General features: G+C 38.9%; 1 protein-coding gene and 2 long non-coding RNA genes across 4 annotated transcripts; 1 reads left to right on the top strand and 2 right to left on the bottom strand.

Moving 5' to 3' along the window:
- Positions 1-54772: 54772 nt before the first annotated feature.
- lingo2 (leucine rich repeat and Ig domain containing 2) lies at positions 54773-276853 on the top strand. Of its 2 annotated transcripts, none has more exons than XM_085284003.1 (5): positions 54773-55326; positions 96058-96130; positions 120609-120714; positions 184209-184295; positions 273949-276853. In XM_085284003.1, exon 5 carries the CDS (start codon positions 273961-273963, stop codon positions 275797-275799), a length of 1839 nt encoding a protein of 612 aa, XP_085140129.1. In that variant the 5' UTR covers positions 54773-55326; positions 96058-96130; positions 120609-120714; positions 184209-184295; positions 273949-273960; the 3' UTR covers positions 275800-276853. The 2 variants fall into 2 exon arrangements, with proteins under 2 accessions (XP_085140129.1, XP_085140122.1); XM_085283996.1 differs by having other exon boundaries at positions 54773-55464.
- On the bottom strand, positions 210088-210444 carry LOC146581569 (uncharacterized). The gene is made up of 2 exons (XR_014888551.1): positions 210326-210444; positions 210088-210132 (listed from the first exon to the last, which is right to left on the bottom strand). It is a non-coding gene; the product is annotated as an uncharacterized LOC146581569 (long non-coding RNA).
- LOC146581568 (uncharacterized) lies at positions 216789-217145 on the bottom strand. Its single transcript, XR_014888550.1, has 2 exons — positions 217027-217145; positions 216789-216833 (listed from the first exon to the last, which is right to left on the bottom strand). It is a non-coding gene; the product is annotated as an uncharacterized LOC146581568 (long non-coding RNA).
- Positions 276854-288358: the final 11505 nt, after the last annotated feature.

Below are 288358 nucleotides of genomic sequence, written 5' to 3'. Positions count from 1 at the left end.
CTGCATTGCTAATCCTCATGCAAAGCACGAAAGAGGGAGAATTCAAAAGGAATGGTTTGAATAATAAATGCCCACAGCTGTAGAGACAAAAAAATGTAGAAAGGGAGAGAACTGCATCAGCAGATCTGGGACAAACAAGTAGGACAGGGGGGCTTGGCACAAGCTGCAAATTTTGACTAGTCACCCTGTTTTCCTACAGGCTATGTGAGCAACTGAAAAACAAAGAACTCAGCACTTGACTTGTACCACTGAAGCACCCAAACTAATTTGCACACTGCCTACTATATCGTATCCATGTGCTCTCTCTCCACCCTAAGAGACCTCCGCTTCAACACGAGCCGCCAACCTCCCTCCGACCCGAACACCTCTATCTCTTCCTGTGTCTTAACTTCAAACCCTATCCAGCTTTCATCCATTCACGTGACAGCAAGCTTCCACGAGCCCTGTCCTAGTTGTTGCAGATGTGATTGTACTTCATAAATCTATGCCTGCTTCTTGACCTTCTTGACAAACAAGAAAAGCAAAGTGATTTTTTTAGACGCAGTTTCTACCATGTTTCATTTTCACACAGTGAAAGGAGATGTCCATCGCATCTACAAATCCAGAGCATTTCTTGCACATAGCAATTCTGGGCATCAAGTACAACGAAGGAAACTTGAAAAACTACTATACCATTTACTATAAAACAGCACTGCAGTTCAGTAACTAGCTTAAAGTTAATGGCAGCAGTAGCCAATACCTGGGAGTCACTGTACTGGACTTCTTGACAGTGTTTGTGTCTCGTGGGGCATTTTGCAGCAACATGGATTTATCTGACAAATCTTCAGCTGTGGTGAGTCAAATTCTAAGAGTTTATCAGTGCTGCCTGCTAATCAAGTTTGCTACTATTCGTTTATTACTGCACATTCTAAATATGGCAGTGGCTGAAATTCTAATGTTGAAGCTTCAAAGTGCAGGTTTATGAAGCCATGTGTACACACGGTTATCTTATGTAAATCTTAGTCAGCAGCACTTCATATGCATATGTACGAAGTTGTGAACAGAGAAAAACTGAGGGGAAAATGGAACAGGGATAAGCTTTAATTTCTTAGCTCAAAATAATTGGACTTCAAACATGAAGTAAAAAAAACCTCATCAGTTCACACAAGAACATTAGCCATAGCCATGACTATTTATAGCACAAATAATTAGATACCAGTAATAATAGAGACCAAATAACATTTTGTACAGAATAAATCTTTTTTTTTTAAAAGGTTGTAAATGGAAATTACATTCAAATGTTTCTCACCTTATTTCTAATTTCCATTCCATTGCACTAGACTGGACTTACTTTAGAAAAAGTACATACATTGGATTACGTATACATGAGTTTAGCACCTTTTAAAAATATTCCTATTAGAAAGGGTAGAAACACTTAAAAAAAATACAGCACATTTCATCTTTGGTTAGCTATATGAAATAAATGTTTATAGTGCTTGTTTTAAAATAATACCAATCATAAAATATATTGTGTTTATAATATAGTCAATAAAATGCTAGCTGTCCCATCACATTGTAAACCACTAAAAACAAACCACTGCTAATGCGGATGAATATGTCATTTCAGTAGCACAAGCTGCATGAAAAAGAAACTATGAGTAACTTACAGTTGAACCAGATATAATTTAATGGCAATTATACAGTGCTTTTCTAGTCTACTAACTATTCAAAGGGCTTTGGCCTAGAAGTCACATTATATCCATAGATTCATACAGTGCTTTATTCTGCACAATTAAACCAGCTTCTACATATCCCTCACATCCATGACCAATTCAGAATCTTAAGCTAACTTAACATTCATGTCTTTAGCTTATGGGAAGAAGCCAGAGAAAATCCACGCTGGCACAAGGAGAACATGCAAACTCCACACAAATGGGTCCCAACTGGGGTTCAAATCAGGAACCTTCTTGCTGTGAGACACCAGTGCTAACCACTATGCTGCCCAGGCGTGGTGGAAAATGAAAAATTAAGAGATCACAACAGCTAAGACAAATCATCCTGTGGGAAACATTCACATCAACATCAAAGAAAATGTTTTATTTAAAAACCACACATATCAACCCCATGGCGCTAAAGGAAAAGTCGGGGAATCATTAACGTCATTAAGATTTGATGTCTAGGAGCCATGCATGTCACTAAAACATATGATAGCGATTTATCCAGTCACTGTAGATACATTTCTGTCTAACCCACAGTGGTGGACGCGCTGAATGACTGGCATTGACATCCCTGGAGGCACATTGTGAGCATGACTGAAAACAAGCTGGAGAAAGATTTTGGCAGTAGAGTTACACAGAGTAGATATAAAGCTATTTCTATAATATGTGACTGACAGACACTTCTTGGCAAAAGTGAACCACTTAAATATTACCACATTTAGTACTTCTCTGTGCTAAAAAATACAGAGAGAGAGAGAGGCATACATAGTTTTGTATAACAAACAATAAAGTTAAAGCTCCAGCAACACTGAATGAGTTCAGGTTTTGGCATCACCTTATGCTACAAATGTTGATTCTGCAGCTCTTATTCCACCTCCACTCTTTATTACAAATAATCCCAATCTTACTTCTGGAGTACATCAGCAAGGCACATCTATACAGTTGAAACACTCACAATAGACAAAAGATAATTATTAATGTCAGCTCAAATAAAGGAGGGCTGTCATCAGTACCCTGTGAATGCCAAGGTAGCAAAAAAAACAACAAGAGGAACAAAAACAAAACGTACCTTTGTTTAAATTTGTACTTTGCCTCCTGAAATTGATTGGGAAAGCTCTGGGGTCTCAGAAGTCCACGGCTCTCAAGTGTCATGGTCCTGCTGACTCAAGTTAGCCAATATCTGGTTTAACTACTACTCAATGAAATACTTTAAACAAATTTACAGATAATTATCCAATGAATGGTTAAATTTGATGGTTTTCATTAAAATCATCATTTTGCCCCTCTGCTCAGGGCCACACTTAGCTAATAGTCATTAGATGGGCTTCATTAATTATGTCTTCCTGCCAAAGTGAAAACCATTTGCAGCTGGTTGGTTTCATGCCAATGGACCATGGTTTTAAAGAACTATGAAAATACCCCTTCATCCAAATTCAAATGGTTTCAGAAAGAAAAAAGAAAAAAGTTATGATAAGTAGTCGGACGTTCAATTTGGTCCGCTGCATTCCCTTTTTTGTCTTCTTCGAATCACTCTTTGCTTTCAGTTCTCTATCAAGAATGGCCAGACAAGGTCATCATGCAGCTGTGAATTTTGTCATTCTCAACTGATTTCCATAACTATGACATCAATCAGCAGTCATGTACAGCCTGCACATATAAAACATTCTGTTGAATTTATTTTTTTTCCATAAACTAGATTGTCTTCACAGACTGGATAACACAACTCCCTGTCATGACAAGGGAAGAAGTACTGTTATTTGATGTATTCTGTTATTTTTATATAGCGCCTTCATTGCCTTTGTAGTGTCTCCTAGTTGGTCGCCAAGATATTGTTTTTTCTTTATCACGCTTTATCAGATTTATTTTCCTCCCAGTTGGTGCTGTTGGATGATTTGTTTGGTTTCTTTTTTCTTTAGTTTTATATTTTAAGTTTGGAGCAATTTTCCTCTTCTACAATGTTGCCATTTTATTGATTCTGTATAACCGCGATATAGGTTTGAAGTCTTCTTTTTAAGCACAAGTCAGCATCCAACATTCCATTAACAAGGAGATGTGGCATGCATTACCACTTAATTGGCACTTACATTCTGGGGGTCAGTCATTATGCAATCCTTACGTGTTCCTAAAATTGATAACACAACGGACTTTTATTTTGACCTGATTTGAATGTTATCAGCACACAGAATGACTATTATCAGTTGTTATCAGTCCTATACTTATCGCTATTAGGTGTGTCTATCTTCTAGCCAGCTCAGTGGGCTGTTATCATCCATTGTAATCTGTAAAAAACAGAGTACCACAGATTATAGGAATTTCTAACACTCAGTGGTAAATGTCATTGCAAACTCTCAAATACAGCTTTGTAATGAGTGCTTTACATTGTAAATGGGGTAATTTAACTATAAATGTGTGCTTCCTATACCTAACCAGTACCTTTAGTGTCGTGTGCTTAACAAGCCTGTTCCTTTAAACATTAGTTAAAAAATTAACCCCAGATACTTGAACAGTCAAGCTGAATTTTAATGAAATTGTCATGGTCCTGGGTCAGTGACCCAGCGCTTTTAGTTTGTATTCACTTTCTAGTTGATGATGATGATGGTTTGAGTTCTATGTGTTATATTCAGTCTGCCTTTGAGTCTGCGTCTGTGCCTCTGTCTATGATGTCACCCCATCTGTTTGTGAATCTGTCTGTTTAGTTCAATGTCTTGTCTGGTTCCATGTGTCTAGGGTTTCCTGTTTTACTTTGTAGGTCTGCCTCGTTATGCCCATTAGTTCCAGCTGTGTCCCCTCCTGTGTGCCATTTCCTGATTACCTGGTGTGTGTATTTATAGTTGGTGTCTGCCTGTGCTCCTCGTGGCGTCGTCTGCGTTTCTCTGTGAACCTCTCGTGTAGTCTGCTCTGGTCCATGTTTCTTCGTGTCTCTCTGCCCCTCGCCTCGTGTCCTCCATTTTGCATTAGTTTTCCCAGTTTAGGTTTATGTTCGGTTCTGTCCACACCTTGGTTTTCTGCACTGTAAATAAAACCCACTTGCACCTCCGCCATTGTCTGCTATTGGATCCTCCTTTCTCACCCTCCACACGACTGCCGCCCCAGCCGTGACAGTACGACGCCACCACAAGATGGATCCAGCAGCTTTGTCCGGAGAGAGTGACCTCGCACGCATCCAACGCCTGATGGACTGGGTAACCCACACCACCAACGCACGGGCAAAAGTGGTGGGGTTAAACGCCATCGAGGCAATCCTGGAGGGAAATCCCTACCTCTGCCAGCTTAAGGGAGTTTCAGCCTTCGTTTGCGACCTGCATAAAGCCCGGGGGGTGGTGCAAGCTCGGGGATCCACAGGCTTTGTCCAGCAGCAGCGGGCTACAGCCGCCCCGGAACGGCCACGTCAGCTTCGCCCGCCGGAGGAGTTACCCGGCCCGCTGGAGGAGACTTTGCCCAGCCCGTCGGAGCCGTCGGCAGGGAGGAGGCGACGATCGCGGCGTCAGCGCGTCACCCCGCAGCCGGATATCAGGACTTCAGAGCCACCGGCTGTGGTTAGTGGGAAGGACCCCTTGTCTGTTTTGGTCTGTGGGACAGTTTATTCAGGGGCTTTGTTTGGTGCGGCAGATGACAATGAGAACTGTTTGTTGCCTGTTCATTCTCCTGCTCGGCTGTCTTTGCCTTGTTTAGCTGCACAGCCGCAAGCTCGTGTAGATGCACTGCCGCAAGCTCGTGTAGATGCACTGCAGCATTCAACTCGGCCCCCGGCATCCCCGCTAGCCCGGTCATCTATGCCGTCTCCGTCTTCACCGACTCCCTCTGTACGGGAGGCTGTGCCTGTGCCTCCCATTTTGGACTCTTTTTCTAGTACGCATTATTCGCAGAGAGTCAAGCACGTTAAAAATGCAATCGTCCCTCAACAGCTGGCTAGTTTAGAGACTGTTACTTGCTCCAGGGCCTCACCAGAAGCTAAGTTACAGCCCTCAGCTGACTCTGGACCCCTGGAGGCTAAGAACCCAGCTCAGGACTGCACCCGGCTGTCGCTGCCTGAGCAGGGTCGGTGCTCCGCGCAGCCACAATCCGATCTGTTCCTGCCAGAGGCCCGTGTGCCTGCTGGTTCTGTTCTGTCCCTGCCAGAGGTCCCCGCGCCTGCTGGTTCTGTTCTGTCCCTGCCAGAGGTCCCCGCGCCTGCTGGTTCTGATCTGTCCCTGCCAGAGGCCCGTGTGCCTGCTGGTTCTGTTGCGTTCCTGCCAGAGGCCCGTGTGCCTGCTGGTTCTGTTCAGTCTCTGCCAGAGGTCTCCGCACCTGCTGGTTCTGTTCTGTGTGTGCCAGGGGCTCCAGTGCCCACTGGTTCTGAGACTGTTTTTGCTGGGGGGCCCGAGGAGCCCGTCCAGCCATCTGCCTCGTCAGCTGGGGGGCCCGAGGAGCCCGTCCAGCCATCTGCCTGGTCAGCTGGGGGGCCCGAGGAGCCCGTCCAGCCCTCAGCTGCAGTCTCATCACCAGCTGCAGTCTCATCACCAGCTGCAGTCTCATTACTCTCGCCTGGTCCAGCTTCCGCTTCCTCATCATTATCGCCTGGTCCAGCATCTGGTCCAGCATCTGGGCCAGCATCTGCTTCAGCATCGCCTGGTCCAGCATCTGCTTCAGCATCGCCTGGTCCAGCCACCGCTTCATCCTCATCAGCTGCTTCGTCTGGTCCAGCCACCGCTTCATCCTCATCAGCTGCTTCGTCTGGTCCAGCCACCGCTTCATCCTCATCAGCTGCTTCGTCTGGTCCAGCCACCGCTTCATCCTCATCAGCTGCTTCGTCTGGTCCAGCATCCTCGTCAGCTGCTTCGTCTGGTCCAGCATCTTCGTCAGCTGCTTCGTCTGGTCCAGCATCTTCGTCAGCTGCTTCGTCTGGTCCAGCATCTTCGTCAGCTGCTTCGTCTGGTCCAGCATCCTCGTCAGCCTCGCCTGGTCCGGCCTCCGCATCCTCGTCAGCCTCGCCTGGTCCGGCCTCCGCTTCGCCTGGGGCTGCAGGGGCCACGCAGCCTTCGGGTCCCCTACTACCACCTCCACATCGTCGGTCATCTGCCAGGCCGCTTGTTGGGCATCTCCCCCACCATGGACGCCCTCCTGAACGTCCTCCTGAACGCCGCCACTGCCTTCCGCGTGGCCGGCCTCCGGACTTGTTTCCACGCCGCTGTTGCCGTCCGCACAGCCGGCCCCCAGAACTGTTTCCGCGCCACTGCCTACTGCGTGGCCGGCATCCGGACCTGCCCCGCTGCCATTCGCATGGTCGGCCTCCTGAACTTGGCCATCTGGGCCTTTTTGGACTCTGTCCCTCCGTCCTGGGCCCCCTCCGCCCGCCCTGGTTGGGTCGTTTTCTGTTTTGTTTTGGGCGGGTTTTGTGTTTCTGTTGGGCTGCCTGGAGCCAGCCCTTGAGGGGGGGGTACTGTCATGGTCCTGGGTCAGTGACCCAGCGCTTTTAGTTTGTATTCACTTTCTAGTTGATGATGATGATGGTTTGAGTTCTATGTGTTATATTCAGTCTGCCTTTGAGTCTGCGTCTGTGCCTCTGTCTATGATGTCACCCCATCTGTTTGTGAATCTGTCTGTTTAGTTCAATGTCTTGTCTGGTTCCATGTGTCTAGGGTTTCCTGTTTTACTTTGTAGGTCTGCCTCGTTATGCCCATTAGTTCCAGCTGTGTCCCTTCCTGTGTGCCATTTCCTGATTACCTGGTGTGTGTATTTATAGTTGGTGTCTGCCTGTGCTCCTCGTGGCGTCGTCTGCGTTTCTCTGTGAACCTCTCGTGTAGTCTGCTCTGGTCCATGTTTCTTCGTGTCTCTCTGCCCCTCGCCTCGTGTCCTCCATTTTGCATTAGTTTTCCCAGTTTAGGTTTATGTTCGGTTCTGTCCACACCTTGGTTTTCTGCACTGTAAATAAAACCCACTTGCACCTCCGCCATTGTCTGCTATTGGATCCTCCTTTCTCACCCTCCACACGACTGCCGCCCCAGCCGTGACAGAAATTGTGAATGAAGGATAGTTGAATATTTCCCTTTCCTTAGAATTGAGCAGCTATGTCAAAATATGAATTCTTACATTAAAATAGATAAGTAAAATCGTAGCCTACTTGAAGATGTTGTTTTGACAGACGCGTCAGGCTCAACAACTGCACTGCTCTCTGACTTTTTTTAAAGGAAGAAATGAAACCAGTACAGTTGAATTCTTCATGTTTGGTTTTATGTGGATGTTCTCATTTACTCACTTTCACAAAGAGGGTTCAGATGTGGAGGATTTATCTTGGAGATGGAGTACTTCATACGCAGTGGTTGATGTTGACAATTTTGCTCTGCAATGTTGTTGTATTATTCAGATCTGGTAAATATTAAACAGCATTTCACCACTTACTGTTGAAAACTGAACATGTTTTGGAGCATGTTTCTGTCCACAAGCTTATTACAAGTGAGAAAACACACTCATCTCTACATCATCCATAGATGTGGTTTTTTTTTTTCTTTTTTAAATGAGCATGTGGTGACTTTTGACTATACTCCAGGGCTTCACATTGATTTGATTCCTGGTCTTCTCTTTCTTTTTCTCTTTTTAGAGAAACAAGGAGAGAAGAAGAAGGAAAACATAAACATTTTATCAAGTTAGTAGCACAGTAAGAAAAAACAAACAAAAACAGATTCCTGACAGAAATGCAAGTGGTAGTGAACATTGCAGTCTGGCAAAGGGATGGATGGCTCTAATCACAATTTGAACCTGCACAGAAACCAGCTAAAAAGTCATTTGTGATTGATGAGTAGATCTACCAAAAATACAGACCGAGATAAACTCCTGCCTTATACTACTACTACTAATAACTATAAATAAATAAATAAATATATATATGTCTACGCATGGGACAGTGTGAAACGTAATTTCAATTCATTTGTATGGCAAGTACATTTGAAGAAATTGACAAATAAAAGTATTCTATTCTATAATAACAATAAGCTAATAAGGTGGCATTAACTGGCTGTTAAACCCATAGCTTGAAAAGTGTGCGGTCACTGTAAACAGTGGAACATATAAAACTGCCTTCAGCCTGAAACCACCCTCAAACCTAACCTCCCGTCTGCATCACTCCCAGCAGCTGGAAACAATAATACAATCAATAAAGCACAATGAACTATGAGGTGCCGTAAGGGACATTATTACTGAAACGCGCTCACACACACTACTGAAATTTTACCTCTCACTGAGAGGTAAAATTTCAGTAGTGTGTGTGAGAGCGTTTCAGTAATAATGTCCCTTACGGCACCTCATAATGAACTGCGTGTTGACTCATCACCACCACTGATGTAGTTGAAAAATAAAGTCACATCTAGCAACGACACTTGAGTTAAAACAAATCCTGTGAATCTAATCTAATAAACCTAAACATCCTCTTTTCTGTTGCTGTGGGTGAACTGAAAGTCTTGGTCTCAGTTGCTCTGGAGGCAACTGGAAAACATTTGAATGGACATTTTTTTAAATTAAAACAGGGAAAGCTACATGAAGATTTAATTTGAATTTGTAGTTGAATTAAAGACTTAATTAAAAAAAAATTGTAAATAAAAAAAATCTAATAAAAATAGCTGAACCTGAACATATATATTTGTAGGTCAGATCACATCTATTTTAACAGTTTTTATAGAGCCCCCTGCTGATTTATGAAATGTGAGGAGCAGTCAGTGCTTCCTAAAATGTAGAAAGATGTAGAAATATAGCACATGTAATACAGTTTTGTGTTATGACAGTGAGACAATAATATAGAAACCAAAAGGTAACAGTAACAAGTTATTACAAGGCAGTAACAAGTTATTACAACTCAATTACAAAGTAACACTGGTAATATTGCATTGAAAGTGGATATTAGGCCAACAGGCTGAGGTTAACTGTTATTAATGTGGAAGCAAACATATGCGTACCAGGCAAAAATAATAAGTAATAGTACAGTGATATACTGTATTAGTAAGAAAATTATAATCTGCTTATGGTAATTGGTAACAACTATGTATTAGATTTTTTTTTTGTTATATACTCAATTGGGATACAATTTCAAGTTCTATCACAACTTAATAAGTACAAGTGACATATATAGTAAACTTAATCACTGTATAAGGCATTATTGGTTAATGCTTTAACATCATAAGGATATTATAGTGGAGGGTTGTATGCCTCTTAAATACCTTATGTCCCCAGTACTCTTCTTTGTTTGAAGGTAGCAATTTAAGGTACAGATATATTATTAGGACAATTATGACAATGATGTTTATGATTATTATTAACGATGATGTAGTAGCAGTGATAGCTATACATAGTGTAACAGTAACAGATGGTTAAACATATCCATGTATGTGTAAATGACATGCTAAGAAGGAGTAATTATATATGAATGATGAATTAAGCACATGCTAACACCTCACTAATGCTTAATAGTGTGACATTATTATAAAGTGCTACCAAGTGTGAAAATGTTATGTTTATTACCTGGAGAGAAAGTATGGTAGTGTAATAAGCATTTTTTGGATACTATATATAGCAGAAAAAAGAATTTTTCAGTACCTTTTAGAAACAAGTGTGACCAGGTTGAGCAGTGATAGGCTATGTAGGCCAATGGATGGGAGGGTGAACTGCTAGGGAAATATCTTTGTGCTACCCTCAAATTATTGTCATTAAACTCAAATTCCACATAAATTTGTAGTACTGCATAATAAGAAAATTCTTACTTTTCATGTGGTGAATGTTAACTGACTGAATGTTTCTGTTCATTTTTTTTGTTATTTATTTTTCTTATTTCTTACATAATCCGTCATGTAAAATGTAATCAAATGAAAAAGTCTCTTTTTGAAACTAGTTTTATTAGTTTTAATCTTTTAACTTGAATGAAGCAAACATTAAATTATATGCAACATTCTCTGACTGGAAGAATTTTATTTAACATCCATCCATCCATCCATCTTCATCCGCTTTATCCGGGGCCGGGTCGCGGGGGCAGCAGCCTAAGCAGAGAAGCCCAGACCTCCCTCTCCCCAGCCACCTCCTCCAGCTTATCCGGGGGAATACCAAGGCGTTCCCAGGCCAGCCGAGAGATATAATCTCTCCAGCGTGTCCTGGGCCTGCCCCGGGGCCTCCTCCCGGTGGAACATGCCTGGAACACCTCACCCAGGAGGCGCCCAGGGGGCATCCTTGTCAGATGCCCGAACCACCTCAGCTGGCTCCTTTCGATGTGGAGCAGCAGCTGCTCTACTCTGAGCCCCTCCTGGATGGCCGAACTTCTCACCCTATCTCTAAGGGAGAGGCCAGCCACCCTTCGGAGGAAGCTCATTTCTGCCGCTTGTATCCGCGATCTCGTTCTTTCGGTCACTACCCACAGCTCGTGGCCATAGGTGAGGGTAGGGACGTAGATCGACCAGTAAATTGAGAGCTTCGCTTTTACACTCAGCTCCCTCTTCACCACGACGGACCGGTGCAGCATCCGCATTACTGCAGCTGCAGCCCCAATCCGTCTGTCGATCTCCGGCTCCCTTCTCCCATCACTCGCGAACAAGACCCCGAGATACTTGAACTCCTCCACTTGGGGCAGGAACTCATCCTCGACCCGGAGTGGGCACTCCACCCTTTTCCGGCTGAGAACCATGGCCTCAGATTTGGAGGTGCTGATCCTCATTCCCGCTGCTTCACACTCGGCTGCGAACCGTTCCAGTGCGAGCTGGAGGCCCCCACCTGATGAAGCCAACAGAACCACATCATCTGCAAAAATCAGAGATGAGATTCTGAGGCCACCAAAGCGAAAGCCCTCCGCCACTTGGCTGCGCCTAGAAATCCTGTCCATAACAATTATGAACAGAACCGGAGACAAAGGGCAGCCCTGGCGGAGCCCATCACCCACCGGGAACGAGTCCGACTTATTGCCGGCAATGCGAACCAAGCTCTTGCAACGGTTGTATAGGGATCGAATGGCCCGTAGCAATGGGCCAGACACCCCATATTCCCGCAACACCTCCCACAGGACACCCCGAGGGACACGGTCGAATGCCTTCTCCAAGTCCACAAAACACATGTAGACTGGTTGGGCAAACTCCCATGCACCCTCAAGTATCCTGGAGAGGATAAAGAGCTGGTCCAGTGTTCCGCGACCAGGACGAAAACCGCATTGTTCCTCCTGTATCCGAGGTGCGACTAACTCTCCTTTCGAGCACCCTGGCATAGACTTTCCCAGGGAGGCTGAGGAGTGTGATCCCCCTGTAGTTGGAACACACCCTCCGGTCCCCCTTCTTAAAGATGGGGACCACCACCCCGGTCTGCCAGTCCACAGGTACTGCCCCTGATCTCCACGCAACATTGCAGAGGCGTGTCAACCAGGACAGCCCTACAACGTCCAGAGCCTTCAGGAACTCGGGGCGGACCTCATCAACACCAGGGGCTCTGCCACCAAGGAGTTGTTTAACTGCCTCAGTGACCTCGCCCCCGGAAATTGGCGGGTCATTCCCCTCATCCCCAGACTCTGCTTCCTCCTCGGAAGACGTGTCAGTGGGATTAAGGAGGTCCTCGAAGTATTCCTTCCACCGCAGCGCTCCGCCAGCACTATACACAGTGCAGGTAGAACACCGCTTTCCCCTCCTGAGACGTCTGACGGTTTGCCAGAATCTCTTCGAGGCAGTCCGAAAGTCTTTTTCCATGGCCTCTCCGAACTCCTCCCACACCCGAGTTTTTGCTTCAGCCACTGCCCGAGCCGCATTCCGCTTGGCCTGTCGATACCTGTCGGCTGCCTCCGGAGTCCCACAGGCTAACCAAGCCCGATAGGACTCCTTCTTCAGCCTGGTGGCTCCCTTCACCTCTGGTGTCCACCATTTGGTTCGGGGATTACCACCACGGCAGGCACCAACCACCTTGCGGCCGCAGCTCAATGCAGCAGCTTCGGTAATGGAGACGCTGAACATGGTCCATTCGGACTCAATGTCCCCAGTCTCCCTCGGAATGCTGTTGAAGCTCTGCCGGAGGTGTGCGTTGAAGATCCCGCGGACTGGGGCCTCTGCTAGACGTTCCCAGCACACCCTCACTACGCGTTTAGGTGCACCAGGTCTGTCCAGCGTCCTCCCCCACCACCTGATCCAACTCACCACCAGGTGGTGATCAGTTGACAGCTCAGCCCCTCTCTTTACCCGAGTGTCCAGAACATATGGTCGCAGGTCTGCTGATACGATTACAAAATCGATCATCGACCTACGGCCTAGAGCGTCCTGGTGCCACGTGCACTTATGGACACTCTTATGTTCGAACAGGGTGTTCGTTATGGCCAAACTGTGATTAGCACAGAAGTCCAATAACAAAGCACCGCTCTGGTTCAGATTAGGGAGGCTTCCCAATCACGCCCCTCCAGGTCTCGCTGTCGTTACCCACGTGAGCATTGAAGTCTCCCAGCAGGACAACAGAGTCTCCAGGTGGAGCACCCTCCAGCACCCCCCCCCCCCCCCCCAGGGACTCTAAGAAGGCTGGGTACTCTGAACTGCCACTCGGCGCATAAGCGCAGATGACAGTCAGGACCCGTTCCCCGACCCTAAGGCGCAGGGAACAAACCCTCTCGTCCACCGGGAAAAACCCCAACGTACCGGCAGCAAGCCGAGGGGATATTAGAATACCCACCCCAGCCCGCCGCCTCTCACCAGGGGCAACTCCAGACTGAGACAGAGTCCAGCCCCTCTCCAGGAGACTGGTTCCAGAGCCCAAGCCTTGCGTAGAGGTGAGCCCGACTATATCTAGCCGGTACCTCTCAACTTCACGCACTAACTCAGGCTCCTTCCCCACCAGAGAGGTGACATTCCATGTCCCTATTGCCAGTCTTGGCAGCCGGGGGTCAGTCCGCCAGGGCCTCCGCTCCTGGCCGCCACCCGGCCCACAATGCACCCGACCCCTATGGCGCCTCCTGCGGGTGGTGGGCCTGCGGGAGGATGGGCCCATGTCTCCTCTTCGGGCTGTGCCCGGCCGGGCCCCATGGACTAAGGCCCGGCCACCAGACGCTCGCCCTCGGGCACCCTCCCCGGGCCTGGCTCCAGGGCAGGGCCCCGGTAACCCTATCCCGGGCAGGGTAAACTGTTCCCTCGGTGTCCTTTTCATAAGGGTCTTATGAATCGCTCTTTGTCTGGTCCCTCACCCAGGGCCAGTTTGCCATGGGAGACCCTACCAGGGGGCAAAAACCCCCAGACAACATAGCCCCTGGGATCCCTGGGACACACAAACCCCTCCACCACGATAAGGTAGCGATTCAAGGAGGAGTAATAACAATAAGCTAATAAGGTGACATTAACTGGCTGTTAAACCCATAGCTTGAAAAGTGTGCGGTCACTGTAAACAGTGGAACATATAAAACTGCCTTCAGCCTGAAACCACCCTCAAACCTAACCTCCCGTCTGCATCACTCCCAGCAGCTGGAAACTATGAGGTGCCGTAAGGGACATTATTACTGAAACGCTTAAATAGGTTTATTTAACATTTAAACCTATTTTTCTGCATATTCCAGCATATAAAATAAAATTGTTTTTTGTGTTTACACTCACTCTTTCAAATAGATGCACGTAAAACACAGCAGAAAATAAATAAAATCAATCCTGTTGCTCTATTTTCACCTGTATAGCAGGAGTGAGGCAGGCGGAGGTTTGCTCTGGTGCAGGAGTGTGGTAGAGGTCAGTGGAAGAATCTGGGAGTTACACATTTCCGTGGCAGCGTACTGTCGGTGCATGCTCGGAAGTTTAGGGGTGTTTTTCGCTGTAAAAAGAAGATTTCTTCCTACGCTAATGTTTCTGTCACTTTTTAAGGTAAGTATGGTCAGTACTTCCACGCTTTAAACGCTGCACGGTCATACTCTCTGCCGCACTCGTTATTTTATTCATTGTTGATCTGCACACAGCAGTTGCCACAAATGTAGCACTCGCTTAAGTCATTGTCATGAGACACTATTGACTGGATCATGTTTTAAAACTCATCTGCAAATAATAATTAGAATAGAATAGAATAGAATTCAACTTTATTGTCATTGCACATGTAGTACAGGCAACGAAATGCAATTTGCATCCATCCAGAAGTGCTTTAGCCATGATATAGATATATTACAAAATATATATTAGCAATAATATTGATATATAAATATATTACAGAAATGAGTCTGTTATAGGTATGAGGGTACAAAATATGGGTCTATTATGGGTATGTTACAATGTACACGCTATGAAGGTATGTTATGAATATGCTATAAGTATGAGTATGTACAGGCTGTAGTGATGTACAAGCTATGTACAGGATATAAATATGAAAACTATACAGAAATATGAAATTAAAAAAGCTATACAGAAATATGAACTATGCAAGTTATAAACAGTTGTAGAATTAAAATTATGGTATTGTACAGAATGGTTGTTTATACAGAATTATACAGTAGTGCAGTTAAGATAAGTGAAATATGTGGATAATTTCTACAGACGCTATATAAAGTGCTAGTGGTTGTGAGTTGTGGTTCAGCCATGTTATTATTGTCGGTTGCGAACAAAACGGCTCTTAGACCCGGATCTTTGACGTGAATGACGCAGGCCGTGTTTTTTTTTTCTTTCTTTCTCTCACCCTCTCTCTCCACTTATTTCCACTTCACTTGCATGCGAGCCTTGTGCTTTGCGCTGGGGAGAGGGGGGAGGAGCAGAGCGGGAGGGAGAGAGAGAGAAAGAGAGCCAGGGGCAACAACGTCACATTAGAAAGGTATAGTAATCATCCACAACTATTTTCAGTTGCAGATGATAAAGGATTCAGAAAGTTTATTCATGCAGGTCCATATGACAGAGAATGTGCATGTTCTTTTTGTTTTCATATTCTAATTTATATTTAATTGTGTTGTGGTTTGCAGTGTTTTGTGTTGTTTCACTTTAAATTTGTTTAAAAGGAAAAAGCTGAAAATTTAAATAGTTAAAAGTTGAAATGTGAATAGTTAGTTTTTGTATTATATGATTTATTTATTACATTTTATGTGGAGTGAATAAATAAAAGTATATTCACGGTGGCCCCTAGAGACAAAGCACGTACAAACTTCAAAATACGTACAAACTCAGAAGCACATAAAAACTCAGAAGCACATAAAAACTCAGAAGCACATAAAAACTCCAAAACATGTACAACACAAGAGAAGTGCTCCAGGATGCTGGGCGCAGTGTTGAGCTTTTGTTACCTAGAGGCTACACAAGCCAGCAAGTACCAACGACCTAAATTTGGTGTGTGGTAGTAACAGGTAAATTTAAATTTAAATTTTTTTTTTTTTTAATATATATGAGTGCTTGTGTATAAATACACAAACAATACACATATGCTTTCAATTGTGTAATTTAAGTGATCTGGGTAGCTCTGTTTTGGAAGTTCAGTTAATGCTAGAAATGTGTTTTGGAGTTTGTACGTGTTTTGTCTCTAGGGGCCACCACATATATTTATATATAAACATATATTTATATATAAACATATATAAATAAAACCACTTTTGTTACATTACAATTATGCACAAAAGGAATTACTATATTATTGTTAATAATAAATAAATTAAAGCAACAAAACAACCTGAAGAGCCGGCTCGGAGCCAAAAGAGCTGGTTCTCTAAAAAGAGCCGGAAATCCCATCACTAAGGCCGATATGTTTCCCTTCTTTTTGCTCACTTGCTTTGCTTGACTGAGCCGACTTCCCGTTCAATAACGTTTTTTCAAAATAAAGCCGTTTCTAAAGTGCATTACTTGGAGCAACCACAGAGGGTGCTGTAAACACATAATGAATAATAAACTGACTCAGAATGATATTTTAACAGAACACAAGATACCAAAGCACAGTTAATCGGTTTATTGTATGCAAAGGTATTGTGGTTCTAATTGTGATGCAAAATTTGTGGCAATTTTTGAGGCAATTCAGGAAGAATCAGTGGAGTAAAGGTGATCAGTGGAATAACAGTGGAGAGTTGATAGGTTTTGCATTATGAGGCCAAAGGCTGGAAGTGGCAGAGGTTGGGTGGCAAAGAAGGATAATCCATAAGACAGCAAAGTAGAAACTTAAAAACAGGTAGAAAAGGGGCAAAACACTATAAATAGTTAAGCTTAATGTGCTACTTTACTGCAGGATACTGCAAAGGGTAAGTAGAAAAAGTGGGTTGGCATACTGTAGTAGTTTGTGAAAACTAGTCTCCCAGCCCGGCAGGAATTAGCCAGGACTTTGCAAAGTCATACCCAGAAGCTCACAGAGTTAATATACGACTCATAAAACTTAGCTAAACTTTCCAAATATTTTTGATTCCTCTGTGATATTGCCCTTTGATGGTCCAACCAGCCACACTTCAGTGTTAGGACGTATTTAGTAGTATATAAGTTCATAATCTGTCATCAGATTTTAAGATAACAGATGAACAGATAATCACAAAAGGAAACAAATGTTAAATCTATTTGTAAATCATTGGTAATCACTTCAGTTACAAAAATATGAACACTGTCTCAGGCTCATGGCATGGCTTAAATGTAGTAACAGTAGCAACAGATTCATTTTCTCTGACAAATAGCATGCTATTATAAGCACACATTTGTGTGAAACTCTTGAAACCTAAAACGTGAGGGAGGTGTTTGTTTTTAAATTTATTACTGTCATTATGCGACCAGCAGCGCACTACGATAAGGCTTGATTGAATGACCGAGAAATGTTGATAACATGAGAATTAGGTGACTTCATTTTCTACTCTCGCCATGCAAATCAATGATACCCAGCTGTGAAACACAACAACACTATAACAAAGAGATGCTGTTAAATGAAAAACATTCAACATGTAATATTTCACCAGGACCACAGCAGACTAGGCTCAGCACCACCGCATTCATTGTTGTTTTGCATTGCAGATGTAATTGCATGCTTAAAATAACCATGCTGATTCAAAATGGAAAAATATAAGTATGCATTTTCTAAGAGGTCACAATGAAGAATATCAACTGCATGTTAATATACAATTATGTATATTAACATGTGGACTGTTGATAAAGACTAATTATACAGCATGAAACCTTATTTAAAAAAAATGCTGTGACTGTAAGATGGTGTAAATAGCATTTTGTGTTTTCTACATGAACAATTCTTTCATCTCAGAGGATTAATGCTGCAGTTTGGGAAAGAAGATAAATCTGAACCAGTAGTATTTGCTCAGTCTGGAGCATCTTTCCAAAATAACACTAGTCTTTCAAGTCAGACTTCAGCAATGTCATAAACCTTTCTGAGTCTGAATTGAAATTCAAGAAGTGAATCAAAAGTACTAAATAATTGTTTGTTTGTTTTTTTCCACTATATTAATTTTTCATTTGAACTTTTTTTTAATTCATGAGCTTTTACCTAACTAAAATCAAATACTTTTATGAGTCATCCTTTTTACGAACCTTTAAAAATAAAGGCCACAAAACATATCAACACAAACTAGCATTTTGGGTGATGGCTGTGTGATTTAAGAGTTAAAACTGTGACATATGGTTAGAAAAACCTAGTTCAGTAGAATGGGAGGCAGAGCCTTCATCTTTCAGGCCTCTTTTCTGTGGAACCAGCTTCCAGTTTGGATTCAGGAGACAGACACAGTCTCTTAAAACTTTCCTTTTTGACAAAGCATATAATTAGGGCTGTGTCAGGTGACTCTGAATCTTCCCTTAGTTGTGCTGCAATAGGGCTAGGTTGCTAGGGGCTTCCCATGATGCACTGAGTGTTTCTTCTTCACTCACTATGTGTTTATACATCACTCTGCACTCCATTTAATCATTAATTAGATTATTAATCTCTGGCTGTCTTTTATAGCATGTCTTTGTCCTGTTTTCCTACCCGACCCATCATGGCAGATGGCTGCAACTCCCTGAGCTTGTTTCTGCTGGAGTTTCTTCCTGTTAAAAGGGAGGTTTTCTTTCCCACTGTCGCCAAAGCGCTTGCTTTGAGGGATCATCATGATTTTGTTTTTTTTTCTCTTTCCTCTGTATTTATGTAGGGTCTTAACTTGCAAAAGAATCTAAAAGATACTAGAATTAACATATTTTTTGTCAAAGATTCAAGTTTAAAAGAAATCCAGTGGTTGTTATTAATGCACACATTGTTGGTAGGTAAAAAGAACACAGCACAGTCCTGCCTTTTCTGGTCCTTTACCTCCTTTGATTACCCCCCCGCCCCCCAAAAAATAAATAAAATAAAATAAAATAAAAAAATATATATAGATTGATATGAATTTCTATGCAAGTTATACTTCCACTGGCATTTAATGTATCACTAACTTAATTTCCATTGGCAGACAGCCTCAGCTGCAGGGCATGTGGAGTGTGGGTTTTCATGACGAGTGACTGTTTAAAGGAGTTCAGAAAAACACATACTGTAGTAGTGCTCCCAAGGGACTATGCAAATTAGATTAAAGACTTTTACTCATCCAATAACAACATTTTTTCAACTAAATATTTACTGTCTTTCCCTGAAGGTTGTTGCATGTTTAGAGCCAATATGCTCTTTTGGGCCTCACTCCGTATTGCTGAATATGCAATTTTAAGCCGACCCTGTCAGCTGTAGTACAAGAAATTTCACTTGTACTCCACTTTCATTTTTGATATAAATTTTCAGATTATAGCGTGCACATTTTCACTGTGCCAGGTACAAATGGAATATTTTTCACAACGCTTGGAAAGAAAAGTTACAAGACCTCTTAAGTAGCACGTCTATGGGCTGTCTCATTATTCTATATCAGTTGTTAGTGATGAGATGTGATAAGAGATGTTAGTGATGGGAGACCTCTTAATATGATTACACAGTTTGTCAGAGTGTCTTCTTTAAACACCATTCTTCTGTAACAGCTAGGAGCTACAGTGTGTGTGTGTGTGTGGCCACACCTCCCAGAAGTAGGTATGGCTGGAGCTGGCAGAAATGTGTTTGGCGTATAGGACAAGACTATGAATTCTTGCTAGTCAAATCTAAAACTATACAATAATTAAAATATTAGCTCCACTTTCAGCTCTTTTTTAGACAGTACTGTCGTAAAGCTCGTCGATTGCCAATGAATATGTGCATCCAGCCTTTCCCTTGCTGGCATCGTGTGGCTGCATTTGGCTATTGTCGCTAAAAAGCTGTGCTTTTTTCATCCCATAGCAAAGTGTAGTCATCGCTGTCTCTGAGGGCGTGTCTCTCTTCTACTAACACTGGCTGGAAGTGGGCAAGCTGAGATGCAAGCAGTTTGCTTCTGGTCTTTTGCGCATGTGCATGGGAGAGCAGAAGCTGCCGCTGTTCTGCGTTGACTGCACTGAGATCAGTTAGACCTACTTTGTGTTGAAACACAGCTAGCATTAAACCAGCTTCAGTGATTCAGCATCGCAACAGATGATTTTGCTGTTGCTAACCATCTTGACTAGCTGAGGGGATGGCAGCACAGACCGCGTCTAAAAAACAGGCAAGCTAACCAGGTGCAGCTGTTTAGCCAATACTCCACCTTTATTCTTCATGAATATTTTCAGTCGGATGATTCAGATGCTTGATCATGTATCACGATGGTTTGAAAGATTCTTCCACCACTTGTCATTTTAATCCAATAACAAATCATTTTTGGTAATATAGCAGATATTTATTTAAGATAAGATGACCTTTATTAGTCCCACACGTGGGACACTATAATAGTAACAATATTTGACAATTCTTCAGGAGGAGTGCAAGCAGGTGAATATGTCCATGTAGAGTGCAGACAGACAGCAGAGATGGTATGTTTTAATCTGATCAATTTTATCTTGTTAAATAGGTTTAGTAGAGGAAGATGTTTTTGTTGGTGTATGTATTTTTACTTTTCTTTCTTTGTCACGCACGCAACTGGTAAAACTAAATTCAGGTATTCTCAGTTCCATTGCCACAGGTGTATAAAATCAAGAACCTAGCCATGCAGTCTGCATATACAAACATTTGACAAAGAAAGAGCTCACTGAATTTGAGTGTGGTGCTGTAACAATATGCCACTTTTGCAACAGGTCAGTTTGTGAAGTTTCTTCCTTCCTAAATATTCTGTGATCAGCTATAAGTAATCTAAAATTTTAAATTCATGCATTTAGGAAGTACCTTGCAGTACCTCAGCTTTGAAGTGGTAGACCCTATAAATTTAGAGAGCAGGGTATTCCAAATGCTAAGGTGTGTAGTGCATAAAAGTCACCAGCACTGCTGACTCAGCAACTACAGAGTTCCAAAAGTAGTCTGACAGTAACATCAACACAAAAATGGTGTGCAGTAAGCTTCATGGCATAGGTGTCCATGGCCAAGCAGCTCGTGTGTTTGCAATATGTAGATGTACCAGTACTTTAGACCATGTATTGAAGCCAGTGTTTACTTAGCTTAGCTGTGTACTTCATAAGGCCTGAAAGTAATTTAGAGAGCACTTAGAGTTAAACAGAAAAAGGTAAAAATATAAAATAAAGTAAAACGCATCTAACACTAAAGTGCAAAGGTATGCATGATGTCAGTGTGTTCCATAGTTATTTCTACACAGTATTTGACATGTGACTCTTAATTAAAAAAACTACATGCTAGTACCTTGAAAAATAAATTTAGGGGTTGGGTGGTTAGAGGTGTATTAAGCGAGGATGCTGAAATGATTCAGTCACCAGTGAATTAGTCAGGGACATCTTTTAATCCTCTAAAAAATGAAGGATAATCAGTGAGTCTCAGTATGAATTTGCACATAATGACAGATTCCACTGTCTCAGTGCCATTCAAAGGATATGCACAAAAAGCTATATGTCAGCATATGTTCAGCCAAGTCACATTACTGTACTAATACGCTCTGGAAGTGAGCAAAAGGTAGCTGGAAATGCATTTTGTGTACCTCCTATAATTCGTGATTCATGGTACTCAAGGAACAACCAATTCATATCCCCCACTGAGATTTTCATCCCTTGTGCACAGCAGCAAAATTCTGCCCCACTTGTCTGGATGTGATTCAGCTTACAAAGACTTTTCAGAGCGGCAGGGTTTTCCTGGGGGTAGTGATCCTTAGATGTGGATCGAGTTGAATATGAGACTGGGAAATGTAGCCAAAGATTTCCTCTTTTCTGTGTGTATTTAGGGTGTCTATGTGGTAGGAAGAACACAAACGCTTTGCAAATATAATATTACATAAAACATTTTTGAAGCTCTACATGTAAGCCAACAATTATTTGGGATAATTCTTTGAAAAAGCACTTTGGCCCTCTTTCCTGCTAACACACTGCTTAGAAGGGTACAGTATTACCAGCTAGAGCAGGGCGATATGACCAAAAATATTTATCACAATATACATTTGAAAATTTGCAAAAATGATATAACTGACGATATAATTGACCCTAGATAAAATACTTTACAACTCCACAACTTTATTAGTGCAAAAGACCCCATCAATGTATTTTCACTTAAACAAGCAGCTGTTTTTTATGTGGATTAAAGTTATATAAAAATTTAACAGTGCAAATCCAAATTTCTTGCTGACAGTTTAACCAAAAGGCATTTCCAGTGGAAATTGGCCGACATCCTGAGCATAACCATGCATAATATCCACAAAACTTAAAAAGAGGTTATACACACACACACTGGTTTAAAATGGAGCACTGTAACAAAAAATAATTTCCCCCAGGGATCAATAAAGTATTCTGATTCTGATTCTGATTCTGAATACAGTAATATTATGTTGAAGCACAGTACGTATCACTCCGCGAGGCGTCTACCTACGATAGCCGTACGATAGCTCCGACAATCCATCAAGCGGTGCTGTTTCGTAGCTTGGCAAAGTCGTACTAAAACATTTGACAGATTTTCGAGCGCCGTGTACATAAAATCGTTTTTAAGTCAGTAAACACAACCAGAGTTCATACATAAGGCACACAGGATTATAAGGGGCACTGTCGATTTTCACAAAAATCAAAGGATTGATTTTAAGTGTGCCGTATTTTCCAAACAACATGGTAATAACGACGGCCCGCTAGCATGCTCCACCAAAAATAGTTCTTTGTTGTGTATCTGACGGATGAAAGCTAAACCAGTTCCACACCACTGAAGTTGCAGCATTTTTACAAACCAATTCTGGTTCATCCGTTTCATTCAACGATCCACTTTCGCTCTTCTCATTCTGCGTTGCCGCCATGTGCGTATGTAAACAAAGGCACTGCGCATGCGCGTTTTACCCATATTCTATCGCGATATTTCATTTTCCTATCGTTGCCCAAAATTACACCGGTATTACCATGAACGGTATGATTTAGCCCAGCCCTATTACCAGCAAGCAAGCATTTATTTCCAAGAAGATTACATTCTTAAAAAAAATAAATGTAACAGCCAATAAATAAATGGAATCCCAACACATAGTCTTGTGTTCATCGAGATGTTTTATAGGCAAAATCATTTGGTTTGTTATCTTTTCCAAGTTTCTTGCAAAATACTACACGTAAAACCAAGGAGGAAAGACAGAAAACAATCCTTATCACTTTCCAAAAAGGGAAATAGTAGCATGTAGCGTAGACAGCAGGCAGACAGCAGACAGACTCAGTGATCCACCAATATGACATTCTTTTGTGTAAAGCTTTTGTATGTGGAGGAAGGCTACAGCCTTGAACCAAGGCTACAAAAGAAAAAGTGGGATGAGCTATAATACAGCTGTCATGAGAAAAATAAGAAAAATTCTGATGCCTTTAACTGGCTCAGATAGAGTTTCACTGCACATATAAATCAAAGACCATCTATCTATCTATCTGTCTATCTACAGGGAGTGCAGAATTATTAGGCAAATGAGTATTTTGTCCACATCATCCTCTTCATGCATGTTGTCTTACTCCAAGCTGCATAGGCTCGAAAGCCTACTACCAATGAAGCATATTAGGTGATGTGCATCTCTGTAATGAGAAGGGGTGTGGTCTAATGACATCAACACCCTATATCAGGTGTGCATAATTATTAGGCAACGTCCTTTCCTTTGGCAAAATGGGTCAAAAGAAGGACTTGACAGGCTCAGAAAAGTCAAAAATAGTGAGATATCTTGCAGAGGGATGCAGCAGTCTCAAAATTGCAAAGCTTCTGAAGCGTGATCATCGAACAATCAAGCGTTTCATTCAAAATAGTCAACAGGGTCGCAAGAAGCGTGTGGAAAAACCAAGGCGCCAAATAACTGACCATGAACTAAGAAAAGTCAAGCGTGCAGCTGCCAAGATGCCACTTGCCACCAGTTTGGCCATATTTCAAAGCTGCAACATCACTGGAGTGCCCAAAAGCACAAGGTGTGCAATACTCAGAGACATGGCCAAGGTAAGAAAGGCTGAAAGACGACCACCACTGAACAAGACACACAAGCTGAAACGTCAAGACTGGGCCAAGAAATATCTCAAGACTGATTTTTCTAAGGTTTTATGGACTGATGAAATGAGAGTGAGTCTTGATGGGCCAGATGGATGGGCCCGTGGCTGGATTGGTAAAGGGCAGAGAGCTCCAGTCCGACTCAGACGCCAGCAAGGTGGAGGTGGAGTACTGGTTTGGGCTGGTATCATCAAAGATGAGCTTGTGGGGCCTTTTCGGGTTGAGGATGGAGTCAAGCTCAACTCCCAGTCCTACTGCCAGTTTCTGGAAGACACCTTCTTCAAGCAGTGGTACAGGAAGAAGTCTGCATCCTTCAAGAAAAACATGATTTTCATGCAGGACAATGCTCCATCACACGCGTCCAAGTACTCCACAGCATGGCTGGCAAGAAAGGGTATAAAAGAAGAAAAACTAATGACATGGCCTCCTTGTTCACCTGATCTGAACCCCATTGAGAACCTGTGGTCCATCATCAAATGTGAGATTTACAAGGAGGGAAAACAGTACACCTCTCTGAACAGTGTCTGGGAGGCTGTGGTTGCTGCTGCACGCAATGTTGATGGTGAACAGATCAAAACACTGACAGAATCCATGGATGGCAGGCTTTTGAGTGTCCTTGCAAAGAAAGGTGGCTATATTGGTCGCTGATTTGTTTTTGTTTTGTTTTTGAATGTCAGAAATGTATATTTGTGAATGTGGAGATGTTATATTGGTTTCACTGGTAAAAATAAATAATTGAAATGGGTATATATTTGTTTTTTGTTAAGTTGCCTAATAATTATGCACAGTAATAGTCACCTGAACACACAGATATCCCCCTAAAATAGCTAAAACTAAAAACTAACTAAAAACTACTTCCAAAAATATTCAGCTTTGATATTAATGAGTTTTTTGGGTTCATTGAGAACATGGTTGTTGTTCAATAATAACATTATTCCTCAAAAATACAACTTGCCTAATAATTCTGCACTCCCTGTATGACATAGTGGAATAATGAAAAAACATGCTTCATAGCTGCTCTCCTCATCATGGCTATTCATTTTAGATTTTTATTTCACAACATTTTAAAAAGCAGTTACACCTTTAAGTCAAAAGATTAGTCAACTTAAGTTGAGCAAATACTTTATAATGTTGTTATTTTCTGTGCATGTTATATAGCTGAATAAAAGCAGGTGCATCCTTGAAAATATTTCTATATTAAAGTGATTGCAATAACAGCCACAAGATTAGTTGTATGCAGATGTCTTAACACCCCTGAGCTAATATCTGTCATAGTGATGGGTTTCTGTTTAGTCACAAGCTGTGTTGCTTGTTTAATTTCTTCTGCTTAGTCTTTGGTTGCATTGTCTGTAGCTTTCTGGCAGTTTTTCAACCTTGCCCTTTTGCTTGTGCTTTTTCTGAATGCCTTTCTTTGGATTAAAGGCTAGATTTTTGACTGGTGCCCCATGGGAAAAAGTACAGCAATGATATGTACAAAAGTTTGGGCGCAGATATATTACAGCAGATCATTTCACTTCTGAGATATTTTTAGGCTTTCCTTGCACACACAGAATACTCTGTCAGTATTCCTCTTTAGCTTGCATTTCTTGAAGTAATAGTGGTTAGTGAGGTTTTCTTTGGATCATTGGCCTGTTGTAGATGCCAACCTTAGTTTATTGAGATTTGGATATAGAAACAAATATTAATTAAATCCAGTCTATTCTTCCATTTACTCTGTTTCCTGTGCAAGATGTTATTTTCATAAACTGCTGCTGCCTTTCTTCTTCTTCCTTGAAACACTTCTTTGATGATTTTGGCCAGTGGTATGTCCACAACATCTGCTTCCAAAATGACTCTGGGCAGCACACACATGAGGACCCCTGCATCTAATCTAGAGTGGGTCAGTTTCTGCCAGGACATAGCAGATGATTTTCAGATATTTCAGATACACTGGATGTGGAATTATTGGAGGAAATATCCAGAGTAGGCCAGCATTTCATGAGTTTTCCTGCCACTTCGATATTCTTAAAAAAGCACCCCTCTGAGGTTATTAAATACCAGCAGTATCATACAACAGCAACATCTCCAAAGTGAATGTGTGGATTGAAAGATCTATTCTGATAAGATTGAAAAAATAAAAGCATTCTGCATAACATAATAGTGAAACTTCCTGGTGTGGCTATGAGGCTTGAGCAGTATATAGGGCCCATGGGTTCTTCCACACCTGACAGTGCAACACAGCTCCACTCACCCAATGGTGAAGCAATGGGATGAAAACTGGGGCGTCTCACTCATCATCTAAACCTAATTTAATTTTTTGCACATTTTTTGAACATTGCTTCCAAAAGCACAGGCAACATCATGTTATGTATCTTTGTATTTTTTCCACTCATAATGTAAAAACTGTAATTGATGTTTTATATGAATTTCATGTTTTGATGAGAGTTGATTGTTAAAAATAAGTATATTGTTTAGTTTTCTAAAAATGATAAGCAAATTGTATTTAAACCTACATGTTTATATTTGTAAACACACAAAAAATATCAACAGCATTGTTTATTTTTTTGTGAGTAATCTCCTTATTGGTTAGTTTCAGTTTGTCTACTTAAAGAAATGCTATATAGGCTGTTGGTCTTTCTTCTGGATGAAAACAATGTGAGTTTTACATCCTATGGGTCTACCCGGGTGAAAAGCAAGAAAGAAACAGCATGCTGTTATAAGATCCTTATACAGGGCATTTGAATACATTATTGGTTAAGAATAGAATAGCCTTTTATTGTCATTGTACAATGAAACTGTGGCTGCTTCACACCAACTGTGCATGGTATAAAAATATAAATAAATAAATAAATAAATAATAAAACGAAATGTAACAGTGAAAAATACTCCACAAAAAGTATGTATCTAATTGATATTTTTAAGTATTCAAAGATAAATATGAAATGAACAAATGATACAAGAGCAAGCTTTAGATTTAATATTTGAGGCTGGCTGACTGACTATTGCATAGTCTACAAAAGACAGCTGTCAGTCTCGGCTATGCTCACTGAGAAGCATGAAAGGCAATCGTGATTGTGTCTTCAGTATAGTTTCTTCCTTGTTAGTCAGCAGTAAATATTCAAACCAAAGCAGTGTCAGTGGAGATACAAACCTTGACTCATCAGTCTTCTTAAATAAATTTAAACTTTACCATGACTGCAGGATATTTGCAAACCTATGGATAAACCTTCATATTTAAAAGTTAGCTCACCATTAGTCCGCTACATGTGTTAGCTTTTCCATTCTGTCAAAGAGAAGGTGACCTTTTAGCAGGCACATACTGAAAGACAGCCAACAAATGAAGATGCCCCACACAAAGGTCATGTTCTTCTTTAAAAAGGACATCAGAGAAAAACATCTGAAAGCAGTCATGAAGAAAGTGGTTGGGGACTGAGTAAAAACAGTTTTCTTTGGCAAATTGGCTACACAAGGGTTATAAGTATTATTTAGGGCTGAATGCCAGACAGATACTGACAAAAAAATTGTGGTGATGTATGAGGTTTTTTTTTCTTTTGTTTTTCTGAAGGACGGGACTATGTGTCTCTGTTCGAATGAGTCGATGTGCAATCTTGATGTAATTTATTCTGACAAGTGACAATGATGCTTTACTACTCCAAGAGCCCACAACACTGGATGAATAATACATTTTGAATGGGTGATATGGGAGTTTGTGCAAGATTAACACTAGTCTTCTGACCATGTTTAAAATCACTTAAATAGATGTGCAGTTTGGAAGGTACAATCTTGTTTTATCTAAAGGTTTTGATTGTGCATCCAGCCTATAAAGGAGTGGAGGGGGGTCTCTCATATACAGCCATCATCTTGAACTGGATAGACTGTGAGTGACAAGGGTGTATCCTCTTAGCACAGACAGAAAGTGAAGGTCTTCACACCAAACTTAGCTTTTGACCGTGGGGGCTGCAGAGAGCAGGGACTGTCATGTTTGATTTAGATTTGCTTGACCCAGGTAGGCTTTGCTTTTGACATACTGCATAAATATAGAGAGGTAGCTTACATGTAGGGGAATATGGGAATATGCAGTCCTTCTAAACTCAATGTATTTGAGACAAATCTATCAATTTGGGTACACATAGCTCCACAGAAAAGCAAAAAAATATGCTGTGCTGATCCTATTTATAATAGTATTTGGGCTACTATCTGTTATACTATGCCTATAAAATACACTGCACAAAAAAATCATTCTTTTTGAAAGGCTGAACAGAAAACTGCTTGCATTCTGGCTCCAATTTGGCTCAGACTGTCCACAGCTGCATTGTGAATTCCTGCCAAGATCATCCTGTATGGATCTGCCTTTAAACACGTTTGTTAGTGTTGTGTGCTCAGCATCTGCAGTAAGCGCTGAAGTTCTCGACCGACCTTGCCCTAGTTTTGCATGAAATCTGTGGTCTCTCCTTGCACCTCATACAACACCAGACTGACCTCTTTCAGGCTGTCAGTCCAATGAGGCCTCATTAAAATGGCTTGTGTGGAGAGGCTAGATGCAAAGCACCCACCTTTTTTTTTTCTCATTGTCTGAAAATCAAAACATGTAATCAGACCTGGACTCTACCATAACATTTAGTCAATCAGCCTCAAAAAGAAGTAATTGATAAGCTTTAGTTCAAGATTCACATAATTCTGCACTTAAATGCTTTTATGATTGGATGTAATTTAATCACTATAATAACCCTCTAGAAGAATCTACATGCATTGTGTTTTCTGTCACTGGCAGCAGTGGCAGTGGCATCACTGCAGTGCAAAGTCATAGAGAGAGCTTTGACTGCATAGGTACATTGATATGATTGTGATGAAGATATATTAGTGATGTAGTGAAGTTTCCTTGTATAGTTGATGATCTTATTGTAGATGCACTGTTTGTAATGCTAACTTTTAAGTTATTAATATGTTATGTTGCCCTTGTCAAAGGAGCTAGTGTTGCAATTCACAACAGCACCACAGTTGTTTATACAAGCCATTTTGTGTGTGACAACTGTATCGCCTAGTTAGTGTCTTATCAGTCTAATGTTAACTGACAAGCCATGTTACCTTAGCCTAAGTTTCTTTTTTCCCCTCAGTTAGGTTGTGCTACTGCATAGGCCTGCGAGTCACTATGAGACCAAATCAAACCCTTCTGACTTTGTTATGAGAAACAAAGAATTTTCTGTTAATGTTCTTGATTCATCTTTGGATCAAGCAAACATCTTGCTCCCCTGTGTGTACTCATTTTGAAAGACGTGTGTGTGTATTTTAAATTAAATTTGCAGTAAAGCATCTCAGAACTTGTCACATGTTTTCCAATTTCTGAGAAAGTGTTAAAGTTAAAGTGTTAAAAACGTTTTCCATTATTTAGGACTGTCTGAGTGTTACAGTTGTATTTTGAATAATGCCACCAATTAGGATAAGAAGTATTTTTGTATTCACACTTATCCAGACAATGGAGTTAATCAGAGGTGCCTAATACAGTTTTATACACTTTGTTTTTTGTACCACTTTAAAATTATGCAGAGAGAATAAACTAAACATGTTCATTCCTAAACCTAAAGTCATACTGACCTTATCCTACAAGATAACAGCTTTCGGAAACATGTCAGCTGGGTACATATAATACCACACTTACATAAAATGTGAGGCCCTTAATCTTGTCGTATTACTGTGTATCAAGCTACATTAAGTGATTTCATATTCCCATATGGAAAAGATATATATAAATCTTATAAAGGTTGTATCTGTCTTGTGCGAAACTTGTATGAAAAGCATACAAGAGTGAAAACAGATATAAGATCCCTAGAAAAATTATATAAATGAAACTTGTATGTTTTGGATACTTACTAAAACAATATATGAAAGTGGCCACTTTCATGAGTAAATCATATAAGCCTTATATAATTCACTATATGAAGTAGGCCACATCTGATGCAAGTCTTTTATAAGTTTTTTCTATTTCTTTTCCACATGGGTTTGCTTCATCACAAAGCTTGTCTCAACGGAATTTGCAGTCAACAAGCTCAGCCAGTAAATAATGAGCAACCACATTACAAAATGATGCAATAAAGCAACATAAAATGTACAACAAATGAACTGAAGTGAACTTAAAGATCATATGGTGTAGAATAAATAAAAGTTGCTGAGAAGAAGATGTAGAGATCACACATTCAGAAAACCCCCATCTACCTAAAGTGCCCCAAATCACCAAATGACAATGAAGAGAAGTACAAAAAATGCATAAAGATTTGTATGAAAATACCAATTTTATTCTTAGGATTTAGATATTTTTCGAATTTTAGGAGTATTAAGCATGAAAGGATGTTGCAAATCATAAAATAACTATAATATGGTATCTACGGGGATTTCATCAAGTTGTCAAAATATGAGTGCTCATTTTATTTTGCTAGGGTCTGAGATTTCTGGCTTTCAAAGGCATCATCTTTAAAAGCATGAAATTACAGTCACTGGCACTTTTTGCAAACACATCTGTACCAACTGTGGGCACAGCTCAATCTGAATGTGTCTTTTGAAAACTACAGTCCAAAAGGTATTCTTGAGAACAGATAGACGTGTTTTAAATTCATACACGTAAATGCAAAGAATCCAAAGTTGGTATCAGTAACAAAACTTTTCAATATCAAAGGTGTGCCACATAATCCCCACTTTCATGCCCCACTCTCCAAGTCTGTTCCAATCCATTTCCCCAAGTTTAGAAATAAGCTCATATCATTGGAGACAATGATTGGCTGCATCCTATGTTTGTTTGTTGTTTGCTTTGACCAGAGAGACAGTTCTTTCAGTACCTTTGATGTGAAGACCGTATGATTTGAAATGGGAGCATAGGCACTAGCGAATGTCCCCAATGACTTATCCCTGCTTCATTGTTATTGGAGGCTCATCCTATCAAACAGTAGGAAACAAAATCATAATTAAGGACATTTGTAGAGGGGATTCAACTTTTATTACAGCACAAGCCAGCATAAAGCCCCCAAGCTTGGTACATGTTCAGCCAACAATGTCATAAAGCACAATATGGCTGCTGTAAGGTCCGGAGTGACAAGACCAAATGACTCTCTTGCCAGAGATAATCAGCTTTGTATGTCATGTTGACATGAACAGAGTGTTAAGGCATATTGCACTTTGATGCTGGCAGCACTGGCACAAAGCTGATTTTGGAAAATGCAATAGAACACAAAGGGAGACATTCCCGCAGTGCCTAACTGGCAACTGCATTAAACAACAATTCTGAGGCATAAACTGGTTAGAAGATGCTTGGTGCATTAAGACTTAAACGATCGAGGCCATTAATGTCCATCCGGCAACAGGATGACATTAGATCCATTCAAGATATTCTGCCCTCTGATCATTACTCTTAAAGACAAACTCCTGGCATGGCTATAAAGACAGAAGAAGTACATATGAGCACAGAGACATAAGAAGTACATATGTACTCCTTCACAGCAGTCACCAACTGAATAGAAGCCAAAGTTTAACACTCAGGTTTCAGTTGTTCTCAACATAAGCCATGAGTAATATGAGGTATTTAGTGAATTTCTTCTTTGTAAGGAGCAAAAAACACAATGGGAAAAATGCAGGCAATGGAGTACAACAAGAAAGGAAATCACATGCAGCAAAGGTTTTGAAACTGACTTTCATCCACCTTGTCATGAGCACATTATGTAGTACACTACCAGGCCTACAGAGCCACAGGAGTCCCAGCAGGGTTTGTGAATTGTTTTGGTGGCAATAATAATGAGAAAGAAACCTTAGCATCTTCAGTGGTTTTAAGACAAATGACAAAGCCAACTCACATAGCACTAGTGGCTAATCTATTCCACCCACGGACTGGTGAGGAATGTATTATACAACCTCTAGCTGACGCTTTGGGTTCAAAGCAGAGTTAGCAGAATTTCCAAAACTGCATGTGAGCTACCCCAACCTTTACTCTCTCACTCTCACCTCTCACACAGACGTGTGTTTGTTTTTTCATATAATATATATATATATATATATATATATATATATATATTAGGGTGGACAAAAAGGCTAAAAAGATCCTGTGATAACTGAGGGAATGTGGCTGCAGAAATACAGAGTCACAAATTATATCAGTATCAGTAAACAAGAATTTAATCTTAGTAAGATCTGAAAAGGGCAATGGGTTACTAAATTATCTGTGAGGAAAATGTAATATCCCATGGGCAGGCTTGTATATTAAGATTATCTTTTTTTTTGTGAGCCTCATACATAAATATGTCTTCCTTCCAGAGATTAGAAATTAACCTCAGAGTGTGGGACTGTTTATTAAAATACTGATAAAGTATTCTTAATATATTCAACATCAAGTATACGTCTTAAATGTAGAGAGAGACGCACAAATTGAACTCACAATAGAAGTTCTTAGCTGACAAAAGTTCACAAAACCTGAGCAAAATGTTTAAGTGTATCACAAGACTTTTTGTGTAATAATGAGAGTATACCCATTGTAAAAATCCATAATTTAAAACAAACTCTGTATAATATTTCACAGATAGGTGAAAACGCACCTCTTCTCCACACTCCATAAACAGAAAGGTGCTGTAATATGTGATAGGCAGGATTAGGGCTGGGAGATATGGCCTAAAATTCATATTGCGATATAATTTGAAGCATGTGCGGTAACGATATATATCGTGATATATTCTTTTCTTCTGTATAACGTATTTTCCACACTATAAGGCACACTTAAAATCCTTTAATTTTCTCAAAAATCGAGAGTGTGCCTTATGTATGAATTCTGGTTGTGCTTACTGACCTCGAACCGATTTGGGCGTGCAGAAATCTGTTAAAAAATGTTTTAGTACAACTTTGGTAAGCCGCACTGCTTGATGGATTGTCAGAGCATTACGGCTGCCGTAGTGAGGAGCTTCGCGGAGTAATGTCGGTCCAAAACTCCGTCCCCTTCAGGTCCCAATGTCAAACGAACACTAAGAGTTAAAAACAGGCTAAATTATTTCATCTTTAATAAAATCATCAGCGTTGCTGCTTTAACGGGTGTAACAATTAAGTTTTACATCCATGCGTCCATGAAAACAGAATTTATTAAATTTAACTGAGTTAGAAGTTAACAGGAAGTTAGCTCGCTAGTTTCCACCTAAACATGACACAGCATGTTCTGACTGAGAGATTTTTGAAACTAATTAAAACGTACAGCTCTGCTACCACTTCCGACATAAATGAAGACAGAAAACTAAACAGCAGTGGCATTTGCAGGGTTACTGAAGTTGGACTACCTGGTATATAATGTTGTGCTACGTGATTGCTAGCAACACAGCTATGTTAGCATAACATTAGTTATAGTGTTATATTACTATATATATATATATATATACATAGTTATATTAGATATAGTCAAAATCTCTATCGTTGGCCAAATTTATATCGTTTCTATCGTATATTGTTTATATCGCCCACCCCTAGGCAGGATTTTATTCCACTTCATTATTAACAGAGGTATCTATATGATTCCACAGCACAGGAGCCAACACTTTGTATTCAAAACCATTTTCTGGCCCCATGCAGTTGTATTACTTTCAGTTACAGCTCATGAATAACATCAAACAGACCATGAAGTGCATAGAAATAGAAAATGTGATAACTACGAGGGTGTAACCAGCCACTGTTTGAAGTACCTTTAAGCCTCTGGATCTTGAAATGTGGGTACAAGGAAATGCATATTGGTGTAGTGCTGTATAATAAAAATCACTGTCTAAATTGGTTGATTACAAGATAATGGACAAAGTATGGGAGAAGAAATAGCCAAAGGCATCAGAGTCTGAAGTTTTCTAATGTTGGCTTTAAACCAATATTTATTCAAAATTCACATCAACTTGGCTTCTGCTAAACTTTTGCAAGAATTCTAACATTCATTCTGTTACATTCCATCCCTACCACTTATATAAAGTAAGAGTGATTTGTAATTCTTTTGTGTGGAGGACTATACCTACCTATGATATACCTGAATAGGGCTGGGTATTGTCACTGATTTCTAGAATCGATTTTATTCCGATTCACAAGGTCCCAAATTGATTCGGTCCAGGATTCGATTCAATTCGATTCAGGGAAATTTTGCCTCAGCAGATGCCTTTGTGTCAAAGTAACAGGATAAAACACAGAAAAACATTAAGGTGACTTTCCTGGCCTGGGATTTTATAAAAATATTCTGCAGTAGATCAAACACGTAAGAAAAACATTAATCAACATATGAACATTACCTGATGCTGCTGAAGCAGAGCAAAGTTACAGAGGTTTTAGAGACACAGCTAAGCGTTTTGCAATTTTGCATAATTTTAAAAAGTTTACATTTTTTCAGTAGCCTATTGAACGGCAGAAATTAGGCTTTTCGGAAGTAAGTAAAAGTAAAAGGAAAAAAACAGCGGCCGACAGCGCTGTAAACAACGGTAGACTTGTGCATAACAAGCAAGCAAATAATGCAGAAAACAGAGATTTTTAGATGGGAAACTGTTCTTGAAGTGTACTGAGAAAGAGAGAGAGCTGTGCAGTGTGATTTTATCATGGTGGAACGCAAAACAGCAAAAGTCGGATCAGAATCAACGAGCTGTCGGCTTTCAGCCCTGACAGTGTCCGTGCCGTCGGGTGAGAAAGGCGACGTCTCACTGATTCTGATCCGTCGGCGGGTCCACGCTTTGTGTTTACCTTCTTGTGCAGAATCCGTGTACCTGCTCTCATTTACTGTTTTAGCTGTTTAGTGGTTGTTGAAATTTAGTGAGGTTTAACCTGAGATTCTGGCGTTTCGGGTAAAATAAATTTATATTAAAAAATCGATTCAGGATTTTAATGAATCGATATCACGTTATCCAAGCTAGAATAGATTTTAATCGATAATCAAAACCCACCCCTATACCTGAAGCACTGAAGTAAGCCATAATGCTTGTAGAATGCATACTGGCACTTTCTAAAGCTATTCTGCATTTCAACAAAGGGGACGTCAAGTTCATACCTGAACACAAGAGCTATATGTTTGTTCACTGGATTGTTTGAGCTTTGACTGAGGTTAACGCTTTTACATATTCAAGGATAACAGGGCACTGAAGTATTGAGCTCATCTAAGTATTCCCTGTTATACATGAATTGTGAAGGCTTTGGGAAAGAAATGAATGATAACTTTGATCAGATGTATAATTCAACTGCATCACACACATCAGACACTCATTATAGCAACAGCAATGGCATTTCAGTAGTTAATCCACCCACTTTACGCTTCAGGGAGTTCAACCTACGCTACCTACACATGAGATAATTAAAATGCTTCTAGACATTACAGGAAAACAGCAAAGAAGCACATGTTTTGGATAACTTCATAATTTGTTTCCTAGATTTATGTCATTCAGACTCCTGTCACTGCAGCTTGTTGTGATTTGAGCCATTACAGTTAGAGACTGTACCTTCTGTTGTTTCATTCATTAACATCCAATGCAACATATTTGGTAATATTCCTGAGACTTTTAATTTTAACTGGATTGTGTGTGTGTGTGTGTGTGTGTGTGTGTGTGTGTGTGTGTGTGTGTGTGTGTGTGTGTGTGTGTGTGTGTGTGTGTGTGTGTGTGTGTTTTAAGTTATAACTGACTGACTGTCACAGTAGTGGACCACTGTCTTAGACCAGTTTGTGTTATAGTTGACCAGTAAACTTGATTCTCATCCTGTTTGTTTACAGGTTGGATAAAGGTATGTCATGGATACTTTCTGAAATTCTGAAAATGTATTTCCACATTTATTGCCCATGTTCTAACACCCCCACACCATTTGAGGTCTTTACTCTTAGTCAGGTCCAACCCAAACAAAGGTTGATTAATCACTACCTCCCATCATTAATACATATTAAATTAGGGCTGAAGGTCAACCTTTTTGAAATGTAATGTTTCTTCAGTTCACAAAGACACTCTGTATTCAACAAACATTGACACCTTTAATATGAAGCACTTTCACAGCCACTTTTTCTTATTGACCACTTTCCAACTTGGCAGGCATACAGTTATTAAGCCATAATAAATAACAGCAGGCTTTTCCCGTAGGCTGTCCTCAGTGCCATTGGTGATGAGAATGCAGTGGAAACAAGAATGCATGTGGGAAATAATGGAGTATTACACATAAAGAACCCAGTGTATATTGTTGTCTTTTCTTTTTTTGGCATATATGTAGGTTCCAATGGGTCACTAAATCAAACAAAGACACAAAGGTAAAGAGTGACTAAAGTGCCTAAGATCTACAGATAGACTGCCTCACAGATGTAATTTTTCATTGTATAAGCTCACTGACAAATGAGCCTAGATGATCGCTGGGAATTTGTGCAAGGCAATTGATCATCTCATGGAGCTACGCCAAACCTGCATGAAAATCATGATCTATTGTCTCAAGTAGTGTGAGGAGAGCAGTTAGTATTTGAGACCCTAATTGGTTATCTAAATCTTCATTGTTCACTTGTTTAGAAGACAATATTTTATGGCACTGCTTGATCCTGTTTGTGCAATCAAAAGTATGAACACAAATAGCAAGATGGCTGTGCATTCATTTAGCTTCTCAGAATAAATAAAAGAAATGAGTAATAGAGATACCTTAGTGCACCACACCACTTTAGCTTCCATAATTGTGGTCATAACTTATTTCAGGCATTTCATCCCACACAGCAACCTACCTGATGGAGTATTACTTCAGTGCTCTGCTTGAGCCACAATAACCCTTATTCACAGTTGTACTCCTGTTGTATCTCATGAATGCTTTTAGTGCACTACGTAATGTACATGCTTATTTTATATGCACGGTCTAGTGTGCATTATACATTTTGTCACCTTGCGATGTGCATGTTTGGCCCCACTGCCCCATTCAATATCTGTATTCTGTGTTACAAGGTGATTTATTGGCTTGTTTGTGCACATTAAAAATATTAGAGTATCATTCTGTAAATGTGTGAATGAGTAATACAGGTTCAAATTTTTGTTACACTGCACACAAAGAAACAGCATTTTTTTTCTTTTACAGATTGTAAAAAGACGTGGAAGATAGAAAGTTTTGCATTAATATTTATAAGCTACTCTAAGCTTGTGTACTGTAATTGAATACCATTTCCCCATATATGTGGCTTTTAGTTTCAGTATGTGTTTTGGGGTAATGAGTTCAAGTGACACATTTTCACATTATGCCCCTCATAAATCTCTCTGTCACAAAGAGCAGTTTTACATTAGTGCCACTTTGATTATTCTGTGCACTTTTGCAGATTTAAATTAACTACCTGCCAGATTTCCAGCAACACTCAGGTACGCTACATAAAAATTCAGCTCATAGTGTTTTGTTGATCAAAGTGAGCCTAAGATTACTGATTTTATTCTAGTTAATGATTTTGTCATGGTCACCATTATCTAACTTTATTCATATCAGTTCCATCAACAAGTGTAAGAATCCTTTTAGCTTGAAACTTTATCTCCTTCATGAAAATGTGGTAAATGGTAAACGATAAATGGACTGGTTCTTGTATAAGCGCTTTTCTATCCTGCATCAGGACTCAAAGAGCACCATACAATAGAAATGTATGCAAATATAACACGTCTCATTCACACACACACACACACACACACACACACACAGACACACACACACACACACACACACACACACACACACACAGAGACACACATTCATCCAAGCACTTTCTTCTGTGCTAAGTGCCTTCTATCTGTCTTCTATCTGTGGCATGCATTTGCTGCATCCCAAAGACGAAACTGGTTTAGGTTACCGTAATAGTTGCTAGTGGAACCAATAAGATCACCTTTTAGTTTCCCTATACTTTCCTATGGTGTGCAAAATATTAGTAATCCCCCCCCCCCCCCCCCAAAACAACAAAAAACAGTTAACTTTTTTTTATAATAAAAAGTTTTTTTTGATTTTTTTTTCATTATTACCATTGTCTGAGTCTCCCTTTAAAGCCAACCCTTTCTGCTTATTTATAACTCATTGTATCATTAAAGTTATTTGAGATCATTTACAATACAAAAAAATCCTTATTTATGTCATAATGCATAATCTTACTCCTACTATACCTACTCCTACCTCTGTCAAAAACAAAACTTTCTTTAGCTTCTGTCTCTTTAAGCTCCTTGATTCTTGCAAAGCCTTTTTTGTCTGATTGGCTGCCCTTGGCACTTTGTTATTATTATTTTATGCACTTTAAGGACTTTATCTACCTTGCATCCACACCTACAGCCGTCTTTTAGAGTCAGCAATTAACATGCATGTCTTTGGGCTGTGGGCGAAAGCTACAGCACCTGGAGGAGAGAGACAGGGGGAAAAAGATCAACTGCTGTCTTGTTGTCTTGTGGGTTCTTGTAAAGGCTAAACGCATTTAACTAAAAACAAAAGCATAACTGCAATGGGGAAAACAATCACTGGGGAATTAGGAGCACTCAGGGGCTGAGTTTTTTTTCTCCCCAGGGACTTGCCTTATTATTTGAGCTGGCCATGTTTAATATGAACATTAATCGCTGTAACAGTTTATAAACCATCACAAGTACACAAGTACACTCTGTATCACACCTCATATCAACTGTCAAAGACAGTCATGGAGGGGTGATGATTTTGGCTTTTTTGTATGTTCATCATGGGGTGTGCTTATATTTCCACACACTGCTTCTGCATTTTAGTTTAGTTTTTTTTTTGACGGAACCTTTAAAAACTCATGAGAGAAACTGATCTATCTAAAAGACGTATTTAAAGCCACATACATAATTTTTTTTTTCTTTTGCAAGGTTTAATGACAATATAAGAGACTTCAAAATACAGAATAGACAGTAAGATAAGAGGGTATATGGGGAAAAAAACAGTATTTTATTGCATTTGTAGTGGATTCAGATTGCGTCATACTTTTCTAAGCCTCATGAAGATGTTAATTATATCTGCTGGTTGTAGGCTCATTACAAAATGTAAATGAACTGCCACTTTCCCCCCTCTATGTTATGGCAAATAATGTGGTCTGTCTGACATTTTTCAAATAAATCTAATATAAAGAAAGGAGGGTGGGTGAATGGTTGTCAATGGGGTTGAGGGGGTGGGCTGGGTGGAGGTTGCTACCCCTTTTTTCTCTAGTAAACTTTGGTTATTTGCTGATTCCCTCGCCTTATTAAAAATAAAATGAAGATTACTGTAGTTTGGGGCTAGAGTGCACATCACAGTATTTACTTTAAATTTTTAGTTGTAACATCTAGTGTTACATTAGTGAATGAGTATTTAATTGGCATCACTTATATACAGGGAGTGCAGAATTATTAGGCAAATGAGTATTTTGTCCACATCATCCTCTTCTTGCATGTTGTCTTACTCCAAGCTGTATAGGCTCGAAAGCCTACTACCAATTAAGCATATTAGGTGATGTGCATCTCTGTAATGAGAAGGGGTGTGGTCTAATGACATCAACACCCTATATCAGGTGTGCATAATTATTAGGCAACGTCCTTTCCTTTGGCAAAATGGGTCAAAAGAAGGACTTGACAGGCTCAGAAAAGTCAAAAATAGTGAGATATCTTGCAGAGGGATGCAGCAGTCTCAAAATTGCAAAGCTTCTGAAGCGTGATCATCGAACAATCAAGCGTTTCATTCAAAATAGTCAACAGGGTCGCAAGAAGCGTGTGGAGAAACCAAGGCGCAAAATAACTGCCCATGAACTGAGAAAAGTCAAGCGTGCAGCTGCCAAGATGCCACTTGCCACCAGTTTGGCCATATTTCAGAGCTGCAACATCACTGGAGTGCCCAAAAGCACAAGGTGTGCAATACTCAGAGACATGGCCAAGGTAAGAAAGGCTGAAAGACGACCACCACTGAACAAGACACACAAGCTGAAACGTCAAGACTGGGCCAAGAAATATCTCAAGACTGGTTTTTCTAAGCTTTTATGGACTGATGAAATGAGAGTGAGTCTTGATGGGCCAGATGGATGGGCCCGTGGCTGGATTGGTAAAGGGCAGAGAGCTCCAGTCCGACTCAGACGCTAGCAAGGTGGAGGTGCAGTACTGGTTTGGGCTGGTATCATCAAAGATGAGCTTGTGGGGCCTTTTCGGGTTGAGGATGGAGTCTAGCTCAACTCCCAGTCCTACTGCCAGTTTCTGGAAGACACCTTCTTCAAGCAGTGGTACAGGAAGAAGTCTGCATCCTTCAAGAAAAACATGATTTTCATGCAGGACAATGCTCCATCACACGCGTCCAAGTACTCCACAGCATGGCTGGCAAGAAAGGGTATAAAAGAAGAAAAACTAATGACATGGCCTCCTTGTTCACCTGATCTGAACCCCATTGAGAACCTGTGGTCCATCATCAAATGTGAGATTTACAAGGAGGGAAAACAGTACACCTCTCTGAACAGTGTCTGGGAGGCTGTGGTTGCTGCTGCACGCAATGTTGATGGTGAACAGATCAAAACACTGACAGAATCCATGGATGGCAGGCTTTTGAGTGTCCTTGCAAAGAAAGGTGGCTATATTGGTCGCTGATTTGTTTTTGTTTTGTTTTTGAATGTCAGAAATGTATATTTGTGAATGTGGAGATGTTATATTGGTTTCACTGGTAAAAATAAATGATTGAAATGGGTATATATTTGTTTTTTGTTAAGTTGCCTAATAATTATGCACAGTAATAGTCACCTGCACACACAGATATCCCCCTAAAATAGCTAAAACTAAAAACAAACTAAAAACTACTTCCAAAAACATTCAGCTTTGATATTAATGAGTTTTTTGGGTTCATTGAGAACATGGTTGTTGTTCAATAATAAAATTATTCCTCAAAAATACAACTTGCCTAATAATTCTGCACTCCCTGTACATATAAATGGCCCACCCTGTACAATACCTATTGAACATATTATTGTTGCACTACTGTACGTACTATTCTGTTAGGTACTGTCAGCATTAATAGATTTGTATCTAATAATCCTGAAATCACCCTGTCCTCCTTTACAATCAGTACTCATTTATATACATCATATTATTTATATTGATAAATATATTCATATCAGTCTTTTATGAATTTCTATACCTGTATAATAAATCTATCCATCCATAGGCGTAACTTTGTGTTGAACATTGGGTGGGGGGGGTTAAGATCTCTGTCTTAATAAATAAATAAATAGATTTGTTTTAAACGCAAGAGGACCACCAGCATTTTTGCTTGTCGGCTCTCCACTGCAGTATTCAGAATCAGAATACTTTATTAATCCCTAAGGACATTATTGCACACAGCACATTGCCAACCCCCCTCCACCCAAATGCATTATCCGTCAGCCCCCTACAGCACAGTGTTAACGTCAAAGTTTGCCGTGATTTATGGTGGCAGAGGCATGAACTGCCCCAGTCAACATAGCTCCTGGGATAACTCAGGCACACAAACCCCTCCACTATGATAAGATTCTGCTGTAAATTTGCTGTAATTTTAGCACACAGGTTTAAGAAAATATTTTCATAATACAGAGAAATGACATTTCCTCTTTTGTTCACAGAAAAAAAAAACTGCAAAAGGGAGAGCTTCAGATTTAAGGGTGGGAAAAGTTGTGCCTTAGGTTGAGAAGCAAAAACAAATAAATAAATAATTCTGAATATTTCTGAGCTCTAATTTTTCTTCGATCCAATCAGAAAAATAACAGTTGTTTATACATCCTAATGGATAAGTTGTGTCTAAGTGCCATCTTACAAAGCAGTGTTAAATGGACAATATATTTAACAAGTCTATTAATCAGAGATAAATAAAAACAAAATAAATTTAATTATCAGCTTTGTGTTTCATTTATTTTCTTAACCGCTTATCCGATTCAGGGTGAGAGTGCCGGAGCCTACAGCAACTGATGCAGGGCAAGAGACAGCTCAGTGTTGAGTTTTTAAATGATGAAACACTGGAATGCATTTTATTGCCAATATGCAGCTGGTAAGGACCTTATAAGGAGTTTACATTTTTGATACTATGGTCACTGCAAATACTTGGGTCACCAAAAGTATCACTAATATGTGTGCAATGGAAAATCTTATTAGATGAAGATGAGATTGTAATCATAACACGTCCTCTCTGTATCAATATTCAGCACAAAAATTGTATTAACCAGAGGTGGGACCAAGTCATTGTTTTGCAAGTCTCAAGTAAGTCTCAAGTCTTTATCCTCAAGTCTCAAGTCAAGTCTCAAGTAATGTCAGGCAAGTCAGAGTCGAGTCTCAAGTCACTGGTGTAAAAGTCCGAGTCAAGTCACAAATCTGAAACTTTGAATTTCAAGTCCTTTCGAGTCTTTAAAAAAAAAACGAAAAAATAATGTTGCAGTTATGCTAAATGTAAATATTAGACCATGTAATTTTTTAATCTGTGTTTTTCTCAACACATGACAAAATAGTGATCTTAGAAAATATACACAAATTGTGAAATTGCACCTCTTTAAAATGCAGCTCAATTAAACCTAGCTCCAAGAATAATTTTCACCGACAGTTCTGAGATAAGCTGCATGTTATTCTTGGATGCGGTTGTAGGACCGGCTTTAAAATCGCATGACAAAAATATCATACACATTAAAAAAAACTGTATCACCAACGTAGCCTGGAAAACATTTGCTAGTTAGATGAAGTCAGCTATCTCATCGTAGCATATTTATATGCATATTTATAATCATACGGTTCTTGGAGTGAGTGCATACACTCATGAAGTTTAGTAACTTCCGGTCACTGCAACAAGCCCAGGTACAGTTTACCGACGGATGGATACAGGACCTTGAAATGCACCGTGTAGAAAGTAAAGACCATCGTACATATCATAAGTTTACCAGTCTCACAAATCGTCGTCATAAATACACATTCGTTAACCGTTTATTAATAGGACCTTTGAGCTCAACGGTAATTAATTAGTAGTGGAAATAATTTCTGGTACGCATCACAGAAATGTAGCAGTGACAATAATACTGTATGCTGTAATCGTACTGGGCAATTAGTGATACAAAAAACCTGTTTTATCCTGTGAATAAAAGTATATGTTTTTGTCAATGTACCATAATAACAGAAGCGAAACGCAATATTGTGTCAGGACAATTCACTATTTATGCACAATAAATAAAGGAGCATAGCGCGACCATTTCTGTTCAGCGCCAGACTTGCTTGTAACCTATATCACCAATTATGTAATGAAAATGACGTATTAACTACTAAAAAACACTGACCTTCGTGTAAATGCTTGGAGCAGACTAACCTGTGAGCTGGAGGGTTCTGGGACGTTATATTTGATCTTTGAATGGCTGCAATCTTGGAAACATGGCTCGAACAATTTCGCTTCAACGACATAATCCGATAACAACCGATCTCTTTACTCGTCGGCTTCCCGTGGCTGTCATGCGACCGGCTATTGCAGTTAATAATACAACAGCTTCTTGACATTTTTGTGTTTCTTTTTATCGCTGTGTGACTGATTTCAATTGAAAGCCTGCGTGCGCTAGTACCGCTTGCCACGAGTTCCCAGAATCCTTTGCGGTTCTACCCGTGAATGACGTCACATTTTCAATCTCTATATAATATGCATGTTAAATTTTATATTTGGGGTAAAATATCAAGTCTTTTCAAGTAAACCGGTTCAAGTCCAATTCAAGTCCCAAGTCATTGGTGTAAAAGTCCAAGTCAAGTCACAAGTCTTAGAACATTTTTTCAAGTCAAGTCTAAAGTCATAAAATTAATGACTCGAGTCTGACTCGAGTCCAAGTCATGTGACTCGAGTCCACACCTCTGGTATTAACCCCAAGTCATGCAATCACTAATAAACCCTATACAGGATTGAAAGTAGGTAATAGTCTCGATTCACCCATAAAGGGACTTCACGATCACAATTCTGAGGTAAATTTATGCATATTCCTAATACACTGTATGTATTAAATGCCAAAAAAGTCAAAGAGGATTATTGCACTATTAATGTGTGCCTGTGAGCAGACAGCAGGCAGTTGTGAAGGACAGAAGAGTCTTCGGGGCTTACTTGTCCATTCACTTGTAATTTTAAATGTTTAATCCTTAATGACCACCACATTATATTTGTTTTATTATCTGTGAGCATATTATCTTATTGGATAAGTCCTGATTAAAGAAACATACATATGGTATCAAAGCACCCAAAGGTTCTGCATATACTTATTCAGCAATTGTTGACAGCCTAACACAGCACTTCAGGCAGGATCTTATACACAAGAGAATAGGATAACCTCTTTCAAGGTTTGAGAGATAATTATATATTATTATACAGTAGGTCAGGCAGTGGGGTGGGATCCAGACAGTGCCAGGTGGTTAATACTAGGGTCGCAGTTGGGTCATGTTGACTGAATGCCAAGCCAATGTAAGCAAGATGACTTTAAAATACTAAACTCTTAGAATATTTAATAGAAAGCATAAATGAAGTCCAAGGGCATTTATTGTATTTTAGTTGTGATGTTTCAAAAAATCTGCTATTCCCGTACATTTCTGTGTACATTTGTATTTAGAGTATTTGCTTTCTTGTTACATGCTTATCTTGTAACTTTTAATGCATGAAGACATTTTGATGTCTGGATTTGTTCCCTCTATATACTCAGATGTCACTGCTTCATGATACATAGAAAATAAAGATGCAATTAAATATAAAAATATAGATCGATAGGTATTGATGCAAATACAAGCACACATTTTCTGTAAACAGATAGTAATTAACATTGGTTCATATTACATATAAATTTCAGTCAGTTTTTAAATTGACTTAGAAAAAGCTTCATTATTTCTAATACTAGCTGGTATTTGACTATTTTTGTTCTTAATCACAGAATAAATTATTGTCTGGGGGACATATTATCAGATATATACCTTGTATTCATTTTCACTGCCTACACATGTAACTTCTTGACCTGCTTAGAGGATGGAAACAGAAAATAACTGATGCTCTTTACGATTTTAACTTTGTTTAGTGTCATTTTATTTGTGTTATCAAGTAAGGTTTTTATACATGAATCATATTAATAGGTAGAGATATTTTACTAAGGTCAATTAATGTTTATATTGTACTCATTTGTTTGACCTACACAAAAGGCATTGCACCAAAAGGATATATGTTTGAAATGTATAGCACTGGTTTTAGATAACTTAATAACGGCCATAAATTAACTAAATCAAAAATGATATGTTTTAAAACTGCACGTTTAAGCATGTGCACACACAGACACAAACAAAAGAAAGAAATGAACAAGATTTATATTAGAAATGTTTCTTGCAGCAAATCTAGATGTTACTCTGTACTCAGATTGTCTGCCTGTCCCCTAATAATTTCACACTGGTCTTGACTGTGAGCATTGTTAATGACATTATGGATTCTTTTACCCTTTGCCCCGTCACAACTAAAGATTAAATTAAAATCTTTAGCTAAACCTGACCTAATTCCAACCCTTTAACCCCTTGTCCTAACCCTTATCCAGTCACTTGAAGTTGTGAGCACTATGCAAAGTTTACTTACAATGCAAAAATGTTATCACCAAAAAGGACTTCAAACTATGTGTCCAGTCAAATACAGCAAACAATACATACAATACATATAGGCACAAAGAAAAGGAAGGTCATTTATCATTCTGAGTCTTTTTCAAACCTATCACAGTAAAATGGTAAGAACCAAACACCAGTGAAACACCTGTTATCTTTTTTGCTTTAAAAAAAATCCAATTGTTTTGGTGTTTTTCACTTTCATCCATTTTTGCATTCATAAAGCATTTGGAAAGGAAGCATCTGTGGTCTCCACAACACCAGTGATTATTGGATTTATCTTCTTGTACATCCCCCAAATGCTTTTACATTAAATTTGTGCACAACATTCACAGAATAGGAAACAAAAATAACACAGCATACATACTAATCCACAAGAAATAGAAACTTGTTATTGGAAAAGTTTTTTCAAACAACAGTGTCACTTGCATTATGTACCCTTCAAACAAACTGTAGCCTGGAACGAACAGCTTATAAAACAAGCTGTAATATTGACTTCGCCATCATTTAAAAAAAATTCTAGTATCACTTCATCACATTACACATACTGAATCTGAATTAATAGTAGAAAGTACAATTGACCACACATCCACTGTGATATTTGACTGTAATTAAATGTGCTGGTAAGTCAAGCTGAAACTGGTACTCATTGTTGAGATAATGACCAAAGGTACTCTAAGCTGCTCCTTTATTTCCCAAAGGGTCACCACAGTGTATGGATCCACGTATTTGATCTGGCACATATTTTACGCCAGTTGCCTTTTCTGATGCAACCCTCCCATTTTAAGAGTACACTAACTTGTGAATCCTGAGTCTGTTTTTTTTTTTGTCTTCTCCTTGTCTCAAAATTGAAGGTCTTTCCCATGTTAGGTAAATGTGTTAACCACAGTGTGAATTTCATCAAATATAGCAAAAATGCAAATGGGCAGACACTGCTGGAATATTTTCTGATTCTGGCAAATAAGTTCAGACCTTTTAGTTAATTTAGTATAATAAAGAAAACAGAATTTGTATTATTTCACAGTAATTTTTAATAATCAGTTTACTCTGGTGTTCAAAGAACACCAAAAACCAACCCTATTTAACCCTCATGCTTTTACTTTAACGTACATGGACTACCAAATGGGGCCCCTGGGGGACCCCAAGGACAAATTACTTTAATAAGCAATCTTTCCCAGCTGTAAACCGTGGCCTCATACTTGTTCTCACCAATTGCCCCAATCTCACCCAGTGCAAAGTAAGTTTGTTGCTCAATAAAGCAAACAGAATCACATTATCTGCATAAAAACAGACGAGATCCTGAGAGATCCTAATTACAGCTGTGCAAGACTGGAAACAACTAAAAATAAAAAAGCTAAACGCACACTACAGACAGTTATAGCACACAGTTTGTCTCATGCACTGCATGGGGGAGCAAAGAGTTGTTAACTTCCTCTCTACGTTTAATGGCCAAAAGTAACACCTTTTTTTAATACAAAAATTACTTTGTAATTAAAAACATTAAATTTTTTCAATGGTTAACTATAAAAAAAAACCTGGATATCTCACTTATTAAACTAAGTATCTTTTGTTTGTTTCTTTTTAACATCGCACAATGTTTTTTGCCATTTTCTGCGTTAAAGAAATCTAAAGTTTACAAGAATAAAATTTCCTTGGACACTATATTTATTTTTGATGTGAACAAGTTTAGTTATTCAACGATAACTGGATGCACTGCTGCAGCAATTTTTCAAAACTTGATCGTAGCAAACGGCTTTTATGTACGAAACCATGATATCAAAAAAACGTTTTCTATTTAAATTACAAATATAATCCTCCTCCATAACCATATCACTCCATGCTACCAACCTAAATGAGTTGATTATAAATTAGGCTGAATCGCAGGCAACTAATTGCACTATGTGATTAAGGCCAGACTTCTAATGAATGATCAAATGACATAATTATTATTCACATTAGTCCTGCCACCGAGTATATCACTCTGTGTGCAGAAGGGCTTTTAAATGTTTGGTCATTGCAGGCACAATGTTTCACTCTAAAGCTGAAATCAACATGATTACATAATCTAACATCAGAGCTGAAGCCACACTGATAAATATGCCTCTTACTTTATTAGATAAATTTAGAAAATCTTTTGCAAACTTGACATTGGGTATACTTGTTCTTCCTATTTAAGTGTAATACATACATGAAGCATTACTAATCTGCTTCATTCAACAATGTCTCCAACGCACGAATGGAGACAACACACACCAGTGTGACTCTTCAGATAAGTGGAAACTGTAATAATTATGGTGCTTTAAAGTTAGGTTAAAAATGGTTATGCAAGCATATTTTCTGACAAAACATTTTACTTAAAGTGTTGCACAGTAATATGTTGGTTAGCACTGTTGCCTCACACCAAGAAGGGCCTTTAAATGCACTGGTTCTCTGGGGCCCTTCTGTGTTAAGCTTTCACAGTCTCACACTGCCAGTGTGGGCTCTCACGGGGTATTACAGTTTTCTACCACAGTCAGAAGACATGCATGTAAGGTTAATTGGCAATTCTAAATTGATTTGTGTAAGTGGAAGAAAATGGATGGGTCTTTAAAAATAAATGTATCAGTGTGTGTGAAGACAGCCCTAATGTGTGCAATGTGTGAGGAGAAATTGTTCCTAGGAGGTTAAAATAAAATTACAACAACATGAAGACATCTACCTCAGAATCAGAGTGGGAATTAATTATCATATTTTGGGTAAATAAAACTTGTAGATCACAGAAATACTGATTGTCTTTCCGATCTTCATTTTAATAAGGCTTAATGATATATGTCCCCCTCAAATCAGTTCTTCCTTAACATGTCAGACTTTAAATTCTGTTGTTGATCAAAGGGGCAGAGACACGCCATTTTATTTATTTATTTTTATAGGCTTTATCCTTCAAGCTCAGGTCTTCTACCAGAGGCCTGGGAGCTTACATGTGCTTTTGCTAGGACTGTGCTCTTTTGGACAGAGCTCTCGGATGTTCTTCCGTGGATCTGGTAAAGCCACTTGCCCGGTTTGTGTGTGACTGCCCCTAGTGCTAAGATTACCAACTGTTGCCTTTACCTTTCACTCTTCTCGAGCTCCTCTCTCTGCCCTTGGTACTTCTCCAGCTTCTTGTGTTCCTTCCTTCTGATGTTGCTATCACTTGGCATAGCTACATCTATCACTAGGGCTGTTTTGCTCTTCTTTTCCACCACTACTATGGCCCGTTGGTTAGCCATCACCAGTTTGTCCATCTATATCAGGATGTCTTACAGGATCTTAGCTTGGTAAATGTCAAGCATTCTCCTGGGGCATTTGACCTCGGGACTTCCAGGCCATACTTAAAACAGATGTTCCTATATAATATGCCAGCCACTTGGTTATGATGTTCCACATATGCCCTGCCTGCTAGCAGCTTCATGCTGTCATTATGTGCTTGATTGTGTCAGGGGCATTTTTGCACAACCTGCTCCTGGGGTCTACCCTAGTTTGGTCGATCCAAGCCTCTGTTGAGCTTGTTCTCAGAGCTTGTTCCTGTGCTGACATGATTAGTGCCTCTGTGCTTTCTTTCAGTCCAGCTTTGTCCAGACATTGGTAGGATTTCTCAATATCAGACACTTCTTCTGCCGGTGGCACATACTCTGCAAGGGCCTGTCCTTCAATGATGGTTCCTCTCCTTGCTCCTCTCTTTTCCTGGCTTTCTTCTGTCTGAGATATTTACTAAGCAAACTACCATTTGTGGCTATCCGTCTGATGTACTCAAGTTGTTGTTTCTTCCTGACACTCACTAATTCTCAGCCTCCCTCCTTCCGCTTAATGTACAGCTTCAGGTGATGTACTTGGGGTGAAATCCACCATGCATGGTACGGAGCTTCCTTCTGTTGATGTCAGTGGCTTCTAGATCCTCCTTTGGCCAGCTTATTATCCAGACATGGTATCTGATGATCTGAGTTTTGACTGCCTTCCCCCTTTTTGTTACCATCCGACAGACTTCTTCTCTAGTGTGAATGACATTCTGATGTCAGTGCTGTTGATTCTATGGGTGTGGTCCTAAAAAGGCTCTTTAGAGTCCTGTCGATCTTGTAGTCCTGTTGATATAATTTTTCTTTTGTGTGCAGAACAACCTGTAAACAGCTTCATTCTGTCAGACTGTATTTGCATCTCCTTGCTGTCTTTGGGTGTGTTTTCTCACTTTGGAGCATTTGTTCCCCATGTGTTCATAATTTTGACAAATTGCATACTTTCATTGTTTTGGTTTTGGTTTTGTTTTGTTTGTTTTCTGGTGGGTTTTTTTCTGGGTTGCTGTGAGCTGACATCTCAGGGCCAGTGAACATTTGTCTTTGATTTAAAAAGTTACAATTTCATGATAATACATGATAGCATGGAAAAACATCAAAGCGTGGCTATATTTCTGATAATAAAATAAATATTTCAATATTTCACAATATTTCCCAAATTGACAGATAATTGTTATGTTGCAAGATGCACACAACCTTTCTGACAGTAAATATAGAAGCCATTCTATTACACATTGCTATCATTCTAGTTGTTGTGCCACAAAAACATTTTTTGTGCCCATATGTCAAGTCCTGTATGCCAAAAAAATCAGGATGTCCTACTGTTTTCGGTCACATTGATAAGCACACAAACCAGCATGCTTTATAGTCACTTAGCCAGGCATACAAACGGCAACAGGGTTAAGTTCAAGGTGCAATGTAGCATATCCCATTTCTGTGCATTATGCATACAATACTACAGGATTTTTAAGCACAGCTGCATTATGTACGGAAAGTAAAAATAAAGACAAGCGAGCAAGGATATTGAAATATACAAAAAGCGCAGGTGTATTACATGACTGTATTGCATGTAGGGTAGGTCCTGCTGTTTAGCATTCTGACTGTCATAACTTCTGAAAACACTTAATGGAAACACTTACTGAGACACTTAATGGAACTAGGCTATTATTAATGCACCTGTGCTTTCCTTATTGTGTCGAGTCAAAATGTCTGCAGTTAAAAAAGGTTGGGGAGGAAAAGATTTCTAGTAAATGTGTAGGTATAGGTAATTCTTACACAGTCCAAACATAAAAGAACAAAACAGAAAGCTCTATAGAGACAGAAGTGCATTCATCACATTTTTAGACCTCAGGGTTGTGCATTTCGGTAGTGCTGCATGTAAATAGAACACTCCACAGGATACCTTTTAAGAAAACATCCAGCAGGTGGTAATAGTCTGCACTGCAAAATATAAATACAGTGGCATTAACTGCATAATTGGAACTTGTTGAATCATGATATCTTATTCTGGAGGCCAAAACATTTGGTGCCTTGTGTGTTTTTTGGATTAATGTGAATACTTCTAGCAATCATCAAAGCTGTGCCTGCATTTACAGCATGGCGCTCCTTTGCTACCTCTAAAGTAATGTTAAACAATGGAGCAATCTTACTATATTTCATAGAGATATCGACCACAGATACACAGGGATAAGAATCCTCCACAAAATCTGCAAATTATTATTTTTAAACAGTTCCAGCATTGAAAAATGTAGTAGTATTGTTAACACCATCAGTTGGAGAGCACAGAAATACACATGCAAGGTTTTCTGATTACAGTTAACAAGCTGCGTCTGTCGTGTTAGTAAATTACCCAAAGCTGAATATCATGTCTTAGTTTGTGACCTTGCACTAAATTGCACATAAACTGAGCATGTCATATTCAGGTGACTGCACCTGTGTTTAGAACAGCACAACTTCTGTCAATCACTTATAAAACTAACCATAACTACAAGGAAGAAGACAGCACAGTGCAGTTGGTGTAGTTGTGAGGTCATACAACAACTTATTTCTTGGTAAAGATTGGTGATTAAATAATCCCTTTGTTCCCTGTGCTACCTACCGGTTGTTGTTGTTTTATTTTGTTTTGTATTTTACATACCTTTTAATGCATAATGGGAAAAATGTACATCAGTTATGTAACTTCATTAGCCTTTTGAGAAGTAAAAAAACAAACAAACAAACAAAAAAAAGCCAAGTGGCAGAGGAAAGGAACATGAGCTGTATTTGCTGGCTTTTTGAAACATGGATCTGGACCATTGACAGGTGGTTGGAAACTGTGCTACCTTGATAATGAGATTCAGGAAGGTCTTTGCTAGTAACTCAGCCAGAGGGTTTACCCAGGCTTATCTGCAAGCTGTACCACACTGAGGGAGAGAGAGAGAAAAATAGATAGACACTTGTCTTTCACAGTAAACACTTGTGATGAATATTGAACATTGCTTCCAGTTTTAGAACATTAATCACATTTCTAAGTTGAGTAAGTGACAATTTCAGCCTCATGGGACCATCTGGCTGTGGTAAAGCATTGCCTGCAATTATAGAGTAATAAAAAGATAATATGTAGGTGTTGAATTTCTTACTTTTGAATTATTAGTGCATAACCTGGACAAGGCAAGTTCAGTTTATTAAAATTTGTTATATCATATTTTAGATAGATACAGTATTAAAGCATGGTCTGCCAAAACACTGTACTTTCATATTAGCATATCATAGTTGCCAGTTGGTGACAAAAGAAAATGCCAAATTTTCTCACGAAAGGCTCGTAATTATTGGTGGGACAAAACATTGATAAGCTGACCATTATTAATATATGAGACACCATAAATCGTTCCCCTGTGTAATTTAACTTGCTGGAGTCACCAGTTCATGAGTCCTTCTCATGTTGCCCTCAACTGAATGAGGGTAAAGTGCAAGAAAGTAAAGTAACTTTCAGTGACGAAGAGGAAATTCACAGGGGAGAAATGACAGACACTTTGAATACATTGGAAAGCATATCAGAAAGCCCATTAAATACATGGACACAACAAAACTGACCAGTGAAAATAATAAACACACTGGTACCATGCAGTGGAAATACACACACCTGCTTTTGCCTTTTTAGGAGTAATTTTTCTTGTCAGTAAAACATATGCTGTGAGTCATTGATGATTTTCTTGCAGTATATCTTCTTGCAGAATTGCCATTTTCATAGCATTGTTACCAAAGTGTTGTGATAATATGTACTGTGGGGAATTTAAGGTTGTATTACAAAGAGTATTGAGATGACACAAATTTAATAAGAAGACCTGTTCTAGGTTTGAACCTGATGATCTGCTGAGAGTTTGCATATTCGACCTGTGTCTCTGGATACTCCAATTTCCTCCCATAGTCCGAAGATATGCATGTTAGGTTAATTGGTGATTCTAAATTGGCAGGAGGTGCAGAAGTGATCATGAATGATTGTCTCTCTGTGTTAGCTATGGTGATGGACTGGTGCCTTTTCCAGGATGTTCCCTGCCTCTCGTCCAGTGTCAGCCTCAACTCTAATTGGATAAGTGGTTGAGAAAGTGGATGGATGGATGTTTCTGCAAATAACTTTTTGGTTCATTAGGTGTGCACAAACATGAACAATTACACTGTTTCACAAATGTCCATGAAATGGGGTTGTGAGTAGGGCCTCTCCCTGAAAGTCAGAGCTTTAAAGCATCAGTCAAAGCCTCATATGCGTTTAATGAACCTGTTTGTTCTTTGTACTATAGGTGTCTGAGAACTAGCTGCAGCCGCTGCGAAGTGCATGCTGGCATCGGTAACTCTGTGTATGTAATCAGTAATAAAGTGTGTGGATATGCATAAGCTTCAGTATAATGGCTATACAAATGCAAACTTATTTTATGTTTGCATGACATTGCATTAAGTTTGACAAGAAGTGGCTAACAATAATTTCTTAAAGAATGAATTACTGTAATTTATTAATATATGTACACAATATATGCACCTTTTATGGTTTCACTTGTTTGTTTTTATGCATTTACAATAACAACAAATCAAAATGATAAAAATGAAAAGAACAAACGTTTAAATGATCATAGAGAACCACTGAATACAGTTAAGCTGAAAAAGTTCTCATTGACAATAAGCAATGATTTTCACTAAACTGGACAAATGTGAAGTTGTTGACTAAAATATTTCCTGTGATAATGGATTTCCTAGACAAACCCCTGACATTAGATTTTTTTTTCTTTAACTGGACTAAAAAAATGTCCTTGTTGGCATGACTCCCCAGGGAGACCAGAGTGATGGATGGAATTCAGTAGCAAGTGACTCTGCCAAAACCACCTGCTCATAGTTTTGGTGTCAGGTTGTTGATGTGATGTAACCTTGCCTCGATAAAATCAAGGGCACCATCCACTTATAAAGCCCACTTAAAATGTAACCAACCAAGCTACCAAATTTTTTTGTGTTCTACATGACTTGGAAGTTAAATTATAATGCCTGTGTAATCCTAATTGACGAACATATGAGGGGTTGCACATACCATTAAATAGGAAACAAGCTACCTCACTTGGAATGTGAAGTCCAGGCTTAGGAAGATAATTGCCTGGCTTTAGCGATGCTACTTATTCATAATAAGCATGTGAGAGTGGCAGCTCTTTGTATATGACAAATTGGTTACACCATGAATGGTATGTATCGAGAGCATTTACACAAATGTTTTCGAATTGTATTTTTTTTGGTACAATATTTATTATTGCACACAGCTCGTCAAGTATTCACACAATGATAACAGAATTCCTGGCAATTTGTTTAGGTGGCTAATTATATAATTGTACAGCTGCTACTGCTTGGTTCTTGTTTCTATGCAGTGTGCTGCTCTCTTGCTTGCTATTTTTGTCTTCCTCTTCAGTCACACTTGACAGTTGGCCAGCATCAACTACCGAACATCAGAGAAAAAAAAGTTATGACCAAAAAAAAAAGTTAAAAAAAATGTCAGCTCCAGGGATATTTAGTAATCAGGTTACAAGGATGAAGAAAGGAGATTAGATTGCCTCTTGGTTCAGTGCTCTTTTCCATGCTGCTGCTCCTTCTCTTCATATCTATTTAATTTTACATATTTATCAGGCATTATTTGTTACTCTGAGGACTATGGGCGGTGAACCTTTCTGTCTGACATGGCTGGAAATGGCACAGCGGTAATTGTCAAAAGCCAAAGCTAGAGAAGTGCATATCGCAGTGTGTATGTGTGTGTGTAAAGGAAAGGAGAGGAGGAGAGAGAAAACGAAAGGGTGGGGAGGTGCAGTGAGAAACAGGGAGGGTGTATGTGTGAGGGAGGGGTAAGGCGAGAGAGAGAGAGAGAGAGAGAGACAGCAGGAGAACGAGCGGCTCGCCTCATTCCGCTGCTTTCTCAGCATCTATTCTGTGAGAGTCTATTCTGGAGAGGAGAGCGCTACCGAACAGGCGAATAGGAGAAGGAAAAGAGGACAAAATCCACTGATCAGGGAGCATATCGAGGAAAAGAACACATAATCTAGTCTCACTGGCATGTGTTATCACCATCTATAGCTTTGGTGGAGGTCTGTGAAAGTTTCCATCCTGGGGGGACACCCTCCCCTTGTTGTGGGGACGAACAGCGGATGCTGAATTTCATTCCTGAAGGCAGGGGGAGAGCTGTGAGGACCGGCTGGATTCACTTGCATTGGAGCTGGTAGTGCGCACCAGAAGAGATCCTACAGTCTCTCGTTCTCCCTTGTCTCTCATAAACGCATTTTCCAGTAGAATACCTAACATTGTTTAGCTCTGCCAAGGTGGAATATCAGGGAGAACCAGCCCAAAAGAAATTAATCTAAACCAAGGAACTAAAGGGTAATGGATTATGCACAAATTCACTGAAGGACATCCTGCTCACAAAAAGTAAGTTCAAATCAGAAAAGGCTTTTAATTGGTTTCTGATTTTAAAAGACTTGTGGGATTTTTGCCCTTGTTGTGGAGCAGAACCAATCGTATCTCATGACAGCTTGCGGACTATAGGATTCTGGATAGTATTTCAAGGTAAGAAAACATCCGTGGCTTCTTTTATATTAAAAGCACCCTTCAGGTTTTCTGTGAAAGGGGCAGATTAGGCAGGCGAAAAGCTCAGCATGAAATATGCAGTGACGTGGGAAAGAGAAAGCACTATGAAAAAGACGGATCTTGTCTTTCATTGTATTTAATCAGTTTTACAGAAAGTGCAAAGTTAGAAAAAATGTACAACTACACAATGAGAAGCCCCGTGGCTTTCAGAGAACAAGATTGCTTTTTGTGACGGCTGTGAAAGACTACTCCCCTCTGCAGAGAAGAATGTGTCTATGTGTATCTGCATACTTGTGCATGTGTGTTTGCTGAGAGGGAAGATGCCTGCCTGCAAAGCAATTCATGCTTTGCTTCCTTGCTATATATTGGTTATCACCAGGGGAGGCTGCAAGTGGAAGGGGCATAATTGCAGTGGTTGTTTGTTCGCATCTTTGCAACACCTAGTATCAGTGAGAAGGGAATTACTTTTGTACAGTAGCCGTATTTTATTCATAAACGTGAGGGCCTCAGCATTTTAAAGGCTGCCTTATTCCTTTTATCTGGCCACAGATAAGTGATTCTGTCTGGTATTACACCAGCTCAGATGCTCTACATCACACTTTCACCTTCAGCTTCTATGTATTTCTGAATCTGTTCTAGCAATGCACTTTTGTGTCTCTTTGCTTTTTCCCCAAATGTGAAAGTGATGATAAAGTGTTTTTCTGTTGATGCTCTAACTTTCTTTTTTTTTCCAGATGAAAATTTATTTATTTATTTTTTTTTATATTCTTTATTTCTACAATATTACCTCATAAAGATGATTACAGGCATTAATTAACACAGTTTACAAGAGAAAAACGAAACAAAACGAGAAGAAAGAAAGATGAAAATTTAGACTCTTTCATTAGGCGGTGTAGGGTCTGACAGAGAGATGATCGTATATGTTTTTTCTTTATTGGAAAGAGTGAATCTGCTGCCCTCTTGATCAATACCAGCCAAGTGCATGGCTATCTCCTTTTGTAAGGCAACGGTTGAAATATTTATTGCTTGAGCATCCTGTCGGTTCCCTGAAATATTTAAAATAATTGAATAATGAATAGCCTGTCTAAGCTGTCAAAGCCCAGTTTTTGGCCTGGGCAGATGATTATAATGCCATCTCCTCATGTAACATGCCAAACAGTGACCATTAAATGCCTTTGCCTCTGGATATAAAAATTTCACAAGAAGTGTTTCTCCTCTTTCAAAACATCCACTGGGGGGGAGTGGAGCCTGATGGGAAGTTGATGACAGCTCCTGTGTATCTGGCATTGACTGCCAATATTGGCTAAAACCTCCAATTGTTCCAGTGAATGTATAGTGTGTTTATTTAGTATAGTGTGTTCTTTGCAAGCTCCTTTGACTACGATGACCTGGATGACTGAGAACCTTCACAGACGTATAGTGTGTTTGTAAGAAACTGCTCTATTGAGTGTTCTATTGAACTCGTATTTAGCGTTCATTATGCATGATGTGTGTTTGTTTACTCTTTAAAGATATGCGACCCTGTTATCTGTTCTCCCTGCTCTATTCATTTAATCCAGTGATCTATATCTGCACTATTTGTTTGTTCAATATGCAACGTCGTGTGTACATATGTGTGTAAGAGAAGGCGTATAAATGAAACGAGTTTTTGTGTGTATCTGGTATCTGTGTGGGTGTGTATTTGTCCAGAGCTCTGAGCTTCATCCCTTTTGATGTTTTATTGAGTGTTAACCATAGTAGGGCTGACGCATTCCCTCTGATATGGAGTAGCATGGTTAAAGGAACACACAGACACTGACTTTGCTCACCTTTGTATTTTCTTTAACTCTGAATTAGCAATGCTATGTCTGCCTCTTTTGGCCCTTTAGAATTGGGAAATGATTTGGTCCAGGTTGGTTCTGTATGCAGGAAGTGTGAAGGTCTGAGCATGCATGTCTGGATGTAAGCTAGTAGGGTGTATGTGCGCTGTGGGTATACAGCCTGTATGGTCAGATGAAAGTGCCTGCTTGTGAATTTAGAGTCCGTTAAGGGGCTAGTATAGAGTCAGTCTTTCCTCTATTGCTGATTCTAGCAAATGAGTCAAAGACAAGGCCCTCCATTTGCAGTGATAATCTGCATCCTCTGAATCACAGGATGGACGCAGCAGAAGGACAGAGCCCTCTTCTACACTGGGATTATCCACTGTTGCTGACAGCACAGAGACAACAAGGAAACAATGTTAATGGCAAAAATGTTGGGGTTTTGATTTATTACTCACAGGAGGACAGCTTATATCAGTATGCATGCACGCGGGTAGGCAGCTGATATCTGACACACCTGCTTCCAAATACAATAAATCATTTGCAATCATGTGCATGTGTCAGTCAGATCACATTATAAAATTGTCAAATCATGCTTAATATCTTAATATATATGTTTTTGACTGCTAGTAGTACAGTAGCTTTTACACTGAATATTTTAATTAATTTTAATAATTAAGGTTCATTAAAATGAATACTGCATGAATATCTATATTATATATTGATAAACCTTTTTAAATTAAAGCATGCCCTGGTCATGTTGCCAATTTTAGGCAGAGTAACCATTCTAGTCACTGTGGTAGTGAAAATGAACCTTTTTAGAATTCAAAAATGCTAAAATGTTGAATTCCAAATTTCCCTTTTGAAAGAAATGTTATTTCATGTGATTTTCAAGAGTTTCAAAGCTTTTTATTATTTTAATATTAGAAAAATATCCTGCATACCAAAATGGCAAAATTCAAAGTGATGGGAAAAAAGGTAAAAAATAATAACTTGCACTGCGACTTGTATAGTATCAATTAGATGTTGTCTGTATTGTTGGTATTGTGAGAGAACAGATGCAAGATTTGTACCCAGAAGCAGCATATTTTTAGCCTGTCCATTAAGGACATGGGAGAAAAATCAATGATCACAGACTGAAACACTGGGTTTCAAATTTAACTTTTTCTTCTATGACCTCTGAGTACAGTTGGAAATATGCACTTTGTAAATAACAAAATAAGTTGGTTTTTTTTCCAGATTTGTTTCAACTAATTTATCCATAGATTTATTTATTATCACTAATGTTGGTAGATTTGCCTTGGTCACATTTGTAGCACACATATTGTGCAGGCCCACCCCCTATATTTCATTACAAGCTGATATGTGTTTAATGGTTAATTGCAGTCAGAAAAACATTAACATAGTCATGTTAGCCCCACATCTGTAGCATATGCACCACCAGCTCTGAAACCAGCTTTTAGAGAGGTATGGTCAAGACCAAAGCATGACAGGATATGGATGATCTGCTGTGAGCTCCTTTGAATCCCTGATGAAGCGAAACACAATATGCTCAAACAGCTGGGTCATTTATGGAAAATGCCGACTCATCACAGTCCCCTCAAAGGAGGGGAAAATAATTCAGTTTTAATAGTGTTTGCCTCACAGAGAAAAAAATATATATCTTGAATGACTTAGTTCATTACATTGACAGCTTGTTTATTTAAAAAAAGAAGAAAAAGGAAAAGTTAATGGAAGGCATATGGACAAACAGGTTACTGTTTAAACTTTACTTAATATTCTAATTAAAAGTAGCAAAATAATACTAATGTTGTCAATGCTCAAGTGTGCTGAGCAAATGCTTGACAATAAGAGGAGACTATGTTTCATTTGTTGCATTTCTTAAACAAAACAAAAAATCTTTAACATATACTTAAAAATACAGTAAGTGTATAGCTGCAGTTTGGTGATAAATGCTTGGCATTTGTTTTCTTTTGAGTTTATGTGCTAAGTGACTGCTGGTGGCAGTGTAGCCCTTTAGGGATAGTGTAACAGTGAAGGGGCTGAAGGCAGTCTGTTCCAAGAGAACTGATCTCCGAACAGCCTCTACTGACAGTGACCTTGCTGTATGTGTCAGTTTGAAGAATGACCTTCCTGGACAATCTGCCGTGGGCAATGTATGTCGTATTACCTTTGGAAAGTCCCTTTTTGTGTGTTGTTGACAAGGAGCATTAGCAAGGGTCAAGGGTGATGTAGCTGGCTAAGAATTGGGGGCAGAGCATGTCGCACCGATGTGGCATTTAAGATAAAATAAAGGGGAAAAATGTTTTGGGCTAGTTCCATGACCAAAGTGATGAAATTGGTGTCTTTTTGTTACATAACGTCTTTGGGCATAATGTTTTACACTGACCCCATTTTGTAATAAAAGGAGTTGTGTCTCAGTATGTGTCACTAAGACACATGTAATTCATCTAGTAGCTATCTACCCAATAAGTGATTTATGGTGCAAACATACAAACACACCAACCAAAGCACTTAAGCGCCATTACTGACCAGTGTTGTTTTTTTTAAGCTAATTAAGAATCATTAAATATTCACACAGTAGAACAACTTGCCTATATCCTAATGGCACACGAAGATGGATACTAGTTCTCTTTTTAGCAAGGTCACCGTTGGAACTATCCATTTTGTATTTTGCCGCCATCAGCCAATTTAGGATGTCCTTACAGTGACTTTGCCCCCCTTCATCCTTTCTTTGCACCCTCAGTTTTCAGGTCTGAAATAGGGTATTTAGAGTATTGACCACTTTGCTTTTTAGATGGCAACAAAAATGCTTCGTCCCTCCTACCAAAGTGAATGCATATTCTTTCCTTTCATGTTTATAGCCCCATTGAAAGATATATTCACATAACAGATTATTAGTTTATTATAAAGATAAGAAACAAGATTTATTCTGCAAGTGCAAATTGTGTAAAATATATTCAGTAAAAGTCTTATTGTAAAAATAACAAAAACAGAAACCTGCATTTGACAAAACCAAAAATCACTTATGCATTTAAAAGTGGCAGTAAATGATAATAGGGAGCTGTTTAAATTGTATTTTTAAACTGTGAGCTGCCAGGCTTTTGCCCAGAAAGGTTAGGTCATTACGTGCATAACAATATGCCCACTAATGCTTCACAGTTTGATCGGGATATGTCAGAGTGGAGTCTTTTCATTGTAACAATAGTGAAAATGTCAGGACATGGATGCTTTTATGCCTCTGAGGAGACTGTGGACTCTTCAACAGTACTTGTGTTTCTTACACTGGACAAGCTCCCATAACCTCGTTTTTACCAGAGTATGAAAGGCTCTCAGCAGGACAGTCGACCAGTGCTTGTTAGGGCAGGTCCTGGATCCTTGTCTCCTTTGGGCTTACAGCTGATATAGAACAAAGTACAGCTCTGATATTTGTTAGTTTCTAATGCTTTAAGGAGTCTGTGGAGAGGAGGATCCCCTATACACCTTAACACACCTTAAAATCTGGCTAAGAGCTTTTTTTGTGCTCTAGGCTTACAGAAGATTTTGCTGAGTCTTGTGAATGAGTAAAATGTTACACTTAGGGAGTGCAGTTTAAAGCTGAAACAAAGAATAAAAAAAACCAAAAAACGGATGTAATATGAATCCACAAAAGAGTTATTGGCACAAATATAGTTGTTAATAGTTTCTATAATTCTTGGTCATGTGTTTTATTGGGTTTCAGAGACTAATGTCCATACAGACCATTTAATTGCTACAAAAAACACAAAAAGCCCCAAAATGATGAGATCGATTCATGTAAGGCACAAAGGTCTCATATTACACCTGCCCTGTTCTATTAAGATAGTGACAGTTGGCTGCTGTCCAATAAGCACAACGACCCAATTTCATAATAACCCTGCTCCTGAACTCCCAGAGACTGCAGTTACCTCCTGCTCCATTTCAGACTGTTACGTAAAGTGCCAATAAATCAGGATGGTCCTGTGATTCATTGTTCCCCGTTTAATTTATTCCATTCTTTTTCTCATTTTTGTAAAAACTCAGACAGCTTTAGTTAGTTGAGAGTTGTGAGAACCTTTGTCATGCTGTGACTCTTGGGAGGGATGGAAAACACAGTAAATAGATATGAATTACTCCTGTCCCAGCTTCTCTCCCTCTTTCTTATTTCTCTGGTTCTATTCTTTTTCCCAGCTAACTCTGTGTGTTACCAGAGGTTTGACTGTCCAGTGGAAGCTCTGGAGTGTTTGAGTGAGCTGGATAGAGTTACTGAAGGCTGTACATAATCGCCTCCCTGCTGAGTGTCCTTTCATGTACAGAGGGTTGCTGTCTGGTAAATCAGTTACTTGTCTCGTGCAAATGTAGTAGACTCATATATATGAGTATTGATTTCAGGTTAAATGCTATATAACTTGACTAAGATGGCCACTGTTTCAACATGTACAGGGTGGGCCATTTATATGGATACACCGTAATAACATGGGAATGGTTGGTGATATTAAAGTCCTGTTTGTGGCACATTAGTATATGTGAGGGGGCAAACTCCTCAAGATGGGTGGTGACCATGGTGGCCATTTAGAAGTCGGCCATCTTGGATACAACTTTTGTTTTTTCAATAGGAAGAGGGCCATGTGACACATCAAACTTATTGGTAATGTCACAAGAAAAACAATGGTGTGCTTGGTTTCAACGTAACTTTATTCTTTCATGAGTTATTTATAAGTTTCTCTTTGTTCACAGCCATTGACATGTCGAAGAGGTTAACACGTGAGGAGCGGATCGAAATTGTGTTGATATCTGGTGAATGCAGTAACCGGGTCATTGCAGCAGATTTCAATGCAAGACACTCTACGAGACCACCCATCTCCCATGCTACAGTTAGCAAACTGCTTGCTAAGTTTTGTGAAACTGGTTCAGTGTTGGATTTGCCAAAATGTGGACGCAAGAAAACTGTCACTAATGAAGAAACATCAGTGGTTGTCCTAGCTTCATTCAGCAAGAGCCCACAGCGTAGCACTCGCCGCATGTCACTGGAGAGTGGCATTAGTCGAACATCCCTTCGGCGGATATTAGCTACTCACAAATGGCACCCTTACAAACTCCAGCTACTGCAGCATCTCAACGAGGATGACCCAGATCGGCACACAGAATTTGCAGAATGGGCAAAACAAAAATTGGAACAGGACCCTCAGTTCACGCAGAAGATTTTGTTCAGTGATGAGGCAAACTTTTATGTGAATGGTGAAACAAACAAAACCACCACTATTGGTCTGACACTAACCCACATTGGATGGATCCCTCCAAGACTGTTGGAACAACAAAAGTGATGGTTTGGTGTGGTATATGGGGTACAACGATAGTGGGTCTATTCTTCATCAATGGAAACCTCAAGGCCACTGGATATTTGAAATTGCTACATGATGATGTGTTTCCCTCTTTGTGCACTGAAGCTGGTACGTTCCATGAGTTTTTCCAGCAAGATGGTGCACCACCACATTATGGGTGCCAGGTCCGAGCATTCCTAGATGAACAGTTTCCTGGAAAGTGGATTGGTCGTCGTGGGCCAGTTGAAAGGCCCCCAAGGTCTCCCGATCTGACCCCCTTAGACTTTTATCTTTGGGGTCATCTGAAGGCAATTGTCTATGGTGTGAAGATACGAGATGTGCAGCACCTGAAACTACGGATGCTGGATGCCTGTGCTGGCATTTCTCCTGCGGTGTTGCTATCAGTGAGTGAAGAGTGGGAGAAGAGGGTTGCATTGACAATCCAACACAATGGGCAGCACATTGAACACATTTTATAAGTGGTCAGAAACGTGTAAATAACTCATGAAAGAATAAAGTTACATTGAAACCAAGCACACCATTGTTTTTCTTGTGACATTACCAATGGTCACCATGGTCACCACCCATCTTGAGGAGTTTGCCCCCTCACATATACTAATGTGCCACAAACAGGACTTTAATATCACCAACCATTCCCATGTTATTACGGTGTATCCATATAAATGGCCCACCCTGTATATATAGACCCATATCTGTTCATTTATTGTACAATTTTAGATATAGAGATTTAGAATTTTAGATATTTTTGAGAAACTACATCCTGCGAAATATCAAGCTGCTATGAAATGAGAGCAAATGAGAATCTTTGTTTTTACTTAAATTTGTTATCTGTCGGGGCGGTCTGCCTCTCCCCACCGCAGGGAAAAGGGTAACACCACCTGGGTCTGGGTGCAGTTCCCCCCTCCAGGGGCAAGGGTACCTAGACCCGGTTCGTAGAGTACGCTTGGGGAGTGTGATCGTGTGTACAGCGTCTCTTTATGTCTGTCTCCACGTTGGTTGAGTGTGGAGTGAGTGCATATGAGAGCATGAGGGTGGGAATGGATGTTTGTGTCTGTGTGTGCCTGTATGTCTGTGTCTATATGTCAGGTTGGGTATCAGACGCCACCTCTCTGGGGACATCTCAGGCCCTCCAAGGTTTGGAGGCCTATCTCCCCCCACCACCACTTCCCCTGCCAGTGGCGGACTCCCTCAGATATCGGTGCGTTGGTGGTTCTTTGTGTCTGGGGATGGGCGTCCGGGTACACACCGGCTCACTCCTTGGCGGCCGCTTATCGGGGCCTGGAGCCTGGGGCTCGTTCGGGCCACTTCGGAGGTGGGGTGCCCCCGGCCTCTCGGCCTGGGGCTCGGTCACTCAGGTACAGCTGGCTGCCGGCGGAGCTCACGGGCGCGTCACTGCAACTCCCCCTGGCTTCTGCTCCGCGGCTGCTGAGTGAGCCCTCATCTGGGACTCTCCTCAGCTCTTACTGGGACAGTGGCACGGTTGCCCCTCTGTTGGTCTTCCTTGGTCTCTTGTGTTCTGGGGGCCTCTGGATGTCTGGAGTTTTGATCTCCTCCATACCTGCTTCATACCCTGGAGGACGGGGCTGTGGCTCCCCACACTCCCTAGCAGATCGTTACATGGAGAAACCTTTGGAATGCAAGCATGCTGGTCCACACAGGTATGCTCACAGGTGTACACACGGGTATTCACAGACGCGGACTACAGCTTTCTTGGCTGCTGCCTCAAAGCACATTGTGCGCTGTCTATCTTGCATGCTGCACAATATTGTTTATTATTTAGTATCTACTGATATCTACTGCTAGCTAGTTTATTGTGATGGTGCCGTTTTTTTTTTATTATGTTGCTCTTTGTTGTTTGCTTTCTCTTCTGTTTTTTTTTCTCCATACAGGTGACCCAGGTGTTTTGTTTTTTTTGTTTGTTTTTCTTTCTTTCTTCTCCCCCTTCTCACCGTCTCTTCTCCCCTTTGGTTTTCTTTCTCTCCCTCTCTTTCTTTCATTCTTTCTCCCTGTCCTATCCCCCAGTCATGTCTGTCCCGTTTGTAGCAACTGAAAATAAAATAAATTCATAATTATAATAAAGGTCAATCAAATGGACCAATATAGCAAGGCCATGATGATCCACTTGGTAAAATAAATCCGCTTGGCATCTTTCTTGGCCTTAAGACAACAATTCTGATGGCTAAAGATCCAAACGGGACACAAAAAGAAAAAAAGAAAAAAAATGTTATCTGTTTTTAGAGTGACTTTATCTGTGAAAACATTGCTTGCCCACTAATGGCTTTATTTACATAATGATTCATCATATTGAAGATGTCCCTCCGCTCTCATATTTGAATGCATGTTGTCATTAGGAACTAATTTTTTTGTGTCATTCTCAAGATTTGTATGTGTTCTGAAAACATAAGTATAATGGCTTAATAAATAAGAATGTGCCAGTCTGACTTTTTGGTCTATGATCATGTTTACTGTCTTTGGATATCATCTGATATAAATTAGTTATCTTACATTAATAACCTGCAAATAAGCGAATGATTGTATTTCTGTATATTTCAAAATCAGAAGTAAACAGTGTTTGGCATGTATTAATCAATCCAAAAGCATGGCACTACAAAAATTAAATACAAAAAAAAAGCACCCCAGTCATGGAGGAAGAGGTCTTGAGAGAAATTTTGTTGTTCATGAACCCATCGATTCCATCTAAAGAGCTTGATCGGTGTCTGAATGGTTTAATGAATAAGAAATGCATGTGAATCATATGTACTTTTCAGTAAAACCTGTGGGAATTTTTGATATATTTGACAGCCATCATTCCCCAAACCGAAAATGGAATTTTTATAGAGCAGCGTTCTATCCCGTCAGTCAATTCCATAACTTGTGGAATCAACTGAATGCTGGTGGCTCTAATTTACTAGTTGCCATGTTACATCTAGCATTTCAAATTCAAATTCAAATTTTATTTGTCACGTACACAGTCATACACAGTACGATATGTAGTGAAATGCTTGGACAACTGCTCGTGACCTAAAGAAAACAAAAAAGGAAAAGGCTATGAATAAGATAGGAAATAAATATGAAAAATTAAAAAGGGTAAATTTAACTAGGAAGGAATAAAATATAAATTAAGGTTAAAATGAAATAACTGTACAACACAAATTAGAATGAAGGGTAAATTTAACTGGGAGAATAAGATAAAATATATAAATTAAAGTTGAAAATAAAATAACTGTACAACAAAATACACAATACACAATATAGAACTATATAAGAATGTATGAAGAAATCTAAATATAAATAAATATATACACAATAACAGCAGCTGTACAAGTATTAACCGGAAATGAAGAATATAGTGACCAGTGTTGTGCAAAAACAAAGTCCAGAAAGTCCAGTGTGTGTGTAAGAACCATATGTGTGGGTCAGTACTGTGTGGTGGTGTGATTGAGAGACCGTATCGCCTGCGGGAAGAAGCTCCTCCTCAGTCTCTCTGTGTTGGTCTTCAGGGAGCGGAATCGCTTTCCTGACCTCAACAGAGAGAACAGTCTGTTGTTGGGATGGCTGAGGTCCTTCACGATCTTCCTGGCCTTGGTCCAGCACCGCCTGCTGTAGATTGAGTGCAGGTCAGGGAGCTCGGAGCGGATGGTGCGCTCAGCTGACCGCACAACCCTCTGTAGAGCTCGTCTGTCCTGCATGGTGCTGTTCCCGAACCAGGTTAAGATGTTTCCCGCCAGGATGCTCTCTATGGTGCACGAGTAAAAGTTCCTGAGCACCTTGGAGGGCAGTTGGAAGTCTCTCAAGCGTCTGAGGTGGTAGAGACGCTGACGGGCCTTTTTCACCACGGTGTTGATGTGACAGAACCATGACAGGTCCTGCGTGATGTGAACTCCGAGGTATTTGAAGCTGTCCACTCTCTCCACTGGGCACTCGTTGATGACGGGGGTCTGGTAGTTCCTCTCCTGCTTAGTGCTGAAGTCCACTATCAGCTCCTTTGTCTTACTGACGTTTAGAAGGAGGTTGTTCCTCTGGCACCAGTTCTCCAGATTCCTAATCTCCTTCAGGTAGGCCGTCTCGTTGTTATCAGAGATCAGGCCCACCACGACGGTGTCGTCAGCAAACTTGCTGATGGTGGTGGAGCTGGTAGTGGCCACACAGTCATATGTGTACAAAGAGTACAGCAGGGGGCTCAGAACACACCCCTGGGGGGCTCCAGTGCTGAGAGTGGTGGAGGCTGAGACATGTCCGCCCATCCTTACTGCCTGTGGTCTGCCAGTTAGGAAGTTGGAGATCCACTGACACATAGATGAGCTGAGTCCCAGATGCTCCAGCTTGGTGGTGAGTGTGGAGGGAATTATGGTGTTAAATGCAGAGCTGTAGTCTATGAAGAGCATTTTAACATAATTCCCCCTTCTAGTGTCCAAGTGAGTGAGTGATGTGTGGAGGAGATGAGAGATGTTAATCTGCTTGAAATGCCCAGCATGCATATACCTTTAAGGGATTGTACTAAAAATATATGTACACATTTGCAGTACCGTACTCTACTCTGTGTAAACTAATGCTGTGACGTTTGCAAGTATTTCAGATGCAGCAAATGTGGCCCTGCCAGTGTGTTTCCCTCCCTCTCTGCACAGATTATTTTTGGTCTTCCGCTTGTCTCATCAGATGTGTGACTTGAAATGTTCTTCCTTTATCGACTATGGCCAGCGAGGCATTTAGAGTGTGCTGTAAGCGTGATTGGCTTGAAACTAACTTGGACTGCAACAAAGCACTACAGTTTATTGAGACCCATCAGAGCCACAGGAGTGACCAATCTGGTAAGTGAGTGGGTGAACGAGACACTCAGGGTACCTCTCCAGGCTTCCTGTCGGTCATGACTGCTGAGCTGGGAGTGGGACTGAAAGTTGAGATGTGCAAGGGGACAGAAGGAATGAGTGAGTGGGTGACTGGAAGAGCGAGAGAGTCAACTAGGCTACCTCTGGGTATGACTGAATAAGCGATTTGTATCTCAGTCACACAACGTATTGGTCTTTCTTAGCTTACTTCTTCTTACTGGTGGTGAACAAGCTTCTTGAACAAATCAGAACAAATTTTCAGGTAAACAGAATCAAAACTACTTCCTTCCAAAAAGAAAGCTTTCCCATCACTGGTAGAAAGGTAGTATAAACAGGTACATGTGCTATATTCCATGTCCAAACATTCAGGGTGTTGAAAATACAAGACAAATAAATAAAAAATGATGAATGTGTGCAACACAGTAAATGCACATGTCCTGAAAAACACTTCACACACAGGGATTTCAGCTTTCCTGACATGTTAGATATTGCAGGGATTTTTCTTTGATAAGCTGGGAATTAAAGCTCCAAATTTAAATATTGACCTTTACTTCCAAGTTCACAAGAGCCACTGCTATTGTCAACACGTGTAATTCCCAGCCTTGGATGTTAGCATGCTTTCTGTGAATTACAAATCAATGAACATAAATTAGTGTAAAATCCTCCAGCACTTAGGGCTTTGCTTGCAATGAAAGACTGAATAGGGGGGGGAAAAAGGGGCACCTCAGGGGATGTTTGGCTGTCCAACTCTGGGTCTGCTGGTCACAGCCAGGCGCTTATCCATACATATACACAGAGTCAGGGGGCTTATAGCACTGGCTCTGAAAAGAAGTGTGTCTTTGGCTGTGTGTGAATGTGGGAGTTATCTTTCTTTAGCTTCAGGCTGTTTCAGGAATAGTTTACGGCCTACATACTGAGAAGCTTAGATATTGTTGCATGATAAATGATGTTGAATTAAAAATCCCAATATTTCTGTGTATGTTTATCTAACACTTACACTGACTGTTCAAAATACTGACTTTTTGTTAAAAACAAAAAACAGTAAGGTGTAGTTGTAGGGTTCTAATAGCATTCTATCAAGACGTATAACAACGTACATAAGCTCAGTTCAGTATAAACCTGGTAGCACTGGCACATTATTACTGCCATTGAGTGGATAATGTTGTCTTCAATGCTGTGCTTTTAATGGGTGAGTTTTAAAGGCTTGTTTGTAGCCACATTGTTGTGAGGCTACCTGTCAGTTTTGACTCATTTAAAGTGAGGGTTTTAGAGTTAATCTGCTTGAAATGCCCAGTCTGATCTGCAGGAGACTGGGAAACTATGTAACATGTGTTATGATCAGAAGTGATTGTAACAGGTTTTATTGTCATCTTGGAACTAAATTCACCATGTGCAGGAAGAAACGGAGCTGCCACAGATGATGAGCTGTGTCCTCAGTGCTGTCAAAAAGACAGAAGGGCTGTGTTACTGTGTGGATTTTTTATTGTTGAATTGGCACTACTGGTTTAATTATCATGGTAGTATTGAAGTCATTGTCAATATGCTGCTCTTCTTTTATTGGACATTTCACACGATTCCTTTTATACTTTACAGAAAATTGCACAGTCATTGTGCAGAATTTGAGAGCTTTATTTGCTTCAGTAAAATTATGGCCAATTAGGCATGCTTGAATATTTTTTAAAAAGTTGAAAGGATACTAAGGATTTTTTTTCTTGTTCAAGCATATTGAACAAGAATTGTAAAATTATAAATATCATATTAACTGTGAAAATTAGCTAGAAAGCATTAAGCTAGACTGCTTAACCAGTATGGCTTTAAAAGAACAGCTTTTAGTAATGATGTGACCAACACTTATTGTACCAGTATAACACTGTGTGACTTTTCTATCTTTAATACCTCAGAGCTGAGAGTGTTACAGGTACAGTAAGCAACTCAGTTTGGCCTTCTTGGATTTCCAGCACAAATATATCCAACTCTTGTTTTAGTAATATACCTTATAATCCCCAACAATGTTTTATATTAGTAGCACACATAAAAGTGAGGTTGTATTGACTTTAAGATAACTACACTAAACTAATCTTCTAAAAATTTCACTCAAGCCTAATTCATGCAAACACAAACACGCACAGAGAAATTTAAATAATTTAAATGCTATCAGCATTCTAAGATGCATTATTTCAAGAGCACTCAACGGAAAGTAATTGAATTATCGTACATGGTTGCGTCAGGAAGCTTGTTCAACTTGTTTGTGTTGCTTACAAGAGAAAGTGCTTAGCTTCTTTCAGCTAATTAGCAACTGAATGACCTTAGACACTAAAAATGCTAAAACAAATTTACTACATTTATTGTTTCATGTTTTGCAATTTAGATAGGTACAAAGTGAAAGCAGAACTACATAAATGTTCCACATGAGCTAAACAGCTAGATTGCACAGTTTGATTGCACAATTACTTTTTTTGCTCTACAGGAAGAAAAAGAAGGAGGCTTAACCGCTTACTGGAAGGACATACGATCGGCTTGTTGGGTTGTTGAAAGCACTTTCTGTGCTCGTAGTAATGATGACATGGCACCCTGTGTACAGTAGGATTGAGGAGTACATTAACTTGACAATTACTTTTCCTTTAGGAGATGAAAGCCCTCTATCATGGTTTTGTGGGCCTTTAGTCTTCAGGGTTGCCCATATACTCAGCGGCACTGGTTTCCTCTCTTCCGGTGTGACACCCATCTCATCCCATTACCGTTTGTGACTTGCTACTGTCGGGAGAAAAAAGAACATAAATAATGTATTCCTCGGGTGTATCCACCCCCAGATCAATGGCAATTCAGAGACCATCTACAAAGACGGTTGGCTCAAGGCCATATTTGATCACTTCCACTGTGCACGATCACTGCTCCCTTTTTTGTCAGCCCGCTGAGACTCAATTATTTCCAAGTGTTTGTAAGCTATTGTTGAAAGAACATGAAGTGAATATTTAAAGTTGGTGAGGGGAAGAGAAATCTTTGATGAGACATGAAAACAGCAGATGGGAGGGTAATAGTGAACTGTTTAACGGAGAGAGTGGAGGAGAAAAAGAAAGAGGAGAATGGAAAATGATGCGATACTGTATCGTATTCCTCATTGGGATTCTGGGAAGAGAGTTGTATGCATGACAGCAGGCTAGCCTCTGCTGTGTTCATGCAATATAACAGACAAAAAGAAGAAATTACAGAGCACTTGATCACTGAAGGAAGCTGAGCAGGTCATTGCATTCAATCAGTAGTAAATGGAGTGCAACTTGTATGATTGCTCCTACTTTGAAAGGACATAAACAGTTTTTGGCATGGTTCAGTATTATTTCTAAGCTGAACCAGAGGGTATGCCACTAGTTTCAGGAAAGAAAGAAATAGATTTCCAAATAATCCCCAAGGTGTTTGTGGTTATAAATTAATATCTTGAAGAAGATGATGCAGATTTGTGTTACAAGGAACAACAGACAGAAAAGTTTTCCTGCCATGAGCGCGCAGATTTATTTTTCCTATCATATCCCTTGCTGGGCTTTTTCCTTCATAACCCAGATGGCTGGGCCCATAGCCCGAGATTTTCAGCACAAGAAGAATGTATTTATTTTTTCTTTAATTTCAAACTGTGTGAAATCTTCAGCAAGAATTGATGGTACGGATTGGCTGCTACTCTGACTGTGCCACGGATAATGAGTGTTTGTGTGAAGGGCAAGTCACACACCAAAATTAGATCAAAGGTCTGCACTCCATAGGCATCAAACGGTGGGTAGAAGTTATGCTCCAGTACGGGTAGTGCCATTCCTATTCAGTTACTCTGATGTCATACCACTGGTAATGACTGGATATGCTTAAAGAAACGGCTTTTGATGTTTGGTTCCCGAGTGAACATATCTTGGTTTTATCAGTCTAATTTACATTCCAGACAGTATTTGAAGGAGTTGAACTGTGTAGGTAATCATCCAACTCTTGCAGTGCAAGCACTGATCAGTCTTTGTCCAGTGCCATTAGATAAAGACTTCACAGTGTTGTTTTAGCTTCCAATACCTCCACCTGCCACGCATTGTGCCAAGCATGTCCTGAGCCAAATATCTGGGTTTCTGCGTGTGTCTGGTTTTATTAGACATAATGATTTTTGTGTGGAAAATAATGCTAATACACTAGCATCATGGACAGAACACACTGAGAGTTTTGAGTTCTTTGTTCATTGATGTGGTGCCGTTGAGCAAAGACCTTATGATGGCGTCACACATTCAATGCACTCACATGGGCCAGCTTATATGGCCCACACTCACCACCTATTGTATAAGGAGTCACCAACTATTAATCCTCTTTATGTGGCAAATGTGGAGTGATTCTAATTACAAGGTGATGAAGTGATTAGCCTTTTGGCTAAGCCAGTAAAACAAACTGGCTTTACTGGGAGTTTTGCTGATGTATGAGTGTTTTGTAGGTTGCTCATTGGGTCTACACCTTCAATACTTTTGTATTTTGTTCAATGCATCTGCATGAGTTTACGTCCGTTCTAATAGTTTTTACTTTTGTGACAGCAACTTGCATTAAATCCTTCCTTCTCATTAGCACTAGGCATTATTGTTGAAGCTACATAGTAAAGATGATGGAAATACATATCTTTCTCTGTATTAAATTTGAGATCTGCTCCTACACAACCCTTACTGTTCATTTGAATAATCATTTGTTTGTTTTTTATACCAGCAAGATCTAGAGTACACTGTAGCAAATTGCTAAAGAACAAGATTTTTGTGCAGTAAGGTACCACTTTGAGTGCATTATTATCCTGTTAATTCTGATGCCTTTGAGGAAAAAAAATAATATCAACATACTGCTGCTCTCTGGGTTTTTCAACTGAATAAAAGTTTCTGTTGCTCATTTAAACTTTATCTCTGATCTGGTGTGTTATTTCTTTATTTTAAAGGGTTGCAAAGAATAAATGGCTCTGAACTAAAGTGTGGGGTGCTTCTGTGGATAGGATTTAGGGAAAACATGTTCAATTCAGTAGCTATGGAGGGGTTATTTCACTAATATAATAGTTATTTGTTAATTTGGACTTTTTTGTGTGTCAATTGGTTTATTTATTAAATCCAAACTCTTTTAGGTTTTACACAATTTATTTAGCATTACTGTTACACATTGTCTAATTATATCTTTTGACATATATGTCTGTAATATCAACAATAAAAACTGATGGAGATGTTAGTAGTGTGTGCACACTGTATACTGTGTAACTAAGACTGGGATCATGTTGTCTCAAAAAAGAACAAGATGAAATTCTGCACACAGTGTTGCTGAGAGTTTGAGTATGTGAGCTCTAGGCTGAGCACTGAGTGTATACCCTTGGGTTTCAAGACACTGCTCTAAAGATCCTTTGTGAGTTGTATTAGAGACTGTCTGACCCTCTAAAGCAAGAACTCTGATCTCTCAGCTGCTGTGGGAGGTGGTGACATTTGGGTAGTCCCAACCTTATCAACCGTGTTTTTAAATTTAGAAAAAAAAATCAATTATAATAAAAATGAGAAAAGTATATAACTTGCCCTGCTCACCATCAGCAAGGCTTAAAGAATAATTTATGAAGTTATATGTTCACTCAACTTTTACATACCCGAGTCAGTAAATTGCCATCCTTGTTTTATGTCTAACTTTGCTCTAAGGTAACATCTTAGGACATTGCATGTGTTACAGTAACTTTATCTTTTTTATATACAGGCTGTGCTTTTCCATGATCTAATATTCCCATGCTGATTTTCTAGATTTAAATATAATTAATTCTACCTATAATTAGACAAGCACTTCATTTCATATATATTGTCATTCAATCAGGAAAGTGTTATACTAGACTCCAATATTCTCAACATCCAGTTATCCAATGTATTTCCTCAGATGATCACAGACATAAACAGGAAGAGAGATAATTGCATTTGGGTTAAATAGAGGATTGTTTAAATGTAGACAGTGCCTGTTATTTATTTATTTATTTATTTATTTATTTTCTCCTCTGACTCGTCATCTGAGATGAGTTCTTGCGGTTATTTACCAGAAATGAGTCAGCAAATGTAACCATTTCCTTCTTTATAGTAACATGCAGGCATAAGGATGCACTGAGTGCTTCTAGAGTCTATCATCATGATGGAGACGATATCAATATAGTTTCCAAATGGTCCATTCAGATGTTTTAGAAATATATCAAAGGAAGTGTGGGTAGTGTGGATTCCTGTTATTATGCAGTCCTACTAGCTCTGTCTATATCTTGCATGTCAACTGAGAGGAAAAATGTTAACTTGCAATGCAGTTGCAAGTGTTAATACCTTAATATAGATAAATCACAAAGCCATGATTATAGGTTTAATGAAAATTCATATTACAGACTCGAAACACTGTATCGCTTCTGCTTACCAAATTCAAAAAATTAAATAACATTAACATGATTTATGGAAGGTTAAATATGTTTTCTTTCCTTTCAATGTAAGGTCCCTATAAAAATGTCTTTTCTTATTCATAATGTTGATGCAAATCAATTTATTGTAATGCCAGTAGAAAAAATGCGCTATTTGTCTACCAACCTACCAACACTTCAGTAAGAGAATGTGAAAATACTGCCTCACATTCCTTAAGTATAGGTTCAAATGAAAGTCAAAATCTAGAGGGAGGTGACCAAGAAGGCAATGTGTTGTGACTGAGCAAATTGAGCCACATGAGAGAATACACTACATGACAGTCAGCAGTTTTAATAAGGATGTTCTCACTGACAGTAAGCTTTAATGAGCAAGGTGAACCAAGCCATTTTTAATGAAAAAAACTGAATGTTTTCCTTTATCTCAGCAGGTTTTGCAGGATCTAAGCACAATGGTGCTTTTTTAGGACTCTGTAGGACACTATTAAAAATAATATATTACAGAGAATATTGACGCTTTACAAGCAAAAACTGTGGAAATACTGTTTTACATTTTGTAAAGTCGTCCATAGCAATAGCAATAGTAATAACACACTTCAAGTCACTAAGTAATGTTTGAATTAAGAGCTTATACAATCCTCCAAATATATCAATGCTGCTACTAAGAAGAGCAAATTATCTCTCACTCAAAGCAAATGTGGGTTTATTATAACAAAAGACTGAAACACATGGGCAGCGATGATGGAGGATTAGTTAACTCAAGGATTTTAATTGCTTGTCATTGCTGGCTTTTCTTTGACTGTGATATTTCAGACTTAGATCCTTATCCAATGATCATAGTCCTTACCTTTTATTTCTCTTTGGTAAGCATGCTGGCCTTCAGAATTTGCAGTTATGTTTTCCGCTCAATTTCATTTGAACTACATATGAAAATCTAATTTAATAAGAGATATGTGTACTTTATAATCCAGTAATATTGGATATATGCACCGAACTAAATACTATATGATTATATAATTAACAGATTTTTACGCTGTGTAGTCGGCTCTATTTTCGTAATGACGTATTATCAGTAACTGGCAGTAAATTACTGGTGCTCCTCCAAGGGTAGATGGTGGGTGTTGACAATAACTATACTGTGATTTTGGTGAACTTTTGATTACATTTAAAGTATATAAGAAATGAGATTTTAACACTGCCATCTCCACGCCTTCTCACTTTTTATATGTTGAGCAAGAGAGTTAACAGTTTAAATAGAATTGAATTTAAATGAAAAATGATATGCCTTTATTCAAGTTTTATTTTTTATTAGGTTTTCTTGTTGCTTGTTTTAAAGTCCCTGCACAAGAGTTCAGTGTGACCTGGTCTTAGCCTTGACTCAAGCTATCGTTTTGAGCCATTACTTGGTGGATTTGCCAGTGTTTTAAGGATCATCCATTGTGAAAGGTTCACTTATGGTTCAAATTCATCTTTTGGACAGATGGCCTCAAATTACCTTCAAGCACTCTTTGATATCATGCAGAATTCACAGATGAATCATTTACTGCAAGCTGCCAGTCCCCGAGGCTGCAAAGCAACCCTGAACCTTTCCTTTTTCACCACTAAGCTTCATAGTTGATATGACATTCATGAAAAGCTGTCTTTGGTCTATGCCCATCATATCTACTGTTACTGTGGCCAAACAAGTTCTATCTTTGATGCATCTGTCCGTAGCACATTATGCCATGAGGCCTCTGGCCAGATTGTTAAACTGTTTGCAGATTCTCGAGTAAATCTATAAAGATTCTTTCCTTTAGATTTATGTACTTGTGTTCTTCTTTTATTTATATTATCAAAAACAGTATAAATATACTGTACTTACTTCCACTCACATCTTTAGGCAGGAATAAATGTTGACAGAATAATAAACCATACTATAGTAGTAGTAGTACTACTACTACTACCACTACTACTACTACTACTACTAATAATAATAATAATAAGAAGAAGAAGAAGATCTGATCTTTGCCTTATTTGCTGTACAGCATATTATTTAATAAAGACCTCTGTGCTAATTATCTGGTTGGAAAAGGCTTTTCCCTGACAAGCTTCCCATGCAGGTCAAATTTGTGCAAACTTTGCTGTTTGTAGAGATATAGAGATATGCATTTTGACAAAAATAATTACAGTAATGTGATGGGCTTTGCATCAAATACTCCAGTCTTGGGTGAATGTTGGACTCCTTTGAATAAGATTTTGTGAATGTTTCCAGATTCTTAGTTATTTCTAGACAACAGCATGGTAGAACTACACACTTAAGAAGCAACGTGAATGCCAAACATCAGTTAGAGGTTTACATTAAAGAAGACTGGTTGCACCTGTCTCTGCTGAATAGTTTTAACCATAAAGCCTTATGTGGAACACACAATTCTATTTTTATGGACTTTAAGATACGAATGAATGTGAGTCTAATGATGTCATTTTTATATATTGAAATATGTTGAGAAATAAACAACATCCCCTGGGGGCAGAGTGGGTCATGTGTAGCTCACAAGACCCCTTGATACAGACACACACCAGCTTAAAGACAGCAAACTGTGGCATTGGAGTTGCATAAGTGTTGAATGCAAGAAGATGGAGAACAAAGATGGGAAGTGTCAGATTTTGCAGTGGACTTGTCACGGTTGGCAGAGGTAAACGTGCAAATAGGTTCCTTTAAAGAGTCCTCTTGTGCTGATTAACAACATTCAGCATCATCGTTGTTAATCATCAAAGTTCATAGTCAATATTTTTTCTCCATCAATGTTTCTATTGCCTATAGATTTGATCAAAAATTGGAACAAGCCATTTACATTTATTACAAAATAAAATGTTAATATTAGGGATTTTCTTTGCAACCTATCTTATTTAGAAAAGTGAATCACACTTTATTGCTGCTTAAATATGAGGCATGCATAACAATCCATATAGAAAATACCTTAATGGTTTGCCAAGTGTGGCTAATGTTAGTAGTGCTAGCACCAGCAGCCTTCATGTCCATGTATCTGTACTGAATGTGGTTAGGCATAAGTAGTTGCATGCCATTTTATTCTGTCACAGTTAAAAGAATCAAATTTATTTTCATTTTCTGCATCAAAATACTGACAAATAAGCTGTTATAACAAGATTTTTATTGATCATACTGTTCTCATACAACATTCGGGCACAGAGAGATGGGAAGCTGCCATCAGATAGGTCTGCAGGATGGCAGTAAAGCATATTTGACTCAGCATTTTACTCAAGCTTTAAATTAAATATGAATAATTTGTTTATCCAACTAATATTACTTATTTGAACTGGCGTATAGTAGCTACTTTTAGTCATGTGGTTGATGAATCACATCATTCCACAGATAAAACAAAAAAAAAGAAAAACGAAATGATCTCCACTTGGACATGCCTGTTCTATGATCCATTATAGACCTGTGCATGGGCTTGCAATCCAAGCCACACTGATTGACAGTGTAATGGGGAGGATAAAAGTGGTGCAGTCTACAGCGTGGATACAAACTCTAATTTTATTTTTATTGCACAAAAAGATGAGACTGTGATGGTAAAGTCGAAACTGCATCTGGACAGAAACATCTGCATTATGCTGCTAACACAACTTTGGCTATTTGCAAGCATTTGCACAGACAGCATGATAACTCTAAGCTAGCCAAGAAGCCAGAGTGATGATAAAGCTGAGTGGGATTTGTGTTGTTGTGTCAAACTGTAGAAAGTAATGTTCTCTTGGAAGTAATTAAGTAACGTACTACATTACTTTACTTAAGTATTTTGTGTAATATGTGTAATACATTGCTTTTTTGAGTAACGAACCCAACATTTACAGTAAAGTGAGGAAATATCGCCACAGTGCACAAACATTTGACCACACAGCATGCAGTTAATTCGCACAAATGTGATATCTTTGATATTGCTGCTTAGTCGATGAGAACCAAATGAGAATCAATACCAGAATCGATAATGGAATCATAATTACTAAATTCTTATTAGTTCCTATCCCTACTTGTTCATTACAGTAGAGCTAGTACACTACATCTCATTGGATGTTTACTATGCGGGTACAGTGCAAAGACAGTATCTTTACAACTGTCTTCTCCTCATTTAAAATCTGCTGAAGTTGCATAATTAACAAACTATAATTTGTTGAAATAACTGTTAATTTTGCTTTAACTGATATGTTTGGCTTATTAGCATCTTAGGGATCCTGTCTGTCCTGTCTGTGGTTTTAGGTAGTCACCATGTGATAAAGTAGTGACTGTGCACAAAGCTGCCTGGTGTGCACTCAGTCGTACCAAGAAGCTAATGCATGTCAAGAGTACAGAAACAACAGAACCTATCTAATTAGCTGTGCAACAGAGCAGCAGCTCAGTAAATGCCTTTTATAAGACTGGACAGCAGTTACAGCGAAAAACCTAATGGTTCAATGAGAGTGAGTGATTTTGGATCTTGAGTCTTTGGCAATCAAATCTTTACTATAGAGGGATCTGAGAAGCACAGAGTAGAATATAAGAGTTACCATAACCGACCACATTATGGATCCAGTCTGCCTTCCGGTGGTTTAATATTACACAGTAAGTGAGTTCAGTTGCTAGTCTACCTAAGTCTGTGCTATTCATAGGAAGACTAAGAAAGTTGGAATAAATATCCTCAGTATCCTTTGTCTCTTTGAAAAATTTGCACTTTTGCATTGATTTACATGTTACAGCCCAGTTTCCCCCCAAAACTCATTGTTACTTAATTCAGTTTTTCAAGATCTACTTTTCTTGGAAAGTGGATCTTGTTTTGTTTTTTTGTTTGTTTGTTTTGTTTTTTACATAAAATTTTAACCTTTTTTTTGTACATCTCTTTTTTTTTCTTTCCTATTATTACGTACTAAGGTTTTGAACATCCAATCTCACATAATGTGTTTGTGTATTGTAAATAGCTGATAAAAAGTTAAAATGTCAACCAACACTGTGAAAAAGCCCTGTTTCTGTGACAACAACTTACCCAGCTGTCTAATTACCTCAAGAAGAAGCTCTCAACATCTAATGGAAGGTTTCGCAATCATCATCCTTGTATTCAACTTCTTATTCGCTGGCAACAGATGTGCTAAAGTTAGCAAGTTTTTTGTACATCTCTGATTGCAGTGATGAATGCTGCTCACTGACAATAGTTTTGAGAAGTGCCCTCAAGCCTATTGAGCTCCAAGATCACAGACATTCAGTATCAGTTTTTGTCCTTGTCCCTTTCACACAAATATTTTTCTGAAGTCTTTGACTATTTTAATTACAATATGTACTGCATGATGATGAATTCCCTCAATTATTTGCAATTTCATTTTAAGAAATGCTTTACTTAAATTGTTGAACTGTTTGCCCCATTCAGCCGTTGACAGTGGTTAACCCATACCCATCTTTACCTCTGAAAGACTGTGCTCATCTGGACTATTCAATATATATATTCATTAGTTGTGGTTATGAAAGCATATAAAATAATGTTATAATCACACTTAACTGTAAGTAAATATATGTTTTATTTAGATTTTCAAATAGTTGCATTCTGTTTTTATTTAGATTTTAACAGCACACAATTGTTTTCCAGCAGGTGGGTTGTGAATAATCCTATTTGTTGCTGACTTTGCTTACTTGCATTTCAAGGCATATATGAAGAATATGGCATTCTGGTTGTAGAATTACATCTGTTCATAGTTGAAAAGCAGTTTTTCAACAAATTAATTCAACACCTGAAGTTTAACAACAGTTGAATTCTGCTCTATCATCTCAGGCATAGATAATAGATAAGGGTTGCCATCATCAACTTTTATTGATGAGCTGTGATTTTCACAGAAGAATATATAATATTTTACATATGCATCTGAAGGTAAATAAACATCCATCCACTTCTGGGGTCGGTGGGTGGGGGTGGGTCAGGCTGGGGGCTGGAGCCTATCCCAGCTGTCTTAGGGCGAGAGGCAGGGTGCACCCTGGACAGTTTGCCAGTCTGTTGCAGGGCTAACACACATAGACGCAGACAACCATTCGCACTCACATTCACACCTATGGGAAATTTAGAGTTAACCTAGAGTTAACAATTAACCTATCACCACTAGATGCATGTCTGTGGACTGTGGGAGGAAGCCGGAGTACCCGGAGAGAACCCACGTAAACATGGAGAGAACATGCAAACTCCACACAGAAAGACCCCGGCCTGATGGTGGATTTGAACTCAGAGCCTTCTTGCTGTGAGGCAACAGTACTAACCACCGTGCCACCCTAAATAAAATATATAAATAAACCTATATATTTTATTTATGTTATTTTATTTATAAAATAACATAGACTTCATCTAAGTCCATCAATTCACATGTATGGGCTTTCCATATGGCTTGAAACAACTACATCCACCAAACATACTTTAAAAAGGTTCAGTTTGGCAAAAGATAACAACTGCAGGCACGTGCAGAGGGGGGGGGCTAGAGGGGCTTGAGCACCCGCCCCTTTCCTGATGGGTGCCCAAAGTGCCCTTTTGTTGAGGCAACTTTTCAAAAAAAAGTTATTATTATTTTTTATGTGTGTGTGCGTGCGGAGTCCTGTCTGTGCCCCTCAACAATAATATTTAACTATTAATCACAGTTTTGCTAAATAAAAGGATCTGGCTTGCATCAGTCACATGATCACATTTAACCAATGATCGCCCTTGACGGCAGAACGCGCTGGTTACGAGCCGGGAACGAGCTCACAAAGAGCACACGCATTTTAGCGGTCCGGAGCTGTAGGAGAAACACAAGTTAACTCAGAGACACAGACTGATGCGACAAAAGCAGTAAGTAGGTGTACAGCGCACACTGTAGTGTGTAGCACACAGGAGTATTAGCTTATTACGTACATGTTGTCTTGTTGCAGCTGACGAACTGAAACAAACGAGCATGCTGTGTGTGCAACAGCGTGACAAACATTACCTGTCCTTTTTTATTTTATTAATGTGTGTGTTTTATTTAGATGGATTTTTAAAAAAAATATTACTCATGATATAACATTGTCCAGACATGGCTGGTAAGGACATGAGGAGGAAACAGCAGGAGCTGTGTGAGGCTACTAAAGGCAGTGCTATAACATTTTTCTGTCATCATTTAGATTAAGTGCAAGAGTTGTTAGTTGTGGATAATTAAATTATAGTTTATTGCAATAGCAAGTTGTGCCTTGTTCTCAGATAGACAGCAAGTGGAGAGTGATATATGAAATGATGGGATGGAAGGAAGAAGAGAAGCAAAGAGTGATTCACAGGCAGAGCCTAATTTATTTCTCACAGTTTTTTGTGTCCTTATGGTTCCAAGTGCTGTCACCAATCTTTGCATTTTGTTATTATCTCATGACACTTGTTTAATCAGCTACCATCTCTCCTATGGACTTTTTAATGTCTACAGTCTCAGATCAGCACAGCCCTGCCCTCCAGCACTATCTACAGCAACCCCTCAACAGCAACATTGTACCCATCGGATAAAGCATCGGCTACGTTTGCTTTGCCTTGTTGCCCATATTAGATTCTTGATGAATGTGTGTTGTTGTTATTCAGCCTGGCTCAATGTGCCCCTTTTTAACTTTGAGCACCCGCCCCTTTAAACCTCTCTGCACGGCCCTGAACAACTGGTTGATAAGATTGGCGTCTTACCATGAACACTGACCTTCAGTTATCACCATGGTTGTTAGACTGTGGTTCTACTGTACTTTGTTGCCATTTAAGAATAAATATGACTTTTTTAAATACAATGATGTAATATAAATGATATAGTACATAAAGGCAGAAAAATTAAAGGAATCTAAAATGGAATAGTAAGCAAGACAGTCTTGGTGGACACCATTTATTTCAGTAGATTTGCATAACTAGCTTGTGTTTATTCAGTTTTTATTCTGTATGGAATAGCAATACAGCCATCATAGTGATTTTTATTTATTCATAAAAATTGTGCACAGCTCATTGATTTACTGCTCATTGCCTTAGGCCTGTCTCTTTCACACAACAGTTTTCTTCTATTTTCCTGTGTCTGATAATCTGTGATAAGTTGTGAATTTAAAAAAAAAAGAAATAAAAAGTTGTCATTTCTAACATTCAGAATTTCAAATTGCTATAAGTATTTTCTTTCCCTTTTCTATACTGGATACTGGAAAATAATATCATTACTATTTCGATTCAAATTAGTTGATTTTGAGTCAAAGTAACTGTTTGTGACAGATATAGTAAAATGACCTCCACATCTCTGAGATACTCTATTTATTCAAGACTGGAAAAAATCAGAGTAGTGCTGTGGTATGACTAAAAATTTGTATGTTTACAGTGCAAATCAAAAGACTGTGACATCCATGTGTATGACTTGGTACGCTCTCTCTGGAGGAGCTAAGCAATGCCCACAATAACACTTTGAAACAGAGAGTAGGTGAAAAAGATTATGCGTGCCATTGGTTAAAGCAAAACAAGTTAACAACTATTAAAAAATAAAACCTGCACTCACAACTCATTTTAAGCAGAATTTCTTCTGGTGCATCTTTGGTCCATCTTCATACTTTCCTGTTCACTCTTGTGCTACCTAGCTTGCTAGATGTATCTGGTTTGCTCTTTAGTTGTAATTGACCTGGTTCTTGGGTATCTGTTGCTTGTAGTGTTCCCCTCTCAAGTAAATTTTACCCAGCTTTCTATGTGGAAATTTTTTTTAATAATTTACACTTACTTAGTTTACAGCAAACGTTCAAGTCACTGGTACTGTGATATATGGAAACAAATCTTTTTAAAGGAAACTTAAACCAGCACTTGGTAACATTTAACCATCAAAATCTAACCAGTTATTTCAAGACCAATTAAATTTTTGTGCCAAATTTGAGGAAACAGTGAGCCAAACACATAAAGCCTCTGACCATAGTTGTCTTTGTTTAATACCCACACTTTCTGATTACAGGAACTGTGAAAAATAAGTTATCATCTTTGTCAGATGCTGTCCATAAAGTGGTCCACTTAACAAGATTACAATTATAGATGTTTTAAGGCTGTTAAACCCCTCACTACACACTTTATACACTTTTCTCGGACAGGCATTAACATTTTCACATTTCTCTCTCTTGTTTAAACATTCTCAAAGTTCTCAAAGTTCAAAAGAAAAATAAGTCCATAGAATGAAACCAGAGATCAAAACCTGTTTTCAGGCCCAAACATTTGTTTGAGAAATAAAAATATGAACATTTTCCTATAAATAATAATGATGGATTTTAGAACTAACAAATTTAATTTCACTTTGATGGTGCAAAACATTTCAACGACATTGTTGGGTTTGTTGGGGAGAGAACTTACAAACATACAGTACAGCACTTTAGAGTCACAGAAGACACAGAACAATGCGCCGTTAAAAAAAACAGAAAAAAGCATGCAAAATTGTGCTAAGAAAAATCTGCGACACTGTGAGGCCGCGAAAGGTGAACCGTGTTATAACGAGGGACCACTGTATAAGGCTGATGCGGTGTCTCAGATTCTTACAGTTCTTTCTGTCCTTAAGTCATTACCCTATACTGAGTTTTAAAAATATTCAGATCCACAAGCAGCAGATATCAGTCTGCTCAATGATCCACACTGTAGCTTCGAGTGCTGACAGAAAGACAAAATACAACATTTTAGATATGCTTACTCATAAATGGGCATCAGACTGTCCAGGTGTGACCACTATGAAAGGAAGAGCTTACACGTTGAAGCAGGATGAGAAATACATGTCACAATGAGAGCCAGCACATTAAGTCATCACTCCATCATCACGTAGAAATGTTAATCAGGTTGGAGTAGTAGGCAGGATATTGTGCAGGGGAGGTGGTGTGGCAGAGGTGACAGAAGGCTTTCTGTCTCTGACAAGGCCTTTGCAAAATCTCTTGGGCAGCTTGGCTGTGGGCATAGTTTAGCTCCGGGCTTCTTCTCTGTTTTTCTCGGTTCCATAAATAACAAGGGGCAGACGGAGGCAAAGACAATGAGCAAGTGAGGACAATGTGGCAAGGAGGCTGAGCGCCTGAAAAAGAAACAGACAGTTAGTTGTCCTGAAGACAAAAAGAACCAAACAGTGATTTGTTGTTCAGAACAGAGTCAGATTGGGGATGAATAGTAGCATAACATTGGGAGAACAAAAACGCAAAACACTGCAGAAGAGAGATAAGGTTCACCCTACAAAGGTATGGGGGAAAAGGCAAGATGCTCTTTCTCACCCTGAGAAATGCTTTAAGGAAATGTACTTGCTACTGGACTGCAATTAATGCTGTACTGTGCAAGGAATGATTCAGTGTACTGAAACGTAGAATAATTACATACTGTATTATCATATATTAAATACATTTTTAATCTTAGCGTAGTATACCAGTCTTAGTGAGTCAGTTAGTAACATGGACACTGTGCCCCATACATATAGTGTTTTTAACTATGTTTCACTTGGTGCTGTAGGTTATTTTACTGTGGGAATGTTTAGCTTCTTTATATATTCTGTTGACATTTCAATAATAAGTGAATACGCTAGCGAAGTAAAAAGGAAAGCAAATTGTAATATTGTAGATAGGAGTAAATAGAGCCCCAGTCATCAGGCACTTTACATACTACTTTCTATAAATTTTAACCAGGATTTCTCTTTTTATTGTGTATATAATGGTCACCCTGACCAGTAAGAAGGTCAGACTTTTCCACAGGTCACCATAGGGGAAGCTGAACGGTAGTTTGCATGGTAAAGTGGCACTGCTTTACTTCTACAGCTTCTGCACAAGGATATTGGACAAATGAGGGCTGAGTAGAATAAAGGTAAAGCAGACTCACCATGCATATACATGTATAAAGTCATTTGCTGTCCTACAGCAATGGCATTTCACCATATATGGAAATTTTTTAAGTGCAATGCTTCTGTTTTAACAAAAAGGCTTAACTGTGCATTAACATAATTAACTATTTAGCTAATTATGTCACAATATTTTTTTTGTTTTGTTTTTAAGTCGTACTAAATACCATTAGACTGGATCATTTTCTACAATGTTACTGCTCAGTAATTTGAAGAGGTGTTACGATTACTCTGTTTTGCATTAACACTGAAATATCTCCAATTTTCTTCCAGTAATGATGGTTGTTTCTCTCTCCAGCAGCCATTTTCTGTGATTCTGCTGGTTACGACTGTCTATCTTGAGATTCAACGGCTACAACCCACATTATCCTCCATTTTTTTGCATAAACAGCTGGAGGCCACCAAATCTGAATACTGCCCTGCAAGGCTCAGGGACAACAAACAAATAATTGTCATATTGCTAGTGTAACAGTGTAAAAGGACTGCTTTTTGAATTTCCTGTTCCTTTCATTTACAGAGATTAGGAGGGCACCTTGTTGTATATGGACATAATGCCTGAGTACACTGTATCATTCTACTTTCCAACTCCTTGGGGTCAATAATTTTGTTTTGGTGGCTGACATATATAATATATTAGTATATATTAATAATAATAATAATAATAGTCTTGACAAGCCTAATGGGGTAATCGTGCGCATTATCAGTATAATGTCTCCCTTAAGTTTTAAGTAGATTAAAAAAAATACCACTTCACAACAATTGATCATTCTTCTACATATTGGAAGATGCTTTCTATTCTCTTAAGTCAGCATTTTGTCCCAAGTCTTCTCAGTTCTAGTTTAGTCATTGAATTCTCCTTCAAATTCGTGAGGAATGGTGATAGACAGCAGCTAATGTTTGACTGCACGTGGAGACGAGCTATTCCGTTGGCATATTCCGTTCAGCACACTTAGGAAATGAGGAAAGCTTGTTAGTTCAAAATCTAATCATTTATACAGGAAATTGTAAAACCAAAGGTGTTTGAGTGTAGCATTGGGCAGCATGGTAGTACGGTGGTTAACCGTACTACCATCAGGCCGGGGTCTTTCTGCGTGGAATTTGTATGTTCTCTCCATGTTTGCATGGGTTCTGTCCGGGTATTCTGGCTTCCTCCCACAGTCCACAGACATGCAATTGTCTGGAAACACTAAATTGCCACATAGGTGTGAATGTGACTCTTGTCTATGTGTTAGACTGGCGACCTGTCCAGGGTGTACTTTGTCTCTTGCCTTAAGACAGCTGGGATAGGCTGCAGTGCCCCCTGCGACTCTGAAAAGGATAAGCAGAAGTGAATGGATGTATGTTTGAATGGAAAAGCGCTTTAGCAGTTGTACTTGAGCTGCTAGTGGTTTGTGGTCTAGCTACATTGCCATCACAGTCTGATTTTTTTTAAACTCTAGTAGTACTCCTTTTATTTATTCATGGTGGTGGCATGGCCTTTTGAGTTCTTGGCTTGATTTCTTATGATGCCATTTCCTGTCATCTGTTTGTATGTTGTGGTCTGGGTCTAATCACCCGATTAATCTACCTTCACCTGTTCATGACATGATTTAAGCTTTCTTGTGTTTGTTTGTGTGATGATGATAATAATAATGATATATTTTATTATAATTGCTGTTTAATGTCTATTTTATACAATATAAAATTACTGCAGAAAAAATAACATAAAGTTTAGATCATTAACTACGCAGTGCACAATACTCTCTGAGATAGAATAGTATAGTACCATGAGATTTTAAAATTTTGGACAGATTTTATGAATTTTGGCAGAAGATTTATGGTAACCACTTCTGCAGGATGACAGATGGCAGAAATGTTGTTGCTGATTGGTGATCTCACAGGGGGCGATAGGAACATTGGAATATAGAGCACATCACCCAACCCCAATAGAGAAGCTAGCGTTTATTTTAATGCTTGTTAATGTTGCTTCAAAGTTTCATGGCAGCTGTGAGAATGAAGCACTTGCTGAAGTGCTGACGTACCACATTTTACACTGCTCAGAATGAATATTAATTTCACACACAGGTGGAATAAATAACATTAACCAACTTCCACCCATCCATTTTTCTTAATCTCTTATTCAATTCAGGGTGGCAGGGGAGCTGGAGCCTATCCGAGCTGTCATAGGGTGAAAGGTGGGACACGCTCTGGATAGGTCATCAGTCTGTCACAGGGCTAACACAGAGATATACAACCATTCATGTTCACATTTATATCTACAGCTAATTTAGAATAACCAGATTAACATAAGAAGAATGTCTTCAGAGTGTGAGGAAGACAGAGTGCCAACAGAGAACCCATGTAAGCACTGGGAGAACAGGCAAACTGCACACATAGGACCCACGCCACTCGGTGGGTTTGAACCACGACCTTGTTTGTAAGGCAACAGTGCTAACAACTGTATCACCATGCTGCACCATTGACCAACTTATTGAAATATTTTGTTGAAGGCACTGGGTTGTTGAACTCATGTAAGTGACCCAGCTTTCCACCCAACAACCCAAAGAACTGCTGGCAGGTGTCCTAGTTCCAGACACCACAAATCACAGCCAGAAGGCCCCAATAGGTCAGAGCTGTTTTGACAGTTAGAGGGGGATCTACACAATATTTGGCAAATCTTGTGGCTGACTGATCTACATCACATTATCAGATATAGACCTGGTAATTTGACATTACCAGGTCTGATCCAGAGCAATAGGTATAGTGTCATGTCGCCAATTCCAAGTGCTTGTAATCTGAAAATATGTGCATGCATATTCAAAATGTGATTTATAGTTTCTCAGCCACAACCCACAGCACTGTAAATTATGAGAGGTACAACAATTGAAAGGCATTTCTGTAATTATGGTTGACTTCTTTTGATAAAAGTAATAAAAAGATGTGAATCACAATATGTAGGTTTTTATTATTTCTACTAGGGGCACATACACAGCATAATTTTAGTCAGAGACATTGTCATCCTTTCTTTTTATGACAAATACAGTTGACTTGCTCAGAGCAATTTTCCTGCCTAATCTAAAAACCATCTTTAGTTGAAATGAACAACCAATCCCCCTTATCCCCACCTCCTCATTCACCCCCTGTAAATTGTGTTAACAAAGACCAGGCTATTTATAGTTGTTCGCTATTATCTTTTCTCATAAGAAAAAAATACTGAATGTGCTGTACTAGATGTACAACATGTACTGTGGACATATCTATTTTAAATGCACATGCAAAGTTTGATGAATTATGGAAATGGTTTTTGATCAAGTGTCTTTGTGGAACTGTGAGAGAATATTTGATGTAGTAGAAGAATCAAGGAATGTTCTGCATGCCTTCCTAGAAACCATTTGAAAGTAATGATATCCCCAAAATGAGGAATGCATAGGGCCATCTGCTCTGTGATATGACTATGCAAATGGTAGTTCAAAATACAAGTGAGCTTAGTAATCAAAGATTGTTGATATTCTTGAAGCACTTTGAAGTTAATTTTTGAAGTATCCTAAACAGAAACAACTCACAATGTAAAACAACCAAGACCTCTTGGTGAGTTTAATTAGTATTTTTAGAGGGCCTATCGTCATGAGCAATTACTCCTTAACAAAGTGTTACCTTTATTTTCAGGAAGCACACAGTTGAAGTGTTCCTTGAATTATTGGAGACAAGAGTGGGTGGTTCCAAGAAATTGTTGTCTGAAGCCATTAAATTGTCAAGCAACATCTTTAATTGCATGTGATTGTAGATGGGGGGGAATATTCATTTGTTTTTAACCATTTAAACACGTGTTTCTACTGTGCGCAACATCATATTTATTACAGGACAGAATAATAATATAGGGGCAGTCATGATGATGTAAATGATGAATCATTTTATGTAAGATAGGAATGTAGAAATCTGTTATACCACATAAAATGACTCTATAATGCTTTTCTTACATCTAATGATGTAAATGCAGAATTTCCCAGATGCATAAAGCATATCTGTTTTTATTTATTCATATTTCCCTGTAAAAATGTATTTGTTCTAGTCTTTCAACTCCGTCTCCATGAATCAATTACATGAAGTCCAATGGAAATACTCAAAAGAATTAAATGAAATTAATAAGTTCAAACTTTGGACTCTACATATTTCTTTATCTGTATACATTTCTTGGGACATTAAAGAGATAAACTCCAACAAAGCTCATTAAAATGAAAGATCTTCACAAAAGCAAATGGGAAATATAATCATTTACAGTGTTTTTGTCACAGCACATGATGATTCTGATTAAACTTTATGCTCTGATGACTCTGCGGATCTGCTGTGTATTAATATTGTAATGGCAGCATTGCCATTTCAACACATCCTCTTCAAACATTAACTTGGCTAATATAAAGGTTGAATGATTATCATCTGACAGACAACCATACAGAACTGCAAACATAACAATATTCTTCATTTCATGGTCCAGTTGTTAGCACATTAGTATGAGAAAATACTAATTGTTACTGGTTCCACAGATCTTTTACAGTGCAGCTAACGTTTTTTGTTACATAAGCTACACCCTTTCCTGACGCGAGGTTGAGTGTGCATTTATCCTCGAATGAAACATATACACAACTGAGTGGAATGATCCTTGACATACACACGATGCTGAGTTGCACTGTGCTTTACTGAGCAAAAACAATTTCCTTAAGCAGTATGCAAACCTCTCTGACGATATCTGGGTCTAGTATGGCTTTTAAAAATTTGGACTTAGTTTTTGTACTGGGGCTACATACAGTACCGATGTTTTGTGTTTAAAACACCCTGGACATGTTATGCAAACGTGCCTGTGGAAAGGCTGATTGTGACCCTGATTGTGTACTGTTTTAATGTGAAGGTATTTGTTAGTTATTTGCCTGATCTTAATACAATTACGCATATATATTACAGAACTTAATGTTATCTAAAATTTTATTTACAAGTTTTATATTTTGCAAGAGAAAGGAAATAATATGAACAGACATATTGATGTTGTAGTGTAAGGTTGTTTTTTTTTGGTTTTTTTTTTTCAAGAGACAACTAGGGACTGTTTTTGTAATGTTTACAGGCCCCTAATACTGCACAGACTTTTTTAATGACCTCAGTGAACTGCTGTCTGTGATCTGTGTTGATTTCGACTGTGTAATTATTGTTGGGGATTTTAACATTCATGTGGACAACCCTCAGGACAAAGGGACTAAAGACCTGAGTAACACTCTGGGCAACTTTGGGCTGACTCAGCACGTAACAGAGGCCACACATAATAGAGGACACACTCTTGACTTACTAATCTCCAAGGGCCTGAGCATTTCAAAGGTTACTGTGTCTGATGTGGGCCTGTCTGATCATTACTGTCTTTTCTTTGATAGTAAAATGTCAGCGCACACAAATATGTCAACAGCAGTGATCACAAAAGTAGTGAGATCTTTAACTAGATCTTCCCATTAACACCTGGCCTGTCCAGAGGTTCAGTCAATGAGCTCGTCAATAGCTTCAATGCTAAAATGTTAAATGTCATGGACACTATTGCTCCCATTAAGGTGAAGGTTATCTCTGGAAGGAAGAAGTCTCCATGGAGAAACTCCACACTGGTGAAAAAACGAAAAAAGAGAGTGTCGGAAAGCTGAGCGCAGATGGAGAAAAACAAACCTCCAGGTTCATTATGACATTTATAAAGAGAAACTTCACAATTATAATTTACAACTGAGGAATGCAAGGAGGTGCTACTTCTCTGATATCATCACCAAAAACAGTCATAATGCTCGGGTCTTATTTGCTACAGTTGACAGGCTAACAAACCCTCCTGTGTCAGTGGCAGCTGAATATGGGCAGAAATCTGTGCCATCAGAAACTGAATATGAATAAGTTAAATTTGAATTTGAATTGCTCAGATTGAATCTGAATGCATGCTTAAATTTTTTTTTTAACACACTACTCCATTGCTGTTTGACAGGCTGAAGTTGTCGGGTCACCTCCTAAATCAACCATCTATTACAGGTGTTTTGTGCCAGAAATGGAGTGTCCACTGAAGACTGAAGATACGGAATCTCTATGCCTTGCCATTGATCCCTCTTGTGCCTACATGTAGACAAGAGACATTAACTTAACTTTGCTAGACCCGCCCCTGCACAGTTACCAGCTGTCAGCTACATAAAAAAGGATCCTGGCATTATTTGTCTCTCAGAAACAGTTCATAACTTCCCTTCAACTCATTCATGTCACCTAAAAGGTAAACCTGTTTCTCCATCACCTGTTCAACTCTGATGATCCAGTAAGGACATCTCCTGGTTTCATCTTCATGTTTCCCTCTCACCACATATCCAAACTGACATCATGACCAGCAGCTTTTTTACAGCTGTGGCTCCAGCAAACAAACATCAGCTGATACTAGAAATTAATATTAAATAAATTCTAACAACAGCTGATCAAGCTTAAACGTGCTGCTGTTGTCTAGCGCGACATGCGCCGGTTTCTTCTTTCTGGCGCAAAGTGGGCGATAAACAAACAAGAGAGAAAAGCCGATCAGCTGATCATTGATCCGTTTCATGATTGAAGTAGAAACAGGAGATGGAGGGGGAGAGACTGAGAGAAGAAGAGGCAGCTGTGCAGCGAAGACACAGAATAAATCCAGCTTTGTGTATTTTTCATTGTAGCTGAAGTCCGGGACAAACTGTTCCTTTTCACCTCAATACCAGACGATTCAGTTTTTTACGGGTTGGTTGGAAACTCTAATAACTAATCTTATAAATAAAATAAGATAAAACAAGTTCAACATCAATAATATCATAGCACCCGCCCAGCTGTATATTACGTTACGGAAAAAAACCGAAAAAAAACCCATCGGCCCATAAAAACGAAAAATCACCATCGGGCATACTGGTGTTCATGGTGTTTCATGACTTTGTCCATGAAACACCATGAAACAGTGTTTCAAAACATCAGATCTGCTGAAACACTCAGTTTTTAAAAAAAAAAATCCAGGTTGAAGACTCACCTGTTCTTAGCTGCACTTGAATAAAGCACCAAATCCACACTGTTTTACTTTTAAGCTTAACTTTTCAAAACTTACATTTTAACTACTGATTTTATCTACTGTTCCTTTCTCTTTTTTCCATTTTAAATCATGCTTTTTATTTGGTTTTGTTTTTTAATGACTCTGTAAAGCACTTTGAATCACTTTGCTGTTGAATTTTGCTAATAAACTTGCCTTACCTTGATCATTGAGATTCTCTTACTAATATGTTTGTCTTTATCTGAAACTAATGTTACTGTATATCTTGCTATAATTCATACAATGTTTTCATGAATTCAACAACAAACTCATCTAATACGAGGAGGAGTTGAACAACCAAAACCTTCGTTTTTGCCTTATTTGAGATATTATGACACCATCATGTTGCCTAGCAACCAACTATAAATGAGCTATATATATCCCATTATATGGGCTTAAATGACATTAAGAAAGCAGTATATAATTTCAGTTTCATGACAATGATCTGAATATTTTCAACAAACTTGCTGTTTTATAAAAGATATGTTCATGTTTCTAAATTCTGTGAAAAAAAAATTAGTTTAATTTTAGATTGGACATCTACTTCAAGGTACATAAAAAAAATATTATTCATTTTCACTTTTTAAGATCCTTAAACATCCTTACTTTTAGAATGGTAAGTAGTTCTCTTTGAAATTAGTCTCAGCTGTATCGTTATCTCTTGATTGTCTTGGTTAACTGAGGCCTAAACAAACCAGATCTTTGATGTCTCTGCCTGCAAGGCTACCGCACTGTAATGAAACTGTATTGCATTGTCTCAGCACTAAATGTTTGGCATGACGGAACACAGAAGTAATTTCTGCGGCTTGCTGGCTTCCGCTGGTTTCAAAGCGGCTGTTGCCTTTTTCTCTCATGAGAGACTTGCAAGCACTCCCTCACAGAGCCAAACAGCTTTCAGGCTTTCATCAATTATTTAGCACCTGTTGCCTTCAGGGAAGTCCTGATAAATTATGGTGATGAATGCAATCAGAATATGGGAAATATACAGTTATAAACCTATATAACACTTTTAATATCTCTTGATCAGGAAATGAAAATCAGAGTGATTTAAATGCTGGCATAAACTCTGAATTTTCTGCACACCTTCTTGTCCACACTGTAGGAAACAAGCAAAATCACAAAAACACTTTACTAGTTAAGAAACCTTTGAAAGGATTACAAAAGTCGCTCTGTTTATACTGCGTAAATACCCATGTGATGTGGAAATGTTTCGCCTGTTCTCCCTGAAGTCTGAAATGACTTTTTTTTTTTATTATGAATAAGCATGAATGTTTTAAGACTGATAACTTGTTTAACACACAGCCAAACATTATATTTTTCTCTCTCTCATTGAAATTTTTACGAGGACTAAAAGATTACTCTTCAGCAAACTACAGAAAGTGTATTGGAACATTAAATAATCCTTAGAACAGAGGATATTCCTTTGAGTGTATCCACACACAGTGTATGAGATAGTATATGTGTGTGTTTACAACATAGTACTCATCCTAAATGGTCAAAATCGGTCTTATAAAAGAAGTACTATGAGGTTCATGTGGGTCATACTTATTGCACTCGTTATAGCAATATGTGAGTTTCAAACTCACTCATTTACTTAATCTCTATTCTTTAATATTGGCAGGCAGCTTTTTCTATAAAAAAAAAAACAAAAAAAGAAAAGAAAAAAGCTTAATTGAAAACAATGCGAAAATGTGCAACTGAACTTGTACATAAGTATCAGTACAGCAAGGCAAGAAAGGCAGCAAGACACCAATGTAATGACAAAGAAGCAAAACATCCTCATACTTAAATGGCAGATTGATAGCTTGAATGGCTTCTTTAACTACACCTGAACTTTATTGTCTTTTCATAATTGCAATCCCATGTGAAAACGTTGGTTTTAGGTGTAAGCAGCCCCTTTCACATGTTAAAATTTAAACTTCTCCCATTTTTATTGTTACTCCTACGGTCGCAAGAGGTTGCCTAAATAAACAACTTTCCAATTAACCTTAAAAAATCCGCAGTTATTGTCTATCTTAATGTGAGGTCAGGCTGTGCAAAACTTGAAACAATCATAAAAAAATGAATTGTGTCTTCGGTTCTGAAAAGTACCTTCAATCTGCATTTATTAGTGGTGTGTAGAATGTGGAGTCTCTGCTCCTCCTATCACCTCCACCTCCCTTCTTCCACTTTGGGATTGCTGTGCATAGCTGTGGTTGACTTGCAGTTTGCTATATAGTGTAGTCTCTTTTGGTTCTCAGTCATTGCTTGCCATTTGTGGCTATGAGGAAGGCCAAAAACCAAACTCAATCCCTCAAAACAACAGTCCACAAACCAGAGGGTGACATCATGGTAGCTGCTATGTCCACTTGTTTCATACAAGAGTCTTTAGACATGGGGGCGTGCTGGTGTGCATAGATATAATGGTGCCACAAAGCCAAGTGTGAGCCCAGTGGCAATTTAACAATTCTCAGCAGGTTGTGTTCAGGGAAGAGCTAAGATGGGGCAGTGAGTTGCTACTTGTGTGTGTGTGTGTGTGTGTGTGTGTGTGTGTGTGTGTGTGTGTGTGTGTGTGTGTGTGTGTGTGTGAGAGTGAGTGTTTGTCTGTTAGGTCTATCCTTTTGTGTGTGTTTGGCAGTGTTTGATTTCATAGTGAGAGTTCTGCTGACCTTGGCATACTCAAGACTACATCCCAGTGGTGTCTCATCCCTCTCTTCTCCTTCTCTTTCTCCTCGCCCTCTCATTCTTCCTCCGCACAAATCCCCTCCCAGGACCGTGCCTTTCTCCTTCCCTTTGTGAAAAAGAGAAAAAAAATAGCTAGCAGTTCCAGAAAAAGATGCCAGCATCTGTCTCACTTTAACTTGAATAATTTGAGAAAAGGGTGTGATTAAAACCGAGAAAATGTTTGAGTGCGAAGAATACAACAACAGGCAGCCAAGAAAAAATCATTTGGAAGTCTATGTCTTTAAAATAAATATATAATTAGTGTGGCTCTTTGACTTTTCCTGTCATCTCCATTTTTGCTGGCTCATACCTTTCAGAGTAAACCAGGCTCGAGATCTCATTAATTCTAAACATTGCTGTCAGAGAGGAAGAAATGCAGTGAATGGCAGATTGAGGTTTCTCTGTGCTTGTTATACTTCTCTTCACGTCAAATGCAATTCCATCAAATATATTAGTGATATTCAAGTGAAAAATATTGATGTGTTAGCATTTAGAAATTAAAACCATAAAGCTGCATTTTAACATTACTTCAAGTTGTTTGTTTGTTTCTTTTTTGGTTTACTGATCAAAATGTCAAAATTCCACAGTGAGAATGGCGTGTTTTTTAAAGTATTAAAATGACAGGGAGATGTATTTGATGCTGCAACACACAGACATATTTCTTGTGTTTAAAGTTCTTGGTTGACAGAAGTAGAAGTCAACCAGTGCTGCTTATGGGAAAACAACTGGCATAGCAATTCAACTGAAATGACAAAAATGGTTGTTTGTGTTGTTTGCAAACTGTCTCGCAGTGGAGGTACATTTGTATACTGAATGTATACAAAATATCAGCAGAACACAGGTTTTTTATGAAGCCTGTAACATAGTGGTTGGTGGAGCTAGGCAAAAAGGATGCTCTTTTTACTCGTGGAATATGTAATTTAACTGGTCTTTTTAAGTAACCCAGTAGTGAAAAAGTATTTTATCACACTGATTGAAAACCCTGTCTTATATTACAGTGATGCAGAACTGCTCATGAATACTAATTATTGGACGTCAATTACACCTTGTATAAATATTTGCTCCAAATCTAAGCAGTTGGTAAATCTTTATTGTTTCATGGAATAGACTGTTTAGAATGATCTCATTTAATTCTAATTCAACAGTGTGGATTCTGCTGCACAATGTAATATTAAAGTTTTACAAATTGAAATGAGTAATTCAGAAATACTGAGCTTCTATCTTAGTGTATACAAGGCTTTAACTTCACTGTAATTTTTTTTTTAAATGAATTAACTACTAATCTCACATTTTGCAAAGTTGTTTAATGCATTTCCGTTTATGTTATCTTTCCCTTAACATGCACAGAAATAACCCAGTGACTTGTATAAAGTCAAGGATCTTTCTGTACCGCGCATCTTTGTGTTAGGGATTCAGTGTTTGCTCTTATTAAATGTGACATTGAGTACAGTGAGTGGATGACACAAGCTTCTTGCATGCTGACATTTCAAATGTTTCTGATGTGTCTGTCCTGTGTAATAACATAAGTCATTTATATTGCGTGTCCTTACAGAAGTCTTTCCTTTTTATGTTTCAGACTGAATCTGTGTAGGCACCTTTCCACTATCCTGCCAGCAAGCAGAAATGTTCTTTGCCTCTATTCCAGTATGGTAAGTTAATCTTTTGTGTCTCTGCTAGCATGAATAAATGTGTTCCACAGGGGAAAATAGCAGGGCTTCATGCATGACTTGTTATGGATTTGGGAAACCAGGTGTTAGCTATGAATATTCTTATGAATACTCTTAGTGTTATGAATAGACACAGGTCAAAGATTTCCAGACTTACTGCTTAAAAGAAAATTAAAACAAGAATAACTTTAATTTTGTGAAACTGGTGTGCAAAACAAAGCTCTGAAACCTGACTCTTTGGTATTCTCATGTTGCTTGTTTATGTTTTTCTTTTGTTAATAAGAGAACCAATTTTGACAGTAAGAAACCTGTGACAAAATGGAACACATACATACACACAAAGTCACCCGCAGGTGAACTGATAGCGGTTGAATCCGTGGGTGGCTTTTTAAAATAGGCCAGCAGAACACACTGTTATTTCACAGTAATCTGTCAGTAATCTGCTGACAGTCAGAGCAAATCTTGAAAAACAACATTGACTTTTACATTTCTCAGCACTGTAAAATGTTGCAATGAAGAACTAATGAGCGTCTGAAAATCGTTTTTTTTTTAAAAGACATGCTTTAATGCATCAATGTAAAGCATGTCAGCATTTTCTGCTATTTTCAGTTATTCTTTATTAAAATAGTGCGATTGTGGTGAAAAAATAAATAAATAAAAAGGTGCTTGTGGCTTGGGTTAAACAAGGGCTGATCACCGTGACTGAAACCCGAGGGCAAAAATACAGAACCATGAAGTCATTCTCTCCTACCAATCCCTGTCATTGTGCTAAGCATGATAATTCCATGCTCAAAGGTCCATGCCAACTATTGTGCCAATCTGGCAGTACCAAATTATACTGGCAACGTTAGGGGGGAGAACACAGTGCGGTGGAACGGAAAGCAATAAAGCATGATGTTGCCAATTACACCAGAATCTCTTGGTAATTATATGTTTTGCTTAAACAACACATGTGGTAACCACTTTGATATTGTTTTGATATTGGATTTTAATTGCCAATGCAACTAATCAAACATGAAGTGGAGATGTTGCTTGAGGTTTGTGGGGATCTAGTAAAACTGTGATCGCTCTGGGGAGATTGACAAAATGGAACAAGTCATTGCTGTTTCTAGCCTGCAGCTACTGGCAGTGTGATGACAGTAAAAATGATCTATACCAACTGAAGCTTTTCAGACTGCTTGCCAGGCTTCAAATAAACACGACTGTATAACATAGAATGAAGGCGCAAATCATATTGTGTCTTCTTACTTTAAAAGAAAATCACATTTGGAATATTTGTTTTGCTGCTACTTTGTTGGATATTATCAAAGGAAATGCCAAAAGAGTGATGCCATCTTTGTTTATTTGTTTGTTCTTTTGTTCAGTAGCAGATATGACAAACAAATCCAATACAAAAAAGAAAATTGAAGTGAGTTTTACTAAAAGCTAAAGTTCTACTTGATTTGATTGATTATGAAGAAACACTTTTTCATTTGTTTGTGAATGGGTGAAGAGAAACTATTCAGCCATAGCTGGTGTGTATTCTCATAGCTTCCATTATTATTTTACAGGGATGTGACGTTTATCAAGCCAGTGACTTTATCGAAGGAAATTTAAAGTGCCAGCTCAAACAATATGTCAGTGGCTAAGGTAAATTAATAGTACTGCATTCTAACTTCTGTGCTTTTCAGTAGTGTATGTATATTGCAAACAAAAGGCTATTTAGTTAAAATCCCATTTGAAATTGACAGGAAATCTAAACAGTTTTTCCTGCATAAATAGTTTGGGCAAAGAAGTGTAAATTTAATAATCTATGTTATGTATATACACTTAAAACATGTTTTCCCTGCAGGGTTACTTTACTAGTTAAAAGGCAACTTTATTAAGTAAGTTCACGATTTAACGTGTTCCCTAGTTAGTGGACTGGATTCCTTGTCCAACCGTATTTTTCTAAGCATTGCATTAATACTTTACTTTTCTGTGATTGGAAATGAATGCCTAGGAATGATCATTACTAAGACAGCATTTGTAAAGTTTTCTTTAGAGAAGAAAATTTAAAAAACAGAATTCTTATATGTTATTAGTGTTTCCTAGACTGAACAATCTTTCAAGTAGAAGCAATATGCAACATGTGGTGAAGTTCAAATAAATTCAAGAGACTATGAATTTATATGAAACTGACTTCAAAGCTGAGAGCCGGAAGCCCTGGAGTTAAAAGGTTCTTTTCCTAATTGGCAATTCTGCTCTTTGAGTTTCTTCTGCTGAACACCTGCACTGCATTGTTTCATAAGCGACTAGAATACACTGATGTCAAACAGCATTTGAAAAATATAGCGCTCCCGTTGGTATGTTTGTACAATGAAAATAATACTAAACTGTCTGAACTAATGAAAAAGCAATAAAAATACTTCAAAAATACTTTCTTTCGAAAGATCAAAGTCAGGATTATGTATGGCTGTGATTTATTTTATGCACAGTCTCACAGGCCCACAGAAATGAAAATGAAAAGAATTACGCTGCATTTGAGATGTTTTGATAAACCTAAAATCTTGGAGCTTGCCCTTGAGGTCAACACTAACATTAAATGTGTTTAATGCCACCTGCTGCATACCCGCTCATGCAAACCTAACTCTCTCTCTCTCAAAACATCATCATCACTTTCCAACTTTATTGCCACCAGGGGCCCAGCAGTAGCAATGGAGCATAGGTTGCCATATCAGAGCCTCTTACAGAGAACAGACAGTCAGCAGCACCATACTGTTGAGTGAGGAGGTGGCAGAGCATGAAAGGATGCATCAGATGTTATGTAGATCAACAAATAAACCTGAATAGTGTGAGTCGGGTTAGGCTTTATATTCCCACCTGGCTTCATCTATTGGAAATAAGGACAAATATGTGACATATGAGATAGAAACATAGTGAGAAGGCATGTGTAAAACAAAAACGGGGCAGTTAAATATACAATACATATTAATATTTAAATTCCCATTTAAAAAGTAGTGAAATACTTTTTTTGGGCTTTTTTAATGCACTCCTCTTGTGCATAATCAGTCACCTGATAACAGTGTTTCCCAAAACAGATTTAACACACAAGTGTAGTTTGTTGGTTGGAACCACTGACTATTGGGCAATTGTTCTCAGCTCTGACTTAGAAGTGAATGTGCAAGAGAAGTGATTATCGACCGTATCGATCTGACACAGTGAAATTTATGACTCATGCTTGCTGTGGTGTTATCTCAGATGTTAGTCTCCATCCTGGTGCTGCAGTGTCTCTGTATGTCTCTCCACTGACAGTGGAGCTGAACTATGTTGCCTGCTGGAATAGACATGAATGTGTAGATAGCAAATAAAGCATAAATTTGAGCTCATGTGATAACTGAGTGCAGCCCCATGATGACAATATACGGACGTCGTGACAACATGATCAATCACGGACGAGAGTTGCAGCGGACATCAAGATTATGCATTGTTGGAACGTCTGAAATCACCGTCAGAGGCACATTTCAGCTCTGTGTCTGTTAAAACTGTATCAATCATCTGAAACCCCCCCAAAAAACATCTATTCATCAGATTGAGGCAGACTAGGTCAACGTTTGCATCCTAGCGTCTTCATATTGCATCAATTTAAGTTGGAACTAGAAACTGATAGATTGTGGGCCATTTGTCACAAGTAATTTGTGATACTTTTATCTCTGACTCTTTTATTGCCAAGTCCCTCCTCTGTCATTCTTATGCCAGTCGATTTGAATTCCCAGTACACTTGTCTTTTTCTGTTGCCAAGGCAATAGGAATGGGGGCTGTTGACGGCAGTGGTCGAATACTGACATTTGATTGGCAGTGCAATGTTCCAGGAAAGAGACACGGAAGTTATTTGAATATTAAACATAAGGATTAATCCTCATCATGTACTCCTGAATATCTTCAGCTGTGAATAGGAGCCAGAAAAGGTGTTTAAACGTTATGATGGAAGTTTGACTTAATTGAAGCGCATAGTTGAGAATCTATATACAAAAACTTGAGGGCAAATTAAATAGAGTCTGTGACACACAATTGGCTAAATCAAAAGTGTACTCAAAGGTTTTATACTGTCTATATAGTGAGGGGAAAAAAAACAGTGTAATGTGAAATAATTGAATTTGTGGTTATTCTAGTTGATATTCAGTTTAAATATATTATCATTTTATATATATTTTATGTTATCATTTTTAAGAACAATTTCACAAATATTGTAGTGTTCGTAATTGCACAAATAACATACAGTTGATTAAACAGGAGTAGGAAAACTGCCTTACTTTGCTACCTTTTGACTGGACCTCTCTTGCAGGTTGATCTTTTAGCAAGAAAGAAAGCACTTCACTCAATGATTTCTGCTACACTAAGCAGCAACGCCTTAAATAAGATGTAAGGGCATCTGGGTCAGGCGTCTAACTTCTCAGTCTTTGAAGCCATTGCTCTGTGTCTCATTTCCTGAAGTATTGATGTCTTTAAGTGAGCTTCCCAAGTGCCTGGAGGAAGTGGATGCTATATAGATTGCTTTGAGGAGATTGGGACACAGCTGACTGCTGTAGTTTAACAGTAGGTCCATGGTCGTTCTTTCGTGAAGCACATAAAAGATTTTTGGTGGCAAGGATACGGGGTTGTTTGAATAAAACTGAACTCAAAAAATGAGTAAATTTAAAAAAGCTTGGACGAAACGCAATATGGTTTAATCCCCACAACTAAAGATTTCTTGGGATTTGATTGAGCATGCATCAAAGACAATATAGTTTAATACTACGCATTCATAAAACAAAAATGTTTATAGAATTGTGTACAAAACTGTCACTGATGATACAAGGTCATCTTAAAGAAGATGTATACATAAAAAGTTGATTTTATACTCAAGGTGCTTTTTCAAACAGATAGCAAAAAATGAACAGGAATATTGGATAGCTGCAGGTACATCATAAAGAAACATTAAAACCTGGAAACAAAGGAAGAATCAATACTGCTCTACAACATGCCATGCAGGGAATTGCACAGAGAGCCTGTGTGGATAGTTTTAAAGAGTCACTACAACAAGGAATAAATTGTGTGATGCTGGGCCCTTCTTAAAGGCTGGAGTGAAGATACTGTACCTCTCTTTTCAAAATAGCAGTTTTTTGTTCTTTGATGTGACTGGTATTTATATTGAATATTACTCCAAAATGGGTCCAGTATACTAAACCCATTTTTGAGCAGTACTCAAGATTCCGGCTATAGGTTTAGATCAAAACAAAATTGGTACAGTGCACACTATACATTAACTTAATATTGGCCCAGAGTACAGCATGTAGCCTGTTAAATCTATTTAAATTAGTGCCATGTTTAGGCGTGTTTTAAAGATGCCTTTATTTTGTATGCTCCACAAATAAGGTGATATAATTAGGATTTTCAAAATGAACTGAACCTCAATGCTTTTTTGTTTCTTTTATCATTTGTAAATGCATTTTCTATTTATTCCCCTTAGATTGGTTGGATTTTCTCGTTGTAGTTTATTAATTATTTTTGGAGGATTAATTTAACGGGCATAGATATAAGCTAGAGAATGGAGTAAAATCCAAACAACCCGTAAGGAGAAGAAAATGAAACGTACTGAATGATTATTCACATTTCTATGTATTGTATTACCATTTGGTATTGCTATTATTGGCTCAGAACGGCAATCCTTGGAAACAAACTGTGGTTGATATTTCATAGAAAATAGTATAAACAATACCAATCTTATCAGATATGTATAAAACAAAAAATAGTGTTTATTGGAACGCAACATTCACATTTTTTTTCTCTTTTCCATATGGGAACTACATTCAACTGTCAGAATCTAAGGGCAACATAATGGTCTTACCCAACTGGATAAGGACTGACGTGATTACAGAAGAGACTAGAAAATAAGTGCTTGGATAAAGAAGCTGGGTGAGTGCTCCAGAGAGTGTAGGCAGCTGGAGTGCAGTAATTAGTCACCGAAGCTCTTTCTGGTTAAGGGGCAGCTGACCAATGGCCTTGCTTGCTTAGAAGAACGGCAGAGGGTTCTTCCCACTCTCAAATATGACTGTGATTAACATAAGCAATTACCTGCAGAAATCGCACCCCCTAGCTTCTTTTAGACAAAGAAAAATGAATTGCCTGCAAGGCGTACAGAGTTTCAACCATTGTTTTCCTTTTTCTTAATAGCTTCCCAAGGCTACTGTCGAACATATCATTTGTTTAAAATGTATCATCACCTTACCTCTTCCATAGTTCCTTTATATGCTCTTTTTAATTAATCATGGCAATTAATGGTTGTTTTTTTGAAATGAGAACCATTGACTCAAACAATCCTGAAACATGTTTTCTTCTTCTTTCTTTTTTTTTTTTAACTGTTTCACTAGGACACGTGATCAGAGACAAAGCCCTTTGTGGATGCAAGCGGTACATTAAGTACAGCAGGAAGCCTGTATTACTTGCATAAATAAAAACAAGACAACAAAGCTTCCAGGTGATATGCAAAATCATTAAGAGCAGTATTTCTTAAAAATAGTCTCTACAATAAATAATCTTTACACCTATCAGGGCTTTGTGAGGGAATAATAATAAAAAAATTAAATGATCTCTTCCCTTGTTTCCTGTCACTTTGGTTGAGATAATGAGGCAACTCCTTGATTCTGTCAAAATTTGTTTATGTTCACCTCCTCAGAATTGGAAAAGTTTGAGTAGGGGGTGTAACGTGCACATTAATGAGCATGTTGTGAGGATAACTAATGAGAACTATTTCTAGGATATAATGACACTCAAACTATTATTCATGCTACACTGTTTTTTAATCACCCATTTGTTCAGTTTTACACCTACATCAGCCTATGTATTTATACATGACTGTGAATTTTTGTGTTCTGTGTAAAACATATTTGCACACTGCTTTTGATGGGTGATATACAAATAAACCTTGTCATTATTTATATTATAATGACACTTTTGATTTGTAGTTTGATTTGTTGATGGTGTCAGTAATAACACCCTTATTGCCACTTGAGTACCCATGACAGGCTGAATTATCAAAGAAGTCCAAAAATGTTTTCTTGTCTGGAAGCATGTGAGCATACCTGTCAGAGCATGGAAACAGAAAAGCTTTACATTTGTGTGTCTTTTAACTTTCTGCCAGAGAGAATTACAAAACCATGCTCCTTTGAGGTAAGGTACAAAGGCTTTTATCAGCTCCTGTGTGGGTAACCTGAGATTCCTAAGATCAAGCTAGTGTGTTAGGAGATAAAATAGTAATAGTTCTGTTACTTAGAGTTTTGCTGCTCCTTTACTGGTCTATTGGGGGATATTGTGGCTGATTACAAGGGCCACTGTGGTTTCTGTCATTAAAACAAGTAAAAACTAAAATGAGATAAGAATAAAAAATAGCTTTATTTTGTCTGCTTTAGCACCTTCCTGTTCTTCTTTATAGCCTTATTATTGTGTTGTATGGTTCAGCCAGATTGGATGACTCATGCCTTACTGTGACATAAGAGGCTTTACGCTGACCCCTTCTTATAAGCCAAACTAAAATAGAAGAGTTAACTAATTTCATACACAAAGCTGATGATCGTAATACTAAGATTTGAAAGGATGACACACTCAGAAAATGACAAAATGGATGGGATAATGTATTTATCCCTCTTTAGTGGCAATAAACACAACTCATATGCTTGCTTATACATGGGCTACATGCACAGCTTAACAAGATAGGACTGACAAACCGTAAGGCTACCAGTGAGACAGGACATAGCCACAGCACTAAAACATAGACACATAAACACGCACATTAAAAGGCCATAAATATTTTCTAGTGACTGTCAAAGATCTGTCCGACTCCCTTTCCAATAAAAAGAGTGTCTGAAAATAAAGCTTCTCATGGCTGGTCAGCTTTGATTACCAGCTTTATTCTCTGCCCATGCTACACCAAGCAGTGTTCAGTCCATCTCCCATATGTCTCATGACTCACTGTCTCACGCCCTGCGTATCCACAAGGCCTTGCCAGAAGAGGGATATTGAAAGGATGCAGTCCTTTATTCGGTTTGTAATTGTCTCGTATCCATACAAATCAGTGTATGAGACATTTCATTAAATTAGGATACTAACTAACTGTGGTAACCCTATAATCAACAGTAAAGTTGTCCTTTTTTTGGTTTAGTGTTTTAGTGAAATGACAAAACAATTGTTAGATTTTCTCGAGATTCAGCACAGGCATGATAAATGGTTATAATTTTTGGCCAACTTTCCGTTTATTACCAGGTCAAATAATCACTTTGTCAAATATCAGAGTTTTAAACAAAATATTCTAGGACTAATTTGCAAATAATAGTATACCAGAAGGTTAAAATGACATTGATGGCCTACTTTCATCATTTTAACATTGTGTATGTGATGGCAAGTTTTAAGAAGTCTGCAGTAGATTGATGATCTAGCCAAGGTATACCATCGCTCTTGCCATTAGACAGCTGGGAACAAATGATAAAATGTTTGTTTCAGTGTATACCCTCACAATGCCCCTTATTTATATGCACATCATGTATATTCCCTTAAGGAGATTTAGTGGTGAAATGAGCAAGCATAAGAAAGTATTCAAAAAGCAAAGAAACAGTGGTATAGTCAGTGAGACAAAAAACTGGGAGGCTAGGCATAGAACAAAAGCAAAGATTAAAGCTTATTGTAAGCGTATGTGAAACACTGAGGAAGGACAAAAAGATCTGATGATCGAGCTGGAAAGGATGTGCAGCAGCTTAGGGTGATCAAGGAAAGAGATAGAAATGTACAAATGAGTGAAGAGAGAGTGTGTGAAGACAGAAAGAGTACTGTGAGAAGCTGATGAACGAATCAGGACATGTACAGAATTTGCAAGGAGGAAAATAAGAGCAGCTATGAGATGAATATTCGATTGTGATGATTTGATTGTGCTGTCCTTTTCAGCAGCTGATGGTGCAGGGAGGCTGCGATTACCCTGCAAAAGCAATTTATATGTCCTCTTTCTTTTCTCATTGTATTTTCATTAAAAGGGTTTTCTTGTATGTAAAATTGACTCTCTATCTCTCTCTCTCTCTTTCTCTCTCTCTCTATCTATCTATCATAAAAACAATTGAATTTTAAATTCAATTAATTAATTTTAGATTCAATTTTAAATATGGAAAGGCAACCACAAATTTATGTTATGTTATACTAGACTCCCATCCATCCATCCATCCATCTATCTATCTATCATAAAAAAGTTAAGGATTATGAGGAGGAAGAATTTGTTGGTTTGCTCCTTATTTCAATGAGAACTGGAGCAAAGCCCTATTGACTTGACTATTACTATTGATTGTGAGGGCCATAATTTACTTTTGTTCCAAAGCAAGCTTTTCAGTCCATTACACTCAACTCATTGCGTCTGATCAGAACCAGCCTTAGTCTCAATCATCATTAACACCTGCCCGGCCATTAAACTGGGTAGCCAGATAAAGGGACCAAGATTATAGATTCTATCACTGGTCTTCACAACACCCTTGCTAATGATTTGTGCGAAGGTCTAATGGTTAGCATGGCAAAAGGCCACACACGTACAGAGTAGCAAAACGTTACAAGCTGGAACACTGGAACAGGTGTCAATGTGTTGGATTGTTTGTACACTCACCTTTGACATTCATTACAATCCAGAGCATTTAACTGGTCAGGGTGGCTATTGATTGTGCAGCTCAGTTTTTAAAAAGCTCAGTCTCTCACATTTACTTTTACATTTAAGTACTGACATTTTACCCAAAGTTTTTGTTTCTATTTTTTCTATTTTTATATTTATAAAAAAGAAAAGTAGCCCTTAAATATGAAAAATTACTATCATAAAATGGAGGATCACGGTTGGGGCATTTAATATTTTTCACTAGCTGGGCCCTCGTCCTCATTTTAGGTTTGACAGCATTTTAGTAGGTAAAGGTGATGCTTGAACATGAATTGAGCTGCGGTCTGGGGAAGGCCTCAAAGGGGACTGGCGACGGCTCCCGGGCCTGGCAGATCCCTGTGTACTAAATAGAAGTGAAGAAGGTAAAGAATTGAGAACAAGGAGGGAGGGTGAGGCACGTAAATGAGACTGAACAGCTTGCAGAACTGGGGGGAACCTACATAGATGACAACCGGAAGGAGTGCGTTTGGAGGCGTGGTCCCGCTCCTGATATTCCGATACATAATCTCCAATATGATTTACCTGTTCATTTATGCATTTATTTCCTGATGAAAAACAAAGTATAACTCCAAATAATAATTGTTGTTGAATTCAGGATTCACATGGGTCACAATATATTACTACCAGTAAAGAATAACTATCAAAATTGAACCTCAGGACATAATCAGGACAAAAATTAAGTTCATGAGTTCATTTGCTTTACTGTTTTATATCACTGAAGAAGATTCAGGCTTAAGACATGACTATTTCTCTCAGCCAAATCCCTTGCTAAAGAAATACATTTGCTATTGGGATGGAAATATTTACGTTTTGAAGAAGAACATCTGAAACAGTAGTATGTAAATATATAATACAATTATTTACACTTATTTAATTAATACAATTACAATGCAGTTTAATTAATTTGTATATGAATAAAGGTTGTTAGAAAGCTGCAGGTAAATTGTCTTAAATTTATTCACAAAGAACTGCAGAAACAAGAATACTTGTAAATCAGACATACAATGAGTAAGCCTATTTCTCATAGAACTTTTATATAATGGCATTGTACACAATGGAAAATAACAAAAACATAAAAATCAAAATAGGAGGATGTTTCTCCCGTTAGTAGTTCCCAGCCATTGATTTACGATGTAGTTTGACTTTTGGTGCAGTGAAGATTCAATCCTCTATTGATTCACCAAGTGTCAAGTTCTTGTCAGTGGGGCCTACACCATTTCCTGATGCAATGCCTTGGCAGGGTGAAGACTGAGCAAATCAAATAGACGTTGGAGAAAGCAGGATGGAAACTGAGGTTATTCTATGTGTTTAGATGTGGGCAGTGGGAGAAGGAAGTAATATCACTAATTAAACAAGCAAGCAGCAACAATATTGACTGTGTGGCTGGTTATTACATTTCCAGCTATTCAGACATATAAGTTTAAAAACTAGGACAGCAATAGGCAGCTAGTCATTATGAAGGGACCTACTGTCGAGGCTTGGCACTGCCTGCTAAGCTGCAGAGATTTAAAAGGCACCATTGACACTGGGGGAAAAGTTGAGCGTGGCTAAGCTTTATACAAATATCCTCTGATGTAAATGCTTTGTTTCGATTCTCTCAGAAACAGAAGCTTATAGTTGTTTACAGGAGTGCAATGTCAGTCTTTCTTGCAAGCCATTGCAAGTACTTTTATTTTACTGGGATATTATTTAATTTCTTTCATTCTCTTTCATTATGTCAAATGTACACAACACAAACAACAGTAGAGACCGGCCTCCTTCAAATGTGTTGTCCATTCTCTGACACTTGTATGCACCAGAATGTGTTGCTGGCATGTGGGCTGTTAATGCTGCATTATTGTTCTATAAATGTGAAGTGCCACATGCAATAACTATTCATTTTAATCCACTAGTGGTAAATGCAAGATGTATATGTTGGGAAATCACTGTGTAACAGCACAAGCGGTAAACATTAGTAATAAATTCACCAGTGTTCATAGCTTGATATTTGAAAAATAGACACTTAAAATCTAAAAGGTCAGCATCTAAATTCAGTCTTGTTAAATAAAATAAAAAATGTTGACATCCAGTAGTTAACAAGGAAGAGAATGCACACATTAAAAGATTATTAAAATGATTGTATAGTGACAGTTGTTTAGTCACTGCTGAACATAGTTTTAAGATGATATATTGTTAAAATGCAATTTACAATAAAGAAAAAAGCTGCAAAACTACTTTCAGCGCACCAAATGAAGACCATTTTAAATAAGCGTTTTACTTTCAGTTTCACTTTCATTTTAAATCAGAACTTGAATGAAATGCCAATTGTTTGACTTTCTTTTTTTTAATGTAGTTCATAGCTTTTGTGGAAAACAAGCACCATATTATTCACGTTATCACGGTCCCACAATAAAACTTATGAATTTGTTGTGGGATATAAAAGAGTTACACTATGAAAGTCAAAATGTTGGAATTAGGACTCCACAGTCAACTGTTTCTCTTATCAGCCAAAGCAAACCTCATTGCTTGTGGTGATAAGCCAATTGATTTCCTGGACGAAGGAAACTGGGGGGGAAAAAGGGACTTTAAATAAATTTAACAGACATGGGCCAATGGATTTCTTCTCTATCTTGTTAACTTACAGATGCACAACCTTGGGTCTCACTGTCAGCTGTCTTTGATGGCAACAACCACACTGTACTGAGAGTGTAGCCAAAAAGTACCTGTCTACATGGAAGGCAGAGAGAAATCAATTAAAAAGGATGCCGATAACGTCTGACATTTCTGCTAACAACAAAGAGATTTTTATCTATGAGATGACTGTTTGAGCAGTGATGGTTTGATTGGACTGTCCTTTTCGACAGCTGATGCTGCAGAAAGGCCATGATTATCCTGCACTGTTAAAAAAGCAAATTATATGACCTCTATCTTTGTCATTGTTTTCATTATAAGTCTAAGGAGCTTGGATGTAAAAGATTTTTTGGATGTAAAATTTACTCTCTGTCTCTCTCTCTTTATATATATCTATATCTATCTACCTTTCTCTCTCTTTATCTCTCTCTCTCTAATGTTTTTGAAAATTCAATATTTAAACTTGATCTAGGAACACTACCTCCATCTTCTCATTTTTTTTCCCCCATAGTGGATATTATAAACTGTTCTTTTCAAAGGTCTTTTGATGCAAAAGTGCAAATGCTCAGTCCATAGGCATGAGTCCTTTTTTTCCTGAAAAATGGAATTATACAGGGGAAAAAATGGACTCAGGACTCAGTTAACTAAACTGTGGATTCCAGAAGACAAAGTGCTGCATAAATGGTAGGCATTTGTGTGAAACATGATGATCATAGACATGCTTAATTGTTTGTGGGTGAACCAGATGGGTAAAGTTGAAGCAGCAGACATTTCCTAGGGCACACAAATCAAGAGCAACTCATTGCTATATGAGGCACAATGACCCAGGCATACATGCAACATGCCATGTTGAACATGTTTAGGATTTTTCTTTTGTAACAGCAGCAATTGCTTGTCATAAAACAATACCATAGTCAGTAGTACAGGATAAATTCTTGTGTCATTTCGAGACAGATTTCTTTCTTAAAATAAGGCATTCTAATTGTCCAGAAATGAACACTCCATCTGCTTCATTGTCACCCATGAAATTAAATTTTCACAAGACTAGCTCTTAGTTGATAGAAAATGCTTGAGAAACAACAGAATAAAAGCACTGGTACATTATTTCTTTTTACATTGGTTGGTCTTTTCATTTTGGTCAGTTTCCTCAAATATATGCTCCCCATATGGGGTGCAAAACTCTCAACACAAACATGAACACTCGAGTGCCAACAGTTTTTTTTTGTTTGGTTTTTTTTTGTGTCCCGTTTGGATCTTTAGCCATCAGAATTGTTATCTTAAGGCCAAGAAAGATGCCAAGTGGATTTATTTTACCAAGTGGATCATCATGGCCTTGCCATATTGGTCCATTTGATTGACCTTTATTATAATTATGAATTTATTTTATTTTCAGTTCCTACAAACGGGACAGACATGACTGGGGGATAGGACAGGGAGAAAGAATGAAAGAAAGAGAGGGAGAGAAAGAAAACCAAAGGGGAGAAGAGACGGTGAGAAGGGGGGGAAGAAAGAAAAAAAAAAAAAAACAACAACAAAAAAAAAACCACCTGGGTCACCTGTATGGAGAAAAAAAACAGAAGAGAAAGCAAACAACAAAGAGCAACATAATAAAAAAACGGCACCATCACAATAAACTAGCTAGCAGTAAATATCAGTAGATACTAAGTAATAAACGATATTGTGCAGCACGCAAGATAGACAGCGCACAATGTGCTTTGAGGCAGCAGCCAAGAAAGCTGTAGTCCGCGTCTGTGAATACCCGTGTGTACACCTGTGTGCATACCTGTGTGGACCAGCATGCTTGCATTCCAAAGGTTTCTCCATGTAACGATCTGCTAGGGAGTGTGGGGGGAGCCACAGCCCCGTCCTCCAGGGTATGAAGCAGGTATGGAGGAGATCAAAATTCCAGACATCCAGAGGCCCCCAGAACACAAGAAACCAAGGAAGACCAACAGAGGGGCAGCCGCGCCACTGTCCCAGTAAGAGCTGAGGAGAGTCCCAGATGAGGGCTCACTCAGCAGCCGCGGAGCAGAAGCCAGGGGGAGTTGCAGTGACGCGCCCGTGAGCTCCGCTGGCAGCCAGCTGTACCTGAGTGACCGAGCCCCAGGCCGAGAGGTCGGGGGCACCCCACCTCCGAAGTGGCCCGAGCGGGCTCCAGGCTCCAGGCCCTGATAAGCAGTCGCCAAGGAGTGAGCCGGTGTGTACCCGGATGCCCACCCCCAGACACAAAGAACCACCAACGCACAAAGAACCACCAACGCACCGATATCTGAGGGAGTCCGCCACTGCCAGGGGAAGTGGTGGTGGGTGGAGATAGGCCTCCAAACCTTGGAGGGCCTGAGATGTCCCCAGAGAGGTGGTGTCTGATACCCAACCTGAGATATAGACACAGACATACAGGCACACATAGACACAAACATCCATTCCCACCCTCATGCTCTCATATGCACTTACTCCACACATAGGCCGCAGAGAACGGGGGTGAGAGAAGACTCCAAACCTCCCTCCACCCGCTCATTGTAGTGTTGATGCATGTGTGTTCTAAGGTGCAATTAAAACCCAGGAGGGCTTGGAGCTACCTGCCAGAGAGCAGCAGGTAAGCGCATAGTCCCTCCTGCTAGCCCTCAATGTCTACGTGTATTCAAAATTGAGAGGTGGGCAACGACGCCAGGGGTGGGGTGTACACCCTGATGGTAATTTGGACTCCGTGTATCGTGCCCACCCCCAAGAGCCTATATGTATGTGTAATGAGAGTGTGAGTAATGTGAATATCTAAGTTGTGGGATAAAATTGAGGCAGAGGCAGCCAGAAGGGGACAGAGGGGGGTAGCCTCCTCTGCACCCTGGTGACATACCCCTACTCCAAGGCCCTGCATGTGTGGGTGGTTGTGGTGGAGCGGGAGAAGGGAGGCAGCTGGAGATGGGGAGGGAAGGAAGGGAGGGGCAGGTGACCCCTCCCTGGGGCCAGCTCCCCCGCTGACCCCAGTAGGCACTCCCATACTCCGCGACCCGCCAGGGGAAGGGGGCCCAAGCCCATCCAGACTGGGGCCCAGCGCAGCAGCGCCCCCCGGCCCCACAGAGCCCGGGACAGTCCACCCAACCCCACCACAGAGAAAACTGCACCCACCCCACCATCCACTCATCTTCCAGACTACATGAGAGAATAGACGCCCAGGCTGAGATCTTCCTCCACCTCTCCTGTATCTCCCCCTCCTGCAGAGAGTTCCTGGGGAGAGGAAAGCTCCTGCTAGGTGTGACAATCTCCCCCACCAGTTGAAGAGCCCCCCAGGTGGCTCGACGCACCGGCGGCACCCTGCGCCAGGGATGGGCCCCCATGCACCCACCCACCCACAACCCCAGCAACACACAAACCAGGACCCAAGGCCCCGAGGCCCGGCCAGGGCCCCAGCCCAGAGACGGAGCGCCCCCAGAACCTCACGCCCATCCCGGACCCACCCAGGGGCAGACAGGCTACCAGGTCAGTAACCCACGTCCGTCAGCACAGACCCTCCCCTAGCCCCGCTGCCAGCAGCCACGAGGAAACAGTCACCCGAGAGCCAAAAGAGCCCCCAACCGGACATGACCGCTACCCCGGGTTGAGCCCCCCAAGGAATATGCCTCCGGGGAACCCCCCGACGCCCTAAGCCTGTCCCTACCCCCACACCAATCACAACAGTGAAGGCGGGACCAAACTATGACCCCCCCACCCCCACTAGGTGATGGAGCTGATCAAAGGAGCCCAGAGCGATTGATCTGATGTGGTGGCAGAGGCTGTATCAAGACTAATGTAATCTAATAGATAATTTCTATATTGGTTAGAATTAAGATTATTTTTATTTTTCCAGTTCATGAGGACTGTTTTCTTGGCTATGCATAGGGCAGTGAAAACCATATGGGCTATATTCTTTTCTGAAGTGACATTATCTAAGCTGCCCAACAAACACACTAAGGGGGAAGTTGGAATGTTACATTTCAGACACTTTGATAAGTCTTCACATATCTCGCGCCAAAACTTCTGCACTGGTGGACAGAAACAAAGAGCGTGAATGTAATTGTCTGGTGTATTGCCTTGACAGTGTGAGCAGTTGTTGGAAGATGTAAAGCCCATCTTGAACATCCGATGACCTGTATAGTGCACTCTATGTAGTATTTTGTATTGTATTAATTGCAGACTGGGATTTTTAATCAATTTAAAGGTTTTTAAGCATACCTGAGACCAGAAGTTTTGGTCTAAACTGACTGATAGATCTGCTTCCCACTTTGCAATAGGAAGGGATATTGATTCATCTAATTTAGAAAGTGTTCTGTATATTTTAGATAATAATTTGGGGGATTTAAGAGTAAGGAAATGTGCCGCACTTGGTGGTGTTTGTACAGTTTTTACAACACCACATTTAAACAGTTTTTAAATGTTGATACTTCATATCAAATGAACTATAAGCATTGTTAGTGTATTTTTTTAACAATTGTAACTAGTAGGTGTCAAGCATATGACAAGCTTTTTATATCATACCTGGGTACTATATACATGACATTAGCAAATACTGAATCATCACTGTATTATTACATCAAATCTTGTAATGTAGAATACATAGGATGCTTAAATAGGGAATTTGTGTATAAACATTGATATTTGTTCATTTTAGATGTAAGCTCCTAGTGTTTTTACTTTTCCTTCTTATTTTGATCATCACATTCTCATAGAGTTATTAGTAAACAAGACGTTTGCATCTGACTTCTTCATTCTGCCTTTTGTTGAGTTTGTGTTCATGAGGTTTGTCTGCCTGCATGCTTTTGGTTATGTCTCAAAGCATTATAACTCTAATGATGACGTGGAGAAGCATGATGAGAGACAAAAAACATGCTTATGTCTTCTTTACACCATTTGATTTGTTGTAAGATCGGGTGCTTTTGATGATTTCTGTTACCACAAATTTTTGTATTTCTATTAACACTGAAATGGACGTTTTTTGTTTTTAATTGTAATCAGGCCCCATCTTATCTTAATGACCTTATAGTACTATTAGAGCACTTCACTCTCTAACTGTAGGATTACTTGTTGTTCCTAGAGTATTTAAAAGTAGAATGGGAGGGAGAGCCTTCAGTTTTCAGGCCCCTCTTCTGTGGAACCAGCTTCCAGTTTGGATTTGGGAGACAGGCACTACTCTACTCTACTTTTAAGATTAGGGCAAAAACTTTCGTTTTTGTTCAAGCATATAGTTAGGGCTGAATCAGGTGGCCCTGAATCCTCCCTTAGTTATGCTGCAATAGGTGTAGGCTGCTGGGGGATTCCCATGATTTTCTTCTTCAGTCACCTTTCTCACTCACTATGTGTTAATAGATCTCTCTGCACTGAATCATACTTGTTATTAATCTCCGGCTTTCTTCCACAGCATGTCTTTTGTCTTCCTTCTCTCACCCCAACCAGTCACGGCAGATGGGCCCGCCCCTCCCTGAGTCTGGCTCTGCCGGAGGTTTCTTCCTGTTAAAAGGGAGTTTTTCCTTCCCACTGTTGTCAAACTGCTTGCTCATAGGGGGTCATATGATTGTTGGGTTTTTCTCTCTATCTATTATTGTAGGGTCTGCCAACAATAAAGCACATTGAGGCAACTGTTGTTGTGATTTCGTGCTGTATAAATAAAATTGATTCAAATTGAATTGTTAGTTTTAAATTCACAATACTTTTGTTGTACTACATACTACTGAAAGCTGATTTTGATCTGTAATCGGATACATGAACTCCACTTCACTACACTTTGTAGTGAATGGAGTGTTATCCAATATTATGGCAGAGAAACAATTAAAATATATAAACAAATAATCACTTCATTTACCACCATTTGAGGCACTTGAATCGTAAGCCAACTACTCACCTGGATTTCAGCCCTCGGCAATTCAGCACAAACTATTTCTGCTGAACTTCTGGATGCATTGCTAAATCCTTCCAAATCTTCCAGCATTGAAAAAAACCTCATGTGAAGTGGCTCATGAGCATTGAGGCATCCAGCACAATGCACTGTGATATTTCCATAAGTCTTTTTTTTTTTGCTCAATCTGCTTCCATGAAATCCTTTTTGATCATGTGCGATCCCTCCTCAGTACCTGGCTGCTGACCATTTTCTACACACAAATGTCCATTTGGAATAAAGAATGCAACCGGCATGGTTCTGCTTAACATTTCCAAACCAGACAAACTGGGCTAAGATACAAGCTGTTGAGCACGGGAAAGCTAATAGTTAAGCAGAATGGTAAGGATTATACAGTCAAAGACAAGCTGCTGTTCTAAACACAATATAATGCGGAGGACAGCACATCTGCTTTTGGTTTTGTTATCTGAGTTATTTCCTCTTGTTCATTCTGGAACCTTGTCTTAGGCTTGTTATTTGCTTTCTGCTGTTTACCAAAGGGCTGTTGTGAAGGAAGTGTCCAATTAGCTGTGGATTTGGTGGCATGTGCTATCACATCAGGGCTCACTGAGTCTCGTGTCATCTCTGGCTTAGTGTGACAGGATGTGAGGACTTCTGGCCAACAGTTTTAAATCACCTCCCAGTCATTACATGTCTGCAAGTAATTAAACAAAAGCAATTCAGAGATTTAGAAATTGTGTCCCACTGTGTGTAATCACAAGTCTAAAGTCTAATCCACATTAAAGCTCAATGTTTGAGTTGAGTTTCTATAGTCCTGCATTTGGGTCTACATCCTGCCTGCCTCACAGCCATCCCCTAAGAGAATGACAACTAAACCACAGACCGTGTTGAATGCCATAATTTAGGAAAATCCCTGAACCCCGATTGCTTCAGTTGCCTGAGATTTCAAGCCTGCATGCCTGTGAACTGGCTCTTTCTTTTTCACAATTCTTTGCATTTACTGCAGCTGCAAACCAGCTTCTTGTGGTGGATGCAGCAGCACACCATCTTCTCACCAGCTTTCCAATCACAAAACCACAAAATGGCATGAAACGTGGAGCTCAGCAGCAGAGAAAGATTCACCAGCCAAAGGACTTTAGACTGGGTCTTCAAACTTTGATGCTGGCCTGTCAGAGGCAATGCTGCTCTGTAGCCTTGTCAGCTCTTCATCAGGCCCAGCCTTATCGTTGGTGGGGTTATAGGAAGGAGGAGTGGATCCAGCTTCCAGAAGGAAGCAAGGCTCCTGACTATGTTGCTCCCTTGTACAGCCCTTGGACGGCGTGTGCCTTGCTCAACCCCAGCTCCTTCACATTGTGTGCATTGTGCATCATCTGCATGTCCTACTTAGCAGCTCTAGCCTGGGGCCGCATGACATACCCTGTCATGCGGCCCCAGTAGCATGACCCTGAGTCAGTGCGTCCTGTGTTGCCTGAGCTTAATCCAATGAGTCCCTTGTGAGCTGAGGTCAAGCCAGTGGGCTGAGCCCAGGCTAGTGGGTCCTGTGTCGCCTGAGCCCAAGAGCTCAAGTTTGTCTCCACATGCCAAGAAGACCAAGCCTCCTGAAGGATGCTGCCTGCTCAATTATTGCCAGATTCCTGCCAAGTCATTGAAGGGTTCTTGTTGCTGTTGTCAGTTCTCAGATAAGCCTCCCATGGTATTCCATCACCTTCACCGCTGGACTCCAGAGATTCTCTTTCAGTGCAGTTGTTGGCTTCTAGAGGGTCCCCTTCGATGCTGTTACAACCACCACAGGGATCCCACTTGCTTCGTTATCACTGGCCTCCTGCTCGATCAGATGAGCTCCACCTCAGCTGCTGGTATCCCACCCTGCCTTGTCACTCTGTCTTCTAGAGGGCTTCCATCTTCTTCATTGCTGGCCTCCTCCAAAGCCTCCAGAGGAGTCCCATCGCCTCTTCCATTACCAACCAAGGCGCCTGAAAGCCTCCATCTTCACTGCTGCTGGCATCCTGCCTGGCATGCCGAAGAGCTCTGTTTCCTCAATTGCCGCTTGGTGCCAGCAAGGCCTCCTGAGAGGTCCCGTCATGTCTTTTGCTGTTGGGGGACAAAAGAAAATTGGTGTACAACCAGTCCCTACATACTTCCTGTTTAAAGGGATCTTTTTCCCTTCCCACTGTTGACTGGTGCTTTGCTATAGGGTTGTCTTTTTAATACTTTTTAATATTCACTTTGTAATATTATAGGGTCTTTACTTTACTGAAGTAAAGTTGTAAAGGAGAGTGGGCCAAAATTATTTCACTATGTTGCAAAAGACTGATAAAGGCATACAAAAATTATTACCTCAAGTGAATGCTACTGGTTCTGCAAGCTATTGAATCATGAGATGAAAAAGAATGACTATACAAGAGAGTAGGTTCACGCTATCTTTGGTTGTCTCACTGCAAATTGTTCAGAAGTGACCTCATAAAAAACGTCCCAAGGTTGAGAAACTGTAGGAGTCTGAGTCAGGCACTGTGTACTGCAAGCAGTCATGCAATAAACATTTGTTTTGGGAAGACGCTGGCAGCATTACACTGGGGTGGACACTGATCTCTCAGCATGGGGCCAAAGGGACACATACACAATTTTTTAGCAGGATATTTTCCTCCCTTCTTTAAATACATTTTTTTTTAAAGCTGGTGAATTTCCTTCATCTTATCTCTGTCTGTTTAGGTTTTAAAATACTGATGCTTTCCTTACAAACCTTTCCTTTTGATTCCTTTTTTATGTACACTTGTGCACACAGATAAAAATGAGACCAGAGGTTACCACCTTTTATAAAGTGGCAATATGAACATATAGCCGCTCTGCAATGTCCAATTAAGTTGCAAAACGTCAACTGTTATAATTTCCATTGGCTTTTTATTATAAACACTAACTAACAGTATCATCTATTATTGGCAATGCAAATGCATTCCTTTTAAAATGCATTTAATGTAAATTATTTTTCACTGATTATTCTTCAGTCCAGTCTCAGCATGCTCTCAACGTCACTTGGAATAACTGAAAAACCTATGCAAGGTAAAACGTGGACACACTAGATATTGATTTGATTGATTTTTTTTTATGTTTACTGCTCTTTGCTTGAAGTTGATTAATCAATGAAGAAATGCTCATGACATGTTTTTAAGCAGCCATACTTTAATTTAGTGTCTAAAATTAAGTGATCTGTGCTGTATGTTAACTTCAACTAATGTATTTGTAATTTACATTGCATTAGTTATTAGAAAAGGTACTCTCTGGATTTTTGAGGTAATGTACATCATTTATGATGCAGTAAAGCAAACAAAACACAAACTAGATGCAGAGTTTGTATTAAACCTCTAAGGAGTTTTCACTATAATCAGCTCTTTAATAGTCCTCAAAAGTAACACTATAAAAAGACAGTTTCAAGTATTAAATTAATCATACATTCTGTAAAAGGAAACTTGTTTTCGTTTGCGTTAATAATATCAAAGAGTTACAACATTTGCCTTGATTTTTGAAGTTGTATGTAGGAAACATAGTATCACAAAAGTGAGTGAGCTGTAGCTACTGTGCGTATTATGAAAAAAATAATAATAGGAAAATTTGATATGATTATAGTCAATGCCAGTACATATGTTTAACCATCAAATGTACATTTGGACACAATGTGGAGAGAAGACCAGAAATCTTTGTCACTAGTGTTCTTGTTGTGTGTGCAATGTAATTGAGATTTGCACAATAGTACTATACCTAAAAGCCTCATTTGGCACATTTATGTCATCAGCTCAGTTCAATGTGCAATCTTGGACTTGTCCTTTGTGGCTGCTTACATTAAGAAAAAAATGCGGCTTGAGCTGATTAACAGCGTAACTGATGATGACTGCTCTCGAATCTGGCTGACTTCAGACTTTGAAATCTACAAAATAGAAATTTGAAATAACTCATGCCAGATGAACAAGTGAACCAAGGAGATAAATTCAGCAGGGGAGCAATGATAAACTGGGTAGGTTTAAGGAAACAAGCAAGTGATTGAACGTTTGATTTCGTTCCACTTGTAGCTGTGGGGCTTCACTGGAAGGAAAAGACATCATGCAGCAGCAAAAAGCATATAAATTAAATAGCCATCAATTTATGGTTTGGGAAAGATAGTTTATCATCTTTGAAAAGCAAGCTATTATTTACGTAACAAGGACAAAAAGACTGAGGTGAGTTGAGCCTTGTTGACAGTGTGGCCTTTTGTTCCTGGCGAGGACAGTTGCTAGATTGAATTAATCTGACTTTAGAGCCTAACGTTTATCTTGGTCAGTCATATCTGATCTTTGGCTGTCAGGTGGAGATGGGTTCCTTGAAGAAATAAACTGCTTGTAGAGCTAGTGAAGGATCTGCTTTGTCTGTATACTATAGTGGCAGCATATCCAAATCAGCCAAAAGTGTATGTTTCTCGAATTAGAACAATTTTAGATAATAAAATAATTAAACCTGTAGAAAAAAGTATTTATCCCCATGTTACATGCCATTAGACTAATATGATAAATAATAAACGAGGAACTTAAAAAGATATTTATTTAGAGCTGTTTAAGTTCAAATTATTAATATTGCACCAAAGTCGAATAGAAACCATTCCATTACTTTCCTCCAGTCATATTTTCCATGGATAATTTCCCATTAGTTCACTTCTCTCCAAGAACTTCCCCACAAATACATCAAACAAACAAATGGGGAGAAAAAAAACAATTACAACAACAATTTAAAAAACAAAACAAAACATAAAAACAACTTTCACTTCTGCTGGCACAGTTTCGGTTCAGTACAGTCACTCCACTTTGAAAGCTGTGAGCTGATCCTTTTGACCGTGTCTTTTGCTACCTGGGCCATTTCTAAACCAGAGATCATAATCCTCGAAGGGCCCTCATTAAGTCTTTGCTCCAATTAAGCCACACACATTTCGCCACAGCACAATTGCTTTGTACCACAGCACACAAATCCTTCAACAGTGGATTAGGCTGTTCAGTGGGTGGGATGAAAATAGCAGCGCTGGTATGTCAGTGGAAGAGGTGAGCACTCCTTAAGTGTCAGCAGCCAAGGGAACTATGTTAGAGGTAATATTAACCTAAAAACTTCGTCATAATAGATATGGCCTATTTAGATATCTCAAATGTGGCTTAGCAAGTGGAATCACTAAGCAAGTGCTGCTGAACTCGAATGGTATGTGATTTCCACCTAGCATCAAGGTCATTGAGCCCTAAATGTTTTATCTTTCACTGTTTCATAATCTGTTATTATCCAGTGGATGCATTAATGAACATGGTTAGATATATTGTTTTCACTTCTTAACCGCTTCATATTGTACATTTCTTCCATTTAATAAAGAAAAAAGAGTGATTGTCAGCAAGATATTTCCCCTTCGTTATACTAGTTCAGTCTTTAGCACTGGAACTGCCAAGGGGGTAATTTTGACCATGTTGGCATTTTAGAATTTCTGTGGCTCTGTTAGATCAAAATGCCATAAAATCATATTTCCTCAATTTTCCTAAAAGGGTATTATTCATCAAATATTTAATTTCATGGTATGAGATCAAAACATTAACCATTTCTACCTAGAACCACTGAGGAGGTCATTTTGACCCCATAGAAATTAAGCTAAAACCACTACTGCAACTCTGGGTTGCCTAGCAACATGATTATCAACTATAGTTTGTCAACTATAGTTTTACATATTATATTGGCCATTAAAAAACATGACTAATTTTGGAGTATTATCATTAACTAAGCTTGCTGCTTTCAGCCATTCATGACCAATGAAGCAATGACAACTGCAGATTAAATAGACAGTACAGAAAATAGTAAATATTTGGCTCCCTGCCTTTCTGTGAAATAGAGTGACAAAAAGTCAGCTCTTCTAGTGTGGAGTTATCTTAAAACTGTTGCTGATGTGCATTTTAACATTGTACAGTCAAGTAAGGCACATTCACTATCTGAGGCTGCAAAACTGAATTGCATGCGCTCTGCAAATGCTACTCACTTGTCTTCTCCAGCTGAAATGATGGCGTAATGAGGCATTCTTTGGCAGCTGTTTAGGAAGAAAAAAGATCAAGTTGACCAGGCAAGGAGAAAGATATTGTGCGTATGTCATACTAGTCTTTTCTTGGCTACCATGCGGGTGTGGTAGCTAATGTACTTCCTTGGAGTGACGTTTCTTCAAGTGTGTTTATCCTGGATCGCTGGGCATTTGTGGATGCTGACTCGTTGAAGTCGTGAGCTCTTTCACCATGTCTGCTCTGATTTGTGTTTCTTTTGTTTTATTTCAGACCCTGGAGTAAGTGACCCGTGCATAGAGTCACACTACACGTTTTCCACTGGGTTTCTGTGCTTCTACAACAGCTTATGGACATTTGATATTGGGAAGCTAACAAGGTATGTCACTATAAATCCATGTCTTTCTGTAATTGTGAATTTTGATATAAAAAAAACATTTTTATTTTATAATATAATATGTAATATAATATTTTATAATATATCACAGATAATTAACATGTTTGCTATCCCCAGCTTACACTTAAAATCAATTTTCAGCAGCTTTCATGGTGCATGTGTGGTTTTAGTTACATTTGAACAACAAATTGATGACGATTAGCACTGATCTATGTGAGATTGATCTGACTCTGCACCACCATTATTTAACGGTCCTTAAAATGCGAGGGATTGCTTCTCCCTGAGATAAAAGGAAAGGAAATCATCATTGCTAAGTAGTTTTACATAATTTAAAGAATTGCATTTGCATTAGTGGAATTGATTGGAAAATTTCAGTTTCCTTTACAAGCATTTTGTACTGGTATTGGTTATTTAACTTAATTTAAGATTTAAGCCAAACAGGATTCTAGATTTGAATCCAAAATGATGAGATAGTCCAGTTTATGGAAATGCCTGTGTACTTTCAACACAAGACTTACCTCAATAAGTATATGGTATATATAGTATATGGTCAAGATATAAAATATGACATATTAATAATACTGCTTCTGCAGGGAATGACTCTGTGGGTATCCACCACATCTAGCAGTCTGCATAGCCTCAAATGCAAGTGCTGTATGATTCTGGTCAGACCCAGTGTATTTTTTTTTTTTTTTTTTTGGGGGGGGGGGGGGGGGGGGAGGAGGGGGGGTTACCATTTGTCTTTGATGTCACTTTTTCAATAGATGCACTAAGAAAAAAAATGGAACTGGTTGGAAATTAATGTGAAGGGGAAGGACTGTGCTGAACGACGTGAGGAAAGAAAATATGTCCCTCCGTACTCCCTTGCAGCCGTGAGGCATAACACAATTAGACTTTAGATTGTTTTTTCCTCCTTCTGCCCGTCTGATTTCTGCTCTTGCCAGACTATTCTCTTTCATCTGCTTTATTCCTCTGTATTGTCATAATGTAGCAGACCCTGAGTGCTCTCACAGATCACTGGTACAGCTTATCAGTGAAGTGGTTCTGCTTCAAATTGGGTCCCTTAATTTAGTCTTTCTGCATTCATTCTCAGTATTAGACTTTCAGGCAGAAAAAAGATGGTAGTGGCAAAGAGGTAAGATAAACATACTTTAGGCAGAACAATCTAGAATACTACATGAAAATCTCATGCAGAGTTCAGGAACTAAGGCAATAAAGAACGGTGTGTTTACAGTTCTGAACACTGAATAAGCTGTTTGCTTTTGGAAACAATTGTTGAGATCACCTATTCAGATCTATATGTTTGAGAGATAAGTCAAGGGAAAGGCTTACATCAGGTAAGAGATTAAAGTGCTGTATTTTCTTCCTACAATATCTGCTACTTACATATTAGTGTAAAAAAATAAACTGGTTATTAGCCCTTTTTTTCTTTTTTGGATATTTTTCATTTATTACATGCATATGTAAATATATATTTGGTTTACAATATTACAATTGTACAAGTGTTCATGTGCCTCTCCAAATATATACAATATAAATTTATACACCAGTTAAGAGTCCACATTGGATTTAGTATTAAACTTGAGCATAACATATTTAGAATCCTTTCTTTGCAATTCATTCTAGTACAATATCCTCAGTAAATTCTAGTAGGACAAAGCGCAGGAAACATCCACATATACATTTGTATACATCTTAAGAAAATAATGTGTTTGTCAATCTTGGTAATCCTGCTAAAATTATGTAGGGTAGAGATTTAAACGTAATATACACTCAGACAGTAATATAGAATAATATAGATCATATAAATTTACCACAGGTTTAAATGTAACACTAAATGTTACATCCAATTTCAGTTAAGTATTTAAGTGAAATTGTCATACTGTGTGGTTGCAGCTGTGAAGTGAGTTCAATGGACTGGCTTGTAATTTTTCCTGGGATTAATGAGTATGTTTACCCACTGGCTACCACACAGAAATGCTCGATTCTCTGACTTGTCAGATTTTGATGTTTTATCATTCCTAGTGCAGCTGTCTCTAAATTTACACATGAAATCGTTTTTAGGCATTACTCATGGATATGAGAGATAAAACAATATTCATCTGTGGCTACACTTTACTAGAATGAACTTAAAGGCATGATTAAGCCATTAAGGCCACATCTGCCAGCCTATTTTTTTTTTAATTTGCACAGAACTCTGTTGTATATTGCTACAGTGGATGTGACATTTTAATTAAGCAAAGGCTGTAAAAATTATTACCGTGAGGTTGCAGAGAGCTACTGCTCTCATCATTGTAGAGACTAGTTGCCATTCAGTCTACCTTTGACAAACTAGAGCACCCGGAAAATTATCATAACAGGAATAGAAAAGGAAGGTGGTGTAAAATGAAATGCATCAGGGTTTTTTTTCTCCATAAAGCAGTATTACTCTATAGTGTGTACTACATGTGCTAGATAGCTGAGCTTGTACATCAGTGCAATACATTGGCATTAGAATACATTTCAATATATTTCAAAACTTTCTTTTTGCCTTTTTAGTACTGCCTTTAGAATAAACAAGAACACTTAATTTGACACACAAAATGCCAACTTAAAAGACTTAAACACATCATAATAGTTTCTATATTATCTGTGTTTATGAATGCGTGGATGTGAATCTTTTTTTTCTTTGCTTTGCATGAGTAATAATTTATTTATTGCATGAGCAAACCATACCTAATGAAGAATGAAGTCATCTAGGATCAATCTAACATTTGTAACCCAACATGATTTCCCAACAAAAGAATACGAGGAAAATCAGCCTGTTTAATTTTACATAAACACTAAGGACATCTAGATTCCATAGGGTATGGTTTTAAACATAGTAGACATACATGGTAGCACTTTATAATAATGTCACATTATTAGGCACTAGTAAGGTGTTAGCAAGTGCTTAATTCATCATTTATATATCATTACTAATTGTTAGTATGTCATTTGTAAATACAGATATGTTTATCATTCAGTTACTGTTATACCATGTACAGCTATCACTGCTGTAACTACTACTACATCACTGTAGTAGCAGTAATATATATATTTATATTGATAATATATTAATAATTTCTATCTCTTCAGCATCTTGTGTCTGTGGTAAAACTGTTCAAAAGACGATGTGTCCATGTATGCAGAGCCACTCTTAAACACATATACTGTAGTGTAAATGTGTAACAGAGGAGTTTTCAAATCACAACATTGTGGAGACATTCCACTGTAACTCTTTAACCTCATGCTAAGTTTACAGTCAGTGAGCATGTCCATAGAAGGTGCCGTAGCTTTAGAAATATGAATTTGTAAAGAACCTGGAACATATTTACAGTTTGATTTTTAGTTGTGGAAATTGGATGAATGTTTTGTTCATGTTTATAGGGCTATACATCTGGACAAGGAACTGCTTCGGTTAACAGGATAACTCTGTACAGCTTCTGCAGTCACTGCTACCTTAGTACATGACATGACATCATAATGACACATTATCAGAATGCCATTGTAATGGTACAGATTTTCTCTGACATTTAATAGAATTTCATGAATTGGTTTGATTAAGGGGGGGGGGGGGGGGGGTGCTAGAGTGATGGATTTTGCAAAACATTCTCTATACACCCTTGTCAAAACACAGTTTGACTGGTATGGTGAGTGGGATGTGGCAGACAAACAAAGGAGGGTGAGGACTATCTCAAACGGTGATGTGTCAGTGGTGTTGTCTGTTCTGACTAATGTTACAAAGCAAAAGCAGTGAAACACAGTCAGCACTGTGGACAGCTCTGCTCTGTATTGTTTTCTGTTCAGGACCTTGGACAGTTCCCCTGAGATCTAAACACAGTCACAGAGAGAGTTCATTCACAGTCTATCTGCTGGACAGAGACCTTTGTACTTTCTTTTACATTCAAAAAGTAGCAAATGAACTAATCTGAGGCTTCTCAGTTACCCATTAATCCCTATTACCCAGTGATCATAGAGTCAATGAGCAAACTTTTTGTTTAACTGTGTGATAATCACCTAAAGTAAGCTGTTCCAGAGCCTATAAATTCCTGGTTGGCGGCCAACCAGTTGCCTCGAGATATATTTCAGTAGTAGCAGAAGTGTTCCATTTAAATAAAACTGATCAGTACTTTAATGATCTGTAGATTTCGTTAATTATTAGGAGCTCTGTCTGCAAGGTATCTTATTAAAACCTGTTTTTGAGTCTAGCTTACATTTCAATTGGATGTCTTTAGGCTATAATTAAAAAAAACATACTAGAATGAAAAGCATTGTCTTTTGATAGGATGTTTAATATTTTGCATAAGTACACTCAGTTCGTACAGAAGGAGCATTTATTGTGAACCATACAAATAAATGATCACAAAAATAAATAAGCAAACACACAAACAAAAAGGGTAAAGATGGAAAAGAAGAAGCATCCCAACAGTGGCAGATTCAGCATAAACCACTGCTTTCATATTTCATTAGTGCAACTCCGACTACCATTGGGTTGACATCATGAATCAAAAATCTTTTTATAGCCTCAGTGTGACAGCACATCTGGAACTATCTGTGTACATGTGACTGCTTTTTTGTTACAAATTATACCTCTACAGTTCCTTGATTGGACAATTCAGTGAAAGAACACACAACAAGCAGTTAAACCGAATACTTAATGAACCTATGTTTGTGTTCCAGTATTGTGTGGTTTAAGGGTTTTGAGTTTTTGTATGTATGTGAAATATCAGTATTTATACACTTAAAATGATAAGTATATAAAACATTACTTTCAAACAGTGTATTTATGAACAGCTAAAGCTGATCGGCAGACTACCATTAAATAAGTGAATTTTTCATGTACTGCAGCCTGACATTCCTTCCAGAGATGGCACAGAGATACTTGCTTAGTAATAAGAAAATAATGCCATCCCATTGCCTGCTTACACCTTCAACACATTCCTTTTTTTTTCCTTTTTAGCATCACTACTGATGTAAATAACATTGCAGTCAGCATCTAGGTAGTGCTATGGAAAAGGAACACGTGTAAATGGAGTAACACTTTTTTTAGGTGGTAAAAAGTCTCCAGATATGACCAGACATACAGAATGTGTCAGCTAGGTAGTACAGTTCCCAGGAAGAGACAAAACCGTCGAGGAACACTGATCAATACTGTAAGATATAATGAAGGCAGGGCAGGAGCAGAGGATGAGAGATTATTTCAAATGTAAGGGCTGTTCAGCTAGTGAAGTTCTATAAATCGGAAATGTCCTATGAAAGTTTTTAGCTCATATATTGGACCAATATATGATGTTTTGCTGAATTATGTTTTTGTGAGACGTCTTGAGTTATCAAGGACAGTAGACATAAATTTATATTTTAGGCCCGGCTGGTGATTAGATTCACTCATCAAGTCTAACTTTTATAGTGTCTGGGGGGGGATCAGTCATGATAGTTCATTAAAGACCTACTTACATCTTGTTGGATTCAGTTGGCTAAATCTTCAAAGAGCAGCAGCACAGGTCAGCTCATCACAGCTTGTGATAATCTGACCTGTAGAAAAATCTACTGGAGCTCACAAAACAAGTTACCATGTGACTTTCCTCTAATTCATTCTTTTCCCTACATTGCACATCTACACCCGATCTTAAGATTTCCCCACTATCTTCCAAATCCCGCTTTAACCCCTGGTTATACAAACTGTCCAATAGCAGAGTTTGAATGACAGCACAAGGTCTTCATGTCAAAGTAATTTTTCTTTCACTACAGCGCTGCATGTTTTTCCTTCCCTTGTCTGTAAATCAACACCATTATCATTTTTCTCACAGTCAGAGCCTTACCTTGAGTCTGCTGAATCATGCTGTGTACACTGTGAAAGACTGGGGACTGCATGCATTACATGAAAAATTTCTCTGGGAGAAAAGTTCAAGAGACAAATTTTGAGGTTTTTCAAACCCTGACAATACATGTCCTATGGGGGGGAAAGTATGAAGTTTCAAACATAAATACATTTCACATTTTCTCCAACACTCAGGAATAAATTTGAGAGAACACCTTGTTCTGCTATTCTGTTATGGCTTGTTCTTGTGAGTAAATACAATTCACTCTGTGATGTGGATTACTGAAAATGCATGAACACTTTTCTTTTCCAGGATTTCTACAAGAAAACACCTGGGTAATTTACCTCATTTTCACTTTTTATTATTTTCTGTGGAAAGTTTATAGATGTCATAAGCCCTTTCTGTCATGTAAAAAAAAATCACACTGACAGTAAACACTATTTAGATGTCAAAAATTAGATGTCTTAATCATCAGCTAATTTTGTGCAAACTTGCTCTTTTTGTTTTTGTATGTGTGAAGAAAGGAGTTCTAAAGAACATAAGTGCTTTGTTATTGTTGTGTTAATTGCAGCATTATCATTACATCCATGCACAAAATTATCTATTAATTTTAGTCAAGCAAGTATATGTATTTGAATTGATTTTTGAAAAAAAGAGACCCTTTCAAATTTTAATTTGTCAGTTTTAAAAGTTAATATTTGTTGCATGTAGTCCTGAGTTTAACTTGTCCATAAATATCAGGATCAGTGGTTGTAGAAATGTTGCAATATTTAGTTTCGTCCTTGTAACATTAGAATTTCAGTGGATAACCTCTGTCATTCTCCGAGACTTGTTATAAAGAGATTTTGTGTGTAGAAATTCCCTCTTTACACATGTTCATAGATCCAGAAGATGATGGAATTGAGTTCCCATATTGATTTGACTATAATAATGCAAGGCAAACCCTTACTACCAGTTCCAGCATCACCCTCTTCTGTCCTGTTCATTTTCACATCTGTCATGGCTTTTTTTGTGCATAATGTGTGATTCATATGTGGTTTTTCTATATCTGTGTTTTGCTGGGGTTGTTTTCATGAATTTCAGAATACCAGATGGTCCACAAATTTAGGCTCCTGTTACCTTGTTTCTTTTTTCATTCATGCTTCTAAATGATTAATTATTCTCCACTATTGGCATTCTATGCAATAGGTGCCAATAGGTTTGGCATTGCAGCTGGAGATTAAAAGTAATTACAGCAGTAGCTTGGCACATTATTATTTATAAAATTTATATTGGAAACTTTGGCTGTGTTGTATTAGATTCCAGAACAACTGACTAAGAAAATTTTTTTTTTTTATGCCATTGTCAGTTTTGTTGAGAGTGGCACTGACACAAGTATCACTGTTCATTCAGATTGTTCAAGATCAAAAGTACATTACAGTAACTGTAGTATTAGACAGTATTTCATCACATATATTAGGTCATCAACCTAGGTTTTACCACTCACTTCAGACTTTGGATCTGAGGTAGGAAAAATGTTTCAGCTGCTTTTTGCATGTTACAGGCCATTTAACTATCTTCCTCAGTATCACAATGTTCAGAAAGAACATCAGTGAATTTTTTTGTGGCTTTAAACTGCAAATGCATTTTATTTGCCAAATGTTGTTATGATTTTTCAGGCTGGTCCCATCCTAACAGTGTATTCAGCCAAGGCACCTGTGCTGGAAGACCACATAATATGAACTCTTTGTGTGCCTCTAATATTTGAGCATGAAATTGTGATTAGGTTTCTCCTTTTCCAAGTAAATAAATTGATGCTTATGCTGTGATTCACTATTTAACATAATCTTCACAATAACTGCAATTTAATCTCTCACCGAGCTGTGGTGCAAAGAGTGCTTGTATCTCCTACTATGTCATCCGTTGATTCGCTTCCACTTATCCTTATTAGAGTTACGGGGATGGGGGCTGGAACCTATCCCAGCTACCATAGGGCGAGAGTTGGGCTTACACCCTGGACAGGTTGCCAGTCTGACACAGGGTAACACAGAAAGACAGACAACCATTCTCACTCACATTCAAACGTATGTGCAATTTAGAATCACAATTTAACCTAACCCTATTAATTGCATGTGTTTGCACTATGTGACGAAGCTGGAGTACCTGGTCATAACCCACACAAATATGGCGCCTATTCAAGATGGTTGCTCAGGCCAGTGGACAAATGAGTATCATGTTTTTAAAATTAATTAATTATTAATTTAATAATTATTTTTTTAAAACCATGATAAGAAATAAATAAATACTCACTCAGTTCTCATTGTGACTCTTTGAGCTCCCCTTTAGCGAGAGCTTATATCTTTAACTGTCTGCTCAATAACTCAGTTCCACTCTTATCTCAGCCACAAGGAAGAGATTTAGTGTGAGGTGGGAGACCATTCTCTTAGATGCTGTAGGATGTATCTCACAGCCCAGTCTGTAAAGAAATACAGAGGAGCCCATCAATGATGTCTTTGAAAGATTACCATGAAGATAGTTAATAACATTGCACAGCATGTCACAACGGATGGTTTATTGATGGATGCTAGAGAGGCATTTTGAAAACAACATGGTGGTGAGCACTTGTTTTATAAATAGGACTGCATGGAGAGCATCTAAATGGAAGAGATGGGTCTATTTGGGATATTGATTTTCTTCATATTTTTACTATAAACGTCTGGTTTAGGCAATCACTGAAATAAAAAAGAATACAGGATCATATACTATTTCTGATATAAAATTCCCATAGGAGAGAGACTATTTCAGTAAGTACTGATGAAAATTATTGTTGTCCAATATTGTGTCCAGTGCTGGCCAAAGGGAAAGGTACGATTGTAGCAAGATCTGACAATATTTGTGTGCTTCTAATGGAAATGATTCTGCATCAACCATTGGTAAGGGGTGCAGGAAAGGTGTCTGTAAGGTGTTATAGGTGTTACTTCATACTATATTTAAAGGCATCTTTAAAGTAGGCTTCAGTCAGTTCCTTAAATAAACCCATGATGCAGTAGATTCCACAATCTAGTTGAATGTTTTCCCGCACTGCTGTCGATTGTTGATCTGATTTTGAGCTGTGTGACACTTTGTTGATTTTATCGTGGCGTTACCTCTTTTTTTGTCTTGTGATTAGATCATCACATCTTCTGTGTTAGTGAGCACTGCAGTTGACCTGTTACTTTCCAGATTTGACTTTGTGGAACGGAATAGAAAGGATACTAGATTTTTCATCATACTTTTCATTGTCTCAAAAACAGACATTTCAGGTCCCATGATTACTTCTCTCATGAGAAAACAAAGCGCCACTTTGGTGACGGGACACAAGAGTGTGATTATGTGCTCTTGGGGTGCAAAGGGACATGTTTATACTAATACATTCTGACACGAGATATGTTTGCACCAATTTTTCTCACTTCTTCCTTCATTTGAAGTTTTTCTGTGCCTCACCCTGTTCTCAATTTATTCTGCCATTTCTTTATTTATTTTCCTCAATTTCTCCGTACTCATATGTCTGGAATTTGTATGAGACACATTATTTGCATTAGTGGCTGTGCAGAATAAAAAATGAATCCTATTTTCTGGCTGGTCTGCCTCACCCTTGTTTGTTCCCTGCCCTTTATTTCTTTTGTTTCCTATTTTGACATTATTTGGCCAACTTGTTTGTTGTCATACCCAGTTTGTTCGACTTTGTGTTTGTCTGCCTTTGTATTTGTCTTCATGTTTACAGAGAGAGAAGATGTATTTGTTCTCTTGTGTTTGCTTTTACTGTTTAGTGAGGAGGTTTGCTGCTGCACTTGTAGAGACCAAACCAGAGAGAGGAGCTGTGTCTTTCTCAAAATGTTCCCATCTCCTGTTATACATGGAATTCCACTGAGAGGAAAGTGTTTCTGAACAAATATATGTGCTCATCTATTCAGAGAAATAGCAAAATACATGCAGTCTAATATAACCCAATACAACAGTTCTGTATTAAATACTAGTGTTGTTTTATGTACTTCATAGTGTTAAAAGTAAAGGGAATAATAAAGTATAATAATAATAATAATAATAATAGTAATAATAAAGTCTATTTTGAGGAAATTTGTCAGTAGACTGCAGTGTGATATTAAATCACTAGAATATGCTACAATACCAATATGTTACACTTTTAGCAGTTCTTCGTGAACATCATACTTAATACAAGGCAATTGCTGCTGTTATGTAGTTCCACCCACCACAGAAATACTTTAAAATCTTTAATTGTTGGACATTTAACAGTTTTGATTATTTTCTCATTGCTTTAGAAGTGAAATGTTACAAATCCATGGCAGCATATGAATACCATCCAAATACTTCAGTCACTTAACATGTTTAAATAGGTCCCAGGTTGATTCTGTGAGAGTCTCCACTCTGTTGCATGCTACAGTCATGACCAAAGGTTTTGGCATTTACAGAAATGGTGTTTGTTTATAATATAGTAAAGAACAACTACAACTGTTTCAAAGACTTTACTGGCAAAAAAGAATCAACGATGGCTGCACGAGTGTCCTCCAAGGTAACCATTGTTAGCCCAGGAAGACAATGATTTTTATACTAATAAGTCTGCTCTTAAAATTCATTGCAAACGGTGGTGTGACTTGAGCTGTTTTGTATTCACTCACACTTTCCGCTGTGCTAATGAAGTGATACAGAAATTCTATTAGCTGATCATTTAACATCAGGGCCAAAATGCAGTTAACTTTATCACAAAGACACAATATTAACTTTTAAATGGATGGAGCTCTTTGGAATTCATGAATATGCTTCAGCTCGTTCTGCACAGTAATTTAAAAATATTGAAGCAGCAGAAAAATTGAAGTTTGTGAAAACACAGTTTTGGTCATAACTCTGCCTGTGTATGTATGGAGAATACTTGACAGAGTGCATGACTGCATCTTCAAAGCATGCCAGCTTGATTGGTTGCACCCTGTTCTTGTCCTATAATGGAATCATTGCTTATATGATCTGATGACAAAGAGGCAGTTGAACTGATACCTAACCATCCCCAACTCATAAGAATAGAACTGGTTCTGCCTAAAGCCGCTAGCTAACCCACTCATTATTGTTATTGTTAAGCCTAATCTGGGTTGTAAAGTAGTCCCCTTTTCCCTCCCAGTTTAGGCAGAAGTTTGGTGAGGCCAGGTATTTTTTTTTTTGTCTCCAGAGCTCCCCACTAGTGGAGAGACTTAACCCTTTAAGACCTACTATAGAACCAAGTCCGCCAGGGCTTATATCATAGTTTTACATGCTGTAGTGCCATTTTTTAGAGCATTTCAAGTTGATATACATCAATACAACCATTATAGCCCAAATTTTAATAATATGTATGCATTAAGTATATAATAATTACATAAATTGCAAAAAAGTGCAATAAACTACAAAAAAATTGAAAATCGTTTTTGTTTTTTTAACATATATTTCTAGTTAGAGAAATTTAAGAGGCTTATCCCTCAAAACTGTAAATACAAAAAAGTTGCACAAAATAGTTTCCCACCACAGGAAATTTAGTTTGAGTGTCTTCATAGTTTTATTTTTGATATACACCAATTTTTATATACTGCAAGAAAAACGAAAATAAATATTATAGTGCAAATTGGCAAAAAGACAGCATATGCATCAAAATAAACTATTTCCAGCAGTGCAATATGAGTCCTAAGCATCCGAGAAACGACACAGAAAGTCATAAAGTCAAACATAACTTTTAAAAACACCATATAGGCTCATGAGGCCCTGATGGTAAAAAACTTCATTTCCGCAAAATGACATCACTTCCGGTTTCGGGCAGGACATGGCGGACATGCGATAGTTCGCCCTGATGGACGTAGGAAGTGTTACGAACAGCTGATCGGATCAGCAAAGCGTGTTTCTGGAATATTATGTTTTTGTTGCTGCAAGTGCTTTTTATGCAGTTTTTGCAAAACTATATGTGGAAGGAAACTGTGACCTAGGACAAGCTGAAGGCATAAGCTGTAAGTACAACTCCTCCGGTTTCATATGCAAAAAAGATTATTGCGCTAGCTTATGTGGTTGCAGTGCTACCAGGATTTAAAAGTAGTTACGCAAAACAGAGCGTGCCCGCTCCGACCGGCTTTAAAGGGTTAAACAACTTGGAGCAGGGAAGAGCAGTTGAACTGCAAAACTAACTACATAAATATCTTGGAGCTGAACTGTCCTCCTCACTGTCAAATAGATCCAACCAGGGATGAGAGGTCATCATACCAACATCAGGACAGACAGCACAAGGACAACAGCCTACATCAACAGGCAGCAAGGTCTAGGCTACCCCCATCTCTGCAAGATGTCAGCTAAATTGTGGCAGTGGACTGACCCCCTGTTTTGCACTCAGAGCAGGACCTGTGCCATGATCATTCAGCGTCAAGGCAGACATAATACTGAAAAGGGGCCAAAATCCAGGAGATTAGACCATATTTGTCATCTCTTTAGAAAAGCTGCCTTGTTGCCAAAAAAAAAAGAAAGACGAATCACCGTTCTAGTTCAGGAGAACTCTTCACTTGTGGTACTTGCACTGTTGGCTCAGCAAGGGACAGACTTTGGGCATTGCCAGAACCTGTATTGAGGAGGTATGTGGGTTCAGAGGATAAATGCTTATTGCTGGTATTTGCTCCTGTTCCAGGTTTAGAAACAAGACCGTCTTTGGCTTAGCGTTTACAGCATGTAGGCCTTGACTTGGTTGCCATTTAAATAGGCGGAGTAGTCTGTTTGTTTTTACAGTCACTTATCAGGGTATTAGGCTGCAACATCTCCTCCTGGGGTGTCTTCTAGACAAGCTATGACTACACTGTAACCTTGGTTCTATGTTTGAAAGAGTCTAACTTTCCTGCTTTTTGGCCACTCTGACAGGATTCAGTTAAGCTATATGATACTATATGTAATTTAGTACATCTATGGGGTAGCTTTAGCTAGATAATGTTTGGTGGTGCAATCCCTGGCTGGTCCAGTTTTGGTGCCAAAGTATGGGCAACATAGATCTAGTTTGATGAGTGTAGAATAAAGTGTTTTTGTAAAAGGGTGAATGGGGTATGTTGTATGAAGTGCTGTGATGGTTCAAGCAGAGTAGAAAAGCACTATATACATACAGTTAACCCACGGGGTATAACTAGGCAAGCTAAAGTATCTACATGCTCTGAAAAGCAGTGTGGTCATTCTACGTGAAATGTTGAATATGCGAACAGAGTGGAATCTATTCACTCACCAAACCAAAGCTATAATATAATCAGAGATCACTAAATAAGCCTGGAATGGTGCTTGTAACTAGGATAACTTGTTTAAGATTCAGGTATAACAATAAAACAATACATGTGCAGAAGAGAAAAATATCTGTTTATACTTTCAGCTTGAATACTCCCCAAGAATAGATGTTAATAAATCTTGAACTACCTGAAAGAATAACTGAAGAGTCACACAGGTTGAAAACATGCGAAGTAAAACACTGGTCCTCAAGCAATAAAAGCAGAGAGGGTTTATCCTTCTATGAACTAATAAAGAGGTCATGTTTGTATAAATCCCTTCATGGTTGAGAGGAGGGCATCACCATCACACCAAGGCAGAAATGCCAGGCCTCTCTGGTAATGCAAGAAAGCTGTTATGTGGCAATGACCAGGCTAGTGCACTTCCCCAACCTTCGACTTTATGCAATCTTTCTATGTACAACCAAACATTATCTGGGTCATGGAAATACAAATGTCAAGTGTTACCGCATGAGAATAGTTGTGGTTTGGGCAATGGGGACAAACAACCCCACCTCTTTTACCCTTTCTCTAAGCTTTCTCCCAGTCCCCCTTTTTTCCCTCATTCCTCTGTCTTTCTCATTATTTCATTGTTTCCCGCTTTCTTACGCTCTCTGTTGTCTTTCCCTTCCTGTGTCTGTGCTATGGCACGCACGACATGTCCACTTGTTTGTGGAGAGTGTTGTAGTAATGTTGTGTGGCAGTTGCTGAGGACAATGGCCACTGGGTGTTTTGTGATGTAATGATCCCTGCCATTGCCTCTCAACTCCCTCTGGTCAGTTAAGGCGAGAAGTGGATGGAAGGTAACAGGCCAAGTACACACACATTTAAGGAAAACCCACCTGAGAAGCAGTATGCTAACAGAGCCAATCTTTGGAGTCGACAGTTTCTGGCTCTTATATTGTACAGGAAAATTAGCCCATGACATGATGAAGTATAAACCACTATACAGCATTTGGGCAAAGCACTCAACTCCCAGATGCTCTGTTGAAGCTGCTCAGCAGTGAGCTGTAAAAGATGGTGGCTGCTGTCATATGTGAACGTGTTTAAACATATGACTTTAAAACAAGGCTATACTGGAAAAGAGCAGGCATGCTGACCAAATGTTTTGTTGTAATTAAATGTCACATTGGCTTTTAATCATAAAACAGTATGGCAGAAAAGAGAATATGCTGAGGTGGGAGGGTTGCATTGCTCAGCAATGCTTTTGCCTAGAGAAACATTTGAGATTTACTGAAGTGAATCAGCAGGATATATATTGTGTTACCAGTGACTCACATTTTAAACTTATCTTGGGGTCATCGTTGGTGATTGGAGTTAGCTCAGTTGTCACTGTACTGGCTTAGCTGTAGTCAGCATGTACATGAATACAATGCACCCATAGTGGAGCTTTTTGGCAAAGAGACAGTTTAAATGATACACCACCAGCAAATCTTAAATAAATAAGAAAAGGAACGCAACCAAATTAGACTCTTTTCAAGCTTTGGTAGATGAAAAATTTTAATATTCAGATCAAAATATTCTAAATAAATAAATACATGTAGAGTCTATGTAGAGACTGGGATTAGCCAACAAACTATGGGATCTATTTCCAAGGTGTTAAAGTAAAATTGATTTTTTTAAATGGTTGTTGATTTGAAGTCACCAAATTTTGCTGAAATGTTATTTCGACCTTTCATAAAGATCACACCGACTGACAGAACATAAGCCCACGAAAAACAAAACCAACAAGACCAACATTTGGGCTGAAATATGACATTGTGAAAAACCCTCAAGCCGCAGATCACATAGTCATTGTGCAGTAACATGACTGCGAACAAGGCTTTGTGAATTGAGCCAGCATTGTAGTTTTCTCTCGAGGACACAGCAGACCTACATATTCCAATCAAAATCTGTTCAAACTGAAACACAACTAATAGGAGGAAAATTGTCAGTAATTAAAATGTACATCAGAACTTCTTGTTGAAAATACACCACAGGCTGTTCTTCCATCTGTTAATTACTGTATGAGTGGCTTGTGAAATGAGTTCCTGGGCAATATGCTCATTTCAAATACATTTAGCTGCTGAGTATAACTTCAATGATGAGGTTTAAATTTGTGTTCGTTAAAGCCAAATTTCATACTTTTTTTTGAACATGTCCTAAATCTCTCACTGTAATTTCTGTTTACAAAACATGTACAGCACATAACACAAATTTAAATTTAATGCAGTTAAATTTGCGTTTAACTGCATTAAAAGTAAAGGAATCTTGATTCCTTGACTTTTTTAATGTTATTATTAGTTTTTATTTTAAATATTTATGGATCAATTGATGAATTAATTAATGTCTTGCACCATTATCAAGAAAACAATTATATGATAAATAGTTATGCAATAGCTTGCATAACTGTTGTGCATATAAATGCATTTTTCTTTCGTTTTTTTGTTTCTCCAGTCTTATTCTAATTGTGTAGAGATTGTACTGTGAGAGCTTTCTAAAGTTACTTTTCTTAGCAAAGTCAAGCCCACTGTTTGTAATCTCCATAACCATTGTTATTGTTAGTGTCAGACATTTAGTTTTAAGACTACAAATACTATTAAAACTGACTAATCACATTTTTAATCTGTGAAGATATTTCAAAGTAGTTTAGGCCTATACTCATATAATATTTAGAATATACTCAGGTTACTGTCCATTATGCTGAAGCTGAAGTCTGTAGACTATTTTCCCATGAAGAACACCACCACAATGATTTGTGATTGCAGCGATTCACCCACAACATTAGTTGTGTTTGTCTCCTTCCGACTGACTGCTTCTAGCCACAAAAGCATGTTTGTGCATTTTCATCTGGGCATCCCTTCCTAAGTGGGATCACCCACACATTCCCCTCTACACTGAAAAAGGATTTGGTGTGGGGAAATGTATTGCAAGGAGTGGGAGAGATCTGTGTGCAGGCTGAGCCTGTTTGTGATGTCTTTATCGGGCCTATGCAAATATAGGGACTGAAAGGCTCTTAAATAAAAATACTTCTTTTTCAGCTTATAGCAGGTGCAGACAGACAGGCAAACACACACACACACACACACACACACACATACACATATGGGTCAGTTCAGAGAGAATTTTTCCTTCTTTGTCGTTTTTCCTTGGTTACTTTTCTTTTCTTTTCAGTGGCTCAAGAGGTTTATTTATTTTTTTATATCTGTATTTCCATAAAGTCCTTTGTTTTATTTTGGTGTATTTAAATAATGAAATTTGTTTTTAAAGATGTATCATGTTAAAAAATTTAACTGTCTTAACACCTTAGCTGTGGCTTTTCACACTGCTCTCACAGTTCTCTGTGTTCTGTACATGCACGACATCAATACATATATATGTAGGTATTTTAGGCAAAGCCCTTTGAATATAAAAAATTAATGTAAGAATTCTTCAAGCCCAAATTTATAAGACAGCAACAACAGGAAGAAACAACAAGGGAAGATATGGGAAGGTAACAGTGGTCCCAGTGGTAATGGGAGCACTAAGTGTGGTGACTCCCAGCAGATCCCAGGAACAGCATCAGAGATCTCTGTCCAGAAGAGCAGTCCTAGGAATAGCAAAGATACTGTGCAGGACCCTCAAGCTCCCAGGCCTCTGGTAGAGGACCTGAGCTTGAAGGCTAGACCATCCGCAGGGGTGAGAGGGGAATTTTATTACCCTATTACTCTATAGCATGAATCTATACACAGAGGCATTTGGGATCATTTTTAAGCCTGTTTTTGACTTGGCTGTACAACAATTATAGCTTGTCTCACTACAGTGTTTAATAATCGTGGTGATTAGGGATTGTAATCCCTAATCAGAAAGTTGTTTTTTTAACAGGAGTAATTAAACTGTAGCTGAAAAAGAAAAAAAAATAGACATAGTTTTTAAGTATGTGACTTGACTTTTGTGGGCCAGGTCGGCGCTTGCTCATCTGATGTGGTTTCTTAATTACCCTTATTGAATTCATTATTTATTTGCTGTGTTGAACCTGTTTAACCTTGCTGCCCTTCAGCAAAAATGATTTAGAAGGTAACAGAGAGTCAGCAGAGACCTCTGCCTGTGGGAGGATGGCCAAGTTATCTTCACCTTTTTGAAAAGTCATCAACTGAAATTAATCAAATTTTGATATATGAGCTGGAAGATAAAATTGTTTTATTATCAGCTTAAATCAAGTATTTAATATTCATAAATCATTCAATAGACATGTTAACATTGTTTTGTTTTGTTTTTGCTCAGGGTTGCGTTACTAACTTGCAGATGTATTTGAATTCATTTTACTACTACTAACAAATCAGTGTTCAAAAAAGTCATACAATTGTGCCTCTTTAAAGATCCTGTCTTGATTATACTCTCATGTAGTATGACATTACACGTCAGAACAACTCATCACAGAATTAATAAATGGAAGGCAAACAACATGGTTTTGGCAAAAATCCCATTACATTTTGATGGCTGGAAAATTCAGTTCTCCAACAGCACTGAGTTCCATTATCTTTTGATTAGCTCGAGGTCTTTAATCAGTGTGCAAAGTGAACATTACATTGTTTCACTTCACTGGTTGTAATATAAATTCATCATAAAGAATGTTTGTGTCAAAACAGACCTGATGGAACCAAACAAGGAAGGCGCAAACCACAAAACTGCAGCCTCCACAGTTCAGTGTCAACCAGCACATGTAACACAAGACCTTATATTGTGTTCCCATCTAGTGAATAAATGAAAAATGAATACATAATACACTCATGAGCAGCTAAAAAGTCTTAATATTAAAGACAGTCTATATGGTTGGTCTGACTCTGTTTAGAAGAATATGTCACCCATGTTTGGCCTTGGAGACTGACAATGAGAGACCAAAAAGAGGGGGGAAATGTGGAAGTACATTGAAGTGAGTTATAAACCCTGAACACCTATCAGCTTCACTCCATTGGACAAATGTGTCTGTTTATTCCAAGTCCTTGAAGGGCTGTGCTTTTGAGTTTGCCAGCTACTGGAACACATCTCATGGCCACATTTGCCTTCCGTTGCCATGGTAGTGTAGGCAGAACTTGCTAGATAGTAATGATCATTTCAGCACACCTTTAGCATCCAACTCACGCTTGGCAAAATGCATTGAGATCGAGGGAGAGAGACAGTACCACTTTTTGTCTGTCTTTTTCTAAGATTGAAGGAGGCATAAACCAGCAGTTATATATATATATATATATATATATATATATATATATATATATATATATATATATATATATTTATATATAGCGAGCGAGAGAGAGAGAGACAAAGACAAAAAATTAGAATTTGCTAGATCCCCATAGCCACAGGCCTGCTATATTCAGATTATTTATTGATATTGTTGTGCTTTCTCCTTCATAGATGCTTTGTGAATGATTCATGAGTTAATTCATACAGTAAATAACAAAAGCTGAAGCAGTCCGTACATATATTGGAAGCTTAGCCAAATATTGCACAACCTCTGTCACTAACCTTTGCACAGCATATTTGCTCATAAAGGATTTATGAAACATTTAAACAGACCTTCACTGAAACTTGAGGTGCTGAAGTTTGTGGAAAGTTGTTACAATTTATTTTAATTACTTAAATTATTGACTTACCCTACATGTGTGTGTTTGTGTGTTAGTTGGATTGGGAGATGGGGTGATGGGGGGTAGGGAGGTTGTTACAACCTAAAAGTCAAATTAGTGTAGTGAAAAAAATCTTTACACACTATCTGTGTTTAGCGTGATAAGGACTTTGAAGGAGTTTCAGTCTTCCAGTTCTCATTAGTACTGACTGTGATTCTATTGCAAATCAGTGGGGTTCATGGTGAAAGGCAAGAAAATGTATTCATATCAAACTGAATTATGAAGTAGCCCCGGAAAATTGGGGTCAGTGATGGATCCCTTTGATTTTTTTTTCTAGTAGCTGTATGTCCATATCACTGAGGTCTGATTTGAAATACAAATTAAGTGAAGTACTGCAGCATAAATCATCAAGGATATTTTAAAAAAGAATAAAAAAAATCTGCTGATGACTGTCGTTTTTGTGCGTCTGAACAGTTTTTATGTGATTGTCTCTGTGAAACTATGTGCACATTGACGATGCTGTAGCGTAGGAGGCACAGCAGGCCATCTACTAATCTGAAGGTTGGTGATTCTATTTGTTGCTGTTCCAGTTCTGCAAAGTATCCTTGGACAAGATATTGAACCATGTGGGGACCACAGACTTCAACGAGTCCCTGGCGAAGTCTGTGGTCCCCACATGCTTCAAAAGATCCACCATCATCCCTGTGCCCAAGAACAGCAAACCCTCATCCCTGAACGATTACCGGCCAGTTGCACTGACCTCGGTAGTAATGAAGGTGTTTGAGAGGCTGCTGAAGAACATCATCTCCTCCTCCATCCCAGACACCACAGATCCGCTGCAGTTCGCCTACAGATCCAACAGATCCACAGAGGATGCCATCGCCCACGTCCTACACACCACTCTCAGCCACATGTACAAGAAACAGGGTAACTATGTGCGAATGCTGTTTGTTGATTACAGTTCAGCGTTTACCACAATAGTGCCCTGCAGACTGTTCACAAAGCTCAGGGATCTGGGACTTAACAGCCGTCTGTGTGCATGGGTGTTGGACTTCCTCACTGGCAGAACTCAGGTGGTGAGGGTGGGCAGGTGCTTCTCCAACAGCATCACCATCAACACAGGAGCACCTCAGGGATGTGTCCTCTCGCCACTGCTCTACTCCCTCTACACTTCAGACTGTGTGGCCACCCATGGCTCCAACACCATTGTGAAGTTTGCTGACGACACAGTGGTGTTGGGTGCCATCTCCAACAACGATGAGGCGGCCTACATGGATGAAGTGAAGAATCTGGCATCGTGGTGCCAGGACAACCACCTCCAGCTGAACGTCAGCAAGACCAAGGAGCTGGTGGTGGACTTCAGAAGGGGTCAGCACAGAGACTACAAGCCCATTATCATCAATGGAGTTCCAGTGGAGAGGGTGCAGTCCTTCAAGTCTCTTGGTGTCCACATCTCCTCAGACCTGACATGGGCTGCCCACATTCAGGTCCAGACCAAAAAGGCTAGGCAGCGCCTGTATCACCTACGACAACTGAGGAAGTTCAGGGTCTCTCCAAAGATCCTCAGGATTTTCTATACAGGCGCTGTGGAGAGCATCCTCACACAGAACATGACATCGTGGTTTGGGAACAGCTGTGTGAAGGACCAAAAAGCTCTCCAGAGAGTGATCCGTACAGCAGAACGCTGCTGCAGGATTGCTCTCCCCCCGCTTCAGGACACCTACACCAGGAGATGCCGGACTAGAGCAGCGCAGATACTGAAGGACCCGTCCCATCCTGGCAACAAACTGTTCCAACTTCTGCAATCTGGTAGAAGGTTCCGCATCATCCGGGCAAGGACAGAGAGACTCAAGAGGAGCTTCTATCCCCAAGCCATCCGTGCCCTAAACACACACACCCGCCCTCTCACATCATCTATAATTGACTGAGACAGGACTCTCTTCCAGACACTAAACCAAGGCACAATGTACATTCCGAATTCCTTTAATTTTAAATATGTTTATATTGTCTATCCTGTAAAATAGTCAGATGTCTATTCATATTAATGTACAGATGTACACATTCACCCAATGTATATATATATATATATATATTAGAGATGGACCGATCCGATATTACGTATCGGTATCGGTCCGATACTGACCTAAATTACTGGATCGGATATCGGAGAAAAATAAAAAATGTAATCCGATCCATTAAATATCACGAAAGCACCTCACAAAACTTGCAACACGCCGTAACTCACCTCAGAACGTATGCATCACGTGATAGAGCAGCTGTGGCATGCAGGACCTGTCGGTGGTCTGGATAGCATGTGGAGCTTCGCTAGCAACCTGGCATTTCATCTCCGACAAAGTTATCCCCGAGAGAAGTAAAGCAAGTGTGTAAGTCCATCTCTGTAAAGCATTCCCACGTTAAGCTTAACAAGCGACTGCCTCTCGCTCTCCGGCTGCTACTTCAACCGTGAAACTGCTTAAATCAGCTGATCGGCTTTTCTGTCGCGAGTCTGTCTCTCGTTTGTTTTTGGTCCACTTTGCGCCAGAAAGAGCAAACCAGCGGCTGAACAACAGCAGCACATTTAAGCTTGATCAGCTGTTGTTAGAATGTATTTAATATTTCTTTCTACTCCAGGATCTTTTTCTACGTAGCTGACGGCTGGTAACTGTGCAGGGGCGGATCTAGCAAAGTTTAGCCAGGGGGGCCGATAGGGCATTAACTGGGAAAAGGGGGCACAAAGACATACTTTTCTTTCTTATTCTCATTTAAAATGTCTAGCTTTTAATAAATAATTATCTGACACCCAAAGTTTTAATTTGATGTAAAATGAATAGAAGTCAATTACTGTACATAGTGACTATTAAGTCTAATATATATACCCTAGTAAGCTATAGTACTTTTTACTTTGGGAAGGTACCATCTGTGCAGTCTGCAATTCTGTTGAAGAAAGATGTTGAATCTATTTAATATTTCTTGAAAAATAATTGATTTCTGTGCATTTTCTGTGCACTGCATCAAATTAAGGTTGATTACGTCGATTAAGCATCATGAGGTGGAGCGTGAGGGGTGGTTCCCTATTTTTTATTTATTTATTTTTGTTGTTGCTGGGAGTTGGAACCCTATTAGTTAGGTTGCTTAATATTTACGCTAAGTACTCTTTAAAATACCAGAATAGGGAGGATGGTGTAGGTCTAAGTTTATTAGATTGATCAGTATTGCTGAACTATGAAATATTTTTTTTGTATACAGGTATAACAGAATAGCTTTAGTGTAGTTGTTGTTTTAAACTTGAGTATGAACTTGCAGACTTGCAAAATGCAGCAAGATATTTTAAAAAACAGTTTTGTTGATTAAAAAACACTATATCGGATTCATATCGGTATCGGCAGATATCCAAATTTATGATATCGGTATCGGTATCGGACATAAAAAAGTGGTATCGTGCCATCTCTAATATATATATATATATATATATATATATATATATATATATATATATATATATATATATATATATATATATATATATATATATATGGTAAATGGTAAATGGCCTGTATTTATATAGCGCTTTACTAGTCCCTAAGGACCCCAAAGCGCTTTACATATCCAGTCATCCACCCAGTCACACACACATTCACACACTGGTGATGGCAAGCTACATTGTAGCCACAGCCACCCTGGGGCGCACTGACAGAGGCGAGGCTGCCGGACACTGGCGCCACCGGGCCCTCTGACCACCACCAGTAGGCAACGGGTGAAGTGTCTTGCCCAAGGACACAACGACCGAGACTGTCCGAGCCGGGGCTCGAGCCGGCAACCTTCCGATTACAAGGCGAACTCCCAACTCTTGAGTCACGATCGCCATATATATATATATAGAGATATATATCTATATATATATATCTATCTCTATCTCTCTCTATATATATCTATCTCTTTCTCTCTATATATATATATATCTCTATCTCTCTATATATATATATCTCTATCTCTATATATATATATATCCCTAAGGACCCCAAAGCGCTTTGTGATGCATTCATCAGAGTATGAATGCTAGACAGCAAGCACTTAGGTAAAACAAGTGGATTGCATGAATGAGGGATGTTGTACAAAGCGCTTTGAGTGAGATATAAGAACCGGTCCGTTTACCATATTAAACAAATTTAACCCTTGTGTGGTGTTCGTATTTTTGTTACTCAGCCAGTGTTCATGGGTCTGGTGGACCCGCTAGAGTTTTGGCTTTCCAAATTAACACTATCAAACAATTTTATGTTAAATTACTCAACAGATGATTACTTCATCCCAATTACAAGCCACATGAACAGCAAACATGGTTATTTTTTTCCCTTTACCTTTGTTAGATCACATTTATGAATTAATGTGCTTCTCGTTTTTTTTTGTTTTTTTTTTAATAAAATGTTATAAAAAAAATAAATCAGTTATAATCAAGTGGAGTGAGTGGAAAGACACAACACATTTACACGTGAAGCAATATGTTTCACAACTAAATCAGCCGCTCATCAATGGTGACATTAGGCCCAGGGTTGTAAAACAGGGGGAGGTGGTGCACATACTTATCCCACACTGCCCTGATGGCAGCTAGCTTGTCTCTCTGCCGTCGAGCTGGTCTGTCGTCTCGGTTATCAAAAAGGAATAATCCTGGAAATTTTGTGGAAGTTTTCCAGAGACATTGATGCACGGAAAGGTTCTTGCCGGTTTCTGCATCCCACAGGGATTCTGTGGATTCCCCTTTGGACCTGAAAACTCCAGCAAGGATAAGAACCCCAAAGTAGGCCTTTGGGGTTCTTAGATGAATTTGGTCCATCTCCTTCCACCTCTCTCCAAAAACACACCTTCCTTCTAGATTACTGCAATGCAGAAAAAATTTCTGGATGGAATCTGGGATGAAAAGCTCAAATGATGACTTGATGTCCTGCACATGAGTAACTGCCAGCCGTGTTGGCCCTGGCTTATCACAGTAACAGCTCTGCAGGGTGGCTCATTTCTTGGGCAAGAAGACCATTCAATGTCACCAGTTACTGACATCCATATTTCTTCACTTGCTGTCTGGTGGGCTTGTTCTGGTCCTGGAGCTGGCTGCAGATGGGGTACTCGTCTTCGTTTTGTTACTAAATGGTGCTCAACCTCATCCTCTTCTTCAAAGTCACTGTCAGACTCTGAATTTTCAGAAATGTGAAATATTCTGAAACCTCTTTGTCAACATCATCATCCGAAGCCCCTCTCTCTTCCAAAATCAATTGTATGGCCCTCGCAGTAGATAATCTTTTGCCATCTTGATCAGTTGTGATAAAGAACCACACTGGCAAAGTCTTATTTATAGTATTATGCCCCTAATTTGCAGGTGGGACAGGGTATGAGAAAATAAAATTTGGATCTCTCAAGAAAGAGGGTAAAATGTGTGGGAATGTAAGAGCAGACGGTGCTGATAGTTGAATTTTCAACAATGTTGCAACTTTGTGCGGAGCAGGAGGGGAAGAAAACACTATCAGCAGCACCAGAAAGGAGGAAGACAGAGTGTAGGAACACAGGACCTACACTTTCAACACTTTTATTAGACCTGGGTCCAGTGGACCCGAACACCTTGTATGTAATGTAAATGCGTGGGGGGAGGTACAGTATGAGGTCATTGAAAATTAGTTTGGATTTATGTTCTTCACAGAAAATAAGCCAAAGCCAATGAATTTCAGGTTGAAAAAATAATTCATTGTTTAATTTTTCTCTTGAGAAAAACTGAAAACGGGTCTCACAGACCCGAACACCATACAAGGGTTAAAGGACTGTTTTCTATATTTGCACAATAGCTCTAGAATTAGAAACATCCTGTCTCAGAGTGATGCTGAAAAACTAGTTTATGCATTTATTACTTCTAGGCTAGACTATTGTAATTCATTATTATCAGATTGTCCTAAAAACTCCCTGAAAAGCCTTCAGTTGATTCAAAATGCTGCAGCTACAGTCTTGAATATTCAGACCTCATTAAAAAAACTCTCATAGTACTGTTTCCTTCCAATAGAGCCACAGACTACTGTCTTACTTGTGGTTTCTATAGTATTTGAAAGTAGAATGGGAGACAGAGCCTTCAGCTTTCAGGGCCCTCGTCTTTGGAACCAGCTTCCAGACACCGTCTCTACTTTTAAGATTGGGCTTAAAACATTCCTTTATGATAAAGCGTATACAGTACCAAGAGGTGGATCAGGTGACCCTGAATCCTGCAATATAAAACACCTTGAGGCAACTATTCTATTGTTTTGGCGCTAAATAAATCGAATTGAATATAATGATAGGATTTGACATCATTTATACAACCAAGTTATTTTCCACTCAGACATGTTAAACAATATTCTAGCAGAAACACGGAATCATTGTTGTTGGGCATGAGTGAATGTGCTCAATTTGCTTGCATTAACATGATCTACTAAGTAAACTTGTTTAACAAATGATTTAGTTAAAAATTTTGTTAAAAGATACTAATGAGTAGGGATGGGTGTTGATAAGATTTTCACGATTCCGATTCCATTTTTGATTCTGTTTAACGATTCGAGTCTTTATCGATTCTCTTATCGATTCTTTTTAAAAAGGAGAACACTAAGATTGATTAGCTTAGAACTTTGTTTTATATCTTCTCTTTGAACAAGATAGAAATTTAGGAGTAACATGGCCTTACAAACCCAACAGTGAGATCTTAAGAGATCCAGCCTACGGCTCTTCAATGGGTGTCACAGGGTCCCCAGGAAAAAAATTGTAAATGTAAAATAATAAAATAAATATTCTTCTGTAGCAATTACAAAGTATAACATAAATTATTCTGTAGCAATTACACAAGAATATCCAGTAATGTCCCTGCCTACAATTAAACACACTTACTGAAAATCATCTGCTATGGCAAATGGGTGCAAGCCTTTTACCACAAACTTAGTCACTGCTCGGTGACATTCGTCTATCCTGGCCTGAAAGGAGACGCTACCGGCAGACTGCAGCGAGAACTGCCAGCATCTGAGCCAGACTCTGTCTGTCTCTCTCATCATGGTCACCTAAATGCACAGTAATGGCAGGTTTTGTAATAAGGCAGATCACACTAACATAATATGCACTGTTAGTTGATTATTTACCTGCCGCATTAACGGGAGAGGACGTGCAAACGTTACCGCTGCTGCTGGGTTGAGATTCACGAGTCCGAAGCGGAATTAAAAGCACGACATTCATTTAAGGTCATCGTGTCTTTTGTGAGCAAATGCTTTTGCATATTCGTAGTGTTTCCTCCCTTAAATGAAATATCTACTTTGCAAGTATTGCAAGTTGCCCTGATGTCATCTGTTCTTCAACTTTTGAGCGTTTGAGGCGCTTAGGTACAGTGTTTCCTGCCAGGTAAATGACGCTCCGCAACATGGTGACGTCATTCGGGGCGACTGGAATCGTTTGCAAAAATGGCAAACAATTCCAAGGAATTGAAACAGTGGGAACGGGTTTTCGATACCCATGCCTACTAATGAGTGAAAATTATTATGTTATTTTAATATTTGAGAGAATGAAAAAGCACAGTTATATTAGCTTCTGCTCCAGGTGGGTTTTAAATCCAATGTGGGATCAAATGGTATGCAATTGTTAAAAAGGAAAATAACTGTAATCATTTATCTGCTATTTTCAAAGTCACTCTGGTAATAATGGATATGCAGAACTGTAATTGAGCTAAAGAACTTTCGATGAATTTATTGTTTGAGCATTTTTGGCACTTTTTTCCTTTTAACACTCTGTAAAAGGGACCTCATGTGGTGCCACACAGGAGGGCTGGAACAATCAGGGCTTGTGACCTCATAACGAAGAAAAACAAGCATCAAGCTCATCCATAACAACACTTTTGCTATCGCAGTGTGTGAAACAACAGTGTAATGCAACTACCTGCCATCCACCTTTTTTTTAAATTGGAAATTGATATATATATATATATATATATATATATATATATATATATATATATATATATATATATATATATATATATATATATATATACACACATATGTATATATATATATATGTATATATATGTATGTATATGTGCATAACAAGCACCTACACTATTTCTCAATGAGCCTCCTTTAGAAAAAGGAACTCAAAAGGACTTCTTAATGGTTTCTACTTCTACAACCAATTAACTGGAAGACATTGTGTCACTATTCATTTGTAATCATTATGTGTATTTGCATGAGTAATGAGAGAGAAATACAACACGTGAGACACTCCCTCACTGTTGATGATAAAGTTGCAGCTCGACATCTCTGATTACAAACCATTAAATAGAAATGGAGGCAGTTTGCAGTCAGTCACATCCGTCATTACGAGAGAGCATTGGTTCCTTCTATAGACATGGGAAAGCTGCAGATACCTTCCTACTAAATCTAAGTTATGACATATTGCATTATGTTAGTACTTAAAATGAGCATATAATGTAATTAAAAGACAAACAAGGATGCAGATTTCATTTAGCCTGATAATTCTTAATCCTTTAAGATCTAAATCTGATGCAGTATGTTAAATGTGTTTGAAACCCACATTAAAGAACAGAGCAGAACTTCAAGACATGCAGATTAGACAAGTATTGAAGATGATGCTTTTTCTTTGTTTTTATATGAATAGGTTCATGCCTTTTGAACCTTAAACTACAATGGACATATGACTTGCAGTGGTCCCACCTATATTTACAGTGTGCATTTCTAAGCTAAACCTTTTGAACAAAGATGTATAAACATGTCTATACTGATCTTGCAATGCCTTTGCCTGTTTGTTTTGCATATGTTTTGTATAGCACATGCTTCAAGTGAGATTTATATCAACAAAATAAAATTAATACCACTGTAACTATAGCACAGCACAGTACAAAAGTAGTCTGTCATAACAAACTGGCTGACTGATTACTCTTTGTTCATTTATATATCTGAAAACCAAAAGCATTTTCAGTTTTCCATATAATAGTAATGCACAGGAAATTATAACAGTATTAGGTAAAAAAGTATTATCAGAAAGCTTTATGAAAATATATGTGATGGAAGTGAAGAGGTTGTTAACTTACTGATGTAAGAAACTTATAATAACTGCAGAGGTCAGTATCATGACAAATAAGTGTCCCAGTCGGACTGTAAGGTACATTAAACAGCAGCATCCATCAATCACCATATGCTACTTTTTTGCTTTTGTTTTGCACTGCTATTTTCTGCAGCTGTTTTACAGTCAACATGCAGAGCTGAGTTGACCGCTTATGTTTTTCCTACCACTAAATGAATCGCTTTATGTTAATTCAGGCGGAAACATTTAATGTTCAGTGCCTAAATTCTGCAGAGTCATATCCAGGTGTTAGAGCCCAGATGCACTGGCGCATGGTTCAGCAGAAGACTTCTTGCAGCCCATTCAAAGGCTTTAACAAACCACACCAGCACTACCAAGATATGTGCTAATGTGTATGCATCTTTGTTTGCTCTACACAATAGCTATTGTGATGGGAAAACCGTGCAATACTGCCAAATATGTGTGTGTGTTACTCCAGATACTATACCGTCATCAAATATTCATTCAAATCTCTACTGAGAAAAGCCAACAATTCTGCTGCCCTATTTAACAGCAATTCTGGGTACTTTTGACAAAGGAACTTCCCTGTTCAAGGGGTCATCACTGTTTTTCTTGTCAGAATAACCTGGATGTGTCAAATACTTTTGATTAATCACACAAGGGCAGCAGGTATGTATGCTTGGGTGCTTTGCAGAACATTTGCTGATTGAAATGTCAAAGTTTTGATCCAAAATTGATCCACATCATGTAAATTGTGCTTCAGTAACAAAAAGAATCATGACTGGCTCCATGTTTCATTCTTCTGGTGAAAAGCATACTTTTGTGTGTTGAAATACAGAATGAAGTTTGTTTTAATTATTCATCCTTTATTTATTTCATTTTGTGTGTGAGGTACTAGTATTAGTATTGCAAGATAAATATATATAAAAATTCCCCTCTCACCACTGTGGGCAGTCTGTCTTTCCAACTCGGGTCCTCTACCAGGGGCCTGGGAGCTTGAGGGTCCTGCGCAGTATCTTAGCTGTTCCTAGGACTGCGCTCCTCTGGACAATGATCTCGGATTTTGTTCCTGGGATCTGCTGGAGCCATTCGCCTAGTTTGGGAGAATCAAACTCCCAGGCTTAATTTTGATTTTATAGAGCAGAATCAAGCTCCCAGGCCTCTGGTAGAGGACCCGAGCTTGAAGGCTAGATTGACTGCAGGGGCGATATGGGTAATTTTATTAATATATATAACTGGACTTGCAAAAAATGCAAAAATGTATGTATTGGCTTTGATATACATTATATTATATGCACGTACCCCGTTTTTATGTGAGCTATCAGTGTGATCGGTGAAGGAGGAATAGATTTCAATCACTAAAGCAGTCATTGTTTCAAGGTTATGTGCTACTTTCAATGTATGAATAGTCAATGTGTTCATTCAAAGGAGAAAGTGTGAATGTGTCATAAATGTGGAAATGACATTATGCAGTATGTCAGCCATTCTCTTTTCCATACATTTTTTTTAGGTCAGAGGTTCAAAAAAAGGCATCTTTGTCAAGTTCATGTCCCGGTTGTCAGTGCAAACAGAACATTTTGTTTGCAGCAATGTTTTCTCTAATTATGTTGTTGTTATTTTATGTCAGATCCAATTGAAGCTTGGAAAAAAGACAGAAAGACAGATGTAAGAATATGTTTATTTTTCATGTAGATAAAAGATATAGAACCAGATTTTTGTCTTGTCTTTATACTTTTGCATTCTATTCAAAAATATCAACAATAACATTAGCTTGTAAAGTGAGTGATTGCTCAATAGCACCAAATTTCAAGTATTTCAAGTTGAATACTCGCTTGAGTTATTGGAAACACTTTTACATTGTCAGTGATTTAAGTGCTGTCTCATAAGAGACAAATTAAGTGATACTTTGCTCATGAAAAAACTTGATAGATTGAAAGGCACATCAGCAACGCAGTATAACTCATGTAAAGTGTCTACCTCCAAACTTCCATCAGGTAGAAATATAAAATGAGAGCTACGAGGCATGTGACCATTTATTTTGTGGTGAGAGGAAGAAAAAAGAGGCCTTTACTGTAGAAAGCAAAGTCCTCTGACCTGTTTGTGGCCTGTTGGGTTTGATAGAAAGAAAACAAAACTGGGGAAGCTTTAAATTTGCAGGATGTTATGAAAGAGATTGAAAGAATAAATCTAAGTACAAATGTATGATTTATCTCAGCATCAACACCACACCTATTGAGACTTGCTTTTTTTATAGTGCAGAATCAATAAAAAGGGAGTGGAGAGGCCGTTGTGGGGTTTTTTTGTGGGTTTTTTTTTTTCTTTTTTCCCCCAGGTTCTCTCGTCTCCCAACATGCCTTTCTTTCACATTGTCAGAGGCTACAGTAGATGCAACCCCTTAGTTGTAGCTCCAGGGGGTCAGATAAAAGGAGCTGGAGCAGGGTCTGCTAATCTTAGACATGCAGACTCCGATTACACAGAGAGGAAGACAGAGGGCTATTTTCAAGCCTGAGAGATACAAAGATGAAATGATACAAATGACAATAGTTGTCAGATTTTTTTTCTGCTCCGTTATTGGAACATTAGTGATTTCAGTAAGTGCCAAAAGGGGCACTTAGATAGAACAGCAGCCTTTAATTAGTACCACATTTCTGCATTCCTTTCTTTTTTCATACAGTGCACTTTATTTCTGTGATATATATTGTATCTAAATTGTTGGGCATTTTTCTAGGTTTTACCCATGATGTTTACAAAAGCAAGAAACTGTTTTTAATTATCTTTTTACATCTGCAAAACATTTAGTGCATTCTGAATCTCAAGCGCATGAATCAGTCCATGTAATAAAATATTTACAGGGCAGACTCTATGCATACTCTACAAATTATTGATAAAGTAGTCTTCTGTGATCAAGTCAGTGAGTAAACAAATGGAAACATTAGAGTGTGAGTTTTTGATGCACATTATATAACTAGACAACCTCTTGCTGATCTTACTTGTGCTACAGGCATCTGATATGACACTTGTTTGCATTTTTGACCAATAAGGCAATTTTGTTATTTACAGAGAAATGCAAAAAAACTGATTTTGCAGGATTTTATATTATTGTAATGTAGGATATAATGCATTCAGTTTACTTTATTAACCCTCCTCAAAAATCTCCATTTTTGATATCAAAAAGGTGGCATTGTTGTAAGAATAGGTTTGACTGACAATAGATATTAAGACACACTTAAGTATAAAGGCACACAAGATGCAGGTAGAACCCTGATAAGAAACTGAGTAGATCTATTTTCATTCCAAGAAGAGTTTTTCTTTTTTCAGATTTTAAAAGATGAAAATCAGCAAAGTTCAGATCATGGCTCAGTCTCCTGATGAGTTGTAGCCACGGAGTAGCCTCTGGAACTGAAATACTGCTGTTTCTCTTGGTGCCACTTGAGGCTGGCTCGATCCCTATGGATCCCATGTTAAAAATGTTAGACATTTACATATTGAAAAATGTTACAACCTGTCACTAAAACAGCTTTGGCCGCTATGGATAGTAGAGCAGGGCGATATGACCAAAAATATTTATCACGATATACATTTGAAAATTTGCGATAACGATATAACTGACGATATAATTACCACTGGACAAAATACTTCACAACTCCACAAGTTAATTAGTGCAAAAATCCCCCCATCAATGTATTTTCACTTAAACAAGCAGCTGTTTTTTTATTTGCATTAAAGTTATATAAAAATTTAACAGTGCAAATGCAAATATCTTGCTGACAGTTTAACCAAAAGGCATTTCCAGTGGAAACTGGCCGACATCCTGAGCATAACCATGTATAATATCCACAAAACTTAAAGAGGTTATACACACACAATACGGTAATATTATGTTGAAGCACAGTACGTATCACTCCGTGAGGCTCCTGCCTAATATAGCCGTAATTCTCTGACACTCTATCAAGCGGTGCGGCTTCGTAGCTTAGCAAAGTCGTACTAAAACATTTGACAGATTTTCGAGAGATTAACATGTACATAAAATCGTCTCGAGGTCAGTAAACACAACCAGAGTTCATACATAAGGCACACGGGATTATAAGGGGCACTGTCGATTTTCAGAAAAATCAAAGGATTAATTTTAAGTGTGCCGTATTTTCCAAAAAACACAGTAATAACAACGGCCCACTAGCATGCTCTACCAAAAACAGTGCTTTGTTGTGTATCTGATGGACGAAAGCTAAACCAGTTCCACACCACTGAAGTTGCAGCATTTTTACAAACCAATTCTGGTTCATCTGTTTCATTCAACGATCTGCTTTCGACCTTCTCATTCTCCGTCGCTGCCATGCTTTCTCTGCCATGTGCATATGAAAACAAAGGCACCCATATTCTATCATGATATTTCATTTTCCTATCATTGCCCAACATTATATCGGTATTACCGTGAACAGTATGATATGGCCAATGGTGTCTTCCTCTTATAACAGCTCTGAGTTGGGTACAATTTTACAACCCATCCAACTAGATAATTGAGTTATGGGTGTGACAATGGTGACTGGCAGTGTCCTGACACAGGCAGCAGCCTGGACATCTTCAATGTGTATGTTTTGGACATTTTTAATGGATTATATATCTAACAGTATGGCTTGCTGTGTGGTACAGACAATCAATAGTTTTTACTTCAGTTTTGGTGAGTGAAACTCTTTTATTGGTCTGTTACTTAGCCCTAATAAAACTTATGAATGTAGTTTGCCAACCAAACTCGTTCGTTAGCTACTAACTTAGCACTAGAACCTTTCATCTGTTTAAGGTAACCTTTTGCAGGAGAAAAAAAATAACACACACATACATGGCAGGGGCTAAAAGTATAGCACAGAAACTGGGTGAAATAGCAGAGCCTACTTCCATCTCTTATGTTACTGTAGCTTATACAGGGAAACATTTTCTCTTGCATATCAGCTTACATGGGCAAAGCTAACTGAGCTCAAACTGAACTGACATTATCTTAATTATTTACAAGTGTCAGCTGCTGTAATAATATTTTTTTTCACTGATTTTCTTTCAGTTATGTTATGTTGAAAATACAATGTTGTAATATTAGAGCATTTTATGTAAAAAAAATGTAGATTCTGCTAAGATCCCCCTTTTTTATGTTTTACATTTTGCGATTTATTTATGACCTGAACTTTATTTTCATATACACACACATATATATATATATATATATATATATATATATATATATATACATACATACACACACATACACATATATACGGCCGCCTCGTGCTCTCGCTTCAGTATGCCACCCAAGAAAGGCCCAACACCAGAGGAGGTTGAGGACATTAAAACCTCCCTCGGAGCGCTGTGCGGAGACGTGGCCGCAGTCAGGGCACAGCAGGAGCTGCTTCTGGGGCTTCTGGAGGAGGTAAAACAGCTACGCCTCCAAAATGCCGAGAAGGACAGACGGATCATGGATCTCGAGCGGCGGGTGGATGAGCTGGAGCAGTACACCCGTACGAACGACGTGGTCATCAGCGGTATTAAAATCAAGCCGCGCTCGTACGCGCGCGCGGTGGCCGGGAACGTCGGGGAGCCCAGCGACGAGGAGACCCGCTCGGTAGAGCAACAGGTGGCGTCCTTCCTCCAAAGCAAGGGGATAGAGATGGACCTGGAGCACATAGAAGCATGTCACTCACTGCCCAGGAGGAGTGACAGACTGCCGGCCATCATTATGAGATTTGTCAATCGGAAGAACAAGGTCGCACTGCTGAAACAAGGACGCAAACTGAAAGGCACGGACGTTTTCATTAATGAGCATCTGACACGAAAAAACGCAGACATCGCGAGGAAGGCAAGGCAACTGAAGAAGAACGGTAAAATACAACATACATGGGTAACAAACTGTAAGATTTTCATTAAGCTAAACGGGACACCAGAAGAGGCAAAAGTACTGATAGTGAGGAACATGGAGGATCTGGACAAGTATAACTGACACCAATGTATCAATTACACCAGGAAATGACATGTACACGTTGAAATTAGTTCTTCAACAGAAAGTAATTGATCTAGATTGTGAATATAAGGAGCATAATATAATAGATCCAGAAATAGATTCTGAAAGTAACTTTCTCTCTTCTTTTGTTAAAAATTGTAATTATTTCACTCAGGAACAATATGAAAAAGAAATTAACCTAGACGGGAAGCTCTCATTAATTCACTTTAACAGCAGAAGTATGTACTCTAATTTTGATTTCATTAAGGACTATTTGCAACAATTTTCTCGCCCCTTTAGTGTTATAGCCATCACTGAAACTTGGTTCAATGTCGATAAAGGAATAGATTTTTGTTTGAATGGATATGATTTAAAATACATGAATAGATTAAATAAGGCGGGCGGCGGGGTTGCTATATATGTTCATAACTCTATAAAATATAATGTTGTAACAACTATGTCTATGGCTATTGATGGAATTTTGGAATGTTTGACTATTGAGATTATGAATGAAAAAAAGAGAAATGTTATAATAAGTTGTATATATCGGACACCCAGTTCAAGTATTGACACTTTTAATGAATGGATAGAAAAAACGTTTGCTTCGGTGAACCAAAAATTACTATTTATCTGTGGTGATTTTAACATTGATTTGCTAAATCCAACAAGGTTAAAAGCCATTGATGACTTTACTGACACAATGTACAGCTTATCACTATATCCAACAATAACAAAGCCAAGCAGAATAACATCACATAGCGCCACTATTATTGACAACATTTTTACTAATGTCATGGATTTCCAAATTAATAGTGGTCTGCTTGTCTGTGATATAACTGACCACTTACCAGTTTTTACTTTGTGTGACTGTGATTAAAAAAAAATAGATACCAAGATCATGATAGCAAAGCGAACAATAAATGAAGAAGCAATTCATGCCTTCAATTTCGATTTAGCACAACAAGATTGGAGTTCGGTGTATGAAGAGTCAGATGTGGACAAGGCTTATGATAATTTTCTAGATATTTTTACTATGTGGTACAATAAACATTGTCCTGTAAACGAACACATGACAAAGAAAAAAAAGATAAAAAGTCCTTGGCTCACAAAAGGAATTATTAATGCTTGCAAAAAGAAAAACAATCTGTATAAACAGTTTATCAAAGTAAAAACAAAAGAAGTGGAACAAAGATATAAAGCATATAGAAATAAATTGACTGATATTATAAGAACGAGCAAACAACTTTATTATAGAAGAAGATTATATGAAAATAAAAACAATATAAAAGGAACTTGGGATGTGTTAAACAACTTAATTAAACAAGGATCTTCTGGAACATCATATCCTGAATATTTTACTGATGCAAATGGTGAAAATCACAACATGAGTAATATTGTCGATGGGTTCAATAAATTCTTCATAAATGTTGGCCCTGAACTAGCAGCGGACATCCCGTGTCATAAAAATGAAAATATCAGTAATATAAAATCAAATCCCTTTTCACTGTTCCTCTCAGCTACAAATGAGCAAGAAGTAATAAATATCACATTAAAATGTAAAAGTAAGTCTTCAATGGATTATCATGACATAAATATGTCTGTAGTTAAACAGGTTATTCTGAATATTGCTAGTCCCTTAACATATATCTGTAATTTATCATTTCAGTCCGGTTGTTTTCCAAAAAAAATGAAAATTGCGAAAGTAATACCACTATATAAAAGTAATGACAAACACAGTTTTACCAATTATAGGCCTATTTCTCTACTGCCTCAATTCTCAAAAATTCTAGAAAAACTTTTTAATTCAAGATTAGAAAAATTCCTTGAAAAACATCAAATAATAAATGTTGGTCAGTATGGTTTCAGAACGCAAAGAACCACTTCAATGGCGATAATTGAGGCAGTAGAAGAAATTACTGATACACTGGATAAAAATAAATATGCAGTTGGTATTTTTGTTGACCTCAAAAAGGCCTTCGACACAATCAATCACTCAATTTTACTGGATAAATTGGAAAGATATGGTATTCGAGGGAAAGCTGGTAACTGGTTAAAAAGTTACCTAACAGGTCGGGAACAATATGTTAGCATAGGGCATTACCATTCAGAGAAACTTGGTATTACATGTGGTGTTCCCCAAGGGTCAGTGTTGGGACCAAAACTTTTCAATGTATACATAAATGATATTTTTGATGTTTCTCAAGTACTTAAACTCATACTGTTCGCAGATGACACCAACATATTTTTCAGTAGCGATGATTATACTGATCTTGTAATGACTGTAAACAGGGAGCTAAAATTAATAAAAAAATGGATGGACATAAATAAATTATCATTAAATATAAATAAAACTAAAGCAATGTTTTTTGGTAATTTAAAATATAATATAGAATTACCAATTATCATTGAAGGTGTACCAATTGATAATGTGAGTGAAAACAAATTTTTGGGAGTTATAATTGATAACAAAATTTCATGGAAACCCCACGTCAGACACATAAAAACCAAAATTTCCAGAAGCCTCGCAGTTTTGAACAAAGTGAAACAATTCCTTGATAAAGATGCACTTCGTACTCTGTACTGTACCCTGGTTCTTCCATATCTTACATATTGTGTGGAAGTGTGGGGAAATACATATAAAAATACAACTAATCCATTAGTCACAGTACAGAAACGAGCACTGCGTATTATTCACAAGGCTGGTTATCTAGATCATACTCACAAATTCTTTCTTCTGGCAAAGTTACTTAAATTCCAGGATCTGGTTAATTACAATACATCCATAATTTTGTATAAAGCTTTTACTAAACTTTTACCGGCAAATTTACAAACTAGATTTGAAATTCGAGAAAAGGTTTATAATGTGAGAGGCTTTGGAGAATTCAAATTACCCAGAACTCGAACAACCCGTAAAGGCTTTTGTGTGTCTGTATGTGGTGTGAAAATCTGGAACAGTCTGAGTTTACAATTGAAACAATGCAAAAATATTCATAGATTTAAATTTCTCTACAAACAGTTGGTCTGGTCACAGTATACTCAATGATGGGTTTTAGTGTGCTCTGTAATGTCTGTCCTCTTACCATTGCTGGTATGGATTCCAAAATAAAAAATAAAAAATAAAGTGTGCGTATGTATGTACATATATGTACTTGTGTGTGTAGATATATATGTATGTATATGTATGTGTGTCTGTTACTTGTAGTTATTACTGCCTGTTACCTGTGGTAATGCAATTTATAATTTATATATTCTGTATTCAGTTATGAAGGCTCTAATTGTTGGTTGCGAGCTGCCGCTTAAATGCTTGTATCTGCCCGGGGCTGTTGATGGGTCTGTATGCAATGATGGGCGTAGCTGCGGGAAGTTTATTGTTTTTTTTTTGTTGATGAGTGAGTATAGGGGTGGGATTTAATAAGTTTTCTTCGTCCCACTCCTTTTTCAGGCAAGTTTTGTTTTTTGTTTTGTGTATTTTATGTTCAATATAGGTATTTGTTGTGCCTGAAAATGAATAAATAAATGAAATGAATGAAATGAAATATATATATAACAAAAGGAGAAGTCCAGAAAGAGAAACTTGGAGTGCAGAACATGCATACAGCCTAATGCATAATTCTGTGTGGTATTCAATAGAAATCTTTTTTTCTGAATATGAATTTAGTCCTTGCACAGACTTGTACCATAATTTCGGGCGTTAGTGAGTTTTATAATCTCTACATGTATTTTAGTTAGCTAAGTGCTTTAATAATCCTCGATGTAACTTCAACTACTGCTATGCAATTTTATATGGGGGACAAAGTTCCTTGTTGTTTTCAAGCTACTTGAGTGTTTGCATTTTATGATTCACCAGAGCACATGGATGAACACCCATTTTGGTGAGTGTGAGCCCTAGTTGATGTGAGTGATGGCTAATAGCTGCATGATAATGAGGTGGAGAGGCGATATGGACATGGCATTCTTGTGAGTGAATCTCACCCATTAAGAGATGGATCTCTGCCCAAGCAGAAGTGTGCCACTTAATTGGTTCATTTCATTGTGGGCAAAAAGCTTTAATTGGGTGACACACTGAAAGATGGATGGATAACTTGTCCTGGAAAAAACATAGGTGGTATCTGAGGTGGATGGTTTAGTGCAATTTGCGTGTCTGTGTGGGAGTGTGTTAAAGAGAGTGGAGGCTTGAGAGAGATTATGTTAATAGTGCTCATTAGATCAACAAAGAAATATCTTGCATGAATGTGGCTGTGATACACAAGAAAGTATCTTCTAAATCCGTCATTAGAAGATTTAAGATGGCGGCGCGCACAGACGCAGCGGCCCGGAGCTCCTACACTTTTGCACTTTTGGTGGTACTGTGTATTATTTCACACAGTCTGGGGTTACTTCAATACAACAGAGATGATCTACTACAACTAAGCTGTGGAGATCTTCAACTAACATCCGAGTATCTCATCCCCCCGGAGATCGTTAAGCAACCCCCGGGGCTACCCGCAACAGCAAGCCGCAGGAGGAGACGTTGCGAGCGGAGGCAGAAGAGAGGCAAGCGGGGAGGCCTGTGGGCACGGCTAAAGACTAGTCCGTTTAAACCACCACTCCCGATCATATTCCTCTCCAACGCCCGTTCAATCCGTTACAAACTGGATGAAATACGACTGCAGATCGCCACTCGACGGACTTTTAATAACTGTTCGTGCATGATTTTCACTGAAACCTGGCTGGACAGCGCCATTCCCGATGCGGCTATCGATCTAGCAGGCCGCACCGCCTATCGAGCCGACAGGTCTGCGGACTCGGGTATGAAGACTGGCGGGGGGCTGTGCATCTATATTAACAACCTTTGGTGCACGAACGTCACGGTAACGGAAAAACTGTGCAGTACAGAGGTAGAACTGTTGGTGTTAAAGTGCCGTCCATTCTATCTCCCTCGGGAATTTTCTGCCGTTTACATCTGCGCTGTTTACATTCCACCAGATGCTAATGCTAAGCTAGCGTTAGCACAATTGAGCAGCAGCATCAATAACAGCCTGGTAGCACACCCGGACAGTGTCTTTATTGCGGCTGGGGATTTTAACCACGCGGACCTGAAATCTGTACTTCACAATTTCCACCGTAATGTGAAGTGTGCTACCAGAGGAGATAGAACGTTGGACCAGGTGTACACCAACATGGCGAATGCGTACAGAGCCCAGGCTTATCCCCACCTGGGTCTGTCAGACCATCTCTCCCTTCTGCTACACCCAATATACACACAAAAGATCAAGAGCACTGGGATTACAACCAAAACCGTGAGAACATGGCCGCAGGACGCTATTCCGATGCTTCAGGACTGTTTCCACTGCACAGACTGGGATGTATTCAAGGTGCAGGACACTGACAATCGTGTCGCATTGGACAGTTACACCTCCACTGTCTTGGACTACATCTGTTTCTGTGTGGACAATGTAACAACTTGGAAACGATTCCGTGTGTTCCCTAATAATCCACCCTGGATGACACACGGAGTTCAACAACTTATTCGAACAAGGAACAACGCTTTCAAATCCGGGGACCAGGAGGCATACAGTGCTGCCAGGGCCAACCTGAGAAGAGGCATCAAGACTGCCAAGCAGCAGCACAGGAGGCGTATCGAGGCCAGGTTTGAGAACAACACAAACCCAAGGCAGGTCTGGGAGGGCATCAGGGCTATCACGGACTACAAAAGAAGAACACCATCACCCTCAGCCGACAGTTCTACTCTGGCTGAGGATCTAAATCTCTTTTATGCCCGTTTTGACAGGGAGAACACCGACCCTGTCCTGTCCCCTCTCCCCTCAACCGACCCTGCTCCGGTCCTGAGCACTCATGAGCTGAGGCGTGTGTTCCGGAGCATTAACACCAGGAAGGCGGCCGGGCCGGATGGAGTGCTGGGCCGGGTGCTAAAAGACTGTGCTGCGGACCTGGCGGATGTCTTCACCTCTATATATAACACCTCGTTGTCCTGTTCACTGGTACCATCCTGTTTCAAAGCAGCAACCATCGTTCCCATCCCAAAACAGTCAAATGTCACATGTCTGAACGATTTCAGACCTGTGGCACTCACCCCCATTCCCGCCAAATGCCTGGAGAGACTGGTCATTAAACACATCAGAGCTGCTTTTCCACCATCCCTGGACTCGCACCAGTTTGCATACAGGGAGAACCGGTCAACCGAGGATGCGATCGCCACAGTGCTGCACACATTACTGAAGCACTTGGAACACAGGAACACCTATGCACGGCTCCTCTTTGTAGACTACAGCTCGGCTTTTAATACCATCCGGCCATACAAACTCCGTCCCAAACTCCACCAACTGGGACTTAACTCCTCTCTGTGCAACTGGATTGTGGACTTCCTCACTAACCGTAGACAGAGTGTCAGAGTGGGTAAGAACACCTCTTCCACCCTTGTGGTCAACACCGGTGCCCCTCAGGGGTGTGTTCTGAGCCCTCTGCTATACACTCTCTTCACCCATGACTGTATTTCCTCCTGCGCGTCCAATCTCATTGTTAAGTTTGCAGATGACACTACAGTGCTCGGACTTATATCCAACAATGATGAGACAAACTATAGGACAGAGGTGCAACAACTAGAGTCATGGTGCCACGACAATAACTTGGTCTTAAACACCAAAAAGACCAAGGGGATCATTGTAGATTTCCGGAAGAGGGGCCATAACAACCATCTGCCTCTCTTCATTGGCAGTGAGGCGGTGGAGAGGGTGAGCAGTTTTAAATTCTTGGGGGTAACTGTGACCGAGGACCTGTCCTGGGGCAACCATATCACCTCAGTTGTACGGAAGGCCCAACAGCGCCTCTACTACCTGAGGAGACTGCAGAGCGCACACATTCCCAGATCTCTGATGTTGAACTTCTACAACTGTGCCATCAGCAGCGTTCTGACGTATGGATTTCTAGTGTGGTTCCCCAGCTGCACCAAGGCCGATCAGCAAGCACTCCAGCGGGTGGTGAAAGAAGCTGGCAGAATTATTGGAACAAGTCTGCCAGAGATCAGTAATATCTTCCCCACTCGCTGTCTGAGGAGGGTGCACAGTATCCTGCGGGACCAACATCACCCTGCGCGCCACCTTTTCCATCTGCTGCCCTCAGGGAGAAGGTACAGGTCTATACAGGCCAGAACATCCAGACTGGCCAACAGCCTGTATCCACAGGCTGTGAGGCTCCTGAACTCTCTGCCCCCCTCTCACGGACAATAACCATATCCAACTTCTTAATAGCAATGAACTGGTCTGCATTGGTGCATCATATCTTTATTCTCTTCCCCCTCCTGCCCCCCCCCCCCTCTTTCTTAAATAGATAACTATCATATCTGATATCATATCTCACAGTACAATAATATTGAATGGGTTGCATTGTTGTATTTTGTCATGTTTCTCAGGTCTTTGTCTGAATTTCTACGAACATTATTGCTAAGGATTGTCTTATTGCATTGGAGTCACACTGGGTTAAATATGTACACTTGGGTTTTAAGGGGTATTTATTATTTTCTTCTTTTTTTTGGGTTGTATGGAAGCCCCAAACGCAATTTCATTGTTCTTGACAATGACAATAAATAAATAAATACTAAATACTAAATACATTGTAAAGGTACTAGAGAGGTAAATGCTCATGTGCTTGGCAGAAATGGTGGATGTGGGTGCTGAGCATGCAGAGACAAAGAGCTGAAGCCCCCACATTGTTGTGATGGATGGCTGTGGAGCAAACTAACAAATTTAAACTCTTGAACATATTACAACCCCTAAGTGTACCAAGGCAGTTCTCTTAATCAGAGCCTCAAAGAAAAATAATAACTTGCAAATTTACCAGAGTGTCTCCTTTGTGTTAAGTTATTAAGCAATACTGATTTTAAATGGCCTATAATCAAAGTACCTAATTTGCCAGTAATGGAAATAGCATATGATAGAAATCATTCAGAATAGCTATTGTGGTTGAGTGCGTGCCACAATACTATTTAAATGAACGGGAATGCAGGTGTTCCTATCTGACAGAAAATATATTTTCTGTTTTGTTTTTGTGTTCATTTCAGGGCGTTTCTACCTTGGAATAATTGAAATAGGAAATCACTCTATACGATAGGTATGCAGAACTGCTGCTCCAGTCAATTGTTTTGGAGATAAAGAAGGAATAATTATGTTTTTCCATTTTCATAAGTGAGGCCATTATCATGGCATCTGTTGAGAAGTGGTGTTAAACCTTCTATTCGAACAGCCCCTATTACTTTAATGATGATATGTCTTCCCTGTTGACATTGGTGGATCTGTTTTTTTATCTATTTGTGCTAAGACTTGAAGACAGACCCTGAATTTAAATGGCCAAGTTTCGCAGCTTGTGTCACAGTCTGACAGAGGCAGACTGTATGTATTATGAAAAGGACCCAAAATGCGGACACCATGAAACAAAAACTTAAATGTTAATGCCGTTTATTAAGGCTTGTGAAAACATTACAAAACAAAAGGCAGAGGAGAAGCTAAACAATAACCTAAACTGGGAGAGCTAAGATAACATAGAAACCCAAAACGTGAACCCTAACATGGACACAAAAATACCTGGAGCACAGAACCTGGAAACATGACACAAAGGACAACAGACGACCTGACAATGACACACTGAAAACAGAAGACTTAAATACACAGGAGGTGATTAGGGGAAGTGGGAACACATGGAGGAACAGCTGACTTACATGAGCCTAATGACAGGACAAGGGAAGTGAAACTAAATACAATGAACAAAGAACACATGACTCCTTCAAAATAAAACGGGAAACATGAGACAGACATGATAATACAAACTTGATAACATAAGATACGCAGCATGAAACAAAGGGTGAGGGAAACATAAATACAGGGGAAGAAAACACAAGGAGTCTAATAACCGAATGAACTTCGCTAATCTAATTAACTTAAACATAAACAACATCCAAATAAACTAAAACTTAAAACGCTGGGTCAACAGACCCAGGAACATGACAGCTTGGCTTCGTTATAACTGCCCTCATAAGTGTTACCAACAAGCCTGCTAAAATTTGGACGATAGAGTTTTACATTAATAACACTGGAGGTCTAAATGTCTACATTCATATAAGGACAGAGCACCATTTCTTTTTCAAACTTGCTACCCAGTAATTGGAAGCTGGTGTTATTAGTCACATTACACTAAATGAAAGGTAACATGTGCACAGCTACTGTATAACTGTAGTTCACCCTAATTTACTGTGCAAACCAGCTGGAAAGTTATATGGAAAAGTCAGCAGAGCAGCATAGTTTAGCAGCAGCCACAGAATGGTGAGGTATTAAGATGCACAAAAAAATCTGCCAGGAATTGGAAGATACTTTCTTCTGCAAAAATAAATGAATAAATAAAGGCCTACTTTCTTTTGTTTAATACAAGACTTTGTGTCCAGTTGTGTCTATGTTAGGCTAAACTAAAACTACAGAAAAAAGCGGTTGGGGACCGGAGCACAAGCAAAAGCATTTCAACAGTGGACAATTAATTGTGTTCTCCTTGCCTTTGAAACGGTCACTTCAAAGAAGGAGACCAGGTCTAAAAGCACTCACAAAAAGGTGCAGTTTTCACACCGATATTGGTGCATCAAGATAGCGATAAAACAACGATAAATTTGCAATAAGATGGTTTGCCATAATACTGCAATTAAATAGGATAAGTGTCTAATCATTTGGCCTCTGTAGCAAATCTGTTTCAAATGAGTGAAAAGATCAACCACAACCTGACCGTCATTCACTGCATCATTTACAATTAAACCTTGCAATCCATGAATTATTATTATTAAGTCTGACTGATTACAATGTGCTGGCGATCTGTCGGTTTATAAATTAGATGGGGATTAATTGCAAATGTTTGCCAGTCTGTTTGAGAGTGACCACAGTCGGTCTGGGTTGGACCCAGAAAGGTTACATCAGTTTTTGTCCTAGACCAAATTTGGTTTGAGGGTATAAAGAAATACCAAAATCTGTATCGCTTTTTACTCACTGAAAAGGTAGCAAGTAATATTGCTGTGTGATAAAGTGCGCTCAGTTTAATTAGCTCAGATGACATATTTCTGTGTTTGCAAACATTTAATTATTATTATTATTACTATTATTTTATTTTATTGTTTTGTTTTTGGTCATTTTGCACATCTTTGTTTCTAAAAAAATGTGAAGCAATGCAAATATTCTGAAACTGCCAAAGATTGTGGTTGTTTTTTGGTTTTTTTAGGTTGGTGGAAGGTCTTATAAATAATCAGTCATTAGTAACATAACTTGGAATAACTTGCCTATAATTAAATTGATATTGTTAAACATCTAAGAATCATCTAAGAATCTGTTGTCTTCTGAGAGCTTTGCAACGTGACTCACAAATAATAAGTCTCCAAAAAATCATAAAGAAAAAAAAGTTGAGTACGAAAAAGTAAAGACAAGTAAAACAAGTGTTCTCTTAAAAGATTTTTCCTGTTTGTGTGCAAGCATGGAAAATATTTAACTGCTTTCCATGCTACAGTATGTAATTACAGTACATGATAGACAAAAGCTCAAGCTGACACCTGCTATGCTCAGTTTGGCAGAAAAGAAAAACGCCCAGGTGCTCTCTTGTTTTCTCATCCCCTCTCTCTCACCTTCTTTTCTATTTCTCTGGGAGATTGTGTGTTTGAGTAAGTGTTTATGTGCTGGGAACAGCGTGTGTGCTTTAGCTTTCCCGCTGGTGCCGTGCACTGGTTTTGCCTATAAGCAAGCGACCTATTTTTCTCAGCTCTGAATGAAGTAGACATTTGAACACAGAGTGAAGCAGAGCGACAGGGAAGGAGAGGGTGCAGATCAGTTCCTTTGCTTTTATTCAGGCTTGTGGATTAATTACCCTGTACCTAAACCTGATCCTGTGCTGTGAGCGAGACACTTTGGCATCACCCTGATCAATAATGCATTTTTCTGTCTCTCCATTTAATTTGCACGCAGGCCCTACGCACTGGCATCACCATCTCCCTAGAAAAGTGTAACAGACACCTGATATCCAAAGTGCAACACTCAACCCTCACCCCCTTAATGCCCCCTCCCTCCTCTGTTGTTCACTGACAAATTGATTCTCTCTCAATGTGCTGCATTGAAAGAAATCATCAATCGTCTGAGCGGTGTAATAAGATACAGGGCATGGATTAGCTCCTGGACTTGTACAAATTAGTTCCTCTTTTTGGGTTGAACTGTGACATTCCATTTCCAGACATTATGTATTTTGTGATGTCAAAGTTTAAGAAGCAAGACAGTGTAGTAGATGTTAGTGCTCCTTGAAAATGGTAGCTTAGCTAGCACAATGCTGCATCTGCAGCAGTCGGGCAGGAGTAGCTGTTGATAGCAAGGTCAAACTATCGGGGGAGACAGGTAAGTCATCTGATCTCATGTGATTTATCTGCTGTGTTTGTGTGTGTTTAGCCCAGCATTGAAAGAAGAGATGATTGTTGAGATCTTAGACTTTGTGCTTTGTAAAGTGTGTGGTTTTCCTGAATATCTAATTGAGTCACCACTCTCCAATGTTGAGCAGATCACTTTGTGCACCTGCACCTGAGTGTGTTAGGGTTTTGTTCATGTCTGTGAGCAGAGAGACTTCTTTCAGTGAATGGAGCCCCAGATACACTAAATGCATTGGCAAATTTAAAAAGCATAAACTGTTGTGATTTCTGGCATAGTTTACTGATTTTAAGATCATGATTTGTATATGAGGACACACACACATACATACACTGGTTCATTAAAATGTGTTACCAAAGAAAATGTAGCCAGGGACTGTTTGGCACTTTTCACTGCAATACATTTTGTATTTGTAGAGAGTGAAATATTTAATGTATTTCAGTGCACCAGTGCACATTTGCACAGTCATCCATAGTGTCCTTATCAGGTCAAATGAGGTTATACAATAAAGTAGCCTGAAGTATAATAACAAGTTTTGCTGAATGCACTATGGTAATAGAATTTGTGTGACTTAAATGTATCTGTGGACAGGTGCCACGATAAGTGATGCAGCGGGCTAAGTGAAGCAGTAGGTAGCATACACAGAATCTCATGGGAAACTGGTGAAGGGTAGTCAGCTCTGACTTGCACTGTTAGAATCTTTTTATACATAATAAATTAGATTCTCCTGCAGCCAATGCATGGTCCCACTCACTGTATGATCTATGAACATTGCGTGATGGTTTTTGTCCTAAATATTTCACTGCTATTAAAACAAACAACAGCTGACCATTATGCAAACAAACAATAAGCTATTTAATGCTGTTGTGCAACTGTACAATTTAGCTTGAATTGAGCTCTGATGTATAATGATCATGTATGCTGCGCATTGTTTTTTTGTGTTGTTTAGAGTTCTTTTTCCTCAAAATTCTAAGTTAACTATCCTACTGCATCTCTGAACGGCATGCTTATTGCTCTTGTTAAGTGAATCTGATTTGTCAGCGCTCCTTTTGTATCTTTATAGAGATTCAGACTGACATCAGCAGTCCACTTACTGCCTAATGCTAAAGAGAGTGCTGAGCCAATTAAGCAGTTGCCTTACTTCAGGCAATATGTTGAACAAATAAACTCCTCATGCCAATACCTGGCTTCTCGGTGTACTAGGGTGCCTCACCCAGTTAAGTGCAGTGGAATGTGACTTTTTTACTGTTAGAATGGATTTGCTTAGTAAATCAACATTAACCCTTTAACACAATCTTGCTGCCCAATAATAAAGTGAGGCAGCAAAGGGAAATTAGGAGCTTTTTATGTGTCTTTTTCTTTTTTCAGCATGTGTCTGTTTAATCAACTCTACCTCTGTCATCCTTTACTGAACATTTAATATTTAATAAAAGCTATTTATCTTCCAAAACGGATGCTTATTAAATAAAAACTAAATAAATAAAAACAATTACATTTATAATGTTTAATTTTGTCAATTGTATGTGTGTAAGACAAATGTTTCCAAAGGCTGATATTTTCATTCGTTTTTCATTTTTAGGACAATTACCTCACATGTATCACTGGAGTTTGTTATCCGTAATATGGATTTGTAATGTTATTATGAATGCTTGTAGTTGTATTATTAATTTATGGAAATGAATGCACCTCTGTTAAATAGGAAATGCAGTTTTGTTTTTTTTAACCAAATCTCATGATATTATGGTAAATGAAAATAATTGTAGCTTTTTAAGTACCAAGAGTGTCGCGCAAACCCACTTCCAAGCCAGCTTAGACATGGTGTAAAATGTAAATTAAAACAATGCAATGATTAATAATCGAACATAGAAGAAGATAAAATGTATCATTTTAAGATATTCTGGTAAAGGACTGCAGGCTGGACAAGTTCAGCACTCTTCTGCTACAAAATCATGCTGTTGCTGTAGATACTGTATGTGGTCCAGCATTGTCTTGCTGAACTATGCAAGCCCTACCCTGAAAAGGACCCTGTCTGGATGGAAACATATATTGCTGTAAAACTAAAAATATTTTTTTTCAGCATTGATAAATTATTTTGAGATGTTTGGGCTGCCACTTCCATAGGCACAGGTGCACCCCTTACCATCAGAGATGCAGGCTTTTGAACTGAGTGCTGATAAAAAGTCAAATGGTTCCTCTCTTTACTTCAGAGAATGTGGCGTCTGTGTTTTCCAAAAAGAATTTCAAATTTCAATTCGTCTGTCCACAGAATAGTTCTCCTCTTTGTCTCAGTCCATTTTAAATAAGCATCTGGCCCAGGGAAGATGGCAGTGTTCCTGGATAATGTTCACATATGGCTTCTTTTTTGCATAATAGAGCTTTAACCTGCTTTTGTGGATGGCATGGTGAGCTGTGTTCAGACTATGATTTCTGGAAGGGTTCCTGAGCCCAGTGATTTCCATGGTAGAATTGTGCCTGTTTTTAGTGTAATGCTGTCTGAGAGCTTAACAATCAATACTGACTTTTGGCCTTGTCCATTGTACACAGAGATTTCTCCAGATTCTATGAAGCAGTTGATGATATTATGTACTGTAGATTATAAGATATTCAAAGTGTTTCCAGTTTTATATTGATGAACACTTTTTGGAAATGACTCCAGAATTTGTAGACTCCATTTTTTTGTATAATTGGTGAATTTCTGCTCATATTTATATCTGAGAAACTCTGCCTCTCTCACATGTTGTTTTTGTACTCATCCATGTCACTAACCTGTTGCCAATTAACCTAATTAGTTGCAGAATGTTCCTCCAGTTGTTTCCTCTTAGCATCACTTACTTTTCCTGCAATTTGTTAACTCTGACCAAACTTTTATGAAAATATGTTCCTACCATAAAATTTTAAATTAGTTAAAAATGTTCTTAAAATGATAAATTCTGACATTTGATATGGTTTGTGTATGCTGTTGTGAACAAAATATTTATTTTTGAGATTTGCAAATCATTACATCTTTTTTATAAGATAATAGCACACAGATGAATGGATACAGCTGTTCAAATAAAACAATCCATGATGTGATGTGGTGTGTGATGGTTTGCAGGGAAATCACCCTTTATATCAGTTGACATGGATAGTTTATTTACTTTCTTCCTGATTGAAAATCTTGAAAATCCTCATTATGAAGCATGCGCCTTTGTTCACTCAGGAAAATGCATCCACAGAAAGTAATTTTAGTGTACAGGTAACTAACTGGTGTTGCTGGCAGTTTTTAGTGCACATTACAAAGTTACTGATTCTCCATTAGTGTGCTGACAACAAAAACCCCCATTTTAGTGTCTTATTTAATGCAGGCTAATGAAAACACACCGGCAGCTCTTGGTTTGGATTGTGATTCACAGCTGTGAGATGACTGTGTACTGAAGAGGAGAGTGTTTCCTACTTGCACCTGCCCTTCTGTATTTGTCTCCATTACAGACAGAACAAGCTGTAAAATCTAGAGAGTTGTATAGTTTATGAAACACACCCCGTTTCTGACAAATTCTATTAATATTTTAGGCTCTGTATTGTGTTCCCAGTGACAAAATACTTGGTGTATTGGAAAAAAAAAAGAAGCATTTTTTGCCAGATGTGGGGACATACACGCAGCTACCAGGGTAGCTCTGGGAGACAGTAACGTAGTCTTGTAACTCAATCTCTGAGCACACCACTGAATGGAGAAATGCAGCTTCTTTGGCTCATAGTCTGTCATTTCTCTGCTGTGACCTTTTTCTGATTAGAGACTGCACTGATCCCGGAGCAGTCATTTGACCAAGAGCAGAACAATGAAAAGACAACAGTGTGATGATTTGTTTTCATTTATGGTTATGGCATAGCAGTAGAGGTTGTAGACGGCAACTTTCAGTATATTATGTCATATCAAAGCTGGTGAACTGATACTATTTACAGTCTCGATTTAATGATACTTCAGTACAGATTTTTTATTACGTAAACAACTGGAAGCATGGGCAAATCTTTTTCTTGTCTTATAGCTGTTGTTCCTTTGGGAAGGAGACAATTTTATATTGCTAGCTTTGATTAGTGTACCTGCATACATCAGTGAAACCACATTTAAGAAATGCCCAAGCACTTAAGTAAATAATTTAAAAGATAAGCTCTCCATGTAACACAATAACTTGTAAATATTGTAGCCTTACACAGTCACACTGGAAGTAAATAAGTTATACTAAAAATACCTCCAACTTTAGCTAGTGCATTGCATGCATAAAGAATGAAGAATGGCAGTTTTTATTTTTCCACTGAATTGCAATGCCACCACTCAAGAAGCAGTGAATGGCACAGTATCTTCTTTTACTCCCGGGAAAAGGGCCTCAGACACATTCTTTGAGCTATCCCATGGCTTAACAACCATAACAGTTGGGAAATTGATCTCTTCAGACTTTGATTATCTCCATAACTCTATATAAACAGATAGGACATGGTTGCTGCGGTTTTTAAAATGACCAGGGGTTCAATCTGCCATCATGAACCTGTCAGCTGTGTGTTGGACAGCGATGGCCACAAAAATTGAAAGCTTATGCTACTTGAATCCAAGGCTACAAACATGACTTACCACAAACATAAAATGGGCCTTAGAATTTTGTCAGGTTATCACAGGTTTCTTATCAAGGTCAGGAAAAAACGTTTTGTTTTTTGTTTTGTTTTTTTAGACTGAAACCTGTCAATTCTCGCGTGATTGTACTAATAATTAAAAAAGCACCATACAATACAAAAATTGCATTCTCCTGGATGGGAGGGACCTTTTCTGTGATGTTTAACAGAGGGAAAAATGACAACAATGAAGGGCAATAGGACAGAATATTTCATAAAAGCAGACACCTTACAATTCAAGAGCCTTTTTTGTGAAACTAGCCGTACTAATCTTGTTTGAAAAATGGGGTGTGGAAATTTTTGCATACCTGGTCTTGATAACAAGCTTGCAAAAATGAGTGGCACAGTGGGTGGAAATGTGTTAAAAATAATGGAGTGAGCACAATCTATTTCTGCCCTAGTGTGTTCCTCACGCTGCTACACATAAACCAAATGAAGCATTTCTATTGATTGTCACTTCCTTGGATTCCAGTGTTTGGGGACAGGAGTGTGGGGATCTCCTACTATCAGCTGATATGGCTCATTGCTCATCATGGACTAATAAAGAGCTTTGCTGGTACCATTGTGCATTCTCTGTGGCTGGTGACAAACTAATGACAAGCCTTAAAAATGCCTTTACAATAGAAACAATAAAAGATGGGGAGTCCCAGTTATTGCCTTAGCAAACATAAACCTTCATATGTATTTTTGGAATAAATGAAGTCACTGGGACAGAGTGGTTGGCGGAGGTTGGGGCAGGCTGAAAGCTCAGATAGAGGTCATGATTCCGCTTGACAATGGCTGCTTTATTGCAGATGATATATTCATTTGAACAAGGAATCTGTGTGTAATAGCTGACCTGTGTTTTCTGATGTCGCATAAACCCATAGTAATCTATGTCCCTGTATGTCCCTCTGGAAAAACGTATATTGGACAGAGAGAAGCAATCAATGAATTTCAGAGCACAAATCACCCTTTTGCACAGGGAACATGGAGTATGCCATAGCCAAACACCACCATGACACCAAACACGGCTCTCCTGGCACTCTGCCTTTCATTGGACTTGAACTAATAACTCCTCTGGCCACAGGGGGCAGTCTACCAAAGTTCCTGTCTCCGAGTGAGATGTATTTCACACTTGCTGGTTTAAAATGTTTCTTCTGAGCAAATTTACATAAAATACAATAACAGAGACTATTGTAACTTGTAACTTCAGCCAGAATTCTATTACTTTGTTTTGATTATCATATTATCAAAAGAATGTTTATGAAATTGGGAAGTTCATTACCATGTGAAGGCAATTACCTTCCAAACTACTAAGCATAATATCACGACCTCGAGTTTAGAGGACACGAGGCTGAATTGTTTACATGTTTGCTGACATTTGTTTGTTGCCAGAATAAGCCAACTTTTTTATGAAGGTTTCGGCAAGTACTAACTGTTAACTGTACCTTTGGGTATTCAACATTGGACCACTGCCAACTTATCATTGCATGTTAAAGAAAAAAAAAGCTTAGCAGTTAGTTTGTCTGACTTTATGGCTGTTTACACTCTATCCCCATTTACCTCCTTTGAACCCAAGTCTCCACAAAAAGATCACAACATAGGAAATAACAGTGAGGGAAGCAGGGTGAGCTTTTGATGTCAACTACTTTTATTACCTTTATTATTTACGGAGTCATTACAACACTAAACTAGTTTAGTTTAGTGAATTGGTGGAGTGAAGGGAGTAAAATAGTTAGAGTGCAGGTCCTTAGCAAAAAAAGCCCCAGGTTCAGTTTCACGTGATTATTCTTGAGGAAGACACTGAACTCTAATAGGCTATAATGAGAATTCTTAGCTCACGTTAACCCTCTCCATAGAGATCAGAAACTGACCCTGCAGATAAAATCTTGACCTCTGCTTCTTTCCTTTATAGATAATTAGGCAATTGCTTGGTATTAATAATAATCTTCTATCAGCATGGAAAAGGGAAGAATGATTGTGGCATAGAATAAAGAACTGTATGTTGTTTTTGCTGTTTGCGTATCCTCATCACATGTTACAGAAAATTGACTGCTTGAATCATAACATACTGAAAAATGTATTAGTACATTTTGTTAGGGTGAGAGATGGAAAAAAATCATCAAAGATTAAGCAACATGCAGTAATTTATTTTGTGTTGCTTGGATAGCAGGAAAACCCTGAAAAGACTTTAGCTACTTGACTTTATTGCCAATATACACATTGTCTCTTTAGTTTTTTTGATGTCTCATCAAAGATTTAGAGATCTGTCAGAAACAGTTCCTGATCCATTCAAACTGAAAATGACAATAACTGCACAATTATTTTACACATGCTGTCATAGCTGGAAATATCTGGCTATAATGAACGTGTTAACAGAAACTTAATTCAATCTGAAAAAAAGGGAGAAAGAAAATTCCCATATGACCAAATCATTATTTTACATTAATATACCTTCAGATACAGAGGAAGAAGAAAAAAGCAACTTAGTGACAGACAGATACACAGAAAGAAAGACAGAGAGCTTTTTTCCACTACATACATTTTCAGAACACTTGTGATTCTCGATCCCAGCATGCCGTACCCTGCCACTGCCATTACAGATGCTCTAAAATTGAATATAGATTTCAGTGAGCAAGGCTGGTGTGCCCGATGAATCTCAATTTGCTGCTGTCTATATTTCTTAGTCACTACTATGGATAGCTCAGAGGGAGGCAGTGAGAGGCCTATGGCTGCTCCTGCCAAACTGTCAGTTGCAAGTGTCAAATGATGATTGGTTCCTCATAAAAGTCCATATTTATCCCAGTCTAATTCCTGCCTTACATCATTTAATCACCAATATCTACGTTAGAGAGTAGTAAAGGAACAGATAGTGCAAAGATCTGCTTTATTTCACAACAGTGGCAATTTAAGAGAAAAGGAAACCCACAAGATGACAGTTTCTCCGCAGACAAAGATTGTAAGAATAGTTTACAGTAGCTCGAAGGTGGAACAAACGTACCAGAGCTTTCCCAAGGGGAGTGGAGGTGCCTTGCCTCCTGTTTACCTGTCAGTCTATTTACAGCAGGATTTGAAGTACTCATAAAATGAAACAGGACGCTATTGTTCTGCAACTCAGCGCTCTTCTTGTCTTCCCATCAAAATGTTACTTTGTTAGAAGTGCCAATTTTTTAATCAAATTTAATTGAACATAACTGTAAATCTTGCTCTGCAGTTAGTCATCCCTCACATTTATGCATTTAATTTAGTATGAAAATTAACCTACTTTCCTTGCCTTAAGTTTCATAAACCCTTCTATTAGAGAAAGTTTCGTAGGGACTACAGAAAGTGAACCTACTAGGATTTGAGCAAAAACAACAGTAAGACACTGAACTAAATTTTGCAGCAAATTAAGTATCACATTATGTACAAGGGACTGTAAGGCGTGACACACAACCTTTTTGGATACGCAATGCTACTTTTTAACAGCTTAATCTTTATCAAATGATAATCATAATTGTGTTTCACTAATGTTGCACGTGTTTTTTTATTCCTCATCGATATCATTCTTAACTTTTTGTCATGGTCTGCGGAGGCAGACCGTGCGGAAATGTGTGTGGTGGACCCAGGAGCGAACACAAGCGAGGATGCAGGAGTGGAGTAAAACAAAAGCGAGCCTTTTATTCTGGCTGATGAAAGGAACAAAACAGAGTGAGGGCAGCATAAGAGTAATAGTTCAAACAGAAACCTAAACTGGACATAAACTAAGGAAAAGCTATGGCTGGAGATCCGGAACACAGGGGGTGGTAACACAGACGACGCGACACAGACTACATGAAACACAGAGACTAAATACACAAGAGGGATGATCAGGGGAAGTGGCCACACATGGGAACACAGCTGACACAGATAAACATAACAAGACATGGCAGGAGTAAACAACACTGACGGGAGACTGTCAAAGTAAAACAGGAAGTACACAGGTGCAAACAGGAGGAGAGAGAGAGCACGGGCATAGTGGGCTGGGGAAACATGGAATGAAACAAGGAGGGGAGATGAGGGCTCACAGATACATAGAGGGGCACACAGGGGATAAAAGTCACAAGGGGAAGTCAAATAAGGAACAACACAACAGGACAACTTAGGAAACATGGCCTAAATAAGGAACGAAATACAAAAATATAAGAAACTAAGAATACTGGGCCCACATGGCCCAGGACCATGACACTTTTAAACTTGTCATTTTAATAATGAGGCAGCTAAATGCCACAAATGCTGTGCTAGGATCAAAATAAAATAATGCAAGAGTAGAGTCACAGCATTAACAATTAATTATTTTTGGAACTGAAACTGAGTAGAAAACTGCTTGCACAAAGTTCAGTCAGATCCAGTCTAATTACTTTGTTTTGTAAAAGCATTTTGCTTTCATTGAAAGAAATGCTAATGTATTCATAACAAAGAAAGAATAATGAAATAGAATTTAAAATTCCAGATCTAATTACAATTTTGTATATTAATTTATTAAGAACTACATTTTGCAGAGAAGTTCCAATTTGTTTTATGCATTTGTTATTTTATCAACAATAAAGTCAACACTGAACTAATCTAAACCAGCACATACCATGTAGCACAAGCTTGACTCTCTTACATACTTATACACGAGCCTGTACACCTGGAGATACTGAAATGCTCAAAGTAAGGGAAAATAAAATGAATGCATAATAAATACATTCAGATAATAAAAGGTTACTGCAATGCACATTTGGACATAGTCAAAATGACTTATGAAGTTCAAACTGAGCATTAGAATGTGGAAGAAAGGTGATTTAAGTGACAGTGGAAATGACATGCTTGTTGGTGCCAGGCAGGCTAGTATTTCAGAACCTGTTGATCTACTGGGATTTTCCAACACAGCCATCTCTAAGGCCTAAAGGGAATGGTCTGAAACAGAAAATATCCAGTGAGTACCAGTTCTGAATAAAGATGCCTTGCTGAGACCAAAAGTTAGAGGAGAATAGCCAGACTGCTGAAGCTGAAGCAAAATTGGACAAAAGAGGACGTTGACTGATATAATGTGTCTCGCAGTGCAAAATTCAGATTGTAGAGTCAGAATTTGGTGTAAACAACACGGAAGTTTCAGGCTCCTGCTGGTGGTGGTGGTGGTGGTGCGCTTTGGGCTCCTTAGTGCAAATTGAGCATTGTTCAAATGCCACAGCCTATCTGAGGATTGCTATACCTGTTATACATTACACCATCCACCCAAGCCATTATTTACAATCTATCATAAGCTGCCAGAGTAACATTCAAGTGAAAAAGACTAAACCGAAACTAAACTTTTACATATCAAAGTATCACACTCTCACAATACGCTTTTTGTTAAGTACAATTATAGTCTTTTGCACAAAATGTCAAAACATGTGCTCTGCACTGTACATGATTGAATTTTGTTCCTTAAAAATAGAATACAGATAGGAAAAAAACCTTCAGAGTCAATTTCATGATGGCACCAGGGGGTGAAGGAAACAGCAGAGCTTTCTAGTGTAATTAGAGTAGACATGCTACATGTGTCTGTGTGTGTTGCCGCATCTCATTAGGGCGAGGCATGGGCCACTGAGCCAGCTAAGAGGAATGGATAGGGAGCATGTGGCGGTGTAGTTTGCTTTACCACAAACATAGCCTCTCTGCTCTTTATCTTTCTCTCAGGAGTCGCACAGACACCCCTCGAGTCAGGGCCAATCAAAATGGCTTCGCTTGATGCAAAGGCCTGTAAGGAGCCTTTTGTCAAAATGAATGCACAGACACAAAATGGCTTGTCTGTAAATATGTGTATGCACAGTATGTACAAAAAGCACAAACTTCAGGGTACTTCAGAAAATGGAAATCTTATTGAGATACGGCACAAAATGTAAAAGGACAATTAGCTTAAGTTTTTAGTTATGTAAGACAATTTGATAATGTCTAAACATTGCATAGACTTATTTGTTTATCAGTGTGGCTTCCAGCCATCTGCTGTACATCAAAGCACAAAAGTTATTTTTCCTCAGCACAAATGTATCTCTTCTATTTTTTACTCTGTTGAATATCCACATCAATACTTATTAAAGAGATAAAACACATGTTTATCTCATTTGTGAGCAGAGTGAATTGTGTTTGGACAAATTAAAGTTACAGTTTAGATTTGTAACTTCTTTAAGTACTGCTTGTGTTGGCTGGTAAAAAGAAAAACAATACCCCTAATTCCTGAAACTACTCATCAAAGATTTGACAAGGTTTAACCAATGGAACCAATTGAGTAGCCCAACCCTTGATAATATGAAATATTATTGCAACAACCAACAGACAGTTTGAAAAATCAAAGCAGGTCTGTTGCAATGTGATTGTTAGGGCTCTAGCAGAGGTGGAGGCACAGCAAAATGTTTTAAATGTGAGCAACATTGAAAGATGATGAAAAATTACAAAATACATTTCTAGTATGCAAAGTTTATAAAGATGACGTTTATAAAGAGCCATAATCTAATATAAAGGGTGAGGCAAAGGAGGGAAATTATGGCTGCAGTACTGTATTCATTAGGTAAAGTCTCTCATAAAGATCATCATTTGGGCCTCAGCACTACCAGTAGGAATGGGAGGAAGGAAGAGCTATTGATATTATAGTTACCGTCAGTTCAGTCAGAGACACTTACAGGAACAGATCTTTTATTAACCAATGTGTATGTATTATGTTATATATTATATAATGCACAGTATATTAAACTGTAGGTCTCTGCGAGGAAGCACTTAATTATTCTGAGCAAGAATTACAATATTGCTGAGAGCTAATCCCTGACAAAAAGTACTATTCCTTCCTGATCCTCAGCAACAGAGTCACTACAATATGCCACCATTAATACAGCAAGCATGTCTTTAGTAATGAGATCCTGTGGTATAACTTAAATAATAATATTCATTGCCCTTAGATAAACAGGAGGTGATATCGTGATATCACATGAAATAATATGTATTTTACAATTAAAACAGTCTCTGCCTAATGTGCTTTCATACAAGATTTCTGTAAAATGCATAATCTACTGTAGAGACTTGTTATACCTTGAACATTAGCCTTACCAATGCAAATATACAGATTTCAAGTTAATATAGAAAGATTCAGAGAAAATAATAGCGCAAATCAAATCACTTATAATCATGTAGAAGCCATGCCTAATGTTTATCATAAATTGAATATGAATAACAGCACAACATTTAGGCTGCATCAACATCAAGCAAGCAACCACAGGAAATTTCAGTCTAGGCTTGAAAAATACATGTGAAAAAGTGTTTCTTTGTTAAACATATATTCTTTTTAACAAGAGGAAGCACTCACGGCTCAGTTATAGATATAGGGGTGGCTGTAGCTCAGGTGGCAGAGCAGGTCAGCCACTAATCAAAAGGTCGGTGGTTCGATCCATGCATGCCAAATCCTTGGGCAAGATACTAACCCCATGTTTGCCTACTAGTGGTGGTCAGAGGGCCCAGTGGCGCCAGTGTCCGGCAGCCTCACCTTTGTCAGTGCGCCCCAGGGCAGCTGTGGCTACAATGTAGCTTGCCATTACCAGTGTGTGAATGTGTGAATGACTGAATGTAGTGTGAAGCGCTTTGGGGTCCTTAGGGACTGAGTAAAAGCGCTATACAAATGCAGGCCATTTACCATATTTGTAACAGAATTATCATCATTATTATTATTATTCAATGAGTCTTTACTGGTTTCAGATTTTCTTTGTTAGTTTTTGCGGCATTATATTTTTGACACAACTCTGGTCTGCCGGCATATGAACAAAGCTATAGTTATAGACCATTATAATCAAAGTATCTTCTGCAAAAGTCAGAGGTGTTATGAAAACTCATGTCTGTGCTTGATTTTACCAAACTTGTCACAGCAGAACTGTTCAGACAATGTTTTGTATTTGGCATCATCTATAAAGGAATATATTCCTTTATTGCTTATCTTCCCAATCTGAAGATAAATATTCGGTGTTTACATTTGGTCGTACACAAATGTCTTTATCATCCAATGAGAAAAAAGATCATTAACAAAGTTGTTTAACAATTAATTAAGCGTTCAAATTCAAATTTTATTTGTCACGTACACAGTCATACACAGTACGATATGTAGTGAAATGCTTGGACAACTGCTTGTGACCTAAAGAAAACAAAAAAGGAAAAGGCTATGAATAAGATAGGAAATAAATATGAAAAATTAAAAAGGGTAAGTTCAGATGCATTGTAATGATATTCATGTTAAACAATGGTAATAGGTTAAACCATGTCCATGTAGAGGACTGGGGTGATGGGTGCAATTTAATGGCTTGCATTAACTTCTTGTAGTGCCTTCCACTCACATCTTCAGTTCCCTCATTGTTTTTTTCTACCTTCAGTGGAGCAGACCAACTTCTTAATTGGCATAATAATGTGATTAATTGCTTTCTTGTCACTGGGCCCACTGCGTTTTGCACTGTAAAGAAATATAAATCAACCGTGTATTTACAAGCAATCAAATGGCCTAGATTGAAAAGAACATATAAAAGATGCCCAGCTGTGCAAAGTAATTGGTTCTGCTTTATTAACTGTATATCATTAGTTGAAAGTAAAGCCCTTTGGATTGGAAAGATGAGTTACTTTGACATGCGTTACACTTGTCAACTAAACAGTAAAATAAAACATTGTATAATAATGGGCAAGTCATCGAAATCACAATCAGATTTTATTTTGATAGCTATGTTGCAGATACCTTGAATTGGGTCCCAGCTGTTAGTGCTATAGAAAGTGACAGTGTATACAAAACAATATATTTGGGCATTATATTACACAGAAGCAACAGCATATCTTCTCTACATCTAGATTTCTGTTTTTGTGTTTTTTTTTATTTTTTGTGTTAACTTTAGCCTTGCATTGTCTAACACAACAATAATCGATTAGATAAATTAAAGACTCAGAAGTGAGTTTAGCAACAGTGGCTTTCCAGTTGATTTTGGACATTACCTTAATGGTGGGTGGAGGGTGTCCGTTCTCAGAAATTAAAGCCTTACATTAAAGACCATAATCTTAAAATTATTTTTACAGAAGTGCTCTCTTTGAAGGTTATTTCTGATTTATTAAATCATAGTGTGCATGCTATTCCATTCCCACCATGAGCTAGTTCTTGCTCTTAAAAATAATCCACTTGCTGATAAATACATTTGAGGTTGTCATTTATCAGTAAAATGGGAAGGCAAACAAACATCTCATTCTCCAATCTGTCCCTTACCATTTCCCATATACAAAATAAAACACCAATTATCTAGACCTGGGCATGGTAGTTAGGAACAAATGCTGATGAAGTTCTGATGTCTATAGCAGCATCCAGGTGCTCTTGCATATTAAGACATTTTATGGTCTCATAATTAAAGAGAGAAGCTAATGGCATGATCAGTGTGCATCTTGATTCCAGGTGGCAAATGGCGTGTTAATGCATCCTTGTGAATCAAAGCCAAGTTTGTTTCAAGGGAATTGCTGACAACTGTCACAGGGTCTGTGGATGACACATTGTCAATGGAAAGTTATTAAATCCACTAATGTACAATGATATACTCAAAGTGTGATTCTGAATTTAAATGATTTTGTTTGTTATAGGCAAAATGAATATACTGGCCTATAGCAAAAAAAACACAATAGAATGGATAATGGGCCTGCGTAGTTGTGCACTGGCCCTATGCAGAGCCTACACACAGTTTTGCAGGCAATTGCCTTCATGTTGTTTCTCTGTACTCTCATGAAGAGGCACTGTCACAGACGAGGGCTTGTGTTGTTTTTGGTCCTTTGGAGATTCATGGAGAAGACCAAACTTATGACAATCTTGAGATCCCTTTCCTGGTGCCTCAACATCCACTCGCATCTTACTTCAGGTGACCTCAATAGGTCACATGATAGGGTGAGTCAAAGTCTCACAATGGTTTTACCTGAAACCACTCGCACCTTGTTTCACCTTGGCCCATGTCATAAGGCACATGTAATAATGGATCAACGGCTGTCTTGGGACAACCACCATTAGGGTTTCAATACCTGGGACTCTCCACCATGATAAGACTGCTATGACCTGGATGACTGAGAGCCTACACAGACAACTTATGACATAAAGCTAGAGTGAAACCGGGTATTAATAACCATGAAAAGTCTCTGCTGCAGCCACAGCGTGTGCTTTTCCTGATTTATCTTTGATTTTTTTTTTTTTTTTGCATGTTTCCTTCTAGTAGTAGTAGCTTAATTTCATTCCCTTTCCTTTCCCAGCCCACTATTCAACCAATCGGCATTTGACCTGTACACAGCCTCATCCATATTGACACACACACATAGGTATGTGTGTGTGTGTTGAAAAGGCTATTGAGTCCCAAAAGATAAATATCATTATTTAAGTAATTCAAATCTTGACTTGATGAATATAAAGTGATTTTCAGAGTTCTGTCTGTACCTGTTCCTCAAGTATCTTTAAGGATATTAAGTTCAGAACAAAAGAGCAAAACAGAACTGTGTATAAAAAAGGTTTTTTTTCTCTGAAGCTATTGTCGAAGGGTATTTAACCCTCATCCTAATGACTAGGGTATGTGTAGACCCAAGCCACAGCTTACAATGTTTGTTAGTTGTTTTGTGTGTGTTTTTTTAAATATATAAATCATTTTTCCCCTTTATTTATTTTAATTACTGTCAATGTGTTCTTAATGATATGACATCATTATGTTAGATTTCTGCTTTGATTAGTGGTTTTTAATAATGCAAATGTCATGGGGTCCCCAGGGGCTCCAGTAAAACGCACCCAATTCCACCTGTATAGTTTTAATAGTGAACTATTTATTCAATTAATGTTTCCCATTGGCCCTATCACACAGTGCTGAGGTAGTTAGGGTACCTCTGCCAGTCATTGTAAAGAAGAAAAGCTCCATTGCTGTCATTCCTGGTGGGTGTTGGTCTCTGTCATGGGTCTTAACAATTTTAATCACAATTCTTAAAGACAGAATTTCTAGGCTCAGTCATGAGGTGGAAGGTGGAGCATGTCAGGTGTGGTGGACTCAGGATCTTTCGCAGATGATGTAGTTCTCCTTGTTTCATCAGGCAGTGACTTGCACTGAGGCCGTTTGCAGCTGAATATGAAGTGGGTTGGATGAGAATTAGCCCTACCAAATCTGAGGCCATGGTTCTCACCCAAAAAAAAAGAATGGTGTGTGCACTCTGGATCAAGGACAAGTAGCTGCCCCAGGTGGAGGATCTTAAAATTTGTCAATCAACAAGAATAGATTGAATTGTGGATTTGTGCAGCATCTGTAGTGATGTGGACGGTGTGCTGGTCGGTTGTGGTGAAGAGAAAGCTGAGCGTCAGTGCAAAGCACTTGATTTGATCTGCACTCCGGGCCCAGCGAATGCTCGCGACGCAGGGGGAACAAATTTTGTCCGGATACCTACCTTTGCATAACACCTGGTTTGGCAGCGTGTAGCGTGGCTCCACATGCTTTCAGTGTGAACTCCAGACTGCCGACAGGTCTAGCACACAACAGCCGCTCTATCACGTGATGTATACTGCTCCGATGTGCTCAGGTCACTACCTGGGTTCTGCCATGTCACCATGAGATAGCTGAGGTGGTTTGAGTATCTGAACAGGATGCCTTCTGGATGCAATGAAAAAGAAGAGCCTTTAGTATTGTTTGAATGGTAAATGGCCTGTATTTATATAGCGCTTTACTAGTCCTTAAGGACCCCAAAGCGCTTTACATATCCAGTCATCCACCCATTCACGCACACATTCAAACACTGGTGATGGCAGCTACATTGTAGCCACAGCCACCCTGGGGCGCACTGACAGAGGCGAGGCTGCCGAACACTGGCGCCACCGGGCCCTCTGACCACCACCAGTAGGCAATGGGTGAAGTGTCTTGCCCAAGGACACAACGACCGAGACTGTCCAAGCCGGGGCTCGAACCGGCAACCTTCCAATTACAAGGCGAACTCCCAACTCTTGAGCCACGATCGCCCCACTATAAAATATTAAGTTTATTGAGAGATTTAGATCAGCATCAGGCAATTAACCTTTCACTCTGGAATGTCAAAGACTAGCTCATCTGTATTATCAAGAACAGACAAGAAGAGGATTATTATGAATTCAGCAAAATCATCCTTTCAACCCATCAATATTCTGTGGCCATTGTGAGGAACTGGGTTCAGGCTTAACGAGGGGATCCAAGGGATAAATGATCAAAAAACAGGACAGCTATTGTCCTTGAACTCTTAATGGCGTACTAATAGTGCAGGGTGTCAAGAGTGATTTTAACAAGAGTGTCCTGAGTAAAACTTTTATTTAATCTCACTGCCTTTGGACTTGGAGTAGATAGCTCCCTCCTCTCTCTCTCCCTCTCTCATCACCACCACATTAGCAACTCAGACACGCCTATTGCATAATCACTATCCTTTGTGTTTCCTTCTGTAGTTTGGATAAGGGGTCTCATTATAGAAGGAAAGTAGTGAGAAGCGGCCAGTGTTCATTTTGCACCACATGCTGTTTATTAGGAACTTGGAAATTCGAAAGATTCTGAAACAGATACTTGAACAGCAATCCATGTACCCACATGCACGACACAAATCCCAACTTCCAGTTTATGTACTCCATATCAAACTGAACATCATAACCAAATGCATTTTAAGAACTATATGTATATATATATATATATGTGTGTGTGTATATATATATATATATATATATATATATATATATATATATATATATATATATGTGTGTGTGTATATATATGTGTGTGTGTATATATATATATATATATATATATATATATATATATATATATATATATATATATATATGTATACACACACACACATCATTGGTATAAACGCAATTTAAAAAAATGGAAAGTAGGTGATGACTCACAGTAATCCCAGATAATCTCATGTCTCTGACATGTAGCAGGTTACCAGCTTTTATCAAACATCTGATTTATGTGTTATTTTGCATCTAGTTAGAGAATGTAAACACAATGGATGCTGTGTGAAATGACTCAGGGTCTGACTCAGTAAATCAAGGCTTCACATTTTTCAGCATGTTAAAACAACACAATTTTTTTTTATGTCAGTTTAAAAATACCCTGTCTTGGCTCAAAAGTATTAAATCTTTAACATTTTTGTTACAAATCCAAGAATTGTATGTGCACAACCTCATTTGGATGAATCTCCAACCTGTTCTCTCCAAGTACATGAAGTACCGATCACATAAATATGCCACAGACAGGCAAAGACAATTTTAGGAAAAACTGTGAAAGCAATGCTGTTCCTAGGAGATACAAAGCTTGAAACTGAAAATGAATGTAGATTCAGTTCTTTATATGTTGTTATATTTAGTTTTCTCACTACTGGTTAAATGATTGTTGTTGTTTTTAACCCCTACTTTCGGTTTGTGCTTTATTTTTTTCACCACTCATTAAAACATGCTGCATTATGTGACAGTTTAATAACAAAGTCCAAGGCATGATGTATCCACCATCTAATTTGACGTTTGTTGGTTTGTTTAGGGATTTTACTTTGGAAATGTTGACATTCTAGTTGCTGATTGTCACTGTGGTCATAAACTTAGCCATGATTCATGGTTATATTTCGCTATTTTTTTCTAGATAAAACAAGAAAAAAAGGGACGACCACACCAAAAGAAGAGAGAAAAGAACAGGCCATGGCTGCGGGGATGATTGCTTCTCAAAGTGGTAAGCAGCTAGCCTCAAATAGGCTCTGCATACTTTTCACTGCAACATACCTTTCTCTTTCATAGCGATTCTATCTTGATTTTCCACAGTTAATAAAATATGTAAATATGCACGAGTGTGTTCAACTTTTCTGGCTACAGCCAACAATTTTTGGTGTAAACTTTTCACCTCAGAACTCATTTTTGATTAATTTCTTCACTAAAAATGTGAACTTGTGCATCTTTTGAATGGGATATTTGAAGAATTTGGTGGTGCGGTCTGTGAATTAAAGTTGTTCGACTGGTAAAAAACAACAACAACAACAACAACAACAACAATAACAACAGTTTCAGTTTTCAGGTTCTACAAGATTATCTGCCTTACATAAGTGTGATGGTTTCATTGTTATTTGATAGCCAGCATGTTGTTAAGCTAATTAATTGTATTTGTCAGCAGATTTTACTAATATGTTTTGTTTACAAGTTGTACCATATCAAGTTATTATTAATTAGTAATTTTATGCACACTGTTCATATCATATATGGTTTTGCCATACTTTCCATATCATATTTAGTTTAAGTTAACCCTTTAAAGCTGGTCGGAGCGGGCACGCTCCATTTTGCATAACTTTTTTAAAATCCCGGTAGCACTGCAACCATGTAAGCTAGCGCAATAATTTGTTTTGCATTTGAAACCAGAGCTGTTGTATCTTATGCCATCAGCTTGTCCTAAGTCACAGTTTCCTTCCACATATAGCTTTGCAAAAACTGCATAAAAAGCACTTGCAGCAACAAAAACATAATATTCCAGAAACACACTTTGCCGATCCGATCAGCTGTTTGTAACACTTCCTACGTTCATCAGCACGAACTATCGCATGTCCGCCATGACCTGCCCGGAACCGGAAGTGACGTCATTTTGCGGAAATGTAGTTTTTTACCATTAGGGCCTTATGAGCCTACACTTGTGTTTGACTTTATGACTTTCTGTGTCATTTCTGGGATGCTTAGGACTCATATTGCACTGCTGGAAATAGTTTATTTTGATGCATATGCTGTTTTTTTTTGCAAATTTGCATTATAGTATTTATTTTAGTTTTTCCTGCAGTATATAAAAATTGGTGTATTTCAAAAATAAAACTATGAAGACAGTTAAAATAAATTTCCTGTGGTGGGAAAGTATTTTGTGTAACTTTTTTGTATTTACAGTTTTGAGGGATAAGCCTCTTAAATTTCTCTAACTAGAAATATATATTTAAAAAAAACAACAACGATTTTCTAATTTTTTGTAGTTTATTGCACTTTTTTGCAATTTATGTAATTACTATGCACTTAATGCATACATATTATTAAAATTTGGGCTATAATTGTTGTATTGATGTATATCAACTTGAAATGCTCCCAGAAATGGCTCTACAACATGTAAAAATATAATATAAGCTCTGGTGGACTTGGTTCTATGGTAGGTCTTAAAGGGTTAAATTCACATAAGCAATGTATTATAGTAGTGACATTATAGTTTTGGTAAGATCAATAACTGAATAAAACAGTTTATTCAGTTGCATTTGCCCATGTTTCTGTCATTTGTCTCAGTGACACTGCACAGTATTGTTTGCATCAAGGTCTAGCTCAGCCTTTAACTGATCTGGCTTCCATGTGCTCTGTCCAATTTGATATCTGGCCATAACAGCTTGTGTCAACAGGAGCTTTACTTCAGGAAATCAAATTTTAGTTTTAGATTATTTTATTTCATTTTGAAGGAGAATTGGCCAACCATGAAAAAAAAAACTTGTAAGTGGTCTTTGCAAGGTCGGGGTGACATGAGGTGTTACTGTCTACCTGCTAACATTTTGAACCTCCGCAGATGATTTTCACCCAGTCATTTCAGCTCTTTGTCATTCCCACAAACCTCTTGTTGTTCATTAGTCATCACTGCATAGAGCCCAATTTTAAATGCGACTCTACTGAGTCTTCAAATCGATATGCTTGTGCTTTGAGTAAAAAAGTATGCCATTGTCCTATTTAATGGTATTTACCCTAAAGAGCTTTGTTGGACTCTATATAGGCACTTTTAGCTTTGTGACACTAGACTTGTTTGTGTCCTACAGTTTAATTTCCTTTCTGTACTCCATGTCACCATGGCAATGTTGAGTCAGTGTCCCCTGCTACAGCCTCTCTGACCATTGAACCACAAATTAATGGTGAATAATGGCTCAATTCCCCATCAATGCTGCCAGGACAAACAGGTCAAAGCAGCAGGATATGTCCCATCTGAGAAAAAGGTTTTTCACTGTCAACCTGGGCTTTTGCTCACGCTGAGAGCATCCTTTAAATTTACAATGAGTCTGTGAATTCTTCACAGCTTCTGAGACAGCACCTATGAATCATAAATAATTTACAGTCATGGATTTCTGGTACTGTGTATTTATTTATTTTTATTTTTTTGCGGGTAGTGTAGGAAAAGTCATTCAAAGGTTATCCCTTGGCTTGTGTTCTTATTTCCATGTGTCACAAGAATGCTAAATGGTCTGTAAGTTAAGCAGTTGTTTAGTCATGCGTGCACGATAGCTATTACTATAGACTATATTTACTATACTGAATCATTGTAAGATAACATGCTGCAGTTAGACATATGAGAAATATGGCTATATAGGCAAATGTTCTTTGTGTCGATCCAATTTAGTTTATAAGGTTGTTACAGATGTGCAAAACATGAGATCCATTGTCATTAGGCTTGACCCCTTAAATTCAACTGAAAACTGATCTGTCAGTTTTACTTCTCACTACTTCATATATTATAAAGAATATTGGTTTAAGAAAGGAAGTCATTACACTTAGATTTTCACCCTTCTATTATTAACTAGTTGGTTGCATCTGAATTTCTCAAATGTGGCCCTTGCAATTGAGGCATGCAGTTCTTTTGTGTGGATGCAATATTGACTTTTATTAGCTGTAAACTGAAACATTATTGATTTCTCTTTTTCTTTCTCTTGTAGACCTAGAGAACAATGTTGCCCTTTTTAAGTCACCAGACAATAAAGATGATCCAGACAGCAATAGTCCTTGTGTGTAATGCATTAGTTGAGTTTGACAGTCTATACTGATAATATCAATGCAAAAGGGGCAATAATGGCTATCTTTTTTATGTATGTTTAAATCAGAGCATTCCCTTCAGTCACGTTTGCTTTGCCAGACATGTTGAGTGCCGATCCAACACTTTTTAAGCCAATTCCATTTTTCATGCTACAAAAAGATAATCTTGACAAGAGTTTTAATTTACAGCTGATTCCCCCTGCCTGTAGCAGAGCTTTTGTCAGAGTTTTTATAAGAGTATGTAAATTTGCACGTGCATGTGCATACAGTCATTTATGGCATGCACACATACTTGTGTGTGTGTGTGAATATGTTTGCGTGCCCAAATTTGAATGTAGGCATGGCTTTGTAGGAAAATGCATCTGCAATTTTGTTTGATGAGAGAATAAGGTAGAAAGGCAGCAGACGTGATGTTGTGTGAAGAGATGGGAGTATGCAGACAGATAGTGTCATTCCCTCAGTATCACCATTAAATCTTAATCTTCTGGCCCCTCATGGGAGGAGCCAGCCATGCATGGGACTGTGTTTTGCATCTAAATCAAGATGTCTTGTTCTTTCAGAATACTTCATTGAGACAAAGTTTGATGTGTCTGTTTTCAACTTCCCATACATCTGGATTCAGCAGCTGATCATCCAGCTGTTGTTGTTTATGCTAAAGTCTTGTTAAATGCAATTGCCTCATAAACTGTAACATCTGTAATCAATTATAAAGAAAGAGGGAAACTAAAACTCCAGAGCAGAGCACTAAAGTTTTTATTCCTGATTGGTTTCAGCACGTTGCATCATGTGGGCTCAGTACTTGTGGCACTTGATTCCACAAGCTAAAAGTAGACAATTATATATTAGATTCAGAACATCCTTTCTTTCTAATAGTGGCTTAATGCCACCTTCATCATATTTCCACGTTGATCAGTTTCGGTGGTGTACCGGAACAAACGTTGCTCATTAGACTAGTATTGTCTCGACTATTAATCATTCCAGCTTTTGTAGTAACATTCTTTCTGCTTATTCTAAACTTTGGATGAACTAACTTCACACTTTCAAATTTCTGCTCCTTTAAAAAGCTACAAGAATATTACATAGAAAATCAGTGTGGAAATCACAGAAGAGACAGGAAAACAGTCTGTAACATCATTATCATTAACATCAGATATAGTTCATGTCATCAATACATTGTAATATTGGATTGAGGTAAATGCTTTGTGCTAATAATTAAGTGGCTCATGAGATTTATTAGGCATTCACTTTAAGAAAAGCAAATTATTAGCAATACTTTGAGAATTGCAGTTATTTTGTTTTTATGTATATGTCCTTGTTGTCCTTGAAATTGTACCTATGGCTGTGGATTTGAAGGGTTTGTACTGCATATAACCTTTGCATAAGCCTATGAACATTCCCAAGGTGGGTGATTGTGACTAATTCCTTTCTGTCATAAAAAGGAGATTTTAAATGCAGCAACTAGCCTTTATTATAAAGGGTACTGTTTCCACACATCTCAGCAGGAAGTGGCTTATAGGTCTTTATTACCTCCCTTTAGGACCATCTTCTCATTTAGGATAAGAAGTTAGCCTTAGTTGGGACATGCATTTCAGGATGTCTTCAGGGTTACTCTTAAACATACTTACCTGCCACATTTCCAGGTGACAGGAGAACTCGGATGATCTGATATCCTCGTGTTGGTGTTGTTCCCAGACCATCATGAAAATGTTGTTCCAGGTTCAACATTGCAAGTGACCAATCACATTGTTGTGACGTTATTCTTTTGTGCGCCAAGCCATTCGTGCATTTATGAAATTCCAATGTTGCAAGGACAATATCAATTCTGCTTACTGTTTATTAAAGGGTTAGGGTCAGGGTCCGTTGATCGGCGGACAGAGGCGGTTTCACGCAGCTTTAGAACAGTTTTTTGTTTTACGCCGCTTTTTCCCAAAGTCGCAAAAGTATGACGTCACAACATTCTGATTGGTCACTTGCAATGTTGATCCTGGAACAACATTTAGTATGATGATCTGGGAACAACACCAACACGAGGATATCAGATCAACCGGAGAACTCTGGTGGAGCTTTTATATTCAAGTGACACAAAAAAATGAGTGTTTATTCGTTGGTATTAAAGAATCTGGTGGTGACATTTGGGGATAGAGGACATGATTTGTGTTCTTTTTTTGTGTTCTCATTGTTTTCTTTCTCCAACAAAGTAGTAAATTTTCCCCAACATCAATTTCGATATGGTATTATTAGATCTGGCTGCACACTTTCAGATATGAAAGTGAAACATAATCTTTGTGAAAGAGGAAGGCTTCAATAGCACATTGACACTTAATGGAAAGCCTGGCTGCTGTTTCAAAGGGAGAACACAGCAAGGAGACTGGTTTGGAGAGCTAAAACTGTTTACTGCAGACAGGGATAAACCAGCAAGCATGCTCAATTCCTTTTACTACACCAACTTCTGATTTATTCTGGATAATGTTTCCCCTTTTCTTTCTCGTAGTTTCATCTTCTTTTCATTTGTGGACAATGTAATTTATTGAATTATGTGTGTGAGACAGTATATCGGAAACAGGAAAACACATGAGCTGCCTTGAAACGTCAATGATGACTTTAGACTTTTAGAATTTCTATTGTAAGTAGATAGCCTCTTAAAGCCTAAAAATGACACCTAACTCAAGAAATGAGCCAGTGTTGTGTCTATGCATAACAGACATAGCCAAGAACCTACTAGCTCGTACTAACCTTGAATTGTTTAGATAGCCTGTTGCCATGAAATATTAAGATGGTACGGTAGGATAGCACATTTTTTCTTAACCTTGTATAAAGGAAAAATGAGTAACTGGATTGTTAATTAAATTTATTAAAGATAATTAATGTAAGCTATGAAAACCTATATGTCAAAAAATAAATTTTGTGCCACCAGTACTTCTGGAGCCTACATGACATCTTTGAGTTAATGGATTTGCCATTTTTGAAATACACCTGTTATTTCTTATTGTTTAGTATGGCTAACCTTCCATTATCCTCTGACACTGTCCTCCAAATGCTATTATGTGGGTGATTAGGGAAATGCCAGCAGTGATCAGAATTTTTGGCCTTGATTAGAGAATATTCACCCTTTTTGTTACTGTCAAGAATGATCAAGAGGAGACAACTTTTGCTAAGTGAGTGAACGTGACTGGGAGTGTCATCATCATCTCTTTAACACAGCAGCCCCCGCATCTGTGTGAGAACATATTAACATGCTGGCACACTGTCATCCCCAGTGTCCTACTTAGACCAGATGGGCCTTATTCAGGTCTTTCAAAAAACACAGGCATGAAGGGATCTTAAATGTCAGCCTCAATATCACTAAAGCCATAATTAAGAATGCACCAGCAGAAGGACATGCACTTCTGTGGCCTAACTAGACAGACAGACTGTGCCATATCAAAAATCTAATTAATTAATTAAAAGAAATAATTACGGGGTGAACTGTCAAAAACTCCAAACAGTTTAGCATCAAAAGACTATGCAAAAAGTCATATCTGTATGTAGAATATCAGTGTCACCATTCTAACAGAAATCAGAGGGTCAAAAATCAGTGCCATCAAAAAGTATTTTCCCCCTTCTTGATTTCTTACCTCTAACATATTTATCACACAAATCTTTTATATATTATCAAAAATATTTTAATATTAAGCAGAGATGACCTCATTAAAAACAATGTGTAAGGTAAAAAAAAAAAATAATAATAATAAACCTACCTGGCCCGATTTGAAAAAGTAATTGCCCCCTAAGCCTAATAACTGGCTATGCCAACAGCAAAAACTGCAATCAAGCATTTGAGATAACTCGCAATGGCTCTTTCACATCGCTGTGGAGGAATTTTGGCCCACTCTTCTTTGCAGAATTGTTTTAATTCAGCCACACTGGAGAGTATTTGAGAATGAACTGCCTCTTTAACATAATGCCAGCCTCTGTGTTCCTGAGATTGTGATGAATCTTCTTTTTTTCAATGCCCTGTTGTGCCAAACACATTTGCTTTGCCAAAAAAAACGCTCTACAAACTCTCTATAGGCTCCTTTGGTTTGTCAACTTCTTTTTATGCGTTGTTTTTGTTCATGTTATTGTTTTCCTTTCTACTATTATTTTTTTTGCATAAATGTATGTATTGTGTCACAGGGTCATGAGTAATCAAGCCCCACATTATCTTAAAGATATATAGTATCAATCACATTAATAGACCGCTAGCACTTAGACTGCCCGCTTACTTGTGGTGCCTCGTATACTTAAAAGTAGGCTTTCAGCCCCCTCTTCTGTGGAACCAGCTCCCAGTTTTCTGCCTTTAAGATTTGGCTTAAAACTTTCCTTTTTGCTAAAACATGGTTGAGGTTAGATCAGGTGACCCTGAACCCTCCCTTGGTAATGCTGCAGTAGGCTCAGGCTTCTGGGGACTTCCCATTATACACTGAGTGTTTCTTCTTCACTCACCTTTTTCACTCACTATATGTTTATACACCACTCTATATTTAATCATTCATTATTATGAATCTCTGGCTCTCTTCCACAGTGTGTCTTTTATCCTGTCTTCCTCCCTCATCCCCGACTGGTCACGGCAGATGGCCGTCCCTCCCTGAGCCTGGTTCTGCTGGGGGTTTCTTCTTGTTAAAAAGGAGTTTTTCCTTCCCATTGTTGCCAACTGCTTTCTCAAAGGGGGTCATTTAATGTTTTGAGTTTTCCCCCTCCATTATTGTAGGGTTATTACTTACAATATGAAGTGCCTTGAGGTGACTACTGTTGTGATTTGGCACTAAATAAATAAAATTGATTTGAAATTGAATTGAATTAATAATGCCAACAAAAGAGGATGAGCACAACAACATAAACACATCTTAATCTGATTTAAATCCAGACTTTAAGTAGCCATCCCAAAACCATCATTTTGGGGGGTTTTTTTGAGCCATTCAGAGGTGGACTTACTGGTGTGTTTTGCAGCGTAACGCGAATGTCCTTGAGCTTTAGGGTGCAAAACTGATGGTCAGACATTATCTTTCAGGATTTTTTGGTAGAGTGCACAATTCATGGTTCAATCAATTATGACACCGATGACTGATAGATGTCATTGATTTTATTTCTCTTCTGTTTCTGTAGATTATGGAATAATGGTTGTTTTTTTAGCTCTGTACTTCACTTTGTCAGATAGGTCTATTTAACAGATATTTTGGGGTCAGCATGTAATGCATTGACTGTTAACCAGGCCTTGGTGTGGCTAGTTAATTGAACTCAGTTTTCTAAATAATGTTAATCACAATTAAATTTTGATTTAGGAGGGTTATTATTTCAAACAGGGCCATGTAGGTTTGAATAGCTTTTTTTGCTTTAATAAATGATTTGAAAACCGCATTTTGTGTGTACTCGGTGTATCTTTGTCAACTATTAAAATTTGCACTCACCTTTTTGTTTTTATGATTAAAAGGCAGCCCATTAACTGGACTGTAACACTTTTGCAGGACCTTTTTTCATATCTTATAATAATTTATTCTAAAATAACTTGATTGATGCAGTTATTTGACAACATAAAGATTCTCAGATGCTCCCAATATGTCATGATAGTAATGGCACCTCTGAGCATAGTTATTAATTGTAGACCATGTTATATCACACATGGTCTACATGGCATTATGGGTGCCATGAAAATGGCACCCATAATGCAGGTGCCATTTTCATGGGTGCCTTTTTATCATCAGTAATTTATGTATTCAGGCATTGAAGTAATTCTCCAGTGGTCCACCACTAACTGTGGTAACCAGCCAATTTGTAGTGCATCTGTTCAGCCTCCATAAGTGTAAACTCATATGCAGCATGAAGGGATTCTAGGCTCAAAATAAGATGATAGGGAGTTCTAACCTTTGAAGACAGCAGAGGTGAATAAAAGCATAAAGAATGTAGGTCTTAATTAGATGGTGCTGAACCTTTGTCCTGTCACAAAGCCCACAATTACTACATACTGCTGCTATATAGTACATACAACAAACACAAAACAGGGTTTCTTTGTTTGCTTTGGTTTCTCCAGAGGAAATGCAAGGCTTTTAGCTTTCAGCCCAACTGTGAGCAACTATCATAAACTTCAATTTGATGTTTAATTTATGTGTGCTTTACAATTTATGGAGGCCATGATCTTTCTCTGGCTTTCACTTTCTCTCTCTCTCTCCACACACACACACACACACACACACACACACACACACACACACACACACACACACACATTATATATATATATATATATATATATATATATATACACACATACACATATATGCCCCACCTAATCACGACAATATTTACCTCAAGGTGCTTTATATTGTAGGGTAAAGAACCTACAATAATAGAGTTCAGCTTAGTTCTGCCAGAGAAACCTCTGGCAGAACTAAGCTGAGGGAGACACAGCCATCTGCAGTGGAGGAGGAAGAAAGGATAAAATAGACTATGGAAGAAAGCCAAAGGTTCATCATAACTAATGATTAAATCTATCTGTCTAAGGATCGATTGATTGACTGTTATGCACAAGATACACATATACTGTATGTGGTTCAAAAATATATGTCCCGTTTTTTTGGTTTTTTCTGCCTGTCCCATTTGGTTCTTTAGCCGTCAGAATTGTTGTCTGAAGACCAACAAGGATACCCAATGGATTTATTTTGCCAAATGGATCATCGTGGCATTGCCGTATTGGTCCATTTGATCGACCTTTGTTTTTATTATTTATTTTCTTTTATTTTCAGTTGTTACAGACGGGACAGACATGAGTGAGGGATAGGAAAGGGAGAAAGAAAGAGGAAGGAAAAGAAAAACAGCAGGGGAGAGGGGCAGTGAGAAAGGGGGGAAAAAAATAAAAATAAAATAAAATCTCCTGGATCACCTGTTGAGAGAGAAAGAATAGAAAACAAGCAAAAAAACCCAAATCAACATACTAAACACAACACCATCGCATTAATCTAGCTAAGTGTAAACAGCAGTAAATGCTAAATATTCAGTGTTGTTGTGCAGCACGCAGGACAGACAGCGCACAATGTGCTTTGAAGTAGCAGCCAAGAAAGGTGTAATGTAAGTCTACGAACAGTGAACACGCGTGTGCACACCTGTGTGGATCAGCGCGCTTGTATTCAAATGGTTTCCACATGTAATGGTCTGCAAGAGGATGTAGAGAGCCATAGCCCCGTCCCCCAGGGCATGAAGCAGGCATGGAGGAGATCCAGGCCCCAGACATCTAGAGGCCCCAGAGTGCGAGAGCCCAAGGAGGACCACCGGAGGGGCATCTGTGCCACCCTTATGGGAAGGGCTGCGGATCCCCAGAAGAGGCGTCACCCAGTAGCCACCGAGCAGAAGCTAGAGGGGGCTGCACCGGCAGTCAATGTTTATTAAAGAAAAATCTAGAGAATAATCTAATCAATAATCTGATCAATGTTTTTTTTTTTTATTTAGGGATTAAAAAAAATTAGTTTATTATAAAGTATTCTAAATGAGGTAACAATCTATCCCTAAAAAGATCTACATTAATCATATGTGTGCATTCAAATGTTTCTCCCTGTTTGCTACAGTGGAACATAATCAGGCCTTAGAAGGTGGATGGGAGTAATAACATTCATGACATTGCTGTCTACAATGGCCACGAGGACCGTGTTTATGTTCCTTTAGATTTCAACCTTTACTGTGCAGTGATGCAGCTCTAACTTGCTGAATAATATGCACTAAGCTGAGGCAACTGAGGGCTAAATCCATGCCTCAAAATATGGCTTGGATCAGCAAGTGTGACTGGGAAGAATAGCCCAGATTTGAAGAGGGGGAAATGCAGGGAAAATAAATATTTCATGGAACATTTTCTCACAACGCAGTTGAAAGGGAGTGGGGATACAGATCAATAGTAGTAAGAGATCTGGCTATATACAGATAGGATTACTGAGAGAGGGTAAACTAGCTTCAGTTAGCAGTTGTACCGGCTGCAAATTCTGAGTTAGGAGCACAGGTAGAGTATTGGCTTTTGATGATAACACAAACTGAAATGCATTCTGTTTCTGAAAGATATTATAATGCTCCCTGGACAGGACTGTAATTTACAGGGAAGAAGAAGATGTGTACCCTGGACCCTTAACTGTTTATACCCCAAATACTAAAATGACACTAATGACACTAAAGCAGAAGGGAAGCCACACCGTAGGACCACATGGATCTTCCATCTTCCCCTCCGCTCTCCTCTCTCTGATATTCAAACTGGTTCACATAGTCATTCAGCTGAACTCAGCAGAAACCCAGCAGCCCAAATACATAGACAAAAAATAGGGTGTGTGATGGTTTCAGAAAGATAAATCAATCAATAGATAAAATAGGTTAAGCTAGCTATTGTTGCCAGTATTTTAATAAGCTTCTGCTGAAACCAATGACTGTGTACACAGCAAAATCTCCAGTGTTAAATTAACACTAGAGAGTGTCTATATGGGTCCACACCTCTGAGTGTTAAATACAACACTGTTGAGTGTTAAATTAACACTTTTGACAGTGTTATATGTTTAAAAGTAACCTAGTCAGTTTTGAAGATTAACAATGGCTAACACTGAGCAGTGCTGATTTTCTAACACTGGAAAATAACTCAAAATGTTAGAAATATTCCAGTGTTAGAAAATCAGCACTTCTCAGTGTTAGCCATTGTTAATCTTCAAAACTGACTAGGTTACTTTTAAACATATAACACTGTCAAAGTGTTAATTTAACACTCAACAGTGTTGTATTTAACACTCAGAGGTGTGGACCCATATAGACACTCTCTAGTGTTAATTTAACACTGGAGATTTTGCTGTGTATCTTAATTTGGCTAAATATGAATTGGGGAATTCATTGTATCCTGCAGATTTGCTGTTTAGTTATATTTTTTTAGTTTCATGGTATTTTTGCTATATTTTGCTGTTAGACATATTGTTGCTACCAAAGCTATTTTAGGACAAGATATATATATGCTCATGAGTTTTTTTGTTTGTTTTTTGGGCATAATGTTGATTCCACTTTTATGTTAGGGTTTCACCAGCAAAAGAGTCACACTGTAGCTCTTGAATAAATCCAGCACAGGTGATTACAGTATGCCTGAGTGAAAATTTTGATAAGTAAATGGCTAGCGAGGCAGCCGGAATGAAACAAACAAACGTATGTCATGCACGAAATTAGACTCAGGGTAGCAATATTGCAGTTAACAAGCTTACTGACACTTTGAATAAGGTGATTGAAAGGGAGGCAGTTTCCTGGCCAGGGGTACTGGAGCGTCAACCTTCAGTTTCACACATCCTATAGCCTCTATTCAAGAACTACATGAACCCGCACTGAAGGTGAGAGAGGGACCTCTGCTTCACTGAAGCTGCTCAGTATCCAAATGAAATTACTGTACTGAATACTGAATACTGAACATCCTGGAGTCAAATGGATGTTACTGGGTCTTTTAAACTGCAGGATTCCTGGAAATAATTTGTCCGTGTTGCAGCCACCTATTTGTATTCCATCCTGCTTTTCAGAACTATACCTAGGCTAAATCTTCTGACCACATTGAAAGTTATGCTCTGAGGAAGTTACCACTTAGGAAAAGTGACAGTTGTCCCAGCCCACACAGCAACATTTGTATCTTGATATATTCAAACTCTGTTCCTGCTCATTAACATTTTTGGCTCAAAAAATAAATTAGGCTGAAAATTCAAACTAGGGTGGCATAATCATCATGTTTATGTTTTGGTTTTTGACTGCAGGAAATACATTCAGTTTACTATAAAACAAGCATCAACATGTAGGGGTTATAAAACCTAATGCTAATTTCAATGTCCCTCTGCAGAAATAATGATTGTAGGCCAACTTCTGACATATCAGTAGTTTTGCTGATCCCTGTCACTGATTGTGATTGTGACTGAAAGGTATCATATGTTCTATCCACTACTACTGCCCTTGAGAAAGGGTCTGAAATCCTGAATCGGGCACTGCACTCTGGCTGACCCTGAATGTGTATCTGCCTGATGAAATATATATTCATTTCTATGAATAATCTGGGAAAGCTATGCAAAGAGGTTGAACTATACCACAGACAGATATGATGAATACATTGTTATATGAAGAGCCTATGCACACTTTGATCTCACTCACTGCCTGCAAATGCTGTACTGTGCTCTGCCTTGATAAATGACCCACTACTGGAATATTGTAATATTGCACTTTTAGAACCTCCCTCTTCCACCATTGCATTTTACATGCTGCGCCCTCTTTGTAGATAGACTTCATCTTCCATTTACAGGGAATGTATGATGCAGGTAGCTCATAAGACTACATTTTATGTGTTCAATTGGGAGTCGAATGGTCTTGAGTGATGGGCTTGGTAAGGGAAAGGACTTCATTTTAACGCCTGACTGAAGGTGAACCTGACCTCCTGTGTGGGCTGGAAAGACAGTAAAACTCTGAGCAGTGTAGCATTAGCATACACAGAGAGTTCAGAGGCTCTGAGGGGTCATTACCCCAAGGAGATGGGCTAGGAACACTGCCAGGGTGAGGTCATTATCAGTTTGTTGGTACAGGTGATTATGGTTTACTCTGCCATAAAAATCACACAGCCCACTATTTGAACTATGTTTAGCTCCACTAAATGGCCCCTGCTGAAATGACAGATATAATGTTTATGAGTGACTTATTTATTTCCAAATACAGTTCACTGAAATCAGTTATCCTAAAGGCACACACCAGGTTTATTCTGTTTAATTTTGTTTTAGAATAAAGTAATAAAGAGTAATGAAATCCATAACAGCTATACTTTCAATAGTGTAATGAAGGGGAAAATATGAAACAAAAGAACTATCCTTGGGAATAAACAGACACAAATGTGGCATTTAAAAACTGTGTTGTAAACGAGGAATAGCATTCGTAAAAAGGTGTGAGGAAATTCATTTTTCAGCTTGAGTAGGATCACAAACAGCACAGTAATTGACGTGTGTTTGAATTTTCTAGCTAAAATCAGTTAAAGTATAATGGCATGGGATTTGTAATGATGTTCCAAGCTTATTATCTCATCTCCAAACAACTGAGCATCATTAGCAGTTCCATTATAATTAGGACACTAAGGCCTGGAAATGGCAAGAGTGGTGTCAAACAAACTGCTCCAGACACTGCTTTGAGGATTTCTCTGTTAACATGTTGAAAAGTACCTTAAGGGTTAATCACTGGGTAAGGATATGATTGGATATGAGTGGATATGATTGTTTAATATGTTCTCAATATTTTCAATGTTGCTTCATATGTAAGTAGCTTTCGTAATGAAGTTTGGAGGATTCAGCATATTTATTGTAACATCTAAAGTAACTTCTAGTAAAATTTCTTTATTGCTTCTTTATTTCATTCACATTTTAAGAAGAAGTGTCAGGTGTGTGAATGCAGCAAAATAAGAATACATTGTATTTAAAGTGACCATAGAGCTTATTTATGTTCATCTTTTTTTTTTAATGCAACTGGATAATTGGTATTGTCAACATTGTTTTTACAAACATGTAGAAGTACTATAATGCAAGTAGGAAGGATCTTTGATGGCACTGCTTACATTCTACAGCTGCACACTGAAGATTACTAATTATTACCTCATAGTGTAGAGGAATGATTGCACACTGAACATAACCCTCCTGGCAAGCAACGTGAAATCCACTTCCACTTGGATCTATCTCAAAGTTAGAAAGAATGAAATGAAATGATGAGCCTGTCTCTAGCTTGTATCAAATATTGTTGTATATTTTCAGCTCTGTGTATAACCTTTAACAGTGTGCATGTGCAATTCCTTAACATAACCAATTTTATTCACCAACAAACCGAGCATCTTTCACTTCTGACTGCATCCATATTTCCTCAAGGACTAACTAGTTTAGTCACTAGTAAGAAGTCTTATCCTTAAAGTTGTCTTCTTGAGTCTTGTTTTAATTATCTTTAAAGTTCTTTGCACCTCTGGAGAGCAGATACAGGCCTGGGGCACCGCCTAAGCCATTGTGTGGAGGATGCATAACCTCCCCCTCCTTCGTTTATGCTTAGAGCCTGCCAAGGTTTTCTTATTTTCCTGCTGGGGTGCTTAGGTTGCTCCAACTGTGCTTGGGTCAAACATCATGCAGACTTTTTGGCACTAACACTCTAAGGTGACCCAGTGATTAAAATGTGATCATGAAGCAGCCGGGTTAACTTTTTTTGACTTTAACAATAGAGTATGTTTATTTTCAAAACATTGTAAAGGAAGTAATTAACTTTTAATTTTTGCCCTAGCGCAATTAACACTTATATTTCTCCTTTAATGACCCACCTACGTAATTCTAAGTGAAAAATGATCTGATTTAACATAATTAGCAAGCTTGAGTAAGTTTAAATGCTAAGAAAGCCTTCCTGACACATCCCTGTGTGTGCCTGTCATGAAAGATCTTGCTCAGATCAGTGGGTTTTGTTATTTAGCTGCCTAACAGATGGCTGATGTATGCTAGGCATCTTCAGGCTATCAAAGCTGTACCATGGTTTGAAAATTATCTGTAGCTACTTCCCAGAAGAGCTCTGACTTGTTTAAAATGTGAATACATTTTACACAATTTTTATGATTGTTACATTAACACCCAACAGGCACTTAGTCAATTAATGTTATATATTTTCATTTTATTTATTTTTTCTGACACTAAAATTGACACAGTGAGTCATTATGGTGCAGATCAAAAGCACCTTTTTTATAAAGAAAAACACACCCCAGAGCAGGACCTTAGTTACTGAACACCAAAGGAAATTACGCTGTGTTAACTGAAAAATGGAGCTGACTTGAAATCGGGATAGTCCCCTTTTAACTTACTTCTGTATTTCAGATTCAAGGAAGTTTTCTCTGCAAATCTTGAGATCTATAGATCTTGTGTACCAACTAAGTTAAACATGCTCATTTAGGAACCCCAGTGGTCCCTCTGTTTTTAAAGAGAATGATAATATTTAAAAAGAAACAAAATCATTATTGTAAATTTTTATTAACTATCACAACTGTAGATATGTCTTTTTGCATAGAAATCTGGTAAAGAAAACAATGACATTCTTTCATCATTGATCATATGGACTCCATACATGATCTATGTATATCTATTTAACTATTTAAATTACATTATGTCAAAAGTAATAATAAAACAAATAGGGTGCAGATTTTAACCGGTCAAGTGACCATGATAGGGCAGCAGTGGCGAATGGAGATAGAGGGCTTCCAGCATACGTTAACATCCAGCCTGATGATGAATATCTTGATAATGCAGCCTACCTGCTCTCCTCCCTCAGATATTGTGCTGACAGCAGGAAGACGTGTGTGCCAGTTAAAGTAGTCTGAACGAATCCAGTGACAAAGCAATATATTATTTTATTTATCTTACTTCCCCTGCATCTCATTGCTGCTATTCATTACCCATGTGACAGCCCACACCATGGGTGTACATTGATATGTGGGGAAATGTGTTGTAAAGTGTGGGGGGATGTTCCAAGCCAGACATTTCCATTCATTGTAAAGAGAAATCCTATCACATTGGAGGTAATAGAGAAGAGAAGGAAACATGAAGAAGAAAATGCATTCTGTGTCCTCCTGTATTGATTTAAAATAATTAGTTGTACCCAAGCACAATGTCATTGTCTATGTAAGGCTCTAGCTTGACAGTGACATTTCAAGTGCATTAAATCACTCTCAAGTCTAGAGTAATCCACATCAAAAGAGCAGACGTTCATTGGCGAGTGGTTTCTGAAAAGAAATGGAACAGGTCGTACCTCATTTCACATTTTACAGAATAGTTATTTAACCCTATGTGCAACCTGCTGATTGTTGCATTTATGTGTGGAAAAACATGTAGATATGGGCAGATTATCACTGAAGATTGTGAATGTATTTTTGTGGCTTTCTCAGTAGCTCTGAAGGAAGCACCAATTTATCTCCTATGTAGTTTGCTCCTTATCTGGTGTCACTGATTAAATTCTGACTGTCATCACTTGGTCATTAAACAGTAATTTATTTAAAAAGAATCACTCTTCAGCAGTTACTCAACAATCATTCTCTGCCAGCCGAACAAGGACTCATCACAATATTCTATCACCAAAAATTAGCCTATCGGATTTGCATGAATGTGCAAATCTTGCATGACTGACCCCTTAGTAAAGCCCAACCTCCAGTTATAGATTAAACAATGCTTACAATTTTGTCTTTTTACTCCTTTTGAAAAGATAATGAGTTCTGCGGCTTTTTGGCACTGTTGACTATAATCCATTCCCCTGAAAATGAAGGCCTTTGGAGCATATCTCGATGTTTTTAGCTGTATTTAAAAAAAAGGAAACAAGAAAATGGAAAATCAGGAAAGAAGCCCAAGTTGACCTTGTGCTTTGTCACTGCAACCAGTTGTTGTTTATCTTTTATGTATTCAGAAGGATTGAATGGATTGTTTAAGGGATTATCAGCCATCCACATGGACCAACTATGAATGCAGACTGTGAAAATTTGTCCTTCCAGCCAAATTGGAAGTGTAAAACAGTAACAGATTACCAGTGACTGTGGCTCTCACAAGGTTCTGGGCGTACTAAAGCAAGAAGTAACACTAGACTAGCAATGAAGGCAAAAAGCCAAAAAAAACCCCCAACCTACAAATCATTTTCTATAAAAACTTAGTATGCATAAAACACACAAAAACTACAATGATAGATAAATACAGTGAGAGCTAACATTGCATTTCTCAGGTAGTGACATTTTTTCCACCATTATTTGAGATTTCATGCACATCTGTGGTTTCAACATGTGTGAATGAGTAAGAAGAGGAAGGAGGGTGGAGGGAGAAGAGGGTAAAGACCGTGAATGCTGCTTTGCTTTGGACAAAGACATAGCCCTTTGCAGATGTCTTGTTAAAGCTGCAGAAGATGAGTCAGAGAGCAGTCCCCTAACAGAAGCCCTTGTTGTTCGGGTCTAGTCTGGTTTCATCTTGTCTGCCTTCCTCAGGGCAAGTCTAAAAAAGAGTGAAGCACAGGAAGCCTTCTCCAAGTCATCATCTTGACATTTTCCCCTCTATTAAATTACCTGAAAGCTACACAGTAATTTTCTGTCCCAAGATACTATCCCATTTGAAACTCTGTGTTAACTAAAGTACAATATAAATTCTTCTTTTTTTTCAAAGTTTACTTTACTTCAGACATAGCTGTTTTTACTCATATATAAACACCAGTGATTGTGATTGCTTATATGCACATATTAAATAGATACAGCTGCACTCCAGCTGCAATGGAACATTCCAAGTGGAAAAAGTCATATAAGACGACTGCCTAAATGGAGGGAAATTTTGATCAACAGTCACTGTGAAAGCAAAGTAATGATCAGATCACAGTGACAGTTCCATCGTTTCTTTAGCCCTCGGTATTAATTATTAATGGAGCATGAACAGGTTTAGAGAGACACAGCAATGCTTCATTTACCAGAAATTACTACAATACTGAGCAAATAGTTTTTCATTGCATCATATTCTCTAATGCATTGATGTAGTTTTGTTATGCAATGTATCTTTTTCTTGCAGAAAAATAGGATTATATAATTCATACAAAAACGGTTACACAAACAAAAACAATATAGTGAGAACATTTAAAAAATTTAAATTTTGAGGTATTTTGAATTTATTACATCAACTGAAGTCGGCCTCTGAAGTGTAACTTCCCATTTTATGGGAGAATTTCTCCCATAAAGTTTAGCAGATATATCATTCATTTTTTGGTCAGAGCTTTTTCTCAGCTGCCAGCAATGCAGCCATTAAGTATTTGTCAGTGCGTGTTTCTTTTGGGGAGAAATATCTGATATATGTATTTTAAAGAAGTCTCAACATAATGTATTATTATTTATTTTTTTCTAACAAACATTTTTTTGAAAGTTTGAAAACATCTCATCTTCCTATGCAGTGGTGGTCCTAGCCTGTTTGGCGCACCGGGTGAACACTCCCTCTGTAGCGGAGATGACGATAAAGTTTACTTTGACTTCAGCAGCGAGCAGGCGCACCTCGCAAACGGAGGGCCCCCTTACTCCCAGCAAATGGGCGATAGAAAACCGATCGGTGCCTATGCCATTCCCAATATGCGCTGGCTGATGTCGGGGCAGCATGAGTACGAGCAATTTTTTTTCTTTGCCGATGCCCGTGATGCCGCCCCCCACCACGATGCCGCTCCGGGCAACCGCCCGTGTCGCCCGTATCAAAAACCACCCCTACTGTTACTATGCAACGCCAATTTATCTCAATATCTTTTGTAATGAAAATAGGAATCCATCATCTCACCTACCAGCATAAAATCTGTCATTTACACCAACTTATCTTTTTGATGTGTTCTTTCAGTATATGTCCTTTTATTACTGCAGTAATAAGAAATAGTAGCAACTATTGAACTAGCAACACAGTGCTTTTCTAGGAAAATTATTCCTGTGTATTTTAGGGATTCTCTTTTCCATTTAGGGGACATTGTATGGACCCTTGAGTATCCAGACAGATCTAATTTTGAATGTTTTTTTCTGTATTTTTGTTTTGGTCTTTAGCCCAATCTTTTTTTTTTAACCAACCAAGCTTTTTTTCTTGTAGAGATGAATTTCAGCACCACTGTGCTCTGTTTGCTTTTTGAAGGATGTCTAGTTTGTCTGTTTGATGTTTATTTTTGATTGACAAGATTGCTCTTTTGTTGAGTTTGGAACTTAAGCATGTTTCTTACTTCCTGCTTCATTGTTTGCAGTCTGTTTTCCACTGCCTCAGAGTGGTCCCTTTCTTCAATGGTTCTTTGGATTGTTTTGCAGATTTTCATCTTTGATGTCACCCAGGTGGCAGGTAGTCTCTCTGAGAAATCTTAAACCTACTGTTGAATCCGCTCCATTTTTATCTTTGCTTTGTAATTCCTTTTCTACCTTCTGCCATCTTTCCCATTAGGACTGAGCTCTACACCTTGAGGTCTATTTTAGCTTGCCATTCCGGATGTCAGTGAAACAGGAGTGAATATATCAAAACAAAATTCACCATAGATTGCTAGGAGAGATCGCTGCTTAGTAATACAATACAGTATACACCACCATTTCTACAAGATCAGGAGTTCAGCAACCAAACTTGACACGCAGGTACATCTTAGGCCCCTGAAGGTTCTTCTCTATAACAGATACAGAACACAGATAGCATCATGTTGACAAGCAACCACCTACCAACAGGCTAAAATAATACATGTTTTGGCATTTATGCATATATACTACCCGTATAAAACCATTAGATTTTTTTGCTTTTACTTTTTTTTAGTGAGATTGAATTTAGCAGATTGCCAGCAGCACTAACAGATCAAAGAATATTGTAAACATGTGCTAGTAAATTTCATTCCAGTAACATTTACTGGTGGCTTTCAGTATTGTTACCATTCTTCTAATACAAAGAGGTGTATTATTACAGTTCTAGTCATTTAGTTTAGTTCTAGTGTTTGACAGGTATCACTGAAATGGCAAACATCTCTTTGCAATGAGAAGAGATTAGACAAGAGAATCACCAGAGACCATGATCACTCTGTTTTTTATAATGCTAAGTCTCAGCCCACATTGTTTTGGCCAAAGGCAAAAGCTGGTGTGTGACCAATCGTTATTTCTTTATTTTAATACAGTACAAAATGTTGTTTCATGTTAAGAGCTTTTCTGTCAAGATTCTTTGTTTATTTCACCATGTTTAGAAAAAGAGCACAACAGCTTTACAGGGAAAATGAGACATTTCCATGTTGAGCTTTTCTCATTGAAAGGCCTACTTTGTAAGTAGAATCTTACAGAAGTTAAATTCTTTTCATTTACTACCAGTAAGGTAGTTTTGTAGTAATCATTATTTCTAAAACATGTATTTAATATATCTCAGATTTAAAATAAGAGATAATAAATAAATTGTCCTCTTGATACATAGCTAGTTTTATTCAAACATTACATATCCGAAATTTTATTTATACTGTACCAAACAAAATGTAAATGTATATGTATATAGCATGTACTTTATGCAGCATATAGCAAGTTACGTATCTACATTTACATAACATGTCAACCAATTGTGAGGCCCCCACCAACGCGTCTCAGTACCTTTGTTTTACAGATTGCAGGCAGTTAATATTTCAGTGCTGTGGAGCTCTATTTGGTGACAGCTAAGGAGCTGGGTCAGGTTAACGGGGCTGGTGCATGCCAGTGCCCAAGAGAGTCTTTAATATTTGATTGCCTTTTTCTTCTTAAGCTTCCTCTTGTTTTAATGCACTTTAGAAAGAATCTCCATATTTGTAGTTCAAAAACAGTTCCCAAAGACCCTATGTAAAAAACTTTTGTTTTGGGGTTTTTTGTGAGTTTAGATGTATTTATATATATTGTGCTGAAGTGGGTCTTTTTTTTGCTCTAATTTTCTTTGCAAGGTGGCAGATGAACGATAGAACCAAATTCTCAAGGGACACCAAGATAATGGTGTTAATGGATTAAGAGGTGGACTGTAAAATTTCTGCTTTGTGAGAGAGAAAAGCAGGTTCAGTAATGATATTTAAATATCAGCATCCACCAGTCAGGTGTAGCAAGAACATTGGGTTGCTATGACATAGCGGTTCAACACAGAATCATTTGAAATGTATGATTGGCTCTTACAATATTGGACTTATTATGTGAGTTGCAAAATACAGAGTAGAAGAAAGGTAAGAGAAAGTTTCTTAGTAAATAAGTGAAAAAAAGTTGGATCACAAAAACATAATATCCTCCTGAGAACTGAGGGAAAAAAATCTTCCAATTTAACTTTTTTTGTGATTTCCTTCCTCTTTGGTGCTAAAGAAAAGGCCACCCAAATACACAGGATATCAATAGGATGTCCTCTATTTAGTACATCAGGACTTAGTAGGGTAGCTCAAATAAGTCAAAAGATTTAGACCAAATACTGCTAACCACATACTGTTAAACCCATGGGCATGCCTACCAACTAGCAAATATAATTTGGATATTCTTGATTTGAGTCTCTGTGTTTATCATCCCACCCCACAAATATATATCTGCCTTCATTATCTTTCAGTTTTTGCAAATTTTTCATCCTTAGCAATCATGGGGATTGCTGTCATTGCTATGCAGACAAGAGTGTTCATGAAGTTGATGCCTTTCCTTACGGAGAAGCAGAGGCCAGGCTTCGTAAATGCAATCTATATTTTTTCACAGTTCATGTGAGACATAAAGAAGGCATGCCATCTCTTACACTTAGTCGTATGAATCACATTTATCTGTGGAGCTGTCTGATCAAAGTCCCATCAATTCTTTCCAAAGAGCCATTTGTCCTAGGCCTTCTTTGTTGTCGTATCAGAGCAGTGTCGCACAGCAAATTGTCTCCTAGGGTGTAGTCTGGGTGGTGGGAGATGAAGAAGAAGAAGAAGGAAGTGACAAGAGTGTTGCCCTAAATTGCTATCGATTTAGTTGTTTGAACCTTTTTTTCCGGGAGGTTAAGAGTCTGGGAGGTGCTGAAGCTGAGGTTCAAAAGAAGGAACTGTCACCCAATGCTGATTCAAAGTGATGTCTGTTGCACACTGTTGTCCTGCTACAATTGTTCAGTTAGTGGGAAATCCCAAAGTGAAATATCTTGTGAATTACATCTAAATTTTCAAGTAACTGTTAATTTGTCACTCTTGTAAGAGTTCCCGAGTAACCTTAATTACATGGTTAAGCCTTTAAGTAATTTTTAAAATATGATATAATGTAGGTTTTTAGGAATATCCACATCAGATACAGGGAACAATACGAGTCAGTTGGTCTTAATTAATTCAGCTTTAGGTTTAAAGTTATTGATTTGTGAACAGTGTTTTTCCACAAATATTGATACAAGTATAACTTGAAGTTCACCGTCTATTATAAAAGTCAATGACTGAAATAACAAGCAAGCCTCTCCGCATACAGCAGAAAGCAGACAGTGCCAAAAACCCTCTGATGGCTGATCGATAAAGTACCCCAACAGTTCGCACCTTAAGAAGTGCATGAATGCCAAGGAAGGACAGAGGGAGGGAAAGACAGAAGGACTATATGAGAACACCAACAAAACCAGTGCTTTTTTTTGCACAATTTTTATGAAGAATTGAGAATTTGCCACAAAAAAAAAAACATTCTTCTAAAAGACGTCACAGTGGCATCCTTCATGAATGAGATATCTAAGGTGTACTCCTCTTGTGCTCCTTCACATTTTTCATCCTTTGTTTAATCATAAGAATGAAATGCTGCAAAAGCTTTGTCATATTCTACAAAACAAAGCTACCGCCTTCTTTTAAGCATTTGTCCTCATTTCTTCACTCTGCTTCTATTCACTACCAGCATCTTTCTCTTACTGTCTTTTACTTTTGTAAATTGAAGAAGTGAAGAATCACAAATATTCTATAGCCATGGCTGTGGAAGGATTCCATCAACTTGATTGGATTCCATCAACATCAGGTGATTTGCATTTCTTAAACTAGGCAAGCTCACTGCATTATGCAACACCCGCAATGCATTCTGCATAAATCTAGTCACTGAATACATTTTTTAAGAATCCAGCATGTTATGGAATTCTTTCTTTTTCTTCTGCGTCTTTGCTTCAAAGCAGAAGTAACAGCCTATTACTGTATGTATTTAAAAACTAGGGAAGATATACAGCTGTTTCAAGTCTATATCTAGCACAGGGAGTTTTCTAAAAATCTGGTGTCATACTGTTTAATATGTGGCACTTTATTGCTGCAGTAAGATGTGAAATTCAGAATTCAAAAATTATATATTTTGTAGCTAGTGTTTATTACAAAAACCAAAAATGGCCGGCTTCCGTCACAAGTCTTTCCTTACTTCAGATTAAATGCCTCAGTCATTTATAGAAGTCCCAGTGTGGTTGGTTTATCACTAGCCTATTATGGGCCAGGGGGCTGCTTCTCTATATCCCCTGTTGGAGGTGACACTCTGCATCACTAATAGTGTAGCTTTTGAACTGTTTCGATTGACCATTCACTCGCACCCAGAAGCACAAGACAATTATTGGCATAAGCGGATCCATTCACAGTCATTTACTTCACAGTTGATTCTTTCTCTTCAGCTTTCATCTAGCAGCTTTCTTTTGTACTTATCTGTTGTGATTTACTTGATGGCACAGTCTATGTTTTATATAGAAAATGGCTTGTTTCAATGTGTTTTGTTTTTCCCAATTGGTGGCTCAGCATGATGCGCTTATTGCAGTATCTCCTCTATCACATAATACACATAATATGTTGGAAAGCACTGCCAGGAAGTGAGTCTCTCACAAAAAGTGCTTTTTTTTTGTAGGAATGATAGAAGACATATAAGAGCCCAGAAAAGTAGATCTCCAATTAATTCCTCTTAGCTCACAGTAAAGCAAGTGAAATTAAAAAGAAAAGTCAAATATCCACCTTGACAGCTGCAGAATTAGTTACATTCTCAGGATGACTTTAAAACTCATCAGACATACTCTGCATATTCATTTCAACGATATGTAACACATTTTTGCCTGGATTTAGATCTGTGGTTTTAAGCAGCTTCAAATAAATCCTCACAATGTGCCTATAGGCTTTATGTATGTGTGTGACATGGAGGGATGGATTATGTTGAGCAATGTCCCGCTGAAAAATTAGACTTTGTTCGTTCGGTTTGATTGTTTTTTCAACCTATGATAGTCCAAATACTATGCAATGGGAAACAGAAAATATCAAGTCACATCCTACTTCTACATTAAATATTTACATAAAAGATTTCTCATTTTCAATTTTGACATATTACTTAATCAGTACACACCCAAACTACAGTACTTTTTGTGATTTTAGTCAGTTGTTAGGTGGCTTTTAGCAAAATGATGACAAAAAATGAGATATTGCAAATTTGTTTTAGAAAGATGTCTTTATAAGATGTTATATGTCCATAAACACTAAATGGGACATTTTAGACTGTCAGTAAGTGGCTGCTGGATTTACATCATCGGCGCCCCCCTGCCCTCCATCCAGGATCTGTACCTCTCAAGAACCAGGAAACGGGCAGGGAAAATCATCACAGACCCCTCACACCCTGGACACAGACTTTTTGATCTGCTGCCCTCTGGCAGACGGTACAGAAGCCTGCAGACCAGGACCACCCGACATAGGAACAGTTTCTTTCCCCTCGCCATCTCCCTTCTAAACAGTTGACCTGTCACACTGCTCCCACTGCCAGACTGCAACTGCACCTTATGCACATTCTGTAGTATTCATTCCACCTCATTTCATTTCTGTATTTTATGCATATAAGTTTAGATTAGTTATTTATAGTTGGTTTACACAGCTTTGTGTTTGTATGTGTATGTATGTGTAATGTGTATATATAGACACGTGTGTGTGTGTGTTTGATTTACATTGCTGTGCTTGAGAGCCACCATCTACCGGAACCAAATTCCTTGTATGTGTGTGCACATATACTTGGCCAATAAACACGATTCTGATTCTGATAACACATGATTCCAGTAAGACCCTTCAAGGACCTATGATGTACCAATTCTGGTTGTTCATCTCCTAATTGTGTAGCATCAAACAGAGATTCTGCATAAGATTTAATTCAAGTACAATTCAAGTTCGAATATAATAAGTGTAATGTCCTCTGCCTCTAACGCCTTGCTAGAGTCGACATTCAGACTAAACTCCTCTTCAAAATGACCACGCAGACAAGAGGGTTTGACTTCACTCCCTTTACTTAGGCCAGTTGAAGTAGGGTAAAACTGAGAAACAACATGACATGAAATGCTCTTAGAAATCATAGATGAGGAGAAATACACAATAACAGTACAATGACTTGTTTAGCCGAAAGCGTTAGCTAATTCCCTCTTTACAAACGTTTCTATTAAGCAAACACTGCAATCACATTTCTTCAAGTAGATTGTTCATTAGTAAAGATGGAACAGAATTACATACCGACAATGCCCTTAAAGACCGTCTTAAGGGAGACAAATGCCACTACAGCAGCGGACGGGAGAACGGGAGAAGTCCTTTCCCCAAACAATAACATGCGCTTTCTGATGACATCATAGAACAGAGACGGATTTGAGCACGTTACACCAGGTCATGCCAAAAGGGGGCACTAAAGAGTAACTTTCTCAGGGAAAATCTATTTAAACAGAATACGGTTACATGGTGACAGAACACTCCCCGTCTGAAACTCAGCAGGTTTCACCTATTAATATGACAAGGTCAAACACATTTCAGTCATCTGGAGGAATGAGCAAGATCATCTCATTCACGGGTCGGACGTAAAGCTTTGGTCCCTCTTTCTTAATGACCTTCACTTGCACTTTGCGCACCCTTCCGTCTTTACTGGGATACACATCGACGATGATACCTAAGGGCCAGTCGTTCCTGCTACACTGACTGTCCTTAAGAAGCACCACACTTCCTTGCTTAAGGTTTGGCCGGTCAGAAGTCCACTTTGTTCGACACTGTAGTGTTGACAGATACTGTTTCCGCCACCTGTCCCAAAATGTGTTAGACAAGCTTTGGACCCTGCGCCACTGTTGCTTCAATAGGTCTTTATGTCCAAAATCTCCTTCTGGTACTGGGCATGGACCTACTTTCTGAGTAAGCAATGAAGCCGGTGTAAGAATGAAAGGATCTGTAGGATCATTTGACACGGGCACCAATGGTCGACTGTTCACTATGGCCGAGACCTCAGCCATGAATGTTGTGAGTACCTCATGCGTGAGTTTGGAGGAGCCCATCTGAAGAAGCATCGAGTCCAGGATACGACGTGTGATGCCGATCATCCTTTCCCACGCTCCTCCCATATGAGAGGAATGTGGTGTGTTGAAGGTCCACGTACATCCGTGTTCTGACAGAAACCTCTCCATGTGTTTCCCATCAAGATTCGAGGGAATCCCCATATCCTTGCAAGCTCTGGTGAAATTAGTACCCTGGTCGGAGCGTATGCTTTTCAAAGGTCCTCGAATCGCCATAAACCTTCTGAATGAGTTTATGAAACTGGAGGCATCCAATGACTCAATTACCTCAATGTGTATAGCTCTGACACACAGACAGGTAAAGAGGACAGCCCACCTCTTACTTTCGGCGTGGCCTCCTCTCGTGCGACGGGCTGATACAGACCAGGGCCCGAACACATCAATGCCGACGTTGCTAAAGGGTGGTTCCATGCTGAGCCTGTCAGGTGGCAAGTCTGCCATCTTTTGGACTTCACACCTCCCTCTCAGCCTTCGACAAGTGACACACTCGAAAACGAGTCTATTAATGCATCTCCTGCCACCAACGATCCAGTAACCTGCAGCTCGGACAGCCCCTTCAGTGAAAAGACGTCCTTGGTGACGTACCTGCTCATGAAGGTGACGCACTATGAGAGTGGTTACGTGATGCCGTCCAGGCAGGACCAGTGGCCGTTTCTCGTGGAATCCTATTTTTGCCTCAATGAGGCGACCCCCGATCCTTAACAGCCCGTCTGAGTCAATGAAAGGATCCAGGGCAACGAGTGGGCTGCTCTTGGGAATGTTGGCGTTTGATGCAAGACACTCCAGTTCTTTCCTATAGACCTCTTGTTGAACTGCTTTGATAATGACTAGCTTACTCTGTTCAAGAATATCCCTGGTTGGGGGTGTGCTGCACTGGTGCCAACCCTCACATTTCTGAGCGACACACTCCGTTCCTTTTTTGAAGCTCTGAACAATGTGAATAAGGGTACCAAGAGCCCTTATGAGGGAACCCCAGCATGAGAAGCGATTGAACCGCCCAGAGCCGAGATGTTTGAGGACAGTGACCGACAGTGTTGTGACTTGAGGCCTGATTTCACTGTCTTGATCTGGTTCCAAAAGGTCAAACCTCTGTACCACCGGTGACGCCCCTTCAAGTCGAGACAAGAATGCCGGTCCAGAGAACCATATTGTGTTCTCAAGGTGGTCTGCTGTGATAGACCGTGAGGCGATGTCTGCGGGGTTGTCTTCTGAGCAGACATATCGCCACTGCTGTGGCGTAGTGCTTCGTCTGATCCTCTGGACTCGGTTGCTCACGTATACATAAAACCTTCTCTTCTCATTGTAGATATATCCGAGCACCACCTTACTGTCTGTGTAGTAGGTGACTGCGTCAAATACAATGTCTATTTCGGAGGTGATGACCTCAGACAGAGTTACTGCCATGACTGCTGCACAAAGCTCCAACCGAGGTATAGTATGCTCTGGACGTGGGGCCAGTTTGGCTTTACTTGCAACCAATCTAGTGCAGCATCCCCCATCTGCATCCACAGTCTTCAAGTAGGCAACGGCAGCTACTGCTTTCTCTGAGGCATCTGAGAAGACACAGAGTTCTGTTAACTTGACAGTAGATGGTGACATGTTTGAGTATGGTCGGGGGATCCTCAGATGTCTTAACTCCTGCAGAGAATCTCTCCAACTTTCCCACACCTTTTCCTTTTCTGCTGGTAATGGGGTGTCCCAATCTGAAGATTGTGAGGCCAGTTCTCGAAGCAGCAGTTTCCCTTGAATTGTCACGGGGGAGACGAATCCTAGAGGATCGTACAGGCTGTTCACCGTTGAGAGAACTCCTCGTTGAGTGAATGCCTTTCTCTCGTCCTGGACGCGGTAAGTAAAACAGTCTGAATCCAAGTCCCAGTACAGCCCAAGGCTACGCTGCATTGGTAGAGTGTCAGCAGTAAGGTCCAAATCTTTCAGGTCTGTGGCATGATCTTCACTGGGAAAGGCCTTCATGACCTCCTTGCTGTTCGAAGCCAGCTTATGCAGCCTAAGGTTAGAGCGAGCCAGCATTTTTTGAGTTCTTTTGAGCAGGTCGATAGCTGCGTCTGTTGTGGGCAAGGACTTAAACCCGTCATCTACGTAAAAGTCACGAGTGACAAACTGTTCTACGTCCTCCCCATACTCCTTCCGGCCTTCCTGTGCTGCACGTCTAAGACAGTAGATAGCCACAGCCGGCGAAGGACTATTTCCAAAGACGTGCACGTTCATACGGAACTCCATAATCTCTTTCTCTGGGTTGTTCTCTTTAAACCAGAGGAACCTGAGGAAGTTCCGGTCTTCAGGACGCACCTTGAAACAATGAAACATCTGTTGCACGTCCACAGTGAAGGCGATCTGTTCTTTCCGAAACCGAAGGAGGACTCCTACTAGGGTGTTGTTGAGGTCTGGTCCCGTTAGGAGTACTTGGTTCAGAGACAAACCTTTGTGCTGGGCACTGGAGTCGAAGACGACTCTTATTTGGGAGGGCTTCTTGGGATGGTAAACCCCAAAACAAGGTAGGTACCAATGCTCCTCATTAGGCTTCAGAGGTGGGGCTTCTTCAGCGTGCCCATTCTGAAAGATCTTTGCCATGAACGAGACAAACTCTTCCTTCATTTTAGGCTTCCTTCTGAAGGACCGCTGTAGAGATTTGAGACGTTCAAGTGCTTGCTCGTGGTTATGAGGGAGCTTTGGTCGTAGAGATCTGAAAGGCAGGGGAGCCACCCACCTGTTTTCTTGGTCCTTATAGACCTCTTGCTCCATGATGTGGATGAACTGTCCGTCCTCGATTGAAGGAGCTTCTTTGTCGTCGTCCTTTGTTGTCTGGAACACATTACAGTCTAAGGTGGCCCATTTCTCACTAGCAGGGAGATGTTTGCATGTTAGGGGAAATGAAGGGGAGCTACCACTACTATACTTCTCTTTTACATAGTAATCGTTTGGGCATGGCTGAAAGAGAGAAGGACGTCCATTTTTCAGTACGTTAGTGTAGCAAGAGCTGATAACCGTAGGTCTGTGGACATCTCCAATGCACACATCTCCTACAATAACCCAACCCAGATCCAACTTCTGGGCATAGGGTGCGTTTTGTGGGCCATTCACTTGTCTTCTGACCTTATGAACTCTGATGATATCTCTGCCTAACAAGAGCAGGATGGAAGCTTGGGAGTCCAGCTTTGGAATGTGTTTTGCAAGGGCCTTCAAATGACTGTGGTTTAATGCTACCTCTGGTGTTGGTATTTCTGCGCGGTTATTTGGGATCTCGTTGCATTCAATCAGTGACGGCAAAGAGAGTGTGACACTCCCGTTAATGGGTTCGATCACAAAGCCACGTGCTTGTCTGCCTTCTGTCTCTTGTGTTCCGGCACATGTCTTCAAAGTGTATGGTGAAGGAGGCCCTGCAATGTTGAATAGGTCGAAAAACTCGGTACGTGCAAGTGATCTGTTGCTCTGATCATCTAATATTGTGTATACCGTAACTGCAGCTTCAGGGCAGTCGGTTGGGTACACCCTGGTCAGACATATTTTTGAGCAGGAACGCCCTGCGGAATAATTTCCGCAGACCTCAGTACATGCTGTGGAAACATCACCTTCATTCAGGTTGGAATTTCCCTCCCCGCCCTGATCTGGTGCGGAATGTGCTGTGTTGGTGGACCATGGGGCAGATCCAGGGTGGAGGGCTGCAATGTGGCTCTTGCTTCCACACTCTGAGCAGGAGATGTCGTCTTCACAATTCCTTGCCAAATGTGTGGCTCTGCAGCACCTGTAACATATTCCGTACCTTTTTAAGAGTGCTTTCCTTTCTTCCATTGGCTTCTCTCTAAACCCGCGACACCTGGGTAAGGGGTGGGGTTTGTTGTGTAGCGGGCAGCGCTCTGCTGGATCATCTCTAGTGGATGACTCGCTTCCAGATTGGGTGCAAAACGATGCAGTCCTTGTACTGTTGAAAAGGGGCCGAGGATCCGGCGAGACCCTCGTTTTAAAAACTGCCACAGCTTTGTGACCTTCGGCTTTAGACGATTGCTTACTGCCTAATAACTCACTACTGTATGCTGTCTGTGTGAGGCCAGGGTCGTTGCGCATCCGTGCTTCCCGACACACAAAGTCTACAAAGAAACCGAATGGGGGATAGGGAGCCCCGCGATCTTCTTTGTACTTAAAGCCTAAAGAAAGCCATTTTTCCTGGAGATAAAATGGCAGCTTCTGGACGACAGGGGTAACACCACGAGGGGTATCCAGATAACTAAGCCCAAGCAAGTCACCATCTTCTTTGGCAGCCTGTATCTCCGACAGCAAGTCTCCCAGCTCTCTTAGTTTACGACCATCTCTGTTTGGAATCTTGGGAAAGTTGTCTAATCTTTTCAAAAAGGCACCCTCGATGACCTCTGGTGCACCGTAGCACTCATTAAGCCTGTCCCACATAGCTCTGAGTCCGTTAGCTGGTTGGTTCGCATACACGGATCGTATTCGTCTGGCATGTTCAGCTGAGTCCTTACCTAGCCATTTCACGAGGAGGTCAAGCTGTTCACTTGGTGAGAGGTTGAGACCTCTGATGGCATTCATAAACGATGCTTTCCAGGCTCTGTAGCATTCGGGACGGTCGTTGAAGTGAAGGAGCCCTGTAGTCACCAGTTCACGTCGAGCCATAAATCTAACAAGGTCTGACATGTTCTGCTCCATTTCTAGTGGAGTGTACAGTGGGCCCCTTTCCCGGCATGTGGTCTCATGTGGGTGACCGGAGTTGTCTGGGGTTGTGATATACGCCGCGCCGGTGTAGCCGCTGTCCAGAGGCTGTCGTGCATAATTGACCGTTGGTTCTTGTTTAGGGGTGTAGGTCTCACTTTGATCAGCTTTGCCTGGGAAATGATCCTTTAGATTTGCTATTATGGGTGTGGTTTGGGTTTGGATGTGTGGTGTCGCAACTGGCTTGAGGCTTGGTCGAAAATGTACATCAGATCCTGGCGTAAAGATCTTGGAGTAGGAGTCTATGGTCGGTGAATGCTGAAGGAGTTTCGTCTCCGTGTTATCATTGGAGGTTTCTAGAATGGGCGTGGTTTGGCTGCCGTGTGAGGCACCCTTCACATATTCTCTTGTGCGCGTTACTGGGTCGTCAGCAGGAACATCTATCTCACTAAGACCCTCGCCATCATCTTGGATCGCTGCAGCCTCCAAAACTTCTGCTTTTGCTTCTGCAGCTGCAGCCCTTTTTTCCATGCGTACTTTATCTAATGACGCTTCAAGACGTATTTTTCGAAGCTGCATAGAAGCTTCCAGTTCCGCTTGCTGCAGCTTCAGATCGTTCTCTTTATCCACAAATGCTGCTTCAGCCTTAGCCGCCTCAGCTTCTGCACGTGCTTGTGCAGCGGCTGCCTTACTTGCAGCTGAGCTCCTGGTATGCCTGGAGGAGCCAGATATATTAGATCTGGTTTTCATTGATGCGCTGGTTCTCTGCGACATGTTGCTGTCGATTGGATTTCTTCCTACATCTGAGCTGTTTCCGGAGGATAGCTCTAATTGCTGTCCAGTTCCCCACGAGACTGGTCTTTGAGAGGCTGTCGTTTTACTGTAATGTCCTCTGCCTCTAACGCCTTGCTAGAGTCGACATTCAGACTAAACTCCTCTTCAAAATGACCACGCAGACAAGAGGGTTTGACTTCACTCCCTTTACTTAGGCCAGTTGAAGTAGGGTAAAACTGAGAAACAACATGACATGAAATGCTCTTAGAAATCATAGATGAGGAGAAATACACAATAACAGTACAATGACTTGTTTAGCCGAAAGCGTTAGCTAATTCCCTCTTTACAAACGTTTCTATTAAGCAAACACTGCAATCACATTTCTTCAAGTAGATTGTTCATTAGTAAAGATGGAACAGAATTACATACCGACAATGCCCTTAAAGACCGTCTTAAGGGAGACAAATGCCACTACAGCAGCGGACGGGAGAACGGGAGAAGTCCTTTCCCCAAACAATAACATGCGCTTTCTGATGACATCATAGAACAGAGACGGATTTGAGCACGTTACACCAGGTCATGCCAAAAGGGGGCACTAAAGAGTAACTTTCTCAGGGAAAATCTATTTAAACAGAATACGGTTACATGGTGACAGAACAATAAGATTCAATTTAAAAGATGTGATTGTCATGTCAGAATGAAATATTTTTAGAACCATTTGTTTTCCCATATGCAAGATTTTTACCATCTTTTCGATTACAGTTTGACCGGTTTCTACTAATAAAGTTTGACTAATCATTTCTATAATGATATTAACACCCAGTGATGGTATATGAATACAATTTCATATTAATCACCATAATGAGGGATTTCAAAGAAATGATGAAGGCAGTACAGTGTGCAGATGAGCAGTGTGACAGCTGATTTATAATTCAGATTTCGTGAGATTAAAGACAGAACAGAGGAAAAAAGTTGGATAACTTTATTTTTAATTATTCATACAGATGGAATTATTCCTCTCATAATATTGTCACTCTCTGGAGAAGACTCATCCAAATTTAATAATGGAGCAAGAGATAACCCTTTGGCTTAATTCAGTGCCTGTAAGTGTTTAGAGACTGTAGCTCCATTATACGCCTGAATGTTTTCATTTGTCTTACCTTGTTGGACACAAGGGGCAGTTTCTAAATTTTAAAATAGAGTTTTTGTTTATGTTTTTGGATTCTGTGCATTATTATTTATTGGTATTTCAGTGTTGTTTTTTGTAGCCATGGTGACAAAATGAAATTGTTGGACTGATGGCAAAATTAATGGAAAAAGATGATTGTACTGAATTATCTTTTTGATATTTATCATATTGATAACTCATATTTTAGACATTTTTTTTTCTTAAGAAGTAACTTAATTACTTTTCATGTTGCCTTTTATCTAATGTAGCAGAAAAAAAGGTCACAGTTTGACATAACATGAATATTTTTGTTCTGCCTATGACACTATTGTTAACCTGTCAAAAACACATTACTATAGATAAACCCATTCCTATTTGTGTTTTTACCAACATGTATTTTAGAAATGTTAAATATAAAAGGTAGTAGGTACAATGAAACAGCATAAAAGGCCTGAAGGTTTTGCGCCAAGCTCATAAGAAAAAATGTATAACAAACATGTCTGGAAAAAATATATATGTTTAGTATATTTATATTGAATATAACAAACAAACAAAAACAAAACAATCACCAGCAACGGATTTCCCTTCATTATGTGCTTGCACTGATGAGTATATACTGATGTGCTGAAAACCTTGCTGGATGTTCTGCATGGTAGCATAATGTAGACAACATCTTTTCTTCACTAAGGAGTGTCCCCAGCAACCATTACAGCAACAGTTAGTAGTCCTTAAAAATGCACTTTAAAAACTAAAGAGTACGACAGAGAGAGTATACTTTAAATATATATGAGTAGAATGTCTATGGCTGTATTTAGGGAGCATAACAGTTAGTGTACTCTTCTCTTCCCCTTGCCTTTTTTTGATCTTTAAAGTTCCTGCTTCAACAGATGGCAACCACTGGTCTAGTTCTAAAGGGAGACAGCCTTTCTACCCTCTATCTTTCTTTAAGGACAAAAGGGACTTTTTTTTGCTTCCCCAGGGCTACAGCTTGCTCCCCTGCCAATCACGAATCAGTGATTGAATTAGTGCCAGGTCCGCTAGCTGGTGCTTCCGCTGCACGACAGACAGATCCAGAGTAGAGATTAGGCGAGTGTGAAGTTCACACTACTTCAGAACTCCTCACATGCATCTCTTTCTCCCAAGCTCTCAAAGGCACCTCAGAGAAAGAGAGCTCTTGCCTGACAGGCCCTGAATCACCCAGCCTGTGCAGAATGCAAACTAGGCAGATGCCCATGTCTTCCTTCCTATCTCTCTAAGAAAAAGAAAAAAAACACAAATGCTATATTTAGGATTCAGTAGCAGTTCCCATGCAATTTCTAAAGAGTTCTTGGAGTTGGCAAGATAAGAATACACACAAACTAGCCTATAGCAGAAGTATGTCAGTATCACTGGTAATATCTAGTCTTTGGAATATTTTGTGTAAAACTGACTGGAATAATAATGTCCTTTAATCAGAGATGGGTAATTAACTATATTCCTTATCCATATTCCTGACCTCTAGTCTTGAGTTTATTGCTGCTGATGAGGACATTGTGAACAAAACAGAATCTCCACTCTCCAAACCAGCCTGGAGGAGGTTTTGCAGATGTTTAAATCCAATGTCACACAGCCAAGTGTGGTGGAGATATCATGCTGAGAGTGCAAAAGAGAAATGCTTTGGAGAGCAAACTAACAGAACAGCCTCCAGCTTAACAAACAATTTAGGCAGCATCACTTCAATAATCTACAATGGCTCTCCCTGTTCATTTCCATTCCTCAAAACGAAAACAGAGCCTTGTCTTTCATGTCCACTGCCTGACTTCTCTTTAACAAGAGAAGTACAACAAAGCAAATACAACTGTGAGTTACGTAAGCTAAGTTGGAGAAAGAGGTACTTCATTTGACAATGTGTGGACAGTATAATTACAAAGTAGTGGGCTGATCATAAAACTAATTTCAGAACCAAATGGATAGAACCTAAGCACATTTTTCAAGACTAATAAAATGATAAAAGATCCCTTTGATTAAAAGTTTTTACGCAATTAACCCATCTGGAGCGCAGAATGACTCAAAATCCCTGAAATGTACATGTCAACGCATTTCGGGCAGTTTGTCCAAAGTTTGTCCATTCTGCGCTACTGATGGGTTAAATGCATTAAAAAAAATGTATTGTGATAACACGTTAACACGTTTCTCAGATACCATCTTAGTTGAGTAATTGATGATGTTGATTTCTTGTGATTAAAACATTCTTACTTGTAGGATTTTTCAGTGAATGTTGCCTGCTTATTGTACTTCATACTGGTTCCTAGATTTCACACAGTGAAAAAAAACATTCTTCTATTCAATTTGCAATTGTAATTATTTAGCTGGAGCTGTCAAGAGAAGGACAAGTAGTGTTGTTTTTTTTTATTTCTATAAATTAGAAAAATACAAAAGAGAAATAATTGCTTCAAACACACTGTTAATATAAACATCTACATTAGAAATGATCATACAGACAGCTGTACTGGCGGTCTTATCATTTGCCATTCTTGAATGGCAAATGATAATCACATTTTATCCCATCAGCTATGGGTAATGTGATACTAGCCAGGATCCCATTATCATCATAGTTATTATCGACCACTAACTGTGCAAGCACTACAAACACAGTCTTACTGTCTGCCCAAGTGTGGTTTTTTTGAGCCAAATGGAGAGGGTGAGAAAAGAAAGAGAGAACAGTACTTTTAAAAGGCTTTTACTGGAAGCATTTTCCGTATTAAATCATTACATATCTGTGTTCACAACAAGTCTTCAAGAAAAAAGTGAGTATGAAGACAAAAGAAAGAAATGCAGGGTCTACAGACCAACCACGTCAGGCAGCACTGCAAAAAGGGTCTTAAAGTATATCGCTTACTTAACTACTCATTTCTGACTTGTATAATTTATCAAAGACAATCAAGCATTTTAGTTGTAACGTGTGGGCAATGATTGAGTGGTCTGATTTTGTTATTTGACTGTTAATGCTACTACCAATTCCACATGACCCTTCAGTAGAATGAATCTTTGTAGAGCCATGAGACTGTAGTAATTGAAAAACATTTGCTGACACTAAACATGCTCTGACCTTCAGTCACTTCAGTGCATACTGTATGAAATCAAAAAATAAAAGCTCTTGCCGTGCAGTATACTTTAATCATTGCAGTGGCACCTCAGATGATTACTGGGGACTTGCTCTGAGGAGGCAAGTAATTTGCTGAACTAATCCTTTTCTATACCTGATATGGGGGAGTTGTACTAGATGAGAGGTTGATAGAGCTCAGCTGTGTTTTATGAGCAGATAGTGCGACAGCTGTTAGTGTATAAATCAATATTTGTGTATTTGTCCAAAGAAATATGACAGCCTATTCTAGGTAGGTGGTTATTAAGTTGTGAGTGTAATATTTTAAACACAAAAAAAATACTCAAGTCCTCTGTGAGACTGCAGTTAAGTTGATCAAAGAAACGACTCGTTGACTGTTTGACCTATCTGCAGCAAAAGTGCTTTTAATCTTTTGAAGCTTTTTTTTTTTTGTTTGTCGGTGTGTATCTTACTTTTTTTCAATATGGCATAATGACTGGTCATTTATTCCAACTGGGTCAAGTGGTGAATAAATAAAATCACTGTATTACAGTTCTGAGCCAATACTGAAACCATCAACAAGGAATCCAGCTTTAGACAGAATTGCACAGTGCTAAAAGAGACTGTTGTATTTCAGGATAAATGTATAGTTTCTTATGTGTGCACTATTGCAGCCCTATCCTCCATCAATCAATTTCTTAGAGTGCTGGATGCACTTGAGTGATGGGAGCGCAAAAGTAGTGACACTCAGCCATCACAGAACGAGAGCATCAAATGATTGCCTCAGAGAAATTGCCGTATCTTCAAATGTCTTTGAGAATAGCTCCCATCCCTGCCTGCTTTCCTCCTCTGCTTGCTCCACTCCAACAGTTGAAGAGTTTCCTTTTGACTTATGTTATCTGTTTGTGGTGCACAGTCTTGTGAAATGGCTGTTTGGTCCTGCAGGATGCCCATAGTGGAAATTCCATTACCTTTCTTGAAGATCCTAAACTTAGATTTACAGTTACTAGACAACTCTGAATACCTGAACTCAAGTATTTCTCTAGTTGTAAAGAAAATGACCATCCAGTTACTTGATTCAATATCATAACAAAATACTGTCCAAAGTGACCAATTTCTAATCATCCATTACAAAACATTACTTAGACTCATAAACATCATCCCTCTTGAGCACTCAAAAATTAGGTTCTTGCCTTCCCCAACTGTTGACAATGACAATGGCGGAGGTAAAATGTCTGGCAGACAGTGAAGCAATTCTTTTTCAGGAGTTTTAAAGGCTTTAGCTTTAGCTCAGTCCTTCTCTCTCTCTGCCCCTCAATCCTGACATCCAGTAAACCGGTCTGGGTGCCCTCCATGAAAGGACAACACACAAAGGATTCATTCCCCAGAAATAATGATTTCTAAACTGCCTTCTGTCATGTGAGTGATAGTAATTAGAAATAACAGAGACCAGCTATGAAAGAACTGAAGTCCTTGAGATCACTTTAGTGGATGGCAAAGCCGAGGAACTCAAATTGGAACCTTATTAGTATTTCATTAACACGCCTTTTACCTTGTTCTCCAGTGTTGCCCGGGTAATTAACGCTTTGTCGGGTTCTCTCTCAGACCACAAGAGGCTTTTCACGGAAGGCAAGTTGACCTGCTGCCGTATAGCTGGAAATTGCTGCAGCCTAGTACTATTCTCTGATCACAGAGTCATTAAGTTGCTTTGACTCTCAGCAACTAAACATGTGCTGTATATCTAATTTTTTGCCAAAGCAGTTTTACTAGTGGGAAAGGAGTCCAAACCACTTGCCATCAATTTATTATTATTGTTTTGGTGATAGTGCAGTAATGAATTGAATAGCTGTTGTTATAGGTAAGACCAATAAAGTCAGCCACATCAGAAGAAAGCTATTTGATGAAAAATACTAAATAAAAGCATTTACTAATTTGGTGCATAATCAAAAACTGATCTCATAAGGGTGTCTTGTTAATTCAAATGAACCTTTTTGAATATTTCAGAGGACTGTGAGGTGAATTAAAATAAAAGGTAAAAGGTAGCAACATAAGACTGTTCTGTTTTTTGTTTTGTTTTGGTTAATTATGTACACATCAATTGAATTACATCCGGTACTGTTCATTCTTATTAAGATTGCAGTGTTTGTACGGAATTTATAATTGTTGCCTCATCATTAGGTATACAAAGTAACTTTGCTGATTAATTGTTTTTATTGTTGTATGATCATCCACAATAGGTTTGATTGAATTTGCCTGAGTCGCATGCAACGTGCTTATCACTCATACACCCACAAAATAATTACCCCAGCTTATCTTTATGACCTTTGAAGGTAATGTTCTGTGGTGTTTTGCCTGTCACTGAGTTCTAGGAAAGGTAGCTAAGAAAATTCAGTAGGGCCAGTACAGAATAATGAATGACTCTTCCCTTAAGAATTAACATCAGTACAATAGCCCATGCAGGATGCCCAGATTTTTAAAAACAATCACAGTGCAACTCCAAAAGTTGATTCTGTTCATCTGGACGCAGTGTTTTGTGGGAGAAACGTTTTGTCACTCATCCAAGTGACTTCGTTAGTCTCAGCTGACTGCAGGTTTCCCCAAATCTTATAAACAGTGCATTTACATAATGACTGAAACCAGCCCACTGAAGGAACGATGGGCTGGGGGGTCAGTTCCTTAATCATAATTATGCAAATTCTCATGACCATTGATCAACAACCACTGACCAAAACCCACTGATCAATGGCCATGAGTACCATTCACAGAGAGTTGGGGAATGGCTGCAATCACAGCATTGTAAGATGGCGAAAGATGTACCCTTAGGCCCCCTCCTCAAATCAGAGTGCGAAACTTCACCACATGCACACATTCACACATCTTCATCCAATGTTTCTGTCTGCTTTTTGTCTGCTCAATTTAAAAAAAAAACAACACTTCCTTATGAAAGATATATGGATGAGGATGGGTGTGGGGGTATCATTTTTCACCCTATCCATTCACTTTCCTCTCTCCACATTGGTTGCAGGCCGCCTGGCTGAGCTGCCTGGGCCTGGGTTGCTGTAAAATGTGATCCTCAGCATCTATATTTTTAATGGTTAAGAGTAAATCCACATGATACAGTGGGGCAAAAAAGTATTTAGTCAGCCACCGATTGTGCAAGTTCCCCCACCTAAAATGATGACAGAGGTCAGTAATTTGCACCAGAGGTACACTTCAACTGTGAGAGACAGAATGTGAAAAAAAAATCCATGAATTCACATGATAGGATTTGTAAAGAATTTATTCGTAAATCAGGGTGGAAAATAAGTATTTGGTCAATAACAAAAATACAACTCAATACTTTGCAACATAACCTTTGTTGGCAATAACAGAGGTCAAACGTTTACTATAGGTCTTTACCAGGTTTGCACACAGTAGCTGGTATTTTGGCCCATTCCTCCCTCCATGCAGATCTTCTCGAGAGCAGTGATGTTTTGGGGCTGTCGCCGAGCAACACGGACTTTCAACTCCCGCCACAGATTTTCTATGGGGTTGAGGTCTGGAGACTGGCTAGGCCACTCCAGGACTTTCAAATGCTTCTTACGGAGCCACTCCTTTGTTGCCCGGGCGGTGTGTTTTGGATCATTGTCATGTTGGAAGACCCAGCCTCGTTTCATCTTCAAAGTTCTCACTGATGGAAGGAGGTTTTGGCTCAAAATCTCACGATACATGGCCCCATTCATTCTGTCCTTAACACGGATCAGTCGTCCTGTCCCCTTGGCAGAAAAACAGCCCCATAGCATGATGTTTCCACCCCCATGCTTCACAGTAGGTATGGTGTTCTTGGGATGCAACTCAGTATTCTTCTTCCTCCAAACACGACGAGTTGAGTTTATACCAAAAAGTTCTACTTTGGTTTCATCTGACCACATGACATTCTCCCAATCCTCTGCTGTATCATCCATGTGCTCTCTGGCAAACTTCAGACGGGCCTGGACATGCACTGGCTTCAGCAGCGGAACACGTCTGGCAGTGCGGGATTTGATTCCCTGCCGTTGTAGTGTGTTACTGATGGTGACCTTTGTTACTTTGGTCCCAGCTCTCTGCAGGTCATTCACCAGGTCCCCCCGTGTGGTTCTGGGATCTTTGCTCACCGTTCTCATGATCATTTTGACCCCACGGGATGAGATCTTGCGTGGAGCCCCAGATGGAGGGAGATTATCAGTGGTCTTGTATGTCTTCCATTTTCTGATGATTGCTCCCACAGTTGATTTTTTCACACCAAGCTGCTTGCCTATTGTAGATTCACTCTTCCCAGTCTGGTGCAGGTCTACAATACTTTTCCTGGTGTCCTTCGAAAGCTCTTTGGTCTTGGCCATGGCGGAGTTTGGAGTCTGACTGTTTGAGGCTGTGGACAGGTGTCTTTTATACAGATGATGAGTTCAAACAGGTGCCATTCATACAGGTAACGAGTGGGGGACAGAAAAGCTTCTTACAGAAGACGTTACAGGTCTGTGAGAGCCAGAGATCTTCCTTGTTTGAGGTGACCAAATACTTATTTTCCACCCTAATTTACGAATAAATTCTTTACAAATCCTACCATGTGAATTCATGGATTTTTTTTTCACATTCGGTCTCTCACAGTTGAAGTGTACCTCTGGTGCAAATTACTGACCTCTGTCATCATTTTAAGTGGGGGAACTTGCACAATCGGTGGCTGACTAAATACTTTTTTGCCCCACTGTATATACACTACCTGCTGGCCAAAGCTTTTTGTAGAGACTATCACTGAACATCCATTTAAGTTTTTAAATCATTAAACTACTTATTTGCATGCTTTAAATAATATTTAGTTGCTGTGTTTCTTTTTAAGAAGGGTTTAAATTCCATCTCTTGAAGTGTTCTTTATGAGTTAATCTAATAAATCGGTTGGTTCATCAGCAGTCACTGAAGTCCAATTAGCAGTTAACTACCCTTTAAATCACACTGTCATATAGAACTGTGCTGGGTGGCTCCACTGATAAAGCCTTAAGCCAGTCTTTACTTGTTTGCACTGTGTCATAAGTCATAATAGAAATCTGTATTTATCTCTGACCGCTATGTATTCAAGTTGATTATGCTCTTTCCCTGACGTGTAAAACATAAGTAAGAATAGTTCAAATTTTGTTCTATTACTAATATTTGTTGTGTTAATATTTTTAAAGGCTTTAATGTTTTTTTTCTTTTCTTTTTCTTTTATTCTGCTCTCCTTGGTGCAGGTAAGTGTTATTACCATTCATCCACTCATTCTCTTCTGCTGATCCTTGGGAAGGGGGCTGGAACTTATCCCAGCCCATCTGATGCAAGACTAGTTGATAGTATTATTGATGCTTTTGCGTGTATGTATACATACATCATGTTATTCTGATCCAAATATATACATTTAACTTTTTGGAAATCTAGAAAGTTGGTCTTTTGTTGCCATGGAGACTGTTGAGATTAGTGCCACGGTTGGCTTTATAAATCACTAACAGCTTTGATGTCACATTTTTCTTTTTGTTTGTGTGAAACAAGAATAACTAGATACAGGTCAAGGTTTCAGTTGCTATTGCAGCGTATGAATATGTTGAACTGACAGAAGAGGAGAAGATGAAACGATACTGTAGTTGTGTTCTTGTCTGTTGGAAATAAAAGTCCAACACACACACATCCCCTTGTTTTAAAGTTGTAAAAATCTATTTGATGATGCGCTAAGACACTGAATTCCTGAAGGATGAGGCTAGTAAGGAGCTTAGAGTTAGAGAAAAGGATTGACTCACTTGTAACTCGGAGTGCTGTAGTGCAGTTTCAGTGGGATTCAGTCTAGTACAGCTCAGAGAGGTCATTAGGATTCTATGCGTTTGGATCTGGGAGGTTACAGCATGTTCCACTGTGTTTTAGAGAGAAAGGTGGATGTTGGAGTTGTTTCTCATGATGTTATGTAAGCCAGGGTTGAGACCTGGCTTTAAAGGGATAGATGACAATATTGTTGTGACTTTTCACTCACATATATATATATTTTTTACATATTTTTTTCTATCTAGTATCTTACTGTCATATACACTTCTTTATGATCAACACAGGTGTTTTGTTTTTACCTTTATGAATTGCTAAGAATTAAAACTTCTTACCAACGAACCACGCATTCTTTGCTTTCTCAGTAGAAGGAAGTCTGTTCTCTGTATTTTGCATGACATGTTTATTTATTTCTCATTTATTTTCAAGTTGTGGAAATAAGTTTAAGGCAGAAATGAGATCAAGTTTACAATCCTGGCATAAGTGCTTACACCCACAGTGACCATATTACTAGCAGAAAGCATCTGATAGCCAGTAATGAATTCAGGCCCTTGCCCCATAGCTGTCTATCTAGGCCAAGAAGCTGCTGGAAGGACTTATTTGCTATACCTGAATTTCTATGGGGGCAGTGTCTCCCAAAGCAGGCCTAATCTGGGATACTGACCCGTACTGCCCCAGGCCAGATCAAACTCAGGGCTGAAGCCACGGCTTTCCCACAGTCCCAGCCATGCCACCCTTTGATAGTTTAAGGCTCAAATCCTTTAAATGTCGGGCAGACTTTGAGATACACTGCAGCTGAGGGAAAAAGCAGGCACTTGCTAGGAGCTTACATTCTCTGGGGAGAAGCAGTGTCCCACTTTGAGAATAGGGGTAGAGTACCTTCACATCACGTCAGGCAGCTCTTGGAGGCTGTAGCAGCAGGTATGAGGACATTCATAGTCCCAAATGGTTTGTGGATGTGGAGAAGTAGCTTCCATCTTACTTCCTTGCATCTCGCTTATAAAGTGATGGAGGCTAGTGGTTAAATCCAGAGGGAGTTCGGTCCAGAATGCAAGGTCCCAGCTAACATCTTGTATTGTGGTACTTTTTAGTACCACACAAACGTGCACACAACCATCTTCTTAAATTCAAATGCTAATTGTGATTTTATCTATTTGCTTAGATGTAGGCAACATTTTAGTAGCATTTCCAGAAAGTTTCATTTAATTCAGATCCGCATTGGAACACCTGTAACTGAATGAAAACCGAAGTGAAGAAATTACATGGTAATTTTCAACAGGCCCCAACACATTAACAGAAAATTCCAGCTATTTTTGCAACATCTGTTAATATTTTTATTCAGTATAGATGTACAATGTCTCAGTGAATGTGAATAATAATAGTCTAACTACAGATGAAGTCCTCACTATTGATATACATTCAAAGTAGAATTTAATTAACTTTTTCCCCTTCATTCTTGTTGTATTTGTTGTCCTTTAGGACAAGCTTGTAAGGCACCAAGCTTGTGTAGAAGTATTTTTAAGGATAACTTCGAGGGAACATTTGGAAGGAGAAATATTTAATTAATTTAATTTAATGTTTAATTACTACTGGGCAACAGGAAGAATAATATTTCCTAGGTTTCACTGTGGAAGTGGAAGCAATGGGTCATTGGAAAAAAAAAAGAGATACATTGCAAGCAGTCAGAGCAAACTGAAAATAGAGAATGATGCAAAAATATTCTCACAGGGCTGCAGAAACAAAATATGAAACCAAAGAAAAGTGGGAAGGAAAGAGTTGTAGCAACAGGGATACACATCCTGTAGAAGAGAAGAATAATGCATATAAAAATCATTGGTCTATTAGTCGTGTTAACATTTAGGGGTATGAAGATGCAAAGAAAGAAAAAGTTCCCCTAACCCTCAGAGCCTTCGGGAGGCTTACTCTAGCTATGTCAGGAACATTTCTCTAAGTCTCTGCTTTGAATGGTATTACGTAATGACAAAAAAATGCGTTTGTAGGCAGCAGAAAAGGTGGGATTGCAGGTGTCAGCAAGGGTAATAAAAATCAAATAGATCTGATCATGTGTAAATTGGGTTTGCTCTTTTTATTTTTCAGGGTAATGAAATTTACTTCAGGAAATGATTATATATGACCACTGGGATCTACTTCATAAACTTCTAGTATCATTTAAGTAGACAGATAACATAATGCAAGAGCCTAACTGTCATGTGCCTAAAGCAAAAATACGTTATTTTTATTTGACACTGAGTTTTCAATGTTGTTCTTAGCTATCTGTAGTTTTAGCTGCAAATGAGTCTCTGACAATAGAGGAGACATAGGAGAGGAAGTACTCTCAGTGTTCAGTCTTCTGGGAGCATGGGTGTATGTAGTTCATGAGGCAGATATCTTAACCACAACATCACCTTTGGGCATTTTTCTATTTGAATCTGCATCCACACTCCTTGGGGAAACCGGAAACAGGACTGAAGCGAGAACCCAGCAGCTCCTCAGCTTTGCTCTCTGTCGCTCTCTCCCCGTCCCCCCCCCTCTCTCTCTCTTTTTCTCTCTGGTCTCAGAGAAAGTCTGAAGTAGGTTAGCACTCAGTGCCTGCACAAGGGAGGAAATTGAAATGCTGATATAAGGAGTAGCTTGGGAGAAGATGGAGGAGCTATAACCGGGACAAAATTGCCCGGCCATGATGAGAAGGAGAGACATATCTACTTGGACACAGGGGAGTTCCTCCACTGGCCAATCACCGAGGCGTGTTGCCATCCTTTATTCTTCATTCCAGTCTTGGTTTAGTGTCAGCATCAGTCTTATGAATACTTTTTTTCGCCCTTTTTCTTTGCTTGTTGTATCCACATAGCCTACAAAATTGCATTGCCACACTGGGGTACACTGGTTTGTGAGTGTAGGGATTTAATACACTGCAGAATGAAATGGGCATCCTCCTGCCTGTCCCCGCTCTGTTCTTATAAGAGATTACTCCAGGGACTTTGATCGAGCAACAAGAATTCAAGCTGCATCTTGGTTGGCTAAGGCCCTGTAAACAGAACACAACACACACACAAGTGCACAAAATACGCAAATACGTGCACACCAAGCACGACCATCTTACTGTAGTATGTTCAGGCTAAGCCATAATCTACCTCTCTCCCCGGCAGTTCTTTTATTATAGTGCTCCCTTGTGGCATATCTTCTGTATTTATTTTGTCACATTGCATAACTCTCACCATACTGTTGTGCAAGCACTGTACCTATGGCACAATAGATATAAGCATAATTTCATTTTTTTATAATTTGAAGTTCATAGTTCCAATTTTATACTAAGGTGTAACATACCCACTGTTTAAATTGGTTAACAAAAAACAATGTACACTTCCAGGCAATCCACATCTCAAAAGCCATTTGATCAGTGTTTGAAAGACACATGCTGAGATCTGTTGACAGTTATGTTTAAGCTCTGGCTGCGTAGCAAATAGCTTGTTCGTTTGGAACAAAGGGAAAGAGACATGGGAGAGTGACGAAGACAGTCCCAATTCAAAACCCGTAACATGTGGCAGGTCTGACTCTTATCAGTATGTTCTTTTAAGGGTTGTCAGTACTGAATATTTGCTACAATGCCAGGCCTCTCTACTATGAAATGTTATAGGCAGTTGCATTAGGAGCAAGAGAAAATGTTCATGTTGCTGTGGTAAATTAATTTATTTTATTTTTACTTACGAATAAAGCTACATATCAAATGGTAAACACATCAAGGTCAAGATCGTATAAAATACTTGTTATTAGTATTTTCATAATCATAAAGTTATCTGTGAAAATTAGCATATCAAACTGGTGTATTCCAACTTTGTGATGGTGGCAATGAGCAGTGTAAAGGTGTAAACGCATGTAAAATATTACAACTAGATGTCGGTAAAATTCAATTTTCTTTAAAGCAGATCTAACAGCGTTGAACTTGCAAATAAACTCATATAATTTAAAAATAACTGTTTATCAGAGGCACAGATAGATTTTTCTTTTCAAGGCACTCAAACCTAACATTAGGCTCGAGAGGATGAGGTGGATATGAGAGACAGCGGTGGAGGAGGACAAAAAAATTGTCACAACATGATAACTTAAAGAGTTGATGAAAATATGTTTGCACAAATATTGAATCGTCATATAGTTTGAATGAGCTACTTGTGAAATTTAAAGTAAGTTATAAGTAACTTATAGGATGTACTATGTAGCCAAACTCTAGACACATACTTAAAACCTAATTAGAAAGAACAGTGATCACCGTCTCAGCCACTGTGTTCAAGATGATGGGGCAATATGGTGGCTTCAACAAACTCTTATGTATTTCAGTGCATTCATTCTAAATTTGTGAAAACACATCAATTTCTTGGAAGACGTACTTACACATCAGTGTACTTTTATGAGTAAACATTCTTTTTTTCTATTAAATAACCTTGAAATTTTACTTACTGCACCTTTAAATCTCAAGGCAATCCAAAGAAGTTGATTATGATATAAATACTTAACCATGTACATAATCCTCAAGAAAATCAGGAGGTTTTACCTTTAATGTGATATGCCTAGAACGTAGACAGTCTATGTTGCACTTTAATCTTGCATGGTCAGGCCTTTCTAATCCAAATTTGTCCTCCAAACTATTGAAGTATTTATGTCTATAAATTGGCACAACATGCCCTATTTACTTTTATCGATTATCTCTTCCCTAAAGATGGCTGTGAGTGCTGTGAGCAGCTTTGTCTCAAGACTCTGTCAGACTTTGACCCTTTTGCCTCTCTCTAATCACTGCTGGGCAATATCAGAGCAGACTATTTTCAAAACATTTCCCTATGGAGCCTCTTAAGGAGGAGGACGGTGAAAGCAGAGGTTGTCGACTCTTTGCCCCTCTGAACTAGCTGACTGGGGCCTAGGCAAATATAATGAGACTTTATCATTCTAGAGCTTATCTTGCTGCAGAATTTTCTGTTTCTCCGTGACCATACATCAGTTGTTGGCGAGTTAGACTTGTTGCTGCCAGTGTGCAATTGGCATCCAGCAATGACGAGATGAGACGTTGCTAACATTTCATGAAAACACTGTTTTGCTGAGGAATTGGTGTATGTGCAGGATGGTCACTTCAGTATTCAGTAACCTAATAAGAGTAAAACAAGAATCTTGACATTTATTTTGACAGAACTCGATTATAGTACATAAACTCTTTTGCTTTATTGTTCAAAATTACAAGTCACCCAGGGCGTGTGGGCAGATAGAAAATGATGCACTCGGAACAGAGATTAAATGGGTTTGTGGGTGTTAAGGTTAATTACCACTACTATTCTGAGATGCTGACCCTTATCAAAAGCAATGTGGAGAGGATACAGATACAGAGGACATAAATTCACACATACAAAGTATGTGTTTGTGTGTGTGTGGAAACACTAACCCCATGGGAGTGTATAAGTAAGCAGCCTGATCAACAGTTAAAGAAAAGGCCTCTTTGTAAAGGGAGAGACCATTTTAAATGGAATCCACACAAATGGCCTGTAAGAAGATTAAACCCTGTCCAGCTGGGGGAAGACTCAATATCCTTCCCTGCAGGATCAACACATTAAAAAAAAACATCTTCCCATGGGTCCCTTCACTGATTGGTCCTCACACAGCACACCCTTACTAGTGCTTTCTGTTTACCATTTCAGTCCAAATGCTACATGTTGTGCACTTAGCCTTGGTTTTCACCTTGGTGTGTAGTTTTATAGCTGTGCAGTCTAAATGAATAGGTACTGACATACATACCAGCTGAGATCAGTAGGATAAGAATCACTTATATGCATTTACAATACTGTCAACTCACCCAGTCAGAATGATACGACATAATGAAGAAAAACACATACAACAAATGTAAAATATTCTCTCAACCATTTATCCTGTGCATCCTGTGTATTTTTAATATTGGAATAAAATACAGTGTTATTTAGTGTAGTATCGATTAAGTAGCTTCATCAGCTATAACGCAAAACTTCAGCGCATCAGATCAGCTCATCCGTAGTACTTTTGTTTTTAAACTTCCCTTTTAAACTTTTATGCATGCTCAAATCCCAGTACAGTGTATGTACTTTATGCACAGCCAAAAACCTGAAGAAAAATTTGAAGGCTGAAGCATGACTCAGGTTGAAGTTAAATATGAATGCAAATGAAGCATGAGTCATTTTGGGGCAAGTGAAGACAGCTGCACTGATTAAAACTGAAACAAATTAGTTACATTGGATGGACAAGAGTTAAAATATGGCAGACAGTGTCAGATGTACAGTGTCGTGAAAAGTATTTGCCCTGTTCTTAATTTCTTTGTTTTTTGCATATTTGTCACATTTAACTGTTACGGAACATCAAACAAAATTTAATATTAAATGGTAAATGGCCTGTATTTATATAGCGCTTTACTAGTCCCTAAGGACCCCAAAGCACTTTACATATCCAGTCATCCACCCATTCACACACACATTCACACACTGGTGATGGCAGCTACATTGTAGCCACAGCCACCCTGGGGCGCACTGACAGAGGCGAGGCTGCCGGACACTGGCGCCACCGGGCCCTCTGACCACCACCAGTAGGCAACGGGTGAAGTGTCTTGCCCAAGGACACAACGACCGAGACTGACCAAGCTGGGGCTCGAACCGGCAACCTTCCGATTACAAGGCGAACTCCCAACTCTTGAGCCACGATCGCCCATAGTCAAAGATAACCTGAGTAAACACAAAATGCAGTTTTTAAATGATTTCATTCATTAAGGGGGAAAATAGCTAAACCTTCTAGGGCCTGTGTGGAAAAAGTACTTGTGCCCTAAACCTAATGACGGTTTGTGTCACCGTTGGCAGCAACAGCTGCAAATTTTCACTCAACCTTCTTTTCAGAATAGTTTTAATTTAGTCAGACTGGAGTGTTTAAGTATGATCAGCATGTTTAAAGTCACGCCAAAGCATCTCACATGAGATAATAGTCCGGACATTGACAAGGTCACTCCCAAACCTTCATTTTGGGTTAGAAGTTTTTGGAGTTAGGAGGTGGAGTTGCTGGTGTGTTTTTGGTCATTGTCCTGCTTCAAAACCCAAGTGCACTTGAGCTTCAGGGCACAAACTGATTGCTCGACATTCTCCTTCAGGATTTTCTGGTAGAGATCACAGTTCATTGGTTCCATCAATTACAACAAGTCCTCCAGGTCCTGAAGCAGCAATAGTAATAGCAGATCATCACACTGCCACCCCAGCATCACGTGTGACTGCTGGCATGGGTTTTTTGTGCTTTTTCTGGGGGATGAGGACAAGCACTTTTGTCTCATCAGTCCACAGAATATTTTCCAAAAAGACTTGGGGATGATCAAAATGGGGTTGTTGTTTTTTTTGGTTTTTTTGTTATTTGTTTTTTTTTGGGGGGGTGGGGTGGTTGGGGTGCCAGACACTGATCTTAGCTGAGGCAAGGGAAGCCTGTGGTTCATTAGATACTGTTCTGGGTGCTTTTGTAATCTCCTAGGTGAATTGCCAACCACTCCTGGAAAGGTTCACCATTGTTCATAGTTTTCTCCATTTATTGGCAATGGCTCCCACCATGGATGCTGAAGTCCTAAAACCTTGGGAATGGTTTCACAGCCCTTTTCAGACTGATAGATGTCAATGAATTCATGATTTAACAAGTGAGGCAATTACTTTTTCCACACAGGACCAGGCAGTTTTTCCCCCTTAATAAGTGCAATCATTATTTATATGACTAATATCCAAAAGAAACTAAGGGGGCAAATATTTTTTTCACGGCACTGTATATTAGCAGTGGGTTGGTACAGAGAGCCACACTTTTTAGTATCACTGAAGTGAGAGAAAAGATCGTTGCTCTGAGATCAAGGCCATAGCTGGTGGGGTTGTTTCACCACTGAGGAATTGTTGCAGAGTGTTGGGAATGACTGTGGGCTATGCTTTGCTGACGCAAGAACAAGAATGCCTCGATTGTGCTAAAATTGTGCTCACCTGTCCCCAGAGTCCAGTGTTAGTTGAATTCAGGTTGTGGCTGTGTTGGATTTTACATCAGCACTGGATTTAAAAGCAGCAGTGGGATTTGACAGTTAATGCACCCCAGCATGATCAAAAGATAAAATTCACATTGAAGATACATGTGTAACCATGGCTCCCGTAATGTTACTTAAAAAGTAAAACTGTCATCTGCAATGTATTTCTACATATATTAATGTTACTTTTTCACCCATTCAGTAGAAAATGTATGTGTATTCAAGCAGAGTATAGACATTCCATGCACATACCCTACGCTATTCACACACACAGTTCATAGAGGGCAGATATAAATGCATTCACCATCAGCATTATTATTACACCCTCAGTCACTCACACAAGCCACACCCTTACACACAATTATTGCCCATGCTTAACACAGAGTAAGAGCTTTTATTACATGAGTGAAAGAGTGAGTGACATCAGGCACCCAGTATTCACCCTCCTCTCTCTGGCAATCTGTTCTTACCTAATTATTTGGGGGGGTTGGGGTTGAGATCTACCTTAATTTGCAACTATGCAGTATGCAATTAATCAAGGCCCATGCTAACTGACAGCCTTAATGGACGCACTCAGCTCCTCTGTGATTGTCTGCTTGCTGCCTCTTCCTTCAGTGCATAGCTTCAGAAGTCAGACAAGCATATCCTTCAAGAGCGGCTACACATACAAGGACACTTCCCCTGAATTGAATGGTGGGGTGGAGTGCTGAATGAGTACATTCATCTTTGCTTACCCACACCCACCTCACAGTTGCACTGTGGTAATAACTGTGTTAGAAATATCAGCCTTTGATACCTTTGCAGAAAGGTTCGTACCTAACTGATGGTTAGAATCTGGTTCGAGTAAAAATAATGTACTTTTTTGCTACTTGAATGAATGTTGTATGATTATGTAAAAGGGTAAAGCAAGTAATATCAAGACAAAGGCAAGTATGTGTGCTTTTAAGGTTTTCAAATAGTCCTCCAGCACTTAAGATTTCGACTGCACTCAGATGGAGAGTGAGGATGTTGCCTGAGGTGCAATGCGATGACAGAGATGTGGCTCCATTTTCACTTGGAAAAGAACTTTTCAGAGCAAGTCTGCATTCTCCAGACGGCCTGCCTTCTATAAAGATGTGATGGAGTGTTACATAAAGCATTAGTTCATAAAGTTGAGGGCACAATTCAAGTGTATTACAACTCCAGGGAAACCTTTTTAATTCTCTATCTCTGCTTTGGGAGTGTACGGCTCATCATGACACTCAAACATGAGAGCCCCTCTAATATTTAGTCCTACACATGTGTTTTGTTTTGCTTTTTTCTTATTTTACCTTTTATATATCAGTCAAATACCTTCCTGCTCCTCATCCACTCCTCATATACCGTTCTTGAATCGGGGGATAAAAATAGCAATGTAGTAATGTATGTGGGAAAACTTATGGCAGTGTCTGACTTGAGAAATGGTCCTCCGCCACACTAGGTAACACTTGAGGCCTTCTATGTAATTTCACATCTTTAGTGGGAACACAATGTTTGGGGTTTTTACATGGTTAAGTGCGTCAGTCTGAATTTAAATCCAAACCAAGAATCACGTAAATTGTCTCTCCCACCTTTTACTTTTCTTCATCTGTAAAAAGAAAAAACAGAAAAAAAAACTCTAAAAGAAAATATAAGAAAAAGCAGTAAATAAATTGCACATCCACATTCAATTGGGATAGATTTAGAGCCATTCTTGTGAGATTGCAAGTTGCAATCAGAATTACTTCAAGGAAGAAGCATATCTTTTTATGTGCCTCAGTGCACACTGCTGTGGACCAAGATAGAACTCAGCCATAGTTAGCGTTGTTTTTTTCAATCATTGTTTCTGCTTTATGGGCCCATAGGCAACTTTAATGGCAAATTACAGAGAGTACATGAAGATGAGTTGTTATACTGACAGGAGAAACAATGTCCAAAATGAAAGACGGGGGAGACACAACATGTGATGATGCATTACAGAAAGCAGCCTCAGTATTTTTGTTGTTTTCAACAAGAATGTTATGAAAGAATTTAGACAACAAAGTACCAAAAAATCCCACAAAATGACAGGAGGTGTAAATAGGATCTGTAAACCTTAAGTTAATGTCTCTCCTTGTATTTTTTAAATTGGAAAAAACATGTATACATTGAAAAAATCTGGATGTTTCTCAAAGATGGAAGTCCAGATAAGTTTTATGCATGTGACAAAACGAAACGTTATTTCTATATATAAATAATTTGAAACATGTGATTTACTCTACAAATTAGTTGAGAAAGGTTTGGTATATACGTGAGTAGACCACATTCATTATAGAATGAATTTGTGCTGCTGAAAACCCAGTCTTTGTAGAGAAAAACTCAATATTGTTCCCATATTGAGTAGACATCCATGAATAGTAATTATGTGAAATCATACGACTTCTTCTTCAGGCTATTTAAATATTCTGCTACTCTGTCATGCTGTTATTGTTTCCCTGCTTATGAATAGGATGCTTCCTGGCAATGAATACTCAGAGAGAGTTTAGCCTTAGAGTTATTGTGTACTACAGTGTTTGACCCTAAGAACAAATATAATTGCTTGCGTATGGAATTTCTTGCTGAAGGCTTTTGATGTTTACTGTAATGACTCATGCACAGGCTGCTAGAGATAGTTGCTGGAGTAATGCATTTAAGTTTTTAATATAATTGCTTAAATGTCCTTCTATGCCATTTTGTCTGCTCAAGTTGCTGCAAGTACTGAACAGCACATGGAACATGCTAATCCAACTTCAGCAGCGTTGCTTGAGATACCAGTGACCACAAGTTTGCAAAAAAGTGCTACTCCCGACAATATGTGCCTCAGTCTTTTTGGTCTAACACCCAGATGGAAATGCTCCGGGCTTGGGGTGACCAAATACTAACCTTTGACTTCTCTGTACTTTACCTCTGACTGTGAATAAATGATTCTAAAGGGCCCCATCCCAGAGGATTAATGTGCTCAGCAAGGCTTCAAGCTGTTCACTGAGAACAGACAGAGTGAAAAATGTGCCACTGACTCTATACAGTACAGTGATACAGTGACAGTAAGTGTTAGAACAGCACAGTTAGGAATCCTGTTGCTTTTGTCACTCAAGAATCAGCTCTGTGGTAAGGGCATTAGAGGGACCGTAGTTAGTGTCAAAGTGAGACTGAACATAATTTGCAGAACTGTGAAGTAATGAATCATAATTAGCAAGTTGGATAATGGCTACTCACGCAATTTACTCTGGTAAAGGTGAATTTAAAAAAACATATTCACTGGACACTTCATTAGTTACACCTTACTGGTGCTGGATTTAACCATCTTTTGCCTTCAGAACTGTCTTAATTCTTCACAGCATACATTCAGTTCTACAGAAATTTTGGTCCATACTGACATGACAACATTATGCAGTTTCTGCAGATCTACTGGCTGCACGTGATGATGTGGGCTTTGTGAAATAGCTTGTTATCCTGCTGGAACCAACCATCAAGAGATGGGTACACGGTGGTCATAAATAGAATAGAATAGAGTAGAATAGAATAATCCTTTAATTGCCCCACAATGAGAAATTTGGTTGTAACAGCAGCAAAAAAAAAAAAAAAGGAACGGAACAGAATGGAAAGGATCACCAACAATATGTGTGGCGCTGTGGTGTTAAAACGATCAACTGGTACAAAGGCAAACAAAGTTATGCTATAAAAATATCCCCCAAATCACCATTACACCACCAGGAGCTTGAACTGCTGCAGCATGGCAGAATGAATCCATGCTTTCATGTTAATTACACCAACTTCTGTCCCTACCATCTAAATGTAGAAATTGAGACACCAATTTTTGTATTGTCCAGTCTTCTATTCTACTTTGGTGAGTCTGTGAAATCATAGCGTTTCCTGTTCTTAGGTCATGGGAGTGTCGTTCAGTGCCTTCTGCTGCTGTATCCCAGGTACAAGGTTTGACATGCTGTGGATTCAGAGATGCACAACATAACTTGGTTGTAATAAGTGGTTATCTGAGTTGCGATGCCTTCCTATCAGCTTGAAGCAGTCTGGCATTCTCTTCGGACTGGTATCATCATAGCAGTTTCACCCAGAGAATTACCGTTCACTGGATATTTTCTCTTTCTTGGACCAGTCTCTGTAAACCTTAAAAAACCTTCTGTGATAAAATCCCAGTAGATCAGCAGTTTCTGAAATACCAATGACCATGCCATGTTACTTAAAAAAAGTCTTTGTTCATTAAGCTTGGGTCCCCTACCAGAGGCCTGGGAACTTGAAGGTCCTGTGCAGTATCTCCACTGTTCCTAGAACTGTGCTCTCCTAGACAGATATCTCAGATATCATACCTGGGATCTGCTGGAGCCACCCACCCAGTTTGGGGGTCACTGCCCAAAGTACTCTGATTACAATGGGGACCACAGTTCCTTTCACCTTTCAGATTTCATCTAACTCCTCTCTAAGCCCTTGGTATTTTTCTAGCTTCTCATGTTCTTTCTTCCTTATGTTGCTATCAGTTGGTATAGCTATATCTGCCACTTCAGCCTTCTTCCTCTGATTGTCCACCACCACTATATCTAGAAGTCCAACACGATCTTAGTTTGGTCATTCTCAACCATCCGAGGGACATTAACCCATTTTTGACCTCGGGACTCCAGGCCATACTTGGCAAAGATGTTTCTGTATACTATGCCAGCCACTTGGTTATGGAAAGCAATTTTTTTTGTTCCCTACATGTTGAAAAATTACTTTACATCTTTACCAACAACAGCCCCAAATAATATTCTTTACAATTATGTTGTGAAACAGACCACAGAAAATTAGTAGTACATTTAATTTTTAATAAAATTAATCTCTATTTCATTTGAAATAATAGGATCAAACACAACATTTTACCTCAGAAAATTTATGCTCAGCGCGTTAGGACTTATTCAGGCAAGCAGTACAAGCTGGGTAGTAGGTCACCACTAGGACACGTCCACCTGGGAACACAGACACACTCACATTTCATGGAGAAGAAGAAGAAGCTAGAAAGCACTTTCAGTAAACTCCCAGTAAACATTTACAGTTGTCCATTCATCAAATGCCAGAGAAGAGTTTATTTGTTTGCATGGTACAGTTGATAAATTTCCAAGCTAAAGAAAGGTGATCCATCCATGGGGCAAAACATTTTACACTGAGGTTGAGTCAGTGATGTATCTCTGACCACAGTTGCTTCATGGGACATCAAACTTCAGAATTGCTTCTTCACAACTGAAATGTGAATAGCTGGAAGGAAACCAACCGGATATTAAACATTAAATAATTTTAGTGTGAAATTGCCATTTTCTGTTTTCTTCTACAATTTGCCATCTATCATCTTCCCAATGTCTGCCTGTTATTGTCAGATTTGATTGCAAACAAAATGGATGCGGTTGATATGCTTTCATATTCTGATAAATTTTCCAGCAGGAAGATAAATAGTCCAGATATGTTTGTGCTTGTACAAGCATTTTGCAGGGCTAGCACATTTGTCAAGTGCTGCTGACACTGTTGTGGAGGAGTCCTCATGGATCACTTGGTATCCAGGAAGAATGTAGGCTAGAACATACGCACAGAGTCATTTTAAATAAAGACATTCTTGTATCCTTTTAAATAGAGCATTAGACCACACGGCTATGTCAAACACATTACATATGTTATCAACCCCAGTCTGTGCAAGTGTTGTTTGTCATCTGATTACCACCCACAAGGGGTGCCATACAGTCAGGGGTGAATTATGGGGTGTCAGCAGAAAAGACAGGGGTCTTTTTTAAGTTTTTTTTCCCTGATAGTTTTATGTGAAATGAATATGAATTTCCTCCCCTCTCCCCTTCTGTTCTCTTCCTTTGTGCTGGTAAAGTAGATCCTTGGAGGCTGAGAGCATTGTTTAACTGTGGGGCCTAATTAAGCACAGGAGTGAAATATCAGAGTCGGATCTGAGACGAGTACGGATGGGGATGCTAACAGAATAAAGGGCTGGGTGTGTATGTGAAAGCCTCTGTCCATAGAACTGAGCATGCATTCCACTAGGCATAGCATCACAATCATCAGGCTGTGGTTCAGCGTTCCTACAGCTTGAAGTCCTAGTTTGTATTCTTGTCCACTTCTTGATCAAAAATCCCCAATGGACAGTCCTCTGCAGCCATCACTTTGGGAGTAAGGCTGGTTGAAGTTAATTAAATCTGAGCTAAGTGAAGCGGCAGAGTTGGGTAGGAGGTAATGGTTACCCATCTTCAGCTAGGACTGTAGAGCGTCCTGACCAATGAGAAAGCAGGAATGATGCACTGCCTCACAACGGCACAGCCAAATAGTTAAAGAGGACAAGAGCAACATGCCGTTAAATTGAATGGGAAAGATCTTTAAGGCAGGGTGCAGCTCTCAGGCAGTGGGCAGAGCCGATAATTTCAACGTCTGCTAATCACACAAATGCCACTGAGTGCTAACAGTACCTGAACCTGATGTTTTCATATTTTCGTATCTCAGCTGGAAATATTTAGTTGTTTTCTTGTGCCTCTAAAGTCAGTCATAAAACCCTAAATGAAACAGACTTGCTGATTTAATGAGAAAGCACAGCACTCACTAATAGGAAAAAGTCAAGGAATATTATAAACGGATGTGTGCATCATCAATGTTGTAATTTCTTCAGTATCTCTTCATAATTGTTATAATTATAATTAAAATTACTGGAGCAGGAAACTAAGCAGAAAAATTACAAGTTGTATGTATGAAACAGGAGACACCTTTCAAAAGCATCTCCTGGAGTTTAGCTTCATCGTTAATGTTTTGTATGTGAGCGAGAGTAGAAACAGCTATATTTATATCTGCTTCATACATAGGTGAACAAGGAAAACGACGTCTCAGTCAAATATATATTGAAGTCTTTTGCTTTTAATCACAATACCATGTATGCAATCCACAAGTTACATTTAATTATTGTGACAAATTAAACTGCATCAATATCATAAGTCCACTTGTATTACACTGACTGTGCGACAGCAAGAAGTTCCTTTGCATTTTTGATGTAAAGAATTAAGCTCATGTCAGTATCTACTCCCAGTTGATGTTTATTGTTTGTTTACATCATGTCAAGGATATGAAGTCTCTCTCGTCAGAGCTGATTGTACCATTCTAATAATCATGAGGTCTCGTCTTACTAGCTGAGCATTAGTTCATTTACTGACTTCACCTGAATGTGGAAAAACACCACGCACGCTTTGAATTTTCTCACTGCTACAGAGTAATGAAGAGAGCTTTTTGGGACAAGCTTTCACAAAAGAACTCCTTAACATTTTAAGGTTTTTGAGTTTCTCTTGTGTCACAGTGACATTTCCAGAGAAGGGTCGTGGGTGGAAGAGTGCATCTTTCACTGCCGAGCTAACCTTATCTGTAGGAGTGAATACTGCACAATGTTCCCTGCCACAGCTGATGGAATCACATTCAGCAGGGCCACCAAGATCAGCAAATTGAGGTTCATTTTATCACAGTTTATATTGCAATGTGTTATTATTCCCACACTATTATGGGCAAAAGGTAACAGTCGTCCACGTCTCAGATTTAGAGTTTGGCCAATCTGAGAATGACGTGGTTTGCTCAGGACTTTGCTCATGTGGTTAAACACTTTACTGCAAGGATACACTTTGGATCCAATGATAGGTTTCTTGTTTGTTCCAGTACAGAAATACAGAGAGAGATTACAGATTACCAGAGGTGTGGACTCGAGTCACATGACTTGGACTCGAGTCAGACTCGAGTCATTAATTTTATGACTTTAGACTTGACTTGAAAAAATGTTCTAAGACTTGTGACTTGACTTGGACTTTTACACCAATGACTTGGGACTTGAATTGGACTTGAACCGGTTTACTTGAAAAGACTTGATATTTTACCCCAAATATAAAATTTAACATGCATATTATATGGAGATTGAAAATGTGACGTCATTCACGGGTAGAACCGCAAAGGATTCTGGGAACTCGTGGCAAGCGGTACTAGCGCACGCAGGCTTTCAATTAAAATCAGTCACACAGCGATAAAAAGAAACACAAAAATGTCAAGAAGCCGTTGTATTATTAACTGCAATAGCCGGTCGCATGACAGCCACGGGAAGCCGACGGGTAAAGAGATCGGTTGTTATCGGATTAAGTCGTTGAAGAGAAATTGTTCGAGCCATGTTTCCGAAGTAACAAAGAGGCGACTGGATTGCAGCCATTCAAAGATCAAATATAACGTCCTAGAACACTCCAGCTCACAGGTTAGTCTGCTCCAAGCATTTACACAAAGGTCAGTCTGCTGTTGTAGTTAATGCGTCATTTTTCTTAACATAATTGGTGATATAGGTTACAAGCAAGTCTGGCGCTGAACAGAAATTGTCGCTCCTTTATTTATTGTGCATAAATAGTAAATTATCCTGACACAATATTGCGTTTCGCTTCTGTTATTATGGTACATTGACAAAACCATATACTTTTATTCACAGGATAAAACAGGTTTTTTGTATCACTAATTGCCCAGTACGATTACAGCATACAGTATTGTTGTCACTGCTACATTTCTGTGATGCTACCAGAAATTATTTCCACTACTAATTAATTACCGTTGAGCTCAAAGGTCCTATTAATAAACGGTTAACGAATGTGTATTTATGAAGACGATTTGTGAGACTGGTAAACTTATGATACGTACGATGGTCTTTCGTTCTACACGGTGCATTTCAAGGTCCTGCACCCATCCGTCGGTAAACTGTACCTGGGCTTGTTGCAGTGACCGGAAGTTACTAAACTTCATGAGTGTATGCACTCACTCCAAGAACCGTATAATTATAAATATGCATATAAATATGCTAAGATGAGATAGCTGACTTCATCTAACTAGCAAATGTTGTCCAGGCTACGTTGGTGATACATAGTGATGTGCATACCACTGATTTCCTTTCCGATCCGATACCAAGTAATATGTGGTAATACTGATCCGATACCTATACTTTGTACAAAACGGATTTTATTTATTGTATCTCAAATTATAGCGTCATAATGATTACAGGACATCAGAATACCTTCTTCTTATCACTTAATAATGCAGAGTTCATCATATAGAAATAAAAAAACTAAAGTTGTGTGCTATTTGAACACCTTGCCTGCCTGGAGGACTAAAGGACTCCGTGAGAGACTCTCACCCTAGCAGCACCTGTCCCTCTCCTCCTCTTCAGTTCGCCTCAACATACGCTCGTCATATTTTGTGATATGATTTACTCTGAGGTGTTTGACAAGGTTAGTGATGTTGCCACAACCATACATGCCAACCCTCCCGATTTTTCCGGGAGAATCCCACCTTTCTCCAGATTTTCCACCCGGACAACAAAGTTGAAAAACCATATCGCAGAATTCATAGCGCGGCCCAGCCAATTCCAGTTTCCAACAATGACGGCAGCGACTTAGTTTTAATATCACTCTTATTTCTCTTTCTGGGTCGCAAAAAAACTTTTAACATATTTTCAGGTGAGAATGTAGCTGTGTAAACTTCAAATATCTGAGCCGACCGACACATCGTCTTCAAACCCCCGCGGTCTTTCACCACTCGGGTTAAACATGATGTACAAGTCACTTTGATAACTTAAAAATGTTCTTGTTTGGCTTTTTCAGTGTTTTATTTGTTCGTGAGTAAATCGGTTTGGCTGAGATTAAAGTTATTAGATTAGATTAAATTAAATTAAACTTTATTATTCCCTCGGGAGGGTTCCTCCGGGGTTTTCACACAGCTGAATAAACGTCAAACAGAAAACTGATTAAACAGAAGAGTTTACGTCAGTGTCCGGTTATATTTTAGACAGCAAGGAGCAGACAGCAGAGTTTCACTCCACCGAGGGAGCTCGTGACGTACTACCCGGCTTTCTTTAGACCGCGAAGGCCGGGTCCTCAGGTGGAAGCAGCCTCTGAATTTGGACACCCCCGCTGTTTCCGGGCCGGCCAATAATAACGGTGACATTTAACGTATTTTATCCGATAAATAAACCCTGTAAAATATACTTATCCGCCCAAACAGCCCTTTTGAATGTCTCCCTAATTCTGAGGTCTCAAGGTTGGCAAGTATGGCCACAACACCTCACTTTTTTTGCCACATTTATTGCAAACCACGGCTCAGCTGTTTGTGGAGGTAAAATACATCCGCACAATTACGCTCAGCCATTGTTGTGAGTGCGCACGCCAAGGGGCTGCGAGACATTTATACAGCCTATTTCGCACATGACTATGAAAGGCGGAAGAGGAAGTAGTTCCTTTGAATGTAGGCAATCCGAATGTTATAGTTTCTTTCCACTGTGTTCCTGTTAATGATAAACTACAAATTTACTCTAAATTACTAAAATATCGATATTTTAATGTGAGAATCGATTCTAGAACATAAATGATTGGTATCGGAGGAATCGATATTTCAGGATCGATCCGCACATCACTAGTGATACAGTTTTTTTTTTTTTTAATGTGTATGATATTTTTGTCATGCGATTTTAAAGCTGGTCCTACAACCGCATCCAAGAATAACATGCCGCTTATCTCAGAACTGTCGGTGAAAATTATTCTTGGAGCTAAGTTTAATTGAGCTGCATTTTAAAGAGGTGCAATTTCACAATTTGTGTATATTTTCTAAGTTCACCATTTTGTATGTGTTGAGAAAAACACAGATTTTAAAATTACATGGTCTAATATTTACATTTAGCATAACTGCAACATTATTTTTTCGTTTGTTTTTTTTAAAGACTCGAAAGGACTTGAAATTCAAAGTTTCAGACTTGTGACTTTACTCGGACTTTTACACCAGTGACTTGAGACTCGACTCTGACTTGCCTGACATTACTTGAGACTTGACTTGAGACTTGAGGATAAAGACTTGAGACTTACTTGAGACTTGCAAAACAATGACTTGGTCCCACCTCTGCAGATTACAGATCGTTGTAACGGTCAAGAGGTCGATGAAAAAAAGGCAAAGAACGAGATTGTCAAAGTGGTCTTGCCTCGAGGAGCGAGAACAAGGGCTTGGAGCAGAAGATGATGATGATGGAAGGTGTGATCCAATGTCTGCTGAGAGCAAATCTACAGGTCTGAACAGCGGCCACTGTGTTGTCGGACAGGAAGCTTTTGAAAATTAGATTTCTTTCTCTTTTTTGCAGATGGAAGGTGGTGTTATATCTCATAGGGGACAGGATGTCATGGAGGAGAAATGTATTTTTTTTCTTTCCTCCAGCTTGTGGGAAACATCCACCTGGAAGTGACAGTTAGGCATGCAGCAATGCATTGTTGAATCTGACTGTGTGAGACATGACAACTAAGCAGCAGCATTGCAAAGTGTGCGTAGAAGGGGGCTAAAGGCAGTGCAGTGAAGAATTGTTTTGCTTCAATTCATGCTGCACCCCAAGTTTTTCACATTTCTGGCTGTGTTTGTGCATACACAGGCCAATATTATGAATAAAGGAAATATTGATTTATGGCTGATTTATATCAGATGTTGCAGGTAATAGAGATGAAAATGAAGTTTCTCTTAACAGCATTTATATAATCACTAGCGAACATCTGTAAGCCTCACTTTTGGGAGCTGATAAAAGATAAATATGAATTTCATTAGCAATGGAAAAAAAAACTTTCATTTGTAGGTTTTATTCCTAATAAATGCATTACAGGGAAACTGTCCTTATGCACATATTTTTTTCATTTGTGAGTTAACTAAATTACAAATATGCATGAGACTGCTTAGACCTGTGAAAGTATTTTTCTTTTAAACTGTAAAATGTGCTGCATCTATTTTAATTTTTTTTAGGTATGCTCTGGTGGACTCATGGGAAATCAAAGTGCATTGAAGCCCAAGATTTAAAAACAAAGTAACACGGCAAATATTTACAACAGTAAATATTTTTGCTGATCGGTCTACATAAAAAATAAGTGTCTCACAGACACATCCTTTGCAAAGTAAAAGAGTAAGGGAAGACTGGACGTGAATCAAGGTCCATATTTCAAATGTTGTTTTCCATCTATATTTAAACCAAAAGATGTCACCATATGTAATATTTAATAATACACAGTTATATATCACTGATACACTAAGGTGGCCAAAACTGTTTTTAAACAAAAAGTAACCTGAATGTTTGCGTCCATGTAAACACATCCATGGCTCAAAGGGTGACATCGCATGTCAATAGGCAGTTCAGCATCTTCTCAATTAATTGGGTTCTACCTTCTTTCTCTCTGCCTTAACCGTAATGCCTGTCTCTATGATACCCCTACGATACATATGAACAATGTCTTTTCTATCAGCCATTTAAGTACACTGGACTGGTTTCAGCCTTCCTTCTCTTCATAAATGTGTATCCCCTCTTTCTTACTCGGCCTCACATCCGTGCTGGGTCTCTACAGCATGCCTTAAATTTTCTGTATTTGCTAGTGTTGGGTATAGGCCCACATTCATCATGACAAATGTAAAGTCATGAGAATAATGAGGTAGAACAGAAATCACCTAATTTTTCAAGTAGGAGTTTATTTTGCAAACCCATGTTTGACTTCCCTAACTAGATACCAACTTGCTGTTTCCGGTGTTCTTTTTAACATAACACATTTAGGTTTTAAAGAAATTAAACATCCCATAAATATCCCATCTGCCTCTGTGCTAGTCACTTTGCAGCCACACGCAGAGTAGAGTGCAGATTTAACAGGTTTGTGTACTCACATTCTAAGAAGCTCGATATTCCTGCAGGTATATCTTTTTTTTAATTTGCTGTGACATAGTAGTAGTAATGTTTTCTGCAACAGTGATACAGACAGATGGGTTTTGCTTATAAAATAATAAATGACTAACCTATTGTCTATGTGATTCCTAGTGATAGGTTGACTTTTACAAAAGCAGGATTTTTTTCTTCTTGAGTTCGACTATATCAAATTGTGGCTTACATACATTAGGGCTTCTTTCTAGATTTTTTAATATCTGTACATTTTGTTGTACTTGTAATGTATATAGCATCTATTTACATATAATAGATTTTTTAAGATATAATCTAGGGAATATTTGTGAAAATGGACCATATATAAAAGATCTCAATACTAGATCACAAAGCATGTAAGTGCTTGCTTTAACCAGTGATTACTGTAAATATTTATCTGAAGTCTAATTAGTCATCACCCCTGGTAGGCACTTTGTCCACGATTAAACAGGCATGTGGGATTATACTGTAGGTGGAAAATTTTGTTTATCTAAGGTACCGTGAGAAATGCAGAGCGTTGGATGTTGCATAGATTGTCAGTCAGCATCAGTTATTTTAGCAGTTGTTTATATTCAAGTGACAAAGCCTCTTGTGGCTAAAAGATTTGTGACTCTTGGTTATGAGGAACAAAGGATGAAATGCATTTTTAGACATCCACAGTGTCTCCAGAGGAATCAGGTTGGGAAAGCAAACAAATCATCAGATTTTGATTAATGCTCGTGTCTTCCTTGCTTACTTTTTAGATGGTTGTACTCTAGGAACAGGCATTTCAGTCCTGAGTTTCTCCTGTCCAAATGTCAGTGTGCTACTCTCATCAGTGTATTAGTACTTTGAGCAACTGTATTTATTGCATACAATACATATGTTATATAAGATCAGGTTAATATACAGAGATTGTGAAGTGCAATGCTTCATGCTGCATGTCAATTGGCCTGTGAGCAGCACTTATATTTAGACTAGACTGCACATTTAAAAAGAAATATTAGATGATAACAAATAATATGTGTGTGTGTGTGTGTGTGTGTGTGTGTGTGTGTGTGTGTGTGTGTGTGTGTGTGTGTGTGTGTGTAGGTGTGTGTAGGTGTGTGTGTGTGTGTAGGTGTGTATTTTAAAGCACTGATCAAATGAGAACAGTTTGTTTCTATGGATGACTTCCTTCTGGCTCTTCCAGAATCATTTCCACTTTAGTATAATATGTAATTTTGTTGCATAAAATTGTAATATACAGCTTTTATTTAACACTACTGTGTGAAGATGCTTTCTTAGTCTGGTCAGTGAGCTTGTGTTCCACTGGAATCCTAGATACACACCACCACCATGCCCTAACCAAACCTCTACAGCTTCTTGATATCTTCAGAACACAGTTTCTCATGCTTGCCACGGAGCCTTGTCTTTAGAAAATGTCATTAAATATTTATTTTGTGGCTGTTGACTGTGTCCTGCGTAATTTGGGGGCAAGACCTTGTCACAATTTACAAGAAGGTCTCGATTAGGAATAATTGTTCTGCTCCGGTGATATGACTGGAACCTTCACTATTTTCCTCTCCGCACCTGTTCATTTCATAGTTTACTATCCATGAATATTTTAAAAAAATACCAATATCCCTCTGGGTATTTTTAAGGCTGATTTACTCAGTGTGTGTGTGTGTGTGTGTGTGATTTCAAAAGGCTATAATTATGGGTTTGCTAAAATAGCAACCTTGCAGTAAATTTAAAAAAATGACTTCCACTAGAGGGCAGTACAACAACCTGCTCTAATTAAATCTGTTGCCAACTGCCAGTAAAACAGAAGAAGACGAAGAAGAAATTACATATTAATCATGCTGTGAGTGAGACAACGCAGCAATAATTGAAAAGAAAAAGTAGTCAATCTGACCTGGGTCCTGGAGAAAATTCTGACCCAGATGAAGGCCCTAGCATGAGCAGTGGTCAGAAGAAAGCTATACTGGGGACAGACCCAACCAATTCCGCTATGCCTGATGTGGGGGGAAAATTATCAATATGCTTCTTGTGACATTTTTGTTTGGTGGTGTACCGTATGATTTTTCTAATGTGAAATATGTGCCGTGGCTCCAAAAGGTTGGGAAACATTGCCATGATCAAACTCGTCCAATACGTTTGCAGGCATGTCTGGAGTCCCTGCAGCCACTGGTGTTGTTATGCAACCTACTGTTATCCAACCATGTGACACTCACAATTCCCCTCTTTCAAACAGTATGTTTTTTGATCGTTACCAGTGAATGCCTGCAGAATTAATGGACTTCATACCTTTTTTTCAAAAATGAAAAACAAAGATAAACAAATATTTATTTAATCTAAAGGACATAAACATGAAGTGCGTAATTCACTATCAAGTCATGTAGGTAATAAAGGGAAGCGTTAGCAAATGTGAGATACGTGTTGGCAACAGTGTTGGGTAAGTTACTTTAAAATAGTAACTTAGTTACATTACTAGTTACTTCTCTCAAAAGTAACTCAGTTACTTGAAGTTACTCGTTACTTTCAAAGTAACTAGTTACTAGGGAAAGTAACTTTGGTTTTACTCGGAATTCTCTTGCTAATGTGTTGCTTCCATAACTTTGCCAGTCTTCTAGCTTGCTTACTTGCCACAACTGCACTGTGCCACCTACCAATAGAAAGGAAAAGATAATGTACATATTTCCACGAGAGAAATCCCACGCCTGGACCGTCATTGACTGCTGCCATGATTCTAGCCTATGTCACAGAGTCATGTGCGCCTTTTACATCCAACACAAAAACTGCAGTCGTGGTGCTTTGATTGTACTCAGAACTCAGAAATTCTGCCTTCGGAATAGGAAGATGTAGGTAACACCAGACTGCAGATGAGCTGCATACAGGGCTGGACTAGGACAGAAAATTGGCCCGGGCATTTTGACTAGAGACCGGCCCACCATTATTGGAAAAATCATAAAGCCTTTGAATGAAAATAAACACTGTTGTGACAGTGATGTACACTGTTCTGATGGTATATATGCATCAATCTATCAATCGTTTGTTGTAAGATTCAGATAATTATTTTTTAAAAGCGAGACATTTTAAATGAGAATAAGAAAGAAAAGTATTTCTTTGTGCCCCCCTTTCCCTGTTAATGCCCTACATGCCCCCCTGGCAACACTTTGCTAGATCCGCCCCTGCACAGTTACCAGCTGTCAGCTACTTAGAAAACGATCCTGGGGTTATTTGTCTCTCAGAAACAGTTCACAACTTCCCTTCAACTCATTCATGTCACCTAAAAGGTAAACCTGTTTCTCCATCACCTGTTCAGCTCTGATGATCCAGTAAGGACATCTCCTGGTTTCATCTTCATGTTTCCCTCTCACCACATATACAAACCATATCATGACTAGCAGCTTTACAGCTGTGGCTCCAGCAAACATCAGCTGATACTAGAAATTAATATTAACTAAATTCTAACAACAGCTGATCAAGCTTAAACGTGCTGCTGTTGTTTAGCGCAACATCCGCTGGTTTCCTCTTTCTGGCGCAAAGTGAGAGATAAACAAATAAGAGAGCCGATCAGCTGATCATTGATCAGTTTTCATGACTGAAGAAACAGGAGAGGGAGGGGGAGAGGATGAGAGAAGAAGAGGCAGCTGTGCAGCAAAGACACAGAATAACTCCAGCTTTGTGCCTTTTCCATTGTAGCTGAATTACGGGACAAACTGTTCCTTTTCACCTCAATAAGAAACGCGTAATATTTTCTCTGAATACCAGACGGGACGGCTGGCAACTCTAATAACTTATGAACAAAATAAAGTTCAACATCATTAACTTCATAGCACCCACCCAGCTGTATAGAAACCCCGTCATGCTAGCTAGCACGCAGTATGGAAAAAGTCAGAATAACGAAAATAAACTCCACCTAAACTTGGTTTATATCTGACCCAGAGAGACAGCAGGTCATAACTTCTTACCTGAAGTTCAGTTCACACTTGGACCGGCGGCCGCCTCGGGTCTCTTTTCCTTCTGCGTCCCTTTTCCTTCATCCACCTGCTGGCCTCCACCACTTGCTAATGTTACTGAATCTGTGGAAACTCCGCGATAGCCACCACACGAAGTAACGAGTAACGAGCCTATCTAAATTCCAGTAACGACTAACACGTTCCTGATTTTGGCATAATAACTAGTTACCGTGCTCGCTACAACAATAATAACGTAGTTACTGTAACGCGTTACTTAATAACGCGTTAGTCCCAACACTGGTTGGGAAGTGCAAACCAAACCTGAACAATAACACAAACAAATGGAACCAGGAAACAGGAGATTGCATAGGCAGTTGGAGCAGCACCAGTCAATAAGAATGCAGATTTAAATAGCTGTTCAGAGTAATGTGTTCACGTTTCCACCAGTCTCCCTCAGCTCTAACCAGGAACTTGCAAACCAGAACAGAAACAGCACCAAAGGAAAAAGTGCAGCTGTGATAAAGGCAGCATTCTGCATTCATCATCTTTGGAAATTTCTAAACACTTTTGATGAGCTTTAAATAGCTCAGCATGCTTCAATAACTAAGTCAATCTTTCATTAGTGTAGCTGAACTCAAAAATGAGAGACTGCATTTTTCAGCAACTGCACAGTGAGGGAAAATCTATTTGGTCAGATCATGCTGATGATTTCTGTAGCATTGCATCTAAATGGGAGAATAGTTACATTACAGCAGATTGCTAATGAGTACAGTCTGTGTTTAATGACGAAACATAGATCAATGAAATTGCCCTAATTGCATTATGCAAACTCTGTGCGGAATTGAAATACGGAAAATACCATCCAAGGTGAAGCTCATAATTAACGACGAAGTAAAATCCTCACAATATATTGTGCTTTCTTCAGGTAGAAACAGTCTCAGCTGGGAAAGCAGAGCTAAAATGTCACTAGATGTCAAAGAAAAGGCCAAGAGCCTGTAAGTTCAGACGCTTTCAGGTCTTTTCTCTCCATTCTTCTCTTCATTTTGTGCACAGGCACCGACATTGTGGTTTGATTAAGAGCTCCCCAGGGTTTGGCAGAGGGAAGAGAATGTGTTTACTACAACAGTTTTATGCCATATACAATGTTCAGTTTGTGGTCCTGATTGAGCCCAGTAGGCCTATCGAGATTGCAGCCTCTGCTCTCTCTAATCCTCTGGGGGTTAATTAACCAGAATAGGTAACTAGCTAGCAGCTTCTGATTGCATTAGCAGGCAAACAGACCTATTGAATCTTCTTTGTTTGCTTCTAGTAGGTAGTGTTTTCAAAGTTTATTTGATTTTCCTTATTTGAAACTGCAATTTGAATGCAGACTGAATAACTGATGCAGATTTTTTCACTTTTATCAATTTCCACCAAGTCAGTTGTGGCGCTGTTTTTTCAGCTCTGATACACTTGAGGGATCTTTTTTTTTTGCTCAAGAGAGGAAAACACACAAGAAGAAACCAAGAATCCTGTTTTCTAAAGGACTGTTTGTGGCATATTGATATCAGTTGCTACTCAATGAATTACTGTGGTAAGACATCTTTACTTCATATTTGTGTTTAAAACATAAGTTGTTAAGCAAAAGTCTCCAATCTGTAAAGACTATTGGAGTAAATTTAGATAATGTATTACTTATAATACACATAGTTCATGCTTGTAATCATACAAGCATCTAAATGGGCGCTTTGAATGGATTAATATTTGAATATAATCTCTGAAAAAGAGGTGTGAGGGATCAGAGAAAGTCATGCAGTGTCTTCATTCTTTTCAGTGTAATCCTCTTTTTTTCTGTTGCTGTTTTTTAGAGTGTGCGTGTTCACTTTCGATGACATGATAAAAACATTCTGCAGCCTAATTTAAATGCCCAGGGTCAAATAATACTTTTTGGATTGCTCCCTTGGTTGCCTGAAATACTACGATACTGTGAGATTGTCCCCCTCAGACAAATGCTTATTTTTGACTCGCACACATATGGGTGTAAATCCCTGTCATCTTGTTAAATCTGTGCCAGTGACACCAAACTTTACAGAAACATCCTGATGGCAAGTGCCCTTTGTGAAAAATAAGCTTTGTGCCCGTGTCGCCTTACTAAGCTTCCTCCGTCTTACAACATAACCTTTGCGTATACTACCCATCTTATCATCCTATTACTTGTTCATGTGGAGTAAATGAAGAATAGCAGGGAAGAATTGTACAGTGAGCGATGAATTCATCTTTTCTACATAATACATGCCTTTTTGCCATAGTCTTTGTCTTCATGAGCCAGATACCTGTTAACATGTGTGACAAGACGAAACACTAAGAAGTCTACTACTACTTTTAGTTGCGGTTAGCATTTTTTTTTTTTACACGTTGTACAAAAGATCCTAAGAGCCTTAAAATGTGCATTTTCTGCATGCTGGTGTAGGCTTAATCTTTCCACTGTCTCCAGCAGTGAGGTGTTATGAGCATACAATGCTAGTCTGAAAGGTTTCACCAAAATGCTGAGGCTTAAGGAAAAGAAGAGCATGATTCATCTTGTTTGTAAGCCAAGCCTCTATTAAGGGCAGAGTAAGAAAAAGGCCTTTGCTATAGCTCTTCCACCCAGATGCTCTGTAATTGCTTTCGGCTGCGCCTTGAGAATTTGATGAGTCAATTCAAGACTTTTGTTTGAGTGACTGAGCAAAAACTGAGCTCTCGCGGTGAAAGTGAATTATCACAGCATCATTGTGGAAACACATAACTGAAGGCCACAGGGTGTGAGCAAGCTAAAAAGCATTAGACATCAGGGCTCCTTAATTCTGAATACATAATTGCTTTCATATGCATTAATGAAGAAAAAAAAGACACCTGCAGCCTGCTGATATTGTAATTCATTGCTTTTGAGCTTTTAAAAAATGATACACACTCAGCTCACATTCACAATAGTTCTTCAAGTTTTGCATTTTTAGCAACAGGGTGTCATTACTGAGTTTATCTTTTCCCAGGTTAATGTTAGCAGAGTTCACACGCAGTTTCAGTAAGGATCATCCTAACACTGAGGTGTGGTCTGATGTGTTGTTTGTGTACAGCTTGGAATAGTGTTTGTAAAGCTCTTGACAAACAAAGCACACGCGTAATTAAAAATATCTTTATGTTGGATTTATACTTATGACCTCTTAGCCTCAAGTCTAGTCACATTTCTATTCCCGTGCTAAGAAGATGGATGACACGTTGAATGAATCTCCTTAAAGCTGATTTCTTATTAAAATAGAATAACCCCAGTTCCACAAGGCCAAATAACCAGTTTTTTCACGATGTCCCACTTTCTGGCTTTCAGGAGTTATGAAATGCATACCCTTCTGATTCGGTGGTAAAGATAGTTTAAATTAGCAAGGATGAGACAGTCTTTGTATGTGTCACAATTTTCCCGTGGTGGCCTACAGAGAAGGGCCGCCACACAAGTCTCTTAAATTATATATGCGTAAAATTATCATTAAAATCAAACTATCCCTGCACAAAATCTACCACAAAGCCAAGTCATGCTCACTCATAAACAGTGAAGTCCCTCTATGTGTCACCCTCTTTACACGTACAGATGGTTGTATCTTGCACTTATGACTCACTGATCACTCAGGCTCTGTGCCTTGTTGTGTTGTTTTCACTTGCACCTCTCTAATTATAACTAATTTCCATAATACCCCCACCACTCGTTGTCCTCCACTGCACTTTGCACCCCTGTACATAGTTCAACGTGGAGTGTCTAACTTTGAAACATGTTAACAATTAATAAAAATAGAATTCTGTATAACAAGACACAGACAGTCCTCTTATTAGAGCTCAACAAAATGTACCGAGTTTGTCAAAAGGAAAGGTTGTAGCGTCCTCACAAGACCCTAAAACCTATGCTCTTTGTCATACATGAGATGTGTCAGATTGCTTAGTTGTTTTTACAGTCTAGCCACATTTAAGAGGATGACTTGTGTTTTTATTAACTTGCTGTCATACCAGAAATGTGTTTATATAAGTTTTTTTTGTATAAAATTTGTCAATTTCCCTGAAAATAATTTGCAAAAATATATCAAGTATACAGGTATGTTGTTTAGAAAACTGTGTCACGTATAGGAATAATCATTTTTAAACCAGATTCCAGAATAAAAGCAATCATTTTGGTTTATTTAATAAGAACCGGGGACATGTTTACACACTTTTTAAGGATGCTGGCCATGTGGTGCACATGGACACTCAGTAATTAATTGCTGGAAATGATACCTATTCAGACCATCTGGACCATAATTAGGCCACAGTAGTGCCCTCTGGCTTAGTGTCGTCATGCCCCCCCCCCCTACAGACTAGAACCAATAACCTTTTTCCCCTGAACTTTTTCATCTTGATGACACTGCTGTCTTTGGAAGAAACCCCACGGGGCACCTTCCAATAAGTACAGGATTCTATGCTCTTTTTAGCAAAGATCACTGTGGACATGCACATTGAAACCAAAATGAGATCAATACTGAAACTGAGAAGTATAATGTATGGCAGAGTAAGAAACTAACAAACTAGGATGTATTTATAGCTAATGAGCAAAAGTGTGTTTTCTCAAACCACCATCGGTTTGGCTTTTTGAAATGCAGGGGTCCTACAACTGGAGCTGCAATGGTGAACAAGTCATTTCTTAAGTTTCATCAGATGCTTCTAAGTATAAATAAGAATTAACAAACTAATTATTTTATATTTAAAAGATTTTGAAAAACTAAAATTGACCTCACAGTTGGCTACAACAAAAAAAAAGAAACATTTTATCATATAAATTTTAAGTATAAAGTAGAACAAAGACAGCTTATCATCCACAGTTGCTTGTGCTTCTCTCTTCTACCCCACACACCAGTCTGCCTTGTTGCTGATTTAGACTTCTGTGGTGAGTCTTCATAACTTAAATTTATGTCTGTTCATGGTGCATTCGATGTTATCTTGTTGTGGTGTAATGATGTTATATATGCTTTATATAGTCAGCTTTTCAGATGCAAACATATTTGTCCCTCAGGTTTTTGCACTTTGTACATTTTTTCAAGTCCATTCCTTCTATTTGTTGACATCTATTAGTCTTTATATTGAGGCTGTTGATCATTATTCTTTATACTGATTGTCATTCTCTTAATGATTTATTAAAAACAGCCAGAAATACATAGCACGAATCTACTGCATAGAACAGTTCAATCAAAATAATTATAGGCTGAATCAAGATGACATTTAGCTGCATTTTTAGGAAAGGAACACTGGGCTACAGCATAGGTTCCATTGTAGAGTTTCAGTGGGGTTTATGGTTACTATGGTGTATATTTAACACCGAAATACCCCTTGTCAGTCTGCAACCCTCCTCCCCTTCCAGTGTACCTGATCTGCTATGGATTTCTCTTTATTTGCTTGGATTCGTACTCCACACTCTGGTCTCTATGCTCATTTCTGCTATGGTTCTCTCACTTTTCTGTACAGCCAGCAACCCACCACGTTCTCTGTGGCCACTCACACATCCTGCCCCAATCTGACCCACTCTGCCCGAGCTCAATATCTCCATGACCCGTTGAGCCCTACAGTAATTATTCATCTTTAATCAAAATACGGTCTCCTTTCTATCTATCTGTCACATATCTTTAGCTCTTGCTGATGTATTATAGCCTTCATTCTTCATTCCTGCTTGCTTAATCTGTTCTCTGGTCAGGTTTTATCTTCTTGTAAATGCAAACATGGCCAAAGTGTTCAGAGAAACTTGTGAACTCGTAGAAAAGAAGTGTGTCTGTGTCTCTGTTACAGTGCAATTAGTTTAATCCTTGCGAGTAAACAGGTGTGAAAATATTTCAAAGTTGTTTGCAGTTGGATCAGTAATATTGTCAGCATGCACTAGCAGATGGACTGGGAGATGTAGCAAGAGATGTAGCAGGAGTTGGCCAGACTGGCTAGAAAGTGTAGCTGCCTTATGAAAAAGGCAATGCAGCAGATAATCTCAGAACTCATGATCCATATCTTACCTCAGAAGCAGTTTACCTGCAGTGGTACAAGCTTCATTTTTTCAGTACATCACATTGGTTGGCATCACTAATTTTAAGACATGTCTTAACCAGAAACACATGAAATACTAAGTGTGTATTAAAATTTTGATAAAATATATAAAAGCTATTAGTTTAAGGTGGTACATGGGCATAATTTGCTTAGTTAAAGACTGCCTCAGCGGTGGTAGTGCTGAGAGTAATATAATAAGATTTTTGTGGGTGAATCCATAGAGCAACTGATTAATCCAAAGATTAATTTAATCTGTTTTCATAATAAAACATTATTAGCCATCTCCTCCTTTGAGCATTGCCTTCCAGCCTTCTTAAAAGATTATAAACTTCCCCATCACTTACCTTCAAGCAGTCAAGAAAGTCATTAATTTAAGTAGACATCCTTAGTGTTCAGGATGGAAGAAATCAACCAAGTGCCATAAGAAATGACCATGTTAATGATTTCTTTGCAAAAGGGTCTGTCTGCAGTAGAGTCAGTTACAGCTTATCTTCAGCAAACAGGGCCCTGAAGAAACCCACCCTAGGTCTCTAGGTAGCAACAAACTTTTAATGCAGGAAAGTGGTTGTGAGCAATAAAGAGTCCTCAATAAGTCTACTATGAAAATACAGAACTGTTTTGGTGAGTTTGTGCCAGAAAACATTCTTATTTTTCCTTAGTTGTCACAGTGTATATTAAAGAAAGTTGGTAGTCTTTCCATATTTATAATCTTTTGTTCAATCCATGATAAAATATAACTCTCCAACTTCCATGTAGTTATATATTCAGTTTTTAAGCTGGGGTGTCGTGAGTCAGTGGGCCAGTCAGATCATAATTCAGAAATGGCCATACTTGTCCCTGAAATGCAATAAAAATGTTTTTACAATGATGCTGATATTTGATACCATTTTAGAGCTGATTCACAGAGCTCTTGTAAACAGCTTAATATCAGATCATCTGCTGGATTTGCACATATTGCACATGTTGCAGATATGCAGATATACAATCAAAGATTTTTTTTTCATTCATGAAGAATTTCAAAGTAGCCTGATAGCATAACCTTTAGAGCTGCTGAATCAAATTTCACATACAGGAAAGACAAGCTCACTTTTCATGTCTCTACCTTGAAACAGTGAAGTGCCCAAATAATATTGAAAAAGGTTTTATTTAATTATATATTATTATTGTTATTAAAATAGTTGACCAGTCTAAACTGGAATTTTACTTCTAAACCAGGGTATACTTTCAAATGTATTTCATATAGAATCTGTCAAGGCTCTGTGTGCGGGCAGGCAGAGATGAGGATCCAAATGCAGGACTCGGAAAATGGAATGTAACTCAAAAAACCTCAGCTTTATTGCTGGCAGGAAAACAAACATAAAGTGAGGACTGAACACTGAGACCAAGAACACACAGGCAAAAACTGATGGTACGACACGACACTGAGCATGGGAAAACACAGGGCTTATATACACAGGGTAGTAACGGGGGAATCGGCAACAGGAGGGAGACACAGCTGGGAGAGATCAGGGCTAACGAGACGGGGGAGCTAAGCTGCACACACTAACATAAGACAAAGACTTTCACAATAAAACAGGAAACATGAATTACTAAACAAGCATGCAGACTTTACACTGAGAGACAAACAGAATAACACATGGAATCTGAACTAAACTAAACGTGAGATATAACTGAGAACAAATCCTTAAGCATGGATAAACAGAAACAAGAAACTAATAATAATCATCATCATCACTACGAGAAGAAAACAATCCATGAAGCAGAAATAAACCAAAACATAATAAACTCAAAATACTGGGTCCAACGGACCCAGAACCGTGACAGAAACAACTACAAAAATAATCCTATTTCAGAATTCACATGGCCATGTGACTCTTCTGATCCAGTTTTTCCTGCTTTTATGTGAAATATTAGATTTCTGCAGGGATAACATATATATGTTGACCCTGCAGAAATACACACACACACACACATATATAATTTCTCAGTTATAGACGTTCCGTTACAGGCAAAGAGGCGTAATAGTTCTTGTAGATGTACTAGATTCAGGGCTTTGCTTGAAACGTGGTCTATTTGGCCTTGTGTTTGATGCAAGTAATTTTTGATTCCAACTATTATTAAAGTCAGGCGTGTGGATTTTAACCAACAGAGTAAAGTATATATCTTCCTCTGGGAAACTTTTCCATTATTGGTTAGCAGTTGGGTCTGTTTCAGAAATGAGACTGCAGCCTTTTACAAGCTGAAGTTACCTTGAACATATTGCCTTGGCAGACCTACTGTTAAAATACTGGATTCCCATATCCCCCCTTTTTGAGTACTTTAACTAATCACCCTGGGCTATTGTTAGTTAAACTGCTGCCGTGTAGAGAGCTACAGTCCCTGGATGTATCCAGATGCTTTCTCACTGCTCTGTGTTCACTGTGAAAGCAACTTCAAGGAAACATGAAACAGAATAAAGTGAAGTAAAGTGAGAGCTACTTTTGCATTGCTTTTTTGATGGATTGCCTGCAAATATGACAGAACTGTAACAGTAACTGAGTGAGTGCTTAAGGTACTTTGACTTCAAAAGTCCTGCTTTTTTGAACAGTGTACTAAAAATTTCACTTACTAGTTTTCCAAAAATGGTTGGATATAATATCTTAGTGCAGCCAACTCTAACCCTTTTAATGCTCATGTTACAGATTAAATGTTTTCTTTTCATTCAGAAAAATCTATTGTTAAACAATAATAGTAAGAAAAAGTTGTCTTCTTTGACATGAAATCCCTTGAGGGACTGGGTGTAATTTAGTGATTAGCACTGAGGGTGTTTCCCTCCAATATTTACCAAACAGTCAAGGACCCCATTAGAGAAGGAAATGTATTTGTATTGTCCATTGCAATAACAATCAGCTGAAGAAGGCCATTTGTTTAAAACCAATTGTTGGAGTCAAATTGTTAAATGTTTTGATTGTGTTACTTAAATTTGTAAGTCTTAGTTTAAACTGTATGATCAAAGACATTCTTTTGTTTCTGACTCCCTCCCCAGCCTGTTGAATGGTGGGGGAGGCTGTAGTGTTTTATTATAGGCACATCCTATGTGAAGGTTCTGTTTTCTTGTTTAGTAAACTTCCTGCCTTTATGACCCTTTCGGTGAGCAGGAGAGTCACACAAACACACCCCTAAACACACACACTCACACAGAGTGTTTTAACCTTTTGTGACCATAGGGTTTGTTTTTTTTTACAATGGGTGTTTGTGTAAACTGTGTGTCACAGAATAAAAGGCTGCAGGAGAAGATGGTTCTTCGAAGTGGTCTGGGACCGAGGGCAGAAGGGCTGCTCTGAGATCCTTCCCGCGCTAACATGTGAAAAACCGGTTGAGCTGTTCGTCTTGCTTCGTTAACGGGAATAAGTCTCTAAATCAGCCGGGCCTGTGAAGCGCAGACCCAACACCAATAAAAGGATAGATAAACATGAGAAACAAAATTCATTTATTACATCTTAGTATTATTTTTATTTGTTTATGCCTTTTTTTTTTACACTACTAGACTCTAGTGAAGTTCCCTAATTTGAATTCTTCAAAGTTTTTTTATTTCTTTTTTTTATACTTTTCCAGTAATGATATTCCATTGTTTGCACTGGAGGCAATGTGCAACTGAAAAAGCAATTTAATTAAACTTGAACATGTTTATTTCGATTAAATTCTGGCTACATTCTTTTGTACTGTTTTCACGAGTCAACATTGTTTAAGTGACATTAGCTGAACACCCGCCGGCAATGCAAACACAATCCTACTTTTGCATGTTGCATTGACTGAATGAAGCCTGTGGCTATTGCCTTTGACAAGACGTTCTGACAGATTCATGCTGAAATTCAATGATCTCCATTTTTTGTGTGTTTTCTTTTCGTTTTATTCCCACCACTTGCTTTCTCGAATTGTTCCAAATGAGAGTTTGGTGAAAGCATCAGCGAGAGAACCCGGGATTTTCCTTATGAATTATTCAAAGGCACAGAGTTTGAAAAGTATCATGGTAGGATAATTATTCATAGAACTAAGCACTGACAGGGGACACATTTTCTTGTTGAAAGTGGTGAGAGCAAAACATATACTCATGGCAACATCACAGCTGTGTCAGTCATCATTGTATAGAGCATGATTTTTTTTTTTTCCTTTTCTTAGCTTACTTTTCTGTCACAAGCCCTCCACCCTACAGTGGAGAGGAACTAATAAAGATTGCCACTTCTGGCTGTGCGATAGATCTCGCTGTAAACTATCAACAAGGGGATGTCCTAAAGAAGATCCTGCACAGGACAGGCGCTCCAAGGATCAGTATAGCAGGCTGCAGACCTTAAAGGCAGTGGAGAGAAAAAAAGCAGAAGCAGGTGTGAAGAGCTTGAATACAAACCAGGCTAAAGATGGCTCCCCATAAACCACCACTGCCCAGTATCTGCATCACCAGTGCCAGATCGCTCAGCAACAAAGAGTACATCACAGCAAAACACAGAGGTTTTATCTGCCGCAGGAGTCATTGTTCTGGCTGTGTACATTTTACCAAGCACCAATACCAAGACTGAATAAAGAAGCCAGCTAGTTTTTTTTTATCAGCAACCTACAATCTTTTCATCCTGATAGGATCTTTATTATAGCAAGAGGCTTTAATAAAGCCAATCTGAAAATGGTTGTTCCTAATTTCTGTCCCACCAGAGGGCGGACCATGTTTCCAGCAAGCTCAGAGACGGATACAGAGCCCCCACCTCCACATATATATTCTACTCTAATTATAGTTTTTTTCCTGATTACATAAGGAGAGATATTGTTTCAGATGCCTCCTATGAAATGTTTGTTTCCAGACCTCAGTTGTATAGAACATACACAATAATTTAATGATTTAAAACAATTTTATTCTCATTTAGTTGGTTGTCATATTTGTATTATTTTCTTTATTTCTTGACATTCCTGTAAGGATTACTGCAAAGAAAAACGCTTTACTCGGTAGAACATCTGATAATTATGTACATCTTTGGCAATGTTGCAACTGCCTCCTAACTGGATTTTTGAGGTTGGTACAGTACTGATATTTTTGGCAATATTGACGTATCTGTTACATCAATAGAAAGAAATGTATCCAATACTTACATGTTTGTCCTTTTCCCGATTGGTACTTATAGCCTATAGGTGTGAATGTTAGAGTCGATAGTTTTCTGTTTCTCTGTTAGCTCTGTGACAAACATGTCCTGGGCATATCCCACCTTTAATTCTCTGACAGCAGGGATAGGCTCCAGTCCTGAAAGGATCCTGAAAATGGATAGGAACAAACTGATGGATAGTGTAATTATTAATTCTAATGAGTGTGAGCAAATGAGTAACATTATACAGCGTGTGTGCATCATCATTTAACACACCCTGAATTAGAAGGTAAAAAGCATCACGGGCCATAAATGCAATATTGATGAAGATATTTTGGACAAGAATCAATTGGAGTGTAATTTTGGACTTCTTTGCCTGCCATTCCTTTTATTCTCTTTTACGGCTTTTTCATCAGCTGAATCCAATGGACTGATCAATAACTAGTAAAGTTTTGTGTTTCCTGCATGGACAACAGAAAACCATATTGGATGAGTGATAACAAGCAAGCTATAGAAACAGCCAAATCACTTAAATTGTGGCTTTGATTTGTCCTCCGAGGGGTCCATTACTTCTTTGTAAAAACCCCTGCTCAGGGTTCAGCTGTTCAGTCAGATTAGCACTGTTGTCTGGATTCCCCTGGGTAGTAATCATGCAGTGCGGTATTGAGGCAAAGCTTTGTGTTGTGTTGGTTATTCTTCAGTTTTTACTCGTATTAGTGACAGTGTTGCACACTCTTCTACATGCAGTGACAATGACAATGTGATACTTCATCTTATATATATTACTCATATCTGCACTTACCTTCTATCTCTTCTATCCCACCTGAACAATATTATATTCCAACACATTTAGTGTGTTGGAATATAATATTGTTCCTTTAGTGTGTTGGAATGTGTGATTTTTGCCTCAATAGCCTACATGTTGTAGTAAATAAAACGTATTTACTATGAGATCCTCAGTTTAGATGAAGGGAAAAAAAGAATATCCTGGAGGAAGTAAAACTTCTCTCAGGACTGATTTCCAAGCCACAACAATAATGAAATTTACATTTGGGAGAACCGGAGAGGAAATATACAAGATGTTTATAGAAAGTACACAAAAATTGATGTAGTGAATAAAAATAAACATCCATGAAATGTAATTGAAGTTATCCACACATTTCTTGTTTTGTTTCTTTGTTAGTGTGCTGTTTATTTCAGAACCTTCTTGGGTTTAGTGGTAAAACACAAAAGGCCCTTTCAAGTCAATCAATATGCCTTTACAGCCCTGTTTAAAACACCGGTGTAAAGCTAAACAGTTAAATGCATCTGTATTTCCCCTCCCACTGTATACCTCACACTAGACTGTAAAGACTATAAAGAGAAAAGGCTACAAGCAAATATCAAGGACAGAAGAAGGCTTTCTAGTCTTTCTCAAGGTGTTACAAGCAGCACTACTGAAAGGATTTTAATGGCATTGAGCAGCAAGGTCAGAGGCCAGATCTCTTGATTGGACAAGGAGACAAAAAACCAAAGAGGAAGGATGGAGAGATTGGGAGACAAGAGAAAACACAGTAAGAAATGAGAAGAGAAAACAGTGGCATAAGAGAATACGGTTTAAAACAATCAAGCTGTATATTAAATTTGATTTTTTAAAGGGGGGGGGGGGGGTAGAAAGATGTCTTGCAGCTATTTAGATAAGATTTCCTGCTAAGTATACTGAAAGACTGTTGGGACATCACAGAGATGCATGTGTATGCTGGAGCTGCATGTGTTCCTTTTAGCTAACATCATGAATAATTTCTCTCTTTTACAATATATATATATATGAAAAAAAAGCATGTTCAATGGCCTCTTGTGGATGTGCTGAATGGTACATTACGCACAAATGACAACAGTAGCCGCTTGTGATAAATTTACAAAGCTTGGCCACATGTAATAATATCAAGCTGTTAATTAATATTACTGTCATTTTATCAGTATGACTATGAGATGTTTACAGTGTCTCATTTTAATACTGAAAAGCATCCTCTCAGCAGAGTATGCGGTCTAAAATGATGCACTTTTGGCAATAGGAAACATCACGCTTCCATTATGGCAGGTGCAGTCATCCTGTTTGTTGTTTTCTAAATTTTTGCAACAGGCATTTATGGAAGCAGTGCATGTCTTTATCATAGCTAATTGTTCATGTTGCATGTTGTTGCTACACTGTGTATTTATGAGCTTTATGGTATATTTATGGGAAGACTGATTTAAATATAGGCTAGGATGAGGTGTGTGCGTACCGTCTTTAACTGCCTCTGTTGTTGAGTCATTGTACAGATGAAACACCCCCTGACTCAGACCTGATGTAGGCTGCCTAGGAACAGAGGGGTGGGGGTCCAAGAAGAGAATGCACAAGGGCTCTCAGGAGCCCACACAATGTGTTATCAGCGGCTGCAAATGCATTTTCATCAGTTCACACAAATTATCTCACAAGGTTTTTTAGTTCAAAGCCGGAGAAGGTAGAAATTCACTCAAGGTTCTGCTTATCATTTTAAAAATGCTCTTTAGACTTGAGGCTGCACAAGAAAAGAGTCCAGGTCAGTGAAAATTTAAGAGATGAATGATGAAAATTTGAGACAGTCTTTGCTGGTTATGCAAGTTTATGATGAAATTATTAAAGGAGAGAGGATTAAGAAAAAGTGTTTAAAGTTGCCTCTTTTTTATTTCCCTCCTACGCCTATCCATGTTTTGTTTTTTACCTATTCCTAGAAATACTGTGACATGATTTAGGGAGCAGGTTGTAAACACCTGCAGCAGGTTCAAGTCTTATTGTTGGCAAGCAGTGCACACTCTGCTGGTTGCACCTTTGAGCAAGAACCGGCATAGCGCACAGCTTCTGAGGTACTGTTGTGGGCTAATCTCTCAAGGGGGAGTAGCAGGTGGAAAAAAGAGAATCCCCCCAGGCTTCACTGATTTATGGTAGTAACACTGCTTGAAATGTGAAGTGAAAAATGGCAAATCTAAAACATGGTTTTTGATAGTTGTACATTGTAACGCTACACATCTGTGTTTTATTTGAGTCTTGATTATTATTGGATTCTAATTACAATGAGTAATTAATATACTTTCATGCATCCATGTAAAAACTCATCTAATGCTCATATTGCAGGACATGTGTTGTCTAATGCATTTATTGATTTTTCACTCTGTCTAGCTAATGTAGCTTAGTAAGCTACAATACACATTAAATAAAGAGTTTTTGAAAAAGGATATGCATAGGGCGTAGGAAATGTGTGCACAGTAGTGTATCTGTGTAAGTGGTTGCTAAGTTGAAGATGGTAAAAGATCTGCTGTTGAGCTCTTCATATATGACTCTGATTATTTGCATTAGATAAGAAAATAAGTGTCTTTCTTTTCAGCATTTCTGGAACATATAGGCTACTTTAGGCCATTTCCACTAGTAATGTGAGATGAAGTATTCTGACCTGCTAAAGTGGAAATATAAGGCACTTCAGCATCAATATAACGGTGCAGTAATGTTTATGTTGGATAAGAGAATCAGTTTTACTGAGAAAAATATACTGCAATAAAGCTCTTAATACGTAGCACATGTCTCTCTAATGAACTGAGAAATTGGTTGATTTTTTTCCCACTTGTCACAAATGTAATGAAATGACAGTGTACTATTCCCCAGACCTTATTAAGTCCTCTCATATTGTGGCTGTTTTATTTTTATCCTCCCATTTAATTACGAAGTTTTTGTTCCCTCTCCCGCCCCCCCCCCCCCTTTTTTTTTTTACAACCTCCTGCTTGTCTTCAAAGTTTAGAATTGTAATAGTTATTATACATGGGATTAAGGCTCATGTCTGAGAGGCTTTTCCTGTGGGATGAACCAAGATCTGACTGTTTGATGCAGTGTTTTTTGACTCTATCCCTAGTTAAGGGTTATCAGACACCAAAAAAAGCAACTGGCTCAATCTACCAAGTTTATCTCTAATTAACATGGATTAATTGAGCTTTGACTTCGCTCTGCAAGCCAAGCAGAAGGGTAATCTGTGCATGGAAGCCTGTTATTGCCCCAAGGCTGTTGATCCTCACTGTTAAGGGTTCTAGGTCCCAAAGCCCTCTGTCACGTGACCATAATTATGTTGCTCTTGCAGTGTATATGTTAATGAATTGTACAGTTAGCTATGCTGAAAACAATTTATGAAAATTGTTGTGAAAATAGAACAATTACCAGCAACGTCTTTAGATTGTTTCGCTGCCATCTGCATGCATTAGGAGTCAACAAGACTGCCGCTGCTCACATTATTCTTGTTTTTCCTACTCCTACTTTTATTTGAAATATTGCTGCCTTCCTTCCTTAATTATTTGTGTTTGGCAAAACTGAAGGAGGCAGACTTGTTTAATCGTATCCAGGTCACATCCTGTGGAGCCATTCTGTAGCATCAGAAGTCAGATACACACTGGTTTATTAAAGGAGTACAGTGTTATTTTGCATGTTGGCAGGCTCACCTTAAAGCCTCACTGCCCTTTGCAAAGACCCTCTCAATAATGAATAAGCCAAAGAGCATTGCAATCTCTTTCCTCTCATTATGATCCCATTTGATTGCTTGCCGATGCTCTTTTGAAAAGGTGGGTTAATTGCATACTCTGACTGTGAACTAACCTGCAAGTTAATAACATCTTTCCTTCAGGGTAGCATCATTATAAGATATAAGCCTCATTAAAATAAAATGATGATTTAATAACTTTCCCTTACAATGACCCTTATGAGGTTGTGCTGTTATTTTGTAGTTATCTGGGAAATTAAGCTATCAAAGACTTTGCTTTTGTATTCCTCTGTTTTCAGAAAGCAAGAATTAACCATTTCAGGGCTGCAGGAACTCTGACCAGTGTAAATGCAAAAAAAAAAGAAGGATAAGTGCTGGCGTGGTTTCTATCTTATACTTAAATTAAGATATGCCCAGTGCTGTAATATTGTGTTTGTATGTAGGTTTGTTTTTTAACTCTACATACTACAGTATGGTTTTGTCACTTTCTGAAAGAGTCTTGGTTCATATTCTTTTCACATGATAACCAACTACACTGCAATGACCTGGACCCTTTGGCATGAGGGCAGCCATATCAGATGCTAATCTGAGGCTTGCTTCTTGCACGCTGCACCCAGTATGTAGCATACACTGTCCCTGCATGATTACACATAATGTTGCTTTTATTACAGCTTTACTCTGCACACAGTCCCATTCCTCTGCAGCTTCACTCAAGCTCCCAGAGTTAATTTTCATCCATTTCCTGCCTTCCAGAGTAGCTCTTTCTTTGGAGCCATCTTCCAACTCAAAAAATTGAAATCTAACACTTTGATTATGCTTTTTAAGGAGTGTTAATAATTGCTGGGTAAAGAAAGCAACTTTCTCCAACCATCCACCATTAATGCAGAGAGGTTTTTTGTGTGAAGAGGAGTCACATTATGTGCAATGATCAGTGCCTGGGGGCCACATCAAACACAGTCTGAAAACCTTTCCTGAGGAGATAGAGGCAGGAACATTTCACAAGTGGCTTTTCATTGGTTGATTGCACAGAGGCCAAGTTGTTATCTAAATCCTCAAAATTCTGAGGCAAAATAAGAAGTGCCTTGTGACCATTCAGGGTGTGCAAACTTACCCCTTAAATAAATACCAAAGCAAAATGTTTACAACCAATACTGTGCTGGATTATGGCTTAGGAAACCAAGTGGTTACAAAGTCAACCAGTGACATACAGTCTACAAAAATGCATTATACCAACATTGATTTGCATGGTTTTACTTGAAAAGACAGCTTAATATAATCCTGGACAAGTTTTATGCCCTAGCACCCTGCATTCAAATAACTTCAGAAACATATGATTTTAATAGTGAAGTATTATTAGGCTTAACTATGCTTTCTTAAAACTCTCTTACATCACAGCATGCAAATCTTTTTCTCTTCCTTTGCTAAGATCACATATATTCTAATAAGTCAGCATCCTGTACTGTTGAGTGAATTATCCATGATTATATCAGCTTTTTATTGGCGCTCTGTGAATAATTAGTTGGTAAATAATTTGAAATCAAAGATAGATGGTGAGTGTCCACTTTTCTCAGCACGGAGAGAGATAATTATGTGTAAACTGACCCATGATTCCTAGACTTAGTTTGCTTTCTACCATGTTTCTGTGGAATAAAAGAAGGATGAATGTGCAGAAGGACAGACATGTGTCATATCGACCATCTGAGGTTTATGTCTGCTACACTCGGCTATAGTTCGGAGATACTACGTCTTAAACGACCGTGCCTACAACAATTAGTATTGTCTTTTACATAGAACACTGAAAACTAAACAACTAAAATTTATTTATTTTTTTGTTTTTTTTTAGAAAGGAATAAATACAGACTTTGCCTCCTCAAATTTCAGCTTGTTCTAAATAAGCAAGCTCAGATTCAAGGTAAATAGATTTGTTGCATTTGCTATCATGTGACTTTAATGACTTTAATTACATGTAAATGAACAGTTTTATCATCTAATTCACTGTACCCAGTAAAACCAAATTTTTCACTATGGCCATATTCACTAGCACATTGCACCAGAACAAACTTAGTTCTGGCATAAAAATTGCATTGCCAGTATGTACAAAGCGCAAACTGATTTACTAATGTTCGCCACATGTCATTTATTACTAATTGTACTAATGTCTAATGTCAAAGCAGTCATTTTTTTTTTGTCTTATTATTTTGCCTTATTTTTTGGCTTTGATAATGTGGCAGTTATTGCTGTGTAGAGGGGACGTTTTGAGATTTGAGAGCATGTGCTAAAGAGCCAAACAAAGATGTGATAAAGATGTAGAGATTTCCAAGTCATCTAATTGTAAATTAGCTTAGTGAACTCCAGCCTAAAGGACCCATGCAATACCGGCGACAACAAAACTTCTTGCAATTCTTCATTTTTAGGTTTTGGTTTACCGTCTGTGGCAGGAATTTTACAATCTTCTCAATAGGGAGAAGAATTGAGGGAAGAAAACACCGACTTTGATACTTGTCCTAAAAATAATCTGAATTCTGGATGGGAATTCTGAATAGCATCCCGTTTTTCACTTAGAGTTTGGAAATTGTTTGTTAGTTTTAAGGTGCTGTTTATGCATTAAATAGATTTATTACACTCAAACAGCAAAGTATTAAATAAATTAAACCGGTATGATTTCAGGACCATGGACAGCGTATCTGATCACCATTTTGATGAGATGTGTGTTTTCAGTGATGGACCTACACAAATTCACCTGCATGCACTTTGTATATGCACTATATGTGCGATATAGATCGCAGCATAGTACCATCTCTGACTTTGTACATGCTGTCTGTATGGATATGCTACAAGACAATGCTCTAAAAAAAGGGTAAGCAAAATAAAATAGTTATAGTGAGACCATACCAAAGAAAAATAAACAGAAATTCTGCAGTTACCCATCAGTCAGCTGCCCAGGGAGCAATTGCAACACTCTCACCTTCAAATCTCGTTTTGATAAAACCTCTTGTAGGATTCATTTACCTGGACATCATGTCAAGAGTTCTGAGTTGCACTATTATTCTGACAAGACTAATAGCTTATATATCGTGCACAAGTGCAGCTGATGATGAGGAAATATAACGGATTTCTTTTGACCAGAAAGCCTTTGAAGAAAGAATAAAATTCTAACTAACAGTGTAACTGTGTGGTTTGCCACTCTGATAAAGTCGGGCATCATTTCTACTCATCCCCTCACAAGTTTGCCTGAGGCTGTGTTGAAAATTAAAGAGGGAACATGGGATGGAAGTGCCCCATATGTTTTTAGCGATTCATATGGAAATTATTCAGTGATGTGAGCTTACTGGAAGAGCAAATGATGATTTAATAGCCAAGAAAAGTGTTATAAGTTTGCTCTTCACATTGGGCCATTTGTGTATGTATGCTTGGGTTGATGGCATTGCTCATGTGACCTCAGCATCCCTGCGAAATGTCTGTTCATGGATTTATGCTGAGTCAGACACCATTAGCTGTTATCATCCCCCTCTCAGGATCCCACTCTGCACTAATGTGGGTCAAGGGCCACATTATAGAAAAGCCTTCCCCGTACAGACTTATCTCACAGTGCATTGCAGGATTTCTGCCATTGGACTGTCGGTGAATGTCATAGGAAGCTTCCAGAATATTGAGATAAAATGAAAATGCTTGAAAATCCAAGGTTGGGTTGTTTTGTTTTTTTTAAAAATCTGGTTTTATTGAAAGACCATTTTTGAACAAATTTGTCATGTGAGAGAGTGAAAATTTTGTATCTTGTATCTTGTTAAATACACAATCACTCTAACATAGCTCAGAACACACAGCACACTAAATATATGTTGTTTGCAGTTAAATTATAAAGGAAATTGTAAGGAAAAGAAAAATAAACAGTGCACTCAGAAGTGAGTTCCACACAAAAAATAACTGTGAATGAACAGATAGCTGGAATGTTATTTGTGGACGCTGCCCTGGGGCATCTGCCTAATTCTATGCGGCATTTGCTCCGATGCAGGACACACTTGAGTGGGTGCCGCTGATGATGCACTTGATGCACTAGGGTACTCTCATTCAGAAGTGTGCAGGTGACTAGGTCACATAACAGGCTCACTCAAATCCTGATTATGAACTGTTACAAAGAATTCCAATCATTATCCTGATTAGACACCCTCTTAGTAAACCATCAAATCATATTGTGCTGCAATTCATGTGGACAGCCAGAGTACATAAGCCAGCTATTATGTGGAAAGATTTGTGCACAACAAGAGTGTTCTGTACAGAGAGTCATTTTTGTCCACTGTAGCTAGAAGTGATTGATTGACTACTATGTTAAAATCATTATCGGCTTCATTTACTTTTGATTGTGCTCTATTTTTAAGTGGTTTTAAGAGTTAGGATTAAAGGACAATCCTGCGTAAATTTAAAAAACTACAAAACATAGAAGTTACAGGTGTGTGTGTATTAGGAGAAGCCCTGTATGTTCAGTTAATGTGGAGAGCCAGTTGTGAGCATCCTTGAATTTTATTTGTGATAATCAAGACAGTTTATTTCATCTGCTTCCTTACCTGCAACCCTTTCAGGGGTTTGTGTCCCCTCCCTGTCTCAACCTGGGGTTCTTTCATGTGTTAAGCAAATATATTAATCTCCACAATATGGAGCCACTGAAGCCACTTTCAAAATCTTACTAATCTTACTAGTTACTTCTAAAACACTGATAGGGCTTTCAGATTGAGAAAAAGATACCTATGTTAGTATTTAGATTGAAAGAATAATCTTGATTAAATATACTGTTTATATATACCATTTTGTAGTGTTGTATTTTTCTAAAAATCATCTTGAAATAATGAGTGTTTTATTGCAAAAATATAGGAAAGAAATATGTAAATGAGTTACATTATTTATTTAATGTTTTTAATTTACATCTTCCATTTATTTCTAATTTAATTCAAAAAGATAAACTCGATATATTTGATATTAAAACTCATCCTACTGACTGGGGTATATTTTTCGTCATACCCCAGTCATACAACCATTATTAAAAATGCAATTTGTTTCTAGTGATGTCACATTAGTGTTTTGCCTTTCTGCTTTAATTAGTGATTGTTTAAAATGTTTTGAGGTCCCAGGGGACTCCAGTTAAAAACATACAGAGAAAGCAGAGAAAACCCCAACAATCATATGACCCCCAATGGCTAACTGTTGGTTACCTCCAACAAGGCAGTTTTGGGGCAGTTTGCACTTCTGTGTGAAGTTGCTGCATGAGAATAAACTGTTGCAAGTATAAGGCCATGGTTCTCAGTTATGAAAGGGGGGCATGTCCGTTCCAGACCAGGGGTGAGTTGCTGGTCCAAGTGGAGGACTTTAACGGTCTCAGAGGATTTGTTCATGAGTGAGGGGAAGAGTGGAGCAGGAGATTGGCGGATGGATAGGTGCAGCACTTACAGTAATGTGGGCACTGTGCTGGTCTGCTGTGGTGAAATGAGCCAATTCTGAAGCTGTCGATCCAGGTTCTGACGCTGGCCGATTGTCATGAACTCTGGGTAGTTACTGAACAAATTAGCAGAAACTAGCGTATTGTTTTTAACGTTTCTGGAGTGTCTCTCCCTTAGCAAAATGGAAAGTATCTTGGTCATTTGGGACTGACTCGGAGTAGAACTGTTTCACCAAGTTCTTAAATCAACTTTTCTCAGCAGTCCTCTCAAGGCTGCAGTTATCTGTGTCGTGGCTGTTTGTATTAAACTAGACTTGAAAATAAATCTTTATACTGTTTGAATAGTAACTGAACATTAAAATATCAATATGAAAGTTTACTTTTCATATATGCCCCCTCCATATAGAAATGTCCTGTCATATAAATATTATATTACAGCAGCAGAAATATTTCAGCTATCTTAGTTGATTTCTTAGGTTTATATAATGCTTCTCTTTAGATAAGTATGTCATCATATTATCTTTGCACCATAATCTGTTAGAATAAGCCTGAGGAGAAATTCAGATTATTCCTGTCATCGTTTAAATTTAGCACAGCCCATGACACACCAAATGAGGCAGGAATGGTTTGCAATCCTTGCAACCTGTCACCCAGTCTGTTTGTTGCAAACACGGCATTAGTTCATGTATCTACTGTATGTGCTTTATGATATAAGTACAGCTGTATGTATGAATAACCGAAATATGTAAAGCCACCCAGTGATATAGTGCAAGTTGTGTTTTGTATTATTTTTTCTCGAGTATCCATGTTTTAAACATGTTTTATTTCTAAATCAAAAAATATAAAAATATTCAACATGACAAATTAGTAAATTCTGCTCTTTTGGAGGAAATGCTTGTAATGATATTCATAATGTTCTTTGAATGTTACATGTGTTTCAGTTTTGTAAGTTTCTCAATTTTTCCATGTTACACCTCCATGAACTTCATGATTTTCGAGTGGTTTCTTTTATTCTTTATTCTTTCTTTTTCTTCTTTCTGTCCTTTTAGAGATAGGGTGGATACTTTTTCTGAATGCTACTATTTCCGAATAACAATGTGCTTAAAAAAAAAAAAATATATATATATATATATATATACACATGTCAAAAATAGATAAATCATTTACAATAAAAACATTCAACTTTTTAAGAAACTTTTTCTGAAGTTCTTTGTTTCTATTGAAACAGTGGGTGATGTCAAAACAAAGCCTAGCACCCAATTGTTCACCCTGTATGCATCCACAAGAATGCTAAGGAAGGCATTCTTGATATTTCGATGTGGTGAGCTACATTTATCAAATATTTTTATGTTCACCTTGTGTGGTTTTCTCCATAGTTAATTCTCCTATGTTATTTGTGAATATTCATTATTCATTCTTCAGGCACACAATGAAGTCTATCATGAGGAACCAGCTAATATATCGCTTTCTCTCCCTTTGTTTTCTTGTCTTGCAGAACCGTGACAGAATGGTCGAGTTTATGAGCAAAGTCATGCCGCACACGGTCATCTCATGCTGGCAGCCTTTCCTGGGATTGGCCCTCGTGGCTGTTTTTGTGGGTTCTACCCTGGGATGTCCCTCGCGATGCGAGTGTTCAGCACAAAGCAAGGCAGTTGTCTGTCACCGTAAGCGCATGCCCACCATCCCAGATGGCATCCCAACTGAAACAAGAATCCTGGACTTAAGTAAGAACAAGCTGACAATGATCAACCCCGATGACTTTTTTGCCTTCCCTGGGCTTGAGGAACTTGACCTCAGTGGAAATATTATCAGCTATGTTGAGCCTGGAGCATTCAATGGGTTGTTTAACATGCACTCGCTCAGCCTCAAAAGCAATCGAATCAAGCTTATTCCTCTGGGTGTCTTCACAGGCTTAGCCAATCTTACCCGACTGGATATAAGTGACAACAAGATTGTCATTCTCCTGGATTATATGTTCCAGGACTTGCACAATCTTAGGTTTTTGGAAGTGGGTGACAATGACCTGGTTTACATCTCTCACCGTGCATTCAGTGGACTTTTAAGCCTGGAGACACTAACCTTAGAAAGGTGCAACCTAACAGTTGTACCCACTGAGGCTCTTTCTCATCTGCACAACCTGGTCAGCCTGCATCTACGATACCTCAGCATTAGCACTTTACATCCATACTCATTCAAAAAGCTATTCCGATTGCGGCACTTAGAAATTGATAACTGGCCTTCACTAGACCATGTGCCAGCTAATACCCTGCATGGCCTCAACTTGACAACACTGTTTATAACCAACACCAACTTGTCCACCTTCCCTTACCTAGCCCTGAAGCATCTTCCCTATCTGACACATCTCAATCTGTCCTACAACCGCATCAGGCACATTGAAGCGGGCATGCTGATGGAACTGGTTCGGCTGCGAGAGCTGCATATTGTTGGAGCTCAGCTGACCACCATTGAACAGTATGCATTCCAAGGTCTGCGGGGTCTCAGAGTTCTCAATATCTCACACAATCGACTGGATACATTGGAAAAGGGCGTTTTTCAGTCTCCTGAGGCTCTGGCGGTTCTTCTCATTGACAACAACCCCTTAGTGTGTGATTGCCGCCTCATGTGGATCCTGCAGAAGAGGCATTCCATCTTCTTTGGGGATTCACAGCCAGAATGCAGCACACCTGAGGGCATTCGTGGACGCCCTTTTAAGGAGTTTAAGGAGACTCTCCTGTCTTATTATGTTACATGTACCAAACCGAAAATTCGTGAAAATAAAACACAAACAGTTACTGTAGATGAGGGTCAGCAGGCTATGTTGCGTTGCAGTGCTGATGGGACACCAAGGCCAATTGTGTCTTGGTTGTCCCCACATCGCCGAGTGCTAACAAACAGCCATAGTAGAGTAACCATCCATAAAAATGGTACACTAGAAATCAAGGCAGCAGAAGTCCAAGACAGTGGAGAGTACCTTTGCCTTGCCTCCAACACTGCTGGAAATGACACCTTGAAGACATCATTGGCGGTGAAAAGTTTAGGATCACTGTATGCCAACAGGACCCAGTACTACACAGATCCCAGCAATGCCACTGCCAATGGAACGACTGGTGTGACCCTCGGTTTTGACCTTAAGACTATTTTAGTGTCAACAGCTATGGGTTGTTTCACATTCCTGGGAGTGGTCTTGTTTTGTTTCCTGCTTCTTTTTGTTTGGAGCAGGGGAAAAGGAAAACACAAAAACAATATAGATGTTGAACATGTGCCACGATCAAAGTCTAACGGCACTAATGTTGACTCAGCAGAGGGACAAGCCGGTCCTCGTCGTTTTAACATGAAAATGATGTGACTTCTTTTATAGAACTCAGAGTCTGGATTGTGGAAAAGCCCAAAGTACAGTGTATTTTTTTGAAAACAGAATGACTGAATCTTCTCACTGCTACAGGAAGAGTGGTAGTGAAAAGACCTTGGGGCATCACAAAATGATGAGCATTACCTTAAATCTGTGGATCTTGATATAGTTCTTGAATACTGTGTCTCAAATGAAAAAGATTTTAGAATGACTATCACTGCTGGAAAAACCTCTCAGATGAGTTGCTCTCATGAAGACCTGGATGAAATAAGTGTCAGTTATCAACTTTTTGAAATTTATATGTCCCAGAATCATTCAGTTTTGGGATGGATCTACAGACTCAGTTGAACAATGTACATTACAAATTTGTATCTAAGCTATAACCTACTTTGTTTAGTCTTGCGCCATGCTTATTCACCAATCAATGAAACACCATTTCCTATGTTCTATATTTTTCATATGTGTACGTAATGCTTCATTATGTACATGTATGTACATAATCGTTCAAAAGAATAGTTCATAGCAATATTCATGGGATACACTTGCTAAAATTGCTATAACCCTGTTCCACAAGTACATTCTTCAGGCTTTTGAAGTTTCCATTGATTCCAGAAGGGCTTCTATGGCTAAGTATTTGTCCTCTGCTCCCCAATTGAATAAATATTAATAAATATATATATCATTTATCAATAGAAGCACAAGAAAATGATTTTATTCATGAAAGTATTAAGAATTTTGCAAAATTCAGTCTTCAAAAACTTTTCAGGATAACAGCTGGATTGTCATAACATTGAGTATTGGTCAAGCAACCTACATGAACCACTTTTCTGTCTTATTTTGTCTATTTTTATTCCTTTAACTGTACCTTTGCTAGTTGGCAAACTACATGTGTCAGTTTTACTACAGTGACATTTGCATCATTTTCCCCAGTAGGAATTTTGGACTTTGTTGTGGTAGTTCTTCATTTTGTTGTTGAATCATTTAGATTGTGAAAACAAAAGTAAAAGTAAAAAACTATGTATGTGAAATAAAAAAATGTATTTGTACCAAAGTGTCTGACTAAATGCATAAAATATAATCATCTTCTACGCAGCCTCACTGATAGACTTCACATCAATGGTGTAATAATAAGTGTATCATTGCTAATTCCTTTTTTATTGTTGCAGTCTCTAAAACCTCACAGAAACATTCAAAGCATTAACACTGAAAGTGATGTAGTCAACCATGGTTAAGAGATAAATACTTATATGAACAATATTTACTTGCAAATGCCAAAATGCAATGCTAGAAATATTTGATAATATGGTACAGTGATCCAGAACTGCAGTGATCCATTCTAAATGTTCACAAAAATAATTAAATTATGTCTGTACAGGCCAACTCAATGAAGCTATAGTTTGTATTTAGTTTCACTTTAACTATCATGGAGTTACTAGCTTATAACATCTTTAACTCCCGTTTCTTACAACAAATAAATTTCTTATTTATATATAATTTTGTAATTCATTTTGTAAGAATTCATACATTTAACTGTGTTGTCACATTATCAGATCCACATTTTCAGTTGTTTTATTTTGACTGGCTGGTTGTATGATGAGAAATGTCAGTTCTGGACATTTTTTGTGTTTTTATTGCCCTATTTGTGCAAATACAAATGTATACTGTGAATTCATTCTTCAGATGGGGATGATGTCTAAACATGTAAACTATGCCTTTGTTGTTGTCACTTTAGATGAAAATATGTAATACAACTCGGGTTGTTCCATTATCCAACTTACACAATGTAAATTGAAGATGAAAACAGAAGCAGTTTGCCTGCAAAGTAAAACATGCCCCTTTTTTAAAAATGTCTTGGCTGCAGCAGGAAGATTTAAGATGAGCTGAAAAAAATAAACAAATTACCTAAATGTGGAACACCATATATATATTGCTGTTGCTTTTGCACAGCCTCTGGGTGTGACTGTTACAGGGATATGAGGGTTATAATACTGGTATGTATAAGTAATAACTGTGTATGTTATTAAAAATGTAAGAACCATTGTCTTTTTACCTATACATGATGCCCATTGGCATCGTGTTGGATAATAGTGATTCCAGGCCAGCCAGTCAACTCCTTGGGGTTGAGTGAAACTTCAGTCGTAGAAAAAGTTTATTATTTCAAACATTTGAGTAATTTAGTATCAGAGTAAAACAGATTGAAATGGTCTATAAATAATTTATCAATGTGTTAATGTAGGCAGGGCTATATAAAATCATAGCAAACTAAGTACAATTGTAAGTTGGAATCATGGAACAAGCTTTAGTGCACTGAATTGTATTACATGTCTTAATCCAAAGTGACAATAAGAAAGGCAAAGTTTAGAGAGCATCAGCATTTAAAGAGAAATTCACAGGTGCCATTATGTATGTGCCAAATAAGAAAATTAAAATAGGAAGTACCCCCAAAACTGGCATTTATATTATATAGCTTCAGCAGTTATACTTAATATACTGAACCTCACATTTATGTTGCATTTGTGTCTTGTGATGAAGAGTAAAAGAAATAGCGACTTCCAAATTGGTTCCTCCTCCATCAACTGCAGAGCAACCAAACTTAAGAAATTAATTCAGTTACTTTACTTCACCCTGCTTAACATGTTTTTGTCTAAAGTATATTTGCATGAGACATCAAGAGTGACTAATTTCTTCTTCCACACTTGTCTAAAGGTAGAGTCTTTAGACTAAGTTTCCAAGCCTGTAGTCCTCTGGGCTGCTTACGAAATGAGAGCACCAAATGCTACAACTGGACCAAAAATACAAAAGAAACAAGGTTAACTTTGTTTTGTAGGTCAAATACCAAACACACCTTTTATTTTGATATCTTTTTTTTTATACACTAAATGAAATGTCTAAAGAATAGAGAAGGTCCACACAATGCTCAGATCATAATCAGCAATTAGCTTAGTGTGCATGTCTGGATTGTGGTGAAATGACACAGAAAATTCCACCCAGGATCTTTGTGCTATGAGGCAGCATAAGATAAGATAAGATAAGATAACCTTTATTAGTCCCACACGTGGGAAATTTGTTTTGTCACAGCAGGAAGTGGACAGTGCAAAAGTTATGACGCAAAAATTAGAATACAATAAGAATAAATACAGTACACAGCTGTACAGAATAGAATAAAATAATATACTATATACAGTAGAATAAAATAGAATAAAAATATACAATAAGATAAAAATAGAATACGAATGCTATATACAACTGAGTAAAAATACAACGATGCCAGAAAAGATTATTGCACTTAGTGTTATTGCACATGTGTGGATGTGTGTGTTTGTTCAGTTAAAGTCTTTGTTGTGGAGTCTGACAGCAGTGGGGAGGAAAGACCTGCGAAATCTCTCCGTCCCACACCGTGGGTGCCGCAGTCTCCCACTGAAGGAGCTGCTCAGTGCTGTCACAGTCTGCTGCATGGGGTGGGAGACGTTGTCCATCAGGGATGACAGCTTAGCCGCCGTTCTCCTGTCACTCACCACCTCCACTGGGTCCAGAGGGCATCCTAGAACAGAGCTGGCCCTTCGGATCACCCTGTTCAGTCTCTTCCTGTCCCCAGCAGAGATGCTGCCGCCCCAGCAGACCACACCATAAAAGATAGCAGAAGCCACCACAGAGTCATAGAAGGTCTTCAGGAGTGGGCCCTCCACCCCAAACGACCTGAGTCTCCGCAGCAGGTACAGCCTGCTCTGCCCTTTCCTGTAGAGGGCGTCTGAGTTATGAGTCCAGTCCAGTCTGTTGTTCAGATGAACACCAAGGTACCTGTAGCTGTCCACAGCCTCAATGTCCATACCCTGGATGTTCAGTGGTTGCAGTGGAGAATGCTTGTGCCTGCGGAAGTCTACCACCAGCTCCTTGGTTTTACTGGCGTTGATCTGGAGGTAGTTCAGCTGGCACCAGTCCACAAAGTCTTGAGTCAGTCCTCTGTACTCCTTGTCGTCCCCATCAGTGATGAGGCCGACTATTGCAGAGTCATCAGAGAACTTCTGCAGGAAGCACTGGGTGGAATTGTGGGAGAAGTCTGCAGTGTAGATGGTGAAGAGGAACGGAGCCAGAACCGTTCCCTGTGGGGCCCCCGTACTGCAGACGACCCTGTCCGACACACAGCCCTGAGTCCTCACATACTGTGGTCGGTCGGTGAGGTAGTCCAAAATCCAGGTAGTGAGGTGATGGCCCACTCCAGAGTTCTCCAGCTTGTCCTTCAGAACCGAGGGAAGAATAGTGTTGAAGGCACTGGAGAAATCAAAGAACATGATTCTCACAGTGCTTCCAGCGGTCTCCAGGTGAGCGAGGGAACGATGTAGGAGGTGAATGACGGCATCATCCGCTCCAATGCCAGGCTGGTAGGCAAACTGAAGTGGGTCCAGTGATGAGCTTGTTAGGCGCCGAAGCTGAGCCAGGACCAACCGCTCCAGGGTCTTCATCAGGTGGGATGTCAGAGCCACCGGCCTGTAGCTGTTGAGGTCCTTGGGGCGTGAAGTCTTTGGCACTGGTACAACACAGGAGGTTTTCCAGAGCTGTGGGACTCTTCCCAACCTCAGGCTCAGGTTGAAGAGGTGCTCCATCACCCCACACAGTTGGTCCGCGCAGGACCTGACGACCCTCGAGCTGATGCCATCTGGGCCCGCTGCCTTCTTGCCATTAATCCTCCTCAGTTCCCTCCTAACCTGGGTGGTTGAGAGAGACAGGCTGGAGCCTTGTGTTGAGTGTGTATTGGATGCTGTTGTTGAGGGTGGGGAGGAGTGAGCAGGGTGAATAGAGGAGGTGTGAAGTGTCTGAGGTGTCAGAGGTGGAACAGCAGCAGTGGGGGTGGGTGAGTCTGCAGCCGATGTTGTAGACTGTCTCATGGTTGAATCAAATCTGTTGAAGAAATGATTCAGTTCATTTGCCCATCTCACATCCCTCCCAGGCAGAGAGTTCTGCTGTTTGTGGCCTGAGATGGTTCTGAGGCCTCTCCAGACTTCACCAACGTTGTTTTGCTGAAGCTGGTTCTCCATCTTCTGCCTGTAGCTGTCCTTCCCATTCCTTATCAGTCCCCTCAACTCTCTCTGCACCCTTTTCAACTCCTCTTTGTCTTTGGATTTGAAGGCCCTCCTCTTCTGCTTGAGGACAGCTTTAATTTCTGGGGTAATCCAAGGTTTGTTGTTGGAGAAACACCGTACAGTCCTGGTAGGTACGGTGTTATCCACACAGAAATTAATATAGTCAGTAATGCATGTAGTAAGGCTGTCGATGTCCTCTCCATGGTCGTCACAGATCACCTCCCACACAGTCGACTCAAAACAGTCCTTAAGAGCCTCCTCGCTCTCCTCTGACCATCTCTGCACTGTGCGGGTGGCTGGTGGCTCCCTGCGCACTAAGGGCTCATACACAGGGACAAGGTGCACCAGGTTGTGGTCAGATTTGCCCAGTGGAGGGAGAGATGATGAACTGTATGCCTCTTCAGCATTGGCATACAGTAAGTCCAGTGTTTTATTGTCTCTGGTTGAGCAGGTCACATACTGGGTGAAGGTGGGCAGTGTGGAGTCCAAAGAGGCATGATTGAAGTCCCCTGATATTATGAGAAGGGCTCTCGGAGATTGTGTTTGCAGTCTGCTGACCACTGAGTGGAGAGTGTCACAGGCTGCATCCGCGTTGGCCGAGGGGGGGACATACGCTGTTATTGCGATAACATGCGAGAATTCCCGGGGCAGATAGTACGGACGCATGCTAACGGCTAACAGCTCAATGTCTCTGCTGCAGAGTTGTTCTTTCACAGTGATGTGCCCAGGGTTACACCATCTGTCGTTCACAAAAACTGCCAGTCCCCCTCCTTTCCTCTTACCGCTCTCTCTCGTCCTGTCCGCTCGCAGCATCTGAAATCCCGGTAGTGTCACGCTTGTGTCCGTGAAACTGTGCCACCGGGGTTTCATCCTTATTTTTTAAAAATAGGTACCGGTCTTAATTAACAGGCAATATGTCACTATAGCAACTCAGATATGATTCAAACCAAAGATTTCTAAATGCACAATTATAAGCCGTGTAAAAAAATATAACAATTGCCAAATGTTTAAAATACATTTCTGTGGATATGTCCACAATAATTTGGTGTTTTGGTGATCAATTTATATTAACTGAATGCATTTAAACTGGACTAAAGCATTTGAATTGCATATGAAAAGCTATTAGCACTTTCTGTTTGTACCCCTCTTATCAGTTATTGACTGATCTGACCACTCTTATTTTCAGACGAATTACTGAGGATAATTTTTTCAGAACAGATGAGAGTCTCAGCCTAATTTGACTAATGCAGTTCTTGGCTCAGAAAATGAAAGACTGACATATTACCATAATTCTAAATCAATCAAATACATTACTTACCTTGGCCATTAAAACTGTGATGACATACAGGTTCCAAAAGCTCGGAGACACTTCAAAAGTTTTTATTTTATCAAGTATCACTAAAATATGTAGGGAAAGATATCTCGTATTTCTTTCTTTACAACTCTTTATGTTTTTTTATAAAGAAACAAACATCGTTTCTAATGTCACATCAAAGAAGATCAAAATACATGTTTGATGTAATTTACTAACAAAGGCATTAAGTCAGAACCCCCCACCCCCCACTGACTTTCTTCCAAGATTACAATGATACTGAACATTAGCAAGTTATCATTATTATTATATCTTGTATAATAAGACCAGAAACACTCTTTCATCCCCATAGCTTGCATGAAATGCTCTGCCCTGGTTTTATTACATCCAATGTGCAACAGAAGAAAACTCTATTAGTGCTGTAGGTACTTAGTCGAACGACAAGTACTGTAAAAAAGAAAACTATAAAGGGAAAGAGGTGGGGTACACCCTGTACAGGTCATCAGTCCATTACAGGGCTCCTGTTGATAATGCTGTATCCAAAATCAGGTCTGGAAACTAGAGACATTTGTTTTGTTTTGTTTTAATATAAGAATGTATATTCTGCAACTGTAGGAACAAGCCCTGAAGCTATGCTACAAATGCAGACACTATAGATTACTAGTGCTATAGAAGCTGTCTCATGAAAACTTCATGAATCATCATATGGTGCTTCTAAACAACTATACATGTAAATTAAGGCCTGCACATACACACACACACATTTCTGTGTCTAAGGCTACGTTCACACTGCAGGCGAAAGCACATCAAATCCCACTTTTTTGACCCTTTGCGACCCATCTATCCGATCATGGTATGACAGTGTGAAAGGCACAAATCCCATATTTTCAAATCCGATCTGGGTCACTTTCGTATGTGGTACTGAATCCGATACATATCTGATGTTTTAGAAAGCGACTGCTGTTTGAATGGTCATGTCGCATTAAATCCGTCTTTTACGTCACCGACACAAGACAGACGCCAATTATCAGCGCCGGAGAAGACATGGCGAACGCTTCCTGGCCATCCAGTGAAACTGTTGGGAAGACAACGATGGAGAAACGTGAATGTTTTATTTGTACTGTATAATCTGCAGATTTTGACAGAAATCTGCAACTATCCTTTGAAGTACCGCTCCTCTCTAAAACAGCAATAAGGATAATTATTAGGCCACATGTAAATAACAAAATAACTTAAAGCAAAATTGGGAAACGTGAAGTCCAAAGCAAGTCTTTATATTAACGGCCATCAGTCAAAGAATACTGTTTGGTCTGGGTCTAAACAGAGCGCGTTGAGTGTGACGTCTTCTTTTGGCCGCTTTGAGGGTTCACACTAGAGCGTGTTTCCTGTCACATTTTATTTGTAGTGTGATTTGATCAAAAAATCTGAATTGAGCATTAAAACCTGCAGTGTGAACGTAGCCTTAATCTCATGAATCTGAAACACCAGCTAAGAATGAATTAATCAATATGTTGTGTTTTTTGATGAAACAGTTGTATTGATGGATGAGGAAAGCTTATCTTTCTAGTCTCTATAAATACACATATCTGCAAAACAAACAGTCCCAGGAATAGAAAAGAAATGGGGGGGGGATCATCATATGCTTGCAGAAATCTCTGTGGTTTTTAAATTACATACCACATTTTTGATACGTTACCAGACTCCACAGCCCACAGAATGCAATGCAAACAACTGAAGTAAGAAAAAGACAGCGTAGAAAGCGAAAGCTGTGTGGTTTTGGTTTCACAAGAGAGTGGAGCTGGTTGTAGCTGGAGCCTTGGCTGTGTGTGCTTTCATTAGGCTCCCCGGTGGCAGGCTGGTCTGCCAAATGAGCTCCCATGTGAGCCGACTCCAGTTCCAACCTGACGTCCAAGAATTGTGGCTGGCTGCAGAATAGGAAGGCATGCGTTTGCTGCTATGCATCTTCTATAAACATTCAAGCATTCACTAATATGAAATAAATGTGCATTCCTAATGAAAGACAGCACTCGGTGCTTAAATTCTTTGGCACGTGGAATAAAAGCATGCACACACAGTGCCTCCTCTTCATTATGCCATTGTTGATCTGCTAGAGAACCAGCTTTTTTAGTGTTTTCTCTCAAGACAAAGGTAAATTCAAGGGACTGAGAAAGTGGAAGAGTTATTCCCTTCTTTTTAAAAAGAACCTTTGTCACATTGCAAGACAGCAGTGAAAAACGTCTCCGGGATAAAGGACCAAAAAAAAAAATAATTATTAGCAAAAAAAACCATTCACAATTTACACCCAATGTTTGCCTGTAAGCCAGCAGTCGATATTTCTTTGTTAGCGTGTTGCTGCATTCTGTAATTATGTTTTTGCCCTTTCTGGGAAACACAGTCATGAAAAAAGAAATGAGAGGAGGAAAATTGAATTCTTTGCCTATGTAATTGTTTAATGATGAATGGACTCATAAATTGAGGCAAAGAGACAAAGTTTTACACTGCTCCCCACCAGAAGTAACAGCAATATTTCCTCTGGTGGAACAGAATAATTGTTTATACAGTTGAAATAGCACCATTGTCCACAAGTATGAATTTTATATGAAGCATTTTATTATTTGAAGTAGAAAATTTAATGATTTATTAAACAACATAAATATCTAAAAGTCATGGCTAAATTATAGAGTAGAAGAGATGAGATCACCTTTAGAGATATGGGCAGGCATCTTTATCTCATTGTGAATCCAAGTGTGATTTAAACTCAATCATGGTTCAGCCTTTAAGATAAGTTTATAATTTGCACTCATGACTAAATGTCATGTTAAGTTTTTAAATCTACTTTTTAAAGTGCACTACTTGTATATATTACAGTTTTTCTTCTTATGGTGCAGCTTCTCCAGATGAGAGGCATATCATTTTTTAAATACCTCCAAAATGATTTAATTAGAACATGGATTCAGACAGATACTCTCTGTGGAAACAAGGCAATTAACAAAAGGCTTTTAACAGTATTTTTTCATTTTATCATAAATGAAAAACATAAAATAGAAAATTTAACCAGGATTAGCAAAGGTGGCGTATTAATTGATTTAATTAATTAAACAACTAAGTAACTAACTAATATATTACTGTTAGCACATTAGTAATAGATCAGGTGAGTTGTCACTGCTACAGTACACCAATTGTCCACAAGTAATTGTTTAATTTGGCAGATCTGAACCTTTGGTGGGGACCTTGTGCTGTTGGGCTTGTTCTGGCACATTCAGCAGAAGCTTGATTGAGTTAAGATCTGAGTGATTTGAGTTAACATATTATTTTGGTTGGACTTTATGTATTTACTATTTAATTGTCCAATCTCATGGAACTGTTAATGATACCTAATTTGGTGCAAACAAAAAACAAAAAAAAAGACATTAGTAAGCAACAGTTTTCATGACACATTCCTTATTAAATACAGAAATAAAAGATGAATGGCCAGACTTTGTTCAAAGTACCAAGAAGTTAGCTCGGATAATTGGATAACTATTCTTTCAACTTGTAGCTCCCAGAAGATTTTCTTTTTTTGCATGGCTGACATTTTAGTTCTTTAGTTCAACATCCTATCTGTCTAAACAACTGAGAGTGAACAGAAATAAATGTTGGAGAATGTGGTGATTCAAGACCAAAATATTCTCAACTAGCTGCTGATTGTTGTTGCTACACTACTTCATTGTCTAGTTAACTTATCTTCTTATTGACCCTTCATGTAGAAAATGGTATGCTCTGTGCTAACCTAAGCTGCTAGGTTCACAGGGTGGCCCAAAATTGTAGTTGCACTGGCTGCTGTACTCTAGCTGTACCATCATTATATGCAAACATTGACCAATAGAAATTGAGACTGACAGTGAGCAGGTGCACATGGTACACATAAAGACCACCAAAGTTCAGTCTAACAGTATCGGCTAGTGTTCTCCAGATGGCAAACTTGTACTGCACTCTGCTTTGTTCAGTGCAGTGGCAGACTTGATTTTTGGTGGTAAATGGACTAGTTCTTATATAGCGCTTTTCCACTCTTCTGAGCACTCAAAGCGCTTTACACAACTTGTGCATTCACCCATTCACACCCATTCGCACAAGCACAACTGACATTCACACACATTCATAGTCCGATGAATGCATCGGAGAGCAATTTCGGGTTAGTATCTTGCCCAAGGATATTTGGCATGCAGACTAGGGGAAGCCGGGAATTGAACCACCAACCTTCCGATCAGTAGATGACCTGCTCTACCACCTGAGCTACAGCCACCCGTTGGTGGTACCGTTGTAACATTGAAAGGAACTAAAAGAACTAAAAATGTCTCAGTCTCTTTTCATAAACACTGATATCACTGAGCCAAAAGGCTCCAGACCTGAACCCAAAACAGCAACTTTGGTATGTGGGAAATTTGGGTTGTGAATGTAAAACTGACAAATCCAGATGTGGTGTGAATAAGGCACAGCAGGACCACAGATCTGTGTTTTGAGGCAGATCTTTATTCATTCTACAGGGTGGGCCATTTATATGGATACAGCGTAATAACATGGGAATGGTTGGTGATATTAAAGTCCTGTTTGTGGCAGTGAGGGGGCAAACTCAAAAAAAAAAAGTTGTATCCAAGATGGATTGATGGCCGACTTCTAAATGGCCACCATGGTCACCACCCATCTTGAGGAGTTTGCCCCCTCACATATACTAATGTGCCACAAACAGGACTTTAATGTCACCAACCATCCATCCATCCATCCGCTTCCGCGTTTCAGGGTCGCAGGGGGCGCTGGAGCCCATCCCAGCTGTCATAGGGCGAGAGGCAGGGTACACCCTGGACAGGTCGCCAGTCTGTCGCAGGGCCAACACACAGGGACATTCGCACTCACATTCATTCGCACATTCACACCTAGTGACAATTTGGATTATCCAATCAACCTATCCCCACAAGCTGCATGTCTGTGGACGGTGGGAGGAAGCCGGAGTACCCGGAGGGAACCCACGCAAACACGGGGAGAACATGCAAACTCCACACAGAAAGACCCCGGCCTGATGTTGGAATTGAACTCAGGACCTTCTTGCTGTGCGGCAACAGTGCTAACCACCGTGCCACCGTGCAGCCCGTCACCAACCATTCCCATGTTATTATGGTGTATCCATATAAATGGCCCACCATGTACATGCATCACACCACAACAACGCTCTTTAACACCGCGGGCGTGATCTACAGATGTTGTGCAGTGCGTCCGCATGGCACCACAGACCACGCCCCACCACACATCCCCTTCGCTCGACTGAGACCGGGGAGCCATCCGGCCGAACCTACCTACTCCCCCCCCCCACCGGGCTACAACCCAACAACAGGGCAGTGTCTCTGTGAGCACCCGCTCACTGCCGGCTGGACCGGCGTCCGTTGTTCCGGGACAGCACGCGTCTCGCTCTCAGCCCCAGGTGGCGCAGGTCCCCCTGAGACAGCGACCTCTGTCTCCCCGTGCGGAGAATGTGCCCAGCATCTTTTGCAGCCAACAAGACTGTATTCTGTATCAGGGCAGTATTTTGAGTAAAGAGAAACCTAAATGGTATAAAATGCAGCACTTTTCAGTTTTCCTGAGAACATATTGGCTGAATGTATATGTCAAATATAATCAGAAAAAGAAGTCCTTCCAACTCTTCTGTTCTCTGTTATATACTGGAGACTGTCCATTCAAGTTCTCATTGGGTTTGTCACACTCATGTTGGCCACCCTTGCAGAATTTACCAGCAATTTACGACAAAGCTCAAAGTTAAACTGATCTCTAAGACATCACAACATCAGTTTGGTTTCTTTAAAAGAAATTCTGTTCTGCCTATTCTATACATAAATCATCAATAGCCCCTCTTAGCAGTCTGTTCCCTTCCCACACACTACATGGTCTCAGTGATCCAGTGGAATCTGCTTACCCTTCCCACTTCACTTATCCCTTACTTTCAATAGATGCCTTGGGATGTTTTACATCCCTACTTACCGCTTTGTAACTTGGCTACAAAAGTGGATTCTGCTATTGTAGTATTATTAGTAAACCATTACGCCTCCCTGAGTATCATTCGTAGTGGAACCTATTGCAATGTATTGTGTCAGGAAACCTACTTACAATAACCTCTCCTTTCTCTATTTTTTTCCTATTA

This window comes from Mchenga conophoros, linkage group LG2 (genome assembly GCF_057382185.1).
Source record: "Mchenga conophoros isolate Kocher_MC1m ecotype Shallow Benthic linkage group LG2, M_conophoros_male_GT1.1, whole genome shotgun sequence".
Classification (NCBI taxonomy): Eukaryota; Metazoa; Chordata; class Actinopteri; order Cichliformes; family Cichlidae; genus Mchenga; species Mchenga conophoros.
Note: the sequence above shows the minus strand (reverse complement) of the source record. Positions and strands in the feature narration are given on the sequence as shown.

What these genes read in the sequence shown, in the direction of transcription:
- lingo2 (XM_085284003.1), top strand. Translation starts at nt 273,961, where the DNA reads ATGGTCGAGTTTATGAGCAAAGTCATGCCGCACACGGTCATCTCATGC.